Source organism: Oreochromis aureus, linkage group 10 (assembly GCF_013358895.1).
Source record: "Oreochromis aureus strain Israel breed Guangdong linkage group 10, ZZ_aureus, whole genome shotgun sequence".
NCBI classification, from domain to species: domain Eukaryota; kingdom Metazoa; phylum Chordata; class Actinopteri; order Cichliformes; family Cichlidae; genus Oreochromis; species Oreochromis aureus.
The window spans coordinates 7,718,067-7,962,255 of NC_052951.1; the positions used below are offsets into that span (position 1 = coordinate 7,718,067).

General features: G+C 41.8%; 5 protein-coding genes and 2 long non-coding RNA genes across 11 annotated transcripts in view; 3 read left to right on the plus strand and 4 right to left on the minus strand.

Moving 5' to 3' along the window:
* The window catches only part of LOC116330766 (scavenger receptor cysteine-rich domain-containing group B protein), a 12,010-nt gene extending 10,214 nt beyond the window's left edge, over positions 1-1,796 (minus strand). The window contains exons 1-3 of the mRNA XM_039618093.1: positions 1,543-1,796; positions 709-741; positions 85-123 (exon numbers count right to left, since the gene is read on the minus strand). Of these exons, the coding sequence (XP_039474027.1) occupies positions 85-123; positions 709-741; positions 1,543-1,678 (208 nt within the window). The 5' untranslated portion in view covers positions 1,679-1,796. The remainder of the gene's footprint in view (positions 1-84; positions 124-708; positions 742-1,542) is intronic.
* Positions 1,797-15,944: 14,148 nt separating this feature from the next.
* LOC116316773 (peripheral-type benzodiazepine receptor-associated protein 1) lies at positions 15,945-94,666 on the plus strand. Its single transcript, XM_039618220.1, has 34 exons — positions 15,945-16,116; positions 16,906-17,939; positions 25,603-25,869; positions 44,856-44,963; positions 45,210-45,338; positions 50,304-50,480; positions 59,595-59,777; positions 65,942-66,106; positions 70,813-70,896; positions 71,036-71,125; positions 71,255-71,377; positions 71,464-71,568; positions 71,806-71,856; positions 72,590-72,622; positions 74,521-74,701; positions 75,174-75,278; positions 75,687-75,892; positions 77,184-77,290; positions 77,379-77,488; positions 77,574-78,431; positions 79,475-79,626; positions 79,727-80,200; positions 81,197-81,586; positions 82,741-82,896; positions 84,540-84,639; positions 86,841-86,983; positions 87,603-87,771; positions 88,481-88,549; positions 89,192-89,239; positions 90,021-90,047; positions 90,147-90,268; positions 90,354-90,425; positions 90,597-90,701; positions 91,224-94,666. The coding sequence occupies exons 2-34, from the start codon at positions 17,049-17,051 to the stop codon at positions 91,536-91,538; spliced, it is 6,315 nt and encodes a 2,104-aa protein (XP_039474154.1). The 5' UTR covers positions 15,945-16,116; positions 16,906-17,048; the 3' UTR covers positions 91,539-94,666.
* LOC120442242 lies at positions 46,112-47,314 on the minus strand. Its single transcript, XR_005614578.1, has 2 exons — positions 46,380-47,314; positions 46,112-46,301 (listed from the first exon to the last, which is right to left on the minus strand). It is a non-coding gene; the product is annotated as an uncharacterized LOC120442242 (long non-coding RNA).
* Positions 94,667-111,380: 16,714 nt separating the features above from the next.
* supt4h1 (SPT4 homolog, DSIF elongation factor subunit) lies at positions 111,381-114,727 on the minus strand. The gene is made up of 5 exons (XM_031735400.2): positions 114,558-114,727; positions 113,462-113,568; positions 113,324-113,379; positions 112,022-112,075; positions 111,381-111,931 (listed from the first exon to the last, which is right to left on the minus strand). Exons 1-5 carry the CDS (start codon positions 114,624-114,626, stop codon positions 111,864-111,866), a joined length of 354 nt encoding a protein of 117 aa, XP_031591260.1. The 5' UTR covers positions 114,627-114,727; the 3' UTR covers positions 111,381-111,863.
* A 2,404-nt stretch (positions 114,728-117,131) lies between these two features.
* LOC116316767 (E3 ubiquitin-protein ligase RNF43) lies at positions 117,132-232,161 on the plus strand. 4 transcript variants are annotated; one of them, XM_031735394.2, is made up of 15 exons: positions 117,132-117,290; positions 117,462-117,620; positions 118,050-118,185; positions 118,300-118,540; positions 119,167-119,487; positions 119,567-119,658; positions 119,757-120,128; positions 195,866-195,979; positions 226,415-226,489; positions 226,620-226,751; positions 226,905-227,006; positions 227,092-227,262; positions 227,357-227,459; positions 227,806-229,314; positions 229,434-232,161. In XM_031735394.2, the coding sequence occupies exons 3-15, from the start codon at positions 118,066-118,068 to the stop codon at positions 229,457-229,459; spliced, it is 3,378 nt and encodes a 1,125-aa protein (XP_031591254.1). In that variant the 5' UTR covers positions 117,132-117,290; positions 117,462-117,620; positions 118,050-118,065; the 3' UTR covers positions 229,460-232,161. The 4 variants fall into 4 exon arrangements, with proteins under 4 accessions (XP_031591254.1, XP_031591252.1, XP_031591253.1 ...); XM_031735392.2 differs by having other exon boundaries at positions 117,136-117,290; positions 118,050-118,540; XM_031735393.2 differs by lacking the exon at positions 117,132-117,290 and having other exon boundaries at positions 117,342-117,620; positions 118,050-118,540.
* LOC120442244 (E3 ubiquitin-protein ligase RNF43-like) lies at positions 122,679-168,007 on the plus strand. Its single transcript, XM_039618240.1, has 2 exons — positions 122,679-124,158; positions 167,763-168,007. The coding sequence occupies exons 1-2, from the start codon at positions 123,937-123,939 to the stop codon at positions 167,811-167,813; spliced, it is 273 nt and encodes a 90-aa protein (XP_039474174.1). The 5' UTR covers positions 122,679-123,936; the 3' UTR covers positions 167,814-168,007.
* LOC120442245 lies at positions 193,187-208,434 on the minus strand. Of its 2 annotated transcripts, XR_005614581.1 has the most exons (5): positions 208,375-208,434; positions 197,945-198,102; positions 193,896-194,084; positions 193,624-193,696; positions 193,187-193,485 (listed from the first exon to the last, which is right to left on the minus strand). It is a non-coding gene; the product is annotated as an uncharacterized LOC120442245 (long non-coding RNA). The 2 variants fall into 2 exon arrangements; XR_005614580.1 differs by lacking the exon at positions 208,375-208,434 and having other exon boundaries at positions 193,189-193,485; positions 197,945-198,268.
* Positions 232,162-244,189: the final 12,028 nt, after the last annotated feature.

Sequence of the window (244,189 nt, forward strand, 5' to 3'; positions counted from 1 at the left end):
CAATTTTTCCACCCTGAATGTTTTGGGGTGATGGATGTGGATATGTGGACTGGATGTGGAGGTCACTGTATAGTTCACACTTACCTTGATACTCCGTCCTCACTGGGCTTTGCACGCCACTGGCTGAAAACAAAGGGAGGAGTGAATATGTGAGAGAAAGTGAGAGAGTATGGTTAAATTATTTGATGAAAGGTGGTGTACGCTATATCTACTATATCTATTTTCCTGTAACATGAGACACAGACTGAAATCACAACAGCAGGCCTGTTCAGACTGTACCCGCTGCTACAGAAATATGTTAGCATCCTGCTTTAACTTTTGCAAATACTCTCATCAAGTACAGCTGTACTTTATATTAAGCTGACTACATCCAAGCATTTTCATACTAAAGTATATATATTGCTATTCAAAACACCAGGGGACCATGTGTAACCCTGTGATGTGAGGCTATATCCCACAATGGATGGAGGACAGTCTAACGCCTGAAGACTAATACAATATCTCAGATTTCAGCACCGAACAAAGACACTAGAGAGATAACCATTGCACCCAATGTGGGTCACTTCACGGGCTGGTCCTGTGTGTTTGTGATGCTGAAACATGAACATACACGAAACTTACGGTCTTAAGGGTTTGCATTTGTTTTCTGGAAGAGCGAAACGCAAGGAAATAGAAAAGTAAGTGGTGATTAACTTGGATGTTACTTACCGGGTAAAGCCCGTCTGCTTATTTTGATGTCCCCTGAAATTAAAGCACAAATTTAAATGGTTAGTGAGGCACACGTTTCGTCATCTGTTGGCTCTGTCCAGAGACAAAAGCAGTCATCTGCTGTCAGCACATTTAAATAAGTTGCTGTGCCCACGTGCTGATTCAGTGAGTCGAATTGATCTTGTCTCACTTCAAAAACAACTGCAGGGCTTTTAACCAGCTATTGCTGTGGAAACCAGGAAGTGGCTGTGGACACAAAAGCACTCATCTACAGGGAGTTTACTTGCAAGTACACCAGGTTCTTGAGCATTATTAGTGCCTCAAATGTGGTTAAACAGTGGCACAGAAGAAATCATCTCATGTGTCACTGTTTAAGCACATTTCACCTCCATGGTAACATTTTCTGTTTTGGGAGATGTCCCAAATCTCAAAGTGAATTCATGGATTAGACAGTATGTTGAAGGCACTCACTGAAAAAAATAATCTAATGGAAGTGTACATCATACTTAAGATTTTAGACTTCCAGTCTAGTCTTTGGTTAGTGGGAAAATGTCCCCTATGGGAAATGACATAATTTAATAAGCTGCTCTATCCAACGCTGGTCACTGAGAATCTGAAAGAAAAGCATAAACTCCTCAAGCTTTTCCTTGTGTCACATTGTAATGGACAACAATGCACAGCATTGATGATGCAGATCAAACATAATTTGTTGTCCACTATCACATGAAAGACGTGAAGCTTTCTGCATTGTTACATTCAGGAAGCATCGTGAGTGAATGGTCTTCCCTCATGTGCAGTAATTCATTGAACTTACTCTCATTTCCAAGCACTCACCAAGTCTCAACAGAATGCTGATAGCTACCAAGACGAGGGTTCCCAGCAGAGAAACCAGGAGCCAGACGGCTGGGTTCCAGCACCTGCATTCACTCTCCACCACGCGCTGGCCTCGCAAGGCTCCCTGACTGGCCATCCGCCTGCAAAAGACAGATTCACACTTGCTCAGTCCCTCTAATTTGGTGTCCGGTAATGTTGAGATGTAACCAGTGGGCTAAACTTTTCTACTACAGCATAGCAGCCAGCTGTTTCTAATCCTGGTTCAGACAAGCCTAATTAGTAGTATTGGATTGTTTTCACTGATTAAGCCTGAAGCTGTTGGTATTGTATTGATGGTAGTCTGAGGTCAAGCCTGATAGAAGAGGGCAGCTCAGACAAAAATCTTTCCCAGGAATCACATGACGCTGGTTGTTTCCCAAGTGACACGAAAAGGATGTGAGGAATCTCTGTTCTCATTCAAACAGCCACCCACGTTTCACAGATATCAGGACATGCCACCATCTATTAATGGTACTGCCAATACAACAAGGAGGATACAGACAACAAAGTATTGTGTTACATTGCAGTTTTGTAAGCACAAAATGGACACAGTGGTCAGATCTGGCAGCAGGATGACATCTGTTGCCCTCATGGTTGAAAGTGAGGAAGGTTAGCTTGTGACTATTATCAGTAGCTGGAGAAGGCTTGTGTTACAAGCACAGTTGGATACCTGTGTCATTTTTTCAAGGGGTTTTCCATCAGGCAGAGAATATTGGGATTCACCGACAAATCACTCAGTAATCATAGTCAGATAGTAACGTAACCAGACTCTAAATATCCTTCATTCTTCAGAACTGAGAAACTGAAATGAATGACATTTATTTAGTACCACAAATGAATTAAAAGAAAAATGCATAAGGATGCACAGTAGTGGTGCAAAAAGGTTTAACGTTTTCAACATAAACTGCACAGAAGCATTATACTGAAAATCCAGTTTAATTTTATTTATATCTCCTTAGCGTCTAGTGTATTATGTTTAATGCATACGTTTTTTTGTGAGTTGTGGAGACTTCCTCATCATTAGTGTTATTATTTTTTCACCTTAAAAACTTAAACAAATTAAACAATAAATTAAACAATACTTTTTTACAACATTTTTAAGGACTTAAAAAAAATAAATGTCAGATGTGGCAATACAAGACAAATTAAAAGTCATATATGGAAATTAAAATTTAATTAATTTTTAAAACAAAGTTGTCAGATGGTTCAATAAACTCCCCATTTTCGAATAATTTGTTGGCCATTATTCATTTCACGGTTCAGGCTTTAAACAACAGTCGCCTCAAGGTGCTTTATATTCTAAGTTACAGGTCCTACAGTAATACAGAAAAAATACAAAATGTTTTGCATAGTAGTATGCTTTATTAATATCAGTGCTGTTGTCTTTGAAGAAAAATAAATACAAACAGCACATTACTGTGTTATGGTATGTTACAGTATAGCTTCGATCAAATGGTGCCCCTTTACTTTTTAGAAAGTACTAGTAGGAGACACAGGATTTTATTGTAATTTCACAGGAAAAACTATTATGAGGGGAAGGACAAGGACAAGGGCATTGCAATTTGTTCCTTAAAAACAGGACTGAAAGGGAACACAGTTTTCAGTTAAGTAATAGAAACACCAGCAAATGCTGTCGTAGATGTATTTAGCTTAGGCTGGACCTAAATTTCCTGAACTGCTCAAATCAATTTCAGCCTGATCAGAAGATTTGTATTCTGTTTATATGATTCAAACATATAAATTTATTAAACACCCTGATCACTTTTTTACACACTTTTTTTAGTATCCAGTTCACCTTGATGTTATAGGACTGGCGTGTGAAGCCTGTTTTCATTTTGCAGACTCAATTCTTCATCAAACATGAGGAATTTTGCAATTGCTCAATTCCAAATTTCCCATGGAGCTTTCAAGCAAAGAATCAAGAAGTGTTGTTAGAAGCATGTGGTTGTTTGCCTCTTTGCTCATGCAGAATTCCCCCCTGACCTTACACAGGAATGTGTATTAGGGGATGATGAGGGGAGAATTTGATATTGGCCCCTCGAGATAGTGGACATTCCGGACCTAGGGGGCACAAAAAGACATTTCTGCTTTCTGTGGTCCCCATCGTCAGGCATAAACGCTGCTTCCTGCAATCTGTCACTAGAAACCTCCAAAATGCGTAGGCACCTGATGACACTGTGGGGGCGCCTCTAGTCTCCTTGGAGAGTGTTAGGCAAAGAGACAAAGGCATGTGAGGGGGACATTAAAATATTTAGCAGCTCTACAGTATAAATATAACTTTTGGGGGCTCGCTGAGGCAAATTTAACACACCACTTTTGCAAGGCCATTTAGTGACAAGAAAATGTAACAGCAGAAACTCTGGACTGACATGTTTTCATCCAGGTCAGTTCCATTTGCATTGTCTCCAAAGGTGCAGTTCCAAAGGCCAGAAGCCCACAGAGAAGTCATTGTACATCCAATTGGGAGGTGGGGATTTTAACACCAGCGCAGCGCTGGAGAACCACGGCTGTCTCATTTGCAGACTGTACCAACAAACCACTTGAAACTCTGGGACAAATGGCTCAGTTATGAGGGATGAAAAATAATCTAGTCCCCAATGTTATGTTTTTCAATACTCCATTCATGGTAGGATGTAGCGCAGATCCGCTGGGGAATAATGTTGCCTTTTGTGTCAGCTCTGCTTCCCCTCCCTTCTCACAGAAATAGCTGAAAGATCTCGGCCCCACAAAAATACCCCTTAATATCAGAGAAAAAGCAGAGAATAACACTGTCAGTCCCTTTAACGGAGACGTTTTTTGTGCCATTTAAATAGAGAATTGGAGGGTTTATCAACATATAATCTCACTGTAGATATTGTAAAAGTGGTACTCTCGTAGTTTTTCTGACAAATTATAAAAGAAGTAAGAACTTTTAGAGAAAAATACCTCGACAAATTTAACACTACATGATTTTAATGTTCTGAGATCAGTGTAAATGTACAGTTATACAGCAATGTACACTTATCAGTCACTTCAGTGACAGATAAAAGGTAAATGTTTAAAGACATTAACATCCACTGACTTGTCAAGTTCGATTCATGTAAAAATGGTCATGATGATCAAAGACAGCATTTGAAATAAAGCAAATATAAACTCAGTATTTCATATAAAAAAAAATACATACCTGATGTAAAAATGATCTTGCCCCACAACAAAAAATTTAATAAAAATAAAATAGGTTTCTTCCCCACAAAAAAGAAACCTACAAAAATGTCATCAGAGCACAAATAGCTGGCAACTTAATTCCAAAAGTCACACAGAATATACAGAAAGTTTGCATAGAAATGGAGGCAGGGAGCTCAAAGTATCCAGCGCTACGTGTTTTAGGTCTTTCATCCCCTTAATCCTGCTTGACTATAAATACCTGGATTCAGTGATAGAGATTACGTAAACCAATAAATACCAGAGCATTGTATGTTAATAGTCAAACGCCCTGAACCTGTCTATGCTTAAAAGAAACCAGGAGGGGCAAAAAAAAAAAAAAAAGACAAAGACAATGAAAGCTAACCCTTCACTGGTACCCCCGCATCTCCAGTTTCAGGTAGCGCTCACAGAAGGTGTGGTCCTACTCATCCCTGCACACACTTACAGAGAGGGACAAGGCTGTGGCTTAGGTGCTGTGTGTGCGTAGGACTCTCCCACACAGAGGTGCTCTAAAACAGGAGGGCTGTGGGATGTTGAGGCAATTATTCCCACTAAAAGCTGATGACTGACAAATAAGTGAAAGCATAAGGCAAAGCACTCTTTACCTTCTTGTATGAATGACGGTAAAAACAAGCCTGTTTGTTTGCTACAAAGGCAAACTTATGTGCAGTGTGGAACTTAGTTGAATGTTCTGGGTAAAGATTATGTAAAAGCTTCTTTTTTCTTTTTTTCCCCACAAATTACTGCCTACCTTGCTTAATCTAACATCTGACACTCCAAGTGAGTGGCCTAAGGTGTCTCTGTGATTATATTTCGGATACAGAAAATATTTTGTAACTACTTCTGTTATATGAGTATTGACAAGGAAATGCTTGGAGCCTCTGAATCATAGAGCAGGCTAACAAATTACTTCCAAAGACTAATTCCTTCCTGAGGTGCAGAGAAACATGTTGGCTGTTCATAGACTTTGTCTGTAATTCCAAGGACTAATTCAGGGCTCCTTCCTTGAGTGGCACCCAAAACAGTGGCTTAGCAAAAATATAAGGATTAAGTTACACCAGGCTAATTTTCCAAACCTCTAGGAGAGGACAAAGAAACAATCACAATACACACAGAAGCAAGTCTACATATTTAGAGGTGACCAACTGCTCCGTCTTGAAAATCTGTTGTTGGCAACTTTTTCTGTAAACGGGTTAACATATATGGTGGGAAGCAAACAAATATAAATATGACAATTAAAGAGTTAAAAGTTAGTCACTGGTACACAGAACCACATTTCTTAAATGCATTAAGTTTAAGTTAAGTTTGCCAGTTGAGGGCAACAGAAAGGGTCATTTGCTAGCAAAAAGCAGCTAATATTTTACATCCAGCTCAAAGGCGCACTGTCTTTCATTTGAACTTTCAGGGGAGATAAATATTCACTCATATCTTGCTTATATTTTCGGTCTTTTTTGGCTTTTTTCCTGTAAATTAATGTTAGATTAAATTAAGGTTTTCAGAGTCTAATTGCATGCGTGCAAACTGTTTTTAACATGGGTGAAAAACCATAATTTAAAATGCCATTTTTAGTCCGTTGTCATCATCATGCGTGAATTGTGGTAGCAAGTAAACTCATGGAGCTAACGTTTTATTCCTTTGGGTTTTATTATCGAATGCAATCATCTTAAATTAGTTAGGGGAGAGAAAGGATACCTTATTTCAATGTTCTATTCATGCCACAATTTTGTGTGGACAGTACAAACATCTGATGCAAAATCTCTGCGCACCTGAATGAGTGGCAGTTGGAGGAGGAGGAAAAAACATGCCACATTAAAACAAAGACAATGCCCACACGCTGTCTGGCTAACTGCTGGTATATTTATTAAGTTGTAAAGGTGCCGTTGTGGAAAAGAAAATTTACACAAGGCTCTATGCAGTCCTATGCAAAACAAAGTTCAACCCATGATTTTTATAGTTTGTAGAACTAAATTAGTCTCTCTTTGTCGAATCTTTGAAGAGAAATTTTGGCCCACTCTTCTTTTATAGCACTTTACCAGGTCATTGAGGTTTCGGGGCATTTGTTTATCCACAGTTCTTTTAATACTTCTTTTATGCAGAGAAGCTCATAGTCAACTCAATGACTGCAAGGTGGCCAGAACCTGTGGCTGCAAAACAAGCCCAAGTCATTACACCTCCACCACCGTGCTTAACAGTTGGTATGAGGTGACTGTGCAGTGTAATTTCAACATCCAGTAAGAACTAATAAGATCAGTCTGACTCGATTATCAGTATGACAGTATTAATCTCAACTCACATATAAGTTTAAAACTATTTCATAAACCAAAACATGGCATCATCAGCTGTATATTGTTTATACTATACATTTGTCAGAAGTAGAAATACCAAGTCTTTATGTATTAAAATATCTGTAGCAAAAAATAACAAATGGAGTAGGTTTAATCACTTTATTCAATAAGTTGGACAGTGCATTAAAACCGTAAAGTCGAAGCATTTAAACAAATAGAATCTGCTGAAAGACAGTAAAATGCTTCTTTCCAGTTGAGGGTAGATATCATGTCTTTGTAACGATGAGTGATCATTTCAAGTAGCCATGTGATTGACTATTGACTGGGTCCAGATCTAAAATAGTTACCAAATAAAACAATAAGACAGTGGTCTACATTAAATCATTGATGTTTAGCGATTTGTAATTTGCAAAGATGTGTTATTTAAACCCATAAAGGTTAGACTATAACAATATTAGGAGCAATTGATGGAGTCTGCAGACATGTTATACTAAACAATATCTGTTTACTGGAGGAAGACAATCCACCCTCTTCAGCCTCATTACCAGTTAGAAGACAGAATATAAAGCATAAGGGGGAGTAACTGCTGCTCCCAGGATGCTGAGAAATGTCTAAAAGAAGTAGGAGAACTTTTTTTTCTCATGGCTTTTCATTACTGCAGTCAGTGTTAAGGATAAAAAAAATAATGACACTGTATTTCTTTTAAATACTTAATATTATCATGTTCATCCATTGCGTTATGCTTTTATGCAGCACACAGTATACAGGTGACATGTTTTTTCAACATGTTTTTGGGGATTTGCATAAAATATAAAGGGGAAGTTGGAAGAGCACAACCTGATCTGTTTGATCTATGACCTTCACTACAAGTCAGAAATCCCCCAGGATTTACCAGCACTTTGAAAAAGAATCCCTTTGTTAACTAGGTGACTATTATTTCCTTTATAGTGGTGTTTCCCTTTTATATTGTTAATGTGAAAGACGGATTTTTTGTGGGATCAGCTTACATTAGATTTACGGAAATTAAAAATTAGGTTCCAATGTTTTCTCTATAGCTCTGTTGAAGGGCATTGTGTGATACCTCCATGGGCTGTTTTCCTGCATGAACAGGCCTACTTTCATTTAATTTCCTACCGTAATTTTACTTGATACTGCTGTAAGTCTAACTGTAATTTTTTTTTGGGGGGGGGGGGTTGTTTTCAAAACATTACATCTCTTCACCTTTCCAACAAAGAAGGATGGAAAAAGCATGCAAAAAGAATGATTGATTTACTGATATTAATAACCGTATAAAGCCTTTCAGTTGCTGCATGCTTTAAGGTGGTAATTAAAACCTGTTAAAAGCCATACATAATTTGTTGAAATCCTGCCATCATATTCAACTGCTAAAGTAAGACAGTGAGCCAGCATGCACTAGGTTAAGTATGGAGTTCCACAGGGCTCCATGCTAGGACCAAGTCTATTTACATACAGCTTCCCTTAGGCAGTATTATTCAAAGGCATAGTATACGTTTTTGTTGCTATGCAGATGATACCCAGCTTTATCTATCCATGAAGCCAGATGATACACACCAGTTAGTTAAACTGCAATAATGTCTTAAAGACATAATGACTTGGATGACCTCTAATTTTCTGCTTCTAAATTCAGATAAAACTGAGGTTACTGTACTCTGCCCTTCAAATTTTAGAAACATGACATCTAACCAGATACTTACTCTGCATGGCATTACCTTGGCCTCCAGTAATGCTGTGAGGAATCTTGGAATCATTTTTGACCAGGATATGTCCTTCATTGTGCATACCAAACAAATATGTACGACTGCATCTTGCATTTGCGCAGTATCTCTAAAATTAAAAACATAATTTCTCATATTGATGCTGAACAACTAGTTATACTAGTATTACTTCTAGGCTGCACTGCATGTAATTCATTATTATCAGGTTGTCCTAAAAAAACTCCTGAAAAGCCTTCAGTTGATCCAAAGTGCTGCAGGGAGAGTACTCACAGGGATTAAAAAAGAGAACATAGTTCTCTAATATTAGCTTCTCTTTATTGTCTCCTTATTAAACCCAGAGTCAAATTTAAAATCCTTCTTATCACATACAAAGTCTTGAATAATTAGGCACCATCTTGCCATTAAGGCTTCATAGTATCATATCATGCCAATAGAGTACTTTGCTCTCGGACTGCTGGTTTACTTTTGTTTCATAGGGTATTTAAAGGCAGATCCTTCAGGCCCCTTTTCTGTGGAAGCAGTTTCCAGTTCGGATTTGGGAGCCTGATACCCTCTCTACTTTTAAGATTAGGCTTATAAGTTTACTTTTTGATAAAGCATATAGTTAGGGCTGAAGCAGGTGACCCTGAACCCTTAGTTACACTGTTAAAAAAAAAATCCTAGAAAAACAGTAATATTCCGGCAGCTGGGGCACCAAAATAATACCATAAAATAACAGAAAATAACTTTATCATAAAAATACGGTTATTTTCAGTAATGACAATACAGTTTGTTGCCCTAATTTTACATGGGATTTTGCCTTTTTCAAGTGCTTTTAAACATTAAATTAGGAACATTTTAATGTGATTAAACAATGAAATTATCTATAAACAAGGTCAATGAATGTGGCAATATGAATAATAATACTTAAATGTACAGAAATATACAGTTAACAGTTGGTTTAAATAATAATGGATTGCATGCCCTGGAACAGACTGACAGAGGCGAGGCTGCCATATCGCACCATCGGCCCCTCTGGCCATCACCAGTAGGCGGTAGGTGAAGTGTCTTGACCAAGGACACAATGACCGAGAGTGTCCGAGCCGGGGCTCCATCCGGCAACCTTCTGATTACAAGGCGAACTGCCAACTCTTCAGCCACTATCGCCCTAAATAGCAATAATAGTAATAACTATTTGATGTTAAAAAAGTTTATGAGAATCATTTTATATATTTTTCCATAGCATTACATTTGAATTTAACAGTTCAATCTTTCATTTAACAGACAAATATTTGTGACATCATGATAGATTTGTGAATGTATTTTAACAATCTAAATATGCATATGTACAGACAAATACATTTAAAAAACAAGAAAATTATGTTTTATTACATTACAGTGATTTTATGTTAATTTACATTTGAAATGTGAAATCACAGTCTATTTATGTAAATTTAATGATATTCTAGAAGAACAAAACAAAACTGTAAAATACACAGTAAAATACTTTTATATTAGGACTTTTTCTTACAGTGTAGAGTGTAAAAGCCCTAGGTTGCTAGGGGCTTCCCACGATGCACTGTGTTTCTTCTTGACTCACCTTTTTCACTCACTATGTGTGTATAAGTCACTTTGCATATAAACATCAGTTATTATTAATCATTGGCACTCTTCTATAACTTGTCTCCTGTCCTGTCTCCCCCAGCTGGTCATGGCAGATGGCTGCCTGAGCCTAATTCTGCTAGAGGTTTCTTCCTGTTAAAATTGAGTTTTTCCTTTCCACTATCACCAAGTGCTTTGTCGTAGGGAATTGTCTGACATTTGGGGTTTTCTCTATTATTTTAGGGTCTTTACCTTACCATATAAAGTGCCTTCAGGGGACTGTTGTTGTGATTCGACACTATATAAATTGAATTGAACTGAAGTGAATTGAATTGAATTGAATTGAATTGAATTGAACTGAATTGAATTGAATTGAACTATTATAGGCCAATGAGGTTGAAGATTTCTCTAAAAATGAAGTTACAGTAAAGGCCTTCAACAGCTTCTTTGAAGGAAATGAGACAGAGAGTGCTACATAGAGTTTTACACCTTTCTGTATTCACATACAAACTGAACAAGAGATTGATGTGTAAAGTAAACCACATCAAAACACTTAAAATGATGTGTGAATCATTATGGAAGATAAAAGAATTTAAAATAAAAGAATCATCATAAAAGAATCAGCCATTGAAGTTGACATACTGTATTCAACTGGCCTTTCCTCATTTAAAAAGATTGATCATTTGAAAACGGCACTCCAACTGGTTCATTTGTGATGAATTTTGTCATTTTTTTTATGATATTCTGCGTCAAGGACATATACTGCATATAACTCTATCTGTTTTTGGAACATCTAGCCATATTCCTTTGAACTCGGTATATGTGCGACTCGGTGCACAGTGAGCTGTGTGCACATCTAAGCTACAGTTTACGGAGAAAGAATGAAAAGAGGAAACAAAGCTACTACAAACAAAAGGCCTTATAAAAGAGAAGGTTCTAGGAAGTGCAGTCACTTCACATATCAGTGAAAATTTCCAAGCAGAAACACACAATGTAAGCAAATGTAACTTCAGCTGGGAATTAAGTTTCTGGAAAACATACCTTTTTAGCCTGTTGATGACTTGGTGAGGGCAGCAGTTATACATATTCTTTGTGTCCGATTGAGTCTGAGTCATGTTAGAAGTAGGGCATATATAGATCAGGTCTATTTATGTCGGCAGGTTGGAACAATAGATGTCATAACATACAAAGAGCTTACAGAGAAATGACATACAACCTTTTGGGGTTATGCCTTTGTAATATGGGGTCATGACATTGAGTTTTCACAAAGGTATTGATTATATAAGGGATTTTTTTTTTTACCCCTTGGGTATAAATGTGAGGTTAGAATACAAAAACACTCAAGTGGATCTTGAAAACTGATAGCATTCAGTGTCCCAGAGGTGGAGAAAACGTGGTTAGTTAGCTTAATGTCAATTACTTGATGTGGGCTGTCCTCTATTGTCTCCCAATATGTGTATCCCTCTTTTAGAATCAAATAAAACTGTAATCTGTGTCCATGTACAACATATAGGTTCAATGACAAACTCGATATCACATGTTTGTTTAAAAGATTTTGCTAACAAAACGCTGTCAGGAGATTATGTAACCTTGAGGATATTAAGTTAACCAAAAACAGTAAGGAAATGCCAACTTTCCCTTAAATGCCCTATTTCTCATAGAGATACTGCTACATGGTGTCAATGCATGAATGATACGCTCTGAGGCAGATTCACAATAAAAAAAGGAAAAAAGGCGACTTAAATATTTTGCAAAAAAAGAGTGTATGCTAGTTCTGTATGTGACTTTAGTCGGTTGTTTTGTGCAAATGAAAACTGTTTGCAGTTGTTTTACTCCAATAATTATTGTTTGAATAAAAGCTCTACTGTTGAATCAAAGTCAGTGTCACCTTTTGTTAGCAAAGACTGACTGCGAAAAGGTGAATCAGAGTGAATCGCATATAGGTCTATAGAAAGAAGGAATCGAGTAGCTAAGAACTCAAATCTTTGCAAAAATTACTATATAAATATACATTTCTTGCGGACTTATCAGAATGTGTACTGGTAGTTTTACAGAAAGATATACAGAAGGCACAGAAATGTCTTAGAATTAAAAAATATTACTGCCAGAACATACTGTACAGTGGTCCCTCGTTTATCGCGGGAGTTACGTTCTAAAAATAACCCGCGGTGAAATCTGCGAAGTAGCCAACTTTTTTTTTTCTTTTTTTTTTCTTTTTTTTTTACAATTATTATAGATGTTTTAAGGCTGTAAAACCCCTCACTACACACTTTATACACTTTTCTCAGACAGGCATGAACATTTTCACACTTTTCTCTCTTGTTTAAACACTCTCAAAGTTCAAACCTTCGTAGAAAAATAAGTCCAGTATAGAATGAAACCAAAGGCACCCGCGGTTGCCTTTGACGGTGCAAAACGTTTCGTCGACATTGTTGTGTTTGTTGGGGAGAAAACTTGGAAACATACAGTACAGCACTTCAGAGTCACACTGCTAGCGATCGAAGATTTATGTAAATTTGACAAGCTGAACGCATTCTGTACTGTACAGGAGACACGGCACGAGATTGATGGACAATGGTCTACAGCCGATCAGGACGCGGAACACAATCCACTGTTGAGAAAAGAAAAGAAAAAAAAAGCGAAACAGCGAGGCCGCGAAAAACATGCGCATAGGCTTCAGGTCAGTACAGGAGAAACAGGGCTGATACGATACAAGCATGCAGAGAGCATGTCCAGAAATCTGGTAATACTGTAAAAATCACAACTAAGAGATATGTTTGGAATTATCATCACCTTAGAGGTAAAAGATAATTTAAGGAGTTGCAGTAGCTTCTAGTTGGATAGCAGCAGTAGATATGCTTTCTCTTTCTCTGTCTGTGTATCAGTTTCTGCCTCTTCCCAACAGTCTGCCACACGTGATCAGACAGAGATGGGAATGAAAGAGGGAGCGGCTCAAGGACACCCTGATAACGCATGCTGAGGCTCTCTCTTTCTGTCTGTCTCTGTATCGTTCATCTTCAAACCATTAGAAATCCTGTCAGCTGCTGAGCTTGCATTGGTGATGATTTAAAATAAATAAATAGTGTAGCTCTCTGCTGATACAAACGCCACACAGTGGAAAGTGTCTGTTGGATTTCGGTAACATGACATTGTAAAGATATGTACATACCTTTGAGGATTTATACAATATCAGTACCTTTGCCAAATAATGAAACTCCAGGAAGCATTTTATCAAGGTCCAGCAGATCATTTTAAACAGTGCATTCCTGTTGATTATATTATGCTGACACTGGCTTGGTTGGAAAGGTGGGAGGATAATAATAATCACAGGAATCACAGGCTATTTTCAGGCATTTTTGTTTCTTTCTCTTTTCTTTTCAGACAATATTTCATGGCACGTAAAAGTGTAATCAAAATCAAACTTATTCTAATGGCCTATGAACTGTTTTTACATAATATTACTTGTTTCTCTCTAAAAAGCAGTAGTGAAAGTGTGTAATTAGATAAAATGTTAATCTCAGCTGTTACCAAATAACGAGACGTTATCTGCACCTTCTCCTTTGATTTCCACCCACCCACTCTCTTCCTTTCCACTGACTGCAGCAGGGCTATCCAGTGCTGCTATTCCACACCTGTCCACTAGTCATTCCCCTTAGTTCTCGGTGTGGCAGTGGTACACACTGTTAAAAAAAAATCCTAGAAAAACAGTAATATTCCTGCAGCTGGGGCGCCAAAATAATACCATAAAATAACAGAAAATAACTTTATCATAAAAATACGGTTATTTTCAGTAATGACAATACAGTTTGTTGCCCTAATTTTACATGGGATTTTGCCTTTTTCAAGTGCTTTTAAACATTAAATTAGGAACATTTTAATGTGATTAAACAATGAAATTATCTATAAACAAGGTCAATGAATGTGGCAATATGAATAATAATACTTAAATGTACAGAAATATACAGTTAACAGTTGGTTTAAATAATAATGGATTGCATGCCCTGGAACAGACTGACAGAGGCGAGGCTGCCATATCGCACCATCGGCCCCTCTGGCCATCACCAGTAGGCGGTAGGTGAAGTGTCTTGACCAAGGACACAACGACCGAGAGTGTCCGAGCCGGGGCTCCAATCGTCAATCTTCTGATTACAAGGCGAACTACCAACTCTTGAGCCACGATCGCCCTAATAGCAATAATAGTAATAATTATTTGATGTTAAAAAAGTTTATGAGAATCATTTTATATATTTTTCCATAGCATTACATTTGAATTTAACAGTTCAATCTTTCAAATAACAGACAAATATTTGTGACATCATGATAGATTTGTGAATGTATTTTAACAATCTAAATATGCATATGTACAGACAAATACATTTAAAAAACAAGAAAATTATGTTTTATTACATTACAGTGATTTTACGTTAATTTACATTTGAAATGTGAAATCACAGTCTATTTATGTAAATATAATGATATTCTAGAAGAACAGAACAAAACTGTAAAATACACAGTAAAATACTTTTATATTAGGACTTTTTCTTACAGTGCAGTTAATTGACTGTAGAGCTTTTCAGTCTGTCCTTCCCTTCATGTGAAAGCTTTTTTAAAGTCATGTGAGCCTGTCACGTCTCAGCAAACTTGGCTTTGAACTTTGATTTAGTGAGATTTATTTTTAGCCCAGCCTGCTGTGACTTGTGTCTGCCTTCCTTTTCCTCTTTCCTGTTTGCCAGCGATCTAAAAAAAGTGACACAAGAGAAGGTTTGTCAGTATGTTTACACACGTATTCACACACTACCGATGCTTCTCCATCATTAAAAGCCTCGCTGGCATTTGCTCGATACCTAGTTCCTGAGTCTGAAGCAGCTATATAAATATTAATTAAAAAAAACTCTGTTTAAACCTGTCCTGCATCTGAAAATTACTTTCGTCGATAGCATTTTGTTAGATGGATGAAGACACTCTGGTTATATAAAATCAATAATAAAATCACAGGACATAGTTACACTGGTTTGTTCTTTTTTTTATATAGTCCTAATAGTAAATCACTGAGTCATATCAGATGCTTTGCAATGGGAAGATAACTAAAATAATGACCTCCATTTATAATAATAATAATAATAATAATAATAATAATAATAATAATAATAATAATAGTTAAGGTAATAAACCTTGATTAAACATACATAGAAAATTGGCAGATTTACATCACACTAGCACTGTGTAACCACTAGTGGTCCTTCATCTCCCACAAGTTGAGAGAAGGACGGCTCAGACTCCATGGTTTGTTGCCTTCAGTATCAGTAGGTAATACTGCAATACTTGGGAGGAGGGGGAATAAAAACAAACACTTCACATGAACCCATGAACTACTCAAATCAATGCATAAAATACAGAAATATAAGAAACTGAAGCCATATAAAAACAACTGAAATCTATCCAACCTTGAAAAATTACCAATCTGATATGTCATGAAGCGTTGACATGGGGAGAAAGGACGTGAAGTACGTGAAAGCAGCATTGCTCCTGGCCGGGCCAGCAGGATGACGCTGGACATAGGCTGAGTGTGACACTGGTGTCTGTCACATAAACAAACCCCTTCTTGCACGGCTCTGTGGACCTTTAACAACTAACGTAGGCGGTATTAGTGTTATTACACAGCTAATTTGAATGCTGACAGAAATACTTTAGTCAAAAGAAGATGTCCCCATTTATGAAAAGTTCATTATAGTAGTTGAGTCTGCTGAGAGGTGAGTTTGAGACAAGTTATGGCTAAAAAACAAACAAACCTTAAGCTAACACAGGCTAACAAGACGTAGTAGCCAGAAGTGGAGATGTTTTTTCGTTTTTTGTTCTTTTGTCTTGTTTTGTTTTTTCCGACTCCAGGATGCTACAGAGTGTTATTCACATTACAGAATAGCATAATAGAGTTTAGCGTCACCTATTTGAGGGCTTGACTGTAACATGCTAAACCAAGATTAAGCTAGTTAATTAGCTCGAATTAGCAGAGTCCCCATCCTCCGTGTAATATGAGCCGTACTCTCGGGTCCATATGGGAACCGCTAAGTTGAGCTAGTGATGGGCAAAACGGGTTTCAGTAACGGCAGCTAAGACAGATCTTTTTTGCATCATATCACTTGTTGCATCCTCAGCTTAATGTTTGGCTGCTGTAACATACACTCCATTGTTCGTGCCTTGTTCTGTGTTTGTTAAAATGTTTGAGTTCATCCAGGCAACGTTAGATAAAAACTAATTACTGAGTGCCATATTTATTCTAGGTGAATTTGAAATCTCTGTCCAAACATAAAGCAGTCAGCTACCATCACAATGTCCTTTACTGGTTGCACAAAGATGTTAAGTCTTTCTTTCTCCCCTCATAACAAAACAACCTCAAGATTTCTCTGTCTTCCCTAAGAAACGATCAATATCTTAATTATCTAAAAACACTACATTTCATATTTCATATATCACCTTTATTCTTAACTTTCATCTGTTTTTCTCAATTTCTCTTAACCCCCCCCCCCCGCCACATCTTCCAGTGACCTGATGTTATTTGCATGCTGCATTTCTAACCCACCAAACCCATCACTCACCTGCATGGCCACTCAGTTCTGCTTAGCCCATTCTTTAGAAGTGAGAACTGTTTGCCCTTCCATGCATGTTGTGCTGTGAATGAGGCGTCATGACTGAAGACAGGGATAACCCTGTGGCACTGTCATCTATGAAACCATGCCAGGACCTGTTGGGCTGTGGACAAGACCTAGAGAGCCTGCGTGCTGACTGGGAAGTGGCAAAATCGAGAACACGACAGGCTCATGAAGCGCTCAGTGCGGAGCTTAGATGGCTACGAGAACAAGCAGAGAGAGAGCAGCAAAGAGCTGTGAGGGAGCTGACGGCCAGGCGAGGAGACCAAAAGGACAGAAACTATAACAGACACAGGTATCTTCTGGCTAAAGAGGTGGACACTGAAAGCAGTAAACGGCACAGTAGCATTGTCTCCACACGGAAAAAGGCTTTTTGTTTTTGCAGCAGACAGACGTATACAAAGCTGGAGCACTTACTGCTAACGCTGTATACAAAGATAAACAGTGAGCAGGCAGCTTATAAATTGCATCACAGGCAGGAATTTGAGCTAGAAAAGGCCATCTTCCTTTGCCACCTGCTAGAAGCTCATGGAAGACTGTTGCAGGGGGCGCAGAAAGCGGGACCCCTCAGGCATGTTTTCAAAAGCCTGTCAAGGAAGCCATCTCAGGAAGACAGCAGTAAATACTGTCAGACGACCCCCCTCCTAACCCACCACAGGAGCTTGCTACAGAGACCCCATAGCACCTCCCACTCACCAAAAAGCAAAACCGAACAAGATCAGTGGAAGCAGCCTTCAAACAGGAACTTATGTCCAGCTGACCCCTGTGCCACTCCTACAGTCTTGGACACCTGTCAGAACAGATCTCTGAATATTTGCCACTCTCTCAATAGTCCCCATGCAGGCTGGGACGACCAGCCGTCGTTCTGCACTGAGTCTTCTGGATCTGAGGAGTCCTCGCCGTCCAAATGTATGAAAAGAAACATGGAGGTGAGCAACTTCATATTTCCAGGTTAACCTGTCCATGTTTTGTTTTGTGTGTTTTTTTTTTAAACAAGAGGTAAATAAAAAACCACCACATAAAAAAGTGATAAAGTTAAAAACATTTATCATCTTGTTATAATGCAACATTCTTCTAGTTCCTGGCATTTATGACTTTTTTATGGTAGGCATTCAGTATGTTAATAGAAACTTTTCTATATGAAAATATATTCTGTACTTGGTGTCCTCAATCCATGCTTACTAGTTGTCCTGACTGTCTTTACTTGGACAGTGCCGCATATCTTTGCCTGATCCTGCTCCTGTTGGATCTCAGTCAAAAGCTGCACACATGCCTTCCATAAGCATCATGATGCTTTAGAATCATGTGACCACACATGGAAAAACAATTCAATAGTACTTAAATCTGTAACCTGGCTAAGCAACATGACTCTAGTATGGTTTGCTTTGTCATTTTCAAGTCAACTTTGTTGTCATATACTGACATGTAAACAGCATATATGCTGATCTCAAAGTCATTGTACAAAATATTTTACATACAATACATACAACAGTGTGACTTGTAGTGCGGAATGGTCTCAAGTACAGTTTTGGCAAGTGTTTTCACGTTAATGTTGTGCACATGCTAGCTGTTTGCAACATGATCATCAGATCAGTTTACTTAACAGCCACAGGTGTTAATTATAACAAGGTTTCTCTGACTTTATGCAGTGCTCATTTAATTACTATCTGTAATAATCAAATAAAAAATATATTAAAGGAGAAATATGCTCATTTTTAAACTCCATATTTTATCCTTATTTATCTTATATGTAGGGGTTAAAGCTTCTTCATTTCCCCCTTATTGTGGTGATGGGGATTTGTGTGGACTAGTGATCCTATGAGCTACTTTATTGGGAGAATTCTGTTAGTGCAGGGGTGTCGAACTCCAGGCCTCGAGGGCCGGTGTCCTGCAGGTTTTAGATAACACCCTGGGTCAACACACCTGAATCAAATGATTAGTTCATTACCAGGCCTCTGGAGAATTACAAGACATGTTGAGGAGGTAATTTAGCAATTTAAATCAGCTGTGTTGGATCAAGGACACATCTAAAACCTGCAGGACGCCGGCCCTCGAGGCCTGGAGTTTGACGCCTGTGTGTTAGTGTCTCCCTAAGCCAGGGGTGGGGGAACTCCAGGCCTCATGGGCCGGTGTCGTGCAGGTTTTAGATGTGTCCTTGATCCAACACAGCTGATTAAATGGCTAAATGACCTCAACATGTCTTGAAGTTCTCCAGAGGCCTGGTAATGAACTAACCATTTGATTCAGGTGTGATGACCCAGGGTAATATCTAAAACCTGCAGGACACCAGCCCTTGAGACCCGGAGTTCCCCATCCCTGCCCTAAGCAAACTGGTTTTTGCTGAAACGCCAGACTTGCGAGATCACGCCACGCCTAATGTGGACCTGGTGTAATATAGAGCAGTGGCAGTCGAGGGTGGGGACCTTGGCGGTCTGATCTGCTGCAACTGGCTTTGCTTACATGGAGCATCACTGCTCTGGTGGAGAAGGAGCCTGAACCAGTGCTTGACGCCGAGAGATACCAGCTTGATATAGTTGGGCTCACCACGATGCACAGCTTGGGGTCTGTAATCAGTTTCCTGGAGAGGGGTTGGACTGTTCCATTCTGGAGTTGCTCTTGGTGATAGATGGTGAGGAGGGATGGTGTGTGGTGTTTATTATATCTTACTCCATTTCACATATCAATATTTTTTTTTCTCCATGTCTCTGAGAAATATATAAAAAAGGAAAGCTGTGCCTTTAGGTTGCAGACACATTTTTTGACGGGCTATGCAGAAACTGTTTGTGTGTTTCTGTCATGATATTTTGAGCTGCTTAAGGAGTTGCATTTGAAATTACCTGAAAATACCTTGAAATTTCCTTAAAATAAACTTTACTCCATTTATGCTCACATCTCTTCTCTAGCTAGATGCTGAACTACCGCAACCAACTTTGTTTACATCTCCACCAAAAATGCATCAGAGGGATGAGAAAAAAAAGATTAATTTTTATTTATATAGCACCAAATCACAACAGCAGTCGCCTCAAGGCACTTTATATTGTAAGGCAGCTGTCCCCAACCAGTTTATGTCTAACACTATTTTCATGGACCGGCCTTTAAGGTGTCATGGATAAATACAACAAAATAAAACCAGTACCAGAAAAAAGAAAATGTATTCATAACACACGGAAAAAGACCCAGGGAAACCGAGTTAACGATAAAAATGATAAAAAAATAACGATAAAAAGCCTGAAAACCATAAATTTCACACCTGTGCCTCAACTCTCGCAGCCTGGTCCCAAAAGACTCATAGTACCGGTCCGTGGCCAGGGGTTGGGGACCGCTGTTGTAAGGTAAAGACCCTACGGTCCCTATTAAGACCCTACGGTCCTAATAGTGTTGTGGGTGTAAACTGGAAACTGGATGTCATTATTGTGTTATTACTGAATAAGTTTGTAAAAGGACCTCATTCAAGAGTAATATACATTAACCTACCTATCATGTGAAGGTGCTCGAACATCATTCTGGCCCATTTTAACCTCCACTTATACATAGGCCTTGTTGCAGCCATTTATTTTAGCTTCTTGCTTTAGCTCCATTTCTCCTTCTTTTGAGCCAGCTTTCTTCTGATTGGCTGTTACTTGCAAACAAAAGGGTCAAAGAACAGATGGATGGATGAAATCTAAAAGATTAAGCTATCAGGAGCTGTATTTTGTTTATCAGTTGTGCACAGAAACAGTCAAGTAAAACAAAAGGGAAGAAGCAAATAGCAGCAAATGTTGCAGCTTTTTAAAATGTCAAAATGACGCAAGATGTGTTAAATAGTTTAAAGTCTGAAGCAGCCATTTTGGCCGATATGACAGCTTAGAAACTTAATTTTCACACTTTCTTAAGATTGAACTTACTGGGGACAATCTTGAAAATGATGAGTTCAATTTAAGCCAGTTTTTAAGTCCTATTAAGTTATGCCCGTCTATTGGAGGTGAATTTTGCATGATGTGTGCAGAGAGGAGGGTGGAGGGTGCGTGTGTTTATGTGTCTCTTGTAGAACTGGCAGAATTGGGTCACTGTGCTTCCATGTCTTAAATTTTGGATAAAGTTTTCATAGGCAGGAATTTGAATAATTAATCAAAGCTTGAACTGTGTCTAAAGAGTGGGCAATTGCCCATCTTTCTATGTTTTTCTTAAATATATTTTTCAGACATTGGTGCTAAGGTATTGGGGCCAAATACTAATACTCTAACAAGAATGCACTGACACATCCCTCTTTCTTTTCCTCATGTCGGATTTGCATAATATTTTTCAGCATGTTTGGAAAGGCATATTCATTGGTTTTTCTTTTGGGCTTTTTAATCAGTCTATATCTTGGTTATAATAATGTTTAAATTTCAATGTGAAGTGTGAGAGTGTAACATAATATTTATTTTCTTGTGAGATGCTCTTCAGATTGTGTCAAAATTAGCATAAAAGGATGTCTCTGCCATTGATCCGTGATGCACCTGGCTGAAGCTCCTTTCTTTGCAGGGCATATGTGGGGGGTTTTTTGGTTTTTTTTGACATTTAAGTTTTTTATTGATTTTGCAACATATACTTAAACCTGTATAAGAAGGAGAAAAAAAACAAAAACAAAAAAAACGCAAGAAAACTGCTGGTGTGCACCTCTGCCCTTACAAGTCTAAAAGAAAAAAAAGAGAAACTAACTAACAGTGGGTTCCAAGAGAAGAAACACAGAAATGGGCAAATAGAATTGACGGTAAAATAACATTTGGACCGGTGGTCACAGTTAATAGTCCTTCAGTTTATGATAATATGGTCATGATTTCCTGTTTGCTTCAGATAGCTCCAAAAGTAGTCTCAATGTTCATCTCTGTCTTCTGTCTTCAGTTCAGAACTGAAGAAGCGTCTCGGATGAGAGGTGAAACGTCTTCAAGCAACTTAAAGAAGTCCAGACGCTTTTCTTTGCAAACTCCTTTGACCATCTCTGTCTTCTGTATCATTTTTAAGTTTATTCAGCATGGACTCATAGGAAGCAGTCTCTGCCATTGCTCTAATCCAGTCTTTCAGCTCAGGACGTACTGTAGTCTTCCAGTGCCTAAGGATAATCCTCGATGCAGTTACCAGTCCAACCATAACAACCGTAAGAATATTATTATGAATTCTTGGAATATGAGAACGGTCTCCTAACAAGCACAATTCAGGAGTTAAGGGCACTTCTAATCCTGACCAACCTTTTAAAAGTGTGACAACTTCCTTCCAAAAAGGAGCTATAAGGGAACATTCCCAAAAACAATGTAGGAAAGTCCCCGCCTCAATTTTACACTTCCAACAGAGATTGTCAGGCATAAGCTTCATACGGTGTAATCTTGTTGGAGTATGATAATATCTATGCAGAATTTTATATTGTATGCATTTGCTCCTCGCCTCCTTAACATAAATCCCATTTTCCGCCAAAATACCCATCCATTTTTCGTTTGGAATTGGTGCATTTAAATCTTTCTGCCACAAAGTTTTAATATTCGAACATTCCCCGCTTCTATTATCATTTACCAACCTATAAAAACATGATGCTGTGTGGTGCTCCTGTGGCATATTTATAAAATTTAGAACAAGATTTTCATGTCCCCTTCTGAACTTCGACGTCACACAATGTCTAATTTGCAAATATCTCCAGAAATTTTCCTTCCCTTCCAATTTGTATGTTTGAACAAGGCCTATAAAGGACATAAATTCCCCATCTTTAAATAAGTCTCTAATAACATTTATGCCATGAGACTGCCACAATTTCCAAAACACAATTTTTTTCCCTATACGAATAGCTGGATTGTTCCAAAGAGATGAGTAAAACTGCACATGAGGTGATATTTTAAGAATTCTATGTATATTGAGCCATACCTGGCTAGAGTGAAGCAAAATTGGGTTCGTTGAGATAGCATACCTTTTGAATTGAAAGGAGTATAAATCTCAGACTCTATACTTAGCCATTCCTGTCCGGCTTGATTTTTTCCCCAGTAATTAACCAATTTTGCCACCTCGAATGAGACTGAATATAATCTTGGATCGGGTAAACTTAAACCACCCTTCTCTCTAGGAGTGGTGGTTTGACATTTATTGGGTACATGTGGTTGTTTCTCTGTTTTATGCTCAGTAAGATTTTTCATAGTTACTGTATCTTTGTTGTAAGCAGTGGTCATGTGTACTGCAGCTCCCTCACATATTATTTAGTTGTTTTACTGTCAAGAACAGTGTTACTAACAAAGGAGCAAATTTAAACTTTCAAAGGAGTTGAAGCAGAATATAGATGGTGTTCAGAGGCACTCGTGTGTTGGTTGGTTCATCTTTAGGCTACTTTAGGTCTTGTGAGCAAACTAATTAATAATGGAATAGGTTGAAGCTGGGGAAACCGATGTTAGGACAAAAAAGGAACCTTGTGTGTGTAAACCAAAAGTCTGTGGCTCTCAATTTTTAACCTTTTACTGTATCAAAATCTGCATGGTAAAGGAAATGTGAACTTTAATTTTCAGGATGAACTATTGTTAATGTGATTTTACTTTTGATTGCACTGGCAGCACACCAGAAAAATACCAGGTAGAAAAATTTTTTAAAAAGCCAAAATGTCCAGTTAGTCTTTGTTGCTCCTAACTACAGCCTCTCTAATGTTTGAAGTAATGCTTTATATGAAAGCTGCATTTTCACAGCTAGAAAAAAAAATGCTTATTTAAAAAATATCACTCACCAAAATGCAAATTCCTTTGATGGTTTCTTACACAGTAAGATAGATTATTTGTTAGATAAACTATCAAAATGCAGCAAAAAGGCATCAACAGCACAGCACAGTTGAGATTTCCAGTAAATTTATTCCAGTTTACAGAGGTGAGGCTTATCAGACACTGATTGGCTACAACTGCTTGCGTCGGGAAAGAAAAAAATATTCATAGAGGCCAATTTTGATACTGCATAATTTCCTTAATTATGGAATTAATAAAGTATTCTGATTTTGATTTCTTTACAGTTTCACATGAAGAAACTTTACTCTTAAGATGAACTTTTTGCCTTCACTGTCTAAAACATACTTTTTTAGGGTGGCTGTAGCTCAGGAGGTAGAGCAGGTCACCTACTGATCGGAAGGTCGGTGGTTCGATCCCTGGCTCCTCCAGTCTGCATGCCAAGTATCCTTGGGCAAGATACTAACCCCAACTTGCTCTCCGATGCATCCATCGGAGTATGAATGTGTATGAATGTTGTTAGAAAGCACTAAGGGTAGATAAAGTGCTTGTGAGAATGGGTGTGATTGGGTGAATGAGGTATGTTGTATAGAGCACTTTGAGTACTCCGTGAAAGTAGAAAAGCGCTATATAAGAATCAGTCCATTTTCATATCCAGTCAAGTAAATGACTATACAATGTATTTCACATATCCATCTACTCTAATTGCATCAATTTCCCTAGTGCACAACTACAGTAAAACATTACAGTCAGTCTCTGCTGGTCATAGTTGTCTGTCTCCCTGCCTCCTGCAGCCTCCCTCTGTTGCACTGTCTACTGGCCCTTGAACAATCAATAGGCAGCCAACATCATTCCAGCGTCATCTCCATGGAAACGAGCTCTAGTCCCTATAATGATTGGGTCCCTTCTCAAAGCCTGCCTTTTTGTGATAGGATGATGGAAGCAGTCCTCCCAGCCCCCTCCTTTTATAGACACTCGGCATCTTACACACACACACACACACATTTTTCCCTTCGTCCTCCTGCTTCACCTTTATAGCGCAGCAACCAAGATGGGATTAAGCACCCTGTTCAGTCTTATTGCTTCTGGATGAAATGTTTCTTGACAAGGCAGCATGAATATGGGGAGACTCACAGCTGAGGAGTCAGCATGCCACCCACATCTCAACCTTGCTGAGAGAATGAGGGCTGAAGTGAAGACCTGATAGTCCATTCTGTTTTTCTTCATCACACGTCTCTTCTCGTGTTCTACTTGATTTGGGACTGCATGGGCTATTTCAACATTACGTAGGGTATGAGTGAACTAGCGTGTCTTCCCTTTTCTATTTATGACACCCCCCCTCGTGCAGACGAGCAGTGAGGCAAGAAGAAACGGGTTATTTCAATGTTGTGAGCTGGACTCTGAATCTGAATGCTACACTGTGATAAATATAGCATTGTGCTCAAGAATGCTGCTGTGCTGTGATATTCATTGATTGGTTTTTTTACAAGCGAAGACCAAAAATATATCATATACCTTTGGAGCTGATTGTCCTCATTTTGGAAAACGTCACTGCGCAAAGAGAGGAGGTACTTTAGAGATGAACCAGGAGTTATAACTGCTTTTAATCAACCCTCAACATCCAGCACGAGAGCTGTTTTTGTCAGTACCATTTAGCATGGATTTACAAAATTAAGAGCTTGATACCATGGCAGTAAGAGTTGTTTGCTTGTTTTCAGACACTTCACCTTAGCCTTGATTAAAAAGCCCGGTCCTGCTTGTGAACTGGTGGAAGTCAACCTGCGGTCCATGTAATTCTCCTCCAGCAAATGAAACACACGCAATGGCTTGGTCTTGGCTGAGCACCTCTTGTGGTCATATTGATCTCCTCCGCTCTGTTTAACTTTCACAGAGAGTGATGTACGACTTGTGCACTTGGCCTGAGCAGCCCGAGCCCACGCCGGCAAACAGAGAAATGGAGAGCCGCGAAGAGGCGAAAGCTTTCGGGGCACAACAGCCGGAGTTGAGGGGGTCGGTGGAGCAACATGATAAGCAACATGGGCTCTCAGACAAGGCAGCCCCAACGACAGCTAATGTCACTACAACATCACTGTTAGGAAAGAGGCACCACTCACCTTACGCAAACCTCAGTGGCTTAGAAATGGAAGGGATACATAAAGTAAGTGCAGAACACCAATGTGTCTTTCTGATGGTTAATGGCTTGGAAATTTTTGGGCCTGGATAGGTGTCAACCTACACTAGTATTAGAGAGAAGCTAATGTATGTAGAGTATTACAGGATCATTTTGACAGGAGATTTCAACTCAGTACTCAAGCTAATGTTCAGGTTGTGTTGCCAACCATAATATGGGCTAATTCTGCATATCCTCTGTAATATATAGAACCAAGTAACTGAAAGTTACAGCGCCTTTATTTAAGTACAAATCATTTGTATTGGATTACAGTGATGTTGCACTGCTTATTTTCATTAAAGCTTCTTTGTTAAGTTGCTGTAGTAGAAATAGAGGGTTAACAGGAATCTTTCTTTATATAGTGACTTTTGTTTACCTCTATATGTCCTCTAAATATTCAAAGTCAGCACTGAAGCCACAAGATTGTAGTGTGCCTGGTAGATACTCATTCAAGTAGCTTCTCTAAGGAGTTGTAGTATAAGAAGCTATTACTACAGCCAAAACATCCTTAGATAATACAGCTTTGGAATAAAATACCAACAAATGAAACAAAGCATATCCAAAAATATTTGGAATAACTGAACACGAGTGGTTTAAACTGCTCTAAAAAGTTGGTCGGTTCTGTTTAAAGTTGCAGGCAGTCCCTTGGAGCTGCAGGAAAACGTGTCAAAACAGCATCTCCATTAAAGTATGCACAGACAGCTGAATCAGTCTGGGCCCTGTTGAGCTGCTATAACCTTTGTTTATCTTTGTTTTGCCATGTGATTGTCTGTAGTTTTATCTTTTCAATCACACAGTGTTCACAGAGAAATTTCCACTTTTTTGACAGCATTTTTCCTCCCCAAAACACTGGCCCTTCCTTGTTTATTTGAGGCTCTCAATGTTTCTGTAGTTGTGACACAATTTCATCATATAAGCAAGGTAGTAATCTGTGTGCAATATTACCCACTCTCTTCCCCACCCCCACAACTTTATTACCCACAATCACTGTTTAGCAAAAGCCCCTAATGAACTGTCAACACACATCCTGGGAGAAAATCTGTGGCCACACACCCTGAGAGGGAGCATAAAGTGATGCCTAAGAAATGATTATTTGGTCTTTTTATTGTAGCGATCGGCAGCAGGAATCTGCCAGTCTTACATTACTGTATAACTACACTGTTATTTGCTGTGCGGGTATCACAGTTGGCCTTTTGTTTTGTTTCCCTAGTCCCGCCCATAATTGATGACTGTCTGCGGTGTGTTGTTGTATGCTAGGATGCTTTTATATAACAATGTACCAAACTGTATTACCCCTTCCCCCCAAAAAAAAGAGTAAAATATTGGTGTAAGAAACAGAGCATGTTTTGCACAGCAGGCGTTAGAAACAGTGGCTGGAACTTCCCTGTGGAGAAAATTGGTTGGTTTTAGTGTTTTGGTATAATTTATCAGATTTTCCTTATCCAGAGTGGCTTGGCTTAAGAATCAGAAAGTATTTTATTCATTCATTAATTCACAGAAGTGGTGCAGAACTCATGTTACATAAATTTTTTAAGAAGTTGCTGCTGTAAGCATTTCCTCTCCATGCAAGAAAGAGGCATGGTCTTACAGAAGTCTAACAGCATTGTTGACTTTCTGTGCTCTGTGATCTGCACTTTTTAACACCTGCTTTGATTCCATATGTCTGATTGCTAAGTTCCATATGGAGCTACATACAAAATCCATTTATCCTATCACTCTACCGATGTGTGCATCTTTATAATTGACCCTGCGTTCAGATTACATTAAAAGTCAACAAGCTGTGGTTTCTGTTCAGTTTTACATCAGTTTAATTCCAGCTGCTGAAAACAATGATTATTTACATTTTTCTTGGCCTCAGAGAAGTGCAGAGGTATGCAGTTGTGTTTCTGCTCTGAGAATCTGCTCAAGCTACTTTACCACCTCAGTCACTCTTGAGGGGACATTAACCGCTTTGTAAAATATCCAGATCATAAGAATATGTGTCACTCGGGTGTGTTGTCAGATGTAGTTTGAAAGCCAGTAAATATAGCTTTTGTTACCTTGTCAGTGTGTCAATTTTCCCGCTATGGATGAAGTGGCATAACTGCTACTCAGCAAAAATCTGGTAAGTTGTTTCTCCCTGCTCGGAGTAGCTCAGTGACACATGCATGCAGGTTTGTCAGGTTAAGAGGGAGATTTAAAGGCCACGTTTTCAGATTTTTTGGTCATAGTCATTGTTGACCTCAGCAATCCAGACGAGTCAATTGAGGTTTTAAGTAGTTTATATTTTTTTGTATTTTGTCCAGATGAATGAAATATGGGTGTTGAGTTGCAGTTACCATGTTTGCCCCTGGTTTGTGTAGGTTTTCTTTCACAAACTTAAGACTGTTTGCAGCAATTAAAAACACCATACAGAGGACAGATGGACAGTTGTATCCATGTTATTAGTAATGGTTAGAATCGAAGCAATTAAATGTTACTCCTAAAGTAGTTATGTGAAAAATACAATTTAAATATCAGACAGACAGTACTAATGTATCTTATTTTCTGGGCAATACAAATACACTTTGTTATTTTTATTACTATTATCTGTTATGAGGTATTTTTGGGTCACATTTATTTGTGTGCTACACCGATCAGAGGTTCTAGACGCCCACCTTGCAGGTCAACTGCAACACTGTTTGGTCCAACAGGGGTTTTAAAAGTGAATTGATATGCCCAAAAGATCTGATTTTATGCAAAATTTGACTGTAACTTCCTTAATTCGGTCTTAAAGAGGATGTTTTCACTCCATCTGACTAGAGTCTATGAATTGTGACTAATATACACGACTAATATACACTAAGGGAAAAAATTATTTAAATCCCTGCCGATTTTGTAAGTTTGCCCACCAACAAAGAAATGATCAGTCTGTAATTTCAGTGGTAGGAAAAAAGCATTTTAAAAAGTCATAAGTTAATTCACATTTTCATGAATTAAATAAGTATTTGATCCCTTTGCAAAATGTGCTTTAGTGCTTGGTGGCAAAACCTGGCAATCACAGAGGTCAGATGTGTTTTGTAGCTGGCCACAAGTTTTGCACATATCTCAGGGGGGATTTTGTCCCACTCCTCTTTGCAGATCCTCTCCAAGTCTTTAATGTTTCGTGACTGATGTCTGGCAACTCAAACCTTCAGCTCCCTCCACAGATTTTCTATAGGATTAAGGTCTGGAGACTGACTACGCCTATCCAAGACCTTGATATGCTACTTCTTGAGCCAATCCTTTGTTACCTTGGGCGTGTGTTTTGGATCATTGGCATGCTGGAATACCCACCCATGACCCATTTTCAGTGCCCTGGCTGAGGGAAGGAGGTTTGATCGTACATGGTCCCATCCATCCTCTCTTTGATGCGGTGCAGTTGTCTTGTCCCCTTGGCAGAAAAACACCCCCAAAGCATAATGTTTCCACTTCCATGTTTGATGGTGTAGACAGTGTTCTTGGAGTCATAGGCAACATTCCTCCTCCTTCAAACATGGCGAGTTGAGTTGATGCCAAATGGCTCGATTTTGGTCTCATCTGACCACAACTTTCACCCAGTCCTCCTCTGAATTATTGAGATTATTGAGATGTTCAGTGGCAAACTTCAAAACGGGCTTGTGCTGTACTCCTTTCTTGAGCAGGGGGACCTTGCTGGCACTGCAGGATTTTAGACCTTCATGGCGTAGTGTGGTGCAAACTGTTTTCTTGGTGAGTATGGTCCCATTGACAAATTCCTCCAGTGTAGTTTTGGGTTGGTTCACACCTTTCTCATTATCATTGAAACTCCAGGAGGTGAGATCTTGCGTGGAGCTCCAGAAATTGGCAGTTATTTTATGGTTCTTGCATTTACGAATAATCACACCAGCTGTTGTCATCTTCGCACCCAGCTGCTTGACGATGGTCTTGTCGCCCATTCCAGCCTTATGTAGGTTGAGAATCTTGTTCCGGACATCCTTGGAAATCTCTTTGGTCTTGGCCATGGTGCAGAGTTTGGAATCTGAATAGATTGATTGCTTCTATGGACAGCTGTCTTTTATACTTGTGTAAAATTAGTGGTGCAATGGATCAAAAGTCTCACGGTTCGGATCGGATCACGTTTTTTTCGTCACAGATTGGATCAATTTTTGGATCAGCAGAAAAAAAAAAAGAAGACAAAAATTTAACTCGCCATTTACTTATTTAAGTATTTTTTGCCTATTAAAAAACATTTAACTCAAGACTCATTCCACGCAATTATATAAAAACAAATTAAGGTGCAATATAGAGCAGTACAGGGCTTTCTATCTACCACTCCGCTGTGATATAATGAGCGGTCACGGTCACGTAGCTTTCCGTTGCCCTGGAGGTCCACCCACTTGTAGTTAGGGCAACAGAAGATGCCTGGGACAGTTCAGCCATAACTTTAAACTTTTCCTGCTCATACATGCTTGGAGTGATCTTGTCACTGAAGTGGACGCGCGACAGGATATCATAGCGTGGCTCAAGCACGTTCATCATAGTTTAAACTAGTGCTGTCAGCGTAAATCTCGTTCAAATGACGTTAATGCCATAACTGCATTAACGCGGCAAATCTCCGTTAACTAGTTACCACAGATCGCCCCGTGCGTGGGGCTGCACAGCGTCAATGCGTCAACTAACGCGTTGACTAGTTTAAATCCCTTGTTTTGCACAACAGAATACGGCCTCCCGTCTGCAGCTAAACACCCCAATAGCTTTTGTAATAGCTTTTGTAATAGCTTTAGCCCAGTCGGACTGGGCAGCAAAGGGCTGCTTAAATACCGCAAACTCCTCTGCTCCTCCACTTGGACCGCTAGCGCTGACCATAGCTATCGCTTGACAGACTGACCACGCGCACCATACACATACTTTTTTCTTCTTTTTCGAATCTTCGGATCACGTGTGTGCCGAACCGTGCAGTGGGATCGGTTCGGATTACGGATCAACCGTGATCCGTTGCACCACTATGTAAAATAAACCTGGGAGTTGGAAATCTTGCTGTGTGTTACGGCCGGTCTACGGGACCCGACCACAACAAGAGGAATGATCCACCCCCAGTTCAACCCCAAGCAGCACATCACACCATAAGTTAAAATAAGAACTGGTTTATTTACAGGAACGAAACAAAAATGGGTTTCACAGGAGTCACTCAGGCTTCGGGGTGGACCCACGCCAAAATAACAAACAAAAGGAAACTAACTCAGAGGAGCGACTGCTTGCCTATCCCCAAAGAAACATAACCAAACGACAATCACTTACCTCCCTGACTAAAACAAAACTGTGCCCAACTGAAAAGGCGATCCACCCCACTTCCTCCTGGATTCACAAAACAACACAGGGCATGTCGCAGCCCCAGCCGGTTGGGGTAAAACCGAGGATGGATGGATTGCCTTCCCTCAATGCCACCGTTTTATACTCCGCCTCCAGATCATCATCCAATCCGGGCACACCATCTTCGGGATCCACCACTCCTGGAGGCGCACCTGCACACTCACATTTACATGTCAGAACCCCAGCCCACAACGGCAGCCGTAACAATAGGGTATCAAATACTTATTTCCTTCATGAAAATGTTAATTAATTTATAACTTTTTTGAAATGCATTTTCTTGTTGTTTTCTTATTGTTCTATCTCTTGCTGTTCAAATAAATCATTGAAATTATAGACTGGCCATTTCATTGTTAGTGGGCAAACTTACAAAGTTACCTGGGGTTCAAATATTTTTTTCCCTGGCTATAATTAATTTAATACTTACAAAAAAAAAAAAACACAAGATAATGAGCCTAGCATTCAAAGTTTAACACTAAGCAAAGAGGTGATTAAAATAGTTCACTAATTAACCCTGTGATTGTAATCGTACATCAGAGAAACACCAGTCATAGAACTGGTCGTTTTCTTTGTTGTAAAACAATTAATGGATTTACAGAATGACTGCTGATTGGGCTGGCAAAACCCCATCACCACCTCCTCACGGTGCCAGCTGGGAACAATGACCCATTGGGAAGTTGGCCAACGGTGAGGGTCGTTGACGTCAGGGGGAGCGACGCGCTGGTCAACGTATTCTTCGGTCGCACCGAATGCAATGCCAGACCAAAATTTGAAAATGAATACTAGGGCGTCCCCCAGAGGCGAAGTGGGTCGTCCTCGCCCAAACGACATGAGAAGAGGACGAGTGCTACCTGCCAGTAGACGGGTCAGGCCAAAGAAGCTAGTCCAATTACTACGCCTCAGTACCCTGAACATCGGTACATTAACCAGACGAAGCCGCAAACTAGCCGACACTCTCAAGAACCGCCGCATCGACATCGCGTGCATTCAAGAAACAAAATGGGCGAGGGCAAGGGACATTGGAGATGGATTCAAGCTCTTCTACAACGGCAATCAAGCTCAGAACGGAGTGGGCATAGCGGTGAGACAGAAGCTCCGGGACAGTGTGGTTGAAGTGACCCGCATATCGGATCGTCTTATGTCGCTCAAGATCGACACTGGCTCCGCCATCATGGATTGTCTCCTGCTATGCACCACAGACCAACTGCCCTGGCGGCAAGAAGGAAGCATTCTGGCTCAACCTCGATGACCACCTACAGTCAATTGGCCCCGAAGAACACCTGGCAATAGGCGGTGACCTAAATGGACACGTTGGTCAGGAGAGAGATGGATATGTGCAATTCCATGGCAGCCAAGGATTCGGGACCCGAAACGACGACGGATGCCGTGTTCTGGACTGCACAGTGGCACACGATCTCGCCGTGGCCAACACTTTCTTCAGAAAGAGGCCAGCACATCTCATTACGGATTCTAGTGGAGCAGGGACACCCAAATCGACTACTGGCTAATCCGAAGACCCCACCTGAACCTGGTCACCAACGTGAAGGTCATCCCATCAACCAACATCGGCCCTCACCATCAGCTACTCGTGATGGACCTATGACTCAACCTTGGCCAGCAATGACAACCACCGATCATTTCAGTAGAGAAGATTAAATGGTGACGCCTTCACAAGTGCAAAAGCCAGCTAGTGGACGAACTTGGGCACTTCAGCGTGAACCCCAATGGACCAGTAGACACCATCTGGGATAACGTCGCCAGTCAGATACATGACGGAGCAGGCAGCGCCCTTGGGAAGACAAAGCCGGGGAGGCACTTCATCGACATGCAAGTATGGTGGTTGAACGACAGCGTGCAGCAAACAATCAGGGAAAAGAAGACAGCATTCAAGATATGGCTTCAGTCTTGCAACGATGGCAACTATCAACACTACAGGGCCCTTCGATCGACCGCGAAAAAGGCAGTAGCAGCGGAAAAGGCATCACACTATGACCACTATGACCAACGTGAACAAAGTCTACCGCCTCGCTAAAAAACACCATCGAGCAACGCAGGACATTGGCCAGGTCAAACATATCAAGGATGCCAACCATCAGATCCTCCACGACCCGCCTGCCATCATCAAACATTGGGGCGAGTACTTTTCGCATATCTGCAGTGTTCCCCCACCAGCCAATCCACAGCACTGACCCCGTCCCAGGACCCATCCCGCCAATTACCACCAAGGAAGTAGAAGCCGCCGCCAAGAAATGAATGGCAAAGTAACTGGACCAGACGACATCTCAGCCGAAGTTTGGAAGCTACTCAGCCGCCAGGGCGCATCAATTCTCACCGACCTGTTTAACAACATCGTCAGAGATGGGGCTGTTCCAGCAGCCTGGTCAACCAGCACTACAGTGCCCATCTGGAAAGGCAAAGGCAACATGGCCGACTGCTCCAATTACCACCCGATCCGACTCCTGTGCCACACCATGAAGATATTCGAGCTGATCATCGATGCCAGGCTACGAGAAATCGTCACAATAACGCCCAACCAGTGTGGCTTCGTCAAAGGAAGCGGCACAATAGATGCCATCCATGCCACCCGCCTGCTGTTGGAGAAGCACCGAGAGAAGACCAACACCATCCATATGGCGTTCCTCGACCTGGAAAAGGCTTTTGACCGAGTCCCTCATGACCTGATCTGGCACTCTCTGCGATCACACGGGGTCCCCGAGGCCTACGTCGATTGGATCAAGCTCTTATACAGACATGTGACCAGCACAGTCAGAAGCCCAGTGGGAACATCACCACCTTTCAACATCACCGTGGGCGTGCACCAAGGCTCCGCACTGTCCCCACTTCTCTTCATCCTCTGCATGGACACTGTGACCGCTGACCTCCAAGCACCCCACCCTTGGACGCTCCTCTATGCTGATGATGTCTTCCTCGCAGAATAATCCCGAATGGAGCTGCAACGCCAAACGCAGCAATGGAAGACACACCTGAGTGAGTATGGGCTGAGGTTGAACACCAAGAAGACTGAGTACTTAGAAGCCGGCCCCCAAACCGACGGCACAATCAGCATCGATGGAGAATACCTGGCGAAGGTATCTCACTTCAAGTACCTCCGATCGATGATCAGCAACGACGGCGACATCCTGCCAGACGTACGAGCCAGGATTAATGCGGCCTGGATGAAGTTGCGCCAAGTCACTGGTGTCCTGTGCGACCGACAAATGCCTGACCGCCTCAAGTCAAAGATCTACAAGAGAGTAGTGCACCCTGTGGCCCTTTTAGGGATCAGTGTTGGCCGGCCACCGCAAAGCATGAACAGGACCTTCACACAGTGGAAATGTGGATGCTGCGGTGGTGCCTGGGCCTGACACGATGGGACCACGTCATGAACATCAACATCCAAAAGCGGCTGGGCATCGCGCCGATCACGGAAAAGATGCAAGGAGCACGACTGCGATGGTATGGGCACGTGGTCAGAAGTGACGAAAACTCGGTGGCAAGAACAGCACTGCGACTCAGCCCCCAAGGCCAGCGACCAAGGAGCAGACCAAAAAGGCGATGGATGGATGAATCAAAGATGATGTGAAGAAGATCGGCGCCAACCTGAACGACGCCCTTGATCGTGCCAAATGGAGGCGGCTTTGCAGAAAAGCGGACTCCGCAGTGCGGGAATAACGCTAGGAGGAAGAAGAAGAAGCAGAAGGACTGCTGATTGATTTTCTTTCAGTCAGCAAATTGATTGATGGAATAATCATGGAGTTTCACGGTCACAGCAGTTGATTTTCTGACAATTTTATCAAGCAATCCAAAAAAAATGTAACATGAATTTAAGATTTATTCCTCCATGTGTGGAAATGTGTGTGTTTTATATTGGCCGGCTATGTTATTTCTTGTGAATAATTTATAGGGGGGTAATCTCTAGAGTCCATATACCAGCCTGCACATGGATGTCCCCCTCTCTGCTGTCTGGCTGCAGCAAGGAGCAGCCAGACAGCAGAGAAACGGAGATCAAACGTCGTGCTGCTTTTACTAACATTGTGGACCCAGTAGACTGGGTATCTGTTCAACACTATATATGTAGGGTAGGATTGTATCCTCACACATTTACTCAGGTTTACTCAGTTGCTCTGACAAAGCCTGAAATATATAAAGAAAGCGTCTAAAAGATGAAAACACCATAATTTATGCAGTGCTGGAAATTCTCTGCAGCACTGCAGCCAATCTTTAGTGCACATCCTCCATTAACTAAGAACATCATTTACATATCTCACACTTGGCAGGAGCATTAAAGTTTATATTCATTTTTCTTTCTTTGCTCAACCCATTTGCTCCCTGACCTTTTTTTTCATGCCCTCATTTCCCCCCCCTGTAGATAGGATTGAATCATTACCTCATTTATAGAAAGTTCTTCACTGGTTGCCTCTTTAAGTCTTTAGCTTATATCACACATAGGACATCTCGTCATCCATCCTCCTACATCTGCCAGCCTCTATTCGCACTCTTGTGTATTTGGCATTTTTCAAGCATTCTTTGCTGTCTGCGACATTTCTACGTCATTGGGTCCTGCTGGCAAGATTAAACCCATGATTACCTATTTTCCACTTCACAATGGGAAATGCTTTTAGCCTGCAGGATGAAAGGGAGTCTCATTTTGTTGACCCTGTGGTCATCAGAAGAAGGTCACCTCAGCCTTTCATTACAGGACAATCTACCAGATGGGCATTTTTTGACCGAGGACTTGTTAATGTTTGTTGTGGAGCACTAAAGTGGTGTTTGGACATTCCGACACGGTTCCCAGAGACCTAATGCCTGGCTTGACCCTTCCCTATCTGTTCCTAGCCGATCTGCGTTATATGAAAAATTCTGTCATCACGAAACTTGCCTCTGCCTCTAGTTTGTCCTGTACTCTAAAACTGTTCAGTATATCTTCTTCCTGGCTTCTAAATTGTGTTACCATCTGATCTGTTGCCCTTTCTTTCTTTTTTAATTGTTCCTTTTAAAGCTGATGTTGCCTGATCTAATGTACTGCAGAGCAATGCTGTGTTAACACTTGAGGTCAAGGACAGTCCAATCAATATTCTTTAACGTGACCGAGAGAAAGCAAATATTCAACATCATCCTGACCTGTCTCTGTCTCTGGGAATCCTGGGGAATTTTTCACTCATTCATCAGTTAGCTCCAAGTGATGAGATGCTGCCTGGGTGTGCCCATAGTTGTCATTTGCTCACTTTGGTTGCAGATAGAAAGGCAGGTTAACCGCAGTTGCGTATGCATTTTGGAAGAATACAATTGTGGCCATTGTGTTGTCTCTTTGATATTGATTTTCTAAACTCAATACCATGATGACCAACACGAATCACAGAGTTTGTGTTTTGGAAGCAATACAGTATGGACATTATTTTAATGTACAGTATAAGCAGAGCTGTGGATATGAATATATGAGCATGAGCTCTAGTCACTTGAATTTATCTCCATTACACTTCATAAATCCACATAATGATGTATCTATGAGGTTTTAAATATAAATTCAGTAAAAGCCTCTCTTGAAATTTCCTCAAATTAAGTTGCTTGCTGCTGGGCCATAGCGGGGGGTTAAGGGGCTTGTATGCATACGCAATTTTCTCCAACAAGATGAAGGATTGTATTCTTTTGACGCCCTTGGCATTGATCCTGTGGAGGGGTGGGGGGAGACACAAATCATCTCAACTACATACTGTCTCCCATCAGTCCATTTTCTCCTCACGTTGCACTAAAAGAAATAATTTAGTGACCCCTCCTTCTTTTCATGTTTGCCTTTTTAAAAGGCCAGATGATGTTCTCTGCATGTCTGACACCTTATTAAGCCTCTGGGGGACGAGGGGGTTGTGACATTTTTATTTGGGGACTTTGAGATGATGGGAAAGCTGTGCTTGTATGGAATCTAATTACTGTGGTGGTAACCCAGTGTTGTAATGGCTTTGTAAGGAAGATGACATCCCCAAGCTACAACAGACAAGAATATTACATCTACACTACAAACTACCACTACCACTACAAATGGTTAAACACAGTCATCATGGCCTCTATATTTATGTCTGTACCTGGATCAAACATGGAATCGCTACTGATTCCAGAGATAAATTAACATGAATGAATACATCATAATATGTGCTTGCATCAGGATTTCTAGTCTGATCGCCAGATATAAGCTAGAACATTCAGATCATGTGAAGGACATCAAGGACATGCATTCTTCCTTTTATCCTCCATATATGGTAAAGGGAAAGGGACTAACAGCTATCTCCAGACAATGGATTTTGTTTTTGTACAACCTCACCCAGTGGACGTTTTTATGAGCTAGAGGTAGATTGCCGGACGCCTTGTGGGGGGGAGTAATGGGGTGCCTTGTGTTGGCTCTTTGTTCTTGCTGTATGAGAGAGGACCCCCTAATCTGTCACCGTCAGGTACCCTGGGGGAGGTGAGTCATGATGAATACAGGAAGGGATTTGAGAGGACACTAAAGAGGGTTTCTTCATGACTTATATATGAGTGTAGAGCAAGAGCTGCTGTTTATAAAACACCCCAGGCCACAAACAGCTTTGTTGTTCTTCTCATATTTTTTTTTTAAAGAGAAAAGCCTCAGCTTTGCTGAACAGCCTTTCCTAAGTTTTGCAGTGCTACAGGCCGCAAGTATGCTTACGCAGTTGCTGTTTTTTTGTCCTGTAAGTGAGTTAGATATTGGTGACTTTTAAAACACAAGCTTTGAAAGGATCTTTCCAATGATATAAAAATTATGTGCAGATAAAAGTGTATAATTTTTGTGCATTAGCAGGTTTATCTGCAGATAATCAGGACCATGTTAAATCATAATACTGTTAAAATCGAAGGAATATGGGATTGAGATTCATGTCTTTTGAGGGTATTTGACAACTTAGCAGTTTACACAACCTCATTAGCAAACCACTCCAGTCCATTAGTATCTGCTTCAGGAGAAGGGCTGCCATTCCCAAGCCATCATTACCGTTTTTCTTTTTCTCACCTGCGCTGGTCATTAAAGCTGTGTTTATGCAACCGCTGCGCAACCGCTCGGTGATTGAGGATTGGGTCTGTGGGCGGAGGCTTTTCTCTCTTCCAATATTGCTAGAAGCACATGAGGTTTCCATTAATTAAGGGACATTTCCAGATTCAGCAGGCTGCCTTCTTCATGCCATTGAATGAAAGTCAGCAGCATGTACATGGAGGTTGTAGAGTGAGTATTTATAAAAATGAATCTACACGTTGCTAGGGAGGCAGCTGTTTTTAAGTATATCAGTTTTTGTGTTGTGGTAGTGGTGAAACACATTGAATTAAAAAAAATCACCATTAACCTGAATTGACATAACATATGCAGCTCTTTTTTTGTCTATTTCCCTTTATTTAATATTTCGTCAGCACTAAGACAGCAAGCATGATCTAAGCCCAGCAAAGAGTTAACAAAGGCAAAGCATGTGCCCGTCTGTGTCTTTGTCTTGTAGTCTCCTCAGAGGCTTATAGCAGGAGATTTTTAGCTCAGCTAAAAATGCTGATGTTGGTGTTTATGTGAAAACCAGACATTTCCATACGCCGTACAAAAGCTCCCCATGGATTCAAGACAAAAGAACAATCTGGCTGTTGCAACCTTATGAATATGTAAGAATAAATCTCTGAACATTTAATGATCTGTTCTATCTTCTAAAGTCCTCTTTTGTCTCAAAAATCTAATAAAATATATCATCTACTACACATGCTCTTCTGCTTTCCTTGTAGCTTTTTATATTAGTTTACCATTCCCAGAATTTGTATGTCTGCACTGATATTTGCCTAATATTGTAGTTTTTAATATGTTCAGCAAACATCGCAGCAGAAAAGCTGTGAAATGAAATATTAAAGAGGGCTGAGTGAGAAATGAAATGAAATACGGGGGAGAAAGGGGGTTAAAAGGGAGAAGGTGAAAATTGGTGCCATGTAAACAGCATGTTTATCTTTTAGTGGTGCTAATAAAACAAGTCCATTAAATCCAAGAATGAATAAAAAAGGTTTATTCTCATATACATGACCTTTTTTTAATACCTTCCTTATTTGACTCACCTCACATATTTGTATTTTTTTACACGAGTGCTAAATAAAACCTGTCACACGCTCAGAGTAGTTATTTCAGTACAAAGATTATTTGTCATAAATTAGTCTCTCTATGCATTTTTTGTGTTGCTTCCCTAGCTAAGAGTTTCCAGTAAAACCCCCACGAGAGGCAGGCCAGAAAGTCCCTAACCCATTTTCATGTTGAACCTTGGAGGCATATAAAAATCCAACTGACCCAGATAATCAGAACGCAATTTAGCTTGTTCTCTTTAAAAAGCTCCACCTTGTCAGTGTTGGCTTGCTCTCACTAATAAAGGCAATTCAAAGGGATAATTTATAACATCCTGCTTGTTGGGTTTCTCTTGTAAACTTCATTTTTATTGTTGCTTTAGGGTTGTTTGACATGAGAGGCAGACTAGGGCACTAATCACAGGGTTGGGGGTTTGACCAAGACCTCCAACCATGACTTAATAAACTGAACCATATACTGTCTTGCATTTTAATCTGATTAGGTTGTGTGGGAATGGATTATTGAAATGGAAATTGAAAAACTTATTCTTATTCCTGTTAGGCTTGGTTGTTGGATTTGTCAGTAAAGACATTTCTCTTCTTCTTCTGTTTATAAGGTCAGTAATGCTAACACCTGCTGAGATGCAAAACTGTAACAGTCATGTGATGGCAGAGTTTGCCCTTCCTTCGGCCTACTTACACAGTCACTTTCACTGCACAGGAAAGTATGGCAGTGTTTGTGTGAAACTATTTTCTGTGAGTGAGTAGTCATTTTAAAGACCTAAAAGTCTATATTTTTTGTAATAATAATAAAAACCCAGTTGATCTTAAGCTTCGTGATCGTGTGCTATACCAGCTGAAAGATGGAAAACATGAATGAATAGTGTTGATATTGCTGGATGTTACTCCAGACTGTTGCACAGTGAGAGAGCTTCAAAACGGATCATATTCAAGCACTTCTGAAGAGATCAAAACAAACCCAAATGCATGTAACATAAAATGTTTGGGATTTTATTAGAGAAGGTCTTGTTGAGTTGTTTGTATGATATATCATCTGACTGTTATGATCGACCAAGGTGGACATAGCTTGGAAACAAGAAGCAGTGGGATAAAAAGTCATGTTGCACAATGAGGATTGCTGAAATTACACAGTGTGGGAGGTACATTTAGTTAGAGAAGGCACAAGAGAAATTGGCTGAAGCCAAAACAGATTCTATATTATTATTTTTATCATTATTTTTATTATAATTATTATTATTATTACTTTTTTACAGCATAAAGTGTTGTCACAGAGCTGCAGTCAATAAAAGCGCTATATAAGCTTTCAGTTTAATACGATTTAATAAGAATGGACTTGTTGAATGAGTCTCATAAAGCCTTCCTTTATATTGAATTAAATCACAGATAAAATATTTTTTGTTGAACATTTAAATAATTTCTTTTTTTACTGACAGGTATTACTTTCTGAAAACACTACTATAAATACAACTGAGGGAAAAAAAGTTCACTTAATGTTTTTTTTGTGACTTTACAGGCTGTAGACAGTATCAGTATGATTTTTTTATTACTGGGAACCCATAAGATATATGTGTGCAGTAATAAATAAATACAAAAAGATTCAAACAGAGCACAAGGAGACCGCTCCGTCTGTCCTGCCCAGGGCTCAAGATCTGCTGACAGACGTTGATGTAGAGACCCATGCCCTCTTGTGACCGAGTTACATCTGCCTTGCTTTACTGAGCCAGGCCTATGTGGAAATGACACTGCTGCCTGAATGCTAATACGTATCCTAGGTCTGGGCAAATCTCGCCACCTGCAGCCCTTTTCTGTGGCACTGGGAAAAGCAGGAGCTTGATTGGTTGTAGTTTGCAAAGAGCCAGCATCATGCCCATGGAAAAGCCTCCGGTGCATTTCAGCATGATTCCAAATGAACAATTACACGACATGGACAGACTCCAAGATCGTTAGAATCAGAATGATGCCAACCGGAGGCTGAGTTCACGCTGGCTGGCTTCCTCTTAGGTGATTGATTAGACTCTAGCATGGCTGTCCTTAGAGGAAGATTGGGATGCTGGGACTGGTCGACTTCTCTAAGTGATGGAAAAGTAACTCTCAAGGACACAAAAATGTATCTGTGAACTGAGGCTAACACTCTTTGTGCCTTCTTACCATACAAAGAATGTTTGATAGCCTGCCAGTCTAAGGGCTACAAACAGATATTTGTTACACTTTTTACAATGTAAACTCATCAACTGGAATCTGAGAAAGTGATGTGGGATACAACAGCTTCTTTTAGAGATAATTTTGGAGCTTCAGCATTATGACATTAGCTGCTTTTATTCCCCAATGTCATCATAGGCAAGAATGAGCAGCTTTTATTTTTGATAAAACAGATTGTAGAGACACAAGCCAAAGCTTTTTTTACTGGCAAAGAAAAGGCATTTTAATGCCTCAATTTTTATCATGTGCACATAGATTTTCATAGGACTGTTTAGTGCTGTGAAAAACGAAGTACACTGGAAGCAGTAAGTACGCTTCTTTAGCGTGCTTCTAATCAAATACACACATTAATTATCAGTGTGACCAAAGCGGAGATACACAACAATAGGAGCACAAGCAACTGTCAAGCGCAGTGAAATGCTCTGGTGGGACCTTAAATGAGTTGCCCCCAAGCCTCAATAAACTGAAACAATGCTGTAAACAGAAGAGTGGTCAAAATTTTCTCCACAACAATGTGTGAGACTGATCAAGTCAAACTGAAAACCAACACTTTGATTTACTGCTGTGTAAGTTGGTTCTATAAGCTACTGGATCGTGGGGTGTGCTTAATCTCTTTTTCACATGACTGTAGTAGTTTAATACTTCCTGCATAACCAAGGAGTTACTAGTTTGTAGATTGGACCTTCATTCCTGTTTTTCACTTTTCCCAAAGCTATATTAACCCCACTCCTTTCTAGAATACCAGAGCTCTAATAAACATGTGTTCCATCTTTTTATGTTAGTGCAATGCTGAAGTATTATCTAATTTTGCTAAATATTGTGAGGTTTTTTTTCATATGTAAGTTTATACCTTGAAAATAATTAATATATCTTGGATTTTAAGACAGATTTGACGATGGATTGATGGATTTTTTTTCCATAAGAGTACTTTTTTATGTCTAACAGTATGGCTCAATAGATAAGTCAGCCTGAGACAGTTATATAATAATAGGCGTTGTCCCTGTGTCCCTGAAAAATTCATGTGTCATCAGCAAGCAAAGAGTCTGAGAATGAAGTGTTGCTCACAGTATTTTTTTATCTGTGCTTTAAACTTTGGTTAGCAGTTGTGCCCCACTCTGTCATCTTTACTATAGGGTATTATAGGGTTATAGCATATTGTAGGGTTTGCAAATTTTCCAGTGGGTGAAAACACTCTGATGAAGCATTGCAGGGATTTTGTGTATTTATTTATGAACTGTGAACTTGATCTGAAAGAAAGAAACGTGGGAAAACATGAATGAATATACTGCAAGAGTTTTTGTGTTTTATATGTAAAAGCACCAGATGTCAGAAGGAGAGAGTCACTAAATGTAACTACCCTGAATAGTTATTGCAGAAAAATGTATTGTTTTCTCAAAACCACAGTTTGCTTTGGAAAATCTTGATACTATCCTCTTAAATGTAAAGTTTTGAAACAGCTTAAGCAGTTCACATCTCAAACATTTAAGTCAAACGTGTGAGTAATAAAATTCATTTTGTCCTGGATGATGCCAGCTTAGTTCAAAGAGGCCATTCAGGTTTAAGGGGAACGTACTTGCTGACTCTGTGCCTGTATTGATTATAAGAGCCGTCCGTGATGCATCTATTTTCCTTGCACTGATCAGATCGTTCTTTGACTGCAAGCTTTTCGCAACTAATTTAGAAGGTATTGGAAATTCACTAAAGCACATTTGTATTTATAGCTAAATCATGCCTTATCTAGTAACCCAATGTCACACATTCCTTTTTGGTTTTGTGTATTTTTTTCAACCAGATTCTGAAAATAAATAGTAGTTAGTAACCCGCTAACCAGGTAGACAGCATCTCCATTGTTTTATGAGCACAGGAGCCTCAGCTGCTGTCTTAGTAAATAGCTGGCCATTAGTGTTGACTTCAGTAACAGGTACAGTAGCATTAAAATCTCTCCAGGGAGCCATTTGATCACCTGTCTGCTGCAGTTGCCAAGACAACATAAATGAGATGATGCCTGCATGATTTTTTAGTGTTTGTTTCACTTTTTTAATCTGAACTGTGTCATGAGGATGTTTTCCTATTGTCTGTGGTCATACAAAAGAGGGTGGTTTTAGGTTAATAATGAGTTTTACGTAGACATATTGGTGAGCAGGTGTTCCACACATGGAGATCTCTACATGCTTCTCACAGTACCTGAAATATGTCACAGTCTTTTTTTTCTGCTGTCATTGGGTAACCATGGGCAGGACATGCAGACTGTTTCATACTAGAGCTTCCATGGGATCTTCCATGGCTAATATCTATCTCAGTTATAACTGCTTTTTCCTTATATGTGAGCAGCCAAAATCAGATTATGTTAATGTGCTGCATTACAGTAAGGATGGAGCTTTTGTTGGGTTTATAGCTGTCTGTTCATCTGCTCTAAATGCAGTCATAGCATTTGTGGACAGCAGCTCTAATCTCAACCTTTACGTCTGAGCCTCAGGGCTCATTTAGAGCATCTCTGGCACAGAGGCAGGGTGGTATCACTACCATGTAGATGAACGACCAATCTGAGGTTTTCCCCTCCTTCAGGCTTCAACCATGTGGCTGCTAAACACCCGTGACAGTCTTGATCACCACATTGACTTTCTGCCACATTGACTGCTGATTTGTTCAGCTGCCCCTCACAAGCTCACAGCAATATTACTGCAGCACCTAATTACACTGTATAAACCTCATGATGCACTTTAATATATAAAACCTGAATACAAAAATTAAATATACATTAGGACTGGGACATGCCATCTTGATGTCAGAAAGTTGAGACACTGTGAAATAAAAAAAAATGAACCCCATTTACTTGGTTTATTTATTGTTAAAGTAATTTTGAAACCAACATCTTCTGTAGAAAGAAAGAAAAAATGGGGAAAAAACACTTTTGAAATAGACAGATTTTAGAATACAATTTCTCAGCATAAAATTGTGTCAAAATACAACCAAACAAATAAAAAGTTGTGGCAGCATTAGTACATAAAAATTCAATCTCTGGAACAAAGATGAGCTTAGCACTAAAGTGGCTTTGGGTCATCAGGAGGGACAGCTAAAATCAAAAATCGATTAAGAGAGTTGAAGTATCAGTTAATTTGTGTGTTTGTGTGTCATCTGTCAGCCACCATTAGACAGTGCTGTGTAAACGGTGGCTGACAGCAGAGGAGGTTTTCTGCATGTCAGATATAAAACATGGATTAAGCCAGAATGAAAACCAATCCCTTATTTTCACATTTTACATTTTAACTTAAGGAGACAAAACAAACAGCTGTGCAGTAGATGGTAAACTCTGCATCTATTTTTGGTGTCCTTTTGGTTTTTTCCAGAATGGTACTGACTACGGGTTCCTGGTGCATCAGAATTCTGAACTTCTGCGAGCCCTGGATGAGCTGGAGAAGACTTGTGCCACACTAAGGGAGGAGAATGGCCTGCTAGTAAGACTAAAAATATAACAGAGGGCGTGTAGACTTGAGTGAAGGTTTTGTAAGAAAGCAGGCCAGGTGCACAGACGGTGAACAAAAAGATGTAACTCCCTCTGTTTCTTTCCTTCAGTCATTTTATGCAGGCGTTTGAGTTCCAACTTGCAGATATGAATCATTATTAAGCCTTTCTGAATAAATGTGTGACTTATTTGTTTGCCGCTGCTGTGTTAGCATTTGCTGCATCCCTTTTTTGTTTAGCGGAAGAGCAGTGCCCCAGAGACTGAGGAGAAGGTCAGGCGGCTGAGGAGAAAGAACACAGAGCTGGCTGTTCTTGCAAAGAGGTTGGAAGAGAGGGCTCGGAAACTGCAGGAGGCCAACCTCAAAGTGGTATGCAGCACATATAAAATAGCTCAAACATTCCCACAGCGAACTGATTCACCCAGCAGTGTGGCTGCAGTGACTCTGAACCAATGGTACATGGACTGGTTCTTATATAGTGCTTTTCTACTCTACCTGAGCACAAAAACAACATGCCTCATTCACCAATTCATACAAGCACTTTTTTCTATGCTTAAGTGTTTTCTATCTAACATTCACACACTCACACGAGTAATTTGAGATTTAGTATTTTGCCCAAGGCATGCAGATTGGACCAGCCAGAGTTCAAACCACCGTACTTCCGATTAGTAGACCTGCTGTACTACCACACACACACACACACGCAGCAAGTGACTCCTTATCAGTCCAAATCACATTGTTTCTAACTTATTATTAGGCATTATGACAGAGTCACAGAGCATGTGAATAAAAGGATACAAAAAAAATTCTCAACACAAGAAAACATGACAAAATGAATTAACACCTCACACACTATTTATTAAATATGTAAACATTTGAGTTGTGCAGTGTGTGATCTTCTTTTCTCATTTGAATAAAAGCAGCCTTGTACACCAAATATTGTAATGCATAGAAATATGAGATACGAAAGAAAACGTTTTCAGGCAAAGACTTTTCATAAGCTGTAATATACACTTTTATTAAAGAGATTTAGCAAAAGACTGCAGAAACTAAACGCAGTTGTCAAATACTAAATCTGTCACGGGCCGCAATGGCAGACCGTGGAGTGGCAGTGAAAGTAGGGCCCAAACGCGAGACTCTAGTGAAGGACAGTGGATTTATTTACAGGGGGTGGAAAACACACAACTATATACAAAATCCAGGCACTGTGGTCCCGTGGCGATTCTCCCTGAATCCCACACAGTGCAGATGTCCGTGAAAAGTGAAAAGTGGCGACTCCAAAAAACTCCTATTCCCACACCGTGACCTCAAAGCACACTCCGCTCCAGATTCCTGGTAACACAAACACATTAAGGTTAGCAGGAAATCTATTAACTCGGAGGTTATACCAAAGCCCACGGCTGTACTGACGAGTTCTGACTCAAGGATCCAGCGTCGGCCTCAGCTCAGCTACAGTCTTAAATGCCGCTCCCTCGACGAGCGTAATCTACTGCAGCTGGCAGAGGACGACAAGCGGCAGGTGTGGCTGTCTCTGGAGCAGAAACACTTCCGGGTTCGCAGTCTCCTCAGCGAACCAAAACCTCCGGAAGCTCACACGGAGAAACATGGAGAAAAAGGAGAGCAAACCAAACACCACATGGAAAATATAAACATAAACATACACTAAACATACATGAGCCCTGGGTCCCTAGACCCAGGCCATGACAAAATCCTTCTGGCCATACATTGTTATTGCTAATGAGACAGCTCTTGAATACTGTAAATCTGAGATAGTAACTGCACTGTCCAACGGACTTCCTCTTCTTCTTCACGATGCTGTGTTTGCAGGATAGGAGACAGCACTTTTTCTGCTAAGTACTCCTATTATATTATATTATATTATATTCCTATTATAATAGGTGATCAGTGCCTGTTGTGGACTGTATGAGTTGGTCTAATGAAAAGTCTTTTTAGTGAGCTGTCATCAGATCGTAGCTGCACTGTCAGATGGACAAGTACTGGTTGTTACTTAGATATCATCTATACCAGCGGTCCCCAACCTTTTTTGCACCATGGACTGGTTTATGTCCGACAATATTTTCACGGACCGGCCTTTAAGATAAGATAAGATAACCTTTATTAGTCCCACACGTAGGAAATTTGTTTTGTTACAGCAGAAAGTGGACAGTGCAAAATTATATAGCAAAAATTAGAGAACACTGGAATAGAATAAGAGTAACATACTGTACAAAACTGTACAGAATAGAATAGAATAAAATAAAATACTATATACAATAAGATAAAAATAGTATACAAATGCTATACACAACTGAGTAAAAATACAACTTTGTCAGAAAAAGAGTATTGCACTTAGTCTTATTGCACATGTGTGGGTTTGTGTGTTTGATCAGCTGCAAAGTCTTTGTTGTGGAGTCTGACAGCAGAGGGGAGGAAAGACCTGCAAAATCTCTCCGTCCCACGTCGTGGGTGCCGCAGCCTGAAGGAGCTGCTCAGTGCTGTCAGAGTCTCCTGCATGGGGTGGGAGATGTTGTCCAACAGGGATGACAGCTTAGCCACCATTCTCCTGTCACTCACCACCTCCACTGGGTCCAGAGGGCATCCTAGAACAGAGGTGTCGCAGATAAATACAACAAAATAAAACCAGTACCGGTACCAAAAAAATTTATTCATAACACACGGGAAAAGACCCAGGGAAACCGAGTTCATGCTAAAAACAATTTAAAAAATAACGATAAAAACCCTGAAAACCATAAATTTCACACCCGAGCCTCAACTCTCACGGCCCGAAACCAAATGACTCATGGACCGGTACCAGGGTTGGGGACCACTGATCTATATAGATGACATGAATCTAAAAAACAAAAATAAAAACTGCTGTATAAAACTTCATAGCAGCAGTTTTATACAGAACTAGGTGAAGGAAAGTAAGAGTGATAAGAGTAAGATGTTGCGAAATCAGTTTCACCCCGGTTCTTTTTATTCCTCGGGCATCCAGAGACGGCACCGGAACTCAGTAGTTATTTCACAAAACCTTTATTCATCTTCATTCATCTTCATTTAAGCATGCATCTTCTAGAAGGGAAGACGTGCAAGGCCGATGTCCCTCTGCAAAATCTTCACTCCTTTGTTTGTTACAGTCAGCTTTATAGAAGTGACCCCATCATAAAACCCCCATGGTGTGCTGCAAACTCTGTGTCTGTGTGTGTATTCACAAGCACGTGAGTGCCTGTTTGTGCGCGTACCCGTATGTCTATGTGAGTGCACGTGAGTGACTGTATGCGCGTACCTGTGTGTATGTGTGAGTGCACGTGAGTGACTGTATGCGCGTACCTGTGTGTATGTGTGAGTGCACGTGAGTGAGTGTGCATGTAGGTGTGGGTGCATCGTAACAGTCAAAGCACTGTGTGTGTGTCTCTGTGTATGTGACTTCCTGCCGGTCATAAAAGTAATCTCCTCACCCAAGCTACACCAGATTCCTTTAGACAACATACAAAACAGAGTTAACATATTACAAACACTGAGACCCCCCACTCTGCATCCACTGGGCCATTGGCCTCTTGTTGTCTTACATTTACATTTAAGGTGGAGAGTCTCCTGCAAACCTACTTCTAAGTTTATAACAATTATGAGTTTTATTAAAGGTACAAGCATCAGCATCAGGAACCCCCAAATGTAGCTTCCTGTCTCCTTTTATGACAGGCAGACCCCCAGTGTCCATAAATTCCTTTCCCTCTACACAATTACACACAGGCCCAAAGTAAGCCAAACTGAAACACAGATAAATCCTTCCTTAATCCTCTGATCTAAACAAATTTAACACATCATATTATAATAATTGTTTTCTTGTACTCACAATGTGCATCACGTTACACATAGTGTAACGTGATGAACATCTTACTCTTTTCACTCTTACTCTTATCAATAGCATACAAAGCAGGAAAATATAAAGCGTCAGCAAAATGTATATCTGTATGCCCTTTGCTTCCTTATGATATACAGCAGTAGCTTTAGATGCCTGTGCTCTGTTTAGTGGTTTTTTAACATAACAGAAATTAGACACTGAAACCATCTTATACATAGTCATCATTGACACCTACACTTTTTATTCAGTATTGTTTTATAGTTAGAAAATTTCACTTATGATTAAAAAGCACTATGTTTGATAAGCAACATAAGGATAATCCATAAAACTGGTTACAGAGATTATACAAATCCACTATTTTTAAAATCAAAAATACTAAAATTCACAGATCTGGTTCATTTTCTCGCTGCGCAAATTACGTATAATGCAATAAACAACCTACTTCCTGACAATATTTTAAAATTGGTTTCTAAAAGGGAACGGGGGATACAATTTGAGGGTTGAATTAAATTTAAAACGTCCCTGCATCCGTACAACACTAACAAGTTTTTGCATCTCTGTGTGTGGAGTGAAGCTGTGGAATAGACTAAGTAAAGAACTGAAGCAAAGTCCAAGTATGACTCAGTTTAAAAGATGATTCAAAAATATGTTTTTTGCAAAGTACAGGGAGGAGGTCGGCCTTTCATCGGGTGTTCTCACCCACTACTTTCACAATAGGGATGTGTATATATAAGTGTGTGTGCACAAGTATGTTTATGTAAATTTGTATATCTTTTGACGTGTTACTGGGGTTATTAAAAAAAAACTTTTTTCTCTGTTGTTGTTGTCATACTATTTTAACATGTTCAAAATAAAGATACAATACAATACAATCAAGGATCTTGGTATGAATCACAGATTATCAGTGAAGCTGCCATTCTAGTTGATGAATCCATTAAATTACATACCACACCATTATCCAGAGTTAGAGTTGGAATAGTCAGACAGCCCATGACATCAACGCCAGACATAATCATGATAGATCAGCTGATCTCAGTGCCAGTTTAAATCAGTGGATAAGTCAGCTGATACTCTCTTATGCATCCACATGGCAGATCTCATATAGGACATGCTCCCTGGCTTTCTATGTATGTGCATCAAAGGGTGGGAGAGTTCCAGAGCAGAACCATGCCCCAAGATATAAATCAGTTGTGGTAAAACTACACCATCAGAGACTGCACTGGAACTGATTGGATTGGTACTGTCCTTTGCTGGTCTTTGCCTATTGATAAATCAGTGAGCTACCAGTGCCAGTACTAATATTTCACAAGAGCATTCCTGCAGACCAGAATGAGACTTGGAAAGTTTAAAAGTATTCTGCTGAATCCAGTTCTTTTTACAACTGTTGATCCCCTTAGTTTCCACTCATGTCTCATGTGTCTTCAGGACTGTATTCCAACGTTTCTGCTGATGAATATGTATTTCCTTTGCAGGTCAATTCCCCATCTTTGATGAGACCTGGGTCAGTTGAACAGTACAAGAGGGCATTTGCCCGTCAGCGAGCTCGGGACCTGGCCCAGCACGCCGATGTACTGCTCTCTAAAGACAAGGAAATTGCTGCCCTGCAGCAGGAATGCAGAAAGCTGGAGGCTCGGCTGGGTATCACTAAGGTATTTATAACTCATCTCCTGCTGAGTAAATTCATCCAGCCTAGATTGAAATGTGGGCATTAATTTGGCCTCAGTTTCTCAGCTGAAAGGCTGATTTCTATGGAACTCCAAAGTGTTCAAAATTAAATAAATAAATAGGACATGATGAAATAAATAACTATGTGAATAAATAAGACACAGTTATGTAATGTGAGAATGATATCATGAAATAATGGAACACATTTTGAAAAAAAAGCTCATTATTGTGAAATATATTGCATTCTCCTATATAAATTTACTTATTATTGTGAAATATTATTTCATGGTCATTATTTTTCCCAATAACAGAGATTATTGCTGAGTCATTTTATTTATTTCCAGTCGTTTTTATTCCAAAATGTCCTTTTTTCAAAGTCAGTCTTTATTTCAAAATCCCGTTTTTCCCGATGGCCTATTTATTTCATAATGCGACTTTTTTAGCAGAATTACTTTGTCTGTCAATCAAAAGAGACAGGGCGGAGCCAGTAGCCGGCGGCAGTATGCAGCTCGAAATAAAGTTAGGGCACCGACATATGTAAAACACTGGGCGCGATACAGGCGATACACCTGTAAAAGCCAAAAATAAGCTTTTACAGGTGTATCAATGCTTGTGAAGGACATGGCTGCTGGAGACAAGTCCGTTTCTGAGTTACTCAGAGAAGTTGCTAACCGCTTAGATTGTACGTCTTCACCTCAGTCTGAGAGAGTATTGCAGCAGTGTACTGGAGATGAAGCGGTCCCTGGTCCAAGTTCTCATGACAACAGCACAGTGTTAACGTTAGCAAATGCTAACGCTATCACAGCTAGCTTCACTCCACGAAACGCTGTACAGGGTAAGTAAAGATATGTTATTACTGCTTGGTTAGTCAGTCTGTCTGCCAAAAGTGAGCTTTTTAATCAGTTAAGTCACAGATTTTTTTTAAATACTGTTTTTTATCATAGCAAAGAATTCAATAAATTAGGTAAGAGAAAATAATCGTCTTCTGGGTTAATGTCTGTATCACTATTTAGACAGTCACAATAAAAAAAAGTAAGCGATAATATTTCAATGTCAAACGTCATAATTAAGGTCAACATCTAAATAATGCTGTGTACAGAATCACACAGGTGTTAAATTACAGCGTAAACTTACCTTAGACCGAGTATCCCCCCAAAGAGGGACAAAGGACCCCCTGATGATCCTCTAATCACATGAGCCAAGGTGTGATTTATGGATCATCATAAATCTCATGTGATTAGAGGATCATCAGGAGGTCCTTTGTCCCTCTTTGGGGGGATACAAGGGGGGATACTCCCACTGGGTTTAAATCTGGGACTCTCGGCCATTTGACCTTAGAACTGAAGAAGCTTCTCGGATGAGAGGTGAAACGTCTTCAAGCAACTTAAAGAAGTCCAGACGCTTTTCTTTGCAAACTCCTTTGACTACGATGACCTGGATGACTGAGAACCTTCACAGAGATAAATGAAAAGCCAATAGGCGCAAAGGTCCAACCCACTCACACTGATTGACAGACAAAGTCATTCTGCTGAAAAGTCGCATTATGAAACGAATAGTTATGTCTATAACTGATGTTCCCTGAAGGAGAGGAACGAGGTACAACACATAAGTATTGGATATCACGCCCTCGCGTGTCCTGGCTGAAGAAACCTTTATTCAGGCCTTTAACCCTCTGGGGTCCAGGGTATAATTGGCCGTTTTTGACTACTTTTGATTTTACCTCTATATTTCACCTTTAAAATATGTTTTTCTTGCCTTGTTTGGTATCATTATTTTCAGCACAACCTCAAATATCTGAAATTTGAGTCATTTTTTCATTTTGGTATACTATATTAGCACAGTTGATCTAAATTCAGACAAAAAATTCAAAATCCGAGTAAAAAACAGTTATATTTTTTACTGTAAAACCCACAAACATGTTTAACGAATCATTTTCATAACTTGAAATGCAAATAGAAATTGTACATTTCTAAAAATTATGCACAAGTTTTGCAAACAACAAAGTTATATGGTACTATTTACCTAAAAATGCAGCCAAGGCCTCAGGTGTTTTTTATATAACCATTAAATCTATTTACAGAACAATTAGGTGTGCTGCATAAAATAAGAAGGCACACAAATTATTTGTGCCAGTCCAAAAAATGTAGTTTGTGTTCAGTATAAGACAGAGGAGAACACCACAGGCCTAAACCCTGCAGGTCTGACTGCAGGAGGTGCATCAGTCCAGTTTTCCATGTGGGAACAGTGTTTACACTGGAATCCACCTTTGACGGCTTTTTTTTGGAGAAAATATGAAATTCAGCAGTCTAACTGACACACGATGCAAAACAATAACTACACAACAAACTAACTATAGCCTCCAAACACGCTAAACATCACTAATGTCTCAGATATGAAAACTTGCTCTCTCTCTTTCTTTCGCCGCCGCTTTCCGCTATGGTGTCACTCCTAAAAACTTCCCCTTCTCCCTAAGCAACCAAGTGTCACATGTTGCCATATCATTTTTTTGATTGGCTGACATGTTAAACTCTAACACCAATAGGGAAGGGGTGTTTTTTCTTTTTCTTTTTTCACTCGCAAGCGGAGAGTGTATGCTAGCGCTGTCTGTAGAAAACGCTGTTTTTACCGTTCTTCCCGCTGTAAACACCACTGTTTTGTTCAGAAAAAAACATCGCGTGTATTTTTTATCATAACTCTGGTTTTACGTGGCCTGTCGACACAATTCAAAAACTGGTATATAGTTTGAAGTCCACACTTTCGACCCAAGTTGGAATGGAGACTGACTCGCTGCATCTTGTAGCGGTGTCGTCTTAAATTGGTCATGTGATTTTGACGCGCCGGCGCGTCTGGCGACCCCAGAGGGTTAAGGCAGATGACGTGTGATGACACGCGCACGGCCCCGTCTGCACATATAGCCGCTGTCATCACAGTCATCCCTCAGTTCGATAGCCGCTCTTCACCAAGCCAAACTGCTCAGTGGGGCCACCTTGTGTTGTACCTCGTTCCTCTCCTTCAGGGAACAGAAGTTATAGACATAACTATTTGTTCCCTTTCAGTCGATTCACTCGGTACAACAGATAAATATGGGACATATATACACGACCCGCAGAGCAGCCACCGAACTGGAATCAGGCCACCACATCCTTAGTGAGCGGTAGACCCAGCAGAAAGGACAGTATGAGCCACCGAAGGGGCTGTGATGTCCAACCGATAAAATCGCACAAAAGTGTGCGGTGATGCCCAACTAGCTGCCGCACAAATATCAGCTACAGGCACCCCTTTAAAAAGAGCCCATGAGGTTGCCATCCCCCTGGTGGAGTGAGCTCTCACCTCCTGGGGCAAAGCAAGACCTTTGGTGCTGTATGCCAGTGAGATAGCTTCTATAATCCAGTGGGACAGCCTCGGTTTAGACAGAGCTCTACCTCTATTTGGATTAGCGAAGCAGACAAACAGCTGGTCACATAAACGCACATTCTGAGTGCACTCAATGTAGGTGCGTAGCACATGCACTGGACAAAGAGAATGCATCCTCCTCTGCTCCTCAGATGCAAAAGGAGGGGAGCAAAAGCTCCGCAACTCAAACTCCATTGAGCTATAAGATGCAGGCATGATCTTGGAAAAATAGGCAGCATTTGTGTCACGGCTGCGGTGGCAGACGTGTGGAGGGTGTGAGAGAGGACCCAGATGCTGGCACTGGCTTGGACGTGAGCAAGCTTTATTAACACACACTGGTGGCACTAACAGGAACACAGCGAGCAAAACAAAACCTAAAGGTGACCTAAACCGGGAATGACTAACAAAACGAACCTGAACAGGTGACTCGGGGAGAAAATGCAGGGAAGAAACACAGACGGAGTAGCGACAAACATGAGTGAACACACTATAAATACACAGAAGGGAACGAGGAAACTACACACAGGAGGGAGGCACAGCTGATTGTGATCGACAAGACGAGACAGGGGAAAACAGGAAACTCAAAACACACGCGAAGACACAGACTCAGAGACGCGGGCTTTACACAGAGACCTGACTACACTAGAGGGGATACATAGGCAGGTCCAGGTCACCGACCCAGGACCATAACAATTTGGACGCAATACGACCTTGTGGCCATCAGGAGAGAACTGTGTGCAGGAGGGATGCACAGACAGCGCATGAAGGTCACCCACTCGCTTTGCTGAAGCCAAAGCGAGAAGTAATGCAGTCTTATATGAAAGAAATTTCATATCCACAGACTCAGTGGCTTCAAACGGGGGGCTACAAAGGGCCTCCAGCACCAAAGACAAGTCCCAAGCAGGGACACTGGACTTCAGCACGGGTCTCAGCCGGCAAACCCCTTTCAGAAAATGTATGGCAAGGGGATATGCACCTGGTGTCACCCCGTCAAAGCCAATATGACAAGCAGATATAGCTGCTAAATAAACCTTAATTGTCGAAAATGAAAGGCCCTTATCCAGCAGCTCCTGCAGGAATGTCAAAACATCCACAATAGAGCACTGAAATGGGAGAGTGTGGCGGTCCTGGCACCATTGCTCGAAGCCTCGCCATTTGTAAGCGTACAAGCCTCTAGTAGATGAGGCCCTAGGGCTCTGAATTGTCGCTATCACACTAGGTGGCAAACCCTTAGCAATCAAGTTTAACCTCTCTGCAGGTAAGCATGAAGGCGCCACAGATCCGGGCGCGGATGAACCACTTCTCCTCCAGCCTGAGAGAGGAGGTCCCTGTGGAGAGGAAGTTGCCAAGGACTCGCTGCTAGCAGGCTGATTATCTCTGCATACCACGACCTTGTGGGCCACCAAGGGGCCACTAGAATCAGAGAGAGGGAATGCCGACACACTCTCTCTAGAACTGGAGATATCATTTCCACTGGGGGAAATGCATACAGGAGCACGTCTGGCCATTGGTGCGCTAGCGCATCCAAGCCCAAGGGTGCATCGTGGTCGATTATGGAGAAGAACAGGGGACAGTGAGTATTTACCCTGGAAGCAAAAAGATCTATTTGCGGCTTGCCAAATAGGTCCCAAATCTGAGCCACTATTGAAGGGTGTAACCTCCATTCTCTCACCAGAGGACCCCCCCTGGAGAGAAGGTCCGGCCCCAGGTTCAGGTGGCCCGGAACATGGGTGGCTCTTAGAGACAGAAAATGAACACTGCACCATAACAGCAGAGAGCGAGACAGCTTCAACAGGGGAAGAGAGCGTCTTCCTCCCTGCCTGTTTATGTAAGACACCACTGTTGAATTGTCCGTCCTGACTAAGACATGCTGGCCCTCCAGGACTGGACGGAAATGCTTTAGAGCTAAGAACACTGCTAACAGCTCTGAGTGGTTGATGTGCAGCTGGCGCTGAGCTGCGGACCAAATCCCTCTCGCTCACGCGGTTACCGGCAGCCTCCTCCGGAGGTGACGCGATGCACACAGGCGGTGAGAGAGAGTCCAGCGTTGAAACGCTCTCATTTTTAACAGTCCAAGTGGCACTACGGCGATCATAGATGCCATCATGCCCAACAAGCGTAATATTGTCTGGAAACGCAGTCTGCGTCCCAGCTGAAACTGAGCGAGGCAGCGATGAAACGCGCCACTCTGTGCTCCGACAAACGCGGCGCTGGCTGGAAAGCGAGCATATTTCCAAACCGAGGAAAGAAATCTGCTGACTTGGGATTAGCGAGCTCTTTTGAAAGTTCACAGAGAACCCCAGCGTCTCAATGTGTGACAGAACCAGTGACAGCTGTGTCTCCGCCTACTCTCTGGAGCAAGCTACGAGAGCCCAGTCGTCTAGGTAGGCTAAGATGCGGATGCCTCTCTCTCTCTGAGGGGCGCTAGCGCTGCTTCGGCACATTTCGTAAAGGTGCGAGGAGCGAGCGACAGCCCGAACGGCAGCACTAGGTATTCGTAGGCTACACCCTCGAATGCAAACCTCAGAAACTGCTTGTGTTTCGGGTGTATACCACACATGAAAATAAGCATCTGTTTGATCGATTGTCGCAAACCAATCTCCCGGGCCGACTGCATTCAAGAGCTGTCTGAGTGTTAGCATCTTGAACCTGTACGTACGTAGATACGTGTTAAAGACTCGCGCAGGTCGAGGATGGGACGAAGCCCTCCCCTCTTTTCGAACAACAAAATAGCGGCTGTACCAACCTTTGTCTGTCTCCGAAGCGGGGACCACTCGTATTGCTCTTTTCTGCAATAGCGCCTTTATTTCCTCTCTGAGTATCATGGCCGCCTCGGTGTTGACAGTCGTGTTTACGACTCCTTGGAAACGAGGCGGCTTGACCCGGAACTGCAACCGGTAACCCATGGCAACGGTTCGCAGCACCATCGGCGGGGCATTGTCGCTCCCCAGTGTGTCTGCAGGGGACTGCATCACCTGCCTGCCCTGGCTCATTCTGCCCGCAGGCTGAGCATTTGTGATTGTTTGAGAATAAACAACACTCTTTATTGATTGTAACATGGGAACATGTACATTCATACATTTTGTTGGAGGCACCTTTCCTGGGGCAGAACAATGAAAAACAGCGGGAACACTTGATGTGGTCACCTGAACATTTAACACACCTTAACAGGGAGTTACAACCTGAGGCATTTTGTGTGCAGGGGGTTTGTGCTTGGGAGACAGTGTTAGGAAAGTGCAGCGCCTTCTGGGGCTGACAACCTGAACAGAACTTAAGTGGCACCTCTCGGGCGGCAACAGAGGGGTAAAAGCAGCATCTCCCTGCCGCTGGACCCCTTCTCCACTCGAAACCACAGCTAGGAGGGCTGAGGCTTCTTCCTTCTGGGCGTCGGGTCCCGCCGGGGGCCGGAGGGTGGGCCTTTGCTCCAGGCCGACTGGCATGGAGCTCGGGCCGGAGGATGTGCTCCCGCTGGTGGCACGCCCACTGCAGCGGTGGGCGCTGGTCTCTTGCCAGTTGGCAGAGGAGCGGCGGGCCTGTGAGAGCTAGCTGCGGGCTTGGGCTTGGGCTGACGTCTGGGGATGATGTCGTGCAGAGATTCCGTCTGCTTCTTCCTCAGATCGAATGTAGCCTGAATGGCTTCAAGTGAATGTCCGAATAACCCAGCCGCAGACACTAGTGCGTCGACACCATGGTTATGGGACGGGGCCAGATAAGCAGCCAGAGACGGCTCCATAGGGGGTGGGTTAGCTAAGCCAGCCCCCTCAGCGCCGTCCAATTCCACATACTGTCCATAGCCGGGCACAGTGACGCGGGTAGACAGAGGTTTGTCCCATGATGCTGTTAGCTCGCAGACAAAGTCTGGGAACATGGGAAGGCAGGTTTTGGCTGTTGCGGGCTCCGGTGGGAGGAAAAAAACGCGAACTGCGACGGCTTCTGAGCTGGCGGAGGAGAGGGCCAGTCCACCTACAGCTTCTCAGCAGCATGGCGAAACAGGGAGAAAAGAGAGGTGTCATCGTGGCCGACCGGCGCAGCAGCGGTGGCACATTAGGCCGACAATGAGCTCTCCTGCTCATCCTCCGACAAACCATGGATGTCCAGGCCAATGTCCAGCACGTCATCGTCTTCCTGGGGAGCGCTGGCGGGCTTCAACCCAGGCTGAAGCCCATCAGCGCTCCTGCATGGTTCCGGCTCGTCATCGGCTAACCCGTCAACATATTCCATGTGGTCAGCCCAGCTAATTGTGGGGACATCGACCGGTTAATCCTCGTCTTCGGACTCGGTCATGCCGTGCGACAGCCGAGCGTCCCGACACTTTTTCCACAAACATCACCCGCCTTTCCAGGGTCGAGCGCCAGAGCTGGCGACAAAACGCACAGGCTTCGGGCTCTGTCAACGCTCTCCTAGCGTGGACGATCTTCAGGCAGACAGGGCAGGCATCGTACTGGTCGCTGTCGTGCAAAGAGAAACCGCATCCCTGAGGACAGGGACGAACAGAAGATTTCTGCTTTGCTCGCTTTGGTTTGGAGTCCATTCCAAAATGCAAAGCAAAATGCTGCACAGGAAAAATTGAAATTAGCACTCCGCGGTGGAGGCTACCACCAACAGGGGCAGTTAAGCTCAGTTCAAGTCGGCAGACAACGGAGCTAACTAGCATCAGCTAGCTAGCCCAACTCAGCAGAGGTGTTCTCAGCAAGGTGAAGAGCGTAAGAACTGAGTGATGACTGTGATGACAGCGGCTATATGTGCAGGCGGGCCGTGTGCGTGTCATCACACGTCATCTGCCTTAAAGGCATGAATAAAGGTTTCTTCAGCCAGGACACGCGAGGGCGTGATATCCCATACTTATGTGTTGTACCGAGTGAATCGACTGAAAGGGAATAAATAGGCCCTCAGGAAAAACGGGATTTTGAAATAAAGACTGACTTTGAAAAAAGGACATTTTGGAATAAAGACGGCTGGAAATAAAATGTCTCAGCAATAATCTCTGTTATTGGGAAAAATAATGACCATGAAATAATATTTCACAATAATAAGTAAATTTATATAGCCGAATGCAATATATTTCACAATAATGAGCGTTTTTTTTCAAAATGTGTTCCATTATTTCACAATATCATTCTCACATTACATATCTGTGTCTTATTTATTCACATAGTTATTTATTTCATCATGTCCTATTTATTTATTTAATTTTGAACACTTTGGAGTTCCATAGATTTCAAGTTTTAAGCAGTATTCCATCTACCAAACTCATTGTCAGCACTGCCACAAGCCTGCTCTCTGCTGGACAGCATGGGTTCTGCTCATCCTAACCTCCTCTTAAGCCCCTGTTGCAAAGGCTGCGTCACTGCTGATGTCTAGATAGATGACATTGCAGGAATAGGCTGTTCTTAATTACCAGTGACTTAAAAGCTGATTCTCTTGAATGTGAACATCTGTTGGGTTTCATAATACTGGATGTTACAGGGTTAGCTGTGCACTGACATAATAAAAATGTGCTGACTCCTGTGTTCTTCGTAAACTGTAGTGGAACATCCATATTCTTTTATTGTTTAATTTAATATTTAGTACCTGCAGGATGCAGTTTGAAAACAACACAAACAATAATGTGCTAAACTGAAACTTTTGTCTTGTGGTTGTGTTTAATGGATGTATATATATATGTGTGTGTGTGTGTGTGTGTGTGTGTGTGTGTGTGTATGCAGGGCTCCCCTATTCCATCTGGTAGAGGGGAATTTGAGAAGCTTCTTAGGGAGTCTCAGAAGGAGGTGCTGCGGCTGCAAAGGCAGCTGTCGGTCACATCATCCAGAAAGCAGCATGACCATATTCCTGACCACGATGCTGCAGAGAAGAGTGGGGAAAATGTGAAGGACGAAGGGCGAAAGAAGGTAAAGTCATTTTCATCACACCAGAAAACATTCAGAGTCTGCACTGACCCCTGTTGGTCTTAATCAGCTTTAAAAAGGCAAGTGAACTCTGTTTATGCGCATTAAATGTGAGGTAAAATGAGCTATTACAAACAGGCCCCATCATGTAGTTAAATCTAGAAACATTTATGGTCTCAGAGTGTAGTTGGAATTATAGGAATGTAAAACATATCACTGTGAGTTGTCCCGAAACTCAGCGTTTGTTTATGTTGTCATGGATGTTTTCCAGTGTTATATAATGGCTTGTTGTTGGACTCAAAACTAATCTGTCGCAGGCCATAATGAGATGATTCCCTCTCTTGAACTTGGACCTGATCAAAGACACAAAAGTCCTACACTCTGATCTTCTGTGCATTTAATGCTGTTTTCAGTTCTTAGAAACAGCTCTACTCCAGAGGAGGGATGCTCTGGATATTAGTCATTGGCTGGAAAGTAGAAAAATACACACATCACCTAAATATAGGAAAAGGTTTCTTAATGCAGCATGTGGATTATTTGTAATGGTAAAATTCATTGTTTATCGCTGAACATCTGAAACGGAGAAAAATGTAATTTCTGTGGTAAATTTTAGAGGTATAGTTGCATCATGTCCATGTAATTTAAATGCATACATCTAATAATGTTTCTTTTATTTTTTGTAAAATTTTTCACTGCCTGTGGAGTGAAGTAAATTCTCTGCCTGTGGAGCTCAAATGAGAATGCCGATTGTGGTAATCTGTCATTTGTGGGACGCAAACACGCACTGCCAGTGGCACACGCACACCCAGAAAGGGGCCATGTTGTGTGAACTCTAATCCCCTCTAACAACAGAATGGTACAGTCCAGTAATCCGCTCGCTGTTGCTGTGGCAGCGGTGAGAGGGTTTTGGGTGGTAGGTAAGACTCCAGCCGCAGTAAAGACTTTTCTATCTCGCCCTGCTCTGGATAACTAGCAGGCCAAGGGAACCCTTGACGTTGCCACAGATCACACGAAAGGGGTAGGTAATCTTGTGAGTTTTTCTGTCTCTGGGACTTAGTAAGGTCTGTCTCTTGTAGTGCTTCTTGGCTAACCTCGTATGTATGTGCGTGTGCTTGAAGCCGTGCAGGACTCAAAGTTGAGACTTGACACTGAAAACGAGTCAGTGTCATGACATACTGGGAGGGTGAGAGAACTGGCTCAAAGCAGCTGGTGTTTCATTCATGTTAGATATTAAAATCAGCTGCTTATGCTGTTACATGCCCCATCTTACTATTCCGACTTGAGTTGCATTTAAAGGAATTTGTCTTTTGTGTTTTTGCTTTTTTTAAAATATTCATTTCAGTAAATCCTGTGCTAAATCCCACCCTTGTCTATGATGGACTGCCACTTTCTTACAGTGCAGAAAGACGGAGCAAGCCTGAGGCCTAGTCAAGGGCAGCCTGTCAACCCAGTTTTGTAACAGTCATATTTCACAGCTTCCAGATGTAGAATTTAGACAGACAGACTTAGTGACATGGTGCTGCTGCATTTGATTGGTGGACATCGATATGTTCCGTATTAAAAAAGAAAATCAATGGCCAGGCCAATCCATTAAGGTGCTTTTAAAAGAAGTGATCCAGTTACCCGTTTCAGTAGTCTGCAGGGATTACACCAATGTGCTTATGGCATTCAGGGCCTGCTGAATGGGATCTGACCCTGCTTTAGTACGCATGGGCCCAGGGTGTACTTTAGTGTACATGGACCACATCAGTGTGAAGTGTCCACACCTCATCATGTGAGGCAGGGTGCGAGGAGAGGTGGGGATCTGAGCTAGGGCCTGGTCTGATACAAACACAAGAGGCAAACATGCTGTAGTCTCAGGATAAAACAGGCGCTAGGTGCGCCCGCTTCCTTCATCAGGTCATTTATTGGTAAATGACTTACATGACTGTGTTTACACATCCTGTAGGATTTGAGTATTTACTTAACTAATTTAATTTTCGTTCTTGACTTTATTTAGGGATTCTTTTTTATTTAAACACTGATTACTTTATTCACCTCAGTTTGAATGTGGAATTGGATAAGACAGTGTTTCTGATTTCTGCAGGGTCAGACAAACACTACCACTTCACAAGCGCTTGATCAGTTATACATCTATGCTGCATGTAAGCTTGGCCTTGAACGTATTAAAAAAGGTAGATGGAATTCAAATCTTTTATAACATTACTGAAGAAAAGAGAAAGGATAAGGTTGCATTGTGCTTGATTAATGATACATTCAACCTCTCAGGCTCACTGCATAGCTATTTCCATGTGTTATCCAGAAGGATTTAACTTAAAAGTTTCTAAATAACTAAATTATCAAGTATCCAGTTGAAATCTGTAGATGACAGACAGAGGTTGGAGTATTAGTCTAACTGATGTTCATATCCTGTGGCTGTTAAGGAGAACTAATTTAACCACTGTCTTGAAGTAACAAAAGGCTCCTGACTTGGATCTGGATATTTTCTAATAGCTTCTTTCTACAAATATGGAAGCTCCTTATTCTAAACTGAAGTTCAGTCCACTTGGATTATTGATCTCATATTTAATTAGACTTTTCGCAGAGTCGGACCCCTGAAATTGTAGACATTATCAAAGGATGATTTTACTAGAGCATATGACCATTTATGATCTGCTAGTCTGTGTTTTATTGAGTTTGTTTTACCAACTGGCTCAGATAAAAACAGAGTATGTGTAACATCAGCGTTTTATTTTGGATAGCTGATATGACTACTTGCAGCAGAGATAATGTGCGCTCATTAAATCTGGGACACAACTACCCAAAGTTTTTACTTTTCAAATTTAAATTGGGCAGATGCAAACCACTGCATCTTAAAATTGGACTAGTTTGTCACCCAGAAACTCCAAACCATGTATTTGATATAATTTCTTGCAGATGTGTTAAAAACCCTCAAGAGAGAAATTTTCTATAGGTAACTCACATCATGCCCTGATTTGATTTACTCTCTCTCTCAAGGAAATATCCAGCCATAAATTTAAATAAATAAAAGTGGCTGAAGATAAGTAGCATTTCTTCGCTTAGGTGGTTGGATTGAAACAACTGCCGATTCCTTCCTCTGAGCATCACTTGCGATGCTCAGAGGGGTATTTTTATTTTAGTTTTTTGTTGCACGATTTACTTTTGATATCTTTTCAAACTAAATTCAGTGTTGCTCAGTTAAACAAGTGAGAATTCTCATGTATTTAATTGGAATAAAGGACTGGAACACCTGTTATGTAATACTTACCAGGTATAATTAATACTGTTGCGTGGGCACCACCTGCCTCTGACCATTTCATAATCATCATCATCATATGGGAAAAAACCCCCACAATAACACAGTAAAGAGAGCATTAATGTCTAGGGTTTGTCTCTAATTACGTTATAGTTTTGCTGCTGTATATAGGCCAAGATGCAAAGACTCTCACTGGGCTGAGTTGACCTATCCTCTGAATTGTCTGTATAAGAATAGAGACCGAAACTCAACACCATATCTAAGCAAAATCTCTAAAACAAGAACAGCCTGTTAGGTCATAGTAAGTTTTGTTAGGTTAGTGTGTTGGCATATAAACCTTTGAAATGATTCATAATAGCCTAAGCTGTGCTCTAATGCTCTCTGTCAGTCTGACAGCCGCTTTATTCCCCACAACAGTGCATAAATGTGGCATTATGTAATATTCGCCTCTCTGTGCTCATTCGCCAAAACCATGTCAGAATTATATCACACGTCGCATGAAGTCTTATTATATTTGCTTTGAACCCATCATCTCTTTAGATAAAGGATTGCTCTTTTAGGGAGCTTGACCTGTATTTTAAAAATAATGTAAAACCTCCTGATTTATCTCTGTAAACAGCATTTTTTTTTTCATGAAAACACCACAAACACAGTCACTACTTTTGATAAAGTGTGTTGTTTAATAATGAAAGAGTAAAGTTCAGGTATGTAGCATGCAAGGACGACTGGACTATTAAGTTAAAAAAAGTTGATAGAAGAGTTAGAGCGTACCTCACCCACCGTGCTGCATGGCTGCCAGGTTGTAGCAGAAACTCCACAAACTTAAGCCAACCCACTGAATGGGCGTGCACTCCTGCAAGCTAATTACAAATGACAAGAAGACTGACTAGTTTAATTATGTCAGACAAGTTAGAAAGATGGGAATTTTGCCAGGATGATGGGATCATCTAGCCTGTCCTCACTTTAGAGGGTTATGATGGGATGTTAAATGAGCACCAAAAGGAACGAGGAGAACAAAAAGCAGCAGCGAGCCTATTTAAAGCCCTCTTTCCTGGGCACTTTTTTTGACCGGGGGCCAATGGATTTAGTGCCTCCTGCTGGTCTTTCGTCACCATTACTAACACCATCTGGCCTTGTATCCAACAGATAAACCAGGGGTGGCTTTGCTTAACTTCAGAGGCATGCCACTGATTAGATTCTGTCACAATGACTTTTGAACCCCATAGTCTGTATCCACCATGCAGCCTGAATGGCATCTTTAAAAAAAAAAAAGGTGTGGGAAACTAACAGTGTCGTGTCAGAACGCTATTTTCATGCTGCAGGTGATGGTGTTGATGCTGTGAAATGAGTATCTTGATGACTAGTATCTAGTAGAGACAATAAGCTGCTTTATACAACAAAGAGCTGTCTCCAGTTTAGACCACTCATTCAGTTACTGGCATGTTGTTTTTAGTGACATCTTGTGTTTTCTAAAAATAATGATGACTGCATACAGCTGCCAGAAGACACTACTTCTAGTCATTCAAGGCAGAGGTCCTATCATAATCTTGTCATAGTTCTTAGTGAAACTACAACAGGAACGCTTCTGTTCATGATGGACGAGTCTGGAGATCATTTGGTTTCAGTTTTAGCTCACTTTCTTTGTTATCGTATGCAGCGGTTGTGGGCAAGAGTCACCCTTATCTCATTTGAATAGTTAAATGTCAATTATGTCTTATCTCTCTCTCTCTCTCTCGACAGGACATATGTATATATACATACACATACACACACATATATATATATATACATATGTATGTATGTGTGTGTGTGTGTGTGTGTGTGTGTGTGTGTGTGTGTGTGTGTGTGTGTGTGTGTGTGTATATATATATATATATATATATATATATATATAGATATTTAGAGAGAGATATATATATATATCTATATATCCTGTCGAGAGAGAGAGAGAGATATGTATGGTATAGATCAGGGGTGCCCAATCCTAGTCCTCGAGAGCTACTTTCCTGCAGCTTTTAGATTCATCCTTGTTCCAACACACCTGAATCAAATGAATGTCTTGTTATCAGGCCTTTGCCAAACTTGATGACATGCTGAAGAGGTCATCAAACCATTTGATTCAGCTGTGTTGGAGTAGGGATGCATCTAAAAGCTGCAGGACAGTAGCTCTCGAGGACTAGGATTGGGCACCCCTGGTATAGATCTTAGGGGGGTTTTTTTGGCAGTAAATGTTTTTAATACAGCATATGAATTCCTGAAGTAGTCTGCTAATCCCCAGGTAAATCCTATCTTAAACTGGTGTGTCTAATGTCTATAGTAATAGTCTTCCGGTGTAAAAGCAAGAAGATTGTAAAGGAGAGATCCCATTTGCTGCACGTGGCAGAGCGCCTTTGATCCTGTTATTGGGTCCTGGCCTTGGCTACACTAGCACAGTTCTCTAGGCATAAGTAGGTTTGCTCTAAAATTAGATACTGATTCCCGACTCTTAACCTTTAACCAGTGTTAGCCTGCCCCCCCCCACCTGGATATCCATTAGAAGAATCATACAGTGTATGAAGATAAATATGTGACTGTTTCAGAAGTGTAACCTAGTGTGAAACAGTCCAGTCATTGCACGCAGCCTAATTAGATAGGACAGCCTTCCCGCTAATGTGTTCTAGTCTTGTTGGAAGCCAGAGGGAATCCCCCTGGATTACTCATTGATTGTAGATGGAACACTGGGAAGGAGGCTTGTTACTAATCCCTGTTTCACAGTGGGGGATGCGAGTGTAAAGGTTACTTAACAGTTGACAGTTATACATTTGCTCCCCATTCTGCAACTGTGTCAGAACTGTATTTTTTCTTCTTCTTCTTCTTTTTCTTTTTTTTTACTTTTACATGTAAAGTGAATGATTCCTCCTGTTTCTCTCAGGTTGTAGGAGAGACCCCGTGTGTGGTATTAGATGAAGCTCCCTCCAGGTCTGAGAAAACTCCCGGAGAGGAGGAGTCGGGGCTGCGAGTGACGCCCATACTGGGCCTTAGCCCGCCCCCCTCCCGTAAGGAGAAAAACACAGAGGACCAGCGTCTACAGTTTCTGGTAAGTGAAGAGGACTGAGTTTTCATTTTCCTTTTCTCAGACCCATCATTACACTATAAATTAAGGGACACTTTACTCCACCAGCAAGCCTTTTCTGTTGCAAATGTCAGTTTGCTGTCTTAATGAAGAAGGGAAATCTTAACAAAGCAGTTTGTATTTAATGACCTGCTAAATATTCATCATGTTCAAATGCTATGTGCATAATAGAGCTGCTTGCTGATATTTAAGAGTTAGTGATACAGACTGCTATTAGATGTCACCTGAATGGCTTTCAAGTCATTCCATGTCTCCAAAGTCATCCTTACACACCTCCCATCGGCTAAATCTACATATTGAGTGTAATTATAGGGAGGGTTCTATGTTTGTATTTTTATTTGAAACTGAAGCAGGGATATCAGTGCTGTGACTGAGCTGACTTCCACTGAAGGAAAATCTACAGTCAGATTTGTTATGTAATGCTGGGATTATTTTGATCTTGTCCTTTGGAAAAGTAGCACATCACCCTTTCTGATGCTACAAGTAGGATTCAAAGCATAAATAGACCTTATTTCCTTCAGCTCTGCATTTTTTCTCAGAATAAAAAATGCAACATATTGGTCAATAAAAAACATCAGATAAGTTACATGTGATATATCAGGAACAGCTGAAGGCAATTTCATTACCTTTGACACAAACATTTACTTTCATTCAACAATAAACTGATTATATTCTGCTGGTCAGTGGTCAAGATTTGCCTCACAAAACAAATCACATTTGGATGGAAACTGAATTAATGACACAAATCTTTTTTTGTCCATTGATTAAATTCTTTTAAATTCATATATATAAGTAAAGTGCAACTTGGCTATTCAGTTGAGTTCAGTTCACTCATTTTCTCCACAGTGTTTTGTTTGACAAATAGCTGGTGAAGCTTTACCCCATACACTAACTAGTTTCTTCATAAAATCAGTATTAGTCCAAGGAGGAAGTGGTATCTTGGCAGTGGAATATATAATTACAGCAGAGTAAACACTGAGATTGCTCAGAAAGTGATCACCATGCAGGTAATATTTTTAGCTTTACTAGTGACAGCAGTCAGATCACTGCTTTAGTCCAGACTGAAATATCTCGACAGCTATAGGAAGGAGTGCTTTGGAATTTTCCATTGATATTGATCATGTCCAGAGAATGAATTCATTAGTTTATTTTCATCTAACTTCATCATCAAGTCATAATCTTAACTTGCCTAATGCTTTGATTTATCACCAAATATCGCCAAAACAGATGGCAGTACTCTCAGGCTGAACTGTTCTTTGTGTTTAGTGCACATGTTAGCATGCTAACACACTAAATCAATCCTGTCAGCCTGATAAATATTTATAGACTTACATCTCTTTCATGCTAGCACTAGCACTGTCATTGAGAGCATGTTGGCATGCTAATGTAGCACTGTCATAAGTGCACTACTGTGCATGAAGAGAAACACAAAGACCTTGCATGGCAGCAGATTTTGTTTTAAATCTTTAATCTTTAGCCTGCAGGCCTGTAGATCCTGTTTGACTATGAAGTATTTGCATACAATTAATAACACATTGGCCGTAGGTCCTCCTTAAATGCTGAATTTCCTTCATCATCATCATCATCTGTGTCAATTACTGGTGCAGATATCTTTGTTTGTTTAGAAGGTAAACACCTGGGCTGAAAGCTCTTTTACTCTCTGGCTCAAGTGTGTGTGTGTGTGTGTGTGTGTGTGTGTGTGTGTGTGTGTGTGTGTGTGTGTGTGTGTGTACACACACGCACACACACATATGTTTGTGGGGATGAACAGCCCTTATGGAGACCAAAATCCCAGTCCCCTCAAGTCTGAAGGCATTTTTGAGACTCAAAATGTGGTTTTAGTGACAGGGTTACAAGTGGGTTATGGTTATGGTAAGGGTAAGTGGCTAGGGAAAGCATTATGTCAATTAGATGTCCACACAAGATATGAATACCCGACATGTGTGAGTGTGTGTTTTGTTTGGGGAGGTCATGCATGCATCACATGTTCACACCAGTGACAAACTTTACTTCACTTTAACTTTTAATATGTCAGTATACCAACATTCCTTAAGTGCTTTACTGCTGCATGGATTGTTCTGCCATTCATCAGAGAACATTTTTAAAGCTGCTATCTGCTACCTTTTTGAAAATATGGCATTGATAATCTGTTGGTTTAAAGTCGGGTAACATTCCTGTCCCTGTGATGGTTTTCACTCTTTTCTTCTTTGGGAAGTCTTTTGTGATTTTCAGCCTGGACTATTCCTCCTCAGCCAGAAGACTGAGGATGACAAGGAGTCATCTTTGTCAGCCAACATTTGGCTATAATGTTTTCATTCAGCTCAGCTGTTATTGCACGTTCATCTCAGGGTGTTAATGGCAGGACTGTGCATTCACTGTGTTTGTCCTGACTCGAGCAATTTCATCTTGGTCTCAGCTGAACCAAGGAGGTGCTTCCAGGTTTCACTGGACTTCTTTTCGTGTTGTTTAGCAAAGTTTAAACATTGCAGTTGTGTGCCACAGAGCAAACAACTGCAAAGTTTAAACATTGCAGTTGTGTGCCACAGAGCAAACAAGCCTTTCTTTTCTTGGAGACTGTCTTAGGAGGCTGATGTGACAGAAACTCAGATTTCATTGATAATTCATCTTCCAAACTGTTCTGTGCCATTCAAGGACACAAGGCCTTTGAAGATATTTTTTGTTTTTGAAACCCTTCAGTCTCAGATGCTGTCTGATGGTTACGGGGCTGCAGTCAGCACCAGTAACGGCCTTAATTTGGGTCGAGGATTGTCCAGTGTCTTGACAGACAGGCAATTGGATTCTCTGGCTCAGTGCTGGTGAAATTTTTTGGGGTCTTCCACTTTACTTTTTTGTTCCATAACCCTCAGGATCATTTAAGAAATTCCAAATGACTGTCTTACTGCGTCTCACCTCAGCAGCAATGGCACGCTGCAAGAGACCCTGCTTATACAGTTCAACAACCTGACCAAGTTCAAAAAGGGAAAGGCGTTCTGATGCGTTATGACAGTGAGACTACCTGACAGACAATGACAATGAATCCACATTTTTGGACAGATTTGGCCTTTTAAAGGCATGTGGTCCTAAACTTTTTATCAGCTGTAAAACTGCCAGTTTAAGTTTAAGCGTTGCTTTCAATAAATTGCATGCTCAGAAAATGTTTTGTCTCACTCCCATTTCTTCTTGTTGCATGTTGAAGCCCTACTTGAATATGATTTTTTTTGCCATTTTTCAACTGGTCTTAAACTTTTGATCGGTACTGTAAGAAGAAAGCAATAAGTATCATATTATGTTATGAGTCATGTTATCCTAATAACAGTAGTGAAATAATATAGATGTTGGGTCCATGTTTTACAAAACTTTATTTTCTTCCCCCTTATTGTCAAATTGATGCTTGAACTTTAGATGAAGCATGACATCTTCCAACCCTCTAGCAGAGGAAAGAAGTTTTGTGATCTTTCTAGTTTAACAGAACGACACAGGCAACTTAATCTGTCTTGATCAGGTAACATTCTCTGATTGGATTATCTTGCTCATATCATTATTTTTAGAGTGAAAAAGGACCCCGTGCTGAAGAATAAATTCCCCTCCTTGTCAGGGACATTGTTGCATCTGTTTTTCAAAATAAAAGTCTTGTTTTCTTCATATTTATAATGCGTAGCATAGCTGTTCTAAATATTGTAATGGAAGTTACAAAGGAACAAAACCAGTTGCAAATCTGAATCAAAGAATACCTGCGGTAGTGTTCAATTCAATTCAATTCAATTTTATTTATATAGCGCCAAATCACAACAAAAGTCGCCTCAAGGCGCTTTGTATTGTACAGTAGTTAGCACAATAATAAATACAGAGAAAAACCCAACAATCATACGACCCCCTATGAGTAAGCACTTTGGCGACAGTGGGAAGGAAAAACTCCCTTTTAACAGGAAGAAACCTCCGACAGAACCAGGCTCAGGGAGGGGCGGCCATCTGCTGCGACCGGTTGGGGTGAAAGAAGAAAAACAGGATAAAGACATGCTGTGGAAGAGAGACAGAGATTAATAACAGATATGATTCGATGCAGAGAGGTCTATTAACACATAGTGAGAAAGGTGACAACCATGGAGACAAGACATTTAGTGTGACAATGAATGATCAGCTCAGTGAGAAATGTTTTTGTAATGTGACCATGTTGTATTTGAATTCCACACAGTACAATCAGATGTGGTAGTTTAGCTTCCCAGCTGTTATGTGACTGTTAGTCAGGCCTTCAATAAACCGCAACTGAAACACAATCAAGCAAATCAGAGCACAGATTGCAGTTTAATTATCTTTATTGTCTTGCTGTGTCCTCCCCGGTGAGAGTACAGTGTCTCTTCCAGTCAGCTGCTGGTGGTCTGCAATTAGCCTCTGTCCTGTAGCTCCCACATCACAATCACAGGGGTAATGCTCGATTAAGGTCCTGGAGCCACAGTGAAATAAGCTGATTTCTCCTATGCTGCTCCTGCATGTAAGCTGCATTTATAATAATTAAAGGATGCTAAGCTTTGTAATGCCTCATTGCTGTCCTGTCAGAGGTCACTATGGAAACTGCAATGTATGTACATTTTGAGAGTTTTAGTTTAAAGCCTGACTTGAGTTTCCAAATTAAAGATTAAGTGTAACTATCCTTGTTTTTTCTCTTGTTTCAGGAAAGTGAGCTGAGCAAGAAAAGAAAAGAATGTGAAAATCTTGAGCATGAAGTAAAGAAGCGACAGAAGAGATGTCTGGATTTGGTAAGGGCACCTTGTGCTCCATTGTTTCCTTCTGTCATACTCTCTTTAAAGCAGCTGCGGTGGACATAATGACAGCAGAGGGGTAGACGTGGATTTCCACATGTTTGTATGAGCCTGGTTTTGTGTTTTTCTGGAACAGGAGAGCCAGCTTGAGGATGAGCAAGGCAAAAATGAGCAACTAAAGGAGGAGGCAGATCTCCTCAGGAGGAAGGCACAGCTGCTCGACCAGGTCGGTGACGCTGCTCGAGATATATATGTTTTATTTTGTGTATAAAAATCATGTTTTTGGTCATCATCACTGACAGTTGTGATAGCCGATCTTAATGCTATGATGGGATAACCTGCTGCTATTTCCCAGACTCGGGCTGAGAATGAAGAGCTGAGGGAAGATCTCTCTGAAGTGACCGCTCAACGCAATTCAGTTCTCGAGGAGAACCAGAGACTCCGTGCCAAACTGGAGAACCTAGAGCAGGTCCTAAAGGTACTATCTGAGTCAGATGCTCGGTGCGCTATTGTCAGTTTTGCTCCTTAGTGTCCTTCCTGATAAACTCTTTTCCTTCTGAACAGCATATGCGAGAGGTCGCCGAGCGAAGGCAGCAGCTGGAATTGGAACATGAGCAAGCACTGGCTATTCTTAAGTTCAAACAGGATGAAATCAAAAGGTTACAGCGGGTAAGAAATACAGTCTTGAGTTTTGGGGGATTTTTTGGTTTCGTTCTTGCTAAAGTCACGCTCTGATAGCCTGTGGGTTACTTTCAGTGTAGTTAAAAAAACTGGGGCACTTTGTCCAGCAGGAGGCAACCTTTGGGCACCAATAAAGAATTTTGTCAGTGCTGTTTGCTATGCTGTGAAAGTGAATTTTATGATGAAAGTTTACGATGAATTGAATGTTTTTTTTTTAATCATCAGGCTCAGTTATTCGCCAAGAGGGAGCATGAAGGAGTGGTTCAGATGCTGGAGGTGAGTGTATGTGACACTATTATGTCTGCACGGGGAAGCACAAAAGCAAGTAAAACAACTGTGCCAGACCACGCTTTTGTACTGCCAGACTGCATAGCCCTGAGGTGCTTTCAAGCATTTAGGAGGACTTAGGATCAAATCCAAAGCTGGCAGTGTCCCACAAAAGAGTGAAGCATTAAAGAGTAACAAGAAAAAAGTGTCTCTATGTGACATACACTAATGTATTCCTTTGAGCTGAAATTCACTAAATAAAGTGTTTCTGTCTTTTAAAACAGACCAAAATTCTCACCAGGTTTTTAGTAGGTTAAAAGACATTTGATTGTGTCTAAAGAAGCCTGGGATTATAATTTACTGGGATCTTTATTCTTATCTAAACACCTGGCTGAGAAGCTGTGGCAGAAAGTACTTATATTTTTGTAGCGCTAGTAGGCCTGAAAACCGTTTGAACAGATGGCTCTTCTGCTGCTTTGTGACGTTTGTGCTTGCTCTCTGTGTCAGCGTAAGAATTCAAATTGAATCCAGATAGCAGATGACAGTTGAAATCCCCCTGCCTGTGATTGGCTGCTGATGCTGAACATTAAAAAAAAGAAACTAAAAAAGGGGGGGGGAGAAATCAAAAATGTCATCATCCACAGTTGATGACTTTACATTCCTGTTGTCTGTGTTCCTTATTTCTCACGGTTCATTTTGCTGCGAGAGTTTGTTACTTAAAACAGTGTGTATTTTATTTTAGGAGTTGACTCAGCTCGTGTTGCGGAGGGAGCTGGTAGAGTATAGTTGCTCCTGTTTTCAAAATGCCTCGTTTCCTTCCTCTTGGCTGTGTTTCTCTCACTTTCTGTCTGTATTTAAACCAAAGCATCACAGGAGAAAGTCTCTTTCCCTCCCAAAAGCCCGCGCTTTACTTGCCAACAAAACACCCAGCCTTACTCAGTCTGTTAAAAAACAGTTTTTGCTAGATTATGAGGACTGTGTGTGTGTGTGTGTCAGGTGTGGGCTGCTAAGGGCCGAGAGACATTCTAGTGATTCTGGCTTGTGAGCGGATTTCCTTGCTGACCTGGACTCTGACTGCTGTGTTTCTACTCTATTAATATTTAATTTAGTCTTTCCCAGTTTCAGTGCTTCACACACATGCATTTGCATCTTTTCTTTGTGCTTTGTGTCTTTTTTGCTAAGCAGAGTACACTGGACTGCATGCAGGTATTTTTTGAACCTCCTGTTCAAGAACTTTTTATCTTCTCCTCAACAGAACCTCCCCCCAGCCCTGGTCCTTAGAACCACCAAAACCCCAGTTGCTTTTATTTAGTTCCTTGAAATTGATGGAACTCTATTCAACATTAATTAGTGTAAAACAGCCCCTCAGAAATGCTGTTGCCTTTCTCTTTTATTTATTTATGTTTTTTTATGGTTACCGGTTTGCAGTTAAATCAGGTCATTCATATGGGGCTGGATAAGAGTGTATGTGTATGACACATTTATCACTCCCAGCTGCACAGACAGCGCTTACTACAATTATCGCATTGTTTGATCTTATTCCATGTACGCAAATAGTCTCATTGCCATTTCTGATAGTATTCATCTGAGGTTTTACAAATGATTTGCGTCAGTGTTTTAATACTCATTACCCCCTCAGCTCAGTGCAGCTAGATAAGAATTGACTACAGGCTTTGCGTAGGTGAGCACTAACAGGAAATGTTGTTCAGACACTTTCGTGTGAAGGCTTCTGTCAGATCAGCCTGCCAGGAAACTCCCACCGCAACCGGAAGTGAAATCAGCTACATTTAGAAACCCAGTAAGACAGAGACAAGTAGTGTTCTGCCAAATTACCCCGCTGTCATAAAAGTGATTGCAAGCCGAGTGTTAAATAGAAGCAACATGTAACACCTCATAAATATTTTACTCCAATTTCCCAGAAAACTACCCCCTCCCCCTTTGCCTGCCTCCCTTTTTCCTTCCCATATACCCTGCCAGTCTTTGTCATTTGTCTTTGCAGATTCTAACAAATTATGTAGGGACTCGTAACATTGTCTGTCTTGCAGAAACCCGTATTTGCGCATTGCATTGCGTTATTTCATGCATTCATTTGTGTTTGCCATATTTTGTTTTCATAAACGTAAGAAATCAGATGTATCAAAAGTGGCCCTAATCATAAAAAGCTTTTCCATAGTTTCTAAGGAAATTGATTTAATGGCATTGAAGGTTTCTGCAGGACACTGACGGTGATAGATTGCTCCACATGCCTGATTAAAAGGAGAAATCCACCTTACCGCTCACATCCCTACATTCACACACTGTATACCTAACTTAGGCAAAGCTCATTCGCTCGTAGACATTAGGTTTAAGTGTGTCCAGAAGAAACCTAAAGTATGGTAACACATCACACACTTCCATCTGAAATGGTCTGATTAACAAATTGAGGACTTCACATCTAATAGTCTCCAAAAGTTGAATCTGTTCATCTGGACGTAGCGTTTTGTGGGAGAAAACGCTACGTCTCCCACAAAACGCTACGTCCAGATGAACAGATTCAACTTTTGGAGATTTACTTTCCTGGATGATTGAGAATGCATCAAGACACATCTAATAGGGTTGAAAGGTGGATTTTCTCACACACAAGTCGCCCTGGCACTGTTTGTGCGCATTATATTGGTTCTGCCTTCTGTGTAGTCGAAGGTACGAGAGCTGGAGGAGAAATGTCGAAGCCAGAGCGAACAGTTTGGCCTGCTGTCCCAAGAGTTGGAGAAGTTTCGAATGCAGGCCTCAAAGGTGGACCTGGCCAGCTCTAGCCTCCTCAACAACCCCACCCTGTCGGTTCTGACCAACGGGGTGGGCCTGACTACAGAGCGAGGTAAGTGGTTGCTTCACTTCACTTGCTTAATGACCAAAAGGAAAGTCAAACAATCTGACTTACTATGTCTTGTTTCAAGATAATTTGTCAAATCATTGTTTAACAATAATTTTGCTTTCATGTTATAGAATTGTAGTTGGTGTAGTTGACACAGAGGATGGCTTGGTAGGGAGCACTGAGCCACTTATAGAAAAGAGTTCTTTAAAATTATCCATATATATAATGATCAGGAATGCATCCTTCCAGATTTTAATTTCGAGATATTTTATCATTGACTTCTGAATAGTAAGGACACAATACACAATGCCCAGTCCTTCTTCTCAATGTGACGTTCTCTCTCTTTCCACCTTTGTGTGTTATAATGTAACCTCAATCCCAGCAGCAACAAATACATATATAGTGCAAATCTAGACCAACTCTTTCCTACTGTGTGTATCCAGCCCTTTTCTCTTACAATGTTCATGTGTTTTAGACTGTACTGGTGGCTCATGGGATATGGTGACTCTAGGTGAAATAGCCTTTTGGAGTCTCGAGGGAGGTGACACTGTCTCCTGCCCTGAGGGCAATGACCCACTTGGTACGCCCCCCGTCTCTGTTACTCATAATATGTGTTGGACAGTGTTACAAAAGCACCGCATGCGTTGACCTGTCATCTTACCTGCACCGTTAACAGTCCAGCACCGTAACAGAGCTGATCTGTTACTCTCACCATTGCATGAGAGAGTCAGTGTGTGGAGCATGGAGCCAGTTAAGTCAGTTAACAGTGCTCGTGTGAAACATGTTGCCTTTATAGTGTGACCACTGACAGATGGAGACAGAACTTTTTTTCCTTCGTCTTTTTAATCAGCCATGTTCAGCCCTTGAGCCCCCTGCATGTCAACCAGTGACTTCACACGCTAGCTGCTCGTGGATTCAACCAGGTTATGCAGTGAGAGGGCTGATGTATGTCCACTAGATTATCCTCTGCCTCTCTCTCTCTTGCTAGATGTGGCCACTGCACTACGCATGGGGGCTACCCCTCACGCTGCAGGGCTATCCAGGGTGGAGCGATCGCCTGTCACCAAGCATCGAGAGCTGCCCACCATCAGCGTCAGCAAGTCAGGCTCTTCCTCTAGCAAGTCAGAGACCACACACCTCACACCCAAGTCTGACACCCATGTCAGTCCGCACAAATCAAGCCCAACTCACGAGGTACCAGCAGCGAAGACGATGTGTAGTAATCACCTTTTTCTCAAATCAGAGAAAATGCTTTCATGCGTTTTGTGTTTTTTTGTTTATTTTATACATGGTCCATATATTAATGGTAATATGATATAAATATGTGAAATTTCAACAAAGTCTTACATAAATTATAATTTATAGTTATACAGTAAAGTTGTTTTAAAGCTGACACCATTAACTAATGTGGCTGCTACATTTGAAAGCCTCCATCTGTATCTAGTGAGTTAGGCTAACGGTTGATAGGTTAGTTTGAAGCACTTCATCTCTTCATCCTGATATTCTCCTTCTTTGTTTTGACACATGAAAGCAGATCGAGATTACCACATTTAATGGATTAAAAAGCTCTCCTTGAACTTGTAGTCATCTCACGTTAGTACACACTGTAACAGAAGAGCCCAGAGCTTCTTCTGCTGAAAAAACAGTGGAAAAAGTATTTTGGTTTTGCTCCAAAAAATTTAGTATGTTTGTCTTGCCGGTGTGTGGTCCTGCATGGCATGCAGCTTGGTGGTCTTTTTATCCAGTCACTTGACTGCATACAATCAATAGAGCTCAGATTTAGTGAGATAATCCACTCTGTGGATTATAAAGGGTATACAGTAGTAGTAGTTTTTTGTGATTATCCTTAAAAAGTGCTGTTATTTCATGCAGGTAGACATTTATACTGGGTATTAACTAGCTCTGTAGTAGTTCTGTTCCTGTTTGTATTCAATAAAAAGGCCAAAAAGTCACTCGCAAACAAAATGATTTCCTTTGCAGTCATTTCCAAACAGGCATGGCTTTATCTTGTGGCCTTTTAAGATAATATGTGTCATGAAATGTGCTCTCCTTTTGGCAAGAAAATAAAGGAGATCTTGATACAGAAGAAAGAGTTCATGCTGGCTAAAATAGGTTAAGAATTTCCACTAAAGAAATTCACTTGTTTAGGTCAGCTGCAACAATAAATGGAGTAAATTAAGCAGTAGAAACAGCTTCTAAAACACCTCTCTGTAATAAACTTTGAAAGATATCTGACCTATAGGGAAAGACTTGTTCCAGGGCCATTGCGTTAGCTTGCAGGAGATTTTGATTTGTGTACGTAGCAAATTGTGGCACTTACAGTACAGTGCTTGTTCATCCTAGTTACCTTTTATTGCAACTGCAGTTCTATAGATTTGCTGTATTACTAAAGACTAAAAACCATTTAACTTTGCTCTTACTTTACTTTTACCCTGTTCTTTTTAGATATGTCAGTTGACTGTCTCTCTGTTCATGCTGTTCTCAGGTGGACACAGCCAGTGAAGTAGAGGAGTTGGACATAGACATAGCCCCAGCACCTTACCCAGCCAGCAGAGGAGCAGCAAAGCTTCAGGTGTTTATTGCAAGATACAGGTAAGTAATTAACTAACAACGGGGTTGTTCTGGTGAACATGAAAGTATGTGATGGAAACGATTTCATGGAAAATTTTATCTCCACCAGCTATAATCCTTATGATGGTCCCAATGACAACCCTGAGGTGGAGCTACCACTCACTGCTGGAGAATACATCTATGTATATGGAGACATGGATGATGATGGCTTCTATGAAGGTATGGGATCATGTCATTTTTTTGTAAATCTACAAATCTTCACTTTCCGGTCTGTAGGACAGTGTTTTATGGTGGCTCCTTTCAGGTGAACTGATGGATGGACGGAGAGGGCTGGTCCCCTCTAACTTTGTGGAACGTGTTTCAGACGACGATGTCATGAGCACTCATCACCCAGAGATGGTGGACATGTCCCATAACTCGCTGATAGACAGCAGCCTGCACAGTGCCAGCCACCAGCATCGTCTCCACGTGGGTGTCAGCGCCTCTGCTGCCTCTGGCCCTGCCTCAGCCCCCTCAGATTCAGCATCAGCCTTGGCTGTCCCAGCCCCCCTCACCAACGGCCTGGACTTGGACTTGGAAGAGGTGGGAGTGGACATTGTGCCTTACCCACGTAAGCTCACCCTCATCAAGCAGCTTGCCAAGAGTATCATCATCGGCTGGGACCCTCCGTTGGTGCCAGCTGGGTGGGGCAATGTGTGGAGCTATAATGTGTATGTGGACCAGGAGCTGCGGCTCAATGTGCCCTTCGGTGCCCAGACCAAAGCGGTGCTGGAGCGGCTAGACATAAACCTCAAGGCCTATCGTGTGTCGGTGCAAAGCCTGACAGAGAAGGGTCTCTCGGACCAGCTCCGCTGCAGCATGCTGGTCGGTCGGGACGTTTCCGTGGCGCCCACGCAACTGCGCGTGGAGAGGATCACCGCTACCAATGCCAACCTGACCTGGCTGCCCAGCAACAGTAACTATGTGCACATTGTGTCCTTGAATGACGAGGAGTGTGAGCTGGTGAAGGCTGGCTGTTACTCGCTGTGCCTCAATAACCTATTGCCCAGCCTGCAGTACACCGTCAAAGTGGAGGCACGGCCGCACCGCACGCCATGGGAGTTACCCGTGGAGCGACGTGAACACAGAAGCGCAACGATCACCTTCACCACACTGATGGCAGGTCAGGACTTACTTTTATCTTTCTGACAGCTTGTCACGATTTCCGGTATCACACATGGTTAAAGCATTTAAGCTGGACGTGTGTAAATGCAACACATGTAAGGTTCGTTCAGACTCAAAGATGGGGGGTTTTGCAGATTAATTCTATACCTCTATAAACTGAGGCAAGTCATTGCATATATATCCAGTTAGATGATTATTTAATCTGAACTTGTATAATCAACTCAAGACCTTTCAAATCATTTTATTTGTGTGTTTTCCTGAATCTTTGCACAATCTTACCACAGCTTTGGCTAGATAATTTATCAAGCCAGCTTCCTTAAGACTTTTAAGTCTAATCATATATACATGTCGCTTTGCTCTTGGCAACGTGTCCCCATCAAATATGATTGGTGAGAGAGTTACATCATTAATGCTTGTAGGGAACACCTCCCATGACTGTACTGCTGGTACAGGCAACCCAAATGAAGATGAAAATGAAGACTGTAGCAAAATAAATACAGTGTGAAAATGCAGCGTGAAGCAATACATCATCTTTATATCAGTATTTCTACTGATTTCTACATTATGTAAACAGTGAGGGGAAGAGAGGTTTCAAAGATCCTGTGGATTTATTTACTCTTGTAAATAAGTAAGCTTACAGTAGTATGTTAGTATAGTCACTGTTCATGCTTTGTGTTTTTAATTATGGACTCATATGAAGTTGGTACCATTTTGCCAGGCAACAGTATTTAAGATTTCAGAAATGAACTATGTTATATAATGTATGATCATCAGTGTGATATATATTTGAGTTGCATCTCTCTAAATGATCCTTCAAATTTGCTTAAGTTCCATGCCCTCAGTCTGGGATTTCAGGTATATGGTTTTCTAGTGGCCATTAGAGTGGTAGATGGCAACTTTCTTGCTAGAAACATGTCCCCATAGTAAAGATTATTGATCCTCCAAAGCTTTGTATTTTCAGTATGAGTCATTTACTCAGTCCTATGTTCAGCTTTTGACATGCTTCTCTTTATTTTGCTGTGATGCTTTAAATCTCTGCAGGCCCCCCCGATGCTCCTCTGGATGTTCAGCTGGAGCATGGTCCATCTCCTGGAATTGCTCTCATCAGCTGGCTACCAGTCACTATAGATGCTGCAGGGACCTCCAACGGAGTCCGTGTAACCGGATACACTATATATGCTGACAAAAAGAAGGCAAGAACTTCATGTCTGTTTTAAACTTAAATTGTAATCTTGATTTTAAGCCAGTATTCAGATATTTAACCAAAGTCTGATTATCGTTCTTCTATCCAAGGTGCTTGAGGTGTCTTCCCCAACAGCTGGTAGTGCCCTCCTGGGTCCCTCTCAGATCCACTCCCTGCTGGCAGCTTACGAGCTCACCGTCCGAACCACATCCGCCCATGGGGAGTCCTGTGACTCTCTGCCAGTTAATGTGCCCTCAAAGCTGGCTGCCATCATGACAGGCCCGGCTGTCACTGCCCCAGTTGTGCCACCTCTGCCCTGTACTCCACTAGGTCCCAGTAACCTGCCCCCTTCACCATCCTATGAAAACTCTGCTGCCAAAGTGTCCACGCTGCCCAGTTCTTTGCCATCAGAGATACATATCACTGGCCTCACAGTAGAGGCTGCTGCCAACTCGCCTTCTGCCCTCCGCTCAGAAGAACTCTCGTCTTCCTCATACGTGAAGGCCTGGGCCAACCCTTCATCTGCTGCTGCCTTGGCTGTTAGCGAGGCCACATTATCTGTAGCCTCCACCGTTACCCCAGTGGTGAGCCATACTCTTCCATCCTCCTATATATGAGAGCCCCTTGAAGGTGATAGTTATAGATGCGCAGTTTTTCAATTTCCTGTAAACAGTCATTGTTGTTTTAAGCTCCTAACACCCGAACTCTTTCATGGCATGCATTTTTAATTTCTCTTTGCTATTTGGCCTGATTGGGACCTGATGAATGTAAAAACAAAGAATTACGTGATATTTTTTTTATCAGATTTTTGTTTCTGAGAAAAATGATATCCATACATGAGGACGTTCGCTTTAAATTTTGATAGAACAGTGGCAGTATAATGTCCTCGTTAGTGGATATCAGGCCCTCATAGAGCAAATTTTAGTATTTTGGTCTAGACAACCCAAAATGTGATGTCCTAATGGGAGGTCCTAGGAGGTTAAGCAGATTTTTCACAGCACTTTTTGTACATCTTTTTAAAAAATTATCCTAGCTGTCCATTTCTTTGAATCTGAGTATGCTATTTTTAACTATACTATATATATATATTACTGTACAGTATTCTTTTCTTCTTATGTTCTAAATTTGCCCTGCACACTCTGCACATTTCTTGTTTTTTATTTTAACTTTTGTGTGAATCCTCATGCTCCATCTGCCTCTGGACTGTGCTGCTGGAACACATGAATTTCCCCACTGAGGGACAATAAAAAATATTTCTGTTCTTTTATATGGAGCCAAAATAAAGGCTAAAACTGAATTACATGTATGTACATAGCATCATTATTTAAACTGAAGCCATGTGTAATATGAGCATCAACCATTGCAGCAGTATTTATATCATTCAAAATAAGGAAAAGCATAATAGGTGCCCGAAGGCAACTATAGCACTTTACCTTCACTACATGAGTTCACAATTTGTCTGTAACCACTAATAGATAATCCAGCATATTGTTAATGGTTGCAGTTTGCCAAAGTGTAAATAATACGCTAGATTGAGGCAGCCTAAACACCTTTGTCTGACTATTTTTTTCCATTTCCAGGTTAATGTGACCTCCCCAGCCACCTTAGCACCTCAGCCATCTCCAGTAGCGTCACCAGCACCTGCTCAGGCTCCATCAGTGGCAGCAGCAGCACCAGTGTTGGAGCAGCACAGAGACACTGACAGCCCTGGAACTATACGTCCATTCCCATCTATCACAGAGTTCATCGAGGACCTCGGTGCCAAGCTTGGGACCCCTGAGCGTATCCCTACCCCACCCAAAGCCCCGATTACAGATCTCCTTAACCCTCAGGACACTAACCTCATCCGTCCCCCCAGCACTTCTCCTCTGGAGTCAGAGGTAGAGGAGGAGCATGAAAATACCCGCTTGGTGTCCATCGAGGAGTTCCTGACACAGGACCAAGAGCCAGTGTACTGCAGCAGGCAACAGGTCAGCTTTGATTTTACTGGGTTATTACTGTTTACTACAAAACTAAATGTAACATGTACTGTAAGTGTCTGTTTATTAAATCTGATTATAGTTTAGGTATTCAGAGGTGCACCTAACTTCAGTGTAGATTATATGTCATACTTGGTGAAATCAGATTTAAAGGAAGAAGGCATTTAAAGGATATGCCTCTGCCATTGCAACCCTACATTACCCACAGACACACTCAACAGTCAACATCTTGGCCTGAGATTCTGCTGTATTACTCAAGTTACAATCTAGGATTGAGCCTTTATCCTTAAGAAGATATAACTCGTAGGCTACAGATATTTTTTATACTCCGAAAGTGTGGAGACTGAAGAAGTTACTTGGATGAGTGGCGAAACGTTTCTCCCACTGAAAACGCTTTGTGCAAATGAACAGAATCAACTTTTTGGGATTTCCTTATCTGGATGATTGAGCATGCATCAAGACTCGCAATTTGTAGTTTTCATAACCAACCAATAGAAAGTGTTTCATATATGCAGACTTTTAAAATAAACAGGAAGTGTGCCTGGAGGTAACGGAGTTAAAGGTGCTAAGATATTTGTTGTGAGTGACCAGAATATACAAGATTGGATATAAGTCTATCAGAGGGAGGTGGGATTGTTGTGGAGACGAGGCTGAGTTAGTTTGGACATGTGCAGAGGAGGGATAGTGGACATATTGGACAAAAGATGTTAAAGATGGAGCTGCCAGGTAGGGGGAAATGAGGAAGACCAAGATGATGTTCATGGATGTGGCTAAAGAGGACACGAAGAGGGTGGCTGGTGTGACAGAAGAGGATAGTAGGTTTAGGGTGAGATGGAGGCAGGTGATCTGTTGTGGTGACCCCTAAAGGGAGTTGCAGAAAGTAGAAGAACAACATCAACTCTCAACATGTCAAGTTTTTTGTTTTACTCACTTATTAAGAAGCCCTAAATAATTAAAAGTTAATAAATTGGCTGCAAAATTTAAGACCACATTGAAGATATTGATTGATGTGTTGATGCATGGAGCCAAGGCCATATAAATACCTTCCATGCTCTAGTCTTGTATATGCAATCGTTTGTGCCGTTTCAAGCTGTGATGCATAGATATTATTATTTCATTCTGTGCATGATGTAATGTTTCCTCAGAGTTATGTCAGAGGGATTGTTGAACCTCCCAGTGACTACCATGCAGACAACAGCCGCTCAGATCTGTCAGACATCCTGGAGGAAGAGGAAGAGGACCTTTACTCTGACCACCTCTGTGAAGTACAGGCAAGGGGATGCACAGTTGGAGCTAACAGGGTAAAGAAATTATTTTGTACTATGACCGCAGTTATACACATGCTTGTTTGCAGAGATACTTTCCAAGTTCTGCTTTTTAAATGAAACATGCTTTTTTTAATTTGTCTTCCAGAGTTTAGTTCTCATTTTGAGGCCTTGTTTTTTCTGTTGGACCCATGATTGTGTCTGATTGTGATTCTTGTTTTTTTCCTTCCTCTTTCATTTCTCTTCCTTCTTCATGGTGGCGTTCTCATCCGTTTTGTCTGCACTTGCTTTATTTTCACTGAACATTATAATGTTCCATCCCACCTTCACTGAACCAATCTTGTATGAATAAAACTGTGGCCCTTGCAGTTGTGCAAGTTGGAGGCTCCAGACAGTGATGAGGAAGTTCTTGAAAAGATCCTTAAGTTGCCTCCTCATGTCTACCCCAACAAGCAGCTGTTCAGCATCCCCGAGATGACAGAGGAGGAGGACAGCAGTCAAGAAGAGCATTTAAGCCACCGCAGCCAGCATCAGCCACAGCCCACCCACCTTCACTCCAGAAACCCAGAACACCTCCATCCTGCCCCTCCACATCACCCTAACCCACACCCACTAATCCCTCCTCACCATCACCACCTCAACCAGGAACCCAGATCCCTAATTAAAGAGCCTTTACCTAAACACGGGGCCTTGCAGGTCAAGCCTAAGACACAGCACAGAGTGCACTATGCAGAAACGGTGGACACCATCAGTTATCCGGAAGCAGAAGACACAAGTTTATATGAGGGTCCTGCCAACAGGCGGGTCTCTGCCCGCTGTCCTCCCTGGCCAACCCACAATAGCAAAGACAAAACACTGCTTCGAGGGCTTGGGGACCGCCTTAGGAGGGAGGCCATGCTCAGGAGTCAGATGGCCGTTGCCGCTGCGGCCAACCCCGGCGATGGCCATACCCCACCAAGACCCTACCCAGTCAGCAAAACAGTACAAACTATGAGGTCACCCATTGGTCCTGGGGTGGAGATTGATGTTGAGTACGGTACAGATGACAATGAGGAGCCTGTGGAATATACTCCTGGGGAGGTGGTGGTGCAGCAGATGAGCTCTGAATGGTGGGTAGAGGGGGCCCAAATGGAGCACAGCAGACCTCCTCAGCGCCGAAGGCCAAAGGCTGATCTGCTGGTAAATGTTGGTCCGCTGGTGTGCCGTCCCAGACCCATCCTCTCCTCTGTAGTTGTGCTAATCAGCCCTTGAGCTCATAACCCTCCCACTCAATAGACTTTGCCAATACATGGCTACACACAATACATTGCTACCGAGTGGATTCAGCTAATGTTCCCCCTCTACGTGACTGCACTCATTCCTGCTGCTTTCCTATTCTCCTGCACATTGAAACCCCTTCTCTGTGTTTTAAACTAGTCCAGACTCCCTTGTCCTGCATTAGTTTACAGTCAGTGTGCTTTGGTGCATGGGTGTGCGTCTGCTAATACTGCTGCAGTGCAAGAAAATAATATGCTTATGTTGAAAGCATGCATGTAGAATACCCTGGAGTGTGTTATATATTAGATGTGACTCTGATCTCTGCTCCAATAAGAAACGGTTTAATAATTTTCCTCTCCTCCCATGTAGTGCTTAAACATCATACTTCATATTTCTTTTCTCTTTTTTTGTTTCTTGAGCAGGAGGTCAGCCAGATCCCTTCAGCTGAAGCAGGTCCATCATGGAGAGGCCAAGCAGAGCTTTCCTGTAAACCAGCATGCTTGCAGGCTAGGAATCTCAAAGGTCAGAGGCCTTTTCCCCTTTCGTGTTTGTGCTTCCCCTCTTTCTCATTGCTTTCTTTTTTCTTAACCGAAAACAGTGGGTGTGAGACGGTGCTGACACACCTGTGGTTTCTGTTGGCAAACCTCCCCCTCTCTCACATGGAGGTAGTCAGATTAGCACCTTGTGTAGGAAGGGGTGGGGTGGGGGTTTAGGGAGAAGGAGGTGCCGTAGCTGCAGTGGAGTGAAGTGAGAGAGAGAGAGAGAGAGAGAGGCCGCTAAGCTGAGAACCGGCTTAACCTAAAGTGGCTTGTCATGACAGGAGGAAGTGACAGACATTAAAATAGTAACCTCGATTAGCCAGCAGAGAAATGGCCCTCAGTTTGGACATACACACCCCTCTGCTTTTCTCTTCCTTCCTCCAGATCTCGTCTCACTTGCTTCTCATTGTTGATTCAACAAGTTGCCCTTTGAATTAGCAAACCTGGCTGTTCTGATAAATACACAGTTGACTGCACACATATATGCGCAAGTGTACACGTGCACAGATAAGAGGAAGGGCTCAGGGAGAAGTTCTGTTCTATCTACTAGAAAATCAGTGAGGATGTGAAAGTGTGCGAGTCGTCTGCCCGTGACTCTTGCCACAGATGGGCTGATTCTCTCTAATGAGATAGAGAACGCACCTCTTGAGTGCAGCTTAAAGCCTCGCTACAGCTCTTCAAATTTGTCTCTTGCTGTCACACAGGCTTCAGTGGCAGTGCTTTTAATCACACTGCTGGAATCTGTTGTGCAATAGTGCGTATCTGTTGCCTGCTTTGCGTAGTCTGTGTCATGCACTGTATTAAAAGCACCTCTAAAATTATACTAGGACTGTTTTTTGCATGTTAGGTTTGGTCTGCGAGTAAAGGTGTTGAAAGTTAAACTAGAGAGTTGGTCAGACACAGTTGGAGTTTGTGAGCTTGTGCACATTTGTCAAATGGCTCACACAGCTTAGGATCAGTGGTTTAGCTTGATTACCTCTTTTAAGGACATGCCAGTGCTAGGCGAACGCTGCTCATGGCAGCGCAGTTGGTGGGCAGTGGGGGAGGTGCAAGCTTGCAGTTCTATTTGCAGAATTCACTGCAAGCTAAGCACGGCTGCTCTGCAAACTCTGTCGTGTTGAAATAGCCAATATTATAGTAGTAAGAGAGAATTGCATCTTAATACCTATAAAATAAATTGCATGGAATTAAAGGGAAATACTTCCACAAAGTAACTAATTCAGAATAAGAGTTATGTACACTGTTGGTATCATTTAATGATACAAGGGTGCGGTTGACTCCCTTGTCCCGTGGAGCGAGCTGAATCATCTGCAGCTCAATGTGACAAAGACCAAAGAATTGATTGTGGACTTTAGAAAGAGCAGGAAACCTGTGACCCCGTTTCAATCCAGGGGGTCGATGTGGACATTGTGGAGGACTATAAATGCCTTGTAGTACACATAGATAATAAACTGGACTGGGTTAAAAACACCACTGCACTCTACAGGAAGGTCCAGAGTCATCTCTATTTTCTGAGCCGGCTGAAGTTTTTCAACATCTGTTTTTATGAGTCTGTTGTGGCCAGTGCCATCTAGAGAGCTTTAGCATGTCGGGGGAGCAGGTTGAGGATCGCAGATGCCAACAGACTGATTGGCCATAATGTTGTGGGGATGGAGCTGGACTCCCTTAAGGTGCCCTTAATACTGGGCAATATCTCTCAACCACTCCAGAATGTGCTGGCCAGTCATAGGAGTACGTTCAGTGAGAGACTGAGATTACCCAAATACAACACTGAATGACACAGGAAATTGTTTGTGCCTGTGCATATCTCCCTGTACAACTCCTCCATCTAATGTACACTACACAGTGCAATAGTTACACCCTTTGCACATACTCTACAGTAAAAGTTTTACAGAATATATTTAATCTTTAATATTCTGGATATTTATAACTGAGCTATTTGTATATATTAGAGCTATTTTTTATATGTGTAGTTATGTAATACATTGTATTATTTTATTTAGTTCAGTCTGTTACTGTTGTTATTGTCTTGGAGCAACTGTAACCGCATAATTTCCTTATGGATTAATAAAGTATTCTGATTCTAATATCAGTCCTGTGTGAAATGCTTGTTGCAAATTCTGATCATTTGTGTGTGTGTGTGTGTGTGCGTGTGCGTGTGCGTGCGCGTGCGCGTGCGTGCAGGTGGTGTGGAATCACCAAAGACGAAAGGAGACAGTGACATACGCATCTTTGTGGCCCTCTTTTCATATGACCCTGCCAGTATGTCACCCAATCCTGACGCTGCTGAGGAGGAGCTTCCCTTCAGTGAAGGACAAATCATCAAAGTATGTCCACACACTGCTCAAGCCCTGATGGCTCAGCATGTTCTGATTTCACAGCATTCCTGTTTCAGACATGCAGCTCAATCTGCATGTTTGTATAGTTGCCAGGGTTGCTGTGGGTTATTCACAAGTCTTAAAGCCTTCTTTGTTATCATCCCCATTTATGTAGTTTAGGTTCTGGTTACATGAGCTAACACGCTAGGGAGCATTAACCAAAAAACTGCTGGCCTGCTTATCTTGCAACAGAGTGACAGAAATCTGCATACTGAAATAGTGAAAACCACAGATTAAAGTAATTATCACGCTGCTGAATGTTTCATAACAAAGAAGTGATTATAGCTTGAATGAGGCCTAAATGTAATTCATCCTTTTGACGTTGTTTGGTTTTTATCTTTATTTGCAAAGATTTAAAAATGTATTTTAAAGGGGCTGATTTTGATTTTGGTTGTGCAAATTGTAGCTCAGAGGATAATGCAGCTTGCACATTAGAGGGACGTTTAATGCACGCAGGAGTCTCTTTATAATTCATTCTGGAGTATTAATGTAATGCTGACCTGTATAAAATCTATATGCCATCAGTTAAAACAAATCATTTTAGTTGATACATTTCCTCCTCCTTCAGGTTTATGGAGATAAAGATGCAGACGGGTTCTATCGAGGAGAGTCAGGTGGTCGTCTGGGCTATGTGCCTTGTAACATGGTGTCTGAGATCCAAGTGGAGGATGAGGAGACCCGGCAGCAGCTGCTGCAGCAGGGCTTCTTGTCCACAGCAGCTTCCATGGAGAAGATAGGTATGTGACCGTGTCAGTCAAAGATTTACCCCCAACACAGCAGTATTAGTTCTGTTGTTTTACCATTTAAAGGTGATTTGGTTGTCTGTTACTGATGATGTAAATGCTAATATTTTACTCATTATATCATCCCTGTTCATGTTTGAGTGGGAAGTGAAAATGGCAGCACAATTGTTGCAGGATCTCAATGTTTTGAAATTTGACTTTAAAATATCCTTCATTTTCAATCCTTCTGTTGATGTCTTCATTTTTTGGAGAAAATCTGAAAGTTGGTTTTAAGTTGATTTAAAATTGGCCCAAAATATTGAATATGTTCTTATGTTCTTTCTGCTAATAAGGTAATAGTAACCATCGCAGGAGTCTAAAAATGAAATGGGAGGCAAAGTCTCTGTGGCGGTAGCAAGCCACCAAACAGAATCAAGCTAACACTTTGCTTCTGTTTCCTGCTTTGTACCCAGAGCTGTGCTGTTGCAGATGGTTTAACCTTTTCACTTCCACTTGTTGTCACTGCTGTGTCAGCTGCTCACTGGCTCTCATGTGTTAAATAGCTCTCCACTGGCTTTTCATTGTCTATTTTATGTGGTCTGCTGCTCTCAAAAATTACATCTGTTTTTTTTTATTATTATTATTATTATTATTATTATTATTATTATTATTATTATTATTATTATTATTATTATTTGGTTTTCCTTTCTAAAACTCCATTAAGGCACTCGCACACACGCACAGCTTCCACGTCGCCCCGTTCCACCGCCGAAACCGAGACGATCCAAGAAAGGTGTGTCTCGCTGCAGATTGCGGCCTCCTGCCTCTCTCCTTTCTCCTCCCTTCTGGTTTGCTTCTTTTTCTGTCTCTTTCACTTTAGATTTTGCTCTTTCAGTTTGCTGCCTGTCATTCAGCAACTGGGGCATGGGGGATTTTTAAACCAGCTACTGAAGTAATTAATTCAGACAGCTTCCCAGAATTGTGGGCAAATACTTCCATTATGAATGGAGTATCTGTCGAGTAGTTTCATACTTTATAATTAAAGCCAAGTATTTAAAGGCTGTTTATGCTAACATCTCTCCACAGGTTAAGTGTGCAACAGCTTCTCAAAAGTTCAAAGACACATACATGAGTCCTGTCATTGGCTATGCATGTAATACACAGATACAGCAGCAGGATGTTGACATGTGTTGCTAATTCATTAAGAACGTCAAAGAAGGTTTTTGTCTCCTGCTCCTGTGTCACAGTTGAATTACATGGTCACCTACAGATCACTTTGTTGAAACATCCATTCCCTCTGCACATTCCCCTCTCCCCTTCCTCTCTGACTTTGCGTGCTGCCTGTGTGATGACCTGCAGGATTATTTTCAGACAGTGCCTTGTGTCATTCTGTGACTCTTTCTGTACTCTTTTCCCCTCACCCCGTCTCTTCCAGTCAAGTCTGCAGACTTCTGCGAGGAGAGTGTAAACTCCTCCAGTCGAGGTTTGTAGTTAGCTCGTCTGCCCGCCTCTGTTTGCACCTGCATGATCAGGTGACTGTATCAGTGTGCCCTGGAGGACAGCATGCATTTACCTGCTGCTGCTGCAGCTGGAGTTATTTTCTGTTATTTTCTATTTTCTTTTTGTTTTGTTTTTTTAATGGTTGTAAACATGAGAACTGTATTTAGAGTTGCTGATAATGTCGCCTTCATTCATCCTTTTTAGGGTCTGTTTGACTCTTGGCCTTTAAAACCATTAAAAGTAAGGAACACTAACAATAAATTCATCTTCTTTGAGTTGAAAATGCATCAAATGCAGGGGAAATCATCTGTTTGCAAGGGGCAGCCAATCAGAAGAGGGAGGGTGAAAGGAGTTAAAAGCAGCTTGTTTCAGCCAGTGGTTGAACTGAGAGGCTCCACTGATTCCCAGTGTGAGAGCAACTGTGGATCATACAAAGATTAAATATCACATAATAGTTACTCGTTAACGGCTTATCATTAACCCTTAGTTATAAAGGTCAAACAGTCCCTTCTGTCCCTTCTTTTCATTTCACAGCTTCATTACAGTGGCATCATTAAGTCATCTAATAACATCCATTTGTCTCCATTTTTGCTAACAGTGTTGCAGAGTAATTTACTTTCCCCGCCTCAGGATAAATATTTGCTCTGACTGATATTTAATGGGGCAGTACAGTTAAGGCTGCCATCACCTTTGTCATGAATTACAAATGCTAACTCTCTCTGCTAATCTTCTGTTCTTGTTGTTCTGATGTGACTTTCCCTCAGCTGAGCATGATGCTGAGCGAGTCGAATGTACGTACACGATCAGCTTATTGGAAATGCCCATTTTCAGGACTCTGGACTAAAAAAAAAGTGTTTGTCCACCCACCCCCTTTTCTCATTGGCTGACAGATCCCAGCCAGGTAGATCCCTCAGCCACCGCAGCTGTGGGGAAGCCAGCCCCAGGAGCCCGCAGAATGGTCGCCATCTTTGATTATGACCCACGAGAGAGCTCCCCCAACACTGACATAGAGGTTAGGACTCCAGATGCTTTCTTTTTGCTTTATGGGGCTGAACTGTTTGCTGATTACCCGCTCTGTTTGTTACGCCCCTGTTCAGGCCGAGCTGACCTTCAGTGCTGGAGATATCATACATGTATTTGGTGACATGGATGAAGATGGCTTCTTCTACGTAAGTCTGAAGATGACCAGGAGATTCGACATGACTGCAATATTATGTGGCTCTTAAAACGTTTAACTTTACTTTGCTTAAACCTTTACTTTACTGGCTGTAGCTGTACCACTTATAAAATACCTTTGTAGTAGAGAGTGCATTTCATCAAATTACCACCTTCTCTTTCAGGGTGACTTAAATGGCCACAGAGGCCTCGTCCCCTCCAACTTCCTGCAGGCCTTCCCAGATGATGCTCCTGTGCAGCCTGCACCTGAACCCAGGAAAGAATCACAGGTAGCTTTGAAACTGTGGGCAATGCCCTGACCTACATGGTTACAAGTCACTGACATCCCAAATTTCTGTGTTTCTTTGTTTTTTCATCACTCACAAGTATGTCTAATTTCTGGTTGCTGAGTTTGTTGTTTCTTTAAAACTGTTTTGTTTCATTAATTCTGCTCTGTCACATTTCTTTCATCTCACTGTTTCCTGCATGGCCTTTTCCAGAAGCAAAAACGTTCTGTACACTTTGAGACTTGATCGTAAGTGTTTCTAGGCAATCAGCGCTCTCACCATCTGTTTACTTCCTCTTTAAAACCTTCTCAACCCGTAGCTGTACACTGCTTCTGTGATCCTCCCCCTAAATGTGAACCACAGGATGAGTTGAAATCTTTCTTCCTCTGTGTCTCCCTGTTACTGGTTCCTTTATCAAATAGTAATTCTAATAGAAGAAATGATGAGCCCATGTAGTATAAACAAACTTAAACAGTGTTTTGCTTTGCTGCTTTTTAAACTCTTGATTTCCTTTTTTTTCCCTAGGATGCTTGGACGTCTTCCACAGAGCCACAGGAATCTGGGCCATCAACACTAGAAGAATCTTTGCCCCCTCAGACTGAACCTGCTTGCCCCGCCATGACAGAGCACACAAATCTACAACCCCAACTGGCACCCACTGCAAGCCCCACGTCAGACCTGGACCCTGCTCTGGGCCCGGCTGTAGTGAAGGCCTCAGACCCCCGTCCCGTGGACAGCCCTCCACAGGCCGAATCTTTTGTGCAAGGAAAGAAGAAAAAAGGTTTTTTCTCCAGAGGCAAGAAGCTGTTCAAAAAGCTGGGATCCAACAAGAAAGAATGACAAACTTTGGACATCTGACACACAACACTTGTGTCACATTAAAAGCACTTTTTCTGTAACTGTAATTCTCAGTTGGTAGTCGGTGCGGTTAGCAGCTATCAGATCTAATAATTGATGCTTTAACTGTCAGTAGTTCTACATTTGCCTTAGAGCACTGCTAGACCAGCTGTTGAATATAGAATACCCTAAAACACCCAGCGGCATCACAAGAGCATGTATAGATGCATGTTGAAGTGAGCAAGTACTTCCTAATAATCTGAGCATTTGCAAAATTTCAACTCATTGGAGGCTTTAAAGCAGTTTGCAATCTCCCCTAGGACTGACTTTATTTAGAACAGTCAATACGGAACAGAGCAGACGTCATCCCAACTCAGAGACGGCTAATGAAGTGTTAGCTTTAACGTTCATGTACTGGTGCCACTTTATTTATTATTTGAAACAAACAGAAAGAGGCAGCACGCCATCTCTTCGTCTGTGTCATTATTAAGAATGCTATCCTGAATGGATGCTTCTCTCGCGTGATACTTCTCTTTAAGAGTATTTATACATTACTTTGTACAGAACGTGATATTTATTTGTATCGGGCTCCTGCCCTAACTGTGGTCACACCGCATGAAGTGGCATCGGGGCATAAAATTAGAGGTTTAGAGCTGTCGGAGACAGCAAGGATCCACTTTGGTATGTGTAGTTTAGGGCTAAGACATCGTGGCGTTTGTGGTTAACAGTCCTGACTGTTTGTTGGCGTTCAATGTAAAGAATGTGAAGAGTTCTCCTTCTTTGGCACGTGTGTGTGTGTGTGTGTGTGTGTAGATGAAGCCACACAGTTGCTGGTGAGACTGAAAACAGTTGCCTTTCTCAGACATTAATACAGGAACTCTTGATGGCTGTGTCAACAGTCATAACTGGCCTAACTGTTACTTGTTTGCCGTCTGTGTGTGAGTGTTAGTGTGCAGAAATGAGCAGTAGCCCACAGAGCTGCAACTGAATGAAGTATTTGTTGATTAATCGATTAATCATTTAGTTTAAAACCGGGGGGATGCCCATTAGATCCCTGCAGCTCAGTGCAACTCCAAAAGAAGAGAAGAAGAGTCAGTGATTATGTTTGAGAAGCTAAACTAGAATAAACTCATGTGTGACCCCTTTCAACCCACATCCTGCTCTGTGTCTGTGGGACTAACCTGTATATGAGGAGGCAGGTGTTTGAAAAATAATTAGATTTTGAAATTATTTCCCTGTATTTGGGGGTTGAGCCATCACGCCATGCGTCGTGGCTCAACTGGGTTTTGACACAAACAGCTTCAACATCTCTGTGTGAAAACGTCATGATTAATCAACAATTGCTTTACTGTTGCTGCTCTGCTTAATCTGTAGTCCCAAATGAAAACTGAAAATATTGTAGGTGGTCATAGATACTGAGCAGTGTTAGCCTGTGGGGTGCGGTGATGTTTGAATGTGGCACACAGAGCAGCACTTTCTTAGAACAGCGTTTAAAATGAGCAGTTTTCAGTCATTGCTGTGGTGGCTAGCGGCACTACTGTACTGTGATAGACTCTGCAATAAGTTGTTGATGTGTGTTTAGTTTTGCTGCCTCGTGTAAATGCAGTCACATTACTGTAGTCAATTTGAATGGTGTTACGTGATCCCTCTCCAGCCCACACAGCGTTTTTCTGTTCGCACATTTGCATCACAATACTCTCAAAGTTTCTTCAAAAAGTAGAGCTTGAGCAATGGCGGCTCTTGTGTTTGACTGAAGGAGAACAAACACAGAGCCGTGTTGCACGTGTCTTTGAGCTTCACTCGGCTCATTTTGATGCGAACATGTGGAGCAGAGCTTCAGTGTTCAGTCTGTTAGTCATTTAACGCACATGCAGTAATTCATTTACTCTGTCTGGTTAGATCGTGTGTGTGTGTGTGTGTGTGTGTGTGTGTGTGTGTGTGTGTGTGTGTGTGTGTGTGAGAGAGAGAGAGAGAGAGAGAGACACAGGGCTGTTAGGTAACTTCTCAGGTTTTCACACCTTTCCTTTTCCATGCTGAGCCACCTGTGTGGTTGTTGAAAAAGTAACAGGAGATGCCAAAATGTTCGGTGCTTTCCCTGGTTTACTAGCACTGGCTTGAAGGCCCATGTGGCAGGTGGATTAAAGGCTCAAGCTGGAGGCACGTTATTTATTTTCTTTTTCTTTTCTTTAATGTGATGAATGTTTGAATTTTGTCAGTGTTAAAATAAAGGGAACATGATGATGCCAAGAATTTAAAAAAAAAAAAAAAAAAAAAAAAAAAAGACAGGGGCTGGATTGACACTTTAGATGTGAAGTAGCCGGGACTGAGGCAAGAGCGAGGCTGTACTGTTTGATTTCTTCATGTTTTTCTTTTCTTTTTCTTTTTTAAGAATCAAAACAAGGGCAGATGCTTAACAGTTGCCGAAATGTACAACAACCATTTGTACTCGTGTTGGATTTGACGGCCTTTAATGCACAATTATTTCTCTACCTGCTGTGTAGTAACATAGGCATCCCCCTCCCCCCCATATGTTGTAGGATCCCTGTAGGCAGTATTTTAGCTCAGCTGATCATATTTAGCCTTACACGAAGACCTTGTTTAGTCTTAATCTGTTGTTTACAGGATGTTTATTGACTGCATGCATACTAATGTTACACCGATGTTTGGCCTTATTTATGTTGCTGTCACATTCTCCGTCTTCACTGGCTCCCTTGTGAATTGTAGATGGTGGATGCAGCGGGAGATGGAGCTGTAGGAGCTGTCTGTATATACTGAACAGTGTTGGGACTATTTTCATACAGTGCAGATTTTTTTTTTTTTTTTAATCTTTCCTGAGCTGCATTCATTCATTCATTCATTTATTTGTTTGAAACCAGTGTAAGATTTACCTTTTTATATTACATATATAAATATATATATAAATGTTTTTATTACCCTTTTTTGGAAGGTCGTGTGTAAATATTTTCTGTTAATATTGTTTTTCAGATTTTTTTTTTTCTTATGCATGCCCAGGCAGTGTTGATGGAGGAACGGTGTATAAAGATGTTAGAACTAAAAGGATTAAAATTGTGACGGTTTCTTTCAATATGGATCTTTTTACAGCAATAAATTATGTATATTTTCACAGAAAACACCTGTGTGTGTCATGTGTGGTAATTTGAAAAAGAAGCTGAAACACAAGGTCCCGATTTTTGAATGTTTATCTTTATTTCATATCAGCAGATCATACATTGCACATGTGGTAGGTGAAACAGATGAGATCTAAAGCAAAAAAAGAGTTGCAAGCTTTGCTCTGCGCCGCACGCTGCCCATGTGAACCGACTGCTGCAACACTCTGGGCAGAGCGTGGCCGTGCGAGACAAAGCAGCTTCCTCTTTTGCAACTTCCTGCGTGGGGTGCCATGTCAGGCCTCTGCTCTCCCTGAAGCCAACAGTACACTCATCCATAAAGTAGGAAACACTACACTGTGGCGAGGAGTTTAGTAGTGCTTTCTACTTTATGGATGACTGCACTGTACATCCACCGCTCCTCTTCCGTCTTCTGTCTTCTCCCACTTCTCTGTTCTTTGTGCACCTGCTCTGGCAGCTGCGCGCGCACACACACACACACACACACACACACACACACACACACACACAAACTAACACACACCAGCCACCCCTCCCTTCCCCTCCCCCGCCCCTTGCCAGATAGACCGACCTGAAACCTCTGTGCTCAACAGCTCAGCAGCCCTTGCTCATGCTCAACCAGAAAAAGCACACTTCCTGATTCCTCTTGAAACACTTGCGTGCCTTCTGTTTCCACGCAATTGTTTCAAATTCATCAGATGTCTGGTTACATTTCTAAAGAACATAAAAGAAACTAAAACAATGTAAAAAAAAAAAAAAAACCCTGTCAGGCAAAAATTAGTTGTTCTTTTTGTTTTGTTTTTGGAGCGAACTGCCAGAGGAAGCGCTATCTTGAGGAAGCCATTTTAGCAGCCATGAGTAAGCTTTTCTGTCTGAGCAGCTCTCTTCAATCAGGAGGCGTTTAAAATAAGTCCACCAATAACACACGACAGGTCTGATCACACTGAAATAGGACTGGACAGAAAGATCCAAAAGACACGTTTAAGAATTTCTATCATAGTCTCAAAGAAAAACTTTGCAAAACCTTTAAGTTTTAAACATGAATGTTTCCTCAGTAATCTAAACCAGAAGTCAAATCAAAGAAGTACAGAATGAACAAAATAAAAACTGTAAAAGTTGGTTTGCTTTCCACATCTGACACACAAAAGTCATTTACAAAAAAAAGATTTCAAACACAAACAATTCAAACCTTTCTAGCATTAATCTAAGCATGTCGACCATTAACACTTTACCTCAACCTTTCCTTTTTTTTTTTTGTTTTCTGTCTCTCTGTTCTAAGCGCCGATTGTCCTGTGGCCCCACAGGTGTCTTCTGCCTGTCCGAGGAGTGGATGATGAAGAACAAGAAGAAGTCGTCTCCTTTTGAACCCTCCACAGTCACGTGATGTAACCACAGGAAGAGGTTTAACAGTCACAGGCGCTCTCTTTCTCTTCTTCCGTCTTAACTCTGCCTACTGCAGACGCCTTTTTTTAAAAAGCCGACAGCAGTTGGACAATGAGCCCACCGTGACATGAGCAACACACACTACAACGTCCCTGGTTGCTTTTAACAAATATGTTTCTATTAATCCACATCGAGCTGGGAAACAAGGCCAAATTAAACCATAACGAGGTTATAATGTCTGCAGTGTCAACTTTTACTGGTTCAGCTCACATTCACATTCATGTATCACAGTGATGGTTCACTTCCACGGCTTGTGTATGTCATTCTACTTGTTGCACAGTGTGGCAGTTAAGATTTCTCCATAAATGAGATCTATGAGCAGCCAGAGGTGCAGTAAGGTTTGGTGGAGCATTTCCTGTGAGAAGATGGTGTCGGTGATAATCTTAACTAGAGCGGAGAGCTGCCGTAGTTCTTACTGTTAGTCAGTTCAACACTGCAGCCATCGTTGCTTGCATTCTTCTGCACACATCTTACGAAATGTAAAGTGAAATAGGAAGGTGACAAAATCCACAGTCTTTACTTTAGAATGTATTTTTACACGAGGGGAGCATGCTGGGTTTTTGGGTTCTGATGTCAGCAACCATATGAGCATGGAAGTGCTGCTTTAAGGCAAACTTGTTGAAATATTTAAAAAAAAAAAAAAAAGACGTCAGCTGCGACTGCCTTTAAAAAAAAAAAAAAAGGCACACTGAGTGACATTTTCATCAGTGTGCTTACGTTCCGTTGGGTTTTTAAAAGTGAAAGGCTACAAGTTTCAATTCCCCCTGAATGTAAATGTCCAACTGTAACTGTTTGGTTTCTCATAATTCAAACCCTGAAGGGCATCTGGGTGAGTCCCCCCCCGGCAGGGCTGATTGATTACTTTTACTAAGAGAGCCCTGAAGTGTGACAGCTACGGCACATCGCTGCCAACTTCAGCTTTCTGGACTATAATCTTTAATCTACACTACCTTCCAAAAGGAAGCCATTCACCTTCCTACTGCACTCCTTGTATTTGGCAGCATGTATGTAAAATTCACAAATTTTACATACATAACATAAAGAATTCTAAAGAATAAGATTAGTAAACTACCCAAAATGAACATCACAGCTTTAAAACCTTGCATATCACCGCATCTGTGATCTAACAATCATTCAGGAAATGTTTCCACCTATTTTTTTACATTTTATACCTGTATCAATAACTACATCTTTCTGATAGAACTCTGTTGCTTACATTTTTGCAGTGGGTGACACATTTTATTAATTCAGCGTTTTAATGGTAAATGGCCTGTATTTGTATAGCGCTTTACTTAGTGTCTTGCCCAAGGACACAACCACCAAGACTGTCCGAGCCAGGGCTCAAACCGGCAACTTTCCGATTACAAGACCTGCCAAGACCTGCCAACTCTTGGCAGTTCGTCTTGGGAGTTCGTCTTGTACCCTAACCCTAACCCCCTTAATGCTTCATTTTTTCATTAAACTTCTTTTTTGTTTTATTTTCTGAGCTTTCTTTGGTAACTTAGAATCATTTTATGCTTAACTATTTCATCACGTGGGATCCAGACTCATGTGAAGGGACTGAACTGTGCTCTGACCTGTAAGCCTCCCTATGTAAGCTGTGTATAAGAGCAGATAAAGTTTAACCTATTATTAAATGTTTGAGTACTGCCCATAAATAATAAGATGTATACAATGACATGCCACAAGACTTACAGAAACATTTGGGGTATATATTTCCTAGCCTCTACATTATTTTCACTTCTCTTCTAGGTTTCTAAAATCTGCTCTTATGATCACTGTGTTGTTGTTAGCATATGCACAGGGCTAAATGTTTGGTTATATGTTAATGTTGGATGTGTTTGTGTGAATCTTGGTTTTCTTCTTAAAGGGGTCTTAAAATGCTCATGTGGAGCTCTGTGTTTTCATTCGGGGCCTTTGGGGCCAGGTTTACACAACTCGTAAGTTCAACAAAGCGCTTGTTAATCTGATGTTGGCGCCGCCTGAGCTCACCCACTGTGTGAATCGGGTCATTTTAGCTTCTGTCTCTTAAAGATCTCACCTGGCCTAAAAGCTTGCTTTGCTCTGATTAGTCAACGTCCAGAAGCCTGCAGAGGGGCCGCACCCATTGCTTGTGAGCTGGTAGTGTGGGGGATGTTAAACAGAAATATAAGGTACAAAAGGTTAGAACTGTACTGCTCAAAGCAGACAGGAAAGGTGTGTTAGATCCTCTTACAAAAAAATCAATAAATAATTACAATTAAACACTCATCCATTCTGCTTTAATAAAATACTAAAAAATAGGAATAGAAATGGATAAATGAATGCTTTTTAAGAATGACTTTAGTGTTGTAGACTGTTGAACTTTGAAATGCGTTAGATTCGTCTCGCTGTTTTCCAACCAAGGGCTCGAGCGCCTTCAAAAGGTCATGGCATAAATTGGGTTTGTTTTGTTTTTTGAAAAAAAGGGTTTGTGAAATTACTTTTGAGAAAGAATTGAAGAAAAACAAAGCTCAGTCACATGCGTTTCATCATTTTTGGAACACTGTCCTGGTTCGGTGAACTTTTTCTAGCTTGTCTGATCTTTTGGGGTGAGCGTGGAACAGTTCGACAGAAAGCGTGCTAGTCCTTTAGTCCTTACACCTAAAACTGTAACTATAAGAGTTTGCAAGCCAGAAAAACAAGTAGTATCTGTGCTTCTTATATTTAAGATGTAAAGCTGAAAGTAGACTAAGAATATATAAAAGCCACAACATACGCAGAAGCAAACAACCTCAAATTGCACCATAGGCACCATACTTAAGTAAATATACTCTGTAACTTTCCACTACTGGATTTAGGTTATGTATAAAGGTTTCAGATGCGCTGGCACACAATTCCCTGTTGAAAAGTGTAAACAGTAAGGGTGCGTGGAGAAAAACATTTGACACAATACGGCAGAATATAAATGAATTCCCAGACGTTACATCCTCATGAGGGACAGAAAGAGCAGAGGTCACTCTCTGACATCGACACCTTTAAGGGCGCTGGGTTTGAACGCTCCAGTCTATGTGAGTGTTGTCCACTACAGACACAACAAAGACATCAGAGATAAGATGACATAAAAACCACAACAGATGCACCTGATACAGCAGAAAGAAGACTCTCAGGAGCAACCAAGAACTTTGATCTGCTGCTGAAAAGAGCTACAGCTCCCCGACTATTTATTTCAGTTTATATAATGCCAATTTACAACAGCCACCTCAGGGCATCTCATGTTAGGGTAAAGGCCTTCCAATATTTCAGAGGAAAGCTCAACAATCAGATTGGCATCTATGAGCAAGTGCTTGGCGACAGTGGTAACGAAAAACTCCCTGTTAACAGGAAAGGAGTTCCAGTAGAACCAGGGTACAGGAAAGGGTAGCTAAAAACTGATGACAGTCAACAGTAAAAAGTGTGTGTGATTTCTATGTATAAGGCATATTGATGATAATTGTTTTTGCTACTGGATGACTACTTGAAATGAATAAAAAATACTAAGAGGAATGCTTAGTTGGTTTTACACAACAACTAAAAGTGGAATTCTCTGGACCAGTTCTATCTGTTATACAGTGAAAGGCCTCAAAACGTCAAACTTTAGCTCATCTTCCTTGTTATGAAGACTGTCATATTATGTTTCTTGGATTCTTCTATTCTTAATGTTTCTACTAATGTTACAAATCATTAACACACTGGTCTCCTCACCCCTGCCCTCAACAACTTCCTGAGTTAAGGACAGAGGACGCGTGCTAGCACGCTGCTAGCACTCACTCGCCCGTGCATGCATCATTGAGGAAATGGCCCAAACAGTATGAGGAATATTCTAACACTGGGGCCTTCCCCCCCACACTGGCTCTTACGATAGACCTTATCTGGACCGGCAGCCATTTCCCCTCCCTGCCTGCACTCGCCAAGCTCCCCCTGGGCCACAGCCTGGGTGTCGACACCACAGAGCCACCCTGATCCCTCGCTGACCTGCAAGCTCCACACAGGCCTGGGCCTGAAATATTGAACCAGCTGTTTGTAACTTTTTTGAGTTGTGGCTCTTAACAACAACAAAAAAACTGTGGGGCTGGCTGTAGCCCCAACAGAGATGGATTTCTCCTCTGAACTTTCACATGGTGTCATTTAACCCTCACTCAGGTTCATTCTTCTACCTCCATTTATTTTGTCTTTGTTTAGCACCTTAACCCACATGCAATTTTTCTTAGCACAAACCTAACGTTAAGTCTGATTTCATCAGCTTCAGCTAAGAGTAACACTGCTCAAAGTAAATGAAAAGGAAAACTACAATAAAAATTTACTGAAACCAATATTGGGATAGGAATAGCTTGATTTAGCTAAAAAATCAAACTGTTAATACAAAAGACTACAGGAGAAATTCTAAAAAGGAAATCTATAACACATAATGCCTATATGCAAAGATGTTTTATTCCAGTTTGCTTTGGAAATAATTCACAGTTCCTAGCTTATATCAACATACTGTATGAATAAAGCTATGTTGCTACCTGATGAATAAAAATACCAAAAAAGGAAACATTTTGTTAAATTAGAAAAGAAAAACATCTGTCCTCACATTCATTAGGTGACAATTGGTATACTTCATGTGTATTTCAGCTGTGGGTATTCTAGACTATGCAATCTCAAGTGTACAAGTGAATAGCACAAAATAATACAAAAGTTACTTTATGAAGTTCCACAGTGGAGCCTAAAACATCAATGCAGCTCATTGTCTCAGGGCAAAAAACAGGCATAAAGATTAAGATTCAAGCAAAACTTTTGCAGCCTGAAGTACAGTGAAGACAAAAACAAAGTTCACCTTCTATTAATCCTAGCATTTATAAACAAGAACGCATTAAACACATTATTTAGTCCTTAGCAGGTCTTATTATTAGGACTGGGATTGGACTGGACTTTAACTGTGTCATAGCAACAGCTTGATTCTTTTCTATTTCAGCTCTCCTGTTGAAGATTTGCTGCTGCGCTTGGCATCATTGTCCTGTTGCATGACTGACTTGAGTTGTCGGACAGTTGTCTTCATATTTGAACTCTGACATACAGAGGACATTATTGTCAACTCAATGACAGCAAGATGCGTGGGTCTCATGTCTACAAAACACGACCCCTCCGCTGCCATGCTTGACAGCTGCTATGAGATGTTCGTGCTGACAGGTTGTGTTTAGCGTAACCCTAAACACAACCCTTTTCTCCAAACATCGCACTTTGAATTATGGCCAGACAACTGTACTTTGGTCTTGTCCGTACAAAGGACTTTATTCAGGAAGTCTTGTGGTTTGTTCAGATACAACTTTGCAAACTTAAGCCATGCCCATGCTGCCATGTTCTTCTTTAGAGAGAAGAGGCTTTCTTTTACCACCCCTTCCAAACAACCCGTGCTTGTTCAGTTTATTTCTAATTGTACTTTCATGAATTTTAACATTTAACATGCTAGCTGAGGGCTCCAGGGTGTCAGATGTAGCTCTTGGTTTATTTGCAGTTTCTCTAAACATTGCATTGTCTGACCTTGGGGTGAGATTTCAAGGATATCCGTACTCGGGAAGATGAGTATTTTTCTTGAATGTTTTCCACTTGTGAACAATCTTTCCTACTGCAGAATGATGGATTTCAAATTGTTTACAAAGGTCTTATGAGTCTTCCCAAACTGATGGGCAGAAACAGGTATTCTTTAAGATCATTGCTAATATCTTTTCAACCTTGGCACTTTCTTAACACACAGCTGAATGCTCCAGACCAGCAAACTGCCAAATCCTCTGCTTTTACAGAGGTGCACATTTGAATTTCATTATATTTTATTTATTTTTCGAGTCCAGTGTGAACATTTGGGAAAGACAAAAGGAAGGAGTCTGATGCCAAAGAAAATAACTTCTCCTCTCTCTCTCTCTCTCTTCTCTCTCTCTCTCTTGTTGAATGTAAGTCATGGAACAATGCACAAATAGCATCATAAATAAGAACTTTCAAATGGTGTAGTCTACAAAATGACAAAACAGGTGAATGTACAGCATTGAACATAGCTTTAAGGTTTGTAATAAATCTCAGTGCTCCAAAATAAACAGTATCTAGAATATGTAAGCATTGTGAAGAAGACTACTGAGATAAAAGTGGAAGCATCAAGTCTCTGGTTTTGCCTCAGAGGACAGAGAAGTCTCAATTCTAAAGTAAAAACCCAGTTTCACTGTAAGGTTTTTACCAGATGTAAACTGTCATCTAATTCCTGTGTACTTTCAGAGCTGTGAACTGTAGTAATATATGAAAGGTTCAGTGTTTTTTGAGTTTGCATTTGAGAACATCATCAGTTTAGTTTTGTCAGCATATAAACCAGTTCTAAATCACACAAGCAGATTTAGCAGACAGAGAAGATGTTGGGAGTAAAGTAGTACATCATCATATCATCAGCAAAAAAAATTAGAGGGTTTTTTATTATGTCTAAAGCCATTTTCATATATAAAATAAACAGCAGCGGTCTTAGAACGGACCCCTGAGGCACACCTTCAGTTACATTATGCAAGCTAGAAGTCAGATCTTACTGATAAGTAACTTTGAAATCATCCAACAGTTTTTTATTTGTTTTCTGCCAGCCCTGCACTGGCAAGTCTTTGCTTTAAGATGAAGCAAATGGAAATGGAACAAAGCCTGCAAGGTAGTTCAGGCACTAAATGAGCAGCATTGCTTCTTCCAAGCTGCCCTCACTTGATATGCTAAATACATCTTCTGATTTGGCAGTCTTCTTGAGTTGTAAAATCTTGTGAATGCAGGGCCCAACACCAAACTCTAACTAAATTCTACTCCTGAAATCAAAGATTTTAAACGTGAGCTATCTGAACTACTCAGACATAGGCGTTAGTTAGCAGGTGACAGTGTCTTCACTTTCAGTTGCTACACAGAAAAGTCCACCTTACACACTTTTGTTAATCTGAAACATACAGCCCGAGTGAGGATTTTACTACAGAATGAGTACTTTCATACATGCTTTGATACCTTTTGATTTTCACCACTTGCTTACTTGTGAATATGCTGCTGTTCTTGTATTCGACCAGCGTTAACATACAATAGCTTTGTCCATTGAAGCTGCCAGCATTTGTAAAAGGAATTGAAATCCTTCAGTATGATGAACTGTTCTCAGTTCTGTAGCTGCCAAAGAGAGGAAGCTTTGTAAGCCTTGTGAAACACATTTACAAACCTGAAGTTAACACCTCGGTTCATGATCTATTACTTTCCCCTAACCTCAGCACACACAAATAAGGGCAAACACACACACACACACACACACACACACACACACACACACACACACACACACACACACACACACACACACACACACACAGAGCAAGTGTGACCTTTTGCTGCTAATGTCCATCCCCCATGCAAAATACATCCCCTCACTTCCCTAATTCCCCTTTATCCCAGTCAGACAGAGCACTTTTCGAAACTTAGCTGAAGAACTTTCCACTTGCTTTTTTCTTTCTCAACAAAGGTTAGTGCAAACCTGAAGTTAACACCTCGGTTCATGATCTATTACTTTCCCCTAACCTCAAAGCACTGATACATCCAAATAAGGGCAAAAGCACCAGCGAAGCCTCATGGGTGTTGCTCTGTGTCTGTGTGTGTGTGTGTGTCTGTGTGTGTGTGTGAGAGAGAGAAAATGAAGGATTGTAATCCTCTGTAATTACATTCAATTTGGAGTGTATTGTTTAAAATTTATTTTCACTTTGCTTCTCTCAGATGCTGCTGCAGCACTTAATCTGAGTAAAAGCCAGTACATGGGCGGAGTCGAAAGCCTTCCTGACAGCGCCTGCGGTCGTGGAAGCCGAGTTCTCAGTTTTGTTTTTAGTTTGCAGCTCTCGTGAAATGACTTCACCCACGTGTAGTTTGATGAAGACAGGTTTAGGCCACATGGGAAAAAAAAACACTGCATTTTAGTATTCTATGTGTCTCACTGCAAATGGTGGTGGTGTGTGTATTGTGTGTGTGTGTGTGGGGGGGAAGGTGAACAACTAAATGATGGTGCACATGCACTGACTGATCTCAGGGCCCACATGGAACAGTGCAAACTGACACTTGTGGTTTATTTCTTATTTGGTTATCAACTGCCTCCAACCACTGGAGGTAAAGAGTGTCTTCAAAAAGTCTCTGTTCTACTTGTGATGGAAAGGGAAGTCTAACCTGCTGTGCATTTGAATAACAGTGATATTTAATTATTTAATTTGTATGGTTTTGTAGGTGAAGAGGGAGGAATGTGAGCAAAGTGGCTGTAATTGTGTTTGAAGATGAGATGAGACTTACAAAATGAGTATTTTCTCATTTGTGTCTTTGAAGTTTTATTGCAGCACTTTATAATCTTGACAAAGAGTGTAATCCCTCTGTAATTACATTCAATTTCTGTGTATTTTGTTTAAAATAATATTTATCTACAAATACTTAAAGCATACTAGAATAAGGAGGTAACAAGCCAGGTTTTACAGGGAATAATTAGTGAAATAATCTTTTTACACATTTGCATATCTATCTATCGATCGATAGATCGATAGATCGATAGATAGATAGATAGATTAGGACTGTCCTCTCTTAACCACTTACAAGAAAAACTAAGGACCATCAAAATTCGCAGATCCACGTGACCGTAATGATGAAGCCAAGTCTATTTTTTTCCCTGTCACAATCACTGGTCAAACACGAATTTCAAAGGGAGTGTACAGGAAAGGATTGTCTCATTTCCTTTAAAATAACTGGAAGTTAGGCAACTCCACAATATGGCCTGTGCCCTGAAAACTAAACTGTAAATACAATGTAAGATGGGGAAATATTGTTTGCTTTTCCACAAGATAACCAAGGAATTACACAGTATTCAAAATGATGTAGTACTTAAAATTACTTACAGTATAATTTGTGTCTCCTTTCCTTTAAAATACCCAGAATTTAGACACTTATTAAATTTACTTACATTGCAATATTTATTTATTCTGTAAAATACATGAAGTTGTGCAATATTTAAACTTACATAATAATTTGTGTCTCCTTTGTCTCCTTTACTGTAAAATACCAGATGTTACACAAAGCAGAGAGTCAGCTGGTCGCCTGCCATGAACGAAACTGCACAGGTGCTACAGGGTTGGTTGCTGACCCTGACCTCTGACGCGAATGTGGCAGCCGGGGGAAATAAACGCATGAATGCAAATTGAATACAGACTTAACCATTGCTAGAATTAGCTCGAATTAGCTAGAATTTACTGTGTGTCTATGTTAGGTAAGTACTTGACTACGATGTTATACTCCCCTTAGTATACAGAGCACATCATCCATCCATTTTACCTTCTTATGGTAAGGCTGAGGCCTATCCCAGCTGTCACCGGGTGAAATGTGGTGAAACACCAGATCACCAGTCACAGGGCTAACACAGAGAGACAGGCAACCATTTACACACACAGCCAATCGAGAAACACTGATTAACTTCTCCTGCATGTCTGTGGATGGTGCGAGGAAGTCAGAGAACACACACACACACACACACACACACACACACACACACACACACACACACACACACACACACACACACACACACACACACACACTAAAGAAGGATGACCACATCCATCCTATTTCTGAACTGTTAACCTCAGACCCCAAGATGTATTAGCGCTAAACTACACATATCAAAACGGATCCTTGCTCTAAATCTCTTACTTACATATGGGAAGAGCATGCAAACTCCACACTAAAATGCCCCAGCTTGACGGTGGAGTTAAACCTAAATGGTAAATGGACTGATTCTTATATAGCGCTTTTCTACTCTCACGGAGTACTCAAAGCGCTCTACACAACATGCCTCATTCACCCAATCACACCCATTCTCACAAGCACTTCATCTACACTTAGTGCTTTCTAACGACATTCATACACATTCATACTCCGATGGATGCATCGGAGAGCAAGTTGGGGTTAGTATCTTGCCCAAGGATACTTGACATGCAGACTGGAGAAGCCAGGGATCGAACCACCGACCTTCCAATCAGTAGGTGACCTGCTCTACCTCCTGAGCTACAGCCACCCCTATGGCTGTAGCTTAAACCTAACACCTTCTTCCTGTGAGGGGACCGTTCTCACCACCATGTCATCCAAGCTCAGGATCATTCTACAAAACATGATGAATTGAAAAAGAGGAATTCAGATAGCACATGTTTTTGCAGATTTTACTAAACCTTTCTGCAAAACTGTCAGCACTGAAACACATTTTACACAATGATGCATTGATCCACAGAGGTGACCATGGAAGGCAGCAGTTAAATAGAACTACAACACCAATGCCTTTAGTCAAACACAGCAACTTAAACTTGCTCCCATTTGTTGGCAACCATGTAATTAAATCAATGATTTAACCCTTTGTGAGTGCACCAGCACCAGCAGCAATGGACTGAAGAAATTTCAGAGGCAAAGGAGGAAGACAAGGAAGAGCAAGATGGAATCGGAGACCTTTGTTTCTAGAATGGTAACAATTATAAAAAGAGGTAAAAGAAATGGAGAGTATGAGTCTCCTGTTACAGTATTCTCACACGTTTAGTCGATTCATACATCTAATAATCATTCTGAATGCTATTTTTTCATAAGTAAATTCTATTATTGGATACACAATACATATATTGTATAAGTCCACCAATAACACACGACACAATACATATATTGTGTATCCAATATATACAGGTATATATTATATGTTTCTTGAGTTATCGGGGGTAGTAGGACAAAAATGTCAGCCAATTCTCTCCTGCTGCCATATTTTTGAATCTTTGCTACATACTGATCTTTCTCTACATCACGGGGTCCGTTTTTGGTCTTTACTTCATAATTTTGTAATTTTTCTAGCACTGCAAGACAGCCACAGGAGGTCGGAAAGAAGAAGTCATATGTCCAGAACACTGTGTTTTCATTTTTTTTTTTAAACTGATTTTGTGTTTGGAGTTTGGAGAAAAGGATGTGTCTCAGTGTGGTTCAGCAATTGTGAAATACAGGATTTCAACCGGCAGTGATCTTCAGCACTGATCTGCATATTTTCTTCTAGAGAGATTATGTCATCATTATGAATAGATGGAGAAAAAGTCATCCTCTGGTGGATTAACCTTTTTTCTCCAGTTTATGGAGATAAGAACAATGAAAAGAAGTTGTTCTTCGTTCACAGTAGGTCATGGCATTTGATTCACGTCATCACACGTCTCTTCAGGTTACCCGCAAAAGTAAAATGAGAAATGCTATGTGAAACGTGAAACCGGCACAGCTTTCATATCATATCTCGCATCTTTTTAATGCAGTTTTCACCTACTGTTATTTTACCAAGTTTTAAGTTTCCTGCCAGCGCTATGGGTCCGCTTGTTGGTCTTCAATATGGCAGTGAGTTTTGACAGACTGGCTTCACTAACTGTGCCTTTGCAACAAAATGTCAGGAGCAGGTGTCTGTGCAGTGAAGACTCACAGCATCACAAATGAAGACAACAGGAGAAGCGGACCGAGCTCATGTGCAAGGACTTAATGTCCTCCAGGCTGCAGTTAAGTCAGAGGACACACATGGTGTTAAGTGGAGGTGTTTTCTTAAGTGATAATATAATCCAGTAGTGTAGTACTCCACCTGAACTACACCTGATATATGGAACAGCACAGGATGACAATAAAGCTGAGATGTTTTTCGATTCACACTATTGTGCTGTACGTGAAACGGTAACCACAGCAGATACTGGATCTGAAAATGCTTAAATGTAACTGGAGACTATCGCATGCAGCGCTTCAGGTGAAAGGTTAGCTAAATTTACACGTTCACACTTTGGCTGAGAGTTCTCCACCTGTCGGCAGTGTCGGCGGCTGCAGGGAATTCAGGCATTGAGTGAAAAGCACCATCTAGTGGCGCAGCTGAAGAAGTACAGGGAGGATTTTTTAAAGGGTCTAGCCAACTAAAAAAACATGATGAACTCTGTGAAACTGTTGCTCAGAATGAACAACAATCAGAGTGAACCGCCTTTGTCATCTTAGTGTTTTGCGACCATATGTGACAAATGGTGACGGAAGAAACAGAGAGAGAAATCGATTATAAAACTTATTGGCTAATGACCCCTGAATAATTCTCCTTTCTGACTCTAAGAATTATCATCATTTGTAAAAGAAAGTTTTATTCAATATGATGTGAAACTGGAGATTAAAACCATAAAGCCATCTGTGTTTGCTGAGATTGTTGAGAAAAGGAGCCAAGGATCTTTTTGCAACCAGTGTAGTCGCCCCCTGCTGACTATTAAAAGTAACGCATGTTATTAGATGCATGATACTAAACCTGTCACAACATATTTTTTTAACGGAAATAATGAAATAATGCTTGGTGATGGTATTCGGCTTTATTAGTGTGGATGCTGATTAAGCACACAAGCAAGTATTGTTCTTCTACTTTTCATATGCCGTACATTTTTCGGCATCTATCTACTTCAACACCGTTCAACTTGGAAAAACCATTCAACCACCGTTAGATTCCTCTTCTTTTGGACATGACTGCCTGTATTTTCCTCATTTTTAACTTTTATATTTTTTAAATATTTTTTCAACTTTATTCAACAAAAATATACCATGTATTTCAATGGGAGAATCTTCAAATTCTCATTCAACATACTCCCCTTTCAACTCTAACTACTTCTACATACGTTGACGTAGAGCCACCATTCAAACTTTAAAACGAAGCCAAGACATTGAACTATTTAGCTTGTATTTATCTTTTTATTATCTGTTATACTTTTTCTTCAGCTCCAGTTTAAGTTTCATGCTTTTTTTTCACCCGTTTCAGAGTTTATAATGGGTGTGTATGGGACGGAATGTTGGAGGTTAGAATGAGACAGCTCAACTGCTAGAGAGAAGGGAGAAATTTATCTTAAAGTCTTCTCCCTTAAACTCCTGCTGTGTCCACAGCGTTCGGTCTACAGTGATCATTTTACCCTCAAAACGTAGCCATCGTTGCCCTCTTTCGTCAAATGTTATTATTGTTGTAATAGGTATTATGGTTCTTTCATAAATGTCACCAATGCACAGTCTCCTCCCTGCAGCTCTTCCATAGAGAACAATGTTAAAATGGCTCCCAAAATTCGTCTGAAAATCAGAAGTACAAGCTGTCTTTACACTGTCACCACATCCCTATATCATACATTGCTGGGGCTCACGGTGAAAGAATTTTGTCAATACAACTTGTAGTTTTTTGGGGGGAAGCATTTGTTTTGGGTTCACTTTTCTGTTTATTTAAAGCGGCAGCAGACTGTCTGAGTCTGTGGATGTCTGTGTGTGTGTGGCGCCACTGGCTGGAGTCGCTATAGCAACCAGGCTAGCACCTGCCTGCCTAATGAGCTCTGTCTGTCACTTTGCCAAGATTCATCTTAAAAACTTCTGTTTCAACTGCTGCTGTGTGCACATTGTTTGCTCTACAGCCATCATTTTACCCTCAAAACGTAGCCATCATTGTTCTTTCCCACAGTGTGTCTTCCAAAGCTCAGAGATGTAAACTTTTTAAACTGGGTGGATCCAAGTAGATGGATAACCTTCTGACATACATTGTATTTTCAGTCAGGAGTCTGTTATAACAGCAGGAATCACCCCACTTTTTGAATCGCTCCTGTGACCAAATTTTTGACAGCAGAAACATAAAGAACACAGTGTTGTGTAGAACAATTCCTTGGGATCTTCGCAGTTCCAAATTGATTTTGACAAGAGTTAGGGTCTTGGATTTAGAAGCAGTTTTTCAACAGGTGCACCAAGGCAGATTTGACAGGGTTTTGCACAGAATAACAATATGCCAGTAGTTAGTGCAGGCCAACTAACTACAGCATTCTGATTAGCCTGTTAAATTCAAGCTTATTGTTCATTGGTGGATTTGTCTTCTGCACACAGGTGGTTCAGATCTGGGCAGTGGAATCAGTTGATGACTTTTAGAATCATCTTTTCGGACTGGATGATTAAAATTTACAGCATTTAACTGTGGATTTTCCCACATTTCAGTCATTCAGTGATTTAAATAATATGAGGTTTCAAATATTTCTTCAGATGTTTTGTGACTGAATTTTCTTTTGTCATTACTCAACTTTTTCTACTGTACATTTTAAACTTGTTCAGCTACTTTTCAACTTCTTCCTCTGTCTGAAAATCAGCTTTCAACAGTTCTGCACTTTTGTTTTCAAGTGAAACATTCTGCGTTTTTCATTTCCTTCAACATTTGTAACTTAACATTCAGCAGTTGTTTCATTTCAGCTCAAAACATTCAGCTATCAGCATCCACACTGCAGTTTCGTTATTTGCTAAAGAACTTTAAAATAAACAAACATAATCGCTTATAGGAGTGGAAAGACTGACATTATATGTTGAAAACAAAGATTAAATAGAATAGAAGAATAGAATAGAATAATCCTTTAATTGTCCCACAAGGGGAAATTTGGTTGTAACAGCAGCCAAAAAGACACATATACAAACAAACAGTACACAGGACACAGAACAGAAACATACACAATTTTTCTTACATATTTACATTAAGGACAATGGTTATTATATACAGAGAGTACTGTACAGTTATTAAATTAAATAAAAATAACTACAGATAAGAGGCAAACCAGGTTGTAGTGCAAATCGGTTGATTAACTTATTGCAGTTACAGCGCAGATGTAAACATCTATGATTGTTGGGAGCTGTTCTGATTGTACAGTCTGACAGCTGCAGGGAGGAAGGACCTGCAGAAATGCTCCTTCATGCATCTAGGATGCAGCAGTCTGTCACTGAAGGAGCTCTGCAGTTCAGCAACATTTACATGCATGGGGTGGGAGACTCTGTCCATCAGAGATATTATTTTGGCCAGAGTCCTTCTGTCTCCCACCACCTGCACTGGGTCCAGGGTGCATCCCAGAACAGAGCTGGCCTTCCTGATGAGTTTATCCAACCTCTTCCTCTCAGCTGCCGATAAACTGCTGCTCCAACATACCACACTGTAAAAAATGACAGATGCCACCACAGAGTCATAGAAGGTCTTTAAAAGCGCTCCCTGTACTCCAAATGACCTCAGCCGCCTCAGCAGGTAGAGTCTGCTCTGACCCTTCCTGTAAAGAGCATCAGTGTTGTGGCTCCAGTCCAGTTTATTATTCAAAATAGGAAGAAAACCTTAAAAAAATAAATTGAAAAGTCAAAAATTGTCAAAAACCTCAAATCTAAGGTTCACCTAATTTAGGTGCCTTTAAAAACAAATAAATATCCAGGTTAGTCATGAATGTGGATGCGTTTATTTGTATTCTCTGGTCAACATATATCAGCAATCTGTTCCAAAAAGCAGGTTGACTTAGAGACCTCACCACCATCATCATTTTGGACCGCAGTTCAAGGTCATCAGTCAGAAACCACACACTGTGTGCCCCTCTGCACAGTAGACAGATTAGTCCCATTAAAAATTAACTGATCATGTTCACTCGCTAGGGGACACTGAAAGCTTAGTTAATTCACAGATTACAGCTGCATATAAATCCAATGTATTCATTTATTTTAAGACACTCACTCACTTTTTTATAAAACAGGTTTTTATTTCACGTCAACTATTCAAACAAATAAGACATATCTACCTTTTCTTATGTGTCAGCACACTCTTTGATTTTTTTCAAATTTAAAAACCGTCCAAAAACTTAACATTTCCACAAGACATCACAGACATGTTGAAGCAGTATGGTCCAGCTCTGGGGACAATCAGCAGGATTTACGTCTTTACTGCCGTGTCTCTGGATTTGTAGATCACCCCTCTGCTTTTCAGCTCTCTCACTACGCCTTCAGAGAAGAGAATAATGAGCAACCGAAACACATGAAGTGAGAAAACAATTCCAACCAATGTGTGTGCCCTGATGTGTTTGAATGTACCTGGAGGTAGTCTGCCAGTCACTGAAACTGCATATACACCTGGCTTGAAGTTGCCTGAAAGACAGAGCAGGAAAAAAAAAAAAAATTACACAAATGGATCATAATCTGAACTATGTGGCTATCATTAATACTAGCAGGTTTTACAAGGTTTTATTTAAACAAAAAAAACAAAAAAAACCTGCAGTCAGCTGAGACTGAAGAAGTCACTTGGATGAGTGACGAAACGTTCACCCACAAAACGCTACGTCCAGATGAACAGAATCAACTTTTGGAGATTTACTTACCTGGATGATTGAGCATGCATCAAGATCTTTTACACAAAGTCTCTTAAGGTCCCGCCACAGCATTTTAGTTAGATTGAGGCATGGACTTTGACTGGGCCATTGCAGCACCTTGATTCTTTTCATTTTCAGCCATTATGTTGTAGATTTGCTGCTGTGTTTGGGGCCATAGCCCTGTTACATGACCCAATTTCAGTCTACATTTAGCTTTGGGGACATCTCCTCACATTTGAATACTTTGGTATACCGAGGAGTTCATAGTCGACTCAATGACTACAAGGTGCTCACGTCCTGAGACTACAAAACAAGCCCAAACCATCATCCCTCCACCACCGTGCTTGACAGTTGGTTCTCTCCAACCAACTGGCTTAACATCTACACTTTGGCCTCTTTTGATAAGATTGTTCCAGATGTCTTGTGGATTGTTCAGATGCAACTTTGCAAACCAAAGCCATGCTGCCATGTTCTTCTTCAGAGAAAAGAGGCTTTCTCCTGACAACCCTTCCAAACAAGTCTTAGTTGTTCAGTTTTTCTGAGCAGTGTATGGTCTGACCTTGTGGTGACTTTGCTTTGATGTCCACCACTGGGAAAATTTATATCTATCTTGAATGTTTTTCACTTGTGAGTAATCGATCTCACTGTAGAATGATGGCATTCCAATAGTTTGGTTTATAATCCTTCCCAAATTGATGGGCACTAACAGTTGCTTTTATGAGATCACCGCTGATTGTTTTTCACCCTGGCACTATGTTAACACACACCTGCTAAATCATCTGCTTTTATAGAGGTGCTCAGACTGGCTGATGATCAAGTGCCATTTTCCCTCTCAATTATTATAAAACCAGTGTAAGATGTACTTCGTTTTTCCAGAAACAGTGTCTCCATTTTGTCTTAAATAAATAATGACAATGTAACATTTTTTTTATTACGTCCTGAAACATAAAACCTGAGAACTGAATGTACTTTCTTCTTCTTCTTTTTTTTTTTTAAACCATGACTGTATGCTTCAGCAGATCCTTACCTATTCTCTGCCATTTAGCCACCCAGCTATCTTCAGGACTCATCATGGCGATCACACTATAAACATTTAATCAGTGTCAGTAAACCATAGGGAAGAACAGACAAAGAAACACATAGTTACTGCTTAGTCAACACTTACCCATCAAACGAGGAACTTGTGCATTCATACACCATCTCTCGATTCCCCTTCATCTGGAGGTATGACTCACAGTTGTCACAGCCATCATATTCAAACTGGTCAATGGTCTAAATTGGAAGCGAGCAAGAGAAAAGTGAGGTATCAGATTGCATGAGTCCAATAAAAAGAGCCAGAAGAAAGGATCAAAAATGAGAAGTGAGATATTACTTGAGAAATATTAACTGCTTTACAAATGCTACACTTCAGTGTAGCAAAACTATTATTTCTAATGAGGGTCATACATTTATTGGAACCCACCATAGATAATGATGCCAACAAACCTTGGCACATCCACTGATAACGGCTGTGCATGGTTAAATAATAATAGTATTAATACTACTACTACTACTACTACTACTGATAATAATAATACTAATAATAATAATAATAATAATGATAAAGTGAGATGGGTTTGTAATAATAAAGTGAGATGGGATTGTGTGTTGGTGTTGCGCAGAAAAGTCATTTCTGGTATTTGCCCCCCCCCCAAAAAAAAAGAAGAAGAAGAAGCCCGCATTTAACTACTGTAAACATGCTATACTGTAAATGAAATCTCTCCAAAATAAAAACCTTTAATTTATCAAAAAGTAAAGTCAGATTGCCTGCACGCCCGACCTTACAAAATAAATCACTGAGGAAGCATTGAGGAACAATAAATGTTTCTAGTTTCATTTGTCGTCGATTTTTAACTTTAAAGTTAATCTCATAATATTTAGTTTCGCTTCAGTGGACAATAAGCACCTTAAGAAAAAAATCCCAATAACGTTATTCTGCGTTTTGTCACAATAATATCACCTTCTACCCATTCTGTACATTTTTCTAGTACGGCCCCAATTCGTTATCGTGAGACTAGAAGCCAAATCAACTAGCACAGGTGTCTTTTTGTAAACAAAAAGCCCCAGTGAATACTTCGGTATAATTCCTTGACTAAAAGCAACCAAGCGTCATTTCGAAGTTTTAATTCCCGTTAGGCCAAACAGGAGGAAAACACTGCGCAGAGCTCCACGTTAGCACAGGAGCTAGCCTCACAGTGTTTTTCTCTCAGATAAAGATTTACCTTCACTAACGAACAAAGCAGACAGGCTCTCAGGTGGCGCAGGTCTTTGGGGACTGTTTCTAGTGCCATTATCTTCGGACGAAATAATCGAACAAACACTAAACAATCACACCGACTAATATTATGATAATTTTCTAGTCGCCTAGATATTACGTCACTTTATAAGACCCTAGCAACACAGAGGCGTCCCTGTAGTCCGCCTGAATAAAAATCCATGCACATAATCAGAATCAGAATCAGAGAGACTTTATTTATCCCCAAGGGGCAATTAAGATACAACAGAGCAGCATGACGTTAAAAATAAGGACCGGACATAAACAGGCAATAAGAATGAGATAAAAAATACTTAAAATATACAGTATATACATAGTTTTAAAATTAAAGTGACTGAATAAGTGAATAAATAACTGTAAGTGACTAAAAGTGAATAAAGTGTCGACAGTATAAAAAAGAGTGTAGAGTAGTTTATGTTTATGGGTGTGGGAAATGGTCTTATCGGCTGGAGTTAAAAAGCAGAGGGGCTTTGGGGACAAAGGTGGCTCTCCTCTCAGTCCTGCAGGAAGTGCAGGGGAGGCGCCGCCCAGAGGGGAGCCATTGAAATGCGGGGTGAAGAATGCGAGAGGGGTCAGTAATAAATTTGGCTGCCTGTCTAATGGCCTTGTTGGCTGAAAACCTGTGCAAGAGTTCTGACAGGCAGGCCAATGATTTTTGAGCACACTGGTGCAGTGTGCTGCAGTCTGTTCCTGTTCTGAAGGCTGAGGGAGTGGAACCAGCAGGTAATGGAGAAGGTCATGATGCTTTCCAGGAAGGCATAGTAAAAAGTCATCATGATGGGTGTGCTGACTCCAGAGGAGTTGAGTTTCCTAAGGAGGTGTAGCCGTTGGTGGCACCTCCTGAGAATCTCCTCTGTGTTAGCAGAGAATTTCAGGAGGTTGTCAAAGATGGTTCCCAAGTATTTGTACTCCTCAACTACCTCCACTGGCTTCCCATGGATGGTGGTGGTGACTGAAGCAGCCAGATCCCTCTGCCTACTGGAGAAGGTCACCACCATCTCTTTGGTTTTGCTCACATTCAGTTCAAGTTTGGAGCTGTCACACCACTCTACAAACTCCTGAAGAGCGGGTCCGTGGTGTTGTGAGGGGCCTGACAGCAGTGACAGGAGAACTGTGTCATCAGCATATTTCACCAGGTGACAGTTGGGCTGTGTGGATCTGCAGTCATCAGTGTAGAGGATGAAGAGCAGGGGGGGAGAGCACACAGCCCTGGGGGGAGCCACTGGAGGTGGAACAGAGACCAGAAAGAGAGTTGCTGACCCTAACTTTCTGAGTCCTGTTGGTCAAAAAGTCCAATATCCACAGGATTAGCTGATCGTGAAATCGGGAAGAAAGTTTAATGGCCAGGATATGAGGCTGCAGAGTGTTGAACACTGATGAAAAATCAGCAAAGAGAAGTCTGGCGGAGGAGTCAGGGAGCTCCAGATGTTTGTGGATGGAGTCCAAGATGAAGATTTTTGCATCATCGACGCCTCTGCGTGCCGTGCACGCCTCTTACCTCTGCATGCACGGTAAGCAAACTGAAGTGGCTCCATCAGGGGTTCAGTTGCTCTTTCATTTATGTAGTTGCATTTATGATCTTCTCCATGGCCTTCGTCACCAGGGAGGTGAGGGCCTCAGGATGAAGATCATTGAGAGACTTTGGGTTGTTTCTTTTGGGGATGGGGATGGCTGTGGAGTGTTTCCACAGCTGTGGGACGGTGTGACTGTCAATTGAGTGTTGAAATAGAGTCCGGAACACACTTCCTAGTTGCCCTGCACAGTGCCTCAGAACTCGACTGCTGATATTGTCAGGGCCGGGTGAGCTCCTCTCCCTGGTCCTCCTGAGGGCTCTCACCACGTCCTCAGTCTTGAAGGTGAGTGCAGAGCTGCCAGGTTTGATAATAAACTAAAGCGATATTTACAACATAGTATTAGGGCCACCTTAAGAAACAAAAACATTATTGATCATTTTGACAATAAAGCCGAAATTTTGAGATTAAAGTCGAAAAACCTAATTCGAAGAAAGATTGAAATGTGGAGATTGGAGTTATTGTTTCACTGACTTCAGAATTTGCATACCTGAACAAAGGCATCACGTTCTCCTCAAGCGGTGCTATACACCAGTCTCATGTAATGTTTTTAACATGTTGTTAATATTACATAGATATTACACTACAACACATTGGATTTTGACAATGAAAGGATACAAATTGGATGTATTTTACTGGATTGGCAGTGAGATTTTTTGATTTCACAAAATGTAGATAGATGATGCTGTCTACATCTAAATACAAATAATAATAATAATAATCACAACAACAACAACAACAATAATAATAATGATAATAACAATAATAATAATAATAATGATAATAATAATAATAATAAACTACTCCCTTATCACTAGGTGGCGATGCAGCTCAGCGTGTTTTCATTTGGTACAGTTTCACACCACATATGCTTGATGACATCTATTAATTCCATTGACCTAAACACTATGTTACCAGTCAAATCTCTTTCAACAGTTAACATCGTTTTCTCACATTTTGTATCTTATTTGTTTATCATGGATAATTAACCTGCTTTTGTCACTGCACTGTTGCTGTGCCACATCCAACTTTGGAGAGGCTCATCATCTTGCGTCTTGTATGAAGCTGCAAGTAAATAAACTCAGAAATAAACTCAGATGATGTGAAATGTAAGCTATAAACAGCAGGCTGTGTGAGAACCTGCGACACATTCATTGGAGCTATTTGCAAAACAGTTTAAAAGTAACATATATTACCTAAAGGCATTTGTGTGCCTCTGGCAACAAAAGCATGTAAACCAGAGGCTGTAAACTGTTTTTGTCTCTCTGTGTGGTGTTTAGGGCCCAGTTTCGGCATTGAAATCTGAAAGGATCCTGGTCTTTGTAGTCCCCCAAAATTAAGCGTTGTTTAAAGAAACGGAGGGATGTCACATTGAACTCCAGCACCTCCACCAACGGCAGTGAACTTCCAACGGTTCCTAGTGCGACTTGGTGATACAGGTGCAGTTGTTACAGTGTTTATTTTAGATTTAACCTTACTTAAAATATATAAGACAATGGAGATGGATAAAACTTTAACAGCTCTAAACTAAAAAGTTCTTTACTTAGGAGAGGCTGTTTGACAAGATAACACAGCCACTGCTAATGTTAGCTAATGCTAGCAGGGTAACAGAAACAGTGAAAGATAACATTTTACTTTTTACAGCATTTTATTTATAATTTAAAAAAAAGTTTAATCCGTTATCATCAACAGTGGTAATTATGTGTTTAATATAATGAATGGTGGTTAAATAACTTTGTTAACTTGTTATAACTTGAGTGTATGTAAGACATAAACTAAAGTTAAACAGTAACGTTATAAACATGTCAAATCTTGGCTCGGTTAGCTGCTTTGACCAGGGCTGTTTAATATTGTTATACCTGTCTCAGCTGCACAGGCAGAGGCATGGAAGTCGGTTTAAATTCACTCCCGGACTCAATCAACCCCAGCAATTTTCCTGCTAAGCTGTGGCGTCTGGTGAACAACCCGGCCTACAACGCCATCTGCTGGGACCGCCAGGGCGAGGTAATTGTCATTGACCAGCAGCTGTTCGAGAAGCAGATCCTGTCTCCAAGTGCCATCACAGCAGGCAGCGCCGACTCCTTCAAAACCACCAACTTCTCCAGCTTTGTCCGTCAGCTCAACTTGTACGGGTTCAAGAAGGCCAACCCTCAAAAGGAGCTGGACGGCAAGGAGTATCAAAGCTTTTACAACCCCAACTTCAAGCGAGACCAGCCTGAACTCGTTGCGAGGCTGAGGAGGCTCACCGTGGACAATAAGGCCAAGCTGCAAGCCGGTCTGAACATAAAGTGCCGGTCCCCGAGCGGACATCAGCGCCTGTATCCGGATGGAGACGACAGAGGAACATCTATGAGAAGAGGCAAGTGCTATTAAGGGATAATAGTGGAAATATATGGTTTCCCCGAGGTGCTCAAGTTCACACTAACCGTTCCTCAGGCACAAGAGTAGTTTCTGCAAAAGTGCACAACAGTTCTGTGTAAAAAGGGTCATCAGCTCCTTAAAAAATACAACAGTGTCCCGTTTTATGTACATAAACTTTGTAACTGAAGAATATTCTTTAAAACAGAACAAAGCTTTCTGCTGCAACTTCGCCTACTTCCTCTTTAGAACAAGGGTCTAAAGAGGTTGAAGCACAGCTTTATTACTTGATCGACATGTTTGGGCCTTTGGCCTTCATGAGGGATGACCTTGACATAAGTAATAAAGCTGTACTATAAGTGTTGCTGGAGAGTTGACCTCATTTAAGAGTATTCTAAATATATTTTTCTGTTGACCAGAGGAATTACTATACTTTCATTTGACAATCTTACATGTCACAGAGAAAGTACTCAGATGTTTTCAAGAAATATTACCTGCTGATAGGGTTTTCTGTCATATTTCCGAACACCATATTCAACTTATTAAGGACTGCATGCCCTGCTGTGCCCAACACTTAAGCCCTCTCGTACTCTCTAACAGGTCGTTGTTGTGCTTTGTGTCTTCCAGTTTCTTCGGGAGGCTCTTTGCTGCTGAGCCCGACAAATCAAAAGGCCACTCCTCCTTACTATCCAAGTAAAACCCAAGCCTACACTGGGACCCCCATCCCACCACGATTCCTGATGAGGGCTGCGGCTCTTCCTTCTACTTTGTTTTCCTCAGGCAAAGAGCTACCAGTACCCTTAAACCGCTCTTACTCTGGAGTAAACTCAAGCTCCAATGCTGTGCACATTCAGCAGAATTTCTTGGCCCACGCAAACCATGGAAGTCCAAATTTCACCAGTTATAGTCCTTGTAATGCTCAGTACCGGCCTGGCTACTATTCCCCACGTAAGCATTACATATTATTTAGTAAAATATAGCCAGTGCACCACTTCACTTAACATGCTATCTTTTGTCCTTCCTGAAGTTGGTCATTGCTACCATCCCAATCTTGTGGCCCCTCATATGGCAGATGGTGGCCTTAAGACAGGCTTATTCTCGCCTCAGAGTTATTATCAGGTAGGACCACTGTCATGTGACGTAACAAGTCAGTGAGTGGTATAGGAAGATGAGTATTTGGGCCATCTTTAACATATGCTTTTATATCACCTTTTTAGGCAGGATATCCTGTCGGTATGTTGTGTTTCCAAGACAATAACCAATGCCTGCAGAAAAATGAGAAGCAGGAGGTGAAAAACTGTGAAATCAACTTGGAGGCAATTTTTAAGATCGCAGATGAGGTCATGCAGACTCCACCCAATACCTGCCTGGTTAAAGTTGAGCCCCAAGATGAGGTGGTCCCTGAGCTAGAGTCTTCATCCAACACCCGTGACAGCCCACTGTGTGACAGCAACGGTGTCATCAGGTCTATCCCTTTCTCTGCTGGACCCATCATAGTGTCTGCATCGAGCATTGCTCCTCTAGTTCCATACAAAGAGCAGTGTGTGGAGTCTGTACCAGAGGAAATGCCTGAGAATGCTATCATTGAGGTAAGGCTGCGCATTGAAGAGTTCCTGAAGCTAAAGTGCATCTGTTTTATGGTTTTTTGTAATGTTTGACATTGAGGTATTTTTTGATGCATCACCTTCCTGATCTAAGATGTTTTCTCCTTTACTGTGCTAGACAGTAAAGTAACCCAAACTTGTAGGAAAGTTTGCAAGGGAAGGCGGGAGGGTGGGTCAGAGCAGCACACTGGTTTTGGTTCTTGATAGGCTGCAATTGCAAGAAAGGTTAGAAATGATAGTTGATCTTTTTTCATTGAGGAACATGAGACACATTCCTCAGAGATTTTAGTTCAGACTGACGTGATAGCAGCACACAGTTGCTGACGTTTTGTCAGCTGCACACGATGGGATTAACCTAATAGAGCATCCTGAAGGTGCTCTATTAGGTTGAGATCTGGATATTGTGAAGACCAGTTGAGCAAAATAATAGTGAACTCACTGTTGTGCTTAAGAAACCAGTTTGAGGTTTATGGCATGGTGCTGGAAGCAGCCATCAGATGATGGGGACACACTGGTGATAAAGGAATGGACGCGGTTAGCATCAACACTCAGACTGGCTGTGGAGTTTAAACAGTACTCAGTTGGTACCAAAATCTATCCCCCACACCATTACATCACCACCATCAGCATGAACCATTGATAAAAGGCAGGATAGATCCATGCTTTCATGCTTTCATGTTGTACATGCAAGATTCTGGCCATCTGAGTGTGGCAGCAGCAATTGAGTGGCACTCAGTGTCATCCTTTACTGTTGTAGTACATCCGCATAAAGGTTCAAGGATGTATGCATTCAGAGATGTGGAAATCCCAGTAGATCATCAGTGTCTGATGTTGCAGATTCTGGGTTACTGCAATGTGATCAACTCAGTAGATAATTGTGTTAAGACGCAGTTGAACTGGTGTACCTAATAAAGTGGCAAAGAGGTTACTGTTGCTCTAGGTGATCAAACCTGACACTGGAGCTTTTTCCAAACACAGATCGTTAATAATGGATCTTTCCGCATAGTTAAAAAACATAACAAATATTTTACATACTGTTTTTAAGTCTGTTCTTTTTCAACGTTTAGAAGAACATGCAGAACGGGAAAATCTGATTATGTTTCAGGCTGTATTTATACAGAAAATTATTGTTTTTTTATATATATATATATATTTAGTGGGCTTATATATAGGTCAGCAGAAAGCCTGGATTATTTGCCTGCTCTGTGTCCCTACATTAAGGTTACCACAGATCATGAGAGGGATATTGTAGCCGTTACAGTTGGTGATACTTCCAGTGATTCCAGTCTGAAATTATAACAGCAGCTGCACAGGAAATACACCAACTCTTTAGGTAAGGCATTTTAGGGTCAAATTCCAGAGTAAAATTAGTGAAAGAAAAGGCAATTAAGGCTTTTATGCTTGCTAAAATCAACAGATCCGTGATGACAGTATCTCATATTTCTCATTATAGATCTCAGCTTGTTGGTTTGATTGGCATGTTACAGGGAGCCTTGAGTCACTCCAGGATGTGAGCTTAAGCTTTTACTATTACCATACTTGAGTCTCGAATTGGAAAGATGATTTATTGTGTGAATGCTTGTTGCTTTGTTCTCTTTTAAATCTTATTAAAAAGTCTTTTGCAGAAGTACATATATGTTGTACATTGTACGTAGTTGTATAGTAATGTTTTCTCCTCTTATTTTACACATCCATTGTAATTAACACTGATGCTTTTATCTCTGTAAAATTTTAAATTACATTTTTAATACATGTATGCTTTATGTAGATGTATAAAGCATGCATATTTACGTACATGATTTTGTGAAATAGTTTTACCAGATTGTAATGTTATTTTCAAAGAACTGAAATAGAAAAATAAGTCTTGTAAACCATAAATTGGTATTGGAGTGCTTAAAAAGGACACACATTATTTTATGAGGGAGAAACACTTTGTCTACTGATTGTTTGCTTTATTGTAGTGATGGTGTTTTCCCTACCTTTTTATTATCTCTATTGATGTACTTTTCAAAACATGTAACTAGAATTGTAAATAAACGTGAATGCAGTTTATGGTTGAATGTTTAGTGTGTACTGCATTATTAATAATAAAGGGGTGTTGCTTGTTGTAGACACCAGAGGGAGCCGCTTACTTGTTTTTAGTGAAACTGCTGCTTTGCGGCGGATCCGCCTTCCGTTTACTAATGCTGCATTCAGGTGTTCCTCGTTAACTCCACCTACGATAACGTTAAAAGAAAATGAACTATTTTTGTTTGTTTGTTTGTATGTTTACGTTCTTACACATGCAAGAAAATTAGTTTGAGTTTGATTCTTACCGTAAAATAAATTTTCAGTGACGTTAGAAAAATGTAATACTAACGCTGCAATTCTACTAATGGCTTATACAAATAACAACGTAAAACACTTGAAACACAATCTGTTTACAGGATTAGGGGTGAAGTGTTGATAAAACTCCCGTCTCCGTTAGCACGTGAAAGTAGCAGGAGAGGGAGCAGGTAGAGACTGTCAATGAGATCCCAGGGGAGCGACAGAGTCCGGGAGGTAGAGTTCTAGGACGGTGTTATAATAGTACACTGTGTCTCTATGCTTTAATCCCCTTCAAACAAACACTACAAGGAGGCTGGGCAACTTTTTTTTTTATTAACTTTTTGCAGATTTTCCCCCTCCGCTTTCAGTGATAGTTTTGAAAAACGAGTCAATTTCCTTCATTTTTCTCAGGAGGATCGGGTCTAATTTCTCACAGTGCAACGGAGGCACTGAACTCAGGGAAAGCCTGCGTGTGTGTTTATGTATGTATGTGTGTGCGTGCGCGCGTGTGTGTTGCCCCCCTGACGGGTAGGTTTAAAAGAAGTTGATGGCCGTGTCACTGAAGCCGCTTCGGACCCAGTTTTAATTACCAGGCTACAAGCAAAGTAAGGCAACGGTCCGTTTGCTTCGGTTAATAATTACACAGAGCTGTGTGGTGAACGGAGCAGCTTCTTCGAGGATTATTTTTTCGCAACTCCTCGGCTGTAAGAAACATTGCCCAACTTTTCGGCACCGCATTTGATCCGTCAGCATGCCTCATAACTCTCCGGCGGCAACCTGTAAGCCAGCCTTTGAAGTCGTAGACGTCGCTCTCGTGCGTTTTTGGTGGATTTATCCACAAAGTGTTGCGCTCACGGGACGGGTTTAACTTTTAAAGCTTTGCCTCCTTCTGTTTGCTCGCAAAATGTGACTGGAAGGTACAGTGGCCAATGTGCGCTGCATTGTAAAAACAGTCCCGAGGATTTACGGATATACAGTTGCCAGGAGAGGACCCCGTCCTTCTTGGAGAGGATACCGCAGTTAAGCTACCACGTAAACACGCTCCCAACGAGGACATAGACCCGCCTGTGATGAAGAGCACCCCGGTGGAAACAAATGCACTCTTTAAGATCTAGTACGGCACGGCTCGTCTTCTCAGTGCACTGGCGCATGCAGTGCTTCACAACCCACATTAATGACACTGGCTAACAGTTAATCAGAGCTTTTTCCTCGTGTGAGACATCACTTTCCACGTGAGACATATACATATTTGTAACGTGTTAGACTGGGAATATTAACTCTGGTGCTGAATGGAAGTTTTATGAGTTACCATGGAAGTCCTCCGGCTGTGAAAGCCCAGATCTGTTAAGCAAGTAGGCAGAAGGAATAAAGCGGGGCCTGTACGTGTACTTGTAGATACCGCTTTCCTGCGTCTTGTTTATCCGCGGTGCTTGCCTGCTTTGAAATCCACCATGTGCGGCCGGGACCCGCCGCTACAGCCGAGGCCATGACCGTCCCACAGCGGCGCCCGGCCGGGCTCTGGCCGTGGCTGCTCATGGCGGCCCTGCAGGTGGTGCTGGGCCAGCAGGGCCTGGAGTCCGAGCGGCCGGTTCTCCGAGCGATTATCAAGGTGACGCTGCTGAAGCACGAGCCCACGGGGAAACCCCTCACCTTGGAAGGGGTGTTCGTGGGAGGAAGTGCCGGCAAAGCAGAGGGAAAACTCATGCAGGTAGGGTGTCATCAAAGGGTACCTGCATTACATGACCACATCACTGTCCATTTACCTCAAAGCTCACCTGGTGCCCAGGTGGCCCAGCACCTTTGTGGCACCTGGTGCAACAATTTTCCATAGACTACTCAGCTCAGTGAATAGCAGCTTTATAGCTGTTGGATCAATAACTCAATGCTCATATTGTCAATGTCTGATCTTCAGCTTGTGTATTGATAGGACAGCTTTACAACACATGTAGTTACACTTCTGCTCTGTCAGATATGGATTACCAGCCTGAAAGCTTCTCCTATAGTACACTACTGGGAACACTTAACACAGCAAGTGTTATTCTTTGGACCCCCCCCCAAGAGAGTCACTTTAACCTCTTTTGCAATCACTGCTTGACTAATAACTTAGTCTGTGTTAAAAGCCTTGATTAGAAAGTTAGTTTACACTCCCCCCTCTTTCAGTGCACCAATCCCTCTGTAGAGTGACTTATGTTTCCCTACAGTTTACACAGCATCCACTGCCATCAGACTCCTGCAGCAGAGACTATGGGTTACAGCACAGTGTGCCTTTCTGAGAGCTGCTCACAGCAGCACACTTTCCACTCAACACTGGACTTGTGATGATAGAGCATATGAATTCCTTTAACAACAGTGATGACAAACGTGTTATTGAGGTTAGCTTATTTTCAGTCTATTTTAGCTCTCTCCTGAGAAACAGTGGTTTGGCTCAGTCCGCCAGCCTCTCTAACGTGTATCTTTTCTAAGGTAACAGTTTTGTTTTGCAGTGACTCCCATTATATTTAATATCAAGGTGTGGTCAGTGACTGCAAAATGACAGCATGTCGAGACCAATATAAAACCTATCATTTAAGGGGTTTTTTTCTTTAGGTTTGAAAACTTGCCTTTAACTGTGCAAATGCGAAGTATGTTCTCTATTCAGTGTTCATATTTAGGATTCAAGAGTGGATTAAGGTCCCTGCGCCATAAAGCTCGGCCGTGTCGATTTATTTGCCGTCTCCAGAGAAACGGGACGAAAGATATTAGGTTCTGTGGGATCTTGTCTCTCTTCACTCTCCAGGTGTGGGAGGTTTTGTGAATGGTGAGCCAGATGCTGCAGTTTGCCATAGTTGATAAGGATTTATAATGCTCTTTGATGGAGAAAAGCCCAGCATTAGTCACAGTGAAAAGCCACTTCTGTTTTCCCACTCCGGTTTTAAGCTGATCTGACTGGACCCTGTCTGTGTGGGATGTTGACAACATGTTGCGGATGCATATCACATAGCTGTTGAGATCAAAGCACTTCCAGCTTTCTGGGATTTCCAGCTTTTTGTTGTTGTTGTTTAAGACTTTGCAACGTTTGCAGGGAGACACAGGGTTTTGATGAAGCAGTGTACACCAGTATTCCCCTAAAGGTGTGGATGAAAGATGCACCAGTGCCACCCTCAAACCATTCTTTTTTATCTCTGCCACCGTCAGCATGGCGACAGCCTAATTTTGTGCTGATAAGATCCCTGCTTTTTTTTCCTGTTTCTTTCTGTTTTTCTTTTTTTTTCTGCTGCCCAAATAGGTTATACATCTACTCTGTTTTCCTTGGGTCAGACCACCAATTGTGTTGCTGTCCAAGGCTGGGAGGGCACGGTCCTGCGAGTCTCTCTCCTCCCTGGCTGTTCTCATACTGCACAGAGGTGGTGTTGTGCTGCAGGATGCTCTTTGTTGCAGCTCAGGCCTGTTGTAACAGGTCTCTGTTGCCTCTGCAGGCAGCTTCATGGTCCCACTTTATGTTCTTGTCTTCCAGTGGATGAGGGGGCTGATGGCTAAAAAGTTCCAGTTTCCATCTTACATAGCATTCTCGTTTCTGTGTTAAATATAAGCCAACCTTGTCGATGCATGTCTTTTATAAAGCCTAATTCCACTTTTCTGAAAATTTTTATGGACTGACATAAGATGAAAAATCTTTTGTCATTTTAGATGCTAGTTCATCTTTATCGATACGTTGCTTCCCTGAGCCTGGGAATTGCATTGCATCCTTGCTTTGATCATGTTTGCTACCATGTGTGGGACAAACTCTGAAATTCTGAAGTCATGAGATTTCACTGTGGTACTTGTCTCTGTTTGATCTGTTAAACTGTGATCTCCCTGGAAGTGTGCCCTTTCCTCTGAATGAACACGCTCACTGGAACACTGGCCGGGGTCTGGCCAGCACTATTTGGACAAATACAAGTGCTGAGGAATTTTGACTCCCTCTCCCTTCCAAAATGAAACTCGGTGATTAAAGGAGAAGCCCAAAAGCTTCTGAAACAATGATGAACTTGAGGATTGTTGTTGGAACTTCTTTTTCAGAAATGTAGATAAACTGTGTTCTTTTAACAGGCCCAATTAAGGTATCATTAAAACTCCACCTATGTTAACTTAAAGTCATCTTGACTTTCTTTTATTCCTTTTCTGTTGTTTTTGAAATGTTGAAGTGAACTTTGAGAGCTCCCTCAAATACATAAGCTTGACACTGGGTAACTGTGCAACACTTCACATTTTTTCGTCTCGGTGTCCTACAAGGTAGTGAATGCCTCCCCGTCTCTCTAAAGTGTCCCAGGCCGCTATCTGCACACCCGCCCCTCGGCTGGCCCTCAGCACAGCCGTTTGGGAACTAAGGATGGGAGGGTGGAGAGGGCACTGAGGGAGAACATCAAAGTGTGTCCAGTTCCGAACGTGAGCTGGGATGATTAAAAGCTGAGACTGTTTACACTGCACTTCCCATATGGGCCCTCTCCTCCCCCTCCCTCTAGATTTCCTGTCCATACTTCCTATCTCCCTGGATGAGATAACAGCCTGTCCAGGACTCCTCAGGGCTCCTCACTGCCTCACATAGTTTCACTTTTGTGCATGTGGTTTATAACGGTGCGTAGCAGCAAACAATGCAGGTGAGCTTCATGTATTGGAGCCAACATACTGATATGATATAATAAACAAGCTAATGTATTTGCAAAATTCGTGCAATGAACCCCACATTTGGTAATCAGATTTGGCATTCATTTGGCGTTCATGCTTCTTTTTAAAATACAGTAACGGTGAAGCAGCCTGCTCTGAATGCTTCACAGCACTCGTGTCTGGCATGCACAGCACTGCTGTGTCCACCAGTATGGACGCCATATGAGAACTCAACATAAACAGTAGTAGAATCACATCGCCATCCGTCCCACCTGCCCCTCGGCGACACTTGCAGTTGTATAAAGGTATGAATGAAATCCCTGTAAGCTCGCAATTTCCCCCCCGCTTTGCCACAGCGCCTGTTTTTAAAAAATTTGGAACGCTTTATGCAACTACTGGCTGTTTGTGTGGAGGTGGAGGCCATTTAGGAACAAAAGCCTGCTTTGAAGTCATCATATATAACATTAGAAACAAGTTCAGTGGTGATCGCGCAAAGATTATTGTAGGAATGAACTGCTACACTGGTTTTATTACCAGCCAGCACTGGCCCTGTTGACTTATATTGGACCACTGGCAGAAAAGAACGGCATTTTATGATGTTTTTCGATATTTACTATTAAATGTTTGACTGTTTCATGAATAGCTAAAAGGCTTTAAAACAGGATGACTATGTTTTTTTTCCAAGGGGCAACATCCAGATCTGAAAATGAATGCATTGTGAAAGTTTCACAGGTGCAGTTCCTCCAGCTGGCACTTGAGGCATGCTCCAAAACTGAGTCAATCTCCACAGACTCCCATCTTAAAGTGCCAAGCCTTCCACCATTAAAAAGCGCATTTACAGCTTGGTACAAGAAATTATTTTACCCTCTGTGGACAGTTTTTTCACAGTTTTTCATTGTACCCATACAGTTTATGGATACAGGTTGCTTTCCAAGCTTGCTAGCATTAGCTGGTAAATTAGAACTCTAGCCTTTCATCAATATAAGGTAGCGTCTAGCTTCAAAAAAAGCAACACAGTCCAAATTAAATGAGTGACAGCATAGTCACTGTCATTCTTTTAGACAGTTGCTGTGGAACAGTTTAGAAAATCAATTAAAAAAAATGGAACAAAAGTTTAAAGAATATATCATTTTTGGCTGCAAGCCCATTTGTTACTTATAATCATTGCATTCCAACATCATCTACTTTATCTCTTTTATTTCCATGTGGTCTTTTGCAATGGTCTCCGCCTTCAGCGACACTACAGTAATGTGTTTCCTTTAACTCATGTGTTAAACAGACCCCCCCTCATGTGTCCAGGCTATCAAACAAGTTGTGGACTAATGGGTTCTCCTGAGCAGGGAACTGAGAGAGCTGCAGCCTGCAGCACAGGAAGCAGAGGCTAGCACTGTCCTGTCTGCCCTATTCCACAAGAGATGGCTGTGGAGATGTTCCTTAGGGGACATGGAAGAAGGGAGAGGCAGGTAGGGGGGAAACATGGCAAATCTGTTAATCCTGCTGGCCCCCTTCTTTTTTAGTCATTAGATCACGTCTGGAATTCTTGAATGTTATACAACACGTTCTTGTTTCCCCTTTCATAGCTCTCCTTATGCAAATAACCAGGGCCTCTGTTTCTCTGCTACTATCACTGCTTCATTCATTCAGCCACTCCCTAATACATCTACAAAAGAGTCGCATGCTTAATTCCATGTTTTTTGTAGCACACCCATACAAACAAACTTAAGGCTGTACAGTGTTGTAAAACCTGGATTTATTTGTAAAAGTGGAAGCAGTGTTATCAAATTTCACATTAAGTCAAGGCTTCATTTGCCTGTTTTCATTTGTGTGTGTTTTCACACACTCCATACACACACTCGGCAGGGCAGTGGAAAAGCTAGAAATGCACCTCTTGAATTAAATGTTAATCACAGAGGCTGTGTCTCGCTCTTCATTTTGAGCACTTGTATTGTCCCTCCCTAGTACACAAACCACCGAAGGAGCAGCAAAAGTGTGCGGCCCTTTTAAAGCTGCGCCATTATGTAGCCACGCATGTGTTTACAGTGGAGAGGAATGAGTCACCGCCGACTGTGAAAGCAGACACACACATACATGCACACATATATGTATTTGTTTCCTGTCATGGCAGCACACCTGACATGGGGGCCAGGCAATTTCAGGGTCAGTGGAATTTAATTAAGTCAAATATCCAAGGTTTAACAGTCGGGAATACCGCGGCATTTTTGCATTCTCTGTGAGATGCATATCTTGCGTGACCTTTTCTGAATTTGTCCTGACAACTCAGGTCAAGTGAAGCACCTGTCTCTTTCCAGTTGAAACCGATCCACTGGGAGTGCAGAGGAAAGCCTGCTGATCCATAGCGGGTGTGGAGGCCAAGCTATCCTTTCCCTCAGGATCAAGGCCACATTTATAGAGATTTACAGAGAACTATGTTGCAACAGATGACAATTGTACCATATGGCATGAGGATTCATATGCTACTGGTGGGAAAGTTGGCTCTTTTTTTTTTTTTAATCTTCCCACAGGTTAAAGGTTATGCTCACAAGGATGAGTTGACTGAAAAGATGTGTAATTAATGAGTGATGCTTTTATTGTCTGTTAACTATGTAAGACTTGCATTGGCACAATTTCATATGTAGTGACAGATGGATGCATGTGCATTTTTAATTAGTGTGACACTGCATAAAAGGTCACCTGCAAACAATTCCCAGCAGTTAACAGCTGTTAACAACCTGTGAAGTCCACATTTGCCTTTGCCAGAAATGACAGAGTTAGAGGGAGGTGTTAATGACTGTAGTTAGAATCTGAATCGGACTGCCTTCTTCTCTTAATGTATATTTAACTGTAATTTAATTCAATCTTAGTTTTGTATAATTGACAACCCAGTATGATAAGTGCTTATCACAACTTCAAGCACACCAGCACATCACTAAAACCTGCCATAAATGTTGCCATGAGACAGTTAGTCTGACATCAGTTTGCAATTTAATGGGGTCAAGTTGGCAATTATATTCAATCTGTTTCTCATATTGGTTGCAGAATGTGAAAAAAACATTGATTACAATCACGTGTAAGGAGCTCGCTGTCCTGTTTTTACCGACTTAGCTATTAGCTTGCTCTGAATTAGGAAGCTTGATTGGTTGATTTCACTTGAGCTGAGTTAATGTAAGTTTCCTTGGCTAACGTTATCTCAAAACAGAGGTCCCCGAGATGAACACTCTTGTTCTTGAGTATTTACAGTGGCTTGCAAAAGTATTTGACCCCCTTGAACTTTTCCACATTTTGTCACATTACAGCCACAAACATGAATCAATTTTATTGGAATTCCACATGACAGACCAATACAAAGTGGTGTACACTTGAGAAGTGGAACAAAAATCATACATGATTCCAAACATTTTTTACAAATAAATAACTGAAAAGTGGGGTGTGCGTAATTATTCAGCCCCCTGAGTCAATACTTTGTAGAACCACCTTTTGCTGCAATTCCAGCTGCCAGTCTTTTAGGGTATGTCTCTACCAGCTTTGCACATCTAGAGACTGAAATCCTTGCCCATTCTTCCTTGCAAAACAGCTCCAGCTCAGTCAGATTAGATGGGCAGCGTTTGTGAACAGCAGTTTTCAGATCTTACCACAGATTCTCGATTGGATTTAGATCTGGACTTTGACTGGGCCATTCTAACACATGGATATGTTTTGTTTTAAACCATTCCATTGTTGCCTTGGCTTTATGTTTAGGGTCGTTGTCCTGCTGGAAGGTGAACCTCCGCCCCAGTCTCAAGTCTTTTGCAGACTCCAAGAGGTTTTCTTCCGAGATTGCCCTGTATTTGGCTCCATCCATCTTCCCATTAACTCTGACCAGCTTCCCTGTCCCTGCTGAAGAGAAGCACCCCCAGAGCATGATGCTGCTGCCACCACCATATTTGACAGTGGGGATGGTGTGTTCAGAGTGATGTGCAGTGTTAGTTTTCCGCCACACATAGCATTTTGCATTTTGGCCAAAAAGTTCCATTTTGGTCTCATCTGACCAGAGCACCTTCTTCCACATGTTTGCTGTGTACCCCACATGGCTTGTGGCAAACTGCAAACGGGACTTCTTATGGTTTTCTGTTAACGATGGCTTTCTTCTTGCCACTCTTCCATAAAGGCCACCTTTGTGCAGTGCACGACTAATAGTTGTCCTATGGACAGATTCCCCCACCTGAGCTGTAGATCTCTGCAGCTTGTCCAGAGTCACCATGGGCCTCTTGGCTGCATTTCTGATCAGCGCTCTCCTTGTTCGGCCTGTGAGTTTAGGTGGACAGCCTTGTCTTGGTAGGTTTACAGTTGTGCCATACTCCTTCCATTTCTGAATGATCGCTTGAACAGTGCTCCGTGGGATGTTCAAGGCTTGGGAAATCTTTTTGTAACCTAAGCCTGCTTTAAATTTCTCAATAACTTTATCCCTGACCTGTCTGGTGTGTTCTTTGGACTTCATGGTGTTGTTGCTCCCAATATTCTCTTAGACAACTTCTGAGGCCATCACAGGGCAGTTGTGGAGCTGTTTTGCAAAGAAGAATGGGCAAGAATTTCAGTCTCTAGATGTGCAAAGCTGGTAGAGACATACCCTAAAAGACTGGCAGCTGGAATTGCAGCAAAAGGTGGTTCTACAAAGTATTGACTCAGGGGGCTGAATAATTACGTACACCCCACTTTTCAGTCATTTATTTGTAAAAAATGTTTGGAATCATGTATGATTTTCGTTCCACTTCTCACGTATACACCACTTTGTATTGGTCTTTCACGTGGAATTCCAATAAAATTGATTCATGTTTGTGGCTGTAATGTGACAAAATGTGGGAAAGTTCAAGGGGGTCGAATACTTTTGCAAGCCACTGTAGATCATTTTAAATATCCATGTTTGGTTTCCCTGTATAGCAGGGGTAGGCAACCTTTCTGATGATGAGTGCCATCTAAAATTTCCTCAGAAGTCAATGTGCCATATGATTGCATTAGCAATAAATTTAATAACGCTCTATATTAACAGTTACACACTATATAGAAGAACTTTATAGAATTATATTTGTTCACAGATGTTGGCAGCTATCAGCGAATAGTTATCAGCTATTTTGAAACAAAAAAAGACACTTTTTATCCATAACAAGAACTCCATAACAGTAAATGAACTGTACAACAGAAGATGCAAATGCTATTTATGGTCTCCTCACGACAATGATAAGAAAAATAAACTTGGCCAATATGGCATGTTTGTTAATACAGAGATACATATGTTAATGTGATCTCTCGTCTCCCACTCAGAGACAGGTCTCTGAGTGTCCAGCATTCAGATGGCTACCTGAGGACACTCTTCATGTGAGAGAAAATCTGCTCACACAGATATGTAGAGCCAAATAATGTCAATAAGGCCTCTGCAATGTTCTGAAGACAGTTAAACTTGTCAGGCAGTGATGTCTAGCAGGTGAAAATGCAAGCTCCATGAACACGCACAGCTATGGATTCCAGCTGCATTCGTAGTTCTGCAAACTTTGACCCCCACAGAGTCGAGCTTTTCAGTTCAGTCAGCTGTATTTCGATGTCGCATTAACTGGCATTAACTGGCTGAGTTAATGCCAGTTAATGCGAGACAAATACAGCTGCTCATTAAAGCTTTCTGGTTTGATCAGTCTCGAGTCTACGGATGTATACATATATTTCCGTGGTACTGATGCTGCGCTGAGCGGACAGCTCTTGAAGCATTTGAAGTGTCAGAATGTGGAAATTTCAACATCGCTTGAAAAAACTGCCAGCTAGCAACGTCCCTCTCACCGGTGGGCTAAGTTTATTTTTAGCCAATTACAAGTTGAATCTGGGAGTTGGGGATGTTAGCTAAGATACTGTCATTAAGAAGTGGCACAACTAATCTGTCTATGCGAGCTAATTTGCGATGTGCACCACTGGCCCGGCCATTTATTTTTTAATGCACCTTCTCAGATTAATTCACTGCATGTCGTGCCCAGGACTGGACTGGGACAAAAAATCGGCCTGGGCATTTTGACGAGAGACGGGCCCACCCAGGTATTAAAGCCATAAAGCCTTTGAATGAAAACAAACGCTGTTGTGACAGTGATGTACACTGTCTTGCCGGTATATGTATGATTTCTATACATTTTACATCAGATAAAAACTTTGGTTGTAAGATTCAGATAATTATTTATTAAAAGCTAGACATTTTAAATGAGAATAAGAAAGAAAAATATTTTTTTCTTCCCCCCTTTCCCTGTTAATGCCCTACCTGGCCCCCTGGCAAAACTTTGCTAGACCCGCCCCTGCACAGTTACCAGCTGTCAGCTACATAGAAAAGGATCCTGGTGTTATTTGTCTCTCAGAAACAGTTCATAACTTCCCTTCAACTCATTCATGTCACCTAAAAGGTAAACCTGTTTCTCCATCAGCTGTTCAGCTCTGATTTTTCAGTAAGGACATCTCCTGGTTTCATCTTCATGTTTCCCTCTCACCATATATCCAAACCGATATCATGACCAGCAACTTTTACAGCTGTGGCTCCAGCAAACATCAACTGATACTAGAAATTAATATTAAATAAATTCTAACAACAGCTGATCAACAGCTTAAACGTGCTGCTGTTGTTTAGCACAACATCCGCTGGTTTCCTCTTTCTGGCGCAAAGTGGGCGATAAACAAACAAGAGAGAAAAGCCGATCAGGTGATCATTGATCAGTTTCATGATTGAAGTAGCAACAGGAGAGGGAGGGGGAGTGAATGAGAGAAGAAGAAACAGCTGTGCAGCATAAAGACAGAATAACTCCAGCTTTGTGTCTTTTTTCATTCTAGCTGAAGTACGGGACAAACTGTGTTCCTTTTCGGCTCAATACAAAACACGTAATATTTTCTCTGAATACGGGACGATTCCGTTTTTTACAGGACGGTTAGCAACTCTACTAACTAACCTGATGAATAAAATAAAGTTTACTATCAGTAACATCATAGCACCCACCCAGCTGTACAGAAACTCCGTCATGCTCGCTAGTACGCAGTACGAGTTATTGTAACTGACTGTAAAAAGTCAGCACAACGAAAATAAACTCCACCTAAACTTGGTTTATATCTGACCCAGATAGACTGCAGGTCATAACTTCTTACCTGAAGTTCAGTTCACCTGACACTCGGACCGGTGGTCGCCTCGGTCTCTCCTCCTCCTGCCTCCCCTTTCCCTCATCCACCTGCTGGTCTCTGTGGAAGCTTCGCCATAGCCACCACTAAACAACTGAGTTATTTTTACACATCAACCAGCATCTGGCCAATCCACCACCTTTCATTGTTTATACCGTTACAAAAAAATAAATAAATAAAAAAAATAAAATCACCGGCCCATAAAAATGAAAAATCACCATCGGCCCACTGGGCAAATGCCCTATGGCCAGTCCAGCTATGGTCGTACCATCAGTTAACTCTTTGCGTGCCAGCTGTGGCATGCGTGCCCAGGGTTGCCGACCCCTGCTGTATAGTGTAATATTGCTGTGTAAAATATTGCAATGCTTTGCTGTATCGATTTTTTCCCCCCACCCCTACTCTCAGGTGCTGTCCTCTCTGTCAGATGGTGATGACTCTCTACACATTCATCTGCAGCTAGAACACTCTGCCTCACTGCCACTAGTTGTAAACACAACCAGCACAGCCTGTCAGTACTGCATACTTCACTGCATGTTGGCATAATATGCCTACGAATGTGGTTGAGAAATGGTGTCACATTGACCAATAAAGACAACAAAGGTGTAATCAAATCCGGTGAAGCTCCAGCCAAATAAGCAATGACTCTGTCTTTGTGAGGAAGTTCATTCTGTGACAACAAAATATAAACCTATCAAAGAACAGTGCATGTAGCCTTTTTTGGCTATAGAGTTGTCCTGCCCTGAAGATGGACTGTCTGTCGTGTAACTGTGCTCAATACTCCTCTTCAGATGGTAAACGGACTCCTGTTCTGCTTTTTTATGCTAAATGGACATTGAAAGTGCAGTTGTGCTGAGGGCCACATTTACACAGCTCTTTTTATTTATTCTGTGCCTTTAGACTTTCTACTGCTTTTTGCTTACACACACACACACACACTCTGATTGATGCATCCTACAGTATCTTGCCCAAGGACACTTCAGCCTGCAGAGGGTTCAAACCACCGACCTTCTGATTAGCAGACAACCTGACCACATTCGCCCGAGGTTGTCGCTCGGGAGGCAGCAGTCCTGTATGTTTTTGAAAGTTAAATATAAAAACATAACATGTGTTCGTGACAAAATAAGATCCACACTAAACATCAGCATGTTAAACTTCCTATTATGGGCAAAAAATAAAAATAAAAATGCTCAAACACTAAGCTAAAATCATCAGATCACTTTTTTTTTAAGCTCATAGGAATTCCCTCGTGGAGCCATGAGCATGGCGAGACTCTTGATTTTATGTACATCACAACATTTTGTGGGTTTCTTGAGGGAAAAAAAGAAAATTCACGGAAGAGTACAGTTCATCTTGGTGCACTCCAATCTCTCTGACTATTAAAAGAGCAAAATTAAACAAACTTCAAACTTCTCTAAAAGCTTTTCATAGCACAAACATTACAACACAGATTGTTCTTGTAGATATGCAGCATATCACTGAGAGCGGACAGTTTGTTAAAGGTTGGATCGGCTTCTTTGCTGTTTACTTTGGATATTTAAAAGGCGATTAGGCACTTATGAATAATTTTGGACCTCAGTTGTTCTTGTCGTCTAATCAGTCAACAGTATTCATTTTGGCTGTGAAGCCAGTTGCTAATAACTTCAGCTTTGCCTGCGGTGGCGAGAGCAGGCTTAATGCTCGCGCTCGCATCAAAGGCCCAGCAGCTCTTCTGCAGTTTTTCATTTCGCCACCCGTCTCGTTCCTCTTTCCCCCGACAGCGTGGCTTTGAATTCCTCCTCCTCACCTCCTCTGCTCTAACCAGCCCTCTCTTGTTTCTTGACAGCTCTTTAAGATGGTTGTAATTCATTGCATGTGCTTCAGTTTCACGGACAAAAATGGGTGTTTGAAAAAAAAAAAGGCAGGAAGCGCTTAGTTTGCTGAGAGGCTGGAGGAAAAGAGTCATCACCATACCACAGATAAACGCTGCCTAAAAAACTCCCTCTTGCTCGCTCCCTCCCTGGCTCCTTGCAGCTCCTTTAGTCACTTTCACAGGCTTTTCTCTTTAATATGGCTCTGATGAATAAAAGCCAACTCCAGCTCCTAGTAACATTAGGTTGATTCAATCAGTGCATGATGAGCAAAAAAAAACAAAAAACAGATGCATTTAGATCAGAGGTATGGTGTGGTACTGTTAAAACACAGAATGTGCAGGGAGCACAGAGCAGAAGCAAATTTTCTACTTCTGCTTTAACGCTTGGCTCAGCGATCCGCAAGAGGAAGAGCTTTCACCTGTGGAACGGCCCGATCCTTTATTTGTGTGTGTGTGAAAAAGCATAAGTGTGTCCACAGTGTGTGTGTGTGTGTTTGTGTTTGTGTGTGTGTGTGTGTGTGTGTGTGTGTGCGCATGAGGTGGAGCTCCCATACTGAGATCATTTACCAAACTCTATTAAGCGGGATCAAAGTGACTTAGATCTTTCAGTGCTGCATGACTACAAAAGCCATATTGTAACCCCAGAACCAGGGAGATAACACTGCTGACAAAAAATGCTTTATGTCTTTGGGAGTCACATGGTCACTTCCCAACAACAAACAACATGTCCTGTTTTTGACCTGTTTTTTTTTCTCCTCTGCTTCTCAGAAGGGCTTTAGTGTTACTTTCATGGCGAGCTTGATTTATTGAATTTTCGAAGTGGAATACAAATGTCAGATTTTAATACAACAAAGACGGTTTGATTCAAGTCTCCAGAGCAGTTTTGAGACGTGATCAGATCGACTGCTTTCATCTTGGCCACAGACCACCCATCACGCGTGCATTAGTGTTAGCTGGACTGTAAGTGAAGTGGTGGATGTGTAAATGTTTCAACATCAGATATGCAGCGGCTAACAAGTAGAACAATAACAACCTGTCCAGTGATGGCAGATGCACGCAGCTCCCTCCACTTTAATGGAAGTGTTCTTTGTGTGCCAGGTCTCCAGTGTGTGTTATGGTGTTTGCATTATTTGCAAGCCACTGCTGAGACAGTTAAAGCAGAAAATGTGCTTTTTTCCATGTGCTTATTGTTAGGTCTTGGCTGATAGCGACTTGTAGTTGTCCTTAAGACTGGTTATTCTGGAGACACCCATAGTTGTGGTAACGACAGCTGCTGGTTTAATGCTACAGTGGCCTGTGCTCCCAAGCAGGATTTGGGTCTTATCGAGGTAATTTCCAGTGAAGCCCGATAAGGAAAAGATATCCTGGGTAATGTTGAACTTTATTAATTTTGCAAGCCCCAGGTAGACTCTGAATGTTGACTTTAACCCTTTATCATTCCGTGTATCCTTCAAGCCGCCTGTACTTATTTTATAATTTTGGCTGTAAAATTGGAAAAATAATTTTCATCTTTCAAATTTTTTCTTGTTATGGTAATGTGAAGCATTACATCTTACATAACGTCTTGGTGGAACTGATTTGTTCTATCTGTGTTCAGACAGGAGCACCTTCGAGCTGCTGGGATGCACCACATGTTGTCCAAAACTGTTTGAATTTTGTCTCTAGCACAAACAGAGTTATGGTTATTTAAAGAGCACTTGTGAAATGGGTCGCCGGACTGGGGGTAAAAACCAAAACAACAAAAAAAATCAAATTTTCCATATAATTTTGTGCAATTTCATGGCAGATTCATATACCTTCAATTTATACTATGCATATTTCCCTTAGTGATTAATTAGCTGAATAAATAAACCTTTGATTTAACATATTTCATGTTTATGAGGCCAAAGAATTGTTTTATTTATGTTCATATATACATATTCATTTTTATTTTTATTTTTATTTTTTTTGAGTCTATCATTGTGCTGCACAACTATGCTGTTCCTAGAAGAGCAACTGGAACATCTGTCTTTATGGGCAGCTATCTCAGTAACGCCCCTGGGCAGTTTTGGGGGTAATAAGAACAAGCTGCTATCTTAATGGCTGATATAGTTGCTATGACAGTGGTCACCAGGAACATTAAAAACCTAAGAAGATTGGTGCTTTTGCCCCCAAAAGAAAGTTTAAAATGCCACTCCATGTTTAACCAGCTGATTTTTTTGTAAAGCAGCAGCAGCAGCATTAGGAGCTTGCAGATCCCTATGAGATGAAACTACAAGTGGTCAAACTGTAGTTGTGTGCACACTCTATTCCCTGTGACTTCATTGTGAATAGTTAAGTCATGTTGTGAGCCACAGAAAAAGCTTTCAGAGTTTCCTTACAGTGCCACCGTAAATTATCAGCACACTGAAAATCAGTTTTCTGTCCTTACTAACATGTCAGCTCTCACTGTCACCTTGTCTTGTTGGTTTAAGATGGCCTGCAATTTGCAAAGTAAACAGTGAAGGATAACTTTCCAAAACCTGGTGAGAAACACCCAGCGAGATTTGGGTGTTTCTCACTTTTCAGAGAATACTGTGTTGTTCTCTCGGGGACAGGTAGTGCAACAAGTCTTAAGTAGATTCCACTTTGGGCTTGTCGGCAGGCTGTGTGTCTTTGCTCACTGCTGTTACTTGCCTGTACTGAACGACTGCTGTTTGATTGGGAAGGGATTGTTCTCTTATCATACATCCAGTCACATGCCTGCCAGCATGATAGATGGCTGTTCTCTCAGTTGGATTAAATGAAAAGTGCCTGCCTTTGAGCTTTACAAAGGGGTAGTATGTCTGCCAGACTTCAGCTAATGTGTTCGTTTCTATTCTGCAGGGAGAGCTTTCCAGGGAGTGTTTGTAGAATATGCAGACTCAGGCCAAAAGTTCCATGTGACTCGGTGAGAGAATTTGAACTGGTGTCACATGGCGCTGCTCTGGCGCTACCGTACATGCACCTATGCATGCCCTCATGAATACGGTCTTCCTGTTCACTGCCATCTGTACCACTTCTCAGCCTTCCTCTGCTCGATCAGTTGCGTCCATGTATTTTACAGCATACTGGTCCAGATCCAAGTCACACAAGTGCAACATGATAAAAAAAGAAAACCCTATCACCAATTCTTCCATCACTATCACTTCATTGTACTCTGTCCAACTAAAAGAGAAAGGATCAAAATCTACTGCTAGGGCACTCATTTGATTGAAGTGTGTTCTGTTAGGACCAACTGAATTGACCAAACATGCTTCAGGTCTGTTTTGAATAACTGGTTAAAAGTCTCTCTTTTCTCCCACAAAAATATGGAAGCACCCTGGTTTGAGGATGGTTTTCCAGAGGATGTGCGGAGATCTACACCTGATCCCAGGATAGACCTCATTAAAGATATAGTCACTAATTTAGTTTGGCTGTTGGTGAGAGAAATAAAAAAAAAAGAAAAAAAAATATTGTGCAGTACCAGAATTAGTGGCCCTGACCTACAGGGTTGTGGAATCCCCTTTTGAAGTTGTTTAAAGTATGTGGTGGATCTGACTGATCTGACAAAGGTAGTCATGTCCTAAATCCTCTTCTGATTTACTGTCTATTTGATTCTGAAAGAGATCAGGGCGGTCATAATGAACACCTTGTTGCGTTAAATGAGACCTGAAACTCACATTAGAGAATATAATCTCATGAAGAAAGTGTTCAGTAACATCATAAATCAGGTTCACTGACTTCTACATCATGTGAATTCGTTTTAGTGGCTTGAGGAGTTGCCACCTGCCAGCTATGAGAAAGAATGCTTTTAAGTTTAACATCTAGGTTTTATACACAATATATTAGCCATTAACATAATTTTAAAAACTTTGTTATTGTGAGGACTCAATCATGGCTCAGGGTTTGAAATCAATAGTGTAAGTGAGTGCCAAACTCTCATTTACCTCCACTTATCAGGGTGAGCCTCTCTTTCAGTAGTCATTTTTGTTTGGGAGCTGTTTTGTCTGCTGACACTAGCCCTGCTGATGTGTCTATGAGTAAGAATGAATTTAAAAGATGCACACGCCTACAGTACAGCCAGGGCTAATCTAAAGAAGGGCATCAAAAAAGCCAAACACCATTACAAAAAGAAGGTAGAAGAACACTTCTCCAACTCCAACCCCTGACGCATGTGGCAAGGACTCCAGACCATCACAGACTACAGGACCACCAAACCCTCCCCCGCATCCTCTGTCTCCTTCCTCAACGAGCTCAACAACTTTTATGCTCGTTTTGAGCGAGGGAACCCCACAACCACAACCAAAGCAGATGTGACGCCAGACCACCAACCTCTGACTCTCTCCCCCACCGATGTAGGAGCGGTGCTGAGCAGGATCAATGTCCACAAGGCTGCAGGTCCTGATGGCATCCCCGGTCATGTTCTCAGAGCGTGTTCTGGGGAGCTTGCAGGAGTGCTGACAGACATATTCAACCTGTCCTTGGCCCACACTGTGGTACCGGCCTGCTTCAAATCCACCTCCATCGTCCCGATACCCAAAAACTCCAACCCATCTTGCCTCAATGACTACCGCCCAGTAGCACTCACCCCCATCATCACCAAGTGCTTAGAGCAGCTGGTCCTAGCACACTTCAAATCCTGTCTTCCCCCACCCTGGACCCCCACCACCAAGATACCGCCAGAACAGGAGCACAGAGGATGCAGTCTCCATCGCACTGCACTCTGTCCTCTCACACCTGGACAACAACAACACCTATGCCAGAATGCTGTTTATAGACTTCAGTTCAGCGTTCAATACAATCCACCCCTCACAACTCATCAGGAAACTGACAGACCTGGGCATCAGTTCCCTCATCTGCAAATGGTTACTGGACTTCCTGACCAACCGCCCCCAACATGTCCGGCTGGATAACCACTGCTCATCTACCATCACAATGAACACCGTGTACCACAAGGCTGTGTGTTGAGCCCTTTCCTCTACTCCCTCTTCACCCACGACTGCAGACCTGCTGATGGTTCCAACACCATCATTAAGTTTGCAGATGACACCACGGTGATTGGCCTCATCAGTGACAATGATGAGACTGCCTACAGGGAGGAGGTGGATCGTCTGGCTGAGTGGTGCGACACAAACAACCTGCTGCTTAACACCGAGAAGACCAAGGAGCTCATCGTGGACTACAGGAGGAATGCTGACCCACATCCACCCATCCACATTAAGGGGACGGCTGTGGAGCGTGTGAGCAGCTTCAAGTTCCTGGGAGTCCACATCTCCGAGGATCTCACCTGGACGACCAACTGCTCCAAAGCTGGTCAAGAAGGCTCACCAGCGCTCTCTTCTTCTTGAGGACTCTGAGGAAGAACCACCTGTCCTCAGACATCCTGGTGAACTTCTATCGTTGCATCATCGAGAGCATCCTGACCAACTGTATAACAGTCTGGTACGGAACTGCTCTGCCTCGGACGGAAGGCGTTGCAGAGGGTCGTGAAAACTGCCCAGCGCATCGCCGAGCACCACTTCCTGCCATAAAAGACATCTACAGGAAGCGGTGTCTGAAAAGGGCTGGGAAAATCATCAGAGACCCCAGTCACCCATCACATGGACTCTTCACCCTCCTGCCCTCTGGGAGGCGCTACAGGAGCCTCCGGACTAAGACCACCAGGTACCGGAACAGCTTCTTCCCCACAGCTGTCAGACTCCTGAACTCTGCCTCCTGACATCTGACCCACGTTAACACATGGACTGAACATACACACACCCACAACCACCTACACACACACCCACAATGGACAACCGTACCCTCAAACACACAATAATAACATGGACTGAACCACCACTCACAACCACTAGCACTTTATATAGCCTCTGTAGAAATTATCCACACCCTCACTTATCTTAACTGCACTACTGTATAGTTCTGTGTAAATAATCATTCTGTACATACAATAATTTTTAACCCTACAACTGTTTACAACTTGCATAGTTCCCATTTCTGTATAGCTGTATAACTCAGATTTCTGTAAAGTTATTTATTTCATATTCTGTATAGTTTTTCATATTTATATCCTGTTCATATCCTGTACATAGCTTGTACTCACTACAGCCTGTACATACCTATAGTTATAGAATATTCACAACATACTTCATACCGTGTACATTATAACATACCATAATAGACCCATTTCTGTAATATACTTACATATCTATATTATTGCTAATATATATTGTAATATATCTATATCACTAAAGCACTTCTGGATGGATGCAAACTGCATTTCGTTGCCCTGTACCTGTGCATGTGCAGTGACAATAAAGTTGAATTCTATTCTATTCTATTCTATTCTATTCTAAAAAACAAAGAAAAATTCATGGCCATGTCAGCTGCCCGAGTTTACTAGATCTGGTGCAGCAGCACATCAACATGAACATTTGTAATTTTAGAATTACAAATTGAAATATTAGTAAAAAGAAAACTCGCTTTATACTTTTATATATCATATTTTTTAGATCCCTTTTTGGGAACTAAAACATCGCCTGCTGCTTTTTACTTGTCAGTAAGCAGTCACATGTACTGATTTCAAACATGCAAGTTTCAAACATGCAGAACAACTATAGCACAGAAATTCTAAAAGATATACAGCATCACCTTGATGTTCTTAAATGTACATGACTCGCTTACTTAATGCTAAGTTACCAACTGACTTGTGTAGCATGAGTAAAACTATTCCACAGTGCTGTTGACTTCAAACTCTTATGCACCCCACGTTATAACAATGTCGCTACCTGCCATGCATTAGTCCAGCCCCAGGTGGAAGAACTGATTCAGTACAGCCGTGCAGGGACCCTGTTGCACACTCCAAAACCACCTTAACCCACACTAGTCTGTGTTGGACGCACTGTCCAACAGCCGTTAAGAGAGGCCTGCGTATCTAGGAGACCTATTCCAATTGGCCGTGACCTCCTGACTGGCTGCTCCTAATTAGAGCCAGTCCCTTACAGTGCCCCTCTCTCTTGTCCAAAGTAAATACCTTCGCACAAAGGAGGAATGCTGACAGTCTGCTCTTTGGGGTGCTCTGAGAGAGTCTTTAAGAGTCACTGACTCCCATTACATTTAACACTCTTGGTACAGCCAGCGCTAAAAACTAACCCCAGTCAACAACATCAACACAAATGATCTCACTGTTGTACTCTCTCAAAGTACGTGTGGCTATCTCAGTCCTTTCATGCGATTACACCGTGTTGGTTTTCCACTCAGAAAGCTTTGCAGTTGGTTCTCTTTAAATTTAATAGTGGTGGTAGAATATCATTAACATCTAGGTTACACAACATGTGCATTTACATTTACTCGAACATTAGGCTTCAGATTGTTCCTTTTTTTCTGTTTGAGCTGCCCTTAGTGTGCAGTCACAGTCGACTGAAATCAGGTGGGTGGATCAAAAGGCAGTCTGTGTTTGAGAGAACAGGACAGTGATGTGTCATCAGGGCCGTTAACCTGATAACGTCCCAAGTGGGAGCTGCTCCAAAGCAACAAAAAAAAAATAGTACTTGACAGCTAACAAGGCATGTGTTTTGGGCTATATGGGCTATATTTTCTGCTTTGAGACGGCCTGTTGGTGACTCAAGTTTCCAGGCCTGCTATTTAAACCCCTCCAGATTGATGTGAAGCCGACCGTGGTGTTGTTCTTTGTTCTGAGCCACAGGTTAAGGTTAGCACAGCATTAGACCACGGCAGTCCCGAAGGGCAGCTCTATAGGACTAAAGCAGAGCTGTGTGTGGTTTGGTGTTTGGTCTGTTTGAGATTAGAGCAGCAGGTTGACAGAGAGGATCAGGTAATGACGTGCCTACCATCTGCGGGGCTACTTGAAAGCAAGGCATGCACACACCTCCGCACATAAGCATAGCCCTTCTTCCACAAGCAGAGGAAATGTGACCGTGAAGACTCAGGCTAACATTGTGGTAACAGAAACAACATAGCATGTATAATCTCTGCCATATGAGTTGTGACACAGTAAGCCACTAATGGGCTTGGACACACAGATCACATATAATATTCCACTCATGTCACCGAGTCAAAACCTTGTTTTCTACGGTGTTAAGTCGTTGTGGATGTATATAATAGGAAGACCATGCACAACACTATAAATAACAATCTACATGATAGTCTATATAGATGTATTGGCAGCATCATATGCTAGAGATGTGAACTGAATGCATCTCCATTGCACAGAATTAGGTTTGTCAAAGGCTTCAGAGGACCCCTCTGTCTTGCGTGTAGAAGGTTTCTGGTGACTGCTCATCACTTCACTATGCTTTATCCAAAGTCCAAATCTAAGAGGGTGAGCTGAGCCAAGAGCCCCACCGCAGTGCCAAATCTATCTGAGAGAGAGCAAGGTGAGTCTAAACAGAAGTGGAGGAGCAGACAAGTGTTGCGTCCGCTGCACTTCTCTGACCTACCTCCATGCTGCTGCTGACTTTACTGTTTGCCCACTCTGTTAACTATTACCAAAAGGTTGTGTACCTTGGCGGCAGACCAACACTCTTACACATACTGTGGCCCATTATCAAAGAAGACCTGCACTACGAGCCCTGGAGTCCTTCCAATGAGGCCACAGTCAGTTTTCTTCTTTAAGACCCATCTCAGTGCTGCGGCACTATCCGAGCACTCCCTTCAGTTTAGTCTCCCGCTCACACTCTCTCTCCTTCTTTAACCTCCTCCTCCCATTTAGCCTCTTTCTCCTGTTCCCCCCTTGCTTCAACATGCACATGTTGGTTGAATTGTCTTTGGCAGGCACCTCACCCATTCGCAATTCTTTTTTATAATCCCTCTTATGTTTGCGTTCACTTTATTTGGTGTGATTGCAAAGTAAGAAAAAAACTGCATAAAAGAAAAAAAAGCACGGGTGCCTGATTTTAACCAGTAAAACATCTGTCAAGTCAAGTCATCTGTTGTAGTTTATTCAAAGTGCCTGCTTATGCTACAGTATCACAAAGAATTTTACATTTTCTGCAGAAGTTTGCACAAAGCATGGAACTCAGCTGTGGGCAGGCTAAAGCAGCTTAAAGAGTGCACCCTGTATGCGATTTGTTAGTATGAGATCTGCTATAGGATAGGATTTAGAAGAGTACAGATGTAGGTTAGCACTGGAACAGCTAATTTGATTTAATTTAATTTGCAGCTTCATGGCCTGCCTGCACCAGCCTAGCTAACTTGGTTTTTAATATAGATATGAAACATAAAGCAAAAGTTCTTGAAACATTTAATTTATTTTCTTTTGATGTCTATTCAGCGTAAAAAAAATTTTTTTAAAAACTGTGTAAAGAAAACAGAAAATGTCCTGGATATTATCCATTTTATAACGGTGATGAATTCCTTTCCTTTTCTTTAATCATACAGATTTTTTAATACTGTGAGTTTAGAACCAGCTGTATTGCAGGAAACTGTCGAGGATGATGATACAGAAAATTACAGGATGATACAGAAATTTAGAAGAGATTAATAAACAATGAATATGGAGGCAAGTGAAAGCTTTATATACTGAGAGCAGATTTAGTTGCTCATAAATGTTTTATGCCTGTCAGCTCATCACGTCACAGTGGCACAGTCCAAATGTAACTCTGCCACACCTCCTAAAAACCAAAACACAAGAATAGAGCCTGCTGTCACTATCAATTTGTTATCACAACTTTAATAATTTCATTATTCCTGATAATAAATTGCATCTTTTTTTTTGCATCTTTAGGCTGTTAGCCCATTATTTGAATATAATGGCTCCATTATATTGCTATCATGGGATATCAAACAACAAGCATCCTATGATCATGACTTTATTATCTTGTTATCTTAAGATGACACATTGATGGTTTTACTGCAATCCAGCCACGATGGAGTCAGGTCATGAGGAAGAACCCATGGAGAGGAGGGAGCGGCGCTGTACATCAAATTAGATTTTAGAGCAATTAAAAGATTACAAAATGACCTGGCCAACTTGGATAGAATTGCTTTGTAATCCAATTTGAAGCTGGCAAAGCTGTAAATTTTCTAAGACAAGATTTTGAGATATATAGATCACAAGAAAAGGATTTTATATGGAGGTAATTATATAATAATATCATTCATAGACCTGTGAAGAGCCGAAAATGCCAATTAGTTATTTCCAGATAAGGGGGGTCTGCGCTGAGTTGCATTTTCAATGGGACATAACAGAAGAAAAACAAGAAACTGAGACCTCTTTCAGCGTCCCTAACTTTGTAATGATTATATAATGAGAATAAAGTGCATTGATAGCCTTCTTTTGTGAGTGGACTCTGTCTTTCAGAGTTAGTGGGACGTACGCACACAAAGCCATGACCCGTTTTAGATGACAACAAAACAAGCTTTGTTTCCCCAATCTGTCATATAATTTACTATGCATGCTTCAAATAAAAGTCCTGACACAGGGTAATATTTCCAGTTTTATGAAGGAAATTTTGTGTCTTTGATTGTTGTGGTCATGTCACAAGGGTCTCATTACAACTGCGTTTCAAATATGGACTACTGTTAGGCGCATGTGAGCCAAATATTTATCCCCTTGGTAAAACCGAGATCATTATTGAATGCATTTGCTATGCCCCCTGTTGGTTGATACTGATCTAACCTGCCATAATCGTCATCTAATTTCAGGCCATTTTTGTATACCTATAGTATACCCTACATCACTGACAGCAGCCAGTTGAATACTGTGAATAATCTTGTGTGTTATAATGTATTATGTACCTTTTTTGATCAGGTGACACCCTCATCATATTTAAACCAGGTGTTCTATGTTCAATATGTCTGTATAGATAACACTCTCTGCGGCATGTAAACATCTCAGACTTTAAAGCGTGGCTGGTCGTGTGTGTTTGAAACTTGGACTCTTAATTACTGATATGTAAACATGAGGAGCTTTAAATTGTGTGTGCGGCACAGACTCTTACTGAAAGTGTGATGTCAGATGTCCTCAGGTCAAAAGGTATGCCGTTCTGTTGGTTCACTCGAACCGAGTAATGTGCAGAGATAATCGCCACGCACGCAGCCATGCATCTCCCAAGCCAACTTTCTTTCCCGAGAAGGAAGTCCTGGCCTTTTTTTCACCCAAGACAAAGATTTGGAGACGGTTGCATCTCATCTGAGCCTTTTCTCTGCAGCTGTTAATTAACTGTTAGATGTTTAGTCCCTGCCCTGTCATGCCTGGGAGGGTTGATTAGAGGTACAATAACAGCAATGTGACAGTTTAATCCTCGCCTTGAACATGGTTCACTTTGTATATTTAAGTCAGCTATGTCATGGATCAATTGTCATGTGATGCAGCACAATATTCACTCACATTTGGTAGAAATGCCAACACAGTCACATTGAGTGCAAAGTGAGACATGGTGTATATAATATTGAGGTGCAACATTTTACAACGCTGTACAGACTTTATTTATTCAATTTATTTATTTGATATGTTTACTACTTAGCAAACAGCTACAGTACAGTTATGGAATTGGGACCATTTGGTGACCATTCAATGTTTGGACAACTAATATATAGCTACCAAGTCTACATTTTTTCCTGCAGATTGCACATATTTTTAGGTGTTTTAGACTAATTTGTGATCATTAATATACATCTAATATTGAAAATATATATCCTACTGATTTTGTCACACATTTCAATTTTATTTATATAGCACCAAATCACAACAAAAGTCGCTTCAAGGCATTTTATATTGTAAAGTAAAGAGCCTACAATAATACAGACAAAACCCCAACAATCAGATGACCATCTTTGAGCAAGTACTTGGCAACAGTGGGAAGGAAAAACTCCCTTTTAACAGGAAGAATCCTCCAGCAGATGAAGGCTCAGGGAGGGGCAGCCATCTGCTGGGATCAGTTGGCCAATATACAGCATACAACATAAGGCAACCATGAATTATGTCTGTTCATATAAAATATCCACAGTCACCTGTTATTGATGGATTTCTTTGTAAAGCTCTGTGTTTTGACTTTTTTTTTTGTTGCTTTTTTTTTCTCTTTTTTTTCTTTTTTTTACCATATGTGGATAGGAGATTGCTATTTTGGATAGCAATATAGCGCCTTGAGGCGACTTTTGTTGTGATTTGGCGCTATATAAATAAAATTGAATTGAATTGAATTGAATTGAATATGCATCCATAGACTGCATTGGTCCATCACACAGACACAGACATCTGCTAATTTGTAAAATTGGCACTGGCACGGCTGGCAGCCTTAACCCAATTTCCCTCGGGATGAATAAAGTATAATCAATCAATCAATTGACGAATGAACAAATGAAATTACAAAAGACTTCCTGGATGGGCTATTAGTACAGTTAACATGCTCCAATTATCCCAGGTCCACCTGTCAGTCGAAGCTGCCATTCCTTTAACTGGAGATGACCTGTTTTATGTTCTGTGGATCATTTGACTTCGAATACAGAACTCTTTGTAGTTTGTTTCTAACAGTTTCTAAATAGCCCGGTGGTAAGCCCCAGCTGAATGAGACCTTTCTTGCAGAGCTTGTAAGTAAAGAGCCGGCTTCGACTTTGGCTGGCGCCCTGAAGACAAACGGTGGCAGTGCTGTACAGTTTGGTATTGCTAAAGACTTTACAATACAGTGTGCACCATGATGCATAGGCCACAGTCTAGATAAATTACAACTCTCCAGTTCAACTGTCTGCACTTTGCCAGTCCATAATTATGTGTAAAATATAGTTACTCACCACCTCCTGAACACAGAGTTATTGCTTTAAACAACCTAATTAGGCACAACTTGAAAATTGGTGACTAGTAAGATCTTCCACACACTACCCACACATTAAGCAGCGTTCATACACAGACCTGATATGCCCCGAAGCAAAACCAGTGGTTTTAGCCTTTGTGGCGGCCCAGGAGGAGAGAGGGCAGTACCCTTCAGAGAGTTTCTCCTCCACGCCTACGACGCCATTGTTTTCTCGCATAATGATTTCCTTTTGGGTCACCTCTCCAGCCTTTCAGGGCAGTGAAAGTGGATCTGTCCAGGGCCTCTCCATTACATAGCCCATCAGATAGGGAGCACCAGATAAGTCCCCCCTGTATAATAAATGTCTCATATTTGATCTTCACAGGTGGGAGCAATCTCACAACACTGTAGCCAGGGTGCCTCTCCTGGGACAGCTTGCACAAACACCTGCTCTTTAGGAAAAGAAAGACATGTCCGCATTGCTTTTTCATACACACTTTGTCATACAAACACAACTTGAGAGAAAAAAAACGCACACACACCCTCACATTGGTGTTTCTTTTGACTCTCTCAATGTGTAGGAAGGTGAAAGGTTAACATAGCCGTGGTTATTCAGCCCAAGCGACCTTTCAGGAAGCTTTATGGTGCGGATCGTAAACGAGTTAACCCACCACCAACCCCGCAACCCCATGCCCTCTCCACATGCCTCGCCTCCCTGCGCTGTTGCCTTATGGGTTCAAAGTTCATGCACCGGGCCCAGCAATCATTGACCCAGTATAATGACACCATCTTAATGGAGGGAAAAGTGCCGGGAAATCAAAAGGAAATATAAGAGGGCTTGGCTCCAGAATAGACAAATGGTCATAAATACAGAGGAGAGTAAATAGTGGAGGCAGAATGTCCGGCTGCCTTGTTAGCAGGTATAGTATTGCAGGGCTGTAGTCTGAATGGGAGGCACCGGAGACATGGGAGGCAACCCTAGCAGTGAGTTATGTTTTGCTAGCCGCACGGGAATGCAGTGCTTGTTCCCTCCTCACATTTGCCAACAGAGAAAGCTGTGGCTTGTCAATAATTTTTTTTTTTCCAAGGTGACATTTTCTTTTCAGAGATTGTTGGCCACCCGGCCAGGGTACTATTCCACTACGCTGCCCACTCAAAGCTCTCTATCTCGGCCCCACCTATGTTGCTTAGATTGACTCTTGGACACTTGTTCTTCTGGCATTGTGAAAAAGGCAATGACCTGCTTTTGCACATAGCTGTATTCTCTGCTCTTTGCTGTTCAGCTTTTCATTCAACCTACCTGTGAAACACCTAATTGCAGTGAAAGTGCTGGAAAAGTGTGAATGCTGGAAATAAAAAGCGCAGGGTTCTCTAGGGGAAACGGAATCTGTGCTGCAGGCTGTTTAAGCTATAGACTTCACTGTATCAAGATCAGGTGCAGTCATTTCATTATTGCAAGCCTCATAGACATTTGTTAACCATACTTTAGATCTGGCTTGGAAACCTTGGCTTGTTCATTGTTTTACTGTTATTCAAAATTCTTATCTAATGTAAACAGATAAAAGATTCTTAATATCACTCAGCTATTTTAAATCAGCATTGAAGCTCACCATTTATGTTTCCCTCTTTGTTACACGAGTCGACTAAAAGGTATTTGACCAGTATTCGCATATGATATTCTTTAGTATGAATGCTTTTGCAGTCACTGAAGGCTAATGTGTACATACATGCTTCGGTCCATACCCAAGTTGTGTGACCAGGCCTGTTTTGTTGTTGCCATATTTGTATCCAGTAGCAATGGAAACAGGCATTTCCCCTTTTATCTGCCTATGTTTCCTCTTCTATACAGATTAAGTCAGTGTAACCTGCACGCTTGCTCTGTCATCGTCTGCCTGCTTCTTTTAACCCCTTATATTTTTAGATCTCTTATCTGATATTGTCATGGCAATGCAGAGTAAACAGACCATTTGGATAGGTGCACTTTTTTTGGTTGGAACCTGTCTGTGGGTCCTTTGATCAGAGGGGCCTTTTATTCTGCTAAAGAGCTTGAGAAGCTGGAAGAGTGCTGGAAGTGCAGTGAAGCAGCCAGAAGAGCAGCAGTGTGGCTGAATGTGAGATGGAAGGAACAGAGCTGAGATTTGTATCAAGGTCTTGTAGAAAATCTGGTTTTGCTATTTCTTTTGCCAAAAAATTGGGTTTTGCTATTTTGCAGGTTGAGCTGTTCTATAACCCAGTATCCCACATTAGTGCTGCCAGAAGACAGACTGTAGGGAGTTTGTTTTTATCTTACTGGAGTTGTACTTTATACACTGTGGATAACACAAGTAGTAGTAGTAACTGTCTTGAGACTATTGTGACATAAAACAGAGCATCATAGCAAAGGGATCAGAGTGCCTGCATTTTTCAGATATCTGTTCCTGAATGTTTCTCTTTTCTCAGCTCTGACGATGCAGTCATCTTGTTTAAATAAACTTTATTCCAACTGTCACTGGACATAATTCTATTCAATTGAATGCATTCATATAGTGTCAAATCACAGAAAAAGTACTTTATAATATATGGTAAACACTGTAACTGACTGCTAGCGGTTCTGTGCTGACGCCAACATCAGCTTAGCTTAATCATTAAATTATGCAGTATACAAGAGTCTGGAAATGTTTTAATTGCCTTGTACTTTGTGACAAAAGTAACTAAACATACCAGTCTGAATGATGAGAGACTCATGAACCCATTACACTTCCTGTGATGTCACGTCAGATCACATCTGCTGGCACAAGGTGCACTTTGGTGTCATTTTGGACAATCATGCATATCTCAGTTACCACCATTTTAGTGATATAACAGTACAGGAGCTCAAAGATTTACAGATTATACAGGATGAGATTTTGCAACAGTTTGAAAAGATGAGGTTTTCTAGGAAATAAAAAAAGGGTGATCTCTTTGCTTCAATTTCTTATTCCTCCTCCTATAAGGTGGGGATTTTGTCTGACTGGTGACATATATAGGGCTTTGGAGCGTGATGTCACTGGAGGTGGGCCACGCCCCCTTCCGCCATGACAGTAGGCTAGACACAGGATACAGCTTCAGCTATGGTTCGTACGTGTTGTGTTATCAGTTGCAACGTTTGATCACACGATCGTGAAGGCAAGAAGCTGGATAATGGGCTCTCTTTTCATCGTTTTTCAACCTGGAGGCAACGTGAGGGATCCCATGTATCCGATATTACTAAACAAAGACGTCAGGCTTGCATTGCAGCAGTGAGAGGAGTGGATCGAGTTCTGTGCAATCCTCAGCTTTTTGTTGGTTGGGTCTCTGCATCTTCTTTCCGGTGAGTTCTAAATTAATTCATATCACTATTAAAATGCTTTTAGTGTTATTTTCAATGTGCTGAGGTCATAGATAATGAGATAAAACATCCTAATGTGTGATGCTGCAGAACCACGTCATGTCATCATGTCGATTGAGTAGCTTATGATTTAGCATTATTGCAGGCAAACCAGCATATGAAATGGATGTAACAAATCCCGACTGGGCACCAACACTGCTCATGGGCCTCTAAAACATACTAAATTGCTCTCATTGTACACTAATCCGCACATAACTTCCAGATGAATCACACACCTGTCATGTGCACTAATTTTATCTTACAGGCTTTTATGCAGCTGCAGAGTCTGAAGGTGTGTCCCGTGCAGAAGTAATCGATGAAGATCTGACAGAAGAACAACAACAAAATTACAATGTCATAGCTGTGGACAGCAGTTGTGTTGGACAAGTGGAGGTTGAGGTACCACCTGTAAATGTGGACAGTGGTGATCGGACAGACAGCATCACAGAAGCTAAAGGGCAGACGAAGCATTGTGTGTGCAATGAACAGGGCAGAGCAGAAATAAACACAACACTGCTTGATAAGATTGTTAAGGTTTGCTGTGTTTTGGTGAATATGTGCCCCAGTGTGGTTGTCAAACCAGCGCCAAATGAAACTTGCTCTTGTTGAGTATTCATAAAGCTGTTGTGTTGCATGTGTAGTTCATTGTAAATAATTGTACTTTGTGTGAAGTAGTTTCAATAAAACAGAAAAGAATAGTATACATGTTTTTTTTTTTATTCTTGATCTTATCACATGTACTTAGCAAGTACATAAAAATGAAATGCAAACTATTTACATGGCAACACACAGCTGGCATCAATCTTGAACCACAAAATGAAACATTACAGGCTATTTAGAGCAGCACATTGTTTGGAGAAGTATTTCCCAACAAGTTCAGGAAGACACACTTTAAGAAAGAAGTCTTGTGCTTGCTTTAAACGTGGTTCCCAGAAATCCACATCAGGGAAGATGCGTATGACAGAAGGTCTCTGTGTCCACACAACGAGGTCACAGTGCAGTTTCATTCAGTCGTTGTGAGTGCAGTACCTGAAACACACAAAACCACTTTTAATAAAAGGTCTGTAATGAACCAAGGCTAATATAGATGGGTTGGCTGTACGTGCAAATCAAAAACTGTAACAAGGAAGTTGTTTAGAAAGTTATCATGTTCAAACCGACTTACCTTTGTCTTAACGACAACGTACAGTTGTCGCAGCGTGAGGCATAAAGATGGACAAATCTTGCACCCAGCCGTTCGTGAATTGGATGTGGGCCTCCAGGGTAGGTCGTCTGGGTTTCCACTCCGCTTCCTTATTTCATACGGGTCCACATTACCGATGCACGCAATTTTTGAAAGTACCGTCTCTTGGCGTCTGGGCGCAATCGGTCGCGATACAGCCCTTTGTCTGTGGAGTCAGCGATACACAGCAAACCAGTTTAAGAATTATGCTTATTATTATTAATAAGAACCTTCAGACTCTGCAGCTGCATAATAAAAGCCTGTAAGATAAAATTAGTGCACATGACAGGTGTGTGATTCATCTGGAAGTTATGTGCGGATTAGTGTACAATGAGAGCAATTTAGTATGTTTTTAGAGGCCCATGAGCAGTGTTGGTGCCCAGTCGGGATTTGTTACATCCATTTCATATACTGGTTTGCCTGCAATAATGCTAAATCATAAGCTACTCAGTCGACATGATGACATGACGTGGTTCTGCAGCATCACACATTAGCATGTTTTATCTCATTATCTATGACCTCAGCACATTGAAAATAACACTAAAAGCATTTTAATAGTGATATGAATTAATTTAGAACTCACCGGAAAGAAGATGCGGAGAACAAACCAACAAAAAGCTGAGAATTGCACAGAACTCGATCCGCTCGTCTCACCGCTGCAATGCAAGCCTGACGTCTTTGTTTAGTAATATCGGATACATGGGATCCCTCACATTGCCTCCAGGATGGAAAACGATGAAAAGAGAGCCCATTATCCAGCTTCTTGCCTTCACGATCGTGTGATCAAACGTTGCAACTGATAACACAACACGTACGAACCATAGCTGAAGCTGTATCCTGTGTCTAGCCTACTGTCATGGCGGAAAGGGGGCGTGGCCCACCTCCAGTGACGTCAACTCCAAAGCCCTATTGACACATATCACTGAGGAGAATACTGCAGTGCTTACTTGCAACCACAGTTCTGGATATTGAGCTGCAGTGATCCAGTGCAGCAAATATAATTGAACCATCATCATCCGAAGGATGAGCGTTATCATTTGGATGTCAATTAACTCCACTGTCTTGCCCTGAAACTTCTTTATTGCAAATTTTAGAAAAAACACTAATTAACTTCCATAAGTTGCCAAAGATAGAGTGGCAGCAAGGTGATACTGAGGATCACTACCTGTGGATTGGGAATCACAAGGTAAAGGGAACAACATAGTTCTAAGCTGGTCCTACACAGACACTACGCACAGCTTTGCACAACATGGTCTGCAAAGCTGTTGTAGGGATTCGCTGCCACTAGGAGGCAGTGTCAAAAAAACAACTGGTTTGTGCTGTTGTTGAGCTATTAGCTTAGCTTCCACAATGGAAAGTAGTGATGGGATTTACGGCTCTTTTTACGGCTCGACTCACTAAAAAGAGCCGGCTCTTTCAGCTCCCAACCGGCTCTTCAGGTTGTTTTGTTGCTTTAAAGAAAAAAAGCACGTACAAACTCCAAAGCACGTACAAATTCTAAAGCACGTACAAACTCCAAAACACATTTCTAGCATTAACTGAACTTCCAAAACAGAGCTACCTAGATCACTTAAATTACACAATTGAAAGCATATGTGTATTGTTTGTGTATTTATACACAAGCACTCATATATATTCAAATAATTTTAAAAAATGTTCATTTACCTGTTACTACCACACACCAAATCCGGTCGTTCGTACTTCCTGGCTTGTGTAGCCACTAGGTAACAAAAGCTCAACACTGCACCTAGCATCCTGGAGCACTTCTGTTGTGTTTTGTACATGCTTTGGAGTTTGTACGTGCTTCGTTGTTTTTACGTGTTTTGGAGTTTTTACGTGTTTTGGAGTTTGTACGTGCTTCGGGGTTTGTACATGCTTTGGAGTTTGTACGTGCTTCGTTGTTTTTACGTGCTTCGTTGTTTTTACGTGTTTTGGAGTTTTTACGTGTTTTGGAGTTTGTACGTGCTTTGTCTCTAGGGGCCACCATAAATATACTTTTATTTATTCACTCCACATAAAATGTAATAAATAAATCATATAATACAAAAACTAAAACTATTTACATTTCAACTTTTAACTATTTAAATTTTCAGCTTTTTCCTTTTAAACAAATTTAAAGTGAAACAACACAAAACACTGCAAACCACAACACAATTAAATATAAATTAAAATATGAAAACAAAAAGAAGATGCATATTCTCTGTCATTTAGGCCTGCATGAATAAACTTTCTGAATCCTTTATCATACGCAACTGAAAATAGTTGTGGATGATTACTATACCTTTCTAATGTGACGTTGTTGTCCCTGGCTCTCTTTCTCTCTCTTTCCCTCCCGCTCTGTTCCTGTGCTACTGCGAGTGTAACTACCGCCCCTCCCGCCTCCTCCCAGCACAAAGCACAAGGCTCGCGTGCGGAGTGAAGCGGAAAAAAAGTGCGAGAGAGAGGGTGAGAGAAAGAATTAAAACCTCACGGCTGGCGTCATTCACTTCAAAGATCTAAGAGCCGTTTCGTTCGCGACCGACACATCACTAATGGAAAGGGTCGAAGTTGTATTAAAAGTGAACATTGCAGCCACTGTCTCTGTGGCTCATGTTACATAAGTGGTTTGTCATGCTCCTCTCTCTTCATGGTGTAATCAGCTGTATAGGCCCTCATTTCAACCAATCACAATTCAACTTATAGCGTCACAAAAAAAGATTGTTTTTTTTCGTTTGTTTTTTTGGAGGGTTACACACAAGTATATCTGCATATGTTGCACACCCAAAATTCTTCTCTCGCCATATCTAAAATACCAGCGTACTTGAATCCTGCTTGATTTGTATTACATTACCCATGATAATGTTAATATTGTGGTTCTGCAATGCTGCAATAATGTGATAGTCGATACACAAGATAAACATCTAAGGTATATTGTGATATGTGCAAAAACTGGAGTGCATTGTGATGTCTGTCCATGTCTGTCATTATTGTCCAATTTTAATAACGTGTAAGTTCAGTTTGTTAGCTCTCTGGTTTGTTACTTAAACACTATCATCAGTTTTAACCCCAAAAGCTTCTTTACTGCAAGTTTGTTAACTTTCACTCATTTTTTCCGTTTAATTTGATGAACACCACAACAAGGAGTCAGATTGATGTGAAAAGTTGTCTAAAGCATCATATTGCATTAGGGTCAGAGCTAGCTGGTTAGCAGCGACTACATTACTATGATTGACTACAAAAATAAGAGTGTCAGAGCGTTTTTCACTGGTCGTGGGTGACATCCTTCTCAGTGTTGGAAAAAATTTGCTAACAGCAGCTATTGCTAACAACATATACTTTGGCATATACCAGTAAAATCTATGGGTGGGAAACACTGATGTAACCATTTGACTATTCGCCCTCAGGCCAAGATAAGACCAAACTAATCATATGTGGGTGCGACAGGATGCAAAGTCGGCCTTTACACCGTATATGTGTTCTTTTTAGCCGCATACTCGGCCTTCTTCTGTCTTCTATGAAGAAAAAGAACAAAACCCAATTCCACTTCCATGTGCTCCACTGGTTTCAGCTTCATTTTGATTCAGGTTTACATCAGTTGTTAGGAGTGTCAGGTGGAACAATAAAGCCATCTTCCTGCAGTCCCAATCATTTTATATAGATTATGCCATACAAGCAGTTTAATTTTTTGACTTTGATGGTACCTACAAGGAAGAAGCAATTATGTATCAAGAGAATAACACAAGAGATGCACGGCAGCATTGTTGCAATGCTTAAATGTTTGAGTGTGTGTCATTCAACTGTAGTTAAATTAAACCTGTGGGAGTGGGATGGTGGCGTTGAAGGAGAAGATTCTGATTAATTCTGCCATAATGTGGATTTTTATTGACAAACTGTGTATACAAAGTGTAAAGTAACTGCTCGGTGGCCCTTTTGTTGGGGTGAAGTCGGGGAGCAGTGATACTTGCTAACAGAAGGGGAGTGTGGGAACAAACCGGCCAGTGCACCGGGTATGGGGGCTGGGAGTAAAAGATGAGGTAAATGTTCTGGAGCCCAACAATCAGCATGTTGATGTCTTCACTGGATGGCCTAATTCTATGGGTCTGCGGGACATAGCAGGTCACTGGCTGTCAGGGTGACATGGGGGCACGGTGCCATCGTGCTGGCTAATGCATGAGCTGTGCTGCTTGCTGCAGATGAAAAACAACAACAACAATAAGATGGAGTCATTCCATGAGGTGTCAACTACAGTTTGTAGTCTATTTGAACAAGAATCAACAGAAGGTCTATCTGTTTGTGTGTGTGTGTTTTCAGATTTTATGATAAGCACTGTGATTTCATGCTGAATGTCATGAAGCTTAGTGATACAAGGCTGAACACTGTGTTTCTTCAGATTGCATTCATGAAGAATATTCTGCGGTAATAAGAATGTACTGATAAAAGATATATGCAGAGATGTGTGGTTCAGTTCCAGTTGGATCCTGTTGAAAGACCTTCTTCTGGTTTGTTGACTCCCTTACACAACTGCCATCTGCTTGCAGTTTACAATTTACACAAGTTTTGTGTTAACTGTTTGTCCATTCTCCACCTGGTATGTAGACCAGCTATAGAAATTACCAGTAACACTGACTGAATTACAACTTAGACGCTAATCTTTCCAACTAACCTCACAAGATAGCATGGACTTGGCAACAGAATGAATGTGCTCTACCTCCATCACCTCCAGGTGAAAACAAACAGTGGCCTGCAGCACCACCCTGGGCCTACTATAAGAATGTACAGCGTGGGGACAGGGAAAGTCTAAATGGGAATGTAGAAAAACATGAAAAATACAGGCTTATACAGATCTTTACTTTCTTTTCTGGGGTTTCTATTTGTTTAAATAACAGCATGAACTCCTCCTGTTTACCTTCTCTTTCCCATCACCCCGTGTAGCAGTTGTAGCAGCTGGCTGCTCCTCCTTGACCCTGAGTCCACTGGAGACCTCTTCCCGTTAAAAGAGAGTTCTTCCTCCCCACCATCACCACATGCTTGCTATAAAGTGATTGTTTCATGGTTGGGGTTCTATCTCATATTTTAAGGGTTTATAATATGAAGTGTCAAAAGGCACTGAACTGCTTTCTGGGACATAAGATGAATGGCATCATCAGTCAAAGAAAAGGATCTGTTGCAAACAATAACCCTCATGTATAGTCTGGACACACTGTTTCCTGTCAATGCAATTGTTAGTGCACACTCACTGGCTTTTCAAGTTCTGTTTTCTGAGCATTTTTAAGAATACATCAAACAGACCCCTATTTATTCCCTCACTGAAAAAAACGTGTTGGTTTGTTCTTTTTACTCTACCAACATGACAATAGTCCACACAATAGTCTGGCTTTTGTTGTGGGTTGGGCAGCCATACTGACATAACATCACGGATTGGAGTCTTAGTGCTGTGATTTGTAGCTTTGGCACAGTTAACACACAAATAATGATTAGTCTTTGCTTTTCTCCAGAAAAAGCATGCCCAGTCATTGTGGTAAGTCCTCCCTTGCAGTAACTCTGTTGAGGCAGCATCATTTCTCCCTGCTTGACAATACAATACAATCCAGCGCTCCTCCCTTAACGTATATTCATATTTCTTTCAAGCACATTTGGCTCCTGTTGGGACAATGTCAACGCCTCCTCCCACTCTCAAATTCCCTTTTGGAGTGAAATCTTAACTGCCAGCACTCAAAGCCCCGTCAATGAAAGGCCAGCTGTTCCCCGCCCCCGCCTGCGCAGGCCGTTAGATGGCCACCCCTAACTCACACATCGTGCAAACAGACACATACTGATAGGCCCGGCTCGTGTGAAGGCATGTACTGCCATTGCCAGCAGGCATCAGATTACCCGGGCACAGCACCAAGCTATGTCCCCACTGCTAGCGAAGGATGTGGTGAGAAACTTTTATGCTACAGTACTGTGCAATAGTTTGGAGTCACCCCTCATTTCTTAACATTTTGCTTCCAAGAAGCCAGGCTTTCTTGTAATTTTTTAACAAGGTCTCAAGTAATAGTTCTGTATTATTTCTGAAGCTCTTTCCAAGGTTTTCTTTGGACGCTGGCTGCTTTTTCGCTTATTTTCAGTCAAGTTCTAATACCTGATGAGGAGGAATTTTTTTTTGGTTGTTGAACCTCCTATCCCTGACATTCTGAATCATTCCAACATAAAAAAGGCACCCATCTCAAGAGATTAACCAGTGTTGTGACTATGCATATCAGAAAACCTGGTTGGGACTGCACTTCAGCCAATGTTGTTTGAGATTTTGTTAAAATTGATGGAATTATGAACACAGAAGAATCTCATAACATTTTGATCCACCATGCAATACCATCAGGAAATCATCATATTGGCTTCATTTTTCAACGTACAAGTAACCCAAATATGCTGCCAATGCCAATAAACGGATACCTGAATAGAAAAAAACACAATGGAATGCCATCAGTCATGGATTGGCCTCCCCAGAGCCCTGACCGCAACATTACTGAAGCATTGTGGAATCATCTAAATACAGCCAACATCTGTTTGTTTCCTTATATACTTTATTTCCATATATGTTTACACATTCATATGTTCATCTATTTCCAATTTTCCAAGCAATATATAAAGAAACAACTCACACCTTTTGAACTATACTGTACATGCTACAACTGCACTCCCACCAGGGCACTGTTGCGCATATACACACATCTCATGGAGGCTGCTGGCCGCTGGAGCACAATTCTGTAAAATGTAACCATATGACAGAAATAGAACTGAGTAGTCTTTAATGTTAGAGTGTCCTCGAGAAAACACAGGCTGCTGGTGGGACCCTTTGGAATAAAATGAAGGCTTCTGTGGCCGGCTCATATGTTACTGAGAAGGGAGATCTCTGACTGTTTTGAAACTGCGGCTAATCAAACACAGAGTGGAGGAATGTTACTGCGGATAACATCTTATGTGAAATAAAACATAATTACAGTTGACGTTAACCTTGTAGTTTATGGTACAGCCTTGTTAGCTAAATACTAATATGCTCTTTAAGTGCTGTTTTAAAATGTAGAGCCTCAGAATAAACTTACTAACAAGTTAAAATCAGTGTCTGTGTGTGTTTTTAGTTTTTGTTTCCAAATCGTTGTCTTAGTACATTTTTCATTTCATTTTTTTATTATTTTGTTAAGCCCTGTGATAGACTGGGATTAAAGTCATGCATTTCTGAGATAAATGGCAGGTTTAGTTCGCCTCTGTAGCTCACCTGCTTGAACAGGCAAATCCCAAAGGCCATCAAAGGGGCCTAGTTTTCCCCAGACTGCGTGTTTTCCCCTGTGTGTTGTTCTCCCCCTTGCTCTCTTGTCTTCTCTATGTACTATACTGTCCTAATAAATTTTAAAGAGCGAGTGGTATTGCTTTACCTTTGAAGTTTCTATTGGAAAGATAGTCACATATTAGAATTCCTGGGATCAAAAATCCATAATGAATGTTAAAAGATCAACAACAGCCGTTTCTAATCATGCCATTAAGGCTGAAAACAAACTACAAGGTTGTTTTGATTAAAACATGTGTCTGGTCTCCACATGCAGTTGGCTGAGAGCACTTTACAAAGTGAAAAGCGAATTTTCTTCTAACTTTACCTTAAAAGTGAAGGGATATGATTGCCTTACTAAAGGAACACAATTTATTTTGTCATTCTATGTCATGCTATTATGACATTGCAGGAAACAGACCTTTCAGTTCTCTAAAGTGGTATTTCCACTTTTTCTTACATAATGATCAGTGCAATTATTTAGTAAAACTGCTGAAGGTTTTAAGTAGCCTTATATTAGAGGCACTAGAGTAAATGATCATATTTGTTTCAATATATATATATATATATATATATATATATATATATATATATATATATATATATATATATATATATACATATGTATATATATATATATATACATATTATTATTATTATTATTTTTTTAATATACATATATACATATATACTCTACTACGTATTTGCTGTCTTTAGGTTACTGCCATGGCCGTTATAGCTTAACAAGCACTGATTTATTCATTGGACAGATTAGACAGGGACTCTAGCAACACTTCATCAGGCCACAAGCCGAAACGTGTTGGTCAGTTAGTAAAGTTGTTCCTTTTTACTTTTAAGTGTTGCTGGAGTCCCTGTGTTGTGAGTTTCTCATCCTCTCCATGCACTCTGTAGTCCACTGTCCATTCCACCCCATCAAATGTCAGTGAACAATATGTTTCACTTTCATTGATAGTCGCTTCAAGTAATGTAAACCAGGGACTTCCCTCAATCCCTAACCAGAATGCTATAGTACAAAGTCAGCACATAATTGTTAAAGTCTCAGCGTGTCAGTTGACAGAAAGTGCTTAGGAAGGCTTTTCTTTTGAAATTATAGATAGGATTGGGCTGTTAGCTTTTATTAGTGCCCCTTACCATTATTACAACTTTTAATTCACTAACATTTTCATCTGAATCATTCATTTTGGAAGTATTAACGCAAGATAAAAACATACTGGCTACATGCTGAAACCAATATAGCAACTGACAGCCAAGATTTAAAGTCCATGAAGTGAAGTCTTGATATGATTATGCTCTTTTTGTAACTAGGGTGGGGCTGTGTAGTTAAGATAACACAAGATAGCTGTCAGTGCTGTCATTGTACACATTTGTTTTAGTTACATTATGCATGACAACAGAACAGCATTTGGAAGACTGATAGCATGCTGTTGTTACAGACAGTAGTGCTGGTGTTTTTGACCGAGAGGAAAGATTGGATTCGTTTCCGCATGTGGGAAGCATACTCTGCATAGCCCGAGGGCACAAAACCAGATATCTGTTACATCTGATATCAGCTACTATCAGTTCTTGAGTGTCATCCATGACAGACTTCATGCTGCTGTTCACCACAAGCTGTTTCTGTGCATTGAGTTCTAGTCTTAATGTGCCAAAGGATAATGACGCCATACACGGTTTACATTTGGTTTAATGACATTTTTTTTTTCGATACATCTGCCTTTGCTCTCTGTCTCTCCCTGCTTTTCTCTTTGTCTGAGGCGGGTTAGCTTTAATGACTGGACTCCATTGTTACTTGGGCTGGCTGCCTGCTTGCAGCTGTGGCTGAAACTATCTGGTCTGTTTGGCATGGTGCCCATCTTTCAGCCTTAGTTTCTTACAGGAGGAGGAGGAGGAGGCCAGTATATTGGATGTTCTTGATGTGGACTGATTGACAGCAGACAGCTTGCCACGTATCCAGGAAAACAAGAGGCCTTTGCTAATCTACTTAACCAGGAATCCATGGAAAATGCTGCTATGGGTGGATGTGGAGTTATAGTAGATAAGAGATTAGCACTTAAAGCAAAAAGTAATCCTCTGTTGCATGTTTTTTTTTTTTTTAGTTGGTTTGCTTGTTTCACAGTATAATCTGCTTGTACGGTTTTCCTGCTGGACTGTGTGACAACATCAAATGGCAATGTAAACTCTGCATTAACCTGCGGGTTCCTCTATCCCCTCAGTTCCAATCACAGCACATAAAAATGACAATAGACAAAACACTCTTTATCATTTTAACTGTTTTGATTTACAGTCTTTCCTAGAATGTTTTAAACTTTATAAATCGTCCTTCGCGTCACATCAACATGGTCATAAGACTTGAAGCTTAGCCGGATGAAGTCGATATTATGGAAGTCTATCAGCCAAATAAGATAACGTGTAATCTATGAAGTCATCCATACAGTTCTTTGTTAAGCTCCACTGATCACTGTTATACTGTTAGTCAGAAGTGAGCATATTTACATGAGGCCATGGACTGTTTGCAATGCACAGAGACAGTTACCTGTTTATTAGTGCCGATTAAAATTTAAATAGAATCTTAGAATTTCTCCACCAGAGGCATATTCATAAGCCCAGACTTGGATCACTGTACCAGACGGAATTCCACTGTATTTATCAGATTACTCCATTAAAAATACGCCATTAAAAAAAGGGCACCTGCACCCCTAAACACGCTGGAGAGGTCCAGCTTAATGCTATTATATAGTGTAGACTGGAAAGTTACGAAGAAAAGTAACTCTCATGGAGCGGGAAATTGTCTATAGAGACTAAAACAAAACATGTAAACGTGTTTGTTTCTGGTGTAAAACTGGATATTTTACAATGGGAGATTGGAGGATTGCCTCACTTTTCATGTGGCCATTAGAGGAACTGCGGTTTTTGATACTTTGCTGTTGTTTTTATTTTTCATCCCTGACGTTCATGGAATTTTAATTTAGCTTCAAAAAATTCCAAAAAACCCTGAAAATCTCAGAGTATCCATTAGACATGAAACTCACATAATTTCTGAAGCTGAACCGGTGAATGATAATTAACAGCCTTTAAATCCAGTTAGGTCAGGGTCACAACTACTGACACCACAGTTCTTAAAGTTTGGGGGAGAGAGTTCCATAGTCTAGGGGCCACAGTGGCAAATAATTGTGTTTATGTAATAATCTAATGTAATAAAACATATCTGGAGTAGAAGGCAGTTTTCGGTAGTATACAAAAGTCCTGAAATTCCACCATCTGGGGAGTTTTATATTTACCAGTGTAGAGTTATCATTTGCATTGCTGTGTTGTTTCATGCTAAGCAGCAATAAAATTCCCTTTAGAGGCTCCTGCTTCTTTGCAGCACCTTTTTGTATACTTTATACTTCAGATTATGTACTGTATATATGTAGACATATACGGGCACCTTAAAGGGTTTTAGATTGTCGACAGGCTCAGTTGTTTGGCTACCGGAGGAGATCTGACCCTGCAAGCTGTCTGTATGCAGACCTTACTGTGTGTAAAATAAAGGATGTGGATGAAAGAGAACAGATTGCTTATTCATCTGGCCCATTTAGAGCTAGTGAAGCCTACAGAGATGCCTGTCGAAGCACACGAAGAACCCGAGATTACTCACAGGTGCAAGATGCAAACGTGCATTTCTTTCTTGACCATCAAATCTCTCTCTCTCTCTCTCTCCCTCTTTCTCCCTAACTCTGTATTTTTTTCCTGCCCCTACGTTTCAAACGCTTGTTTTGCCACCTTGAGCTCAGCGTTTCTTATCACAGACCCTCATCTCCCTGGACTTGGCGCGTTTGTGCATGTACAGTCTTTGTCTCTTATCGCCAATCTGCACTGCTTATCAGTCCCCCCTTTTATGAACAGGATTTTTCTTTATTCCCTTGTCTGTTGTCGGCATGCTTTTATTTTTCCACAGTTGCTCATAATAAAGTCCTTCATAGGCTGGTCCATCTCCAAGGCCATTGATGTTTCGCTGCTCACAGAGAGGAGGATACTAATGGGCTTAGTGGTGATGTCATAAGTTGCGCATATAAAGTGGACAGATAAAGATAAACTGGAGATAAGGAAGACTGATAATTGTGAGTGATTGGAAATATGTTTTTTTTGTCTATTGCAGCATGCATCTTTAAGCTTTGTTTGCGCGTAAAAATCTCTGAAACAATACAGACCCCACGAGTTAGATCTTGTTTACTTGGATTTGTTTTATTTATGTCGTTGGCTTTCTTAGTTAGGTTCAGTTACGTGGATTGCAGCTGTACTGTAAAAATGCAGTCTGAGTCACAGCAGTACTTCTGTGGTTTCTAATGGGATTGCTGTGATACTACTGGAGATATGTATTGTTTTCCTTTCCCTCCATTCATGAACAGAATACTTATCTTGTACTCACAATTGACAACAACAAACAACAAAAGGTGATCAGCCTTATTTCCTGGTGAGTTTATGGTCTCAGTTGCTGGTTTCAGGTCTTACTCAATCACAACATGATGTTCAATTGGTGAATTGTAGCCCTTATACCAGTTGGCTCAAGAGGATTTATATAGTAAGGCAGACCCCCTTACAATAATAAAGAGAAAACCCCAACAATCAGATGATCTAAGAGCAAGCATTTGGTGACAGTAGGAAGGAAAAACTCCCTTTTAAAAGGAAGAAACCTCCAGCAGACCCAAGCTCGAGGAGGGGCAGCCATTTGTTGCGACCAGTTGGGGGTGAGCTGAGGGAGACAAGACAAAAGACACGCTGTAGAAGAGAGCCAGAGATTAAGAATAAATTAATGATTGAATGCAGAATGGTGTATAAACACTCGGAGAAACACACTTATTAAACTTAAAAAGGAGAATAAAGCACGGCATGTTTTCACGTAGGCCTCCTTGTCATTGACAGTTTACTGCTGTATGTGCCTACATACAGGCATATACAGCAGGCCTGACGAGGTAGCTCTTCTGTGTTGTGCCATCCGCTTTGGCAGAGGTTGTTTCCCCGATGTATAAATCCTGGCAATCCTCCTGGCACTTAACAGCGTACACTATATTACTCTGTTTGTGTCGGGGGACCCAATCCTTGGGGTGGACCATTTTTGGCGCAGCATGTTTTGGGGTTTAAAAGCCACAGAGACGCGGCGTTTCGAAAAAATGTGTCTCAACTGTTCCAATACTCCTGACACGTACGGGATCACTACAGGTTTTCGCTTAGTCATCGGTTGTCCTTCTCTTCGCCAACCTCTGGCGAAGCAGATGGCACAACACAGAAGAGCTACCTCGTCAGGCCAGGACTCTGCAGTCTATTCACACCTACAGGCCAGTGGACACTCTTTCAATGATGAGGATGTACACATCCTGGACATGGAGGAACGCTGGTTTAAGCGCGGAGTCAAGGAGGCCATTTACGTGAAAAGGGAAAGACCATCTCTGAATTGAGGAGGTGCCTAAAGGTACATCTTTCGCCATATTACAATGCTGTGATTGCAGCCATTCCCCAACTCTCTGTGAATGGTAGTCATGGCCATTGATCAGTGGTCTTTGATCGGTGGTTGTTGATCAAAGGTCATGAGAATTTGCATAATCATGATGAAGGAACTGACCACCCAGCCCGTTGTTCCTTCAGTGCGCTGGTTTCAGTCATTATGCAAATGTACTGTTTATAAGATTGGGGAAACCTGCAGTCAGCTGAGACTGAAGAAGTCACTTGGATGAGTGATGAAACGTTTCTCCCACTGAAAACGCTACGTCCAGATGAACAGAATCAACTTTTGGAGATTTACTTACCTGGATGATTGAGAATGCATCAAGACTTCTTCATTTAGCTTGTATTTGAGACACATAATGGCTTGTTTGTAGCCTTCCCCTAATTTTGTTATTGCCACAATCAAAACAATTTTACTGGCCCTCCGTTAAAGACAAAAGCTAATTTAGTCTGTCACACTACTGTCACATCAAAATTTAACATGGAGCAAGCCCCACCATCTGCTAGTATACATGGTAGACATCAAGTGTTTGAGACAGAATTTGTTTTTAAAGGGAAGGAGTGAAGGGAGTGGCAAAGAAGTAGCTAATAAATATCTAACTTTTAGTGTGCTGTTTTACTCAGAGTTAAAAAAAAAAAAAAAATTCACCCAGTCGTGATAAAGAACATGTCTTTTAGTGGAACAACTTTTCTTGTCCCCACAGGTGCTGTGGGAGAACAGCAGCATGCAAACCCTTGGCTGGGTTGGGTTTGTGTCTTTGTGCAGAAAAAAAAAAGGATAATTGGAAAATGCTTACATCTCGGGCCAAATCGAAATCAAAAGCTTTGCAACGCCTGCGACACGCTTTGCCTTGTTTTAAAGCAGTGGACTTTTGCTGCTGTATTTTTGAACCTAATGACTATGAGTGATTTCCTGCGCTGTTTATGGACTGCATGATAACAGGGTCACCACTGAAACAACATGAATTATGTCTCTTATGACATTATCAGTCAGATTTACCACCTCTTAAAGACAGAGATTGTGGTCTGGCTCAAGATAAGCTTGGTTGTTGACTTTATGCAGTGGAGTCCAGTTTTTAAAAAAAACAAAACATGATGGCCAGCGTTTTGAATTTTGGGGCAAAGTCAAAACACCTTTTAGGCGCTTTAAACAGTCAGTTTTGACTTGTGATTCTATAGGCTACTTGTTGTTTTTATGTCCACATGATCATGTACATTAAAGTCAAGACAAATCTCCCTCAAAAGCTCAGTACATTGATATGTAAAAGTATGGCTTGCTGTTATTGTAAAGATTTAAACAGGAGATGCCGTGTGAGACTGGAGCTCATAATGTTTTTACTTCCTTGAAGCACAAATCTATGAACAGAAATGCAGAACGCTGCAGTCTGGCTCTCCTAGAGGGTCTCCTGAAAATGAGGACCCCCTCAAACATGAGTTGCAACATCTCATGGAGCTATCCTTTAACAAATTTGTCTCTCGGCTTGACAGGCATGTTTTTAAATTGCACTTGATCTTGACCCGCTTATTCTTCTTCCACTTTTTCCCCCGATCGGCCTGAAGGGCCAAAACAGATGGCATGCTTCCATGTGGATCTACAACAAAGCAGCGTAGCAGCTCAGCTGTCGCAGGTCTGTGCCTGGGGCCAGATCCATCGCGTGCAACCACCCCGGCCTCTAATCAAGCTTCTGAAGGGAGCAACAGCATTTATTAAAAGTATAGATATAACTTAGTGTGCAACTGTTTCCCAAACTTTTGCCTCCTCCACATTTCATGGCCCTGCTGCAATGAAGGAAACAACTACATGGCGGACACCTTCTATGTAAGCCTCTTTTAACCCTCTTGTGGAGCTTCCTGTGTCGTTTTTATGTGCATTGGAGGAATGTGTGTGCGTGTGTTTGTGCGTGTGTTTGTGCGTGTGTGTGGTGGGGGATCTAATTGTGCTTTTGCATCATGTTGGCTTGTTGTGGTTAGATGAGGGGGCTGCAGCCACTGGAGGGGGATGATTCCTCCAGATCATCCTGTGTGCAGCAGCGACAGCGACGCAGCTGGAATTGTTATCTGCTTTGATATTAGGGCTGCATGTAATGTGGAAAACACCCTGGGCCGTGTCCACTTCCTCCTCAGACGATAGGGGTTTCACATGCCAGTTGGTTTTTATAATCCTCCTGAGATTTGTAGTTTATTCCACTGAATTCAACCTTAGCTATGTGAAATATTTCCCCCTTTTACAGTTTGTTTTGCTGTTTCAGATTCGAATCAGCCGCAAACACAGCTTGGCTTCAGTGTCGGATTCGACTCTGAACACGTTCTGAAGTACAAGAAGAGTTACGCCCAAAGTCAAGGTTGCCGCTTTAAAGAAGATGACTTAATTTGCACCTGTGGTAAAGCCGGAAAGTGTTAAAGGGATTGGTGTTAAGTGATAAAATGATAAACTCACTGACCAAGTTGGTGGGGCGTGATAAACAACAATCACGCTGGCATGTTTCCTCTTGGGACCCTGCCAACGAGCTAGCAGCACTCCCATGTGATGAATGTCTGAGAATTGCAGCCCGCCTCCCTACCTTAACAGCATGTTCCTTTGGAAGTAGTACAGAGGAAGTGCTTTGGATGTCATTGCCCTTTTACCCAGAGGGGGTGCATGTTGAGACACACGCCTCTCCTCCTTCCCTTCCCGCCTTCTCTTCACACCCCTTGCATTGAACTCCTAGCTCATCCATCTCTCCTGAGTTGACAGTCCCATCTCAGTTACTAAATCTGTCCATCTGTGGTGTCTCTACATTATGACAGAAACACACTGCCGCTGTGAAAACCATTCAAACAATAATGCTGACTTTCTCTTCCTTGTGTTAATTATCTGTAATACAGGGTGCATCACAAAGAAAAATCTGATTTCAAAAGGCAACATTTTTAAAGTAATAGACATAGAAGTTTGAGATAAATTTTTAAAAATAACCTGGGTGAATATAATGCTTCATATACAAAACTCAGAATGTTCACACGCCACAGCACGGCATGTCCATATGATAGTCAAACTCATCCTGTACTTTTGTGAGCATGTCTGGAGTCAAGGCCGCCACTGCTGGTGTTATGCCACCTGCCACGTGAACTCACAAATTCACTCTTTCAAACAATGCGGTCATTACTGATGAACAGCTGTGGGATTAATGCACTTTGAAATCATATATTTCATTTATACACCCTGTATAAATATTAAGCCTTTAGGGCTTCTGAATAAATTATTAATATCGTCGAATTGAATGTATCATGAGCGCCATCTGCTTTTTGTTTGTCCATTTTAATGTGAGCTAACACACGTTTCGCATAACATAAAAGAATGTTCTTTGCTGTTATGAAAAAAGATTATTCTAACATCACATGCATGCACTTTGTGAAGCGGGCCAATGAAATACAATCCTGGAGTCAGTAGTTTAGCTTATGATAGCCTAAATGGGCTTACCTTATCTTAGGTTAGCCAGAAAAACTATAAAAAAGAAGACATACCACTGAGAGAATCCAGAATTGAAATCTGTGGGGCAATTTAGCAACAGCAGAGACAGCTTTAGAAGTATAATTTAAAGTGGAAGAGCTTTTTCAAACCTTTTGGGGCAAAGTCAAAACACCTTTTAGGTGCTTTAAAAAAAATCAGATTTGACTTGTGATTCTATAGGCTACTTGTTGTTTTTATGTCCTCGTGACCATGTATATTAAAGTTAATTTAGATAATGCCTTAGTTTAGCTTGGCTTATTTTAAGAAATCTGTGAGAAAGCACAACCAGACCTCTGTCCGCCAGAACCTGTAAGGCGCTTAATTAAATGTTCTGATCTCCTAATTTAATTTATAAATAAAACAAAGTCTAATCATACTGTTAAACCGTTTGACTTCCCTCAGTGACCTTTAGAGGTGATGGAAGGTGGATTTCCTTACCTTTGAAGAGAGACATGCTACCTGCTTCCCCATGCTTTCAGCTGCTTTGCTAAAGTGAAATGTCACACATGAGAGCAGCATGTAACGCCTGTACTGTTGAGATCACGCTGACTCTTTGTTGATCAAGTAGTGCTGAATGTTTTTTTTGTAGCAAGCCACTTCTGGCGGTTGTAGTTTTTAATATTCAGCATAATAACAAACTACTGTATTTAGTTAGAGCAGCTGGGGATTAAGTACCATACCTTCAGGCAAAGTAATGAACCTATGCGGGAGGTCTGGAGGGTTAGGCTGATTTCCTGCTCTTTAGAAGAAAACCCCTACTATTTTTAATTACTTACATTTAAACCAGAAAGAAGGAAAAAAGAAAAAAAAGAGTTTAGTTTAATAATATAATCAAGATAATCAACAGAGGTTGATTATCTTGTTAATAATTTTACCTCCTCACTACGTACGACTCTGGATACTGTAGCTCCTGTGAAAACTAAGGCCTCAAATCCGAAGTACCTGACTCCGTGGTATAATTCTCAAACACGTAGCCTAAAGCAGATAACTTGTAAGCTGGAGAGGAAATGGCGTGTCACAAAGTTAGAGGATCATCATTTAGCCTGGAGAAATAGTTTGCTGCTTTATAAGAAAGCCCTCCGCAAAGCCAGAACATCTTACTATTCGTCACTGATTGAAGAAAATAAGAACAACCCCAGGTTTCTCTTCAGCACTGTAGCCAGGCTGACAAAAAGTCAGAGCTCTACTGAGCCAACAATCCCTTTAACGTTAACTAGTAATGACTTCATGAACTTCTTCACAAATAAAATTTTTATCATTAGAGAAAAAATTACCAATAACCATCCCACAGATGTAATATCGTCTACAGCTACTTTTAGTACCATCGATGTTAAGCTAGACTCTTTTTCTCCAATTGATCTTTCTGAGTTAACTTCAATAATTAATTCCTCCAAACCATCAACGTGTCTTTTAGACCCCATTCCTACAAAACTGCTCAAAGAAGTCCTGCCATTAATTAATTCTTCGATCTTAAGTATGATCAACCTATCTCTAATAATCGGCTATGTACCACAGGCCTTCAAGCTGGCTGTAGTTAAACCTTTACTCAAAAAGCCATCTCTAGACCCAGCTGTCTTAGCTAATTACAGGCCAATCTCCAACCTTCCTTTTATATCAAAAATCCTTGAAAGAGTAGTTGTCAAACAGCTAACAGATCATCTGCAGAGGAATGGCTTATTTGAAGAGTTTCAGTCAGGTTTCAGAGCTCATCACAGCACAGAAACAGCTTTAGTGAAGGTTACAAATGTTCTTCTTATGGCCTCTGACAGTGGACTCATCTCTGTGCTTGTCCTGCTAGACCTTAGTGCTGCGTTTGATACTGTCGACCATAATATCCTATTAGAGCGATTAGAACATGCTGTAGGTATTACAGGTACTGCGCTGCAGTGGTTTGTATCATATCTATCTAATAGACTCCAATTTGTTCAAGTAAATGGAGAGTCCTCTTCACCCACTAAGGTCAGTTATGGTGTTCCACAGGGTTCAGTGCTAGGACCAATTCTGTTTACATTATACATGCTTCCCGTAGGCAGCATCATTAGAAGACATAGCATAAATTTTCACTGCTATGCAGATGACACGCAGCTCTATCTATCCATGAAGCCAGGTATCACACACCAATTAGTTAAACTGCAGGAATGTCTTAAAGACATAAAGACCTGGATGGCCGCTAACTTTCTGCTTCTTAATTCAGATAAAACTGAGGTTATTGTACTCGGCCCTGAGAATCTTAGAAATATGGTATCTAACCAGATTCTTACTGTGGATGGCATTACCTTGGCCTCCAGTAACACTGTGAGGAACCTTGAGTCATTTTGACCAGGACATGTCCTTTAACGCACATATTAAACAAATATGTAAGACTGCTTTCTTCCATTTGCGCAACATCTCTAAAATTAGAAATATCCTGTCTCAGAGTGATGCTGAAAAACTAGTTCATGCCTTCATTACTTCCAGGCTGGACTACTGTAATTCTTTATTATCAGGATGTCCTAAAACTCCCTGAAAAGTCTTCAGCTAATCCAAAATGCTGCAGCAAGAGTACTGACAGGGACTAGGAAGAGAGAACATATTTCTCCTGTTTTGGCTTCCTTCATTGGCTTCCTGTTAAATCCAGAATTGAATTCAAAATCCTGCTCCTCACATACAAGGTCTTAAATAATCAGGCCCCATCTTATCTTAATGACCTTGTGGTACCATATCACCCTATTAGAGCACTTCGCCTCGCTCTGCAGGCCTACTTGTTGTTCCTAGAGTATTTAAAAGTAGAATGGGAGGAGAGCCTTCAGTTTTCAGGCCCCTCTTCTGTGGAACCAGCTTCCAGTTTGGATTCGGGAGACAGACACTATCTCTACTTTCAAGATTAGGCTTAAAACTTTCTTTTTTCTAAAGCATATAGTTAGGGCTGGACCAGGTGACCCTGATTCCTCCCTTAGTTATGCTGCAATAGACGTAGGCTGCCGGGGATTCCCATGATGCATTGAGTTTTTCCTTTCCAGCCACTCACTATGTGCTAATAGACCTCTCTGCATCGAATCATATCTGTTATTAATTTCTGTCTCTCTTCCACAGCATGTCTTTCATCCTGTTTTCCTTCTTCACCCCAACCGGTCGCAGCAGATGGCCGCCTCCCTGAGCCTGGTTCTGCCGGAGGTTTCTTCCTGTTAAAGGGAGTTTTTCCTTCCCACTGTCGCCAAAGTGCTTGCTCATAGGGGTCATATGATATGATTGTTGGGGTTTTCTGTATTTATTATTGTGCGATCTATTGTACAATATAAAGCGCCTTGAGGCGACTTTTGTTGTGATTTGGCGCTATATAAATAAAATTGAATTGAATTGAATTGAATTAATAGGACTGAATGGTTTTTTTCCAGATTGAGGATTATAGGTCACTTCACAGTAAACAAATGGTTCCTAGAGTAGTAGTTTAGTTGATTATGAAATGGGGGCATTAGCAGGAGGACAGCAAGACTAATGATATTTCATTGTTTTCTTAACCAGAGTGACGTGTTTAGCTGGCACCTTGGCTAAAAGTGTGTCTAAAGTGTGTTTGTGTGCCAAGAATCACAGAGTGAGAGGAGATAACCACTTAAGTTTGTGGCCATACTGCCTCAGCTCAAGCCGTATAGCAGTCTGCCTGTGAGGATGACTCACAATGGGCTCGTGGTGATAATAAACTGGCAGGGAGTCAGCATGACTAAACATCTGCTTGAATCATACACGTCTGTTGCTATTGATTCAACAGTTCATTCAAGGCTCCAGCATTGGTGTGAATACTGAAATCAAATGAAGGGACACACCTAGAGCTTACCTAATGCTTTATGAGTGTTAGACAGAGTTAATGCCTCTGCAATTACCAAGCTTGCAGAATCCTGTGACTCAAGTAGGCAGGTGAAATCAATTAAGTTAAACAGAAGCAGATCAGGAAACAAACTCTTGATTAGTGTGCTCACATAGTGAGCGTGAGATTTTGAGTGTATCCTGTACTACTGGAAACAATATATCCAACAGTGTGCAGTGATTATAGCCATCATGGCAGCCCACTGAATGTCTCTTTAAACATATTTTATTCAGTAATTCAGTAAATTAAAAAAAACTCACAGTGTTACACTGACCATTATTATTTCTGACCATTTGCTTCTCTCTTTCAATATCAAAATGACATTTTCTATAACCAAAAATCCTTGCTCCATCTCTTTCCAGAATATTAAGAAAATTAACCCTGATACCCTTTCTACTGCCTTCTCTGGTTGTTTGCATTTTAATAACCTGCTCACCCTAGAGGATTTGATCTCCTATTATATCCACAGTCTCAATAATATTTTAAACTCTGTTGCGTCTGAAAGCAAAAGGTCGACAGCTTGAACATCTCTATAAGAAAACTGGTCTCTCTGTCCACAAGGAAATGTTTAATAATCATGTTTTGCATTATAAGGAATGTATCAGTCAAACTAAATCTGCATACTACTCTACCATTATTTGTTCGAATGAAGATTCCCCTAAGATACTGTTTTCACTGTTTAACTCTTCTTTTCGAGCACCAGATCCTCTCCCTGCTCACCTTTACTCATCTTCCTTTTGCGACTCTCTAATGTTATTTTTCTCTGAGAAAATCCACAAAATACACCAAATCCTGGCCTCTGAAGTTGCCTGTAGTTCTCCCTCTGTAATTCCTCTCCCATCACACTGTTTTTCTGCTTTCCAACTTCCTTCTGTCACTGATATTTCAGATCTCATCTGTAAGTCAAAATCTTCTTCCTGTCAGCTATACCCCATTCCTACAGTTTTGGTCAAAGCCTGTCTACCCTCTCTGCTTCCATTCATATCTGCTATCATTTACTCCTCACTTACCATTGGAACTGTTCCTGCTCCCTTGAAAGTTGCGGTAATCACCCCAATACTGCAAAAAACAGGCTTATATCCCAATAATTTTGATAATTTCCGTACTATTTCCAATTTACCATTTCTATCAAAAATTCTTGAAAAGATAGTCGCCACACAACTCCACTCATACTTAACTAATAATAATCTGTATGAACAGTTCCAGTCTGGTTTTCACCCCTTCCATAGCACTGAAACTGCGCTAATAAAAATAGCCAGTGATCTTCTCATGCCTGCTGACTCTGGTTTACTCTCCATTCTTATTCTTCTCGATCTGACTGCCGCTTTTGATACTATTTCTCACTCAATTCTCCTCAGTAGGCTAGCCTCCATCGGTTTCTCCCATATTCCACTAGCCTGGTTTAAATCATACTTGTCTGATCGCACTCAGTTTATCCTTCACTTCTCAGCCCCTTCCTCTGGTCGCAGGCGTGCCCCAGGGATCTGTCCTGGGGCCCCTTCTTTTCATTATCTACCTTCTTCTGCTTGGACACTTTTTTCGTAAATACAATATTCAGTTTCACTGTTATGCCGATGACACCCAGCTTTATTTGTCCATTAAACCTGATTCTGCTCTCCCCCCGTCCTCCCTCACCCTCTGTTTAGCCAAACTAAATTCATGGTTCTCTTCCTTCTTTTCTCAAACTCAATAGTAACAAATCTGAGCTTCTCCTCAGAACTCACACATCAATAACATCTCTCGGTCTGCATATTTCCAACTCCGTAACATTAATCACCTCTGTCCTTTTCTCTCCCCACATGCCACTGCCATTCTTGTTCATAGCCTGGTCACTTCCTGGCTCGATTACTGCAACTCTCTTCTTTTTGGTCTTAGTCAAAAATCTATCCAAGAGCTTCAACGTGTTTAGAACTCTGCTGCTCGTATTATCACCAGGACCCCTTCTCTGCACCACATCACCCCTGCTCTGCAGCAGCTTCATTGGCTTCCGGTTAAATACCGCATCAATTTCAAGATACTTTTGTATACATTCAAGGCTATCCATCATCTCTCGCCTTTATACCTCTCTGACCTGGTTCAGATCACCATTCCTTCTCGGTGTCTCAGATCCTCCTCCTCCTCTCTTTCTCTTTCCGTCCCTTCCCCCTGGCTAGCCATCATGGGGCGCAGGGCTTTCTGTTGCTCTGCCCCCCGTCTTTGGAACTCCCTTCCTCTTGAGATAAGAAACATCACTTCCCTCCCTCTTTTTAAGTCCAGACTCAAAACTCACCTGTTCACAATAGCCTTGTGTACAGTGTCCTTGAGTGTTTTTATAGGCACTTTCTTAAATAAAATGTATTATTATTATTAATTATTATTATTATCATTATTATTGTTATTATTATTATATTATTATTATTATTATTGATGTATTTGCATATTGAGCAGTTATAGTTAATTGCCTATTTCACACTAGCCCTGCAGTATGCACTTGACCCCTCACTCCCCAACCAGTCACAGCAGATTGCTACCCCTCCCTAAGCCTGCTTCTGCTGGAGGTTTCTTCCTGTTGAAAAGAAATTTTTCCTTTCCACTGTTGCCAAGTGCTTGCTCAAATGGGGTTGTCTTAATTTTGGGACTTTCTCTGTATTATAGTAGGGTCTTTACTTTACAATATACAGCACCTTAAGACAACTGTTAATGTTAAAGTCTAAACAGTTAAAATTCCAAAATATTGAATGGCAGTTACACACTGGACTATAAAACTAAAAATTAAATATTTTATTTTTATACAGTAAACAACATGACACTGTCACCTTCTACTACCTTTAGGGTCCACCAGGGGGTTGTGGGTTACACTTCTCCAAACTGTGTCTTTCTGTAGCTTCTCTAATATGATGCTTTACAGCCTTTCCGTGCTGCAAACCCAGCATGCTTTGTGCTGTGCACTAGCAGTTTCCTGCTGCTGCCCTTCTTAGATAGACCATTTTATTTTATAGTTTGAGCTCAATATTATTGCAAACCGCACAATTAAAAACATACTGCAATGATTAAAGATTTGAAAAAAAAAGTGTTTTCCTCGCCTTTATTGTTACCCCTATGGGCAAAGACAGCTGTTTGACATCAGTATAACACCCACAAGAGGTTATTTTGAGCTGTTTAATGAAACCATTTAATGCTAATGCACCGCTCTGTTATTTTGTCATTATCCTGCAATGATAAGCAGGTGTGAGCGGGAATGGAAGGGATGTGACAGGCAGGAGGCAGTGAGTGGTCTGAAAGGTCAGGGTCGCTGTTGGTTTGGCTGTGATGTGGTTTGCCAGGAGAGAGCTGTATCGTTGATGTAGTTTGGCGGAGTGGCAGCTGGTTCTTGCCACACAGCACCGATTCCTGTAAAAAGCCGCCTCTTATTTACAGCCCACCCACATGGCAGCAGAGTTTAGAAGGGCCCATTCCAAGGAAAATACTGTGCTTTCCCCACCAGCCTTTATCATTTTCATCCCAGGAGTTTAATTGTATGCGGTTATTTGCTGTGGTTTACACTTAAGTTCCATTGCTTTTTGTTTCTCTCTCCTCCATCTCCTTTCCGCCGGGTGCAGGTGTGTGCTCATTCAACTGTGGAGATGTTGGCTTGTCTACAAAGGCACTGACATAAAAATGGATCAGGAAATTCTGGTTTCACTTTATACCGTGTCCCTCCCCTCACATAGCAATAAATGCCACAAACCGAGCTCCTGACCCTCCCACGGCTCCAGGAAAAAAAAACAAAAAACGATTCCCACATTGTTGTTGTTGTTGCCTGCCAGCCGCTCACTAGAGCAGTGCATTCCAGCAGTCATTGTATTTGTTTGCTTCTCATTTCAATCGTCTGTGGAGAGTTTAAATGTCTGTCTGATCACAGGTGAGCTTTTAGCAGTAGTACATGCAAATCCCTACTTTAGAACTGGAGAATGTGCAGTGCATTACGCGTCAGGCAAGGTTTCCATTCTAATAGGAATTCAACCATAAAGATGACATGTGACAATAACTCTAGCAGGCATCCAAGTTTGAAAGAGTTAGCATGAAAGAAAAGTCAATGGTGGAGTCAGTAAAGATAAATTAACGACAGCAGCAAATACAAAGCTGACACTTTCAGCATTTTAATAGATGCTGTATTAGCAGAATTAGTGTGTATAAACGATAATCCGCGCAGACAGGATTTATCTAAGCCTGTAGTAACTACATGAAAATTCATTTTAGTTAGCTGAAATAAAAGAAAAACACAAGACTTTTCAAAAAGACAGAAAAAAATGAAGAGATATTATGTCTTACAATCATCTTCTTTACCTGCTCGCTTTAGGGGTCCTAGCATCCTCTTTTGTCACACGAACCCTCTGCATTAGGGCTGGGTATCGTCACTGATTTCTAGAATCGATTCAATTCCGATTCACAAGGTCCCGAATCGATTCAATCCACGATTCGATTTAATTCGATTCGATTCAATTCGATTTGAATCTGGGAACTTTTGACAGTCAGAAATATTATAATTCACATCAGTACATTTACATATTGTTGTATCAATAAAAAGGAAGCTGACACACGCAAGACTTTATCAAAGGTGTGAGCGTCACAGCAGATGCCTTTGTGTCAAAGTAGCTGAAGATAAAACACAGAAAAACATGAAGGTGATTTTCCTGGCCTGGGATTTTATAAAAAATATTCTGCAGTACATCAAAAACGAAAGAAAACCATTAATCAACATATGAACATTACCTCTGACGTTACAGCGGTTTTATTAGAGACACGGCTAAGCGTTTTGCATTTTGCATAATTTTAAAAAGTTCAAATTGGTTCAGTATTGAACAGCAGAAAAAAGGTTTTTTTTCGGAAGAATGTAAAAGGAAAGAAAAAACAGCGGCCGACAGCGCTGTAAACAACGGTAGACTTGTGCGTAACAAGCAAGCGAATAATGCAGAAAACAGATTTTTAGACGGGAAACTGTTCTTGAAGGAGAGAGAGAGAGAGCTGTGCATCGTGGTGGAAGCAAAACAGTAAAAGTCAGAGTGAATTCATGACGATGTTTATGTGAAGCGTTGTTTGGATCTTCTTTTGCTGCTGGTTCGTTCAATATTGTTTGGAGAGAGATAAAACTAACAGCTTTAGAATCAGTGCAAAAAGGGCGTGAACATAAAGCGCGGACCCGGCGACAGATCAGAATCAGCGAGCTGTCGGCTTTCAGCCCCGAAATTTTGTGAGATTTCACCAGAGATTCTGGCATTTCGGGCAAAATAAATTTATAAATTTCAGGATTTTAATGAATCGATTTTACGTTATCCAAGCCAGAATCGATTTTAATCGATAAATCAATTATAAAAACCCACCCCTACTCTGCATGTCTTCCTTCACTACATCCTTGAACCTCCTCTGTGGTCTTCCTCTTTTCCTTCTACCTTGCAGCATCCATCCAGTATTTCCTCTGTCCTTCCTCTGCACATGTCCGAACCATCCCAGCCTTGCTTGTCTAACTTTGTCTCTTAACCGCATTACCTGAGATATATGTCTGATGTACTCATTTCTAATCCTCTACGTTCTGATCACTCCCAATGAAAATCTCACCATCTGTAGCTCGGCCTCCTGTCTTGTTGAAAGTGCCACTGCCTGCAAACCACACATCGTAGCAGGTCTTGTAAACCCTTCCTTTCACTCTTTCTGCTTTGTGTCTGTCACAAATCACCCCTGACACTTGTCTCCACTAACTCCACCCTGCCTGCACTCTGTTCTTCACCTGTCTTGTGCACTTGTCCGTTACTTTGCTTGACCCCAGGTATTTCAAATTGTTTGAGGGGTGGCTGTGGCTCATGAAGTAGAGAAGAACATTTACTCCTTGAAGTGTTGTTGGTTTCTAGCTGCTCCAGTAAAAAAGCTAAATTATCGATGAGGAAGATAGTGTACCCCAAGGTGCTCCTGATGCATTCACTAGCATGTGAATGTTAGATAGAAAGCACTTAGATGCAGAAAAAAAAACGTTCTTGAGTGAGACGAGTTGTCTAACTCGAGTAGAAAAGTGCTATATAGGAATCACCTCTACTCCTTGCATCTGACTTTTCTCCATCTCATTAATTCACATGCATTCTGTCTAGCTTCTGCTGACTTTCATTCCTCTCCTTTCCAGTGCATACCTTCACCTCTACAGGCTCTCTCCACCTGCTACCTACTATCACTACAGATCATGATCTTGACTCCTGCCTGATCTCTTAAAATGTCCATGACCTCTGCAAACAAGAAGGGGATCAGAGCTGATCCCTGATCTAATCCCCACCCCTTAGAAAACTACCTGAAATTAAATTAAATAAGAGATGTCCAAAGTTTCAGGTGGCATCTTTGCATCTCTGTTTCTCCAGAGACTAGGATGTCTGTGTGAGATAAAAACTTGTTTGTATTTCCTGTAAGACAAAAATAAAACATATGACAGCTCTGGTAATTTGGTAATATTGTGTGTGTGTGAAGTGACATTAACTCTAAACCATGACTAAAACCAAACTAAGCCTTTGGACCACATGGCATGGACCACAGAGGATGTCTTACAGTGGAAGCATCCGTGAATCCAGACCTTGCCTGTGTCTTGTACATCTCCGTTTTACTTCTAGTTTTAAATACACTACAACTACAAAGTGCAAAATTGTACGTACCAAAGGATCTGCAGCATCCGTTTAGTTTTTTTTATTTCTTGATGAACCTGCATCAAGAACTGTAGAGCCGACTGTAGACTGTCACTGTAAGCCAGCAGTTTGGCTCCGACCACAAAACACTCAATTTAAAACATTAAGAAGACAGTAGTACTGTGGACCCTCCAGTTGAGTCCAGTACAGACAAGTCTGCATTCATGTCACATGAGGTCACTCTTTTTTGTGTCTTTGCACACAAACCATCACAGAGACTCACAGAGACCTCACACCTTCAGGGCCAGGGGAAGGAGACCCCACAGAGGAAGTGTAAAGGTCTGATGTGGGCCTGCTGAGTGACTCTGGAAAGATATCAGATCAGGTTGCCGGGGGCAGCTAGCTCTGTATTAGAAAGATGAGTTGATCCGTCTCAGTAAATGGGCCTTGCATCCGTCAGTTTGTGTCGCAGACCCCCGGAGATGCCTGTAGGTGCTAACCGCAGAATGCCACAGTGGAAACTTGAATTCCTTTGTGTCTCAGAGGTATGCCATTCATGACTTTTTGACTTGAAAATAGATAGTGGTTCCAGTTACACGTGACACCAGACATTGCTTTTCTGGGCTCATGTCCTTTATATTGAACCGGGTTGTTGGCGCAGCAAAATAATACACACTGAAACAAAGATTAATGATGTCTAACTTAACAATTTTTTATACTTCTGAAAAATCTGAACTCCTTCTCAAGCTTTGGCTTTGATACCAATTGACTGAAATACCACTTTTTTTGGCAAATGATCTGCTGATTATTTGTAATTCATTAGCTACAGTAAAAAATAATATCTAAAAACATTGCAGGGACAGAGAGGGGAATGTCTCATTGGGGCCCAAAAGTGAGACTCAGGGTGAAGAAAGTGACCCCATAAATATTCCAGCAGGAAATGACTTAAGGAGCTTCCTGGAACTGACCCCAGATGGGTTAACTCATTTCCCAGAGGCTAAGAAAGCAGCAAAGTTAGGGACATACATTCTCTCTACAGAGAGGACGCTGAGGATTCCAAATCTCTGTTTACAAGAAATCCTGGCCAGTGATAGTAAGAACGTAAGCTTAAATACAGTTTCTGTTTTTCTGTGATTGAATTAAAAGGACTTCTCCGTTGGTGCCAGGGATCTGCAGAAGTACAGCAATGTTTTGCCTGCGGGCCCGCAGACCTTCCAGGTCAGGAGGAGGCAGAGAGTGTAAGGCATGGAGAGGGAGATGAACTGCCTCTGGGGTTTTATGCACCTTACCCTCCTGACCAAAGTCTCTCTCACTCCGTGCCAGTAGCGGAGCGGTGCCCGGTTGTGGCACCGGCTGGCCCCTAAATCACAGGCAGTAAATCAGCTTTCTTCAAAAGATAAGCAGGTACCAGAATACACCAGCGGACCTGCCACACCATGCAGCAGAAGTACTAATTTAAAAGCTTTCCTATGATTTGACAGCGCAGCTGTGATGACAGGCCGTTCTCTCCTTACCTTCCATCCCACAGAGTTCGGAGACAGCAAAGGAGCGCTAAAAAGCCTTTAAAGTACTGCACGCTAATTTCGCTGCAGCGGTGGACAGAGTGTTTTTGACTGAGGCTCAACACACTCGACATGCACTTCTGTAATTATCCACCAAATATATTTTAATGAGGAATGATGTCTACATAAATGTCATTTGTGCAAAGCCACCAGAGAAGTTCATTCATCGGACTTGGGGCTGAGCAGCAGCCACCACTTAACTGCACTTTGTTAGTGTCTGTGTGTACTGTACACATACTGTTACCACGTAGGACTAGTGAGTTATGTGTATATACACTACAGAAGACTTTTATGAGTGTATATATGGATGTGTTGAGTGCGTGGTGCTGTTGGAACAAGCAGATGTTAGGCAACGATTCGGGCGATTATTTAAGACTTCTGTCACTGTAGATAAGCACTGTTTGTCATGTATTTGCAGAATTTTGCCTGACTCTTGAAAGATCTTGAATTTTGCATTGGTTCATTCAAGGTTCTTTGCGACTGTGTAGCCAAGCACACGTTCACTTTGGTACGAGATGTTCCTCTGATTGAGCACAGGCTTTTTTAGAGTGGGTTTTTAAAGAAAGGATTTGGCAGGATGTCAGATTGTGGTTAAATGTGGCATATTAGTCAGGTTAGCCAAGCCTGTTTAGCCTGGATCCGCTTTATGGCAAATGCAAATGAGAAGCCAGAGGGGAGCATAAATTACAGAGAATGGAGTAAAAGCGTAACTTCTAGGTACAGTTCCAAGCCAAAAAGAACTAAATCAAAACACTACTGATGCCAGCACAGGGAGTCATGGAAGTGTTTTAGACAACTTCAAAGGGGAAAAAATGCCATTAGGACAAAGTAAGGGGTAAGAATAAGGGAGTCGCTACAGTGGCCAAAGCTGAAGGTCGCTCAAACTAGTAGGAAAAGACATGGTGGAAAAAGTTAAAAAGCACATTTGTTCCATCCTCATCACCACTATTGAGGCTACTGACCTCCAACTAGTTCAGCGAAAGCTATAATTCACATTCTTCACTCACCTCCTATCACTCTTTGTGTGTTTATACCGCTCTGCATTTAATCATTAGTAATCCATGTTATTAAGCCGTGTCTGTCTTTTGTTTTGTGTCTCTCGCCTCACCCTCATCTGGCCCTCCCTGAGTCTGCCAGAGGTTTCTTCCTATTAAAAGGGAATTTTTCCTTCCCACTGTCGCCAAGTGCTTGCTCATAGGGGGCCGTCTGATTGTTGGGGTTTTCTCTGTATTATTGTATTATTGTTACCTTACAATATAAAACCCCTTGAGGCGACTGTTGTTTGGATTTGCGCTACATAAATAAAACTGAATTGAATTGAATGAAATCTTTGTGTACTGGGAAGCTTTCACTGTGAATGTGTAGTTTAAGTCCATAATAGTGAAACATTTTTGTTGTTGTTTTTCCTTTAGCTTATTTAAAGTCTGCCTATTTCCACAATTCCAACTGGTTTTATTCATTCCTGCCAGAGTGGTCTCACATGATTTACACTTGGTGTAGCCCCTCAGTTTATCCACTGTTTTTTTAACTGCCTTTGCATAACTTTAAGCCAGCTGTCTTCTGATTGGCTGTCCTTACGATTTGAAAAGCAGGTTTGTTGGGCTTCTGTTTATCCTCACAGCTACATTAGGGATATCCCCTAATTACTTCAAACTAAACCAAGAGTAGAAAATTTGTGTGAAGCAGAGTGCTTAGAGAAATCTGAAACGTGAGCTTTTGGATCACAGGGATTGCTCGCACATACTCTGCAACTTTGATTATGTTTAATATGAAAATCCGACATTGTTACACTGTAGATATTTAAAAATACAAAACAAATAATGTAATAGGATCACTTTAAAATTTCAATATACAAATAGGATCTTGAGCTTGTATAAAAGATCAACTAGCTAACTTATTCAAAATAATCACCTGTAACAAAATTCCACACATACATGCATACATGCCTTGACTTTAAAGACAAAAACTATTGTCCAAGAGAGACTACATTTTGCAGACATAAGAACAAGAATCATGATTTGTTGTCCATTTTATGCAGGAAATCATCCCATAAAAAACACTTTTATATATCGAACCCTCAGGTTTTGAATACCATCACACTCCTTTGTACAGAGTGAATTTGTAGAGCACTTGCATAGGCTCTGCCTCTCTGAGAGAGAAAGAGTGAGTGGCGTTCCAAAGGGCACCGGTGTTTACCTGCCCACTTGAGTGGATTCCTCAGCTGGCTGGCTCAGACGCTGAGATGTAGGCTGCGGTGCCTTCGTGTCTGCTGTCTACACTGGAAACATTCTTAGCCTGATATCACTGCCACACGCTCAACAAAGATGTTGAAAGGCCATATTGAAGCGGGAGTGCAGGGAGGGAGGGTTGGAGGAAATAGATGGTTCGTAAAATTCACTGCAGTCAGCGGTCCCGGAACCCTCTTGAAGTGTCCTGCTTGCAGAGCCAGAGCAGGTGTGTGCTTCTGTATATGTTTGTGCGGACGTGCTGTGTGTGGCCGCGCAGGCATGTGTGTGGGTGCGTATGTGCGCCCATGTGCTGAAGTGAGTGCATCTGTGTTTGAGTAATAAATAGAGTGTGTGTTCCGGCCTGGACATCTTAAATGCACGCATGCTGTACATGCTGTGTTTGGAGGTCCTGTTGGTGCCTCGGCCCCAAGCAATGCGCAACCTACCGCTCGCTAGTTAACATTGTGCTCTCCTGGTTAATCACACAGTAATAGGTGTTGGATATATATTTGTGTGTTTGTGTGTGTGTGATAGGGAGATGGAGCAACTTCAAAGCAGCGGGGCAGCATTCTCTCAGCCCAGCCTGTTTAAACTGCTCAGTGGAGTCTGCATTCCTCTGTCTCATTTTTCCATGGCATTCCACGGAGAGCTCAGCACTCCTGGCCATGTGCCATGCAGATTTACCCCACCCCTCCTCCCCTTGCCCCTACACATACAGTATAGAACGTGTATACTTCTCCACACACAACTGTACACTTGATTTGACCATTAAAACAAGACAGGACCCAGCTGTAGCGGAAGCACCCAGAAGCAGCAGCAGCAGGGGCAAGTTTTTGGGAAAAGGGGGGGGGGGGACAAAAAAGAAAACAAATAATGAAGGTCTGACACGAACCGCAGGAGGGCAGGAGATTGTCCTCACTTGTTCCCGCTCCCCCGACGGACTCAGGTGGAGGTGCAGCTCGAGCCTCCCCGATGTTCGACCGAAACATCTGCACTGGTTTGTCTTGAAAAGCTCTCAGCGCATTCCCTGACCATAAATCAAGTGGCTTCAACGCCTGCCTTGCAGCCAAAAGTGAAATATAGCAGTAAAAAAGAAAACAATTATGCTGCCAATTACAAGGTGTGTTGCAACCAGTCTGCAGGCCACATCAGAGAGCTTCTGTGCTGATGTTTTTGTGACTATTTACTGGTAAGGTTGCTAAGGATGAAGCCATGTTGCCCGCGCAATATGTTTACATAAACATTTGCGATGAGTAAAAATAACACAAAAACTCCCTCTGGTTAGTGTTTACCCACTCTTAAAGCCTTTATGACGGCATTTCTCCGACACTGGCCACAGGTGGTTATGGGATCCCCTGTGGGGTGGGCTGAAGGGTTGGTGGCAGACATTGACATCTGTAGAAAAATATGTCACTGTTTTTCTTTTTTCCTTTCCACTAGATCAAATTAGAGATCTTCCATGACAGTGTACTAGGTAATAACAGCTGCACAGCAAAAATATCCATCCGAAAAAGTGCTTTGATCTAGTTTGGAACCTCCAGCTATTTAAAAAATTTGCGGGAGACCATGGGGAGACCACTCGAAGAAGTTGTTTTCTAGTTGAGTAATCTGCCTGCCTTGCTTTTGTTTTATGGCAGATATCTTCTTTCCAGGAAAACAAGATTTAAGGCTGAACAAGCAGCTACGTGAGGCTCTGTGGTGTGCAGCAAGTGAAGATACACAGGAGCACATGCTAAAAGAATTATCTGTAGAGTCAGTGGGTTAAGTCATTTTTTGGTTTTCATTTTGTTCACCGCAGCTGGGAGGATGGGGATGGCTATTTCCGGAAAAGGATTTACGGTACAAAGCGAAACCTGGTGCTTAAACATGTCTCTGCAACCGTTCTAGTTAATTCCTCCTCTTTGCGTTGGTTGAACATGCCTGCTGTCAAGTCACAAGCTAAATAAAAATCATCATCACACAGACAGTATATATATTATATGTGCTGAGTAAGAAATTCATTTTAAAAGCAGTAATCTGCATTTTATGTTGCTGGCAAAAACTAGTGCTTTATCATAGATTTTTTAATATTAATGTATTGCTGTGGTGTTCACAGATGCACTAGAGTTAAAACAGGATAGATACCCCCTTGCAACTTGGAAAACACAGTCGTCGCCCAATGATTGCATTGAACTTTTTCAGCTGTCTGACACCAATTGCAAGTAGTTGTGGCAACCAACTGGTCACCTAGAGATTGACTGTACAACACTCTCAACCTCTGTGTGACCAGTTTTGTTTGCCATGTGGTCACACAGCGGGAGGTAAGCTGTGTCTGAACAATTGTGGCTCAGACTGACTGCAATCACTCTCAGACAGATTGGGAAATGTTTACAACTAACCTCCATCTAATTTATAAAAGCAGGCAGACTGACAACATGTTGCCATTAATCTGAGTCATTCTGTGTTGATAAGGGCAACTCATCTGTGACATGTTTCTTTGCATTAGGTGACTCGACTCAACTGTTTGCCAATTGGTTATATTCTGGTTAGATTCCAGTATAAAAGCAAACTTCTCTGCATTCTGCAGTTAAAACATCATGCTGCAGAAACTGCTTTGAAATATTTGCAATTTCTTTTTCAAATCTATGAGGTTCTGGCTGGACTCTGAATGTAAGTAGTTAGTAAATTTCTCATCAGGAAAGTCTTTACTGAAGTCGTTACAGGAGCGAGAGCAGGGCTTTTCCCACAGACTTCTTTTTGAAACTAGTGGTATTGCTGACCATTGGAAAGGTGGCATTACCTTTCCAGTCCATGAGCTGCATTTTAAATGGCTTGAAAGCTAGAGCAACACGAGAGAAGAAAGATATCTCCCTCTCACCTGCTATAATAAAGTTTGACCCCTCTTTAAGAACAGCATATTGCTACAAAAGACACATGTTGGTAGGTGGATTCATGTATGCGGGGGGGTGAGCATGGGATTGTGTTCCAAATAAAAGAGGCGTTAACCACCACCCCCTCAGCCTACTGTATTTTATTTTATGTGCAAGTGTGTAAAAAGGGCACCTGTCTCTCGTTAAAGAGAACTATAGTTAAACTCTGCGATGGTGCGCCTGACTGTCTGTCTGTCGGGAGGGCTTCAGCTTCATGCATCGGTTCTATTTTGAAGCCGCATCCTCTGTCAGCCTGTTTTAACTGATCTTCAGTCAGACCCTTATCTTTCCTTAAGGCCCTGCAATGAGCCAGAGCTTGTTGCCTAGTTCAGGTGAAATGCTTAAATTAGCTTTTTAAACAAATTTCACTAAACAAAGAAATAAATGCTATACATTCAGTGTTACTATTGCCACATAAATAAAAAAAATAAGTGAAGTGAATAAAAATGGGTTTCAGTAGGGCAAATAACAAAAGCCTGCATTCTGCAGGTGTTTTTGCTGCAGTACAATCTTAAAGTATGTTTAAAAAGAATAAAGAAAATAAAATGAATACATAGAAAACACAATACTATTCCCTTAAAAGTAAATACTGCCCAGAGAGTGAGCTGCCTTGGTGGAGATTTTCTTGTAATACTGTACAGATGTCAGGTGACAAGATGATTTCTAGACTTTCTCTACACAGCCATCCTCCAGTCAATTCGATATTACTTTAAGACCATGGATGCTTTTTACTTGCAAACTCCTGAAACAAGTAGCGTTTCTCTGGCAAAAGATAAATTATTAATAAGGGCTGAAATAACACTTTTTGCACAGTTTGCATGTTTTTAGTTCCATTGAGTGTTCAGATTCTAATGCTAAGAAGCAGGCATAGGCATATTGCTAATATTACACACTAAGGTGATACATCTAATATAAAACTTATTTCAGCTATGCAAAATGTCTTTTTCTTCACTTCCATCCTGTTACGTCTCCACCATACTCTCTTTTTGTGAGCCTCCTTTATGTGTATCTTTCGCCTATATATTACTCACTGACACTATCCAATATGATCAATAATCAATAAAAATTTCTTTCTGTAACAAACCACATGTTGTTGCCTTTTGGGTGGTGTTAACCTTATTTGGACAGGACTTATGGTGTGGATCCTTTGCCTCACATTCCTTTTTGCCTGATTCCTCTCTTTCTGCCATGTGGAGCCTCCCATCCTCACTCCCCCCAACTAATTGATTTCCAGATAGCTGACCTTAATCTCCCAAATGTGAGTGACTGACACTTGGAGGCGTGTGGGTTTTCTCTCTGACTGGTGTAGGTAACCTGAGAGAGCTTGAGAGTTGTCCTGAAGGCTGGGGATGTGCCGGAGGCTGTGTAGATGTGGCCGCTGTGTCTACAGGGAAGAAGGATCGCTGCAACACTAACAAACTGCTGGGTTGCCGAGCCTCTGATTTGTTATGACAGGGAAGTGCTGTGTTTATGTTTAACTCAGAGCTTTGAAATGTAAAGCGCAGCTTTGGCCTCAGGCTGATGGAGTGACCTGAGTTGTTGTTGGTGTGTAACCAACAGTGCGTGTGTCAGTGCGATGACACACTGTGTGTGTCCGTGCATATGCTAGCTAACACAAACTGTGTGTGTTTGTGTTAGTTAGACCACAGAACCTTTTTATTTGGTGTGGACCACACTCCCTCTTTAACCTGCTTTGGTAGCAGGGCAGACCCAGTGTGTCTGATACACTTTGCCAGTTGAGTTGAGTTGCCTCAGTGCATCAGCAACCCATTTATCTGTGATTTACTGGGGGGGGGCTTCCCATGATGCACTGAGTGTCCTCTCATCCCTAACCGGTTGCAGCAGATGGGTGCCCCTCCCCGAGCATGGTTCTGTCTGAAGTTTCTTCCTGTTAAAAGGGAGTTTTTTTCCTTCCCACTGTTGCCAAGTTGCTCATAGAGGAGCATCTGATTATTGGGGCTTTACCTTAAAATGTAAAGCACCTTGAGGTGACTGCTCTTGTGTTTGCTACATAAATGAAAATGAATTGCACTGACGATATCTATGGTGTGTTCTTATAGCTTTTTATCCAAAGCCTGTTAGACTATTGGTAATATGAGGGGTGCTTTCACACTATGCACTGTATTTGAGTACATTTGAGCCTTGCACAGTCCTGCACATATGGTAAGTGTGAATTCTATGTACCTTACCCAGGAAGTATACATTATTTAGAATTCTCCACACTGCCAGGTTTTTTAGAAATCTACATCCACAGCATACCACTCACCACTCATGTGTCCACTTTATCTGCACACGCAAACCAAAAACAGCAGCTGTATGTGGGGTTAGATTAGCATTATGTTAATGTGGATAGGGCGGAGCTCTGGCATAGAGGATTTTCAACAAGGTTTGATGAAAAAAAATGTGCTGCCTTTGTGCACAGGTAAGGCTGTACCCAGCCCAGGTCCTTGGTGTGCAAAGTTCATCCCGGTTGAACTTTTGTGCTCCCTGTTATCTAATAGAAACAAGGAAAGCAGGAAAGTGTGAAGTGCCCCACATGAACACTCTGATCTGTGGAAATATGATTTATAACAGTTACTCCCTCAGCTGACATTTTACCAGGCCAAACCGTAAGCTCACTCATCAGTGTCCTTTTCATTAAGACCATTTCTTCTTCCCTCTTCAGGTTCTTTCTTCTCTGTCTAATCCCTTTTATAGAACAGAAAGAGACAGCCTGACACGCCTGGAGATTTTGGGGGGGGGGGGGGTATTCGTACTTAAAGAAAGGGCACGGGCAAATTTGGGGCTGGTGGTAATTATTTGGGCCTCATTATGGGATCGTGTTTCCCCAAGTCATTCTCTGTGGTAACCGTTACTGGATATGGGTCTGACACTGTCAATAAAGCGGGAGGAAAGATGACACGTCTTTTGTTTTGACAGGACCAAAGCAGTAATACCTTCTGTTCGTTTGCATTTGCAAAGAGAGATGAGGCGAGGGCCTCAGGGTGTACTTTTCCAGATGCTCTGACAGAGAGAGAGAGAGAGACCCTCCGCTCTGCTTCCCCCAGCGCTGGGCATTGCTCTCATATCAGTCTTTCATGTGAATCTAATTAGTGTAGATACATGAAGTCTGATTGAGCAGTGTGTATCTGTGTTATCTGTGGCGCTGACCACAGTGTGTGTGTGTGTGTACGCCAGCGCGGTTTGATTATTGATAGAGGGAAAGGATATGACATTTGAGAAAAGGCTCAGCACCTAGACTTTCAGCGCCCCCCACCCCTACAGCAATTGCTGAGATTCCGACACACGCTCTTGCACCCAGCGATGAGTTACTCACTCCCCTGCAGAACCAAAACTGTCGATCACCAGGCACAAACTTTTGCACACAGAGGTTCACATGCAAGCACATGTTCAGGTGCCTCTAGCAACAACACATAGCTATGCTCTCACTCATTAGCCCATGCTCTCACACACAGAATTCAAGCAAACGTGCTACCTGATGTGCTCCCAAAGGGTCAGTGTCTCAGTCTTTCTTGCCACCTCAGGCTCCCTTTTCTTCTGATGAGGACCTGTATATATTTCCCTTTTATAGTATTTTATATACACTGTTACAGTAGCTCAGGCTTCTGACTGTTCTGAATGCTCATTTTCATTGTTTTTTTCCTGTTACTGTAGAATATCATTAATATAATTAGTTATATAATAACTATAGTATAATATAATAACCTTCTGTTTGCAAAGCGGAGCCAAACAGAGCAGGAAATTCGCTGAAGGGGAAAGTACTTAAAAGAGCTTGGATGAACAGTATATGCACAGTATAGGAGGGATTATTTTCAACTGTAAATCAAGCAAAGCTACTTCAGTATAGTCCAAGAATCAAAATATGGAGCTGGAAATTAGCTTAATGGGTCACGTAGCATCCACAACACCTGTTGCCTGTTGCTTAAACAAACATTTGCCTTCGTCTGCCGAGAGAAGCAAGTCTAATTAGGCCTGTCGTGCAAACAAGTATTGAGTATCACTTTGAACAGCAGTTTAGAACATGGTTAACTTCAGAAACAAAAAGCTGTGGTCACAATAAAAAAAAAAAAGGAAAAAAAATGGATCACATGCTGACTTTTTTCTCACCCTATCAGGTGGCATTGAAAATGTATTCACCCACTGGGTGTGTGTGTATCTGCATGTTTGCATGTGGCAGAGTTGATTGAATTCTTCCTTGATATTCTCTAACTTGGCAGGCTTTCCAGGCCCCGAGGCAGAGTTCAATTGATTAAACCTTTTACCTTCCTCACTCCTAGTCTCAAGTCATACAACAGAAAAAGCACTTGCTGGAGTGTTTGTTTCACCTCCTACTAAACCAGCATGTATTTTGATTGGCCACCAGTTTTTCAGAAGCCCTGTGACCTGCACAGCTGTTAATTGACTGGTAGCTTGATAAGAGGTGCAAGCCTTTTCTGTTTCCCCCTTTTAGTGCACACTGACATAACTGCGTAGGCCCGGTTCCCTGCTGGCAACAGATGAACTAGAACGCTCTCTTGCTGATTATTGGCAGATGAAAAAAGAAGAAAGGGAAACAATATTATTGACTTCTTACTGTAGCTACTATTTATTTTCCACATTTTCTTTCCATGTATTTGTTTTTGAGGCTGTTAAATTCATGCCTGGGAATATTTTGGAGGTAGTCTTTGATTGGGCTGGAAAGGAATGCCTTTAATCGTGGCTACAAAGGAACCGAGGGACATGTCCTCGTCAGTTTTGCAACAGATCTAGACAGATGAGGAGGAGGAGGAGGAATGGAGAAGTGAGCATTGTTAACAGTCTGTGGGGAACTGTTTGCGTGCCCTGTGGTTTCTAGTGCCTGTGAAATAGAGACTCAGTGATTTGGTTTCCCAGGCCCCTTTTTCTCAGGGCCATACAAAAACCAAATGAAGACGTTTCAGTCTGTCTTGGTTGCTGTTTATAGTCCAGTAGCGGAGTGTTTCGAAGTGGTAAATGGTACCAATGGTGGCACAGGGAGCATTCACAGCCATCGGATCATAAGTTGTGTGGGCATATCTAAAATAGAAGATAATGCTTAGTCTTGCCGACTATGCAAAACATAGACACTGTGACCATCGAGGTGGTTGCCCTCAGAGCATCAGAAAGAGGAAACTAAAAGCGGCCACTCCTTATGAGCCTGCTTGGCTCAGCTTTGGGATTATTATCTGCTTTAGTAGCTATGATTGCACACTCCCATGCATCAACATGTTTAATGTCATGGCAAGAGCCAGACATGATCATATAAGCCTTAAGATACAAATGAGTGTTGTAATTTTACTGTAAAATCAGACTCTGAATGCAGCTCTTCTCGTCATTTCCCAGCAGCCGTTAGCAAAAATGAGCAGAGGTCATGGCATCTGTGAAGTAGTGTCATTAAAGGATTTTTGTTTTTATTTTCTTTCTTTTTCTTTGTTAAAGGCCAAGTTCAACTGTAGGCCTCTAATTTGGGCCTAGTAAATGCAGACTGGTAGAGGCAGCTGGCAGCCTTGCATGCAAGGCTGGCCAAGAGTCCATGCTGTCTTGTTGCCTGCCTTCCTGTTGAACAGTGGCTGCCATTAAGGAAACATGCAAGGGTCTGAGAATTCACAACAGGTTCTGTTTGTGAGGTTAAGCACACCTGTCACCTTCTAGATGCTTTCATTTCAGTGCATTTAAAAGTGGATGTTGAGTACCACGACACAAAAATGTATACTGTTTTGGTTGCTACTGAAGTGCTAATTAGTCTTTATATTTGACTGGGAAAATGGAAAGTAGCTGCAGCAAAACATGTGAAACAACGCCTTCATGGAAATAGAGTATATGAACGAACAGATGAGCTTGAAAGTCAGTATTGGGTATGACCACTTTTATTCCCCAACACAGCCTGAACGGTCTTAGACAATCTTTCTTGTCATTTCTTTGAGTAGTCTTCAGGAATGGCTCTTGAAGAACATTCAACATCCATAGGATTTTGGGTTATGAGACATAACGATCCAAAGCAGACTTACTATAAGCTACAACGTGATGAAATGATGGTGTGTACTCCTAAAGGAGTCGCATGTCTGTATTATATTGGCTTTATTTTAACAAAAAAAGACACCTAATCACCCCACCCCAATACTAAATGAAATGTTTAAAGCCATGAATTCAATTTTGTTTATCACAACAATAGTCACCTTAAGGCACTTACTATTATAAGGTAAAGTAATAATACAGAACTAAGCTCCGGGAGGAGCAGCCATCTGCTAGGACTGGTTGGGGGGATGGGGGGAGGGAAATAGGACAAATGTGGAAGAGAGCCAGAGAATAAAAGTAGAGTGAAAACAGGCGAGTGGAAAAGAAGAAAGTTAGAGAGTGCAAAACTTTACTACTAACACACTGTAAGGAAGAGGACTCCCTTACTACATTTATTTATATTATATTATCTGTATAACACTTTAGAGCACACCTTTCACTTTATTAAAAGTACCCTATCAAGCACTTTATTTAGCATTGCACTTTAAGCATGGATTTGCACAGTAAAACATTTGCACAAAAGAAGTTTAATTATTTATTGAATATTTATTGGGAATTTTAAAATCAGTTGGTAGCCTTGTTTCAGACCCTGCACAGCTGCTCCTCATTAAGGAATGTGGTGGTTGTCTGTGAGGAGAAAGGAATGGCGATTGAGATCGTGATTAAGGTTTACCAATTAGGAAAACTAATAAAAATGTGTGTGTGAGAAATAATAAATAAATAAAAGTGGTGCAAATAAGTGTTTGTAAGACAATGATTACTCACCTTTCTTGCCTGTGTCCTCTTCAAGGTGTTTGGGCAAATGTTTCCCTGGGGGTCCAGACACCAGTTAAAGGTTCTGGGAGAGACCATAGGTTAGGAGAGTGTGGTGAATCTTTTTGTGCTTGGGTTTTTGGGTTTTTATAATATTGGGTTTGGTGTAAAATTAAAGTGTGAAATATTTATTAATATAAAAAATTTGAAATGTATTTATGTATTTATTTATTCAAACTGATATATTGTATACTGTGGTGGAAGGTTGGGATTTAAGAATTTACCTGAGAGTGGAATCTGTGACAGCTGAACATACTTAAGGCTGCCGGTTGTCATTAGAGGGTTGATTGTGCTGTGAAGAAGCTTGACAAGGGAATTGTTTGTAAGGAGAGCTGTACTGCAAATAAATACTTTTTGTTCCACTACACTTGCCTTGGTCCATCTCACTGTGTTTCCAGCCGCTAAGGGCCGCCCTGTTACACACACACACACACACACAGACACAAATTACAAAATATAATAAAATCTATTATTATACAACACAATAATGAAAAGGATTACATTCAAGAAGGCTGGACGTTGTTCAGTGTGGAACCTGGGGTTTGCAGTGCATTATGGGATGAGTAGTTCCTTCTCTGTTAAAATTACAGTCGTTATGTACGCAGTCTTGTACATTAGTCTTTTTGTTTTATTTCCCTTTATTCTTTTGATCCAGATCAAAATCTTTTTATGATTCACCTCATAGTTGGTTGGCTTGGCTTAAAACTTGTGATCCAAGGATTTTGTGAATCATCAGAAGAGAAAATGAATTGGAAATTTACATCTGGACTCTGTTAATGGACTTCTTCTGTCATGTTGTTTGCATCTTAGGCAGACATTTAGCATCAGTGCAGGTGTTTCTTATGCCAATCACAGCCAATATCTCGATAACATTCTGCGTTATTTCATTTTAATCCATTGCGTTGAACAGCCACTGTGATGAAGGTCCACCCCCTGTGTTTTTCTTTTATCCCACCCTGATTCCCCAAGTCTGCTTGCTTTCTTCTCGTCTCTCTCTGTTTCACCCTCTGACAGACATGCAACAGCCCTTTGCGGGACATTACGTCAGTTCCCCTGCCGTGGGGTGCCAGCTGTTGATGTCACCCTTGGGTCTTTTTAATTTAGGGATTTCCGCTGGGTGAGATGAGGGGGAGCCCCATTACCTCAGCCGACAGCCACATGAAGAGTCCCACCGTGGCAGAACCAGGCTGGGACGGGCTCATAGCAGGGCTAGGGAAGGACAGGCCAAGACAGGGCTAGGGAGGAACCCCAGGGACCGGGTGCTGCAGAGTGATCTGTGAACTTTAAGGACCTGTACCTGAGGTGCCATCATTCATGTCATGCAGGCAAATTAGTGATGCTGTTTTCCCGACTGCCGTGCAACTCCCCGTGCCCGTGACAGCATGTCTGTGACTTGCAAGCACTGCTGCGATCCCTTGAGCTCTTAAATGCAGCCTTTCAGCAGCTCAGAATTTCCTTCCTTTCAGAAGGGATCAAATGTTCCACTAAAGATTGACTATCTCTCATTCTTTCAGTCCTCAAGGATTTAAGTGGGAGTGAATACTGCCATCCATGTCATTGATTTTGTAGGGTGCCAAAGTTTTCCTCTTGATGTAGCCTGGGTATGGTTTAGGAAGGAAACCATTTAATTTAACACATAAAGGCTTCCATAAATTGCAATTGTTGTTCTCTAGTGGTGTGAAAAAGAGCTTTAGCATTTTTGTGCAGACTGTCTTTTAAAACATCTTTGTGAACATTTCTTTTTCTTTTTTGATACTTCTTTTTTGCTTTTGGTTTGAGGTCACACACTTTAGGTTGTCTTTTGGGTAGATATGGAAAAATGTAGATATAACACTATGACTTATTTATCTACTATTTAATTTAAAAAAAAAAAAAAAAAAACTACATCTAAATATAAGTAGGCCCTTGTAATGGCAAAAAACCCACCAAACTACACTTGAATATATCAGAAAGCTTTGGTGCTTCTGTAATAGTTAATGCCTTAAATTGTCTGTACTGTTTCTGCGTGCACTCAGTGTGATCGAGTAATTTTGCCTCATTTACATCATTTCTAAAGAAAGTTCAGTAAGTCGTACATCATTCCCAGATTCATTGTTTGTGTACTTTGTGCTCGTGCTTCTGGAGTGTGCATTGTAGCAAGTACTGCAAAGAAAAAAATATTGCTAACCCCTTGCTCTCTCTCTTTTATTTGCAGTATCATCCTCTGTCTCTTTGCAATACAAGTGAGGATGAACGACAAGAGAGTGACTTCATCACCATCGTCAAACTGGAGCACAGGGTACATCACTGTCTGCCACTGCCCGACAAGGTATGGATTGTGCACACTGACACACAGGCGGTGTTGAATTTAGTTTTTGTTTGTTTGTTGTTTAATGGTCTGAGAAACTCCTCTCTCTGTGACCCCCTTCCTCGTCTCAGACGTGGCAGCAGACAGATCGACCGTACTGCCATTTCGTCTTGCCCCCAGCACCCCTCCTGCTCTCTGACTTTAAAGAGATGATCCTTTATTTGGCAGGAGCCTGATGTTTTGTCCAGCACAGTGATCTTTTTGAGTGAGGGCTTGGACAGGAGGGGGTGGGCTTAGCTCAGCGCTGCTATGTAGCAAGTGGCATCGAGCCCTGGCTTTGGATGTAAGGCTTTCAAGCCCCAGCTGTCACTAGTCAGATCCCAGCCAGCCAACCAGAACCAGACACTGAGTGTTCTCCATTTCTGCTTCTCTCTAATATGAACGCAGCCAGAACTCCATAGAGTCCACCCACAGTGGTTCAGATGTATGTGTAACTGACGGAGGTGACCTAAATCTCCCTTGTGTTTAAGCATTCTACCATACACACTGGCTGGCATACCCTGACTTTAAAATAGTGTGATTTAAAACTGTTGCTATTTTTTCCCCCGTTTTTCAAGTGGTGACAAATTAGCAGGCAGGAGTATAGTTAAGCGCCTGCCTTTTTTTAGCCTGTGTTTTCTTTTCCCCTAATTTAAAGCCATGTTTAGGAGCTCCCCGCCGTGGCGACGATGTAGAGACATTCCCACATTCCCCGCTTCTTTCTTCTTCCTCCTGTTTGCTCCTCCGGTGGGAACCAAATCGGAGAAAGAGGGGTGTCAATCCAGGCTGCCTGCAGAAAACAGTTCCGATTAAAGCCTTAATGGAAACACTGTTGTCCCATAAACAAAACGCACTCTCCTCCCTAATGCAAAAGTATCCGGGAACAAAAGGCCGCCGCTTCCGAGTGCTTTCTTCCTCCCTCCATATCGCCTTTGAGAAGCAAGGGAAAGAGGAAGGAGAGAAGAGAGTGTGTGTGTGTGTGTGTGTGTGTGTGTGTGTGTGTGTGTGTGTGTGTGTGTTTTGTTTGGCTTGTCTGGAAAGTATGTATTGCACTAAACTCCACTCCAGCCACCTGCATCCTCGTTTTCATAGCACGATTCAAAGCTTTTGGTCTGGTAGATTTATTGGGGATTCAGCATGCAGCTGCTGAGAAGTTTGCTCTTGGCCTTTTGAAGGGATGAATCAGATATTTGGGGATGTGCGGTGCTGGGTCAGCCATGATCTCTGGATGGGCCTTGTTTACAGCTAAGTCTGAGTGTAAACCCGCCTCGCCGATCTATAGATACTCTTGACGGCCGCAGAGGGTTCGGATTGCAACACGCACACTCAGAATAGAGCATAAAGCAAACAAAGTGACGCTCGAAACCTCGAGGGATAGCGTTTCATTGTTATCCCTTATTTGTATTTTGGTTTTCAGGGATTCTTATATCCAACCTTGCAGGGAGATTTCCTTGTTGATTTGCAGCAGTTCGCGCTGCCTCATTCAGTGCATCGAAACAGCTTGGAAAGTTTGTGCTGTGATACTTCCAGCATTGCTGACCATCTCTCAAATACATTCATGAACTTGTATGACGTGAAGAAGAACATGTGTGCCTCTACCTCAGTGATTTAAAGTCTATGTTAAAAGTACAATGCTGTAAAAATCAGGGTCGTTTTCCCTTGATTGTTACTCAGTGCGAAACAAAAACTGATATTGGGAAGCCTTGTATGCTCATTTCCATTATGTCATAGGGCTGTGTGACAGACAGACTAAATTAACAAAAAAAGCTATTGTTTTACGGGAATATGTACAAAGGGCGACGAGAGAAACGCAGCAAGGTTCTCTGATGTGGAGGTGAATTTAATCAGTTTAGGCTTACTTGCACGTGGTAAATCAGAGGATTCGGGGGGGTAGCCAAGTGAGCATCTGAATGGTGGGATGCATGAAAGGTTTCAAGAGTTTCCAACCTGGTAATTCCAGGAATCCAGGAGTGACGGCAGGCAGGTGAGTCCCATGAGTAGTAGCGTTTCTCCAGGAGTTTCTAAGCAGGCTTGGTGAATGTTAGCAGGTGCAGCCAGCATCCAGTAGATTACACTGCAGGTGAGGTTAATTGGAAGCGAGAGAACTAGGGAGACAAAAACATTAACAGCGAGAGACAAGGAGACCTCGTTACCACTGTGAGGTAGCTGATGAATTGGCGGAGAGTTGAGGACTGGGCTGCCCGCTTTGCTGATTGCCGTCGATGAATTGCAGGTGAGAGAAGGAGGTAAGGAACAAGAGCTCCACCCACATGGGGTGGAAGCAGGAAACAGCAGGACCCAAACGCAAAAATACCAGACACTGGGCGTTTCTCAATATGCATACTTGTGTGTACTTGCGTTCTCGTGTACTCGTGATACGTCATCAGTCGGAGGCCAAGTACTGTTCCAATTCGAAGTACGCATCAAGCCGAGAACGCGAAAAAGTCCCGGATGTGTTCCTGCTCCGCCCGTTTTATCGAGCATGCATCGGTGTGGACTTGGTACAGCTAAATATCCCAGAATGCATTTTGTCCAACACTCAACAGCGGACTCCCGGCACATCGTTTTCAACCCCCCGCCTCGCGGTCTTCTCACTACTCAGGTTAAAGAAACCCCAGCAGCTGTCTATAGTATTGAGTGTCCACTAAAATAGAAATAAAAGCGTTCTAACATCTCACCTGCTTGTTTTTATTATTAACGTATGTACACGTATGTACATGTACACTATTTTTATTAATAGAGGTTTCACTACTGAGGTTAAAAATGATATATAAGTCACTTAGATCACTTCTAAATGTTAATGTTTGGTTTATTTCAGTGTTTTATTTGTTCCTGAGTAAACCGGTTTGGCTGTGATTAAAGTTAAGCTTCATAACATGTTACTCACAGTTAAATTAAGAGGGGACGGCAGTAAAAACTCCGGACCTGTGACATCATCACGTACGCAGGTGTTCCAATTGTACATATCACGAGTCCGTGCTCGCGTTCTCGGCGGGTACGTACTCCTGTGCGTTCTCGGCGAGTACGTACTCACCGAGAACGCGAGTACGTACTCGCGTACTTGAGAATTGAGAAACGGCCACTGACTGGGATCGTGACAGATTTGTAGCCAAAATGGAGATGTCTTTACTCTCTTCACCCACCAGCGGGTGCATCGGGTTTCTGAGCTCACTACCGGAGCTGTGTGACTGCGATGACCATATTAGTGATATTCCATCTTTATTATATAAACTTTATATGAGACTTTGGCCAAGCAGAGTAACAGTAATATACAACATAAAATAAAGAAAGCTGGAACGAGGTCAATTTCATAAATTATTAAGAATTATTAATTATTAAGGAAAAAAAAATATTTGAACATTTTAATTGAATATAGAGATGAGGGTTTTATTCTCAACCCTTATAAGCTGAAATATTTTAACAGCTTCTTGCAGGAGTTTTTCAGCCTGACTTCACCTTCTGCAATGTATTGGTTAAAAACTGTTTCTGTAAAATAAAAATAAACTCTGTAACTCTGTTTCAGAGGGGCTTCTTCCAACGAGTCTGCCATGCCACACCAGTATTGTTTCTACAGTAGCCCAGATTGGACAAACCAAATACCTTCTTGAGAGGGTTGTTTTTGAATTTGTGTGAGGGTACTACTGTAGGTTCTCATTTTGCAAGGACAGGGTGACATGAGAGGTATTAAGTTGGTTGCAGTATGCAACCTCACCACAAGATACCACTAAATCCCACATGTTGCATTTTTAATAGCTGAAAAGGAATTTCAGTGTAGGCAGAGACAGTGTATTAATGATAAATTGAGCTGTTCTGAATCAGTAAGTTCATTAGTAAGTTCGTTATCCCTGCAACACACCTGTTCAAGGTGAACCCCACCTCTTGCCCTATGGCAGCTGGGAATGTCTCCAGCCTGCGCTGGGATCCCGAATTGGAAAAGTGGAAAAAAATGGATGAATGAACTTTACAAAGTGAACTTAAACATGTTTAATAGAAGTTATAAAAAAAGGGGAACACTTTCTCTTTGTACAGTTATGTCCCATCAATCTGCAGCAGCTATTTGCAAATGCCTGAATCAGAACTGTTCACCGCTCCAGTGGTTTTACATCATTGCACAATGTGAAACAAGCAGAGGCCACAAGTTCTCTCTTCCTGCATGTTGTGCTGTGGTAGAAGCAATCTGTTTGCTGTCTGCTTGTTTCACTTTACACTGAAGCCATGGAAAGGCTCTCAGGCTTAAGTCACAGGGCAACGTGATTCAGAGAAAAGGCACTGCGGTGGTGCCAGGAGTACTAGACTAAACTCCACACCAAGCTTAATTTACTCTGAATAAATGCTGTAATCTGTGCTTTTTGAAAGTGCGGACATTCTCCCACTCAAACTTCACCTCTGTGAAACACGATGAACACGAAGCGGTTTTGTGAAAACAGCTCTTACAGTGATTGAGTTTGACCCATGTCTGGGCTTGTTGACTCTCATAGAAAGCCTTGCTTATTGATTCTCCTCTCAGATGAAAAGGCTTCTTGGCCTGATTGTTCAGTAATCCTGTTTTCTTTAACTGGGGCTTTTATGTGTGTGTGTGTGTGTGTGTGTGTGTGTGTGTGTGTGTGTGTGTGTGTGTGTGTGTAGTGTATGTGGATGCATATTACTAGGCCACATGAATTCAAGCATGTTTTTGCAAATTTAGGCACAAACACAATGCCAGTCAGCTAGGTCAAGAGTCAGGTGACACTGACTGTGTTTGACTAATGCAGTGAATCGCTTTAAAACATGACATCTGGCATCAGTCTGATAATACTGTTTGTGACTGATGCTCAAAAAATATATGATAGCAACATCATTCTGTGGATCTGTCTGTCAGTCTCTCTACTACTTTGGTCTAACTGAAATATGCCAGAGGGCAGCATTAACAATACATTAAATATGTTAATGTTAGGAAGACAACTGGTATTTTTAGTTATTCAGTGAAGGATCTCAAACACGTTGTGAATGGACTGTGCTTATTATTTGCTTAATAGCATGTTGTGCTATTAAGCAAATGTTGACCTGCTAATATATAAAAATTGGGGTAAATGTTGTACCCATATACTGTAGCTAAAAGATGGACGTAGCCACCACCACCAAATAGTAGAATTTCACTCAGTAAAACTGAAGCACAGACGGACAGTTCGGACAGTTTTAAACCTCATAGTGGGTCATAAAATTTCCCAGATAGTTCAATTAAAATGCTTCAATGACACCAACCCTATAAAAACAGAGGGGACAGTCAGTGGAGGTGAAGCTAGCAACTGTGTAGTTCTTTTCACCTGTATTGTGAGTTAGAAAGTACTGATCTTGTAATTCCAAGTAGATTTTTTTTCTCACTTGGTGGCTTTTAACAAGAGTTAAACTACATGATGTGGATGCAGTTTAAGTGAAGCATTTGCTGGAGACTAAAGGTGGTAAAGCATATCCTTCCAGTGTAATGGGATGAGCCAAAGGAGTGTTCGTTGTTCTCGTTGTTATACTATGGTGCACCTCTGATTTTTCTTGGTAACAGGTGGGATCAGGAGGAATACATTACCGTGCATACATACATTAAATTTGGGTGTGCTAGGCTTTTATCCCCTTTAAGTACAATACCGTCCCCGTGATGACTCACTGCCAGTTTGGGAATTCTATAGTGAGCTTTTCTCAGAGGAAACATGTGGGAACTACTGCAGCTCAGGTGTACTGATGTGAGCATTCACCTTTTTGAATACACTGAAAATGCCATTTTTATTTGTCCTCACAATAATTCATTTAAGTCCGGCAGTGTGTATACTGTATTCACATGTGAACGGGAACTAAATGCAGTGCTAAAATGATTCTCTAACTTTGTATATAAAAAACTCTTTTTATATACAACAAAAACTCCAAAACATTGCCGACAGTCTGAATAATTAAATATGTACTTGTTATCTTCAGATTGTGACACAAACCTGATCCTGGAAGTTATCCACCACAAATAAATAAAAACTTTAAAAATAACACTCTTTTGCCTGTGGGGAACAGCGACTATAAAAATGAACCCTGAACCTGAACCCTCTCTGTCGCATCATGTTGGTGATCGCAGCAACATGTCTACCTCCAGGCGACAATTAAAGACTTTTTAAGGAGAAGCTGATGTGTGCAGCTGTCGTCCTGGTTACCTCCTGTTTGGAAGGAGGGAAGGAGTTGTAGGAATGGATGGTCCCGAGGGAGAGAAGTTTTAATTGATCTAGGATTTTTCTTTTCTTTTCTTTTCTTTTTTATGAGACTGTGTGAACTGCTTTCAGTGTGTCAGCATACAGCACGCCCCATGACTTGCAGTAGAGTCGGCGGAATAATAAATCAAAAACGACATGCTTGAAGTGCACAAAACCAAAAAAGGTTTCAGCGGTTATTTTGAAACACCCTGGTGCTTGTTGCACCGAATTTTAAGTGGGTGCACCGTGTATAATTGTGGCTTGATAGTGTGCAAAACTACTGGTGCGAGAAGGCAGCGGATACCTGCAACCTTCGGGTTTCTGTAGAGTCACTGAAGCTGTCAGTGTAGATAGAGAGCTGGCAAGAATCGCTCATGAATAAAGGGGTTTGTGGGATTTTAGGGAGGCTTACATTGGTTCGACTTAACCAACTAAAGTAACCAAGAACAGATGGATTATGGAACAGATGTGCACAGACTGTGGGACCGAGATTGCAGTGCATCATAGGCTGCTGTCTCCTTATTTTCATCCAGGCTTCTGCTCCTACTGCTATCTATACTAAGTCACCAGGACACCTGGAGCAGTGCTTTCAAACCTATCACCAACAATAAAATACAGCCTTTTGATTTGTTATATTTAATAAGAGGTAGATTAGCCACAGAGTCCAAAAGATTTTGTGCTAGCAGGCTCTGCACGTGTTTAGTCTGCTCGAAAGCTATTAACATGTTTAACACGGGGTATATGGAGTTGACTCACTTTTGGAGGCAGCCTAAATTGACATCAGAGAAACTTTTGAAGAAAATTTTTGTTACTTTCTGCAGTTTGCTGATCGGGAAAGGTAAATAAAAGATGGGAATAAATAAATTTTCTCCATGTTTTCAGTGTTTACAGACTTACTAGTAAGTGCTTGTTATATTAAGCTATTTTTCTGTGTTCTGTTCACAGAAAAATGGGATAGAATATTAAAAAAATTAAAAAATAGAATATTAAAACATTTGGGTCATAATGACCACTGAAGTTTGGTTTGCTTATGGGACTCAGTTGCCAGCATTAGAACTTCAGTTCTGTTGCTATTGAGGGAATTCATAAAGAATTGGTGACAGTATAATGCCATAGACACTACTCTTGTGTCCTAAACTTTAGACCAGGAAGTGTAGTCTCAGTAAAAGGAAGCATTTTGAAAACAAGGGAAACCCACTAATGGAGGAATGAGTTGTGGTTTCTGTCTCCTTGTGTGTTATTCTCTGTAGGGGTCAATGCTGACCTCGGGCGTATATGTTTTTTGAGCAAAGACGTTGGCTGGAAGTGCAGTGGCAGCTGCCTTTATCTGCTTTTACTTTGGCAGCCGAGTCCAACATCTCCAGCTAGGGCTGGGCGATATGACCCAAAATTCATATCTCGATATTTTTTAGCTGGATGGCGATATAAGATATATATCTCGATATTTTTTTTTAAAGCCATAAAGTAAGAACAAAAAGAGAGTTCTTAGTCAAAGCTGTGTCCCAGATGTCACACAGGCACTTTTATTAACATACAGTGTAGATGAACATGAAAAAATTACTTAAAAATAAATTATGAGCATTTATTAAATAATAATGCTCCATAAATAAAAGAAAACAATGTTGTTTGCGTGCATAACAAAGAGCTCACAATTGTGCAGTCAAAATGTAAACTAAAAGACGCTGAGCATAATAACAAAGACAGATTGCACAGCTGCTCTGTTCCCAATTTCTACTGCGTGACTGACAGCCTTGAGTTTGAAATCCTCTTACTAACCATGTCTCTTAACAGGTGCCATTTATGGTCCTTATACACACACACAGTATGGTAATATTACGTTGAAGCACAGTACGTATTACTCCGTGAGGCTCCTCGGTAGCCATAATGCTCCGACAATCCATCAAGTGGTGCAGCTCTGTAGCTTACCAAAGTCGTACTAAAACATTTTTTGACGTATTGCTGAGCGCCGTGTACCACATAAAATCGGTTCGCGGTCATCAAGCACAACCAGAATTCTTACATAAGGCGCGCTGTCAACTTTTGAGAAAATGAAAGGATTTTAGGCCGTGCAGCCCCTGTGGGCTGCATAGCGTTAGCGTGGTTAGCTTGTTAGCGCGGTTAGCTCGTTAACACGTTAACACGTTGACGGCGTCCAGCCCCACGCAGGGGGCGATGCGCAGTAACTCGTTAACGGAGATTTGCCATCAGTGTTGCCAACTTAGCAACTTAGTCGCTATATTTAGCGAGTTTTCAGACCCCTTAGCGACTTTTTTTTCTAAAAAGCGACTAGCGACAAATCTGGCGACTTTTTCTGGTATTATTGGAGACTTATTTATGACGACTTTTTGACGTGAAAACGTGTGTCGCTCTTACTCTCAACAAGCAGCGGTGTTGCCATGGGCACCTCACCCGTGTCAAAGCACTCACAGGCGGAGGATAGTCCTCCCCCAGCTGCTATCAGGGCAGGAGATGTTCACACCTATGCGTCCAAACGGCAAATGAATCGCACATGAGCGAAGCCGCTGCTCCCACACCGACTGTAACGCAGTCAGTTCTTCTTTTACTGTTATGCTGTTTTGTGGATCACAAGGTTTAAAACTACTTATAAACACACACTCACACAAAGTAACTCCACCAGAATGCCAATTTCGGGTCACTTTTGCCGGTCCAAACCCGGATAAAGGAGCAGGGTTGGAATTGTGACATTAAAAAACAATAATTACTAAAAGAAATAGAATTTATTTAGAACTACAAATTAAAACTGCATTTAGGACGTTTTTTACTCACTTTATGTCTCTTCCACGATGTTATTTCTCTCTCCAACAATGTACGTTACAATTACATTAGCGACCAATTATGCAAATTAGGCAATGATGTCATTTAGCGACTTCTAGCGACTTTTAGGACAGCCAATAGCGATTTTCCTTACTGAGGAGTTGGCAACACTGTTTGCCATGGCCGTTTCTCAATTCTCAAGTACGCGAGTACGTACTTGCGTTCTCGGCGAGTACGTACTGGCCGAGAACGCACGGGAGTACAGACTCGCCGAGAACGCGAGCATGGACTCGCGATTTGTACAATTGGAACACCAGCGTACTTGATGATGTCACAGGTCCGGAGTTTTTACTGCCGTCCCCTGTCCGGAGTTTTTACTGCCGTCCCCTCTTAATTTAACTGTGAGTAACATGTTATGAAGCTTAACTTTAATCACAGCCAAACCAGTTTACTCAGGAACAAATAAAACACTGAAATAAACCAAACATTAACATTTAGAAGTGATCTAAGTGACTTATATATCATTTTTAACCTCAGTAGTGAAACCTCTATTAATAAAAATAGTGTACATGTACATACGTGTACATACGTTAATAAAAACAAGCAGGTGAGATGTTAGAACGCTTTTATTTCTATTTTAGTGGACACTCAATACTATAGACAGCTGCTGGGGTTTCTTTAACCTGAGTAGTGAGAAGACCGTGAGCGGGGGGTTTGAAAACGATGTGCCAGGAGTCCGCTGTTGAGTGTTGGACGAAATGCATTCTGGGATATTTAGCTGTACCAAGTCCACACCGATGCATGCTCGATAAAACGGGCAGAGCGAGAACACATCCGGGACTTTTTCGCGTTCTCGGCTTGATGCGTACTTCGAATTGGAACAGTACTTGGTCTCCGAATGATGACGTATCACGAGTACACGAGAACGCAAGTACGCACAAGTACGCATATTGAGAAACGCCCCCCATGTCCATCTTGTCGCTGCCTGCAGGTGGGGGAGGAGGGGGAGTTGTGCTCAGTGAAGGAGAGAGGCGAGGCCGAGTAACGTTGCGTAGAGACAAAAGTGGACGAAAGAGAGGCAAACTTGTGGCTCCACAAGTATAATTAGTATAATTATAACGTAACATAGACTATATCGATATTGTCACATCTTATATCACGTATAAAAATATATCAATATTTTTTTTTAAAACTCGATATATCGCCCAGCCCTATCTCCAGCTCATCTGACACAAGTCGAGGAGGAGTAACACAGAGGAACATCTGGAAAAAAGAGCATATTTCAGCTTTTGAGAGTAAATGCAAAAAGCAGCAGGTACACAATGGACATTTTGGCTGGTATGAAATGCGTCAGCGTTAGCAGACTTCTGGATTTGCTTTGATTTCTCTCCCATGAAAATTCATTATTTGCCTGTCTGTGCCAGACAGTTGCTCAGTTGCCTTCAAAGGGATAAACTATGACTTTTCTGTTTCCTTCTTCAGCTACTCAAAGCTGGATACCAACTTTTGCAACCTTGGCCATACTTTACAAGCTGACCGGCAAGGACTGTGCACCTCTTAAACCTGTTGCATGCAGCTTAAATTTTTGTCTTTTATGCTTTGAAGCACACAAAAACACAGACAGTGTCACATTTTTACTGCTTCCAGTTTGAGATAAACTCTAAATCACAACATAAAAAGTCTGGAAACCACATGGGGACAGTTCAAAATCAGTTTTTCAGTCGTCAATGCAAAAGACACGGGCCTGTTTGTTATCCTTAGGGTAATATTCCATCAGCTCATTGTGAGATAGGTTTACAGGGCTTTGATCATTCCATCTTTAATGTGACTGCTTCAAAAGTAATATAGAATTAGCTTTGGGCTTATCTCCAACAAGACTCCCTTTTATCAGGCAGCAAAGTGAAAGGGCGGCCTTGTTACTGTGCAGTCTTGCACTGTTAAACATCTCAAATATTTCTCCAGTTTTAACTGTTCGCCTTTTTAGGTACACCACACGCACAAATCCACACTGCACTCTATCCGATTCTTTATTTTTTGAAATGATGGGATTTTTAAAAAGTGACTACGTTCCCGTCTTTGTGACCCAGATGCCTCCGTTTTCTCCTCCCTTTTCCCCGTTGCTAAAGTTAGGCCATGTCTTTGTTCACCACATCACTGTGCAGATAAATCAGTAGGAAGTATTTAGTTTTGAGTCCGCAGCCTTCTTTTAGGTCAGTGCACTCATTACTGTGGTCATGATGTAATTTGTACTTTGATTAGCCCGTCTCCAAGTATTTCATTTATTTTGTCTTTGAGACAGATGGTGTTCTGACTGCGTTGCTATTTGCCTGAGCCACAGTCCTCTGTCTCTCGTTCCTTTCATGATAATGCAAATGTTAAACACTCGCAGGCTTTTAATAAGGCCAAACAATGGGCACCTTTGTCAGGCCATTCCTTTAATCCACCTACACAAGCAGAATCATGACTCCACTGCCCCCCCTCCTCCAAACTGTGTTATCATCAGCTGCAGTTGGCTTTCTTAGTATGGTGTTGTTTCATCACAGGCAGAAAGGTTTTGTTTGCACCTGCGTACTAACTGTGCGTGTCTGTGAACTATGTCAGACCATGTGACGTAGACACATTCCGGTTATTAGTTGTGTTAACAATCAAGAATTGGCTAAAATGGACAGGATGTACACAGTTTTTCCATAATAAAACATTTTCAAAGTTTTGGGTGTTTATTGCCATAATATAAAAGTAAATAAGCTAGAGCTGGGCGATACAAGATTTTTTCATATCACGATATGTTTTTTTTTTCATTTCAGGCGATAACGATATATATCACGATATAAGCCAAATAACTATATTTGTAAGATTTAAATGTGCCGTTGCTCACAAGTAAAATGTGAAATAATTAGCAGCTTGTTTTAATTAAAATATTTATTTCCCATAATAAGTTCAACAGGGCAGATGTACTTAAGGAACATGAGACTTCAGTTTCAGATAAATAAAGGCAAATATTGCAAACTACACAAAAGGCAGCCGCTAAAGCGTGTAAGTTTCAAAACAGAACAAACAAAACAGACCACTAAATTGTCAATTCCACTTAGAAACAAAATATTAATTCTAAAAATAAATCTTAGGTCGTTTTACAGAAGAACAGACCAAATTGACTAACTTTTGTCAATATCAAATAAACTGAGAACTAAAAGGAAATTCTCAATCTCTCCTTGTTGTATAGCTTAGCTTTTCAAACAGTTTTAACAGTGACTTTAGTCTGACAAAAGCCGAATGACGAATTAGCGCTTTCAGTCAGAGATTGAGCATGCACCGCTTTATTGTATTTCCAGACTTGCTTTCGGCACAATTTACAGTCGCGCGCGCTACTCTGTTTTTGTCAGACTTGAAATAGCGAAATACCTTCACACTCACGGAACTTCTGTGGCCCTTCCGTTCGACAAGCTCTCCGGCATTGGAACCATCATCGGTTTTTTTCTTCGGTAACCTTCGCTCACGCTCTCGGTTGATTTTTCTCTAGTCGGCAAACTCCTTTCCTTCATGACCCGGGCTGCACGGCTGCAAAAACAAATACACATGTGCGCCTTGGCGCTTGTGCTGTACGTAACAAGTCACGTGACGTGACGCTGCGGCTGTGATTGGTTCGGCTCTGCGCTACTTAATTTGGATTGGCTGTTCTTTTTTTTTTTTTTTTAAGAGGACAAGAGCGATGAGGCCTATCGCAATAGTTTAATTTTTCTATCAAGAAAAAGTTATTTCGCAATACACATCGTTATCGTTTTATCGCCCAGCTCTAAAATAAGCTATTTGGGAAAGTAAATGCTCAAAAACTGTTATGATATTGTTGATACCAATAATCATAATTTTGTTAACATTGTTGCAAAGTTGCTGAAGAAAACAGTGTTGTTAGTCAGCTACAGTTGAAGCTGCTAGTTTGCAACTGGTGTTGTCCTTTTAACAGTAAGTTGAACCTGTAGACTGTATATAAAAGATGGAGCTACTGTGACTTAATTGGTTGAATTTCACTAATAAAAACCTGAGCATAAACTTCTTGGAATGTCTGTGCTTCAAATTTTCTACCTATAGGGTTGATATAAAGGTAGAAAGTATGCATAGAGGCCATTTGAAGATTTGTAGTTTTGGGGACTTACTGGCGCTTTGTTTAGTCACACATGGTGCAGTTTGAGTAAAGCGCACACTGCCAGACAACGATTTATGCTGCATTTAGATTCCAACTGGTTAGTCATGTGCACTAGCTAGTTCTTTGGAATACGAGTGAGCACCATTAACACTTGAAAATGAAAACTCTGCATCATTTAACTTGTAAGTTTTCTGCAGCAGGGTAAACAATACTACAGCTACAGGTTGAACCTGCATAGCTTCTGATTCTGTGACTTGACGGTGACTGCTCTGTCAAAAAAAGGCAGACATGTCACTTGTACTTTATGCTTTATAAGAAAAAGGGTGATCTTTGAGTTTGTCTGCATGATTGATTGCGTTATTTTGCACGTTTGAAGTGGTTAAGCATGACATTTTAGAAGACAACAATATGCTTTTTTCCAGTATAAAGCACTGTTATTTTGGTTTGTGCACCCTTCCTTTTTGCAAAGCCATACTCAGGCACACTCTCTGAGTAGATGGTCAGCAACTATACGATAGGACAAGGGAGGAGCCCGAAAACAAATTCTGAGAGGGCAAATCTGCAGCTGTTCCAAGGACAGGAAAATACTTTGATAAGGAAACATGGACAATGAGTCCAGGGCTGGACTCATTAGCCTAACATTTAAATGTTGTATTTATACTGTTCTGTTATACAGTGCTGTCAGTGCTGGTGCTTCCTCACTGCCCTGTTACCTGAAGGAAATTTCCACCTGAGGTTGCCGTCTGGTTAGTATTCCACACACAAGGTGGGATATGTGGACAGGGGAGTAGCAGTATCTATACTGTTTAGTGGTGCACTTTAAATGCAAGTTTCTGTCCATCAGGGTGAGAGATTAGAAAGCTTTGGAACAAGCCTTAATTGTGTGTGTGTTTGTGTGTGTGTTGGGGGTGGTGGCAGGGGTGGGGGGCTTTGTGGGCTGCGTAACAATGAGAAGAATACTTCAGGTTTCCCTACTTAATGGGAAAGTGCATTCCTTTTTTCTTTGTCACCACTTCAAAAACAGGTGGTGCGCTTTGCATTTCACAGTCACGTGCGGATTTTGAAATGGTGATTTGGTCGCCTGCGAGAGGCTGAAAACACACACAGATTGTTCAAGTGAGCAGGTGGGACAAAAAAGGACATCAGGGCATGGTACGGATTAGGTCCTCTAATCTTACCAGGGAACGGTATGAAAATGGGCTGGATTCTTAGTGAGACATTTTTGACTTCTTAATTAACCAAGGAAGTCTGCAGATAGGTGAAAGCTGAGTAGTTGTTTAAATTGGTGCCGCATTGGGAAGCAAGCGGGAAGAATTTCATGCATATTACTGTCTGCAGGTACCTGGAGATTTTAGCTTGACTACAAGAAAAGTCTGAGGTTAGACATTCTCACAGATGTCGGCATTGTTGCTGCTCAGCTCAGTTCAGCGTTGTCATCGCCTCTGCCACAGAGGTGCGAGTAATTCGCCTGCCTGCCTGTTGCTTGCTGCTCTCTCCCCGCTGGTTCTCTCACATCTTGTCGGCTTTCTCAGACGATGCCAGCGTTGCTAAGCTAAACACTGACCCTCCCTCCCAACATGCACGTAAGATCTGGAAGATGTTCTGTTTGCTTTTAGCTACGATGTGCTTTGAGTGGCCACCGATTAGCAGCTTGTTGTCCCACTTTCTCACTTTCCTGCCCTTCCCATTTTCGCTCCCCTCATTGAAATGATAGAGGGGCTGTGTCCTGGCCCGGCTTGGTTACTGTAGGCATGTGGTGCTAACACAATCTTTGTGGTCCAGTTGGAGTTTGTAGTTAACGGCACCACAAAACTTTTGTAACCAAACAGTGAGATGTCCATAGAGATGCACTGCTCTAAAATAGAAGCAGGTGGATTCTCAAATATTTGTGGATGTGTGAGGATTGTAAAATATGTCCCTCTTAGCAGGGTCTGCCTAATATTCCTGACTTATATTTCTATGAAAAGTGGAAATGCAGACTTGGTTGCTCTTTTACATGTTACACAGAGGGAAATGGGGACAAACTTCACTAAGTATTACTCACGTAAGCAGGTCTTTAACTCTAAATACTTGGTGCATGCATTAAAAAAGTAACCTGGTAACAACCCTGGAAAAAGCAGTAATGACCCTGAACATGTCACAGCAACCTGAAAGAAGACTGTAAAAGTTGACATGAAAGTGAGCCGTCATGCAGAGTGAATAAACAGTACAATTTCACAAACCTTTTTTTGCAAAGGCTATAGTTAATGATGCTAACAAAAGAACAAACATCCAAGAGATCCAGTTTAGTGACTCTCATTATCGGAGGTGAGGCCTTCCAGATTGATTGCCTAGAGCTCTCTGTCTCTCGCCTGTCAATCTAAGGGGCACGCCCCCAGTCCCCTTCCTCTGAAAACATGTATTTAACAAACAGTTATTGTGAAAAGGAAAATTAACCAAGAGAGGCTAAAACCATTTATTGGATCAGCCTGTAAACATGCTTTTAAGTTCTCCAACGATGGCCTTTTAAAATGAGGACTCTGTGAGGAGTGACTCACTCTTTTTAGCAACTGCAGTTTGTGCCACTTTCACACTGGCTTTATTTCTGCTTGAAGAACCCCCCCTAGCAAATTTTAGCAGAAATCACAAATAACTGGATTGTCTTTGATTTCTGGGTTTAATTACAATGGACCTATCGATGTGAAGAACAGGCACATGTTTTTGTAAATTACACCTGCTTCAAAGCACCTTAACTGCTCTCAACAGCTGCTGCTCCATTACTTAACTGTGTGTTCAATGGGCCAAACTACGCCAACAAAACTTCCTGCATGCACCTGCTACTGTTACTTGGTGGATCCTTATGCCACTGATCAAAATGTATTTAGTGTGTTATTTCAAGCTTACTGAGCTAGTTGCATTTGCTTTTTAAAAAAAGAAAAAAACAACAACTCACTTCGCTCTGTGAAATCAGCTGAAAAGCATGTTTCCATCAAACCAGGATGAAATTTTTTACATACAAATGAAACTTAAAATTGGCCAATTTACACATTAAGCAATGCATCTCAGCTTGTGAACACACTTGTTTACTAATAAAGCCATCTAATATATTGGTAAATGGACTGGTTCTTATATAGCGCTTTTCTACTCTTCTGAGCACTCAAAGCGCTTTACACAACTTGTGCATTCACCCATTCACACAAGCACATTTGTCTAAGTGCTTCTTTTAGCTAACATTCACACACATTCATACTCCGATGGATGCATCGGAGAGCAATTTGGGGTTAGTATCTTGCCCAAGGATATTTGGCATGCAGACTACGGGAAGCCAGGAATCGAACCCCCAACCTTCCGATCAGTAGGTGACCTGCTCTACCACCTGAGCTACAGCCACCCCAATAATATATTCCCTGTAAGATGAGGCAGGGAAAAGAACATGTGCATTTTAACTTGCATGTGCATCATACATTTCCCCCATATTAGCATCTATGCACGCTAGGCTGTTTATGTGATGCCTGAGGGCAAAATTCACCTACCTTTCACAGGTCTCCCGATTTTAAGGAATGAAAAGCATTTGCGTCTCAAAGCGTTCATATTAGGGCAGCACATCTCTCACTTGTCACTTCAGTGGGAGCATGTGAGGGTCAGGGTTTCATCGGGCTGTCGCTGGCACGCATGATGTGACAAAAATGCTGTGCTCAAAATAGGACGCCGTGTCATGCTTGCACAGAATGACAGAGCCCAGATGATGCTGCACTGTGCCAAATTTCTGTTATTAAAATGCCAACCACTTGGGAGACACCTTCAGTTGGCTGCTAAGAAGGGAAGGTGGGAGATGGTGTGGACTTCCTTATCAGTTGAGATTTTTGGCGTTGCAGGCAAGAGTTCATCCTGCGTCCTCACTCAGCCCGCAGAACTGAAGATGTTTTTCCACATGAGGATGGCAAATAGGATCATATGATGAGTGCTTAATGGCCCTGCAGTTACAACTGTATTATATCACTGCCTCTCCCTGATGAATGAGGTGTTCATAGGGCAGTAACTTATTATTACTGCAGTATTAGTCCTTTGATCTTCTGGCAGTTTTGAACCCTGGAGTTTTTTAGAAGGGTGGCTCGTCAAAATAGCTTTGCAGATGCGTTCGGGCCTGGTCTTGCCCCCGCTATGGGGAGAGGAGACCTGGAGGTGTGCAGAGGCACCAATGTGCAGGAAAACCTGACTACAGAGACGCTGCATTTTGGTCCATCTTGTTCGAATGGATCAAAGAAGTCGTTTATTATCGTATATTTTGGTTTATATTTATTTGGAGATTGATGATTCTTGTGTCTGGTGCAGAAGGTTTTATTGTAAAGGGGAAAGCCCACTTTTATCTTCAAAGACCCCGAATATAAAGGTGCTGTCCTTGAATCCCTGCTCAGGAGCCCCAATAAACCACAAGATGTCATTCTTGCCAGGACATTCCTCTATTAATGACAAAGGCGAATGGTAAGTCTCAGGGTGAAACATGAAGAGGGAGAAGAGAAGGGAGCAGAGGAGGTGAATGGGTTGATTGAGGGGAGTGGCAGGCGAGGCCCAGAGGGCGACCCTCGCTGACCCTGACTGCGCCTTCTTCAAGGTCACGTCCACCACGTCAGAAGCAGGACTGCTGGCAGAAAAATTTGTTGCTTTTGATTTTGCTCTTTCAAATCTTTTTTTTTCTCTTTTGCGGTCCCTCTGTGCTGCTCACATTCCCTCCTGTTTACCTACCTAATTCTCTTTCCACCATCCCATCCTCCATCGGCGTGTCTGGCACATCCCAGCTCTCATTGTGCAGGCTCAGCCGCTGGCCCTCTTTAAGATCTGCATTAGAATGTTGTTTTTATATAGCAGCAAGCGGAGGCATGTGGAGTCTCTTTTGAACTGCTTAGCAAACAGATGGAGGTTTTTACGCTGCCTTTATGAGATTAAGTGAAACATTCCCATAAAAAAGAAATTTCTCCGTGTCCCTTCACCCTGCTCACTCTCTCTCTCTCTCTCTCTCTCTCTTTCTTTCTGCCTTCCATACCTTTTTCTCTCTTCATCCTTGTCTTTTTTTTTCTTTCCCCTTATTTTTTTTTCTGGCCCACTACAGGCTTGGGCAAGGGCAGCCTGCTTCTGAAAGTGAAGTGAAAAGTAGACAGGTTTGTGTTACCAATAACTGCTTCCCCAGGCAGGCGAGCACTGAGCATCTCCCAGAGTTTAGACCACAGTGGCAAACAGGTCTTGTGAGTCTGACATTTCAGGCAGAGAGATAGAGCAAGTTCTTTCTCTGCTGCAGTGTGAACCAGTTCAACTCTGATTCAGGTTGGCTAGGCTCAAACGAGGTGTCATTGCTCTAGTGATGACTAGAAATTTAGGAATTTTTTGTTCAACCCACGGGTTTAAAGTGAGTGTCTAGTTGTCTAGTGTACTAGTTGAGCCACGCAGGCATTTTATATGTGAGCTGTCTAACCTTACCAAACTGCATTTGTTTGTGGTGTGTGTAAACATGAAAAGTTCATGCTGTTACTGATACAGTAAACGTTTAGTGTTTTTTCATGGAGGACCAATTTAAAAAAATGTTTACATATAGTTTTATCACACACACACACACTCGTGACTTATTTTGAAGAGAAGCTAAAACCTGTTTGGTGGGTATTTAAGTGCCAGTTCTTTTTTGTTTGCTGGAAAAGTCCCTTTTCTTCGCAGCCTTAATTTTCTGGATTGTGTGACGTTAACTTGGGCCCTCTGCGTGCAGTCCTGCAGGGGGATGATAACCAACATGACCTTTGTGGCCCTCAGAATCCAACTGACCTGTGGTGATCCCCCCCCCCCCCCCTGAAAAAAAAAACAGTCTTTAACTGTGTTTGGATAATTTAAAGAAATGACAAGCTTTCTTGTAGTAGTCTTCGGAAATGGTTCCCCAGGCTTCTTGAAGTACGTTCAAACCTCTTCTTTAGATGTTGGCTGCTTTTAGATGATCCCACAATGTTTCAGTAATGTTGAGGCCAGGGGTCTGGGGAGGTCAATCCCTGACTAATGGTGTTCCATTGTGTTCCATTCCATTTCTCTAGCCAGGCTTGCTTTAACTGTATTAGGAGTGTGTTTGGGATGCTTATTATACTGAAAAATGAAGCTTTTGCCAATCAGGCACTTTACAGATGGTATTGCCTGATGGATCAAAACCTGCATTTCTGCATTCATTTTGACAAGATCTCACCTGCATTTCACAACACTGGCCGAAATGCAGCACAAATTATGACAGATGTAGGGGGAGGCGCCTACAAATACCTGTAGAAACTCACTGTTGTACCTTTCTCCTGGCCTAATCTGTACATATTCATAATTTCAACCAACTTGGATTCATCACTCCATCAGACCTGTTGCCACTGATTTTCTGTCCAGTTCTTGTGGCATTTGGCATTCCTCAGTCTTTTCTCAATGTTTCCCTTCCTTATAAATGGCTTATTGACAGCCACCCTGCCAATGAGAACATTTCGAATGAGGCTTCATTGAACAGTAGAAGGATCAACTGGCAGTCCAGATGCATCTCCTAGGTCTGCTGTTGGGTCTTTGCTGCATTTCTTTCCTGTTTTTTCAGGATATGACTTTCAGATACTGCTCATTTGCTGTAGATAGTTTTATAGGCTGCCACTTCTTCTTCTGTCTTCTGCTTGTCCAGTTTCTGCAAAAAAAATGAGGACTCACTGCACACCAGCTGAGATCCAGGTTTTTGGCTAATAGCTCCTTTGGAATCACCTTGTTGGTGCAAAAATACAATTTTATGTCTGTCAAACTGTGTTCTTTGGCATTTTTCCTGAATTCAACTAAAGAAGTGTGAACAAACAATGAGTTTTTCCAACAGACTGCTGGTAATAAATTGGCAAAAGATACCTTTTAAAAATGGTTCACTCTTAAGTCATCTCTTAAATCAAATCAAATCAAATCACTTTTATTGTCACGTCACATGTGCAGGTACACTGGTACAGTACATGCGAGTGAAATTCTTGTGTGCGAGCTTCACAAGCAACAGAGTTGTGCAAAAATACAATAACATAAAACAAGCAAAATATAAGAATGGCTAAATCTGAAAGTAATAAATATATGTACAATATAAGAGTATATGCATTACTGGATGTGTATACTAAATATGTTTTTCTACATGTGTGTGTGTGTGTGTGTGTGTATGTATACATATTTTACAAATTAAATAGAGTAAACAGAATATATAAAATATACAGAGGTTGGTAGTTGGACATGTGCAAAACAGTGGCATTAATGTACAGTGTAGAGTGCATAATGTTGAAGTTCAAGTAGTGAAGGTGAGGTGTCTATGACGTGTTCAGCAGTCTGATGGCCTGGTGGAAAAAGCTGTCTCTCAGTCTGCTGGTACGGGACCGGATACTGCAGAACCTCCTTCCCGATGGAAGTAGTCTGAACAGTTTATGGCTGGGGTGACTGGAGTCCTTGATGATCCTCCCGCTTTCCTCAGGCACCGCTTCCTGTAGATGTCTTGGAGGAGGAAGCTCACCTCAATTATCCGTTCAGAGCACCACACCACTCTCTGGAGAGCTTTGCGGTTGTAAGCGGTGCTGTTGCCATACCAGGTGGTGATGCATCCAGTGAGGATGCTCTCAATGGCACAGCGATAGAAGGTCCTGAGGATGCGGGGGCTCATGCCAAATCTTTTCAGTCTCCTGAGAAAGAAGAGGCGCTGCTGCGCCTTCTTCACTGTTTTGTTTATGTGTCCTGACCACGTAAGATCCTCAGCCAGATGTACACCAAGGAAGCGGAAGCTGCTCACTCTCTCCACAGCAGCGCCGTTGATGGTGATGGGGGTGTGTACTTCCCTGCACCTCCGGAAGTCCACTATCAACTCCTTTGTCTTTGTGACGTTGAGGGTGAGATGGTTGTCTTGACACCAGTGGGTCAGGGCGCTGACCTCCTCCCTGTAGGCCGTCTCATCACCGTTGGTGATAAGACCCACCACTGTAGTGTCATCCGCAAACTTCACAATGATGTTGGAGTTGTTAGTGGCTGTGCAGTCATAGGTGTAGAGTGAGTACAGGAGAGGGCTCAGTACACACCCCTGTGGAGCACCAGTGTTCAAAGTGTTCTTATGTGTATATATAACACTGGTTCATCCCTTGAGTTAGGAGCCTTTTTATATTTGAATGATTCATAGGTCAGTTTTAAGTGGCTTAACAAACAAACAAACAAAAAGGAGCACTGTAAAAGGTTGGGCTGCTTAGAAGCAAAACATAAAGAAATGAGGGTCGGCTGAATATATGCATTTATCATATGTTATGTATTACAGGAATGATAACCACAACAATATAATATTGACATTGAGTGTTTTTGATGTTTTTTTTAATAGTTTTTAGCACATATTGCTGATGACATGTTAGAGGAATTGACTTTGTTCGTTTGGGTTTAAGTCATCCCTGAAAACGAAACGATTTCCATGTTTGTCTTTGTACTGCAGTCACACGTCTGGATATCAACACATAGAATCTGTAGGCAGGGGACAAGCTTTCTGGTGTCCCTTTGGTTGCATGTAGGCAAGTAGTCCATGTGGAGAGCAAAGGAGGATTCGCATGTAACACAATAAAAAGCGACATCTGCTTTTCAGTAGGTCTTTTTTTTTCCCTTTTTTTTTTTTTACCACTCTTCCTCCAGAGGCTAGGTGAACAGAGTAGCTGATCAGAATGAAATGGAGACACAGCTCATTTTTGTGAACAAACACACACACTGAGGATCATAACTAAAATGTGATTTGCATTGATTTGTGGTAGTTGACCACTACAGAATGTCATATAGTATTCATGTATTGTCATAGTAAAATAAAAAAAGGTGCTTTTTTTCAGCTTGTATTTGTATCTATGTTAACGTCATTTACAAGCAGTGTGTGTGTTCAGTTGTCACTGTGCTGCTTGTGTGTGTGTGTGTACGTGTGTTTGCTCTGCAGAATGACACGGCTTACTGCACAGCCTGTTCCAAGAATGAATTCCTGGAGGCTTACAAGAGCTGATGAATGAGATGGAGAGCTCAGGGCAGGAATGATGGGAGGGAGGCTGCTCTGCACTGTAGGAGGGGTGTCAGGCTCTCACTTACAGGCCTGATTAAATAACAGGATGCTTTATGAAAACAAGAACATTATCTGCCTCTTAAAAGGCCGGGAAAGGCCCTCTAATTGGCTTCCCCCGAGTCTCTGTGTTGCCGCCGTCAGTAAGAGCTAGTCACCAAAGTTTAAAAAAAAAGACCTAGGACTTTTTTTCAACCTCCTCTGCACTCATCAGTACTATAGGAAGGAATTTATAAACATACCGGTATTGCGCCTGCAAAAAGAGTGTCTTTTTTCCACTGAAAGGGGGATTACAGCAAGATGAATCTCTGATTAAGTGCAATGCAAACAATAAGGAGATAGTGGCTCTTCTGTGGCATCACAGGGCTTCTCATGTGGCAGGTTTCGCAGCTGAGGTTTACAAAAGGCCCCCTAGATGTTTGGAGAAGAGCGAGAGGAAAGCATCAGAGGTGGGGTTTGGTATGTTTGTGCGTTCCCCGGTCTAGATCAGAAGAGTCCGCTCTTCCTCTTTACATCTCTCCACCTCCGTCAGCTAACCGATCTGGTTTACTTAATTATACTTATTACAGTCAAGTGCTGCTGTATATCATGATAGTTACAGCTGTAATTAATTTTTCATATGCTTGCGCTGCCTTAGTTAATTATAGTGATCTATCAAATATAGTAGCACAGCCTATTACCAAAGATCAGACTGATGTTTTAAAATGTTTTAAAATGAATCAGAGGCCACATTTATGAATGCAGTTTTGTATGCATATTTTACATGCTTGCAGATTTACCGCATGTGCAGTTTGGCAGCTGTTACACAGTGAAACCAAGATTTTGAAAAATAAGTGATCCTTAAAAGAAATATGGGAGCACAAATGGGGAAAAGTCTCTAATTGCTACCCATCAAATCAATAAGAAAAAGTTGGGGTTTTTTTTTTGCTGTGATGCTACATCATAATAAATCCAATAAGAACAGAAAATGTCTAATAGAATAAGCTGCAGCCTTGCAATCACCCTTATCGTGTAATCTAGCAAAATTTCATCTTTGCTGCCCCCTAGTGGTAGTGTAGACATCCATGCAGGTTACGTGTGATTTGTTTTTTATTACGTCTTTCTTTTTTTACTGCATATTTCAAATGTGTATATGTATATACATTATAAACTGTATAGACTGTGGAGAAGAGTGTCTGTTTTACCCTGAAAAGCTGGGGATCCTGCCAGTGGTTAGTCAGGTGCTGGGATTACGCTTGCTTCAGTCAGATCAAATTAGAAGATCAGAAATGCTTGTTTCTCTTCTTCAAATCTGATGGTTGAACCAGGAGGTAGTTAGCAACTTATACAACAAAGTTTCTGTCCTGGTAAATATTTTTCATTTAACACTTGAACTGAATAACTGATGTGACTGTGTTTATTACAAATGCTTGTTGCTTTCTCCCTCCTGTCATCTTCCATGCTCGCTCTCTCCTGGCTCTGCTTCTATATTTAGAGTACAGATATGTGAGTATCAGCCTGGAACTATTCTTCTGGAGCAGCACAGCTTACACTGGCTGGCTTTTCTACTTCTTGATACTCTAGCACACTGTTAACCCCCAACTAGACTTGTTGACTTTAAGGAGCGATCAGTGAGGGCACATGGTGGAGTCAGGCCTCGCGGCTCCATCATCGCTGCATTACTCTCGCTTGCCCCCGCCCTCGCCACGGGCTGTGGGCTGCTCATTTCCTTTGATGTCTCCACGATGTGTTTAACAAGCGATAGCGTATCAGATGACACTTGTCCTCCTCTGTCACCTTGTGCTTTGCATTTCAAATGTGTGGAGCAGTTTCAGCTTGGACGACTGCTAACAAGGGAGGGAGGCCCAGCCCGACCCTCAATGCTGAGAGCTCTCAAAATGACCTCTCCCACCTCAAAACAGGCGGATCAGGTTCATAACTTTTTCCAGCCTCTCTCCTCCGCATGAGAAAGGTAGCCAAGCCCTGGTTCTGGATTTAATGTGTGTGTGTGTGTGTGTGTGTGTGTGTGTGTGTGTGTGTGTGTGTGTGTGTGTGTGGCACGATGAATGAGAGGTAGGAGGAGGAGTGTGTGTGATTCAGGCCCACCCCCTCAGGCTTAATACTTTTCTTGAGAACACAGAATCTACTCACCTGCCCTGACATGCATCCCCCCCTCTCCATACAGTAGCCCCCCCACCCCACATCAAAGTGCCCGTGTGAGTAATGGATACCCAGCAGAGCCACACCCTTCCCTCCTCTGACTGACTCCACTGCTGGTTCAGTCAGTAGCAAGCACCCAGCAATCAGCTCACTCACACACACACAGACATGTTATTCACACACAATTAGACTTAAATACACAGCTCCAGAGTTATAGCTAAACAGTGTTTATAGCAAAGGCTGTGTAGTTCTGGTTCAATTTGATGTAGTTTACACAAAAGAAGTCACAGCAATGCAGTCGCTTAAGAATGCGGCGTGGACGCCGGGAGTTTGGATAAATGGACTTGAAACAAGCGGCGCAAGCGCCCACATTTTTCTTATTTTTTGCTAGAATCTTCATTCATAGATGTTTTTGCCACACAGTTTGATTGAAGTAGCAACCCCAGTTGGATTTTTATCAAGTTAAAATGATGAAAACACAGATACTGAGATCGTCCACATGCCCACAGTCACGTAGTCTGTGTCGTCTGTTTAACATGCACTATGTAAATTGAACTCAGTGCTTATATCCGAAATGAAAGTTTATCCAATATTTCATTTTGTGCTCGTAATTCGTTCACAGGTAAAGCGTGCTTTTCTACAGTGCTGTTATTCAGCACAGGCCTCTCTTTTATTGACTGAGCCAAGCCAATGTAGCCAATGTAGATTTAAATGGGTCCAAACATGGAGAAAGTATTTCAGCTGCTAAATAAGTTAAAGAATCATCTGCCTGCCTGCCACGTGGCTGCCTGCAGAGCTTTGTTATTAGCACAGGAGGGAAAAATACAGCCTATTTTTTACAATTTAGAATTCTCCTCAGGTACTTTACACTTTACTATTGTGGTCTTTTCCAGCTCCATATTTTTATTCAAGGCTTCTAGCTTTGCAGGACTCATCGTTCAGAATGATCACTATTTATTCAGTTCACTCTGCCTGAACCAAATTCTCTCCAAACCTCCCTTCTGATTGGCTGCTCCTCATAAACAATCGTGAACAAGGAGTTCTGTACCTGCAATGAGTCAGCTCTCAATGACATCACACAGAGCCAGGAAGACACAAAAAAATGGCCTCATTATTTTGCACATTATGCCATGCTTGGTAGGAACATGTACTGTCACACCATCCATGTGACAGAAAGTAACAAAACTCTTTAGGCCTATTGAAGGTTTTGAAGACTATCCCAAATCAGATGTCGATTTAAACACTGCACCTATAATAATCCCACCGCAGACTGCACCTGTTTTCCATGCCGCTTTGCCCCCTCTATCATCACCAGCCCCCGCCTCCGTCTGCTCCTCATTTAGCCGTGCAGCGTGTCCTGGTGCCTCAGTAATGGTTCCAGCATGCCGGGCCGCTCAGGAGAAATGACAGAGCAGAGAGTCGGCCTCAGACCTGTAGGCCTGGAGCGCTGTACTCTGTCATTAGACACTTTAATGCAGCAGCACCACAGCTCGCCTCCTTCCTGGTTTATCTCGGGGTTTTTTTCTTTCTTCTTTTAGCCCTTTCACTTTCACTCCTTATTGCGGGGTGTAATTTACTCATGTGCTGGACGCTGTGGAAAGCCATGCTGGGATGTTAGACCTATGGACAAGTCATAAAGTTGGGTTTAAACTGTGAATAAAGTTCAACATCAGCAGGTTTATAAAGTCTGAATAACTTTTTAAAAAACTCTGAATCCAAAAGTCAAATGTTATAGAGTTCAAAACTCTGAATTTAATCAAAGACATTCAACTAATACAGCAGATGTTCCTTTACAGACGAGGCTGAATCTGTGTGTCTCAACATTCCCCTCTTCATTTTCTCTCCATTACGCTGACACATGGCTGCAGATGAATGGAGTTTGGCTGCTGGATGGCCCTCGCATTACACCCAGCACAAACACTGAGACGTTTACAAGCAAAGAGATCGCGTCAGGCAATGGAAAAATCCTCCGCGCAGAGCTGAGGACATCAGAAGAGCATAGTTTGTTTCTGCTCCGTTGAAAACACGCTGCGATGCCAGGCCTGGCTTGCAGACAGTGCACTTTGTCTGGGATGTAAACAAAAACAGCAGGCCACCCACTGCTGGAGAGGGAAGATGACTGGCTCCGGCTGATGTTTACGCACAATGAGCTGCAGTTAATACGGCGGTTAGATACGTGCCGCTCGTAGTAAAGCGGGACGTGCGCAGATTTTGGATTGGTTTGTTTGTGTGAGTCATTTTTTCCTGTCAGCTCCTCTCTTCTGCAGCTTGAAGCCCACCTCATGTTGTATGATTGCAGCATTAAAGCGTCATTTAGATACTTATTTATTTGCAGCTATGTATATTGTGTTTTCAGCTAGTGTCGGAAAACCAAACTACAATTTATTAGGAGTAGGATACATTGTTGGGAAAGTCTGGCCTAATATTAATAGAAGTGTTAAAAAATTATTTTTTAGGACAAAACTGATGTGATGAAACCGATAAATCTGACATCTGTAAATCACCTTATTTGCTGATGTCAGCAAGGCCAATATCGACAGGTATAAATGGTAGACCAAGGTATTGGTGCCTGATTACATACGCTTTCTTTTTCTTATCAGCTTCTCCAGTTCAGGTTTGTGGGGAGCTGCCACATATATTGTTTAATCCCTTATTAAAGGGATTGTGGTATACAGTACTGGATACCAATATTTGGAAGGTAAATCTTTTTTTCTGTACATACTGTGAGCACAAAAACAATTATGCTGTGCATTTAGCATGCTTGTGCTGGAAGTGGCACAGTGTAATCTGAAGCTTTACTCTTTAAATTAGACTGTTAAATCACTGACACTACAGACCAGAAATCAATACTACAGGCATAATAAAAAAAATCATCTGGTCCTCACCAGTTTCTAAAATTATTGAGATCTAACCCCAGTGGATTCCACTGTTTTAACAAAAACCCCAGCAAAAATGCAGAAGCATTGTGTAGAAAACTAGCGTAAAGCTTATGCTATTAGCTCCTGTATCAGCAATAGCTTGAAGTCATTTGAAATGATTTTCTGTATGATTTTATCAGTCTCTCACATCCTCTTGGAGGAATTTTGATCCACTCTCCTTTACAGCGCTGCTTCACTTCATTATGGTTTACAGGCACTCATTCATACACAGTTTTTTAAGGTCTTGCAACCATATTTCAAACTAGTTGATGTCTGGACTTAGACTTGGACTTTGCAGCACCTTAATTCTTTTCTTGTCCAATGCCATAGGGTCTGTGGAGTTTTAGTGTAGCTCTTGCATGTTTTACTGTTTCTCTGAGCATTGCATTGTTTGACATTTGGGTGAATTTGCTGGGGCATCCACTCTGGGAAGACAGCAACTGTTTCAAATGTTTCCCACTTGTGAGTAATCTTCCTCACTGTAGAATGATAGGCTTTAAATTTTTGGTAAAGGTCCAAATGACCCTTCCCAAGTTGATGGGCAGAGAAAAAATTTGAAAACTTCACACAAAGCTTCTGGATTTTGGCTTTTGGATTTTCTGAAATAAATAACGACATCACATTATTGTCCTTTTTCTGTAGTTTATCTGAGGTTATATTTATGTAATTTTGAGATTATGATTATAGTCATCATTCCACTTCAATGCAGCAGCACCACAGCTTTGTATTCATCAGGACCACGTGTTATACATATAGAAACATCACATAAGCGTTCAAGTTATAAACCTGTGCTTTTCATGCTGTGGAGATACGTGCTGTGAATAAAGAGCCTGCAGAACGAGCTCAGTAACCAGATTACATTTGCCTCTTTAGTTCTAGGTCGCTACGGTTGAAAGCTTACCTGCATGACCTCACAGTGCCTCTCTCTGGCTACTCACCCTCGGGTGTGTTTGTGTTTGTGACAGGAAGGCCCACATTACCTGCTGCCACTCCTCAGCGGCATCTCATCTGAAGTAATTACTCTCAATGAGACGCACCAAAAGCTTCACTCACACCCTCCGCCAACAATCCGTCATCGTTAGAAGTGGAAGCAGACTATTGTGCGGTCTGTTGTTTGTTAGTTTTTTCCCCAGTGACGTCCCCGCTGTTTAACTCTGCAAACTGGAGTCGTTGCTGCAATTGTTACGGCTTACATGCCAAATGGTGTGTAATTACATGTGCCAAGTTGCACTTCTTGAGGATGGGTGTTTACCTAACTGCAGCCATGTCTGTTTCAGTTCCGATCATAACGAACGTGGAGATGTTGAAACACTCGCATCGCTAGTCCTCTCAACTGTCTCATTAGAAGCAGACGAGTGTTTTCATTTCACTGCGCCAATAAAGTTTAAATATATCTCCTATTAATCATGTAACGAGATCTGGATCTGTAGCTCAGCAGCAGCTTGTGGTTTTGTGACCACACTGTGGTAATACCACTACTAATACTGAGATATAAGGCCACAGCAGCAGTCATTTGTAGAGCATATTATGATATATTCCCTAACTGGCCACAGTTAGTCTGAACTGTCTGTGCGTGTGTGTGTGTGTGTTGGACCACAAGAGTAGTCGTCCCTGCATTTATCACCACGATTAGAGGATATAAACGCTCATAGCGGTGTCGGGAACGTTTGAAGCCCAGGTAAAGCAAATTCCCACATGTCAAGAATCCACCTTTTTTTTTTCTTTCTTTCTTTTTTTCCCCTCCTTCTGTGTGACCACACTACATTTAAAGCTGATGCATGTACTACAATTACTGTTCAAAAATTGTTGCACCAGAGCTACGAGCCACTTGACCTATTTCTCAAATGTAATTCTATATTAATGCTTTTTTTCTGTACACTCCTATTGTGCACACTCCTACCTGCAAACCTTTGGTGCACCCGCTGCTATGAGGAAATAGGTGGAGGTGTGATAAGCGTCTTACATTTTGTTTATACGTACTAAATGTCATGTGCTGACGCTCTCTTTTGAAGTGTTGAGAAGAGATCAGGGCTGTTATTCTATTTAAGAAGCTCTTCATTAACTTAATTAATAAATCAAGTAAGTGATGTTTTTCACTTTAATGTCTTTTGTTAATGTTTTGTGTGTCAGTGTGCGTGCTCCTTCCTGCTCTGGGCCGGGGGCAGTAAGCTGGGAATCACTGTTTAGTGTTAGGGCTGACCCGGGTCATTAGGTGTTTAAACTTATGCCTTGTCCTTATTAAGCTTTGGCAGATGCCAAACACTTAAGAACATGTGATGAGACAGCTGCTATTTGGCGATGGTGCTGAAAGCAGTTCTGGGCTTTTGTAGTGGAGCAATTAGATTACAGAAGGAAAATTTGGAGGGAGTATAGAAATGCAGGCTCAGAGAGCAGGCCTGACACGCATAGGGCGATATAAGGCAAACCCAGCTCTGGTGACTTAGAAGCTGGTCAGTAGCCCTGGTAGTATAGTACTCACGTGAGCACATGTATGGTTTAAAACACCAACTGCAATTTTCTTGGCTGATTCTACAATAATAAAGAGAAACCCCCAACAGTCAGATGACCCTGTATGAGCAAGCACTTGGTGACAGTGGGAAGACAAAATTCCCTTTTAACAGGAAGAGACCTTCAGCAGAACCAGGCTCAGGGAGGGGCAGCTATCTGCCATCAGTTAAGGGTGAGGACTATAGTTTTAAAAGTTATGTTACTAGCAATACTAACTTACTAAGTTAACAGCGAGCCACAGATTCAACAACAATTGTTCTAGGCCATAGGAAGCTGTTTTTTGTTTTTTGTTTGTTTGTTTGTTTGTTTTTTAGGTAATCAATCTGTAGACAGTCATATAAACACCTGCCAAAGTACTCCAAACCTGCTTTGTGGTACTTTCTAATACACTAGGTGTTTTCAGGTGCACATTTGGCCATGATGGCACAGACAGATTGCACTATAGCTACACTGTAGCTGGCAGTCAGACAAAATAATGCCTTCATGTTCACCATTAACACACTTGTAGTCTGTATCTGGCTTCTGGAGTCAGCTAGATCTCACTTGGTCTATGAGGCCTGAGTCTCATGACATGACTGCCACCCAGTGATGGTTTAAGACACTGACAGTCCGCTGTATATCTGGCCTCTGAAGAACTCACGCTGACACACTGCTGTCTCCCTGTTCTGTCCCCTTCAGGCTCGCATGGCACTGGATAAAGGAGCTCAAGCGGTGATCTTTGATATCAGAAACGATGCCAGTGCTGCTGCTGAGGTGAGTGTTCAGACCCTGCTAAAGCTATAGTTGCCAATAAAGAAAAAGCATGCTGACGTTTCACATTCAGTGTGATGTTTCTGTCTCCTCCTGCTTTGTTTACTATCATATTTTTGTAACACACACACAGCTGCAAGAAGTAGACTCCCTTCCCCGTCCAGTTGTGCTGGTGGAGGATAATAATGCTAAGGAGCTGATGGATTTGGTCAACAAGAACGAGGAAGCCAAAGTTGTCATTGAGATCAAGATGGAGCCAAAATGGGTAAGCATGCTGGAACAAGCCGTATGTTTTCTGCAAAGCTGTGTGAATCTAAAAATTTCAATCGTCTTAGTTAAGAGGCAACTTTTTATCTATTTATGTCTATTTAACATGAATCTAGCAAGTGTATAGTGCAATCTTCTTTTCCCTTTTCAGCCACATTATGATGTCGGTATCCTGCTCACCATTGTCCTGGCTATTCTCACCATCGTCCTGATCTTTGCTTTCCGCTACAAGTGCAAGTCCAACAGAACTTTGGTGAGTGACAGCAGCAGCGTTGGGAGGAAAGCCCACTAAAATGGATTCAAAGGTTTGCCTAACACTCCTCCTCTTGTGCGTGCAGGACTCCGTCCATCAGCAGACCATGCGGGCTATTAGTCGACTGGAGATCAAAATCTACAGCTCTCAGGGCTGCTCAGGCTCGCAGCGCCACCGTGCAGCCTGGGGTTCGGCCAGCAGCTCCAACTCGAGCCCCGTCTGTGCCATCTGCCTGGAAGAGTTCCAGGACGGGCAGGTAAGAGGAGAGGGTAAGGGTGCACATTGCAGCTGTAGATCTAAGCGTCGTTTTTCAGTTGGATATTCTAAGAACCACCTCCTTTTCATCCCAGCTTCTGAGGATCATCTCCTGTGCTCACGAGTTCCATAAAGACTGTGTTGACCCGTGGTTGCTGCAGCACCGCACCTGCCCGCTCTGCATGCACAACATCATGGGTGAGGACGAGCACATTTCTTGTTGTTTTTTGGTGAAGCTGCTGCAGAAACTGATGGTTTCATTTAGGCAATTTAGAGTTACCACTTAACCTAACCCCACTAACTGTATGTCTTTGGACTGTGGGAGGAAGCCAGCGTACCCGGAGAGAACCTACACAAACACAGGGAGAACATGCAAACTACACAGAAAGACCCTGGCCTGATGGTGGAATTAAACTCAGAATCTTAAATCTAAAGCCTGATTTTAAAAAAAATATTTTTTGCATATCATAAATTTAACATTGTTCTTAATAAGCGCTATATTTGACAGTAATTGCTTTATTTTACCTGCTGCTTTGGTTCACAGGGCCAGAGCGGCAGTCCCAGAGGAACAGACTCCAGCAGAACGCAGAGCAAAGCCAGAGCTTCTTACATCCTCAGCCTTACAGCAGTCCCCACAACCATCTCTTCCCCCAGCATGCTATCCCCTTCTCTATGAGGCCCCACTATCCTCGTGGACCCTCTGGACCTTATCACAATCTGGGCCACTATAGTGGCTCCTCTCCCATGGAGACTCAGACTGTACGTTTCCTCACCAGCAGGCCGTTGGGCTCAGCCTGCGGGTACCACCTTCCCGCGGAAGTTCCCGGGAGGCCCCACAGGATTGGCGGTAACTGTAGGACCTCCACCCACCACTTCACCCCCCGCCGGTCCTGCTATAATTACCGCTCATCCTGCCCAGGCCAGCGCAGCGCATCCAACTCAAGACTGCATCACACGGTCTCGCTCACGCCACAGACCCGTGGAGCACCTGCCCACAGCCGGCAGGACGAGGGAAGCTGCTCGGGTGGCAGCTACCGCACGGAGCGCAGCGGATACTTAGCTGACGGACCAGCGAGCGACTCCAGCTCAGGGCCGTGCCACGGCTCATCCAGTGACTCAGTTCTCAACTGTACTGATGTGTCCCTGCAGGGAGTTTATGGCAGCTGGTCCACCTTCCGTAGCTCTCTGAGCAGTGACTATGACCCGTTTGTTTATTGTGGACCAGGTCCTGGACATGCGCCCCGCAGGAACAGCCTGGAGGCTGGTGCCCAGGCCCGGCCCAGGTCCCTGGATTCTGTGGTGAACAAAGCGGGCTGCCCTGAAGAACAGCCACAGACTGTATTCAGCCACATTCACTACCACCGTCACAGACACCACCACTATGAGGAGGGGGAGCACAGCCAGGGCGCCAGCAGAGGTTCAGACGAGGAGCAGGGGGCTGCTGCTGCCACAGCTGCACCTGCTGCTCCTGTCCCTGACAAAGACTCAACCGTGTCCCCTCCTAAGCACAACCCCTGCTACTGCCCCAAAGCAAACTCCACCGATCGGCCTAGCCCAGGGTCTGAGTGTCCAGACCACGACGCCGGCAGCACCGCAGGACCTCCTGTGCTTATGTCCCCAATCCCCTTACAGCTCCAGCCCCACTGCTGCCACCAGGGACACGGACACCCTCCCTCTCCTCTCGGGAGAGTGGGAGGATGTGTGCTTGAAGGACCCTCTGTTCGCTTCCATCAGAATATGGATCTGCAGGATGACCGCAGCATCCACATCCACTATGGTCAGGGCCCGGGCTTCTGCTGCTCTCCTCCCGAGCTGCACCCCACCTTGCTCCCTGTGCCCCTCATTCTGGACTCTGGTGGGATGGAGGACTGGCCTTGCTGTGCCGGGGCCCATATTGTGTGGCAAAAACGGGTGCAGCAGGCCCACTCAGAGCCTCAGCTCCTGGGGCCTGGGACCTCTATGGACAGGCCACCCTGTAGGTTCCATCAGGGGCCTGCTGCTGAGTGCAACACAGACATTTGTTTATATTGCCAATCATTACAACACAATCAGGGTGGGTGTCACTTCTTTGTCATAAATGCCATCGCTAGCTGTGTGGTCTCAAACTAAAGCCTCTTTGTTTACTGTGTTTATCATCATAGAATGAACTAGAGCTTTTTTGTGTGTCCACAGGATCAGAAGAGGAGTCTGGAGTGTGAGAACGTATTGCATCCCCATTATCACACTGCTACACAGGAGCCAGACTGGACAAGCCTGTCATTGGCTCTCATGTCTTCCATAGATGTCTTTCCACCAGCAGTGCCTTCACAAAGATGATTCCCCAAGCTCAAATGATCAAACGATTGTCACTATTAAAAGTGAAATTAAGTGAAATTTTAGAGTCATTCTCAACCCTCTATGATATTTAATATCAAAATATACTAAAAGGAATATGTGAAGATGAGGAAAAAAAGTTCATATAGCACAGAGGAAAAGCCCTTCTTCTGTGCATTTACTCCTCATCACCTCGCAGGATGAACGCCCATGCTATCACAAGTTCCCACGCTCCTTGGTGACAGCTATCGAATGGTCCTTGCTGAGGGTGTTGAGCCCTCGTGAAGTGAGACTCTGTCTCTGCAGCGCATCCCAAACTCTCTTCTCTCACATAATAACTTGATTTATCTTAGAGGTACTTCATTTTCACTTCTTCGTCTTCCTTCGCTGAGTCCAGTCTCAGCTTGAGAGATGCTTTTCTCTCCAGCCTACCTCAGCTCAGATTTCTTAACACGCCTCAAACACGAGGTCCCTAAAGGTACTGCTGTAGTGATTTTATTTTTCCTTTTTATGTCACGACCATGTAGCTCCCACAAACTCAAAAAAATCTCTCTGCAGTCTGACCTGTCCAAACGGAGAGGAAAGGTTGATGCTCAGCCCCTCAAGCAAATGAGCATTCACTGAGGTTGCTGAGCTTTGCATGGGCCTTTTGTTTTCACTATTACAAATATGGCAGCTGTTTTTTTTTTCTTCTTTTTATTTCATCTGTCAAAATGAATCGATTTGACTGAATTATGTTATCGTCATTACAAGCTATCATCTTGGTATTGTCATTTCTTTTGCCAGTGGTTACATCACATGTTTGACCTCAGTGCTGTTAAACCCCCTGATCTGTGCACAGTGAACGGGCCTCAGCAGAAGGACGGTCCTCTGCTGCTTTAAACTTATCACAATGTTGTAGCGTCCTCCACCGAGCTCATACTCTCCCCTTGTCTTCCAGCACCTAAAGCTTTAGAAATATGCCTTAATAACTAGGTATCAGTGTAACTGGAGTAAAGCCATGCTAGATACACCTAGCAGTCCTGAACATCACTTTAAGGAGCACCAGTGTACTTCTTTTGCTTTCCCAATGTGTAGATCCCGAGGGATGTCTCAGGAGCAATCAGACACTGGAGAAAAAAATAAAAATAAAATAGGAAGATTTTGTCCTAGTTACAGTAATGCTACCCAAAGCGGTAAAACAAAATCTTTTGTTGTGTTAAATGTCCGTTGCCAGTCTGTGCCAATCATGAAGAAAGTGCCACCTCAAATCATAAGACATTCACGCTGTGCTGAACACTTGATAGAATAAACTTTTAAACCTTTGTTACCTTGGTTTCCCATCTATCCTCCACAGGCTGTATCTAAAAAATGGACATTGCCCATGTGGAAGTGCCTTAAACCTTTTTGTAATTGCCACACATCCATCTTTTATATAAAGCCTATTCTAGCCACTCTGATAGATAACAGTTGGCCTGACGCTGCCAAAAACGATGATCTGCTTTTCTAATTAACCACAGGCTTCTTTTTGTTGTACCAGACTAGAAGATCAGAGATCAGAGCAGTAGGAATTCTGTTTTAGAGTGGAATTCCTCTCAAGGCTCAGCGAAAATGTGAAAGGATTTTACCTGCAGTCAGACTGCAGACTGAGCAGAGAAAGCATGGACATTGGCCATGTAACCAGTAGCACTTACTAAACTCTTACAGGTGCCTTATTCATGTAAACAGGAACACACTAAGCTCTTACCTGTCTAACCAAAGAGGCAACTTCTTGAACACAGTGAACTCTTAATATGTTGTGCCGTTCTTTTCTTCTTTTTTTTCCTGCTCCCACCCATCTTTTGGATCCCACTGTGTGCTCCCGCTGACAAGAGAGGACATGCTAGAATTGAAGTGGAAATTATTTTTGGAAGCTTTTTTTTGCCTGCGGTCCCTCGTACCAATACCTCACTTTAAATGTGTCAACTCAGTGTCCTTTAGCTAAAGCATCAGGGTTTCCTTTTTCTGTCCAAATGGTCCCAGAGACTGAGATGGAAATGACTGAATGACAAGCAGCACTTTGGCTCAAGTAAATTTTATAGAAAAAGAAAAAAAAAACACATAAAACTTTAGATAGTATTAATGGAAAGTAAGCCCGGAACCATCAGCACATGGAAAAAAATTGCATTAAGTGATGCCACACAATATCTAGTGCGATTTCATCCTGTTCAAGATCTTTCTCTTTGTGTCATTTATGTGTTTGTATGTTTTTTTATGTTTTGCAAGAATAATGAGCTGAAACTGCCTTTTCTAATAGAGTGGAAAAAAAAGAAAGTCCCTCCAGAACTTTAAGGGATATGTCAGTATATTTTGGATACTTTGTGTATAAAAAGCGAACAACAAAAACAAAAATGAAATAGTGTTGTATTTTATATATAATAGAACATTTCAATATAGTGACATGTCACTAATATATTTATTTACTAATATATTTATCCATTTTGCCCAGGTTTGAAAGAGTGGTTTCTGTATAGACTGAATGTTTCTATATGGAAACTGACCAGTGCCATCACAGATGTATCAACCTGTCTTCATTCCAATTATATGCAAATAAATTATTTTGAAATAAGTCCTCACTGCTCAATTCATTATTTTGTTATTCTTGTTTTGCTGGATATTGCTGTGCAATACTCCAAATTTTGGTATTGATCCGATACCAAGTAAATACAGGGCCAGTATTGCTGATGCTGATACTGATACTGATATTTTTAACCTATAAAGGGAGGTTTGGTAGGGGAGAGCAGTGTGTTGTCATTTGTGGGATGAATCATCATGAACTTGGCAAATTCTGAACACATTTTAATGACCACTATATGATACGATGTGATATTTATTTATCATATTTATCATTTATCTGTTTTTTTCTTTTTCTTTTTTTTTCTTTTTTTTCTTTTTACAAATAATATAGTGCTTATATTTATGCCTGGTCTATATTATTATTATTTAAGGTACCCTACCTTCCAAGTTAAAATAAGCCCCCAAAACTAACATTAACAAACATGTACATTTCATCCAGCTAGGGTTACAGAAAAGTAGTTAGCATAAAAGCTAACTTCTTTTGAAATGGCTCAGCAGTGATCACAGTGATCACTGTTGTGCACAGTTTGGCACAAAGTGTTTCTGCTAGCTACAGCTGTCTCACTCTCAGAAAAGTTATAATGGAAGAAATGCATGGAAATATTTTGCAGCAGCAAAGTTGGTGGTAGTGGTGTAACTTCCAGGAGAGAAGGCATTTAAAACTTTATTTGTGAGTAACTTTTAAATAATATTTTTTATCAGATTTGACCGGACATTCAGTTTAAGCAGGTTTTTTTTTTATGTTAAGTTACAAGATAATGCTCCATAGTGTCTAGATGCGTTTCAATTTGGTTTCAAATTGGAGTTGCTTGGGGAGTTGAACAGGAGGGGATTAAAAAAATGTTCACACTGAATTTAAATTAATTTAAATATGATGCACACAGCACTGCATTAAGCCAGTACTCTGGCTTTTTTGGACCCTGGCTGCTTTTAAATGCATTTTCAGTCCAGCCATTGGACCTGACTATTTTCACTGACTCAGAGTATGAATCATTTAATAATAAAAAAGGTGCTTTATCCAAAAAATTAACCAGTGTTTTATCTACATATAACAGACAACTTACCAAAGTTGTCTGTTATGTCATTTCAAACTGTATTTTTAGTAGCTTTATTAGGAGCCTGTTGCAAAAACACATCATTTGTTCTTATGTCTTTAGTTGAGTATATGAAAACTGCCAAAGGTAACACAGTTTGACAAACATAAAATAGTACTTTTGCACCAACATGGTGATTCCCAAAGAGATATTAGCTGAAAACTTAGAATATCTCAGTATGGTGTGTAGATTTACCTTAAAAAAATTGAGGAAAATGAACAAGTGGAGGATGAAATAAGAATTAGCAGGTCTAATCTACAGCAGATGGAAGAGGTATCTGAAAGTCATGTCCTTAAGAAATCGGGGGAGAATCCAATAAAGACCTGACACAGAACATGTAAGATACACATGGGCCATTAGTTGATCCATCTGCTATTCACTGCTTCATCACCAAAAATCTCCATTGAAGAGTGGCTGTCGAGAAGCCATTTATGTCAAAGAGAAGCAGGCTGAGGTAAATTGCTAAATTAAAAAAAGAACTGTACTGAAAATCAGTGGCAACAGGTCTGATGGAGTGATGAAATTTGAAATGTTTTAGTTCAAATCAGAGTCCTTCAAGATGCATGAATGACATTCCAACTATTCCTGAACACTATGCCAAGAAATGACAAGAAAGCTTCCCTAGAAGAGTTCAGGTTATGCTGAAGAACAAATTTGCTTGTACAAAAATATTGACTTTCAAGCATTTTAGACTTGTACAAACTCTGTTTTTGCCCTATAAACTGTGTTTCCTTTTATGTTTGCAAGTTTCAACAAATCACTGCAATAGTTTCCCATTTTTCCTATCAAAATATTAAATTCAATTCAATTCAGTTTTATTTATATGGCGCCAAATCACCACAAGAGTCGCCTCAAGGCGCTTTATATTGCACAGTAGATCGTGCAATAATAGATACAGAGAAAAACCCAACAATCATATGACCCCCTATGAGCAAGCACTTTGGCAACAGTGGGAAGGAAAAACTCCCTTTTAACAGGAAGAAACCTCCAGCAGAACCAGGCTCAGGGAGGGGCGGCCATCTGCTGCGACCGGTTGGGGTGAGAGAAGGAAGACAGGATAAAGATATGCTGTGGAAGAGAGACAGAGATTAATAACAGGTATGATTTAATGCAGAGAGGTCTATTAACACATAATGAGTGAGAAAGGTGACTGGAAAGGAAAAACTCAATGCATCATGGGAATCCCCGGCAGCCTACGTCTATTGCAGCACAACTAAGCCAGGATTCAGGGTCACCTGGTCCAGCCCTAAGTATATGCTTTAGCAAAAAGGAAAGTTTTAAGCCTAATCTTAAAAGTAGAGATAGTGTCTGTCTCCCGAATCCAAACTGGAAGCTGGTTCCACAGAAGAGGGGCCTGAAAACTGAAGGCTCTCCCTCCCATTCTACTTTTAAATACCCTAGGAACAACAAGTAAGCCTTCAGTGCGAGAGCGAAGTGCTCTAATAGGGTGATATGGTACTACAAGGTCATTAAGATAAGATGGGGCCTGATTATTTAAGACCTTGTATGTGAGGAGCAGGATTTTGAATTCAATTCTGGATTTAACAGGAAGTCAATGAAGGGAAGCCAAAACAGGAGAAATATGCTCTCTCTTTCTAGTCCCTGTCAGTACTCTTGCTGCAGCATTTTGGATTAGCTGAAGGCTTTTCAGCGAGTTTTTAGGACATCCTGATAATAATGAATTACAGTAGTCCAGCCTGGAAGTAATAAATGCATGAACTAGTTTTTCAGCGTCACTCTGAGACAGGATATTTCTAATTTTAGAGATGTTGCGCAAATGGAAGAAACCAGTCTTACATATTTGTTTAATATGTGCATTGAAGGACATGTCTTGGTCAAAAATGAGTCTAAGGTTCTTCACAGTGTTACTGGAGGCCAAGGTAATGCCATCCACAGTAAGAATCTGGTTAGATACCATATTTCTAAGATTTTCAGGGCCAAGTACAATAACCTCAGTTTTATCTGAATTAAGAAGCAGAAAGTTAGCGGCCATCCAGGTCTTTGTCTTTAAGACATTCCTGCAGTTTAACTAATTGGTGTGTGTTATCTGGCTTCATGGACAGATAGAGTTGGGTGTCATCTGCATAGCAGTGAAAATGTATACTATGTCTTCTAATGATACTGCCTAAGGGAAGCATGTATAATGTAAACAGAATTGGTCCTAGCACTGAACCCTGTGGAACGCCATAATTGACCTTAGTGTGTGAAGAGGACTCTCCATTTACATGCACAAATTGGAGTCTGTTAGATCATATGATACAAACCACTGCAGCGCAGTACCTGTACTACCTGCAGTGTGCTCTAATCGCGCTAATAGAATATTATGGTCAACAGTATCGAACGCTGCACTAAGGTCTAGCAGGACAAGCACAGAGATGAGTCCACTGTCAGAGGACATAAAAAGATCATTTGTAACCTTCACTAAAGCTGTTTCTGTGCTGTGATGAGCTCTGAAACCTGACTGAAACTCTTCAAATAAGCCATTCCTCTGCAGATGATCTGTTGTTTGACAACTACTCTTTCAAGGATTTTTGATATGAAAGGAAGGTTGGAGATTGGCCTATAATTAGCTAACACAGCTGGGTCTAGGGATGGCTTTTTAAGTAAAGGTTTAACTACAGCCAGCTTGAAGGCCTGTGGCACATAGCCAATTATTAGAGATAGGTTGATCATATTTAAGATACATTAATTAATGGCAGGACTTCTTTGAGCAGTTTTGTAGGAATGGAGTCTAAAAGACATGTTGATGGTTTGGAGGAAGTAATTATTGAAGTTAACTCAGAAAGATCAATTGGAGAAAAAGAGTCTAAATGAATATCAATGGTACTGAAAGTGGCTGTAGATAATGTTACATCTGTGGGACGATTATTGGTCATTTTTTCTCTAATGATTAAAATTTTATTTGTGAAGAAGTTCATGAAGTCATTACTAGTTAACGCTAAAGGGATGGTTGGCTCAACAGTACTCTGACTTTTTGTCAGCCTGGCTACTGTGCTGAAGAGAAACCTAGGGTTTGTCATGGTCCTGAGTCTGTGGACTCAGTGGTTTTGGTTTTGATTATTATCTTATGTTTTAGGTTCATTCTTGTTGGGAATTTCTCGTTCTCAGGTTTTGTTTCTGTTTTGTATTTCAAGCTCCTTTTGTTCTGTGTGTCTCTGCCTGCCCTGGTCCCACACCTTTGTGTTCCCTCCCTGTTGCCATGTTTTGTGTTAAGCTCGTCTCTGTGCATACCTGTTGTACTTCCTGTTTTTATTCTGAAGGTTTCTGTCTCGTATGAGTGTTCTCAGCTTTACGTCTGTGTCTCGTCAGCCCTGATTTCTCCCAGGTGTGTTCCCCTCCTGTCTCCCATCCTATGATTACTCCTGTGAGTATTTAAGCCCTGTTTTCTCCTGCCTGTTGCTGGTTCGTCTGTGATGTCTACCCAGAGTCTCCCTGTGTTTCCTCTGTGGTCCTTTCTGTGTTCATTTGCATGTTACTCCATGAATTTTGGTTTCAGTTTCATGTATTTAGATTTTCCCAGTTTAGTTATTTTTTTAGTCCCTGTCCTCGCCATCTCCACCTTAAATAAACTTACTCCTCATACCAACCTCTGCTTGCACTTGGGTCCTCACTTCACCTTCACACGGCCTGCCTCGCCAGCCGTGACAGGGTTGTTCTTATTTTCTTCAATCAGTGATGAGTAGTAAGATGTTCTGGCTTTGCGGAGGGCTCTCTTAAAATGGAGAGAATGTTGTCTCCAGGAGTTTAGCTGATTTAGAGCGGCAAGGTATGGTGGGTGTGTTCCCGTTAAAGAACACGGAGGCAGCTTCCAAGTTTAGGAGATTTATTCAGCTGTGGTCTTCTGGCATTCACACACAGCAATAAACCAAAACCACGAGATGCTGGTGAGAGGACACAAGGAAAAATGCTGGCTATTAGCAGCTACAAAGGCAGACTAGCAGCACACGGCACAGAGTGGTGCATTCAAGGAGCGTAAGCATAGATATGGTGAGTTCAATGACGTAGGACATATCAATATCCACAGCGCAAACACTATCTATAAACAAACCACAACACTTCAACCAAGCAAATAACGTATAAACAGTGGGCTTTCTAACACAGCCGCCCCCGACTGTCTGCACAGACAGTCGAACCCAAGGTAGAAAGGCCACTCAGGTACGTGGATCCTTATCATCTTCAAGCATAGGGAGTGAGACCAAGCGGGCTACTGGTCGAATATATGTTCGATCTTTGACCTTAACGGCAGCAGTCCGGATGCGTCCATCAGCTCCAGGGTAAGTAGTCGTTACCTTACCAACAGGCCATAAAGCTCTTGGGAGCTGAGGATCAACTATGAGCACCACTTGGTCCGGTTTGAGGCACTCTGCATCCTTCTGTCACTTCTGTCTCTCTTGCAAGATAGGTAGGTAGTGACGGATGAATCGGGACCAGAAATGGTCGACAAGAACTTGACTATGTCTCCATCTCCAAGAGGCTTAGCATTTACGATGCCTTCCACTTCCACAAGGACCGTACGAAGCACAGTTTCAGGGACCGTCTGCTCCTTGAGTACAACCTTAAGAGCAGTTTTCACGGACCTGACCTCTCTCTCCCAGGCGCCACCGAAGTGAGGAGCACTGGGGGGTTTGAAACGGAAAGCAATCTGCTGCTCTGCCAAACGCTCCTTCAACTGAGGCGCCATGGTCTCAAAGACCTCATGGAGCTCTCGGGCTCCACCGACAAAATTTGTCCCGTTGTCACACAGGAGCTCAAAAGGTTTGCCTCTTCTGGCAATAAAGCGCCTTAACGACATCAGAAAGGAGTCAGTGTCAAGACTCTCGAGGAGGTCTAGATGCACACAACGGGTCGTCATGCACTTGAAGACTATGCCCCAACGCTTCTCTGTTCGACGTCCAATTTTCACAGTAAAGGGTCCAAAACAATCGACTCCAGTCGAATAAAAGGGTGGTTTATACAGACGCAGACGAGCTGGTGGCAGATCTGCCATCTTCGGGATGGAAGGATTGGCACGCCAAGCCTGACACTGCCTGCAGTCCCTCTGATACCGTCTGACTGCTTCCCTCCCCCGGAGGATCCAGAACCGGCGACGTAGTTCAGCCAACACTCTTTCTGGTCCAGGATGAAGGAGGGTCTCATCAAAATCCTGGATGATGAGCTTAGTCAGAGGATGTTTTGGGTCTAGTATGATCGGATGGATGGTGTCTAGCTCCAGCTGCTCAACTCTTCGTAACCTTCCACCAACTCTGATCAGTTCCATATCCTTATCATATTTGGGTGATAAGGAGTTCAAACGGCTGTTGGCTGGCAATGGTTTGCCAGACCTGAGTGCCTTGGCCTCCTCTGGGAATGATTCTGACTGGGCCTTCATCAGGAGGAGTTTCTCAGCTTTGATGTAATCGTCTGCTTCACTGTGTGAGCTTGAGTTCGGGTCAGCCGCCCCATGTAGGGACTGCGCTGTTGTCTTCATGAGATCCTTCCAGGTGGAGAACATGCTGATTTCAGGAAGTTGAGGGCAGGAGTTGACTCTAACCTGTCCACAGAAATATGATTTCTTCAGCTCACCATCCTCTGGCTCTGGATATGCTGGTGGGCTGGTCGGCCAATGCTCCTCGGATCGACGTAAAAACTCAGGGCCTTGGTGCCACCGGTGTGGTCGTGACAGCTCCTTCAAGGTCTTGCCCCGGGTAATGTCATCAGCAGGGTTATTCGCGCTATCCACATATCTCCAGGTACTCCCATCTGTAAGACTCTGGATCTCTGCCACCCACGTGCCCACAAAAACTTTATAGCTGCAAGATTCTGACTTGATCCAGTGGAGAACGGTAGTGGAGTCCGACCAGAGAATAACCTTTCAGATGGGCAGCGTGAGCTCGGCTTGAAGGAGACCAGCTAGTTGTGCACCAGTGAGAGCGGCACTCAGTTCCAACCGCGGCATGGACAACTGTTTCTTTGGAGCCACCCGGGATCTAGCCATTACAAAGGCGACATAGACTTCCTTCTGAGCAGTTTCTGTCCGCAGGTAAGCGACAGACCCATATGCTCTCTCGGAAGTGTCGCAAAAGATGTGAAGATCTCTACTTGAAGCAGATGAATCAGCAGATGCTGGTGCATAACATCTGGGGATTTCCATTTGGATAAGATCAGGAATCTCCTTTTCCCAGGCAAGCCATCTGTCACGAAGGCTAGGTGGCTGGATCGGGTCGTCCCAGCCGCGCTGCTCCTTCCAAAGATCCTGTACCAGAATCTTGGCCCGTGTGGTGAACAGTACTATATAACCTAGTGTCATACTGACACGCAAGTGTTTTGTAGACGTTCCTCAGTGTGGGTTCAGTTCTCTCCCCCATTCAATGTCTGTATTTGAAGGAGTCACGAAGGCAATCCCATGTCAGTCCCAGAGTTGGCTCCCAAAGGTCCGTGCTAGACTGAGAGAGCCATAGGTCACTACTCTCAGATCTGACATTGGATGGAAGATGTTCAATGACAGCAGGGATGTTGCTGGTCCATTGACGTATCTCAAAGCCCCCGTTGTGGAGCAGCTGGCACAGACTGTCGACTATGGCCTTAGCTTCCTCTTGGGAGTGGGTGCTGCGGAGGCAGTTATCCGCGTAGAACGACTGCTCTACACAATCGACGAGGTCATGATTGGACCTACAAGTGTCCCGGACGTGCTGCTGTAGTGCATAGATGGCGCAGCAGGGGCTGCATGTAGTGCCAAATGGTATCACTTGCCATTCATAGATCTTTGGCTCTTCATTCCTCTTCATGTCCCGCCAGAGGAAGCGCAGCACTGGTTTGTCTGCTGGCAAAAGGCGTATCTGGTGGAACATACCTTTGATGCCACCACTCACAGCAAGTGGATACTGTCGAAACCGAAGAAGAACTCCTAGAAAAGATGGACCTAGGCCAGGCCCAGGGAGGAGAATAGAGTTGAGGGACTTCCCTTCGTACTGGAAAGAGCAGTTAAAGACGATCCTGTCCTTGTTATTGTGTCGCACCATGTGGTGAGGTATGAACCAGGATTCTGCAGTGGTTCTACCTATCTCATGTGGCACCACAGCTACATAGCCCAACTTCTCCAGCTTCTGAATCTCCTGACAATATACTTCGGCGCGTTGTGGGTCTTTGACAAGTCTCCTCTCTGTACTGCGCAGACTTGGCAAGACTGCTTCCATAGGAGCTTGAAGCGTGGAGGAGTTGGCGCGACGAAGCAGTGGTGTGGCATACCTCTGTGTCCCATCGACAGTGACCCTGATGGTGGATGTCTGGAGTAGGTTTAGAGCTTGCTGATCTTGCTTCGATCAGGTTAACTGCTTCTCGTTCACATAAGGCAGTGTATCAATCTGCCAGAGACGCTCAACATTCCTGAAAAGCTCACTGGTTGACACAGCTGTTGCTGTGAACAGGCGCTGCTGCTCAGTTGCAGGAGTCTGGTCGATACTGATGGGACCTTGGAGCGACCAAGCTTGGTATGGACAGTGATGGGTCCCCCTGTCGGGCCCATATGAACTGGTTCTGTAGGTGCCAGGAGATGAGGCATGTCAGAGCCGATAAGCAGCAGAGGTTGAACATGGTCTACCAAAGGTAGAGGTAAGTCACACAGGTGTTTATAGCGGCGTTGGAGAATCCTCACCGGACAGGAATGTTCTGAGAGACCAAGGGCATCGGCGGTGAATGCCTTTTGTATATGATACTTCTCCCCAGGTTTGTAGGGGGAGGACACTTGGAAGGAAACTGAGGCGCCACGAAGCTGCACTACCTCTTGGTGGACAGTCCACAGGGTAAGTGTCTCAGGCTCTGGGGTGAGGTTTAAGCGTCGAACAGCTTGTGGTAAAATGATGCTTCGTTCTGAGCCATCATCAAGTATTGCATGAGTCTCCAATGTTTGGTCCCTGTTGCAAGACCTTTACAACCTTCAGCATCACCTTGGGGGAACGGTTTGGCCTATCCAAGTACACTGTTGTAGTCGGAGCAGTCATCATGAGCACACTCTTCTGGATCTGCTGGACCGCATCATGCAGTACAGTCAGATGTTGCTCTCTGCAGGTATTACAGGGTCGTTTGAGGGTGCAAACCTCCGGCTGGTGAGTTCTTCCACATTTCCAGCACCGCTGTTCATCAGTTAACCACCTCACCACCTGGTCGGTGGTCAGTTTCTTAAACTCTACACAAGCGTTCAGGAAATGCTCCTTATTCTCGCAGCGGGGACAGTATTGTTTCGGTCTGGATGAGGACTTTGGTCAGACAGAACTCCCTTCTGAACTGGGGGTTTCCCGGGAAGTCAGGAAGAAGGCTGTAGATTTCTCTTTTGGTTTATTGGGAAGACCCTGGTCTTTCTTTGTCGGCTTATAAGCTTCAGGACTATAGGGTGAAGCAGCTCTACCTGCGATGCGCTTCGCTTGGGATTTCATCTGCAGCCAGGAACTCAGATCAGGCAGGGTATAGGTTTGGTCAGTACCTGTCCGAAGAATGCCTTGGTTCAGGCAATGCTATACAAACCCATCGCGATAACTGGGTGGCATCTTACTCAGTAGTCGGTCGACATGAGACCCACATCTTAGCTCAAAGCCGTTCTGGCCCTCCAGTGTCCTAAGCATCCCTACTAGAGATTGGATAGACAAGGCAAATGCATCAAAGGCTTCTGCGTCGCCGAATTTGATAGCTGGAGCATTCAGAATTGTGCCCAATTCACTTTGGACGAGCTGACGGGGTTGCCCATACTTGTCCTGCAGGGCGTGCATGGCTGTGGTGTACGGCGTTGGGTCATGCATGTATGCCTTAGCTAGCTGGATTGCACTAGGTAGCCGTAGGTGCCCAAGCAGAACTTGATATTTATACTGCTCATTCAGGTGTGGATGACTGTTCAACAGGTTGTCAAGGGCCATTTTCAATAAGGCAAAGTCACTTTCACGGCCACTCTCAAAGGAGGGAATCATAGGTTTGGGAATGCCATACCCTGTGGCGAGGAAAGGATACGCATTAGATGTCGGTAGTTGATGTAGCTCGGACTTAGTCCGGGTGGGAGTCCAAGATAACTCTGCTTCAGCAGGGTTGGTGCAGGCTGCACGAGTGTACTGCGATGGCTGAACTGAGAATGGAGTAGATGCCTGGTAAGAGGTATCAGGTGCAAAGGTAGTAGACCGAGGTCCAGCTGGAACAGTTGGGTGCAGCACTTGGGGCATGCATTGAGAATGCAATGGGTGCGAGGCCATGGTTACTGGAGGTGGAGCTACCACGGGCGCTGGAGGCTGAGTCACGATAAGTGTTGAGGGTGGAGCGACTAGCGGTACAGGAGGCTGACCCACGGGACCGACTGAAGGTAGAGCTGCATGGGTGCTTGAATTACTATCCTCCGATGGGCATGGTGAGACTCTGGAACCATTGGGTTCTTGTGCTTTCTCTTTAAGGAGAGAAGTAACCATCTTGGCTATCTCCAACTCATTTACCCTCTTCTTTAGCTGTCGTCGCCTCTCCAGCTGTCTGTTCAACGACTCTTGGGTTCTAATGGCTTCTTCCTGTAGCTGCTGGGCCTCTCTGGCTTGAGCTTGAAGTCGTTGACATTCATATTCGACTTGTTGATCCTCTTCTAGGTGCTGTTGGAATTCCTCAAGTTCCATCTGCTTTGCTCGCTCTTCGAGCTGGGCTGTTTCCAGGTCTGATAATGCGTGGGAAGGGAATCTGCCTATCGACGAGCGCGATGCCCTTGTGGACCTGGAGCTGGAGCTCCTCTGGGATGAGCGTGTTTTACCACTATGTGAACACTGGGAAGCGGTAGCCGTGGTTTGGGTTTGTCCCTCAAGAGGGAGTGTTGAAACCTCATAATCGGTCAGGTAAGCAGGTGGCCGTCGCTCTCTCTACGAAACACGTGGGGGTGCTGAGTCAGCCTGGACATCTGTCTGTTCCATACCTTGATCAGTACTCTAATCCGGCTCGAAGGACCATAAAATGGAGAGAATGTTGTCTCCAGGAGTTTAGCTGATTTAGAGCGGCAAGGTATGGTGGGTGTGTTCCCGTTAAAGAACACGGAGGCAGCTTCCAAGTTTAGGAGATTTATTCAGCTGTGGTCTTCTGGCATTCACACACAGCAATAAACCAAAACCACGAGATGCTGGTGAGAGGACACAAGGAAAAATGCTGGCTATTAGCAGCTACAAAGGCAGACTAGCAGCACACGGCACAGAGTGGTGCATTCAAGGAGCGTAAGCATAGATATGGTGAGTTCAATGACGTAGGACATATCAATATCCACAGCGCAAACACTATCTATAAACAAACCACAACACTTCAACCAAGCAAATAACGTATAAACAGTGGGCTTTCTAACACTCTTATAAAGTAACAAACTATTTCTCCAGGCTAAATGATGATCTAAATTTGTGACACGCCATTTCCTCTCCAGCTTACGAGTTATATGCTTTAGGCTACGTGTGTGAGAATTATACCATGGAGTCAGGTACTTCTGATTTGAGGCTTTAGTTTTCACCAGAGCTGCAGTATCCAGAGTAGTATGTAGTGAGGAGGTAAAATTATTAACAAGATGATCGACCTCTGTTGGAGTAGCGTTCAGGTAGCTGCTCTGCCCTGTGTTGGTACAGGGCAGGGGTCTGCAACCTTTAACACCCAAAGAGCCACTTGGACCCGGTTTCCACGCAAAAGAAAACACTGGGAGCCGCAAATACTTTTTGAAATCTAAAATGAAGATAACACTGTATATATTGTTTTTTACCTTTTTGCTTTGTGCAAACATCTAAAGTAAGTAAGTAAAGTTTATTTATTAAGCGCTTTTCACAGACAGGCAGTCACAAAGCTCTGTACACAAATATTAAAATAAACAATACAATCAATAGACATTATACACAATGTAAAAGATCAAATGTAAATAATGTGAAGAATATAAAATACGTAGATCAACAAAAGGCTTGTTTGAAC

Bases quoted from the DNA above. Each gene is read 5' to 3' on its own strand.
- LOC116316773 (XM_039618220.1), top strand. From the start codon at position 17,049: ATGACTGAAGACAGGGATAACCCTGTGGCACTGTCATCTATGAAACCA. The intron at 25,870-44,855 runs GTAAGTGCAGAA...GGTTTTTTCCAG, and splicing joins AAATGGAAGGGATACATAAA to AATGGTACTGACTACGGGTT. The intron at 44,964-45,209 runs GTAAGACTAAAA...TTTTTTGTTTAG, and splicing joins GGGAGGAGAATGGCCTGCTA to CGGAAGAGCAGTGCCCCAGA.
- supt4h1 (XM_031735400.2), bottom strand. From the start codon at position 114,626: ATGGCACTAGAAACAGTCCCCAAAGACCTGCGCCACCTGAGAGCCTGT. The intron at 112,076-113,323 runs GTAAGGATCTGC...TCTGTCTTTCAG, and splicing joins GGCTAAATGGCAGAGAATAG to GCAACTTCAAGCCAGGTGTA. The intron at 111,932-112,021 runs GTACATTCAAAC...TCTTCTCTGAAG, and splicing joins GACTGGCAGACTACCTCCAG to GCGTAGTGAGAGAGCTGAAA.
- LOC116316767 (XM_031735392.2), top strand. From the start codon at position 118,066: ATGGAAGTCGGTTTAAATTCACTCCCGGACTCAATCAACCCCAGCAAT. The intron at 119,659-119,756 runs GTAGGACCACTG...TCACCTTTTTAG, and splicing joins CGCCTCAGAGTTATTATCAG to GCAGGATATCCTGTCGGTAT. The intron at 226,490-226,619 runs GTGAGTGTTCAG...ACACACACACAG, and splicing joins ATGCCAGTGCTGCTGCTGAG to CTGCAAGAAGTAGACTCCCT.
- LOC120442244 (XM_039618240.1), top strand. From the start codon at position 123,937: ATGACCGTCCCACAGCGGCGCCCGGCCGGGCTCTGGCCGTGGCTGCTC. The intron at 124,159-167,762 runs GTAGGGTGTCAT...ATCGGCCTGAAG, and splicing joins CAGAGGGAAAACTCATGCAG to GGCCAAAACAGATGGCATGC.